We start from the raw sequence: 210,793 nt of genomic DNA, 5'->3' as shown, positions 1-210,793 counted from the left end.
TAAATTTTAACGTAACAAAAAAAAAAAAAAAAAATACATATGTAGGTAAATTTAGTTAAAATCTTAACAGTAGATGTCATGATTGCTAAAGGGGGGGGGGGGGGGTTAAAATAATTGAAGAAGTGATCAAATCATCATACATGGAATTAAACTTTTTATTAGAAACAATTTTCTAACATTGCATACTACATATATTACCACAGTTTTCAATCTAGTCATATCTGCACATTATCTGTTTTTGTATTTTACACTCTTGAGACTTATAATGAGATCATGTCATACACACACATACATTTTGTATCAAATATACATACCACTGCAAAACCGTGTGCGCTTCATCCACTACTACGGCCCCCAATCTCTGGCGATATACTTCCAACAGCAACAAGCCTCTCCCCATCTCTTCACCAAGTAACCTTTCTGGGCACGCATATACTACTGAGAAATCTCCGCTAAATATGGACGCTTTTTCCTCGTCATCTTTACCAATATAGGTGGATCTGATCCCTAATGCAGACAGAAACTCCGACTGTTCCTTCATGATACTAATCAAAGGTGAAAATACAAGCACCAACTTTTCAGTCAACACTGGTATAGCCTGATAGCACAGTGACTTGCCGCTTCCAGTTGTAGTCGACAGGAAAACGTCCTTACCAAGTAGGATAGTCGATAAAACTTCCTTCTGGTGTGTATTGCAAGAGGTCCCCCCCAAACCTCCGAACCAATATTTTTCTGAACCCTTATGACCCACTGATCACAAATCAAAATGTTAACATTGCATAAGTTGGGATGAACTTCCGGTTATGACGTCATAAAGATGGCCGCCATCTCGAATTTCACTAAAAATTGAAAAATAGTCATAACATTGACATTTTTCAACCGAAGTAGACAAATGAGGTATCAAAATGACCACAATCGAACAACACATACACATCAGGACCAAAAAATCCAATATATGTAGTGACTTCTACGCAGGAAATGAAAAAATCTGATTTTAAGCTCAAAAGTGGTGATTTTTCAGCAATTTTTTTCATATTTGGCTTGATGCAGCACAAATGTTTCCCAACATCAAACTATTATTTCTAATAAGTGTTTTGACCACTTATCAATCAGATTATGCAACAAAAACAACAAAAACCAATGTTAACATCGTATAAGTTCCGGTTATGACGTCATCAAGATGGCCACCATCTCGAATTCCACTTAAAATGAAGAATAGTCATAACACTGATATCTTTCAACTAAAGTAGACAAATGAGGTATCAAAATGACCACAATAGAACGACAAATACATATCAGGACCAAATAATCCGATATATGTAGTGATTTGTACGCAAGAAATGAAAAAATAAGATTTTAAGCTCAAAAATGGTGATTTTTCAGCAAATTTTCCATACGTGGCTTGACGCAGCTAAAATGTTTCCAAACAACAAATTATTACTCGTAATCAGTTATTTAAACTCCTATCAATCAGTAAAAACAACAACAACAACAGCAAAAATATATAGAAAAGCAAAAAAGAATTATTGTTATACCCTCAATTTTGCAGATTAGCAGCCTCTCAAAAATAATTATTATAGCACAACACCTACTGATAGCGTAACAAATGTAACCAGAGCTACACCTGTGTTTCCGTAAATATCATTAACAATTTCCAAAACATTTGTGTCTTTGAAAATGTATTTGTCTACTTCGGTTGAAAAATATTGGTTCGGAGGTTGGGGGGGGGGGGGGGGGGGGGGGGCATGTGGGACCCTCCTAGCCCATGGCCTATATAGGCTGTCGATAGAAATATTCACTGCCTATGCCGAACAGCGTTTGCAAGCGGGGCTTTGATTGGTCGAAGCCTTTTTTCACAGCTGGAAAATTTTTCGCGACACTTTAATAACGTAAAGCACTGATTGGCTTAGAAGGGTCACGTGACCGGCCTCACTCCAGAAAATCTCGCAGGATATATCAGAGGTACTGACAGAGTGAAATGAAGGGAAGTAACTCTGATGGATGAGAATGGTGAGCAATACGTGTATGTTTTATGTTTATATCTTTCTTTCATTAGGTAGTTAATTACATTACTATGTAAATATGTTGCAACTTTGGAAAAGAACCTGTACATACCTGAGCCAAGATGTTAGTTAGTTAGCTCAGGGGGTATTGTCTTCATTGAACACACTACATGTACAGTAATACTTGGGGGAAAATGCAATAAAATTCTTGCATAAATTTTCAAATGAAATAAAGCAGATTTTCACAAGATAATTAGATAATCTAAGTTTAATATTGAAATTATTATTTCATTTTTTATTGTTTGGAACACAACCACATGGGGAAGTCTAGAACGTAGACTTTATTTTACTAGTTAAAATTATACAGGTACATACAGATGTAGGTAGGCTTTCGTTATAAACGGACCCCTTGGAGATGGATTTATTAGGTAACGATGAGGTTTTCCTACATGCTGTGACGCTTGACTGATCATCATATCAGGTCAGGTGTTACATTTGGTATTTGGGTAGGGAATGGCCCCATGGAATGGGTCGAATGGCGGTAACGTGGAAAATTAAAGGCCCCGGTGGTCATAACAACAGACCTACAGGTATGTTCCTGAAGAAAGTTACAGGTACACTATCTAAATATTTGGTGCAATTATTACAAAACAATATACATGTATCCCCATTTGTGTCTGTATGTTAGTATGTCTATGCATTGGGTATATACATAATTAAGTAATGATACGATTCAGAAGTGTAAAATAAAAATTTACTGGATTAAAATAAAAACCAGTAATTCAGTATTATGTGTGTAAAAGCACTTAAATAGATTGACAATTAAAATGTTTCTGGACACATTATCCGTTTCCACATTATGAAATTCATGGACGTGCTCACCCAGGCCGCCGTCGCCGGCTTTCGGTCTCCTCACCCATACCTCCGTCCCCAGTGTATTCACTATTTCATCAAATCACCACTGAATTACACATAAAATTTCGTTACAAATTAATTAATCTACAAACATCTAACATCAATTATGTATCTTTACACACACTTTTAAGTACGTAAAACCACCGCATGCTCCGTATTTTTTTTATTAAACCTAGATTATCACCCACGCACCTACTCGCATGACTTATGTGGCTTAGCTTGAACGAATCGTGCATCCTTGGCTTCAATCAACACATTTCATCGGTAAAATGGAAATCACTCTACATGCAAAAATTGTCGGTTTTTAATTTTCCTCTCAATATCTGTGTCTATGATCGCATCGAAAAAATCTAAACAACTACCGTCGGCCATTTTCTCGCTTCGAGCTTCCCCCTAGGCCGTCTAAGCGCCCCCTAAGTCAGAGGTACGCACCTCCTGCGCACCCCGATACCGTTAACCTTCTCCACGGTGCTTCTGTGGTGTCTTCTTCTTATAGTAGACACAATTCCATCGATGTCGATGATTGCATTGTGTGGATTGGCAGGGGCGTGATTGTGAAAAAAAGTTATTAACAGTGATTGTGAAGGTGCATGTTATTTTTTAGTGTATATTTATAAGATAAAAATACGATTTTAGGGAGTGGGGTTTAGGTCTTCAAGTTCTGTTTTTAATACAACGCGACTGGCGTTTGTATTAATGCTATCCGATTTACTATTAATGTGTAGGACTGAGTAGGACTTACCATACAATGACATCTAGTGGTGACCTCCTGAACCATTTCATACATATTAAACTTCCATTCATAAATTCCCTATTCATTTAATAATATTCCTTTGGACCAATCAGTAGTCATGGGAAGACTGCCTTCTGATTGGTAGAATACACAGAGTGTTATATAATACATAGCCCATCTAGGTCAACTGTTGCCTGCTGGTGACTCCTCTGTCCAATTTACATAATCTCTGTTAATGATAATTCAAATTGGACTTACTATCTAAGGCTAATAGACATATGAGTTTTAAAGTAAACTAATCATATGCCCTTTTTGTGTTCTTTAAAATGAATGTTAAACACAGACCTGAGATAAAGGCAAAATAACTTTAAGGCTGCCCTCATATGTGCATGGTTTTACCAAAATAAGTATGTGCAACATTAGAAACAAGAGTATATTAAGGATAAAAACTCATTTTAATGAAGACTTGTTTTCTTTGTAATTTTCATGAAGGAACTTTAATTAAGGAAAATGTCAAACAAAACATATGTATTTTCTGTGATCAGTTTTCTGTGAATAATTGATATTAAAGTCTTTATATTATGGTTTATATATTTTGATTTTGGAAATTCATTTGATTTCATTCTATTGCAGTACTTTAAGTACTTTGATTAGGATATGTGACTTGAAGACCTCTAGTGTATACTTTGTACTGTAGCCACCGGTAGGATGTTCCATTGTTTAATTGTGTGTGGAAAAAATGAATGTTTGAATATGTCCTTGGTGGCAGCTATATGTCTATATGTGAATGGGTGTGATTGTCTCGTCCTGTAGTCTGTCAGATGAAGAATTTGACTATAGTCTATTGCCAAATGATTGTGTATGATTTTATAAAATGATATTAAACGTGTTCTTGTTCTGCGTGTTTGTAGTGAGGTCCAGTTTGAGGTTTTCCATCATGTCTTGTACTGAACTTGTGTTGTGGTATCTGCTTGTTGTGTAGCGTGCTGCTCTGCGTTATGTTTTTTCGATTTGCATGCTTTGATTTGTCTGTCGGGGGTCCCATACGGAGGAAGCAGTACTCCAGGTTGGGTCTGACTATGGATTTGTGCGTTTGTTTGAGATGTCGAGGACGTTACACTTGTCAGGATGGAAGGACATTAACCAATCTTCCTCCCAACTACTTGCTGCGTCTAGATCTTCTTGTAATTTATGTGAATCTTGCGTGTTATGTATGGTTTTGGATATTATGCTGTCATCTGCAAAGAGTCTGAAGGTGCTGTGTCTGATGTATTCTGGGAAGTCGTTTATGTATATATGAGAAAGAGTATTGGGCCCAAACAGGTTCCTTGAGGTACTCCTGACGTAACTGGTATTTTTTCTGATTATTTCCCTTCAAATACAACTATTTGGGTGCGGTGTGATAAGAAGTCTGTAATCCATGTAAGTGTTTGTCCTGTAATACCGTAATATTTGAGTTTGAATTGTAGGCGTTGGTGCGGTACATTGTCAAATGCTTTGGTGAGAGATTTTGTGAATATTTTTGTGAGAATGGGTGCTGTTACGTCTTTTAGTTCTTTGAGTATTTTCCCATGTATTTGGTCTGGCCCTGAAGCTTTATGTGGGTTTATGTTTTCTAAGAGTTTTGTAACTCCCAAGCATGTTATGCGTATTTGAGGCATAATGGGGTGTGGTGATTGGCCTTTGTTTGTTATGTTATGGTTTTGTTCTGTTTGTGAATGCTTTTTGAATCTGTTGATTGAGAACGTTTGCTTTTGTAGTGGTGTCTGTTACGAGTTGATCATCTTTACGTAGGGCTGTAATATCAGTGTTTTCTTTTCGAGTTGTTTTGATGTAGCTAAATAATTTCTTAGGGTTATATCGTTTGTGAGTTGTTGGGGTTGTTTGTTCGTCTATAGGGAAATCTTTAATCTTTTTTTCTAAGTAAGAACGGTATGAATATCTGTTTTGTACCTCTGCTTTTAGTGTTTTGTATAATTGTGTTAGTTGGTGATTTGAGCGACATTTGGCGTGAAATCTTTTGGATTTGTTGATGAGTCTACGTAGAGAGTTTGTTATGCATGGAAGTTTACGTCTGTATGTCAAGTGTTTTTTGGGGTATGTTCTTTTCCACTGATTTGTGTAGTGTATATTTGAATTTGTTCCATGGTGAGTCCGCAGTTTCATTTGTTTGTTGCTCTAGTGATTCATGCTGTTCATTTAAATCTTGTCTAATTTGTTCCCAGTTGGCTTTGTTGTAAATGTATTATGTTTTTGGGTTATTTTCTTGATCTCTTAGGTCTAGGACCTAATCTCAGCCAAAGATCGAATTGGACAAGATCATAAAAATCCATTACCAGGAAAAGCTTGATGAAATGCTACATTTATCACACAATGAGCACTGTCTGGTTCTTCACTCGATATCCAAGTACAGTGTATAATGAAAAGAGGAAAACATCATGTCTGGAGTCCTGAGAAAACCAGTGCCACAAGATCAAATAAAGAAGCCACAAGAGTTTGGAAACATAACTGTCCAGAATGAAGCGACTTTGCTTCAGCCCGTCATAAATCCAAGACACAACTGTCCAAGGTTAGACGAGTTGAGAGATTACTCGCAGATGAGAAATACAGCTACAACAAATAACGGAAGCTAGACATGTAGACACAAAGAAATCCCACCAACTAGTGAATAAATCCCGAAGTACATAATCAAACACGCTTAAAATGTCCGAAGTGGGGGATCATCAATACTCAGACTAACAGAAATTATTCAAGGTTGGAAGATCATATATTACTAGCCGGCCGGTTCCTGTGTGTCTAAACTGCCCAGATACGAAAAAAAACAGTTTTCAGAAATATTAATAACTGAAGGACCATCATAAGTTTTCCGCTGTACAAATACGAAACAACCTAACTAAATGTGAAAGAGAAAGGGAAAGAGAGCTGAGTAAAGAAGCAAAATCATTGGAAACAGAAGACTATATCTATCATGTTCGGGGACCACCGTGGAATATGAAAATCATACACTTTCTTAGAATAATAACTAATTAAAGGACAAGGAACTTTTCATATGTTGTTTTCGGACACAATATCAGAATAGGATAATAAAAAACCTTCTAAAATTATTATATCAAATTCTGTTAAAGTAATTTAGATATGGATATAGAGGCATATGCTTGCCTGCGTCCATTAATTTACTTATTACTTTATTTATATAATCAGTCCATCTCTATCTACAAACCCGCTAACATGCGAGGAGCTTGCACGAGTTTAGTATGATATAGATATCATTACATCTATATGCCAAACACAGAGACGTGCAGCAGACGAGATCTGATCTCCTGACGCCTTCAAATGACGCCTGAACACTTTAAATATGTAGGTGCGAAATTATTGGAAGTTCTGGCAACACACTTCAACTTCTTCAAACCTATCGCTATCGCTCTTTCAAACGGTAAGAGACCTACCCGTGATTGCTTGTGACGACGACCCAGAAATATGAATTTTTAGTCGCTAAAGCAAAGTGGGGAAGATAATTTAACTCGGACAACTTTCCAACCTTTTGGTGTATAGGACTATGTAGAATATTATTTTCTGTCATACCTACGTACTGGCTGATCTAGGGCAATACACTCATGTCGGCTGAAGCTGTATTGCATGGCTACCATGCAATAAAGCCTCTTGACGTCACATCGTCAACAAAATGACTACTTTCTCGCTACAATTTTGACATTTTTTCAGTAATTATGCTGTATTTACAATACCTCGGCAAGCCTCGGGTTTTACAACATTTTGTGACCCTCAGGTAGAACATCCATATACTTCATATCCACATATGAAAGTCTTATATTACCTTTATTTGATCTAGACCCCTTAAACTTATAAAACTGGTCGATGGGCACTCTAGTTGGTCCATAATGATGTAAACCATGATAAATTCTCAGATCCCTGTGGTTAGGTAACACCGATAAATGATACTATTATATTCTCGCATGTATCCTATGAACAGAAACATTATACATACTATGCATTTATGGGCACCTGTGACAGAGATATATCAATATTCATTTAACTTCGGCTGACTCCAGGAAAAACTACATATGAGGTTGAAATAATTTTCAAATATGGTCCGACGTGGAAGAATACATCCACTCCTCTCGAGATTTTTTTTCTCTTCAATTCTAGATGTTATCCCGACACATATAGACACAATTGTTTAATTAGACCTGATTGAAAATAAATCCAAAGTTTTGTTATTTTCGACGTCAATAAGCTATCTTAATCACTAGTAAAATGTAAACTCGTATATTTGCCAACAACGTTGCTATATCCGTCGGTCTGCAGTTTTTCAAGATGGTAATAGTTGTAAAATACTTAAGGAAAATACTTATTCGCCTGTTTCTATTTTGATTGATGAAATATCATTCGTCAGAGGTTTAGTATCATTAACAGCGTTGAACGCTTTGATCTTTTGAAAGCTAAAAATTATGCACTCACCATTCTTCAAAGACATTGAAAAATATTTTTAAAAAGGAGAAGATTTCGCATTTGACTATCTGTAACTATTTCGTATAGTTGTATTATAATGTTTCAAATGTGTTACCATGACATACGGATTATTCAAGGATTCGCGTATGGTAAACAATACTTTGACTTAGAAAATGTACAATAATATATTTACCAACACCAATGAAAAATGCCAGTTTTAAACATCTATTTTACGAGCTAGACTAATTCCATTTCGAAATTATTTGTGAATAATTCATTTTTGCTTGTTACGAGCATTTTCATGGCTTAAAAATTTACTTTATCAGCCCATAAAGGAAAAAATGGCGTCGCCGTTTGTAACGTCGCTTCTGATTGGCTGAGATGACGGCGTAATAATTTCATAGACAAAAGAGTCCAAAACAAATTTTTAAATGTTGAAGAGATTATCTTTAGAAATTTGAATTATAAGGATTAATTTGAATAGATTTTTTATGTTATGGAGATATAACACAAAAATCTGAGTGTACTCTCATCATAAACCGCTTCGCGGTTTATTTAGAGTACACTCAGATTTTTGTGTTATATCTCCATAACATAAAAAATCTATTCAAGTTAATCCTTAAATATCGCCCCCATAGGTTTTAGTACAAAAATACTGAGTATTTCATAATTCATGACGAGATGAAGTCATCATCTCCACCATCATCGATTTCCGGGTTTTATGATCTCTTGTAACCCGTGGAAATCATTTGTATTTTCCTTTTTCCAAAACCAAGAACAAGGCGCTGTCTTGGTAGTGAGGTATGAGTGCCTGATACGTTAGCAGACAAAATGATGGATAGCAGAAATTATATTCGGAAATTAATAGCGAACAGGGAAGTTTGTACTTGTTAAGTTCCTTGAACAATTCAACACAAAATGTTCATGCTCAATATGTTTCATGCGCTGAACAAATGAAATATCCGTGGTTTATGGTATTTGTGACAATGTTAAGATAATCGTTTTGAGAGAATACAGCAAGCTGATCTGTCGGGAATCGGTTCGTACATACAATCAGTTCAAAACAAGGAATCCAAAGTTCCATTGAAAGAAATTTTGTTTGCAAACTGTGAATCCGCGTAGCGGATTCTCACAAAAGTTTGCAAACAAAATTTTAAAACAAAATTAACTTTCCAATCTACTTTATAAAATGAAAAACGTTTCCACTTACGATTCCATTGATTTTTTTTCCAATGGATTATTTTTTTTCCAAATCAATACGCAACGCCAATATTTCTATTGTGACGTAACGATAACGTCGGGACTCCGCGCCATACTCGATTATTTTTTTCGTCGTGGAATGAAACAAAATAATAGGCCAATCAGAAAGCCAGAAACAGGGAAAAATTAATTATGAGCACTTTAATAATTTTAAAACTATTCTATTCAGAAAAAAGGTTATATTTAGATTTGAAATACAGATGGGATCGTACATAAATATCCCAGTTTATCATGGTCTAGTATAACACCAGAAATCAACTTAATATTGTCACAAAAATCCTCTTTTATTAATATACCGTCATTTTTCATATGTGATAACCAACGTATGAAGCGAAGATAGAATTTTATATGAATGTAATATTTCGTGTTATTATTTATATGGAGTATGACCAAATGAGAACCGCTGATTACGACACAGATAATATCCCGTGCTTTATTTAGCAAGCATATGTCTGTCTTTGACAAATGACGTCAATTACGTCATCTGCGATGTCATATAAAAAAATAGCCAAAACTGTACGTTTCTGTACTAGTTATACACCTTTAATCGCACGAAGCGCGCAGCGGCCAAATCGCCGTTTTGAAAAAACGCGACTACTTTTAGTTTAAACTTTCTTTATTTCGATATAATTCAATTTTGCTTGTTACAAGCATTTTCATTGGCTTAAGAATTTACTTTATTAGCCCATAAAGGAAAAAATGACGTCGCCGTTTATGACGTTGCTTCTGACTGGCTGAGATGACGGCGTACAGATTTCATTGACAAAAGAGTCCCAAAATGAATTTTGAGTATTGAAGAGATTATCTTTAGTAAATTGAATTATAATGATTAATTAGAATATATTTTTTATGTTATGGAGATATAACACAAAAATCTGAGTGTACTCTCATCATAAACCGCTTCGCGATTTATTTAGAGTACACTCAGATTTTTGTGTTATATCTCCATAACATAAAAAATCTATTCAAGTTAATCCTTAAATATGCATATATTATAGACTACTTTTTTTCATAGTACTGTAGCTCACATACTGTATGCTTCTAACCTCGAATAAAAAGGCAGGTTGATTAAAAAATTCTCACTTTTCTATCCTATACCCCGCTGTCCCGTTGTTCTCCTTTTAATATATGTGTACATATTATGCTTATGAGTACTTTTCGGTACTAGGGGTTCTTAGCACAATGTTAATACATCAGTTTGTCATTACCCATCGGAAGGAGCAGAATGGTTTTTGCCAGGTGTATAGATAAAAACATTTACTCTGGAAAATTCTACTGCAAAATATTCTTAAGGATATATACACTATGAAACAATGTGGTTTATTATCAAGCTCTATTCAACAATTGTAAGAAAAATAGATAAGTGAAAAAGAAATAGTCGGAATCTTTAAATGAGTAAGTAAATTGTTTTTAATTAAAACCAATTCCATCTGTATATTCAATTAATAGAATGCATACATATATATATTAATTTCATTTCAAGTCAAGTGTCATTTGTTGACTTAAAGGTTTCTGAAGAGGTAAAACTTTGCCTTACAATACTTTTAAGTTGCTTTTCAGCTACATTTATGTATCATATACAATAATTAAATGAAAGACAAATTAATGAAGCCTTTTGATATTAATTTAAATTAATGTTATTTTCTTATTGCATTGTTGATTGACCTATCATTAGAACAATGTGGGTTATGATTATCTTCCCTCTCTTACAGCATTTGTTATCATGGTCGACTGAACACATGTCCAGCCCCTTTCATGGTCATGTAATCCTGATTGGCCATGAATGGGGATTACGTGTCGACTAAACTGTGGTAGTAGCAAGAGATTTGTTGGACACACCTTTTCCTTTGTGAGAGGTTGGAAGTATGTAATAAGTTGTGAGCATTGTGGATACCCCCCCCCCCCCCCCGGGAAAGATAATAACATGACGATTCTTTGCCTCCTTGCCAACTTTAGAGAAGATGCCATCATAATTATGTGATTCCCTTTTGAACCACTTGGCTCTGATTTACTAGGTAACCCACCATGACGAAGTCAGACTAAATCTTTCTACAATACCTCGTTAACAAAAAAAAAAAAAAAAAAAAAAATCAAACAAAAAAAAGAGCAGACACTTCATACTATAAAGTGAAGTACGTTATTTATTTGTAGTTATTCCTAAGCGCGAATAAAGACAATTCCACATTTGGAATGAACCGTATGCATCAGGAATATGTTTTGGTACTATCGGCATTGAAAAGGACTCGTTTCACCCAAGACAATGAGATGTCATTTTGGTTTATGATAGTGTTGATAACATATAAAAATCAATTCTGGAGCTTGCAACATGAAAAACGGTTTGAAGCAGGCATGTCACAATGAAACAATTCAAAGTCTTATTTGTCTATGTAGTCGATATTTGAATGTTTAAATAAAGCCGTACTTTACATGTTGGTACACGCGACCGCAGAACGACCCTGATTTAATTATACGATACACGACAAGTTGAATATAGCAGAATGTATCAATTCTCTTCTCTAGTCTGCGCTCATAAATACTACTAGTATTTTGAGAGTACAAAAACTACGGCAGGCAATCCAGTCGACCAGTTAATTAGGAAATATACTTTCATCTGTAAAAAATAACGGCATGGTTGTTTGGTGGCAGAAATATGTTTCATGTCATCGAATTTTATTTAAAAAACGAAAGAGGATCAACCGATAGAGTTAGTTCTGTTAAAATAGTAATGGGAATGATACTACAATGTATAATATGATTTAACAAAATATTGGTTTCAAATATAGAATACAAGCCATGAGGAAGTTATACTATATAAGAAATATTGATTAAACATTTTGAAATAAGGACAAAAGTTAGGATAATAATTATGTTCCGAATCGTGTGGACATTTTCCCCCGATATGAAGGTTTTTGGCATATTTTGCCTAAATTAACAAGCTACACAATGATTAACGAGTCAACGGTAATTAAAACTCAATACAAGTGAGTGGCCTTGACCGAGTTATGGTTTAAAAAAAATTCAATTTGATAACTGAGGCGATGTTTTGGAGTATCATTCCGTTGTTCTCTAACCCGATAGATCTAACTAAAACAATCTGTAATTTTTACCTGAGTTGTGTAGATACTAATTACAGTCATAATAACTCCAATTCAACATATGTTAAGAACAATATTATACAATATTCGTATAAAGCTTAGGTCTAGATCTACCAATGTGTTTCTAGCAAAAAATCTAGTGCACCAAGTCCAATTAACAAGGATATCAATTCAATATAATATAATAATTTTTGCTCGTTTTCGTGAAAGAGTTACTATAAAAAAAATCAGTGTCTCAGTGAGTTTGATACACACACGTAGGGCAGATACAATTTATCTACGGTAGGACTGGATACTCAGGATTCCCTTCATCTTTTAAACACTAATACATGTATGCCTGGCGTAATACCATGACTATTAATAGACCAAAAAAAATAAAACATTTACTTTTATGGTTCATTAAAGACCGTGTTACGAGAAAGAATAACAGAAACGAGAAACCAGCAGCTAAATTCAAAACACAATTTAATTATATATACAATATTATACAGAGATGGTTTTCAATATCTAAAGTAATTGGTGGTGGTACAAGAGTAATACGATGATTTAAAGTGTTACTTATCTGTATGCGAATGTCCTGGTATAATCCTTGATCCTTCCAGGTTTCAAATTAACAATAATCACAAATCCACGAGGAAAATGAATGTCCACAGATGATTTGTAAAGTTCCGGGCAATATGAATAAATCCACACAAAGTGTTTTAATAAGCCACAGATAAAGTCACAATAGCTCTTCCAATAGAATCTTATATGGCGCTGTACACATTTTGATATGTCTAATTACAGGTCTCATTACAGTTCTGATTAGCCTTGAACAGCTGGAGTATATATAGCTAAACCCTAATTCAAGAATATTGGAGAACCTTCTACTTCTAGAAATATCTAACTAAAAACAGTAAACAAATAAACACACAGAACTTTTTGGAAATAGATCAATCTAGATCCCTACTTATAATCAACAGCTTTACAAACATATTTGTTTATACATGATAATATTCTAGAAAGTTCTATAACCTAAATTAATGATATGACCTTAGGATGTATTGAATATAGCTATAGGAGCTATCTCCCTTATTTAATAACTACATGTATTTAGTGTCATATATAACAACCGTTTTAGAAGCAATCGATAACTACAGTAATATGAGTTAATACTGATGAATTGACTTTTCCATTAACCTTTTGTCGATTTTATTTTTTTATTTGAAACCATCGCTGGCAGTCACTCTCTCATAGTTCGAATCGATTACTATTCATTTTATTGTTAAACACTGAATGAACGACAATTCAAACAGTTAATAACAGGTAAAATTCCGTGCACCGACGTGCAGAAGTACAATAAGCGTACTTGTGACGGCCAGTCTAGTAGGTGGTTCGCTTTATTGGTAGCTAGCTATATAGTCAGCTTGCATGGTTGCTAGACAGTTTGCCAACGACATTCAATAAGCTGTGTAAGCACGGCTGTCATTGGCTGTCGCTTCAATGTAGGGCGGAGCTAAAACAGTTGGAAATGTCTGTCGTCGATTACTACATAAAATGATCGGCATCGTAAGCTTCATAATGTAAAAAGGTTACACAAATACATTTTAATTACCTCATGTATAGACTCAAAATCAGCGCTAATCAGTAAAGTACGTATGGAAAGAGCTACTGTTGTAGCGGAAAAGTCAGTCAGAAATTATACGTAAAAGAAATCACCTGCTTCTGACTAATTATAACTGCAGCTGTAGGCGTAGATTTTTTAACTTGTCACCAGTATTTAATCAGAGAGATGCATTTGAATCTAGTGTTGACAATTTCTCGGCTAAAATCAACCTACATTTTGTAAACTACCGCCGCGCATGCGCCAACGTCCGAGAACATTACCTCGAATATATGAATCAAATTAATTCATTAATATTTAGGCAATGCATTCAAACTCAAAGTCTACAACTAGAAGAACTTCTCCTACTTCCTACTACATGTAACATCCAGGTATGTATCAAAACCGTGTTTGATCAGAATATATTCTGATGAGACATAATCTATTGTCAGCCGTACCTGATTTGTTTTTCCACACCAAACGGACCTTGCAGCGGAAAAGTCAGTCAGAAGGTACAACAGTAGCTAACGTTAGATTCGGCTGTGACGTTACATGTAACATTAGAATAGATACAATAGATCTAAACCCATCACATTAATAAACACGATGAAAAGTTTGATCCACTGGAATGTTGGTAGATACATATAGCGTTACGCTACAGTATGACTACTCCCCGAAGTCGAGAGAAATGGCCAATAATTTATGAACAAAACATCCTCAAAACATTCGCTTAATAAGTGAAACAAAACAATTACGAATTTTTAACACAATGATTGAATGTATACACTGTAAAAAATAAATAGTACACAATGTGATCAAACACATTGTACAACAGATCAAAGATCCGCTGGCTCCGCCTACTTCTCAATGTTGTCGGCGATCCTGTTAGTCAGGGGGGCAATCAGTCGGGCTGCTGATGTTTCAGTCAATCAATGCCTTTGTTACATGACACTTAAAATCTAATCTACTGCATCAGTTACCAGCCTGTGCCCTAGGCTCGGTTATAACCGGAACAAGGACGTTAAGCCCCATCAATCAATCAACAAGTTACCAGCCTACTAGATCAGCTCCCAGCCAACAGGAACACTTGTTGTAACGGCGCTGTAATTATAAGTATCTTAGCTGGTGCATGACTGCAGTGAACCATGAAACGCTATATTTAAACGCTATACTTATGTACATGACATACCCGTCGTGACAGTGACGGTGAGTGTCTGGTGACATGGACAACATGCTACAATACGCGGGACAAGTGTACGATGTTATCCAGGCCTTATTCGTCGTGTTCTTATATTTGATAGCCCTTATTGCACTGGTCAGTTCGATTCGAGAACGATGCAGAAATCGCTGGCTGATAATTCTATTAGCTGTGTTAGGGATGGTTATACAGACGTTCTACCTGATTGGACCTTACTGGCCTAGATCAGTGTCTAACAATTATACGGGGCCGATGCCTGCAGACAACCACAATGTCTCTAAAGACAACTCGGGTAAAAGTGCAGTTCAGAGCAATCTATGGTTTACAAACGACAGACATGATAAACAGAATATTGCATTGCATGACGATATCATCTTTTATAAATCTCCAGAGGATGCATTTACACAGAAATATCATTCGGGTGGAGAGCTCAATACAGATGCTGACGTCGACGTGAAAAGTGTTTGGACCACGAAGGCTGTGCCAGTTGATTACTTGGACTTCAGTTGTGCCGACCTCCGGCTAGTGGCACTATGTCATGGTAGTCTACTGTTCACAGTGTTTGTTGTAGCTGCAGTTAAACAGATGGTAGAAAAGAAACATCAGACTATAGTCATCTGTGGCGTTGTAGTCTATGATGTCATATTGACGATCGTGATTACCATTCTGTACCTGTCTAAAACATCCGATAATTATGCCGCTTTTACGTTAGGATCGTCCTCATCACAATTACAGCTCTTCGTCTGCTCACAGAGTGCCCGCAGCCAACTTCTGCCATTTTTGCTGGAAACAATCTGTCTCTTTGGACCTTGTGTTGGAGTTCTTTTGTTGGTTTTATCATCAAAATCAGGTAAAGTGCAAAAAAGGGTAACCCTTTTGTCATTCACGATACTTCAGGGGTTACTATCACTGTTGTTATTTTTATTTCTGGACTATGTCTTAATTGAATCTGAGGGCATTTCAGGATAACAAAACTCTGATCTAATCAAAGGCTTGCAGTGACTTCCTTTGAAGACTACAAAGAGCGACGCTCAAATTCAAATTCATTTAGTGTACCGTTACTTGATTCTTCTGATGTATATCCAATGTCCAAACTATCTCATCCGTTGTTGTCTAGGGTTGGAAATAACGACAATGATAGTAACTCCTGGGATATCGAAATATCATTTTGTGGGAAATGTTATAAAATGTATGCCGGGTTTAAGCCAATGGACGCAAAAATTGCTAAAGAATAAATGATTTATTATAAGTCATTATCTTATATTCTACTGAGATAGAAAAGAGAATAGAGCTAAAGAATTAAGTTGTGGAAATCATTCAAAGGCATAGACACTAATGTATCGTGCCTTATTATAAACATTAGTTATAAAAAAAGTTTTTGCACTGTAAAAGTTCGTGTTTTCTTTTATTTATGTTTAGATGAAAACATCGACAGAAGTCACTTAACAATATTACAGATAACACTGTAAAATGCTGAATTAAATTGTAGATAACAACTTGGATTTATGATCTGACCATATGTAACCATCACACTGGAAATAAACGCAAATATTTGTTTTTGACAGTACTACCAAAACTCATTTTGAGTTCTTATTTGTTCATGTAAATTAAAACCTATGCGTTGTAGGTATTGTAATAAAATGGTGGTAACTTCCTGATAGGTTTGTATGAAAATTACGACACGTATAACTTTTAAAGTGTTCAGGGGCTTTTGATTGATTCCTTATAAAATAACGGATTTTATTCATAAATCTTTGCCAAACATGTACTTAATCCTTTGTATACAGTACTTAAGTTAAGTTCGAAGATAAATTGTTTTGTTTCTTAGTCTTAGACAATCGCTCATCATTAGTGCTATACCATAGTGTCATAAACAATACGCACGTCGCTTGTACATGGATACACAATGTAAACAATGTAATGACTACGTGACTGAAATGAACCATGTAGTATGATTGGTTTTATACAAAAAAAATGTTTGCAGGAGATAAAGTAAATTTAAGATAAAGTTAATTAAAAGATGAAATGTTGATTTGATACGATGTTAAAATGTCGATCTCTTTGAGATAATTGAAAATACGATGCACATATCGGTACACTTTTAATATATTATCGAGCAGTTATTTCAGACGATTTAGAAAGTTGTTATAGTATCATTGCCTGATATCACGTTTGAATCGTGATTTATTACATGTTGCCATAGGCAGTACATATACTGGAGGTATACTGTACATGTACTCGGCTCTCGACTCGACACACGTCCATGGCCACCATAGACACAGATTGATAAGACTGATATTAGAAGACGGAGAAGTATTATTTTATTGCCGCCAGGGTGTATAGGACTAAACGGCCCTTAGTATATAATCTAAAGATGGATTTAACTTAAATAAAACCATGGAAGGAAACTCTTATTCACTATGTTACCATTTATAACAAAGAGACACCAACAAAGTACGACAAAACCTTTGATTATATTTTAATGACATGGAATGCCAGACGATTCCCCCCCCCCCCCCCCAAAAAAAAAATTCCTTGTTTTTTAACCCTGTGTATCAATCCATTGTTTTATACATTTACCTACATTGGAATCATCTACCGTGTACCATATAGTATATGCACTAGGGATCTTCCATGCTTAACAAAAAGTCTAACAGAAACAATTTCGGATTATGAACAGATTTACCAATTTATTTTCCATACTTTGGAATATGCTAATCAAGGACGTATATGTATACGTAAAATTTGTCTTCTTCTAAGTTTTCGGTTACATAACCTTTGACACCCATTGAAAGCTTGCAACCTTCATGTCAGAATCTATGCTGGCACTTTAACAAGATTATTGTAATTGAATTCATAGAAAAGTTGGTGATTAGAAAGTAAGCTCCTCATTAGCCGAACATTTGGTAGAAGGCATCTTTTGATGTACGTATTAAAATTGTGTTTCATTTGGAGAAGTGTTGGTAAATTATACAAGATGATAATATTTCCCACTATTTCATTACTACAAACATTACACGCCCTATTTACTTTATATATTCCGATGTTTACATACGTATGGTCTTTTCTTCATCCTCTTGTCTATTAAATAAGCTTTTAATTTAATATAATTTTCTTCTGGTCATAAATCACACATTTAGTTTTCATATTGAAAAACATCGAAGGTTATTTCCCGTCGAGCAATCGTTATACCAATAACTGTTTATGAATCTAGTATATTTTAACATTAAGCCTTAATTACCTCGTGATACGGCAAAACTGCGAAATGAAATTTCATTGCTGATTTAAACTTGAAATCATAAATGTTGTTTTATCACAGGATATTCATATAAATGTAGTATTATCATAGGCTCGTATAAATATTGGCTATTCGTATAAATATTGTTTTATCATAGGCTATTCAAATAAATATTGTTTTATCATAGGCTATTCAAATAAATATTGTTTTATCATAGTATTCAATAAATATTGTTTTATCATAGGCTATTCAAATAACTATTGTTTTATCATATGTTATTCATATAAATGTTGTTTTATCATAGGCTATTCGTATAAATATTGTTTTATCATAGGCTATTCGTATAAATGTTATTTTATCACAGGATATTCATATAAATATTGTTTTATCATAGGCTATTCAAATAAATATTGTTTTATCATAGGCTATTCAAATAAATATTGTTTTATCATAGGCTATTCAAATAAATATTGTTTTATCATATGTTATTCATATAAATATTGTTTTATCATAGGCTATTCAAATAACTATTGTTTTTCATATTTTATTCATATAAATATGTTTTATCATAGGCTATTCAAAAAATATTGTTTTATCATAGGCTATTCATAAATGTTATTCATTAATTGATCATAGGCTATTCAAATAATATTGTTTTATCATAGGCTATTCAAATAAATATTGTTTTATCATAGGCTATTCAAATAAATATTGTTTTATCATAGGCTATTCATATAAATATTGTTTTATCATAGGCTATTCAAATAAATATTGTTTTATCATAGGCTATTCAAATAAATATTGTTTTATCATAGGCTATTCGTATAAATATTGTTTTATCATAGGCTATTTAAATAAATATTGTTTTATCATATGTTATTCATATAAATATTGTTTTATCATAGACTAGTCAAATAATGATTGTTTTTTCATATTTTATTCATAAAATGGTTATTTTATCATGGGCTATTCATATAAATGTTGTTTTTTATCATAGCCTATTCATATAAATGTTGTTTCATCATATCCTATTCATATAAATGTTGTTTTATCATAGCCTATTCATATAAATGTTGTTTTATCATAGCCTATTTATATAAATATTGTTTTATCATAGCTTATTCATATAAATATTGTTTTTCATAGCCTATTCATATAAATATTGTTTTATCATAGGCTATTCAAATAAATATTGTTTTATCATAGGCTATTCAAATAAATATTGTTTTATCATAGGCTATTCAAATAAATATTGTTTTATCATAGGCTATTCAAATAAATATTGTTTTATCATATGTTATTCATATAAATATTGTTTTATCATAGGCTATTCAAATAAATATTGTTTTATCATAGGCTATTCATATAAATATTGTTTTATCATAGGCTATTTATATAAATATTGTTTTATCATAGCCTATTCAAATAAATGTTGTTTTATCATAGCCTAATCATATAAATGTTGTTTAGTCATAGATCATAGCCTAATTCATATAAATGTTGTTTTTATCATAGCCTAATTCATATAAATGTTGTTTTATCATAGCCTATTCATATAAATGTTGTTTTATCATAGCCTATTCATATAAATGTTGTTTTATCATATTGTTTTATCATAGCCTATTCATATAAATGTTGTTTTATCATAGCCTATTCATATAAATGTTGTTTTATCATAGCCTATTCATATAAATGTTGTTTTATCATAGCCTATTCATATAAATGTTGTTTTATCATAGCCTATTCATATAAATGTTGTTTTATCATAGCCTATTCATATAAATGTTGTTTTATCATAGCCTATTCATATAAATGTTGTTTTATCATAGCCTATTCATATAAATGTTGTTTTATCATAGCCTATTCATATAAATGTAGTTTTATCATAGCCTATTCATATAAATGTTGTTTTATCATAGATTATTCATATAAATGTAGTTTAATCATAGATTATTCATATACGTGTAAATGAATATAGATTTATAGTTACATGTGCCATACTGTTCATACTAACGAATTAAGAGCTTTATATTTTATTCAACACCAACAATTACAACATTTTCAATAACTTGTATGTATGCATTGGTTTTAATTTTACAAGTACAAATTAGAACTGAAAATGATTTGTGGCAGTACTGCCAAAAATCATTTTGCTTACATCTACAATGCAGTGAAAATAAGTACATGCAGTCAGACCCTGAAGCCAAATTTTTATCTACAATTTCATTTCACATTTTTACAGAATCATTAGTAATTCTTAAGTGATTTCTGCAATTACATTTCCATCTTAACATATATAAGGCATAAAAACATTAAGAATATTCTGTATTCTAATTTATGTTTATAAGGCATCATACATGTTTGTCTGTCCATTTAAATGCTTTTTGCAGCTTAATTAATCAAACCTTGTGGTTTTCAACAGATTACTGAAGAAGAAATAACGTGTCAAAATTTTCGCCCAGTTACGACACAGAGACAAAATTCCAACCACTTCATCACATATACGAATACTAATAATACTTTCAAGACGAAGAATTATAATGTAGATATATGAACCTGGAAGCTATTGTCGTTTAATCAACTCAGTTACTGAACTAAAGCAATATTATAATCACATTAAAATCGTATAATACTGTAGGTTGTAAAAATCATGTGCTATCTATTTAAAAAAGTCTTATTATTCTGTATACATGTTATATGTTCAGAATTTATTCATCACCGAAATAACATGTCACTTCGATTTGCGTTCAGCTTATAATTATACTGGGACGTGCTTACACATGCTTAAGTGGTGATACCAGTTTTCGCCAATATATGTTTGTTTGTGTTTTTGTTGTGTAAATAACATTTTATTATTAGTGTAGTGCTTGATACACAATGGCGGGTACTTGTATCCCTCCGCCGATCGTTGTCATCGAACTGTAATGTATTATTCACCGTCATCGAACTTTACAACTAATGGACACTGTAGTAAATGTATTAGCATTTATTATAAGGGATATCCATACGGATGGAAATCCCTATTGTTTTTGTTCTGATTTTTAATTATTATTGTACGTACATGAGTGCTTGAAACGTACGTTCGATTTTGTACGATAACGTTCAAGATCATGGTCACAGACGTAAAAAAAAATACTTTTTTGGAACGACGTTTAAACGTTCATAACTTCATTATGTGTCTTTTTTTGTACATTCATGTATGTATATACTATGGAACGATGTTTATAATAGTTTAGTTTCAAGGTCACATCATACAAAATGGCAGAGATATTGGCTCATGAAATACGATCGCGATCAGTCGCCGAGATCATCTCGAGTTGCGTCTTTTTGACCATGAGTTAACTTACTTATTAGTTACTGAAACAAAAGGTATAAAATACATTTACGAGACTGCATAAGAACAAAAATTTGAATAAAGATATGTTTTCACGTTTTCATAACATCGTTGTTTAAAGTTACTAAATCATCAGATTTACATAGATTCCTTAGGGTTTTTGACTTCCTACAAACGTTCTTATACCTGAAATTAGAAAGTTTTCAAAATTACAGCATTTTATTTGAAATATTGGCAATGTTTATCAACGTTAAAATATCGCCAAACACAACAAGAAACAACGGAAAGAACCGAGTGCACATTCGAGTTCGAAATTGAGGTCGCTGAAAATCTCATCCGGCTAATGGATATAGATGTATAACACCACTAAGAGGCCACTTATATTTTATCGGTTATATTGGCCTGATTAAGTATAATAGCCGATACTTTACAGCGTATCTCAGTGGAAAATGAAACAAGGGGGGGGGGGGAGCAAAGGTCCTCAATATTTGGACCCCCCCATCTCGCCCCGCACCCACAGGAGGAGATCAATTGTTTAATTCAACACACAACCATATATACTTTATATATTTTTTTCATGTAATCCTTGTACACATTTATAGACAGCACGTGGCGTCGCTAAAAGGAAATTAATGAATACGCAAATTGCCATGCGAGCTTCGAAGGTGCGATATGTTGGTGTTTGGGGGGTCCGAGAGTCTCCTACGAGAAAAAAATATTACGATTTAGAATGGCTAAGATGAGTTTTACGATGTATTTTGATGAATTAGCGAGCGCCGAAGACGCGAGAATTTGGTGTTCGAGGGGTACGGGGGTCAACCCCGGGAAAAATATTACAATTTAGAATTTTGCAATGCATTTTGATGAAAGGGAGCACCCAAAGGCGCGAGATTTTGGTGTTTGAGGGGGTCCGAGGGTCTCCCCTAGGCCTGGGTAAAAATATTACGATTTAGAATGGCTGTGATGAGTTTTACAATGTATTTTAATGATTTTAAAGCGTTCTTAACATGATATTTTTTTTGTTATTGAAAATTACCTGCATTTAGAAATGATAATTGTCAATGTCGTCATATCATTATGCAACTCTGTTCGATCTGAACATACCGGCTTCACACCATCGGCACATTGTTGTGTGTAACACAAAATAATAATGAATTAATTCTCTTGCTAAGTCATATAAACAAATGAATCTTTTAAGACATTTATTTAATAGTACGTAGAATTCATTCATTGACATTTTCAGTCTAGTTCATGTGTACTGACTTTTTACTGTTAAACGTTTCAACATTATATGCATACATGAACTGCCGCGCAGCGGAAAATTGTCTAAAATAAAGTACGAAAATGTGCAGGAGGACCATTTTTTTCTTTCAAATGTGCAATTTTAGAACATTTCAGTCGACGAAAATGAGAGGAGGGGGGGTGCAAAAAGATATTTTGCCCCCGTCCTGGGGAACGAGGAGGCAATCCCCCCTCCCCTCCCCCCGACCCCTGTATCTACATTGTCAAGTAAAACAGCATACGTTCTATGAAGCTTTAGAGTATTTGATGGAAATATGACAAGAAGTGAGAGGTATTTTCACCCGTTAATTATGTATATATAATAGATGAATACAGGTGTACATGTACATTGTTAAGCAAATATATGCATAGGTCTACAATGTATATGTAAGGTATATATTTTTGCTTTGAATACATTTGAATACATAAAGATACACATAAAATTAAGATATATGTAGTTAGACTGATTTTTTAAGTGAATCAGATGGAAAAGGGTTATATTATACAATTATCGACCTATTTTCAGGTGGATACGGTGAGTTATCAACCCGAGTAAGTGATATATCCCGAGGCCGGAGGCCGAGGGTTATATCATTTACGAGGGTTGATAACTCACCGTATCTATCTGAAATAGTCAATAACTGGCCAATCGGCTCTTCAAAAAGAATTAACTACAAAAACAGGATGGTATTTGCAAACTTTCTGTTTACAAAAGTAGTTACATGTAGTATTAATGGTAAATATCCAAATCCTCCTTGCTAACGGTGTAGACTCACTGACTGGTAGAACCGGAATATTGTATCAACTGCAGCCCGCCTGGCATTCTTGAACGTTTTCCATAAATTGCAGTTTGCAGTTCATTTCTGTTGATAACCGTTGATCGCAGTAAACTTGCTGCCTTCCGCCATAATAATGACGTCACAATAGACTGTGCCGACGTCATTGCATGAGGGAAACTCCCGTTACGCTATATTTGGGTACGACTCGACGTCAAAAGTGATTATGACGTCACATCTCAAGGGAATTTTCCTCGATCTATTTTTGACACAGGTTACTGGACTCGCGAGAGGTATCTGGACTGAGTCCAGTAACCTCGCGTGCTTTTCGCCGCCGATTTCGGGGTTGATATCGCAGTTGATGAATACTTCTGAGAAGCGTATCGGCCAATCAAAAGACAGCAAAAGCAGCAGTCATATAATAAAACTATATAGTGACATGTAGGGGAATGTCCATTAGATGGATAGAGACTATAAAAGGTATATATAGGGAATGTCCATTAGACGGATAGACATAAAACTAAGGATATACAGGGAATTAGACGGATATATATTATAACTAGGGCTATATAAGGAATGCCAATTAGACGGATAAAGACCATAACTAGAGATATATAGGGAATATCCATTAGACGGATAGACATTATAACTAAGGATATACAATGTATAGGGAATGTCAAATATTGATATAATGATAAAAGAAATACACGTACTTACTTAGTCCGCCAAACATGCCTATATTATTAGTTTTTCCCCATTTTTTCCTTATTATAAACTCTATATATGAGGGGAAAAAATCCTAATCATATTGGCAGGTTTAGCGGACTAGTACCTAATATCATGACAAATGAAAATAAAATAATGGTAGTTCTAAGCAAGTATAAAACCATATAATATAATGAAAACTCTTCTTTATGGCTGCAAAAACCTGTACAGTATAGGATTATTTACACTTAGAAACTCTTCACAAAACTTCTGCATACGTTTCAACGTTTATTAGATTTAACACTGTAATCAGGAACCTGTAGTAGATAAATTTGTGTTTTCGGTCGATAGCAGATATGTCCATTAGACAGATGAGATTTCCTTCGATCGGATGTTTTGAATGTTCACGCATCGCGCATGCACATAGGGGTTGTTTACACTCGCCGAAAGATAATAATATGAAATAGTGACTAGGTCGTTTCTATTTATTTTCAGTTTTTCTTCAGTTTGAACAAAATGGTTAAACAAACTTTTAAATTTTGTTATTAACACAAAGTACACAACTTTTACAACTATTTTCAGTTCTATAATTCTTTTTATCTTTTATTTCATGATTTTTTAAAGATGCTCCACCGCCGACAGAGCATAAATGATATTCATCATCTGAACAATAATTGGTGTTTAATCGTGTATATATATATGTCTAATTATCACAAAAAATAATCTAAAATGATTTATTTCGCCTTTGGTACATGGGCAATCAGTACTTCATTCAATATAGGATATAGTGCCACGGATTTTTTTCGGGATGCAATTAATTATTTTGCATATTTTTAACTTGAAGTAAAGTTAGAAGCTCAAACTTTTCAATGGTGGTAATGGTGTAAAGTAAGTAACTTTTGTAACTGAAGAAAAATACTAAATCGTCTGCTCCTGTTTTTGATAGTGAAAAAATACCATTTGTCAGCGGTGGAGTACTTTAACGATTTAGTCCCTTTAAATGCTTTTAGATCTGGCCGCCACTGAGACGTGCAGTGTTACGCGTTAATAACCACAAATAAACTTGTTTATACAAAAGTGGTGGCTTCATTTTACATAAATCAAACAAATTGTTGAGATTTCATTTATAGATATAGCATATTTTATTATCCAAATTTAGGCAGTGATCCGTTCAATGCACAAATTATAACAATAATTCGCCCTTCATCTATGTTGCATTTGTTGAATGTTGTAAATATGTTTCTCTACTCAATGTATTTTGTAAACAGACTAGTAATAAAGTTTAAGTTTGAAAGTCCAGAGACACGACAGGTAGTGATCAGTTCAGCTGAGTTTATTGCATCAGTTCCATTAAAATGTAATTTGAACAGTCTTTTTAAACTAAAATCCTTAAAGTGACAACATCAATTAAAGCACAATTATGGTCACTGTCTAGACCCAGTAGGTAGCTAAATCGACAGAAAGTGCGTCGAAGTCCAGATGAGTAGAACTCTTTACATTGTCCCTTCAGCTTTGACTACTTATGATTTTAATGTACTTTTACATCAGGCAAAACAAAAATACTCAATTTTATTTATGTTTTTTTTTGTCATTCTTTAACCTTCAACTTTTTCAGCACTGTTTTTTCGTCAATGTGTGGAAATTGTGATCATCATATCATGCGTGTCTGCCTTTCCAGCCAACTGTCCGTCTGTCATTTGTTCGTGTTTGTTTGTTTGTTTGTCTGTCTGAGTTAATAAAATAAAATCATATCTGGAAGTATGTTCATGTCATATGCAGTGTGTCTTCTGTAAAGACACGTGTACAGACAGATTCATAGACGGATATAAGGAAGGACACGTTGAAACCCATGTACAACTAGATACATTATACATATAATAATTTTATTCGTTCGTTCGTTCTTTTTTTGTTCGTTTGCGTTTTTCGTTCGGTATTTATTGTTTTCTTTCTTTCGGGCGTGCTTTTGTTCGTTCTTTCGACCATTCGTTTAGTCATACCAGTTGGTTCGATTTGATGCGAAAAGAAAACGTATTAAAGTGATCGTCTGATCGATAACATGATTATTTTGATTGATGGAAACCCCGTGTTTTGATCGCGATCAAATATAATTGTTGTTGTGTTTGTTCAGAGAAAGAAAACATGCCCGTGTCTGTAATGCATTAATACATGTCCTGTTCCATTTGGGCGCCATATAAGGTAGATACATCGTGGAGTATATAGACGTGGTTTCTCATCTCAATCTTATTATATGGTTTCAAGTTAGTTCACACCTAAGAATTACGCAAAATGTTGTAATAAAAAATGTTTTATAATTGTTAACATAATTCTTCTCTGTAACTTGGCGTTGAATAACACTCATAATGCTTTTGTAGCATTCTTATGAGGTGGGAATTCAACATGAAACAAATGGCGTGGCTGTATTATAGATCTTTGCCATTTATTATCTATATTTTTATTTTAAATTTCCAAATTTGTATATCTGATAAACTTCCGTGTGACTTTTGATTGGTCAGTGATAATGAGTCATACATATTATGGTCTACCTCGGAGGACAGAAGCTACATAATTGAGCCAAACACTACACAGAATACGATCAATTCGTATACTGATCACAATGAAATTGACTAATCTATGTACATATTGTATAAGTAACATGTGAATCAGTTATATAATTTCGATACGGCATAATTCGGCTTTATTAGATTTGTCTCTTTGTTTCTTTTGCAGGACATGGCGAGGAAAAACACCAGAGATTTCGTGTGTTTCAAGAATGTCGATCAGAGTCTGACGAGGATTGCCGAGCGTGCACTGAAGCTAATGCCATTCTTAGAAATGTTCTAATTTGTGTCGCTTTCATCCTGTTTGTCTTGCGCCCTTCACACTACACGTACGTCTTCGTGTCACGAGGACAATTTTATGATATCTGGCTCATTGCTTGTACTATTATTGTTTCTGCTGCCTTTTCGCTAAACACTCTTTTCAATTTAATTTCGTCTAAAGACAGCAAATCCGTACCAACTACACAGAGGGAGGCGCTCGACGCGCTAGCAAAACAAATTCCCGTATAACGTTTTAAGACATATGGTTGATTTGAATCAATGATGTTGCAAGAAGGATAAGATGATCGACATGGCAAGTAAGAGGTGAAACAGATCAAAAGAGGGAGAAAATATTACTTATGTCTGTTTTGGCAGCATTTAAATGACCTTTTTGATTTAAAAAAAAAAATATTTTCATTATACAAGTAATGGTTCACGTTTGACTCCTGCTGGAATGGTGGGTTACCGAGTTGCTTGGTATCTAAACACATTTATTGTTGCGTAAACACTAGTTCGCGTCTCCGTTACTTTCAACATATCTTCGAATGCTTTCGTTAACAAGGGACTTAAAGTCTATAGAACTAGCACGTAGCCATACTGTCATGTTAAAATGAGAAAATCTACAAACTTGTAAAGCAAGCACGAATATTAAGAATGTAAAAAACATGATAATTAATGCATGAAATAAAAAGAGCTGAAATTCAGCATTTTTATATTATTATTAAATTAATGGTAAAATATAGACATATGAGCTGGGCACTCATGTAATAAGTTACTTCTAGTAACGCTTTTGCTGATATCCATCTTCACAATACAGAGTTATCTCCCATATGGTTTAGTATCGATTTTGACATTATAGCGCACAGATTACGTTGTTTTCTCTGAAAAATATGAAGTTACATTCATATATCTATTACATAATCCGATATCCAATTACAAAATATGCCGACGTAGCTACGTGCTAATTCTCTAGCCTTTAACGTACCTGAGTAAATAAGTACACAGTGTCTGTTAAGTAGAACACCGTTAAACCATGTATGAGTCTCTCGCTTAAGATCATATCATGTTTTGCTGGGGTCAGACATAATGTTGTAAACCGATCCTCTTTTGAACAACAATGTGAAGCCTTGGAAACACTGCCGTCTTTGACGTTGTCTGTGTGGCACAAATTAAGAACAGATTTAGTCTTTTTTTTTCTATTCTTATATAATTTTAGTCATTAGGACGTATATTGCCGAATGAAACTAAAACATATATAACTTTGTACAATATTATATAATAATTGATTAATGTTTTGACCGATGAAACATCATTTGACATGCCTCGCCGACAACTGCACAAAATCACTAGCTATTATTTTTCAATAGTTTATATTTACTTAAAGCTGACAATGCAAGTTAAAATTATTAACATGATTTTTTTTAAAATAAGTACACTCGTTTTTCCAAGAATCGTTTATGAGACATTCCCTGGTTGAGGACAGCCATTTTTGTTTTACATTCCGACGACTCACCGACCCCTATATAAAGCGCGTGAATCGACACACGTGCGCTCATTCATGTACCTATACACCTAGCAGTCCACAGGTTATATCACCTACAAATAGGTAAACAAAACCCTCACCTGTAAAACTATATGGGACTTTTTTTTAGCAAAAAAACATGTCAACTCCTCTAAGTTGTCATTTAGATGTTTCTCAAAATAAAATTCCAACGCAAGTGAATAGAAATCCAAAAATAATCCGTCCACATATCTCCACGTATATCATCGTACCCGACGCACTCAACTGACCATATACACGTGACTACGTACCTGAACCGAACGAGCGACAACTATCAAGGACACACACGTGTCGTTGAACATGTACGTGTAAAAAGTGTATATTGAAGTGTTTTATTAGTTCGTATTGGACATATGTTGGGATATAGCTGACAACACATTCATCTATTACTTCAATGAAATATTGTCAGGTGAGTGCAGTGTTTATTTTCAATTTGACATTGTTATTTGCAATATCGGGGCATGTGTATCTGAGACAAGATATGTTTAGAATGATACACGTGTGTCAAGTGTCCCGTGCTTTATATAGGGGGTTGGCCAGTGAAGGTTACTAAGCAGAGCAAAAGAAAAATGGCTGCCACTTCCTTAGATACCACACTGTCATAACTAGGGGATATCTCAGAAACAATTTTTGAAAAAAAAAATATTTCGTTAATATTTTTTTTTTTAATTTCAACTGCATGTTTTTAACTTGCATTGTCAGCTTTAATATATTTAAACCTAAGTAACACCAATGTGTAACACGGAAGAAGTTATGTTGCTTTAAGTGCATACGCACTTTCAAATACTAGATTAGTCCGCTAAACCTGCCTATATTATTAGGCTTTTTTTTTATTATTTTTTCCTAATATATAGTCTATATATTAGGAAAAAAATTTAAAAAAAAGCCTAATAATATAGGCAGGTTTAGCGGACTAATACTAGATATGACGTAGAACGTTGTTACTATCTATTGTCGGCGTAGTACCGTCACGGAACTTACATGAGTGTTTATTTCATATGTGTTTTTATGAAACGAGTCTAAGAAGTTTTTTATTTTTGCGAGCCTTGGCGAGCAAAAATTAAAACTTCGAGACGAGTTTCATAAAATAGTATTTCACTAGTGACATATGCAAAAATATTACACGGCCGAAATAACTGGATATCAGGCGGATTGTGTGATAAAAATATGTATTTGAACTGATATCAATGTTGAAAGTATTTTTAGTGAAAATTTGATTTTGTTTATATATCCATGTACACACATATTATAGTCGAATCATATTTTAGTAATTGAAATGCAGATAAATGAAAAAAAGAACCTTCAAGTTAAAAAGTTTTGAATAGATAACAAGTTATTAATTTAATTTAATTTCAGGACGGCCTCTCTGTATGTGATGTATTGTGTGTGTAACGTCCTATTAACAGCCAGGGTCATTTAAGGACGGCCTCCCGTGTATATGGTGTGTTGTGTGTAACGTCCTATTAACAGCCAGGGTCATTTAAGGACGGCCTCCCCTGTATGTGATGTGTTGTGTATGTAACGTCCTATGAACAGCGAGGGTCATTTAAGGACGGCCTCCCCTGTATGTGATGTGTTGTGTGTGTAACGTCCTATGAACAGCGAGGGTCATTTAAGGACGGCCTCCCCTGTATGTGATGTGTGTGTAACGTCCTATGAACAGCGAGGGTCATTTAAGGACGGCCTCCCCTGTATGTGATGTGTTGTGTGTGTAACGTCCTATGAACAGCGAGGGTCATTTAAGGACGGCCTCCCCTGTATGTGATGTGTTGTATGTGTAACGTCCTATTAACAGCGAGGGTCATTTAAGGACATCTCATGTGTAAAATGTGTTTTGGTTTGTGAATGTCTGTATGATTTGGGAGGCTGCGTTATTCTGTCCTTTTAGTACTCTGCTATCTCATTGAAGCATGCCGGTGAAGACACAACAGCAAAACTTACTGTATATCGGAAGCTAATTTGTTAGTATACCTTTATAAAAGAGTTATTTGAGTTAAATGACGTCATGGACGATTTGTTTACATAACATTACACGTCGTCCAGGGCGATGTCTTTTGTAAGGATATGGAGTTCGATGATGACTGATGTAAAACAAATTCTGAATAGACTGGCTGTAATGTGATATTTAGTACCGTAGTGCAAATTACGCGCCAACCCATTATTATAACAACAAGTGTTTAAAATCTATCACAGAAGAATGCGTCTAGCATTTTTATATCAGTCAATGAAATGTGGATCTTTTCTCTCCTTTTCACAATGAAATACATATTATATACAACTTTCTTTGTCAAAATTTGAAGATAGCTAAATACTGTATCCATTATATTAAATTCTAATTTATCTCAAAACTTAAAATACCAGGATACACACCTATCAAATAAAATGTGTAAACTATCTGTTACTAACTTGAGATATGTATTATATTCGGAGTAATATATCATACCAAATTTTAACCATCAGCCTATCAGTCACTGTGTGATTCAAATAAATCACGAGATATGACATTTAGAAAAGCCGAATGTTAATTTTTAAGTATCGACTATACTGGGTGTTTAATTATGCATATATAATATACCTATTGATGTTAAAAGGGTCAAAGAAGTAATATCAACAGGATGTTCCAGATGACACGGGATCCAATTATTAAACTGTCTGCTTTGTCCCGCATTACTGTTCGTATCCTATTATGTAATCGTATTTGTTTTGTATGTCTTGATAAAGGGACAGATCGCCAAAATTGTCAAATTTTCGAGGCGATCTGCCCCTTTATCAAGACATACAAAACGAACACGATTACATAATAGGATACGAACAATAATGCGGGACAAAGCAGACCGTTATTAAACTGTCTGCTTTGTCCCGCATTACTTAATAGCTGTCTGCTTTGTCCCGCATTACTGTTCCCCGTATCCTATTATGTAATCGTGTTCGTTTTGTATGTCTTGATAAAGGGGCAGATCGCCTCGAAAATTTGACAATTTTGTTTTGTCAACGGTTGGAATTACTTCCTGGTCCCATATTGATGTTATATACACTCTTCTTCTCTTTTATATATTCCTCTTTAAGAAGCATAATTATGGTATAATATTAAAAAAATATAAAGCCATCGTATGATGTATATATTACGTGTTATTATGTGTTGCCAATATTTTAATGGAGAGGGCGTTTGTAAGTTTGAATAAATTTGTTGCCGAATCCTGTTGCTACCATGGCAATACGATATGTTAAACTAAAATAGTTCAAATGATCCTGAAGTGCAATACCACAACAAGTGCCCAAGAAGAGCTTACATCAAGGATTCATATACGTCCTTGACTTACATATAAAACTGGATAATGATACCTTCAATACTGTTTGAGAGATAGCGATAACATATATTAACTATGAAAATTTAAAATGGCTACCTTCCGGACATCTTTTTTAACAGAATGGTTCCAAAATATAAGATGCTTAACATGGCCCGATGTTAACCTACATCCAAGGTAATATGTATTCATCAACGTTGTTTTTTCACTTTATATTGTATGCATTTAGAGGTGTTTGTTTTTCAATTTAAAGAGACAATTCACTCAGGCAAATTCTTTTACATAACCAATAAGCAAAATATAGCATAAATGTATTGTTCTACATTTCTTATGAAACATATAACGTAAAACATTGACAAATTCCACGACATTGTTAAGTATTTTAATTAATATCGTTGAAATATCAAATCGTTGATCAATACGATTAAGCAGGTACAATATTAACTCTGTACCCATACCCGAGCCAAAGTCACGCACGTTAAACAAATGAACTACATAACCACTGAGAAGGTGATAAAATGATTTTTAGGCAAGACAATTCACCTAATAAGGTAAACACACTACTGTCAGAGCGATTTGAGCAGTTCTAGCCAAAAGTTGCATTACTTTACGAACAAGGGACAGGGTTCGGCATACAAGAAGTTCGACTACAGTGTGTAATGGCGGACAGCGAGCAAGTTTGAATATTTCACACACATGTCACCACCATAGGCGTTTCAGGCATATCACAGTAAAACTGACTGATCTAATTGCCATTAGAACTTGTTTTATCTGATATATATATACAAATTTTAATGTTCTCTTAGACTGAATTGTCCCTTTAAGTAATCTTTCACTTATTTTTCTGTCTCATTTGAGGTTTTGTACACAGTAAGATAATTTACTACCACTTTCTATGACAGCATTTTATAATCCTCTTCTTTGTACAATATTGTTTATGAAACTGATAATTTATTCGTATCAAATTTTTCATAAACTAGTTCCAGAACTTATTTCTATTTATATGCCAGTATATCTGATAAAATTCGGAGACTATGCTATCTCGAGGATTTAATTTTGTTCTCTACATTATCTAAAAGAATATCCGCAGCCTCTCTGTCCCATCCTTCCGACGTAAAGAGTTGCTGATAAATTTTTATTTGTTCATTTTAGATAACATTTATGTCATCTTGATCTATATATGCAGTGGACCCGCGATAATCCGGACGCCGATAGTCCAGAAAACTCACAATCCGGACGGAAATGTCAGGGAACGGATATCCGTAACGTTATTTATACTCACTAGTCCGGAAATTCGTATTCCGAATCCGGAACTCCATTTTGAGAACGGAATTTAATTTTCATTAATAAATTCCCGCAATAATCCGGACAATTTGTTGTCGCCACGTGCCGAGAAAATCCAAGGCCAGCTACAGTCATGTGTACAATTAATACACACTATCACTCGACACTGAGTGTGTTGTCATAACGACGGCTGCCAGGTCATAGCCACGGGCGTTTACCTGAACACCTTTCACACGGGTACATGCAGTCATGTAACGGTTCATTGGTTTTGTATAGGAGATCAAACTTCAGTGTTGTAATTGAGATACGCAATATGTTTTTAGCCACACGCGTTTAAATATGCAGTTAGAGCACAGGTGTTCGTTTCTAATATAAGTATAATACTGGGTCAAGGTCTATAACTTCAGTGTTGTAATTGAGATACGCAATATGTTTTTAGCCACACGCGTTTAAATATGCAGTTAGAGCACAGGTGTTCGTTTCTAATATAAGTATAATACTGGGTCAAGGTCTATAACTCGGCCGGCCATATAACACTACCCAATTTCAGAAAAAGTATGATTATTATCCAACCGTATAGGATATAATAATAGAAATACTCTCAATCGACAGCCAGATAATTTATCTTTAATTTGGTATATGATACAATATATATCATGCCGTATAAATGTCACTAGGTATCCAGAAACATCGGAAAACAGCCAGATTTCAACTGGTCGGACACTGTGGTGTCCTCCGATAAACACGCTAGGGCTCTAATGGGTAGTTCAAAAACCACTGCATGTCAACACTTCAGCTTCATAGGAATTAAAGTTTGGTAAAAAACAAACTTACCGGTATGTTAGTGTTTATCTATGTACCATCCATTTGCGCAATACAGCCTTTTGAAATTTCCGATTGAAAAAATGTGTGTCTCTAGCCGTCATGTTGATATGTGTGTAGTACATTTGTTTTCTCGGCGTTGATTGGTCAATTAATTTTCGAGAGCCAATCAACGCCGACAAAACAAATCTACTGCACACATACTTACATGGCGGCTAGAGACATAATTTTTTTTTCAATCGGAAATTTCAAAGGGCTACGTTAGGCAAATGGATGGTATTTATCCAGGGATTTACTAACCGGTAAGTTTGTTTTCTACCAAACTTTCATTCTTATGACGCTGAAGTGTTGACATGCAGTGGTTTTTGAGCTACCCATTAGAGCCCTGGCGTGTTCATCGGAGGACACCAGTGTCCGACCAGTTGAAATCTGGCTGTTTTCCGATGTTTTTGGATACCTAGTGACATTTATACGGCATGATATATATTGTATCATATACCAAAATAAAGATAAATTATCTGGCTGTCGATTGAGAGTATTCCTATTATTATATCCTATACGGTTGGTTAATAATCATACTTTTTCTGAAATTGGGTAGTGTTATATGGCCGGCCGAGTTATAGACCTTGACCCAGTATTATACTTATACTTATATTAGAAACGAACACCTGTGGTTAGAGCTTGGGTACGGGTACGTATATGCTGTAGATACCTTACTGGTTTCGCATGCAGAATATATCGCTATGAGTATCGGATACAATTAAAATTGATAAGAACTTAGATGTATGAAATAAATCAAACATGGCGGCGTATTTGAACAGAATTATACATGGGTTGTGTTTGCCTTGGATTTTACCACTAGTAGTTGATGAAAGATTACAATCGAAAGGTTTGTGAATTGAATATTGATCACAGTTGTCAGAACAATACAGTTACATAAGGATAATACCCGAAAAAATATTTTTATCAGTCTCAAAGTGCCCGATGTGGATCACATCGGGGCTTGCAACACTAGCGGCAACGGGGTGGAATTCATACCCTGCCGGGAACGGAGTGGAGGCAGGGGGGTATGATTATTCGTTCTAGTTACACACGTCTGTAAGTCAGAAAGCAAAGACTTGTAGAAATTGTCATTAAAAACAACCATTATACAAAATAACAATTATATGAGTTCCTAAAATTTTCACAACTATTTGTTATCATATTTTTTTTTATGCAAAGAACGTAGATGATATTGATCCTTGGTTAGGCAATTTGCCGTCCGACAGATCAAAAATGGGATACGTAGCTATATATACATGCATACATTGTATACAAATAACTATGGCTTTAGGTTTCGTATTTTGAAAAAGAAAAACGTTCATATAATAGTCTTAACGTAATGATATAAAAATACCTATAAAACATAACAAACGAAGAATTAATTGTACTACACGTATATTACATAATAGCCTGACATCGATAACAAGGTCAAGGGGAGTAACTCGTACGTGACAATTTAATTGACTAAGAACACGGAATTCGGCAGTCCAGTAAACTCGTAATCCGGGCGGTTTAGGCTGGGAACGGAGGTGTTCGGATTATCGAAGGTCCAATGTGCATGTATATATATCTTATATTTAATACGAGGGAGCCTTGATCTATCTAGATATGTTGATATTGATATTATGTTAAACTGTTTATTATTCTATACGCTGACGACATTGTTCTGATGTCGGAAACAGCTGTTTGAAGAATGTTGTCAAAAATGGAAACTTGAGGTTAACACAAAGAAAACAAAAGTCGTAATTTTTGCAAAAAAAAAAAAAAAACAAAAAAAAAAAACGACAGGAAGAACCCGATTTTTGGTGTTCAATTAGCAACTAGATATTCAAGATACTTTCTCATACTTTATAGGTGTACTATTTAACTATAATGGAAGCTTTACAGCTGCCAAAAAACAATTGTGTATTCAAGCCAATAAAGCACTTTTTGCTCTTTACCGTAAGATAAGAAATATTAATTTACTTGTTGATATTCAACTTAAGTTATTCGATTCATTAGTTACCCCAATATTATTATATTCATGTGAAATATGGGGGTACGAAAAAACAAGTATGTTGGAAAAAATACATCTGTAATTCTGTAAAAGAATTCTTGGTCTACGAAAAAATACAGCTAGTTTAATGATTTACGGAGAAACCGGCAGGTATATCCTATTACTGTGAATATTAAACTAAGAATGATAAAATTTTGGTATACTCTTTTATCCAATGAAAGCAAACTGTCTCGTTTTATGTACAAATTAATGTATACTCCCCATATAACTGGTCAGATTGAGTTTAAATGGATGAAATATGTTAAAAATATTTTAGACAGTGTTGGATTAAGTTTTGTTTGGATACATCAGAGAAACTATTTACCTAATATTAAATATCTACATTCAACTATTACTCAAAAATTGCAATTTATACAAACATGGTTTAACCAATTAGAAAACACGCCAAGAGGACGGACATACTCTATATTTAAATACCATTTTGGCTTCGAAGATTATCTGATGCGACTAAATGTAAAAGACAGGAAAACAATATGCAAATTTAGAACATCTAATACAAAATTTCCGGTTGAAACTGGAAGATGGGCTGGGATACAACGTAAAGATAGAGTATGTCCACTTTGAAGCGCAGGTACTGGAGACGAGTTCCATTTTTTATTTGTGTGTAACAACCATAATGTAGCCCAGTTGCGTAGTAAATATATCCCAAATTACTACCATAGAAATCCTAATTACTACAAAATGAAAGGAATGTTCTCAATATTTTATAAAAAAAAACTATATATAAAGGTCAGTTTATTCATCCAAAAAATTGCCAAGTTATTATAACACAGTTGTATCACACAGCATTGTGATTATGTAGTAGGCAAGTTTATTATATTTATAGGTACAATTATGAAATGTTAATATGTATGTATTTTTCCATATTTTCTTTGCATATGATGTTACATTTTCCCTGTCATGCATTGATTCTGTTTAAAATTTTATGACCTCTTGTTACACACTATGTTGTGTGTCTGAGTGAATAACTAAAATCTTGAAAATCTTGAAATCTTGAGAAATATTGTATGTCGCGCTGGTGTAAAGCTTACAGGTGAATATCTAGAGAGATTACAAAAATGCATTTCTGAAAAATGTAATGTCGTAGACCTTTATTGAGTTGTCTCAAAAACTCTTGGATGTCACACATCCTATTAGCAAGTCTTCAAAAAGAATTCGCGATGACCTATAGATCACTTGGTAAGCATCTATCCAGATATTCAATGATGCATATCTATCTTGTAAACACATGATAAAAGACGTTCGTCGTAAATGTAAATGATATGATAAGCTTACCTGACCAAATCCTCGATATTCCAGTGGTTACTATCACTGTCATTATTTGCACCCCTGGGTAATGTCATAGAAAAACTGAAAGCATTTCAGGTGACGAAAACTGACCTATCACAGGCTTGTGCTGAGACTTCTTTTGAAGATCACAAAAAGCGACGCCGAACATTCGACATTTGATCTTTTGTCGCACACAGAGCATTCAGTTTTGCTGTTACATAGTTCAGTGGTAGATATAGTAGCAGTGATAGTGACCCCTGGGTTTCTTTTATGACCTGATAAGTATTCCGAGATATATTTAATGTGGAATGTTCACTTGAAGTGATGAGCAATTACTCATTTTTATATTTGAGCAAATTGGGTAACGTTCTATGAATAAATTCTTTCAATCTATAAAACGTGTATCTAAAGGTTCACTTCATAAAAACAAAGATAACAATAATTATGATATACAACAAAATATACAAATTATTATACAAAATACGAAATTCACGTCGTATTCCCAACAAAATTGCATTATTTTCTCTCCAACACATGATATGATAATCAATGCTTAGATATATAACGTTTTGAAATGTATGCAATTTCTTTCGAATAATAAATCTCGCCAACACATGTGTATTTGTGTGATTATAATAGGAAGTACGTTTTGCATGTAGCGGCTCCAATTACACAATGTGATATTGAACATTAGTACCTGTCAAGAATTGGTCGTCAATGGTGCTCTTTTGATTTCAACAACAAATGAAAAGGATAGTCCCTTGTAAGCCTAAAAAAGCACCTGCAAATGCATGTTATCAATAACACACTAAAAACCAACCATATATATTATGAGAGTATCTATAAATGAATATCAGGCAGACAAATGCAGCAGAGTTATTTCAGTATAGTCAGCCGTACGTACGAAGGCATAATATCATAGTGATACAAAAGGTGATAATAGTGAAACCTATTCAGTTTAAAGCTAAAAAATACGGATAACGACATTATTTAACAGAAATCACTAATCAAAATTCAGTTTAACATATACACATATATGTATAATACATTTGAAGAAAATCCTTACGGACGAAATCTATAAGAAATAAAAACAAAAAAATGAACAAGCTGGACTAAATGTATCACAGATTGGACATCGGTGGATTATCTTTCCCATTTAAATGTCATTTACCAGTTCTCGACTCGATCCCGAGGCACGTACTGAAGTCATTAATGAGATAGGTTCCTCATATAGATTAGAGGATCTGTCCGGTAAAAGTTTGGAATCGGAAAGTGGACTTCTAGGAATGTTACAAAAACGACACATAGAGTTACACAAGTCATGTTGAATACCGTCATTCCTTTCATTCACAAACACATTGTGGTAGCCACCGTTTAGTAATGACGGCATATCGGTGTTACTCAAATTCCGATTGTAAATTGAGGATCGTTCATATTTCTCTGCTTCTAGGTAGGAGATTGTAGAATTTCGGTCTATTGACGAGCAAGGTTGACTGTTCTCTTCTTTACTACTGCAAACACAAAAACCGTATTATTTAACACAATTACCTTAATATTTGATACAATAACCGTAATATTTTAACACAAAAACCGTAATATTTAACACTAACTGTAATATTTAACACAAATACCGTAATATTTGATACAATAACCGTAATATTTCACACAATAACCGTAATATTTAACACAAAAACCGTAATATTTAACACAAAAACCGTAATATTTAACACAATAACCGTGATATTTAACACACTAACCTTAATATTTAACACACTAACCGTAATATCACACAATAATTGTAATATTTAACACAAAAACCGTAATATTTAACACACTAACCGTAATATTTGATACAATAACCGTAATATTTCACACACTAACCGTAATATTTAACACACTAACCGTAATATTTAACACACTTACCGTAATATTTGATACAATAACCGTAATATTTCACGCAATAACTGTAATATTTAACACAAAGACCATAATATTTAACACAAAAACCGTGATATTTAACACAATTACCGTGATATTTAACACTAACTGTAATATTTAACACTAACCGTAATATCTAACACACTAACCGTAATATTTAACACAATTACCGTGATATTTAACACTAACTGTAATATTTAACACGATAACCGTAATATTTAACACAATAACCGTAATATTTAACACAATAACCGTGATATTTAACACAATTACCGTGATATTTAACACTAACCGTAATATCTAACACACTAACCGTAATATTTAACACAATAACCGTGATATTTAACAATAACTGTAATATTTAACACAATAACCGTAATATTGAACACAATAACCGTGATATTTAACACAATAACCGTAATATTGAACACAATAACCGTGATATTTAACACAATAACCGTGATATTTAACACAATAACCGTAATATTTAACACACTAACCGTAATATTTAACACAATAACCGTAATATTTAACACAATTACCGTGATATTTAACACAATTACCGTGATATTTAACACAATATCCGTGATATTTAACACAATTACCGTGATATTTAACACAAAAACCGTGATATTTAACACAATAACCGTGATATTTAACACAATAACCTTGATATTTAACACACTAACCGTAATATTTAACACAATAACCGTAATATTTCACACACTAACCGTGATATTTAACACAATAACCGTAATATTTAACACACTAACCGTAATATTTAAAACAAAAACCGTAATATTTAACACAATTACCGTAATATTTTATACAATAACCGTAATATTTCACACAATAATCGTAATATCACACAATAACCGTCATATTCAACACAATAAAGGGACATGCTTATGTATGTCCGCCAGTTAGGGTTCTATGAAAGTGTCTATCAAACTTGGTCAAGGCCCCGAAACATTTAACCACGTAACCAAGTTTCGAGAAAATCCGGTAATATTTGGGAGAGTTATTGAACGGAAACAGACGGAAATGGAAAGTTTCGTTAATCAAAGGTCCAAAGTTACAAATATCGCTAAGATTTGTGGCAGTTATTGCACGGAAACCAAGCGTTACAGACGAACAGACCGAAATTAATAATCCCCTCCCCCACCTGTGTTATATTTACCACAATAACCGTTCAATATAATATATTTTGAAGCAAGAAAATCATTTTCAAGGTTTGGTTGATGGCATACAAACATTGGCTATGAATAAAACACCTTTAAATATTGACATTAATGAACACAATGACTATAAAACAAATACAAACTGGAACGCTGATATAAAACAACATTATGGATTTATGATGACACATTTAACTGTTTTATGTTTTACATCCTAAATGTATCATCATGATACAGAAGTTACAAATAAGGTCAAAAACTGTTACCTTCTTAATTGCCATAACATAACAATGAATGTATCAAAATATCAATATAAAAGTAAAGATGCCGTAACGAGTTAAAAGTACCGATAGACATATGCCGTAACGAGTTAAAAGTATCGACAGACATATGCCGTAATGAGTTAAAAGTAATGATAGTCATATGCCGTAACGAGTTAAAAGTACCGATAGACATATGCCGTAACGAGTTAAAAGTAACAATAGACATATGCCGTAACGAGTTAAAAGTAACAATAGACATATGCCGTAACGAGTTAAAAGTAACAATAGACATATGCCGTAACGAGTTAAAAGTAACAATAGACATATGCCGTAACGAGTTAAAAGTAACGACAGACATATGCCGTAATGAGTTAAAAGTAACAATAGACATATGCCGTAACGAGTTAAAAGTAATGATAGACATATGCCGTAACGAGTTAAAAGTAACGACAGACATATGCCGTAATGAGTTAAAAGTAACAATAGACATATGCCGTAACGAGTTAAAAGTAATGATAGACATATGCCGTAACGAGTTAAAAGCAACGATAGACATATGCCGTAACGAGTTAAAAGGAACGGTAGACATATGCCGTAACGAGTTAAAAGTAAAGTGTTCTTGATGCAGAATTTGATGTTTGTTCTTTCTGAATATCCCTTGCAGTATCAAATTAATTTACCAGCCTACAGTTACATTACTTGCTAAATACGTAATACAAATAATCGATGCATACCTGAACGAATCTGACGAATGATAATAATCATCGGAGACAGAGACAGACAGATTAATGTAGGCCTTTGTCACTTCCAGCATAGCTTCTAGTTGTTGTCGCAGGTCCACAAACGAAGGTCGACTGTAAGGCCGTGGATGCCAACAAGACAGCATGATTTGATATCTGTAATTGATCAATTGACTTGACATATATAGCAACAACTATTTTAACATCTGGCTTATATACCCCCATGAACATTGCCTAAGGGAAAACCAAATCAAGCAACGAATATAATGCCTGAACTAATTAACTAGAATGAATAACAGGACTGAACGGAAGATATATACAGCAAAAACTATTGTCTGTCTCAATGAAGAAGTATCAGACAGGCTAATTAAACACCAAAACAGCTGTCATGGCTACATTGGTGAGACCTTGAGCAGCAGGACACTATTTCTCTAGCTAGTATATAATGAAAAGTTAGACAGAAAAAGACGATAAGATTAATTTTATAGTTGTAATATCATATCCAAATTTTGTTTTATGATAACGGCTTTATAAAAGTCTTGAGATTATACCACCCATACTTATGATAAATGGTTTGATTTATTAATGGGATGGTATTCCTTTATAGAATAACATCACGCCACCAACACTGGCACAATGTGCTTGAATTATTGTTCATCTTGTAAATGTCATTTTAGTTTAGTGTTATTTGATATTTGAGTGAACGAAGCGGTAACCCGTAAATAATCACATTACAAACATTTTAACATCCAAATATCATAGAACTTTGTTTATTTTTTTTATCAAAACTCACATGTCTGTACTGCAATTTCCCGGATTTTCCATTCGATATCCGTCCTTTAACAGCCTGAATAAGTCCTCGTTCGGAATACCAGGGTACGGACTCCCTCCCAAAGTCACAATTTCCCATAGGACTATCCCGAATGACCATCTAGAGAGAATAAAAATAAGATAGATTAATAAGTCAGACTTTAGCATTTGTGTTAATTTTCATATAAACAAAGAGGTTTACTGTAAAAGTGAAATTATTCGAGTTGTGGGAGCTAATTTCATTTTCATGTAATCTCCGCGCAAACACACCAACACGTGTAAATCGGGACATGTCACTGATAATAACAGTCGATACGCTGACTTAACAAAAATATCCTTTCACGAAAATATCTACAGTAGGAGCACAAAAGTACTTGGACACGTCATGTTATATTTTTTTACTATATATTTATGTTTAATACTTTTTTCTCCTTTTCTTTTCTTTTGATTTTATGTTTTGTTGATGTCAGAGTTCGAGCAAGGACGTATATGAGAATAAATCCTTGGTTCGAGCAAGGATCACAGAAAGACATTTTGGAAATGAAAGATCACATCTTTAGAAATCTTGGAAGTGATTTATAAAAAAGTTGTGTTGCTCTACAGATGTCTGTGTCAATCGTGTTTTACTGAACACTTAATTCATGCCCATATATGAACAGTCCAAGACCGAGTATTTTCATAGCTTACACGTCGGATTTGGTGGTGAAGATCTGGTCGTAGATTGCTTCTAGTGCCATCCACTTATACGGCAGTTTTCTGGCTGAGGTCGGCTGGTACATATTAGTCTCGTACACATCTCTCGTGAGACCAAAATCAGACAACTTTAGACGATCGCAATCAAACATTAAAATGTTCCTGGCAGCAAGATCTCGATGAACATATTTCTTTTCGGCCAGGTACTCCTACAGAACAAATTGATTTTAATGATAAGAGTCTAAATCAAAATAAAAAGGTAGTCATTTGCTATTACATTGTAATACGTATACACAGGGAATATTGCATTTTATGTAATTTTTTCTTCGTGACTTATCAGGTTATTATTTAATCAGATAGTTTTATTCTACACACAATGACAGATAAATGAGCGTCCTCACCTGCCATAAATAACTTGTAAGGTTGTATACCCCTCTCAAGGACACAAGGACAATAGATCTGGGCCCGGCACCATAAAATTTTCTCAGACAGATATTGTACTCAAGTATATGATTTTCCATAGGCTTGAGTAAAAAGTTTGTCTGGAAAAGTTTTATGGTGCCGGGCCCAGGTCTTTGTTTAACAAGAAGGAAATCGTTTTATTAAAGGAGGGAATGAACTACGTCAATACCTGATAACTATATAGAACTACACACGGTGCCCCAAGCTGCCTGCGTTGTAGATACGTTATATACCAGTGTGTGTATAACCCAGACCGTATAATTATATATATCTTAAACAAACAATAGTTTGTTCTAACTACCCGTTGCAATGCAATATCAATAATGTAGAACAATAATATATATATTCATAACTACATTTGAACGTCGAGCCCATTCACTCTGTAGTATGTATTGATAAACTACTTAATTTGAAATATAATTTCATCTATAACCACATATTTCATTGATAATTCCCGTTTGTTATAACTGTGCCAATTGAAGAAAATAAAACTCATCGCGAACTTGTGAACAGGGCTTGTGTGATAGGCATGCTTATAGATATTTAAAACCTATTTTAGCCAGCAAGTCAGTTATATTAGAATATTCTAATAAATATTTCTTGAAATGAAAAAAACATGAACTGTCAACAGTCAAATATCAATATCAAATATCAATTATATTTTAACAATAATTTGGAACATGATTAAACAGCTTTGTTTTCAATACTCGTCAAATCTGAAAGACGATATTTGTCTTTCAGTGTGCAAGTCACCTTGATTATTTTAAGCCACACACGTATGATGGTATATATAGAGTATAAACATCTTACCATTCCCATGGCTATCTGTCTAGCATAGGACAATAGACGGGCTTGTGTAATGGGTTGTGGGTCGGAATCTGTGAGAAAATAAAACACATATGAACGGACCATCTTTATCATGTTTCTCGACAAAAACTATTTCTAAAACTTCCAGGATCATTTAAAGGGACAATTCAGTATAAGATTACATTAAATGTGCACAAATATCGCAAACAAATCAGTTCTAATGGAAGTTAGATTATTTGGTTTTAAGTGGATATGTGTCTGACAATTACACGTTGTGGTCGAACTTTAACCCTTACCAGTGCACTAAAGCAACTTTTGTTTAGAACTACTTAAATCGCTCGTACAGTGGTATGTTTACCTTATCATGTGCAAGCTGTTGCCTAAACAAACGATTTTATCAACTTCTCAGTGGTTATGTATTGTATTTATTTAATCTTCGTGAAAATAGAAAACATGAAAATATCTTTTACCTGCTTAATGGTATTGCTATACGATTTGGAATTTAAATGGTATCAATTAAAATATTTAACAATGTTCTGGAATTTGTCAATATCTTTGCTATACGTTTGATAAGGAATATAGAACAATACATATATGTCATATTTTTGCTTCGTGGTTATGTAACAGAATTAGCCTCACTGAATTGTAACTTAAAGGACATGTCAGGTTTATGATGTGGAGAAACCCGAGAAAACCGTGTGAACCCGCAACCCGTAGGTGGCGTCTCATTGCTTGTATGTTGGAGACCTTTACCACGCGACGTGCATGACGACGATTAATAAATAAACTGTTACTGTAATACGACATCTACAAAACTATGTAATTTAAGTCTTATCGGCAAAGCTGGCACTTTTAAAATAAATGTCATCAAGATCTGTTGTTACATTTCATAACTTTATGGCGAATAATTGTATTTATTTTCTATCATGGATACATTAAATGTTCTAGAACGTACAGTAATATCGCACAGAGGAGGAAGTGTGAACATATTAAATACCATATATTAACAATGTGTTTCCGGCTGTTGTGCCAAAATCTAAAATATAGCAATTTAATTATAATCCTTATCCATTAAAGCCAGATTTGATTTTTGGAATTTAATATTAAGCTGCAAACCATCCAAAATTTATGCATGATCATGTATGATTCATACTGATAATACTATTGGTAGTTTATATCATTTGCTTACTACCTTATACCATACAATTGCTATCTTATATCAAACCATTGATAGTTTATATCATACAATTGATAGTTTATATCATACCACTGTCATCTTATATCATGCCATTGCTATTCTATATCAAACCATTGATAGCATATATCATGCCATTGATATCTTATATCATACCATTGCTATCTTATACCATACTATTGCTATCTTATACCATACCATTGCTATCTTATACCATACCATTGCTATCTTATATTATACCATTGCTATCTTATATTATACCATTGCTATCTTATATTATACTATTGCTATCTTATACCATACTATTGCTATCTTATACCATACCATTGCTACCATTGCTATCTTATATTATACCATTGCTATCTTATATCATACCATTGCTATCTTATATTATACCATTGCTATCTTATACCATACTATTGCTATCTTATACCTTACCATTGATATCTTATATTATACCATTGCTATCTTATATTATACCATTGCTATCTTATATTATACCATTGCTATCTTATACCATACTATTGCTATCTTATACCATACTATTGCTATCTTATATCATACCATTGCTATCTTATATTATACCATTGCTATCTTATATCATACCATTGCTATCTTATATCATACCATTGCTATTTTATATTATACCATTGCTATCTTATACCATACTATTGCTATCTTATATTATACCATTGCTATCTTATACCAAACTATTGCTAGCTTATACCATACTATTGCTATCTTATACCATACCATTGCTATCTTATATTTTACCATTGATATCTTATACCTTACCATTGCTATCTTATATTATACCATTGCTATCTTATACCATACTATTGCTATCTTATACCATACCATTGCTATCTTATACCTTACTATTGCTATCTTATATCATACCATTGCTATCTTATATCATACCATTGCTATCTTATATTATACCATTGCTATCTTATATTATACCATTGCTATCTTATATCATACCATTGCTATCTTATATTTTACCATTGCTATCTTATACCATACTATTGCTATCTTATACCATACTATTGCTATCTTATACCTTACCATTGCTATCTTATACCATACTATTGCTATCTTAAACCATACCATTGCTATCTTATACCATACTATTGCTATCTTATACCATACCATTGCTATCTTATACCTTACCATTGCTATCTTATATTATACCATTGCTATATTATATTATGCCATTGCTATCTTATATTATACCATTGCTATCTTATATCATACCATTGCTATCTTATATCAAACCATTGCTATCTTATATCATACCATTGCTATCTTATATCAAACCATTTCTATCTTATACCATACTATTGTTATCTTATATCAAACCATTGCTATCTTATATCATACCATTGCTAGCTTATATCAAACCATTGATAGCTTATACCATACCATTGCTATCTTATATCTTACCATTGCTTTCTTATATCATACCATTGCTATCTTATATAAAACCATTGCTAGCTTATATCATACCATTGATAGCTTATATCAAACCATTGCTAGCTTATATCATACCATCGACAGCTTATATCATACCATTGCTATCTTATATCATACCATTGATATCTTATATCATACCATTACTTTCTTACATCATACCATTGATATCCTCAGTCATATTGGAGAACATACCGCTGTCCTCATGTCTAAGTCTGGTAGTAGCCTGATACTGGGTCTACAAAGTAAATGGCATAACATCAACACACGACATCTTAGCTAGCGACTTTTAACAACCAAAACAAACTGCTAGACGACTATAGAAAATTATAGAATCGCATATAGAACTGTCAAGTAGATATTAAGTAAGATATTCGTCTGGTCAGTAAACGTGTGGCCGATTGCTTTAATGTTTTTGTTTGATTTATTAGGTTTAAATCGTTTTAGTAACTTAGGTAATCTAGGATGGTCTCCCCTGTATGTGATGCGTTAAGTGTGTGAACGACTATAGATTTTTAGGAGGCTGCGGTATACTCGTGTTGATCTCCGTATAATAGTAAAAAAAATAGAGGAAAATAAACACACAATTCATTCCGTCAACAGTTGACAAACGATTAAATGAAATAAGCCTTAGGATTACCATCATTATAATCAGCATAATACTGTTAAGTGGTAACTATCCGTATGTTACTGAAATCCACCAACTCAAAACACTCGAAAAATACTTAAGAGTTGTACTACAGAAGTACAAAAGTTGTTATGGAGGAGTACAGTATGTACTGCTACTTATGTACCTGTCCACAATGGCTCTGATCCCGACCGATTATAAATTAATTACAAACAAAACATTACTAATGTTGTCACCATTAAAACGTCATTCATCTACGATTAAAACGAACCCATCGCGAATAATTCTGGTAACTTAACCGCGAAATATGGACCCCGCGAATTTCAGTTTCAACAAAATTTGGTTTCAATTAGATTAAATTGAATAGGGATTAAACAACAGGTAATGTCAATGTAAATTCTCTCTCGCGAAGTTACGCACTATGCAGTATTGAAGACTCTCACCCGCGGTCGTAATTGGTGTAAGTACTCTCTGAGATCGCCGAGAGGGCAGTAATCCATTATCAGACAGATCTGCCAATCATTTTTGGTACAGCACCCGATGATACTGACGATGTTTGGATGGTGACCCAGCTGTTTCATCGCCTCTATCTCCTTCAGAAGGTTCCGCCTCTCAACCACATCAGGGTGATCTTTAACACAAAACGTCTTTGTTAATCATGTGATGGAACTAAACATTGTATACTGAGTATGTTTCTCTTTTTTCACAGGACAAATATAATTTACCTAGAAATATATAAAAAAATAGAAACACGTTTAAACGATAAAGTTTACCATGTATATTAATTATTATGAAGCGTAGTAATTATCCTTGATGTCAAGCTTCATATAAGTTTGTAATATATCTATAAGCAAATGCTATCAACCAACTTGTGAATCCTTGTAATTTTTATTGTACTGTGTAAAAATAATATTCCCTTAGAAACAAGCAATGCATTCATGATGCTTTTGTGAATAAGATTAATACAACAATAAATATTTATGATTTCTGCGATTCTGGGTAATTTCATTTGCTAAAGCTGGCCAATTAGATTATTTTCTAATTAAAGACTTATGAATGACATATAAAATAATGGATGGCGGATAAAATGTGCGCAATTATCAAGATATTCAATGCAAACCTTTTAACATCTTCACTGCTACGATAGCTTTCTGTTGGTCTTTACCATCTTTTCCCGGAATCACTAATTCCGCTTTAACGACCTTGCCGAACGCACCTTCTCCCAAAGTGTTCAACAGAAGCAGCATTGAAAAGTCGACCTCATATTCATCGAGAATGATAGGAACGTCAACCCCATTGGAGGCGTACGAGTTGTCATAAAGTGGATTGGTTTCCTGTAATGCAAAATTAATTTCAACAGAAATGTTAGCAGATTATTTTACTTAATGCTTTAAATTGCCTTTCCATTATTTACACGAATGTCCTACAGCAAACAATTGTGTTTTTGGATTGCTATTAAAAAGATTCTGGTATCAAAATTATAAAATTGTAATTTAGACATATTCAGGTTTTAGTTCAGTTAGTAGGTAGGATGGTAGTCCATGGGTTATGGTGACTTGTGAAGGGTTTTCGTGATTTTGAAGCGAGGCAGCTGACTACAGTATAATACTATTATAGTTAGAATGAATAAAAAAGAACCCAACATAATCCATTCCACCACGGTATAATGAAAAAGACTGTAAGATTTCATTTTATTCTTCGTTTGGTGAAGATTTGCACTTTAACGGTACGTGCAGAACATTATTTGTTTAAGAAAATATGGACTTATGATTACAAGTGTAAATATTCTCTTAATAAATAGTACACGGAAGTCTGAGACCGTAATAACTTCTATTTATCATTTTATGTCCACAGTAGCTAATATTTTATTAAGACTCCATGTGACACAATTATAACATGTGACGTTACCAAAGTTGTTATGTTTGTTTTGCCTTCCTTACCTCCGTTCGACTTATCCCTTTCACACGTAATGGGCGTTTCCTGCGATTCATACGACAGAATATAAGTATTACAGCAGACACGACCACTATCAACACAGCTACAGACGACCCAATGAAGACTTTATTTTCTGGAATATACAAAACTTATATAAAAACGGCACCTCGTAATGCATAGCAAGCCAGAAAGCTGACGCTTTTTGGTTAATTGGTTGTTTTTGTTTTTATCTTATTAACATCGTCTTATTAACAGCCAGGTTCAGATAAAGACAGCCTTTTTTGTATGTAGTACGTTGTGGGTGAGGGGAGTGTTCGTCTCCTGACAATAGTGGAACAATTGCCCATTTTATCATATCTGGCTAAACCATACTCTCCTCGTCACCATAACAACACTGCACCTAGTCACATTACACCTAGTCACATTACACCTAGTCACACTGACAACAGACACGACAGTCGCTCCTTTGGCTAGTTATTAAGCACGCACAGAAACAAATCACGTTATAGATTGTGATATATCTGGGAATAGCGAGCAGATATATTAGGCAGTATCAGAGGAGACGTTATCAAAAAGAAAGCCAGTGAGGAAGAAAAGAAAAAAAAGATAATTAATCATAAAAGGCGTCTTAATCTGGGATATTTATCTTTAGTGTACAGTGTATTTCTTTGAAAATAACAGGTGTGCGGTGACAGAAAATTCTTCTTAGTCTTCAGCTTTTTCGGTGACGTAATCAGGGATCGATATCGTCTATTTATAGGACTTTCTGGCCCAATGTAGTATCACAATCTCATCCTCAAACTTTCAGTCGTTATATGTTCAATTCCACTAAACTTTCAGTCGTCATATGTTCAATTCCACTAAACTTTCAGTCGTTATATGTTCAATTCCACTAAACTTTCAGTCGTTATATGTTCAATTCCACTAAACTTTCAGTCGTCATATGTTCAATTCCACTAAACTTTCAGTCGTTATATGTTCAATCCCACTAAACTTTCAGTCGTTATATGTTCAATCCCACTAAACTTTCAGTCGTTATATGTTCAATCCCACTAAACTTTCAGTCGTTATATGTTCAATCCCACTAAACTTTCAGTCGTTATATGTTCAATCCCACTAAACTTTCAGTCGTTATATGTTCAATCCCACTAAACTTTCAGTCGTTATATGTTCAATCCCACTAAACTTTCAGTCGTTATATGTTCAATCCCACTAACTGCATTTTGTATTCATTTGAGTTCACCAAATTATTTTAAGATGAAATATGCAATTTATTATTATTGGATGAGAAGAAAATGGCACGTTCTTATATCGGGCCACTAAATATAAGTAAAGGGAGTAAATTAAAATTTATGAAAATCTGTTTGTAAACGAAAAATAAACTAATCAGCTGAAAAGGCGTTCTAAACTGTTAACTAAAACAAATGTATGACAAATCTGTGATTTTAAAAGTCACGACAATTGTTCTGGTGGACTGCTTATTATTATAATTAGTTTGCAAGAATATGAAAAAAACCCAATATTTCTTTTTTCATTGGATTATGGATTATTTTCGGTTCTTTGTAAATCAATATCAGACTAGTGAGAAAACAGTGTTTGAAACAAAATTAATAAAATAATGGCAGCTTTAAAAGTCGCTTTAAAAGTCTGATATCAGTCGAGTGTAATTTTAATAAGGGAAGTTATTTCATGAGAGTAAAATGAAATAAGGCTTTTCAAGAAGGCAATAGTATAAAGATACTTGCTAATTCTACAATTTTCCTGCAAACGCCATTTAAAAAACCCACCTTCACTTTGTTCCTCGAGAACAAATCCGATTTATTTTAAGAACCATTTGTAAACTAGTCTCAATCCATTAACCAAAACCAAAACTAGATTATTTGTAACATATTTACCCCTAGTTATCTGGCACTCTTACGACAGCTCTACAATAGACGTCATTATGAATGAATTAAGTATTATTCGCGAAGCGGATAGAGAAGACAACGCGAAAGTGGATCCTTTTTAACCATATTTGATTGAGACATGAAGATGTCATTCACGTAATTGAACACCAAAGTATGGCACTCAAAATATGCATGTGAAAGATAAACACGTTATCCAGTTCTTCGCCACTTATAATACTTTTAGTGGACCCCGTGTCCGACTCATAGCCAGCGTAGAACAATATATAACTGATATACTGACTAATTCAAATCGATTATGTGACAATTTCTGTATATATGTCTAGACGCAACTTGCTTTATGACCTTTGAATCAAATAAATAAGGATACCCTTAAATGGTAATCAAATTGCAGGTACTGTTTATGGTAGGTCTTAGATAAAAGTATTTCATTTGTAATATTTTCCCCTAAAACGGTTTTAAAAACATAAAGCTGGTGTAATTTCATTATTAATATTCCTTCAGCATATGTGATTTCAACCTGACATTTAATGGGATACTGGCATCTAAAACAACGTTTGGTCGGAAGTCACTGTATTATGTATGGGAGTTTCCAGGTGGTGAGTAGGTTTGGTTGTACTGTGCTATCGGCGGAGTAAATAATGTGGGTGGGGGTTACCTTGATCTAGATGTTTAATGAGGTATTAATACATCAATTATAAAAAAATATGATTTTAACACTTGTTTTAATAATTACCAGACATATCTAGGACTGTTGCCATGGTTGAGTTGTTGATACTGTCTTTGTAGTCAACAGAACCTACAATGAAACATAATTTTGTTATTTTAAACAAGAGTTCATTTCCTTTAATTTCAAATCAATCATGGAATTAGTAGCTATATGTTGGATGGTTCATTATATGGATGACGTAATCACTAGTTTTGAATGTCATATAAGGATTTGTAATGTACATACAACATCACACTACTACTATTTAGGAAAGGAAGGTTGTGTTTAATTTGATTGGACCAAATTATAAAGTTTCTTATAGGACATGAGCATTCTATCCTAACGTAGGTGTGCCCTCGTGACAAAAATACTAATATGTTAGAAATGGATGCCCTTTGCAAAAATTAAGCTAACAAAAACTCTCTACAAAAACGCAGTTCGTTTTGCGCTGTCGAGTTATTTTGTCTTTATTATTTAATTTACTTATTCAGCACTGACAAGGATGACCGTATCCTAGCAAAACCACGAGTTAATGTTAATTTTTCAGTTTATTGGTATACTAATGCAAGTATATTTATATTAAATTAACAATTAAGTGATAAATCAAACAATATTTCTCCAAACAATGTTTTAGGAAAGGTTTGTTTAATAAAGGAATAAGAAAATGAATAAAATTAAATAGTCTTTGAATACTAGGATAACTTAAAGGTATCAATGTCATATTAATGCTGTCGCATTCTTACCAAGGTTAATAAATATCGTAAACGGATCACTTGTTCCCCCGCCGGAAGTAGCGCGGACCTGTATCCGGTATTTACTGCTCCAATGCATTTCCGGTATAACGTAACTGGACTGGGTCTATGAAATAAACATTTCCGGTAAATCGAATAGCTCGTAGTTATTTTTATAACAAGTGTAGAAGAAGGTAAAACATGAAAGAACTCAAAATATTTTGTTCGTTTGAAAAAAAACACCAAAAAACCGGGATCTCTTCTGCAGGTTTGATCTTATGATGGTGTGTGTTCAAATGAAGCCATGGTTTGGAATTTATCTTCGTAAAAACGAAATTCAAGTGTTTAATCACCATAGCTTTCGTAATGCTGGCAATACAGCTAGGTATATCATTTCCCATAAATTGTGAGGACATGTAGTTTCAATGAATATCGTATTGGCTATTATTTAAAAAAAAATATTTATAGCAATTTGAAATGCCCAGCACATAACAGATATATTAACAAAAACAAAGGACTTGTTATAGCAAAATTCTTAATTTTTGTTATGAACACATCTCGTGAAGAGTTAAACAAAATGTTAATAATCTCAATTTGTATGGCCTTTCTTCGAAGTATGTATCAATAACCTTGCTTTGAAATTTTACTTTGTTTGCCTTTAAGGAAATAGAAAAACAGTTGTATGTAATTACGCTGATTAGAATGTTTTCGTCATTACATAGCCATTTAAGAAAGTTGTTACTGACGTGATATCTGCTGTATTTGTCATACTCACGAATTGTGAAGTGTTTTTATTATGTTGTTCAACACTAAAAGTTACATTTCGAGAATACCAATCTTTACAATTCATAGGTTTTAATTTTACAAGTACAAATAAGACCTGGAAATGATTTTGCAGTTCTGCGGAAAATAATTACAATTACACCTATAGTGAATTGAAATGAGTCGTCATACATACGGTCAGACAACAAAGCCAAATTGTGGTCTACAATTTCATATTTGTACAGTGTTATTGGTAGTTATAATATCATTTCTACTGGCATGTTTTCATCTAAACATAAAAGCACAAAAAAAGAGGAATTTTACAGTGCATAAATTCTGTTTTGGCTGTTTTGTAATTAACGTTTATGGGGCAGTATACATGGTTGTCATTTGAATGGTATGCGCAGCTTAATTTAGTCCGCTAAACCAGCCTATATTATTAGTTTTTTTTTCCATATTTTGCCTAATATCGAAGAAAAAAATATAATATAGGCTGGTTCAGCGGACTAAGTTTAATCAATCAAACCTTGTGATTTTCATTAAGTTATAGAAGAAAACAAATTCTCTAGTTTATGGCATACATAACTTTAAAGGTGTTCACAACCTAACTATTAGGATGTGTAATATACATTTACATCGATTTGTTTATAACAATCTATAGCATAAAATGTTTTGTATCCAGGTTCAGAATATGAGAGACTATTTGAGTGATGTGGAGCACACTGATATGCTGACATACAAAAATATGTCCTGGAGCATATTCTCTAGACAGGAATGAAAAAATAAGAAGCATTTTTTTGAAGTTATTTTCCATCAATACCTTGAGGTGATGTTTTTGAACTATAAAGGTTTCAGAAAAGACAAACTTTAATTAGTAACGAACAAAGAACATCCCTACACTGACTATTACATTATTTAGCCTATAGGCTGTTCTTCTGATTCTAGTGCTATAATGTGGTTGTGAAGTAAAATGTAGAACAGTCACGAAAATCGATATTAACCATGTTTATCAATACAGGTTGTCGTAAAGTTATTAGATCTCTTAAACAATTTTAATGTTTCGGATGATCAAAACTTTCATTCTACTTTCTAAAACACATAATCGAGTATTGCAAAGACTTCCAAAAGCTTATGCAAAAATTCAGCAACACATGGAAAAGAAGTGTAAAACCGTCAACTGCTTGTGATTTCTTCACATTGATGGAATAAAGCGCGATCACATCTTCATATTTATGGGAAATAAACGTTATGGAATAAAGAATTTCTATTAAGTATAACTTTGAAATGATCAATTATAGTTGTTTATATATGAAATACATGAAATGCATATGTATACCGATAAGCACTTTCTACATTGGCAAACTCAATTCGACAGTCATACTTAAAACGTGCAAAGTATATTGCTGATGTTATAGTGAATGTGTAATGTCATTATTTATCCACCGTCAACCCTATAATGTAAGTCCTCATTTAGTAAGATTTCATTAACCATTAAGTGAAAAAAGCTTTATTTGCATATCACATAGTTATCTGCCCTTGCTTGCAGGTATAGGATGATTGTGACGTCATGTGTTTTATACTTTTTGAGGAAAAACGACGTGAGCTTCGCTTTACTAGACAGCCTGTCATAAGTACCAATTCTTTCCGCTACAAACTAGAGGGCTGAAGTCAAGCAAAGAAAGGTATACAAACCGATATGAATATCTATAAGTATAAATCTACCGGAGGTACTGTAGCGCTGCCTTTATCCGGGTCCACAAGTGGCCCCATATGTAACGGAATCTCCTTCGACCACTCCACGATGTAACCTGTCAGTTTGTTGTTTGGCCCAGCGTGAGGTGGCGGTTCCCACGTGAACGTTGTATTTCCTCTCAGCAAACCATCCACAACATATGAAACTTTCTCAATCGCTGAAATGTTCTGTGGCTCTTCTGGTTCTGCAAAAAAAAAAAAAACCCGATAATGTATATATGATTTTTTCACATTCACAAATATCGTTGATTGAATGTGTAATTATTTTCTTAATATCATTTTCTGCAAAAAAATCAGTAAGCGTCAGATTTGGTTTTTGGAATAGATACACTTTCGTCGTACATCTGTTTTTTTAACTTAATAACACATAGCAGCTTTAGTCAATGGTTAATGTGAATCACTATAGAGAGGGCAACAAAAAATCACTATTACCAGAAACCACAACCCGAATATACCGCAGCCTTCAATAACATAGACATCCGCACACCTCAACACACGGTAGTCCATCCTTAAAAATGCTCCATCGCTGACAAATGGTATTTTTTCACTATCACAAACAGGATAAGACGATTTGGTAGTTTTCTTCAGTTACAAAAGTTACTTGCTTTACACCATTACCACCTTTGGAAAGTTTGAGCTTCTAATTTTACTTCAAGATAAAAATATTAGAAATAATTAATTGCATCCCGAAATAATTCCGTGGCACTATGTTCTATCTAGCATGAAGTTCTGAGTGTGTATGCACCAAAAGCAAAATAAATTATTTTATAATATTTTTTGTCTTAATTAGACATATATATATATACACGATTAAACACCAATTGTTGTTCAAATGATGAATATCATTTATTTTCTGTTGGCAGTGGAGCATCTTTAAATACTCTTGGCTGTTGATATGATGTGTATCTATTAAACCAACTAAACCAACAAAATACTGTTCAGCATTTTCAATTACTGTAAATAGGAAGGGGCGGTTGAAAACAGGGACTTGGAAAGGCAATTTACATCATTAGGTATTCCCTAGATGCGCCTACGCCAGAGTCCATAATTTACGGAGTGGTCGTAATACAACACCTGGGGATTTCAGAACAACCTTGTCGTATTTGAGGTTTCGATCTGTAAGATGGCATTTTAGATAATGTAATTAATGGTCTAACAGAAAACTGGAGGAGAAGCCGTGCTTGTTGTTGTCGTTGCATCGTCGTTACAAGCTAGGGGCAAGAAAAAGCATCTTTTATTGTAATGCACCCCCGCGCATAAAAAGTGTTAATACCGCTTAATAACCTACATTTTTAAAAAGGTCATTTGCCAGGGACATCCAAGGGAGAAAAATCACAGGGGTTAATAAAAACATTTGAAAAATCTTGTTTTCTTAATGTTGTCTACAATACTTAATGTATCTACAAAATGGATACATCGGTTTCATACTGTTTTATGTTATACTTTCGCAGCTAGTAGGTTTTTGTAAAATAAGTCAAGTTTCTATAGAACAACCTTCAAACCTTATTTTCAGTCTTCCTTATTTTTGTGATTACGATTCTAGAAGGTCAAAGGTGAAGATAGCAGTTTCTCAAAACAGAAAACATATTTTCGCCCGCTTATTCAAAATTCATTTGAAATTCATAGAGGTCCCTCAGACAATATGGGATTGTGTGTGATTGCTTTTCATGTTCAAGGACCATTACTATTACTATTACTATTAACTATTACAAAAAAAAACAAAAAAAACCATAAAAAAACCAACGGAAATCAATGTAGATATTTCCATTAGAGAAGCGGAAGTTCCAGACGATACATCTGCTTTACTGATCCCTGTCACTTACCACATCCTGATAGTTTACTAAAATAGAGGGCACGGTAACTTCTTGGAAGAAAGCTTACTTTTAATCTCTTTGATATCTTAGATGAGTCAAAGGTTTGGTGTCGCACGGTTATGACATGGAGAGATTTGATTTCATTTTCTCGAATTTGAAAATTAAAATGTGTCGTTCATATATATTTATTGGAAATATAACATTTCGGACTGAAATGTCACAAGGAAAATATTAGGAAGAAATTTTTGTTTTATACTACAAGCGAGAACTGGCCATAAGTTCATGATAAGAGGGACACGTGCATGTAGACTCCTATAATTTGCCATGATATAATCTTATAACTAAAATATAAAGATATAATTTGCCATGACATAATCTTATAACTAAGATGCAAAGATATAATTTGCCATGACATAGTCTTATAACTAAGATACAAAGATATAATTTGCCATGACATAATCTTATAACTAAGATACAAAGATATAATTTGCCATGACATAGTCTTATAACTAAGATACAAAGATATAATTTGCCATGACATAATCTTATAACTAAGATACAAAGATATAATTTGCCATGACATAATCTTATAACTAAGATACAAAGATATAATTTGCCATGACATAATCTTATAACTAAGATACAAAGATATAATTTGCCATGACATAATCTTATAACTAAGATGCAAAGGTATAATTTGCCATGACATAATCTTATAACTAAGATACAAAGATATAATTTGCCATGACATAATCTTATAACTAAGATGCAAAGATATAATTTGCCATGACATAATCTTATAACTAAAAATTTGCCATGACATAATCTTATAACTAAGACGCAAAGATATAATTTGCCATGACATAATCTTATAACTAAGATACAAAGATATAATTTGCCATGACATAATCTTATAACTAAGATGCAAAGGTATAATTTGTCATGACATAATCTTATAACTAAGATACAAGGTATAATTTGCCATGACATAATCTTATAACTAAGATACAAAGATATAATTTGCCATGACATAATCTTATAACTAAGATGCAAAGATATAATTTGCCATGACATAATCTTATAACTAAATATTTGCCATGACATAATCTTATAACTAAGATGCAAAGATATAATTTGCCATGACATAATCTTATAACTAAGATACAAAGATATAATTTGCCATGACATACTCTTATAACTAAAAATTTGCCATGACATAATCTTATAAATAAGATGCAAAGATATAATTTACCATGACACAATCTTATACTAAGAAACAAAGATATAATTTGCCATGACATAATCTTATAGCGAGGATACAAAGATATAATTTGCCATGACATAATCTTATAGCGAGGATACAAAGATATAATTTGCCATGACATAATCTTATAGCGAGGATACAAAGATATAATTTGCCATGACATAATCTTATAACTAAGATACAAAGATATAATTTGCCATGACATAATCTTATAACTAAGATACAAAGATATAATTTGCCATGACATAATCTTATAACTAAGATGCAAAGATATAATTTGCCATGACATAATCTTATAACTAAGATGCAAAGATATAATTTGCCATGACATAATCTTATAACTAAGATACAAAGATATAATTGTTCCATGACATAATCTTATAACTAAGATGCAAAGGTATAATTTGTCATGACATAATCTTATAACTAAGATACAAGGTATAATTTGCCATGACATAATCTTATAACTAAGATACAAAGATATAATTTGCCATGACATAATCTTATAACTAAGATGCAAAGATATAATTTGCCATGACATAATCTTATAACTAAAAAATTGCCATGACATAATCTTATAACTAAGATGCAAAGATATAATTTGCTATGACATAATCTTATAACTAAGATACAAAGATATAATTTGCCATGACATACTCTTATTAAAAATTTGCCATGACATAATCTTATAAATAAGATGCAAAGATATAATTTACCATGACATAATCTTATACTAAGAAACAAAGATATAATTTGCCATGACATAATCTTATAGCGAGGATACAAAGATATAATTTGCCATGACATAATCTTATAGCGAGGATACAAAGATAAATTTGCCATGACGTAATCTTATAACTAAGATACAAAGATACGCGTCATTCCAGTTGATTGTTTTGTTTATGCTATAAAGACATAAACTAAAAAGATAACTCATAGCTTCTCGATTAGAGGTATCGCATATATATTACTGTACAGTTTTTTTTTAGATTTTGCGGGTGGTTTATTTTCACCATAAAAGCGTTTTCATCCAAATCCGCGAATTTTCATTGAAGTTCCTACGGACAACAGTATCGTATAAATTCAAGAATTATAGAAAATAGAAACCAATGAACTGCGAAATTCAACTTCGGCGAAAATGCTTCGTTTAGGAAATATTGACCCCGCGATTTCTATGAGTTATTGACATCATGTATGTTATCATAATTTCAGATAACATCATTCTGATATGGATTTTATTTATAGAAATATATTTCCTCTTTATTTCTATCAGGATGTTTAAAGTACCAAATATATGATATACCGAAACAATATGAACTGCCATATTACCTCGTTATTCACACACGCCATCTCATAATGCTAGTTTGAGGTGAACAAGTGCAGAGACTCTTATTATCTTCGGATATCAAAGTGAAATAAAAGGTCGATCAGCATCGCCAAAATAATTATAGTTACAGATTGTGTATGTAAATAGCACACCTGCACATGCTTAATTGGTAATATCTCCTCACAGAATTCCTCTGTGTATCGTAGTGAAATATGACTAGGAGTCAACGACGTAATATCATCGAATGTCTCCAGGTAAGGACACAAAATACTTTAATCACTAAATATGTGACAGGGTAGTAATTCTAACCTTTTAGACAAAATACATTGCTAATTACATTTACAATAGAAAGTTAAAAAAAGACAAATAAAATAAGAAAGTTGACGTGATCAAGCATATGGCGAACAGCGATTTGGTCGTGCTGTTCCAGCTTTCATTAGTGATAGATATATATAGTGCGGTTCGGATTACGAAGGTGACACTACGGTGACTTAGGGGTCTGTTTGGTTTTGATCACATTTTGTTATTATCCTAAAATTGCTGAATATTAAGTATCAAGTACATCCTTGATACGATGTTTATGATAGTTGAGTATCATTGAAAATGTAGGTGATATGTTGACCATCCTAAACATACATAACTTATTAAGGTTTTCATCTAAAAATCACAGCGCCCGGAGTTGAACATTTGAAGTCACTATATATTTTTGAACAGATTTCTCATAACGATGTATTTGAAGTGGCAACATTCTCAATAAATAAAGTTTGTTCAAGATTGCGATCTACTGTTTCCTCAAATTTATATTCAAATTTGCTTAATTAAGCACTTTTCAGATATTTAGCACAGCAACTAAAACTACAAAATAAGAAAGCGTCCATTTATATGTAAAATGCACTGTGGATATTATGATATTTGGCAAAGGCTACATCATATGACATCGTAGGAAACTTTGAAAAAGTGTCTGGTCCAAGAGTTGAGTACACAGGGACATAATGTCTGGTCCAAGCGTTGAGTACACAGGGACATAATGTCTGGTCCAAGCGTTAAGTACACAGGGCCATGACGTCTGATCCAAGCGTTGAGTACAAAGGGACATAATGTCTGGTCCAAGCGTTGAGTACACAGAGACATAATGTCTGGTCCAAGCGTTGAGTACAAAGGGACATAATGTCTGGTCCAAGCGTTGAGTACACAGGGCCATGATGTCTGGTCCAAGCGTTGAGTACAAAGGGACATAATGTCTGGTCCAAGCGTTGAGTACACAGGGACATAATGGCTGGTCCAAGCGTTGAGTACACAGGGCCATGACGTCTGATCCAAGCGTTGAGTGCACAGTGCCATGATGTCTGGTCCAAGCGTTGAGTACACAGGAGATAATGTCTGGTCCAAGCGTTGAGTACACAGGGACATGATGTCTGGTCCAAGCGTTGAGTACACAGGGCCATGATGTCTGGTCCAAGCGTTGAGTACACAGGGACATGATGTCTGGTCCAAGCGTTGAGTACACAGGGCCATGATGTCTGGTCCAAGCGTTGAGTACAAAGGGCCATGATGTCTGGTCCAAGCGTTGAGTACACAGGGCCATGATGTCTGGTCCAAGCATTGAGTACACAGGGCCATGATGTCTGGTCCAAGCGTTGAGTACACGGGGCCATGATGTCTGGTCCCAGCGTTGAGTATACAGGGACATGATGTCTGGTCCAAGCGTTGAGTACACAGGGCCATGATGTCTGGTCCAAGCGTTGGGTACACAGGGCCATGACGTCTGATCGAAGCGTTGAGTACACAGGGCTATGATGTCTGTTTGATTAGGAAGTTGGTCGGTTAACCTTACTGTCCTATTTACAGCCAATGTCCGATTAGAAGGATTGATTGGTAAAAAGTTTTGTTAATCAAAGTAAAAGCACTGGTAGAGGTGGAAGGGGGTGTTGATTTCGGACAAACGTATACATTCAGTCATTTAGTATCAAATAACACATGGGTGACATATCAAAGGCGATTCGGGTAGGACAATCAGTTAATACGTTTTAGTAGTTAACAATAAAACTGCCGTCATTTGTCTTTAAGAAATCTGGCTGAAATTCGTATGATCGTCTTTTCCTTACAGTTCACAAATTTTTATTCCACATTATGACTTAATTCAGCAGAAGACATCTATTTATAGATTATTAAAGCACATTGTCATACTTATATCATTACAAATGGTTATATCACCTAACTGCATTTCACGAGTTTAACACGTTGTGTCAGATTTGGAGAGCTTTAATTACCTTCATTTGTTACTGTCGTTAATAAATGAATGGTGCATACGAAGGTCGTCCGTCTGAACATTACTAATTTATCTGTACCTCATCTAGCGGACATTCAGGGTTCTATATACTCATATGTATCTGTTGACAGCTGGTACGAACATTGACTATTATATAAATTATATACGTTTGATTATTAGCGATTGTTTCAGTAGCAACTGGTGCATTTCTATAACTTTTTAATGACTAAAGAACTCGCACGTGCTCACGTTGTCAAAATGAAATAGGATATCTACGAATTTACTGGTAGAGACAGCCAAAACAAGTGTAGCGAGTATTAAATAGAAACAATGTAAGAATATTTCATGTACCACGTGATACTCGATCACTTTTGTGCAACACTTGTATCCCTAGTGGTGATGGAACGTAATTCTTTGTCTAAGGGATTAAATCTATAACCTTTACAAATTTATTGAAATAAAAAAAAATATCGATATAAGGCATTTCGCAAGGTATTACAGAATTTTATCAAATTCTTCTTTCGTTCTTTGTTATTTTTGTGCTTGCTTTACATGTTTTTGTCTGACTGTAACAGAGCTTTTGCAGATATCCTATTTCAATATGCGATTTCTCTATTCCTTTAGTCGCTGATCATGACGCACGCACTGGGTCTTGTCAATAGTAAGTGATATGATCAGATTTGTATTCATATGCGAGTCTAACACAATTCTGTCGTTCTAAATGGTGTTAACACCTGCCCGTGCCAAACCAAGTCTATACCCATTCATTGTAACGTACCGGATTTGGTCTTTATATCTATGTTTTAAATCCGTAGATACCGATAAAATGTTCCTAAAACTCAAATTATAGAAAAAGAAGAATATTTTATGGTCCCACATAGAAATAGAGTTAAATTTGTCATATTTTCCCGCACCATTTGCGTTGCATTTGAACAACGGATATAAGCAGTGGGAAATTAGTTACAATATAATTGATGTTCCATGTCTACGAAAGAAACACTAAAGACAAATTAAATTTCGTTAACAGCGCTTATGCTCCGAGTTCTCGCTTCACACATGTGTAGCAGACGGATATTTTGTTTAAGTAATAAACACAGCTTAGACGGTTTGCAATAATGTATAGTTGCTATTCACGGGGGTTCTAAATTCGCTAACTTTGCGGTTTCTACCAAATTTGCGAAATTCAATACATCGCGATTTTTTTTCAGTAGTCACAAATTTACATGGTACATACTGTCAGGTAAATGACACTTTCAAAAGCTACAGGATGATTTGTGAAAATAACCCCCCGCGAAAAAGTTCCAAGCAATAAATTTCGAGGTTTTGCACGCAGTAATTTGTGCCATTGAAGCTGGAAGCGTTAAAACACAATTCTAAATAATACAGATATCAAATGACAGATTGAGAGACCGTGAGGGACCATTAGAGATCTGTAAATCATTAGCTTAGTTTAGAGTCGGATTAGTAATACAAGGCCTCGGATTGTAATCTCGGATTTGATGCGGAAACTATGGCATTTGATTATTATTCCCTTATCTGAGATAACTAATTCGTGCCCTCGTGTTAAAAATAAATCCGTAAGGTCATCTATGAGGTTCCGCTGAATACTTACTGCACACTGTGTAATTGTAGTTGGTGGCATTGAGACATTCAAGTGTTTGGAAGGACATCCTGGTGACATTGCTGCCCCCCGTAAACATCGGCGTGGGGAAACTGTATATACTAACGGTGTAGTTACAGTCAAACTGGAGTCTGTTCATCCAATAAACAAAGGCAGGAGGAGTCTGAAATACACAAAATAGTATTCATAAAATTGTTGAGAGAACAATACAAAGCCAATAGTTATGCAAACGTCGTCTGAATTGAACAGAAAGATTGTCACTACCTTACTATATCGAAATTATTGTAATGTATTTCTTCTTTAAGTTGACACATCATTCGTATTGAAATGACAATTTTTTTTTCTCTAATGTGGTTTGCAGATGTCAGTTTTTTATCACACACCTTTGCTATGTTACAATATTGATACAACTAATTTTGCTGAATATTTTCTGTTGGTTTGTATCACACATGTGTGATACAAGATCTTGTATTAAACACCCTACTAGCCGGAACTACTTCCAAGGGGAATATACACGCATTTTAGGGAATTCCCCTCTGCAGCTAAAGCATGAAAAAAAAAAATCAAGAACACAGCACCTGTGTTTAAAATACATTCATAAATACCATGCTAATATTTTAGAATTAGGTTGTATATGTGTTTATCAACATAGCTTAATAGAGCATTTCCCGTGAATTCTGGATCAATCAATGTAAACATTGCGTTCGATCGTCCACGGGTTCGCCGACTAAGTTTAGCTCGAAGTAAAGAACAAATGAAACTAACCAACATGATTTAAGAAACAAACTGTAGATCACTCTACTCACCTGATAGGAAATAAATTTATCCAATATCTTTAAACTATCCATGCGTCCAACTGAACACTAATTAATTTAGACTAGAAACATTTAATCACGGAAACTACAACACAAGTATTTGTAGTATAACTATAAACCGGCCACGACGACGAGGTCCTCTAAGATTAGCGACTAAAATGTTACTGCAAACGACTCATAGTTCTCTTTATATACTTGTACATCTTCCTTCTCATACTACATACGAAACACAGTAATATCCAATATGACACATGATTTTGTAAGAGTGACCTCCGTCATTGTGTTTTCATTTTTATGAATGAATTGTGACGTGGTTTGACTAGCTATGACGTAGTGACTATGTTCGGAGAATTTATGTTTTATAAGAGAAAACATTAGTTTCAGGAATTTTTCATGTATTCATTTCTTAAATTATTGTTTGACCATTATCACATAAATGTGAAATTGATTTTCAGATAGAAACTCAGGTTATATTTGCGCAACGTAGACTTAATGAAATTTCGCGTGAGTAAGGAGAATCTTCGTTCTCGGGAAACTTTGTTACGATTACTGACAAGTAAACCTAGAGCGAAACTGTTATGACTAAAACTTACAAAGTTTTAGAAATCATTAAAACGTCATAATCATAACGGTACTCGGTATGTGATAAATGCAAAACCACCCATACGTGTTGATCGGACGAGTCACTCGTGTGCTACGCACACTCGTGATATTCTCCTCCACACAACCAACTCATGCGATCCGACTAGTCAGATCAACACATATGGGTAGTATTGCTTATATATCGGCCGTCTTTTCCCAGGCAATATTGGCGGCCATTTCTTGTTTTAGGTCGCGTATTTAAAGGAGCATCTGAAAACAATATGTGAGAATTTTTTTTTTTTTTTTTTTTTTTTTTTTTTATCTCAGGACGAATGTTTTTAACTTATACTGTCAGATGTAACTTTGGAATACGTTTGTATTTCACAATGACCTTGTCATGTTATTCAATAATATCTTTATAATATCATGAAAATGAATTTTAACATTTTGGCAAACAAATATGGTAATGCATTTATTCCTAGAAACAGATTATTTAAATGATGAATTGACTTTCTCGTAGGAATTTCCAAATCATTTATTCCAACACATCATTAACAAAACGGTGCACATTAACAGCTGTTAAAACTGTCAATGACCTGCACAAATCCAGTTATAATTTTAAAACCTATAAATCACGTCTGTAGTACAGCTGAACAGAAGTCATTTGATTTATTGGTAAGGCCATAGTTTTTCTGTTTTCGTCCGTGTACAGGTAGGTTTTGTGCTGTTGTGAGGCAAAAACAAATATTATTAAAGTTATCATTTTTAGATTTCGTTAAGAAGTCGACCGAAAATAAAAATCCCGGAAAAATAACCGTTTCCAGTTTTGATTTTAGTCAACTGTGGTAAGCCTAACCTCAACGCTTGACTCACAGGGAATACATGCATAGGGAATACACTGATCTCGCTATCGCTCATGCACCGCAAAGACCACGAGAATCTAGCAATTGAGAGGTGATGCAGGATGTTTTCGATCTTTTTTCTCTGACATATTTTGGGGTGAAGGAAAAGTTTTCAAATTCGGTCGTATGTGTTTCGGTGAAATGATAATATATCCATATGCATTCCAAGTATGCAAACCCAACTTATTTGCAGGTTCTCGAAGGCCCTTTTTGGCCAGTGCTTGAGATAAATTAATTTACCAGATTTGAAACAACAATAGTCTGATCAATTTTTTTCTTTCCTCGGTAAATGAATCGCCTGTTGAGGTAAACTTAGGAATAGAATGTTAGAGCAGTTTGTTTGGTGCGTTCTTTGAGTTCAAACTTCAAGATTATAAAAATGAAAAGTTTCAAAAGTTAATGCCTTTTGGCATCATGATGTCGACGAGTAAAACTGATACTAGAATATCCCAATCCAAGTGAGTGTACCGGAGGTAAAGATTATTTAAGGTTGTATTATTAAAAATCTGCTGAAATACTTTTGATATTAAATATATTGAATCATTTTTAAAAATATAATATTAAAATCCGTATCAATTTATTCAACTGAACACAAGTATTTTTGCACTCTGTTTCTTAGTCAAACAGTGTAATCGAAATTTTTCTAAAGTGTTTAAAGCTGGAACAGTACTTTTAATTTCCTCAAAAATTAATTTCAAACAATTGCTTTTCTGCTGATTGTTGTTATTGTTAAAATTCAGAGCTGATAAGTGCTTCCTTATATTATTAATAAGGGCATTTGGGTTTAAAAGATTTATTCAAACATCTTGTCTTATGGATGTAGTGTGTTATTATAATGATTATTCCGTTATCAATTAGATCGGTATTTTGGTGACAAAATTCCGATTAGGTGTGTCAACAAAATACCGATCAGGTGAGATTCTTTGTTTATAGAATAAGGAATAAATTAAATGTCCATTAGAGTTTTAAGTTCCTGTAATAAGCTTTGAACGTCTATACATTCCTATCGACAATGGACTTTTGTCTCTGTCTCATTGTTACAAAAATGTACATAAAGGGCTTGTAGCTAGCTTGGCTTTGAATAGTAAAATAATTTGTGACTGATATGTGGTGAGAGTCGGAACCATTGTAGCTTTAAACTACGGGAGACTAAAAAGGGAATTTTGTATATATTTTCTCATTTATCTGCGTCATAGGCTGTGTCTAATAAGAAGGGTGTAGATACTTAAAATGCTTCTTTATACGTCATATTGTTGTTATATATATATATATATATATATATATATATATATATATAACTTACATGTACAATGTCAGGTACAAGGAATATAGAACACAGGAAATAAATGTTTTATAAGCTGAAGGCACTTCAAGTTTAAATACTGACTGTACTTTAAAAATCCCCTTGTCACAGAAGGCATCAATACATGCTGGTGGCAGGTGGATGACTAGTACCGTCTGGTAAAACAAACTATAGTGCTATTATTAGGTAAAATGATTAGTTGTGTTATACAGGAAATCATTATTTCATTACTATTATACAAATACTATTTAAAGCCAACAAATTCAAAGATTATTAAAATAAAATAACCTACATGGAAACTGTCCATACAGACACATCAAAACGTATACCCCGTACATCTTCAGTTGGTCGAGTGTGACGGAAACATAAGCAGTAAATTAAATAATAAAGCTGAAATTACCTAAATAATGTAAAATATAAATACCCCGAAAAATGTACACTTGAGTCTACTCCTCATCTAAATGGAAACAACTACACATCATTATGCGAATATGACAAAAGAGTTAACTTTTTTATGCATGAATTGACCCATTTACCCATGAAATGTCAAAATGGGGAAAGTTTTGATAATTCAGTAGTTGTGTCTGATGTATACTCTATTGACGCGTAATGAATGTAATACAAACAATGTAAATCAAAAACGATACGAATCAATGAAAATAATAAAAACAAGATTCAATAACATCAGCGAGCAGAAATTTGTTATACGTATCAGTACTATAAAAATTTCTGTTCTTAATTAAAAATACAAAAACTAGGTAATCAAACGCCAAAAATAGCCTATAGGTAACAAATTCCTATCGTTCATTTGTTATACCCAAGACCGATTGTAATTAAAAAAGAAATAGTTACATCAATATACCTGATAAAATACATACCACCAAAATTGCCTAATTAATGTTAAATTCGATTTGATTCGGATTCAATATTTTTTCATTTAAAATGTTGTGTTCCGGAAACAAATATCGAGCCAATTAGGAAGTCAGATTTAGAATGAAAACGGGAAAATTATAATAAAAAAACTTTAAAAAACCCATTGAAAACATTTTCGAATTAGAACTTTTACCACATATAACATTTAATACTGTTTCATTTAGACACGTATATTAAAAATAAATATAACATCATTGTAGATTTATAAATCACACGGATTTCTACATAATCTACATAAAAAAAATAACAGGTTTTCACTAACCCGATATTTTCTATTTTTGATCTCGTTTTGAAAAGGTCGTGTCATAATTCCGAGTGATTTCAATTTCAAGTGGCAGCTACACAAGTGATGAATGTTAGGGTCTCCAAGGTCAAACACCTTCTCCATGATGTATAGCATTTACACTTTATTTGGTGACAGTTTGAACACATGCAACTCATTATGCACACCGACAATGACAAAACCTTGTCATTTATTGCTTAAATATTAATATGTAGGTGTCGTAAAATAGCAGAAATAAATTAAAAACTAATCATGATGTTTGAAATATGTAGTGACAAACACTTACAGAAATATGAGTATTGTTTCATTGCTGTTTTTCCATGATCACTATTGCCAATAAGCGATTTTTTCGTGTGATGTTCATTGCTTGTAAAAAAGAAAAAAAAAAAAAACAGTAAATGAGATTAAGTGTTCAGGTCTTGTGCTAATCGTAGCCTAATTATCACCAATTAAATAAGTTACACTTCATTCACAGTAACACGATTTAATTGAGATAATAAAACATCGTATTAGGCTTGTTTTTTTACGTGAATTTGACCATCTCGTTACTGCAAATCAAAAATCGATGCTGATATAATTTTAGAGTAGATAATATTAAGCAAGGAAATTAAAATACCAAAGGAAATCAATAATAGTATTCATTATCGCTTGAAAACCAAGGTTTAAACAATAAAAGAGCCATATCTCTCTCTTGGAATCCTCCTCTAACAACGGCGCAACACCCATAAAAATTAATACTTTGACGTTTTGGATATCGATTGTTTTACAACATTGATTATAGATGGTACAGGAGAAGACAATGCAAAGATAATAATACAAGAATTACACACACCCATCAGAACAAAGACTAACCAAGCATGAAAGAAAGGTGAAAAAGAAGAGTAAGAAAAAGAGTTAGGAAATGTACACAAGGCCGGCAATGTAAATGAGATAGCATGCATGTAGTTTTTATTAAGATATCTTCTAGCAATGGCAATAGATATTTTAGTTAGTTAAGAACATTATAAATAAATGAAAATGATAATAGATAAATTAATATATAAAATGAATTTAAAAAAAATGAAAAAAAATGTCTGACAATAACATTTAGTATAGTTGAATTATAGTAAAAATGTCTAACAATTAAAATTAACAGTAAGGAATAAATAATAATGCCTTGGTTTTCTTTGTAAGTTACATTTGCCTACCAAAATGGATTGCTCAATTCACAAAAGTGAATTTTATCGTAATGTAATCATGATTAGTTGCCAAAGTGAAATTAACACACCTTGACACTACAAATATGTAAGAAAATGTTGTCTCAACGATCATCTGAGCATTGGCGATAGTAGCAACAAAAGTCATGATCACATATTGAAAGAGGGGAAGAGAATCCAAATGTCATATATGTCTTGCGGAAAAAGGATTGCTTCTCTGAACACGTTTGGTAACAATTAATGTGCTTGATTTAATTTCAACAATCGTTTAATTGGTTAAAGATTGGTTAACGCGGTGGTAATTGGTCCCTAATCGTCATCACTCATTTATATTCCATGTTTGCATTATAGAGTTATTCGCCCTTGCGGGTAGGTATTGATTGTGACGTCATGTATAAGGAAAACGACATAGGTTTCCCGTCTAGATCATGATGTCACAATCGATACCTACCAACACGGAAGATAACTCTGTAATATAATGCATAACAAACCGTGGTTGTACAGATTCTCATTGCTCCATCAAAGTTCGAAATGAATAATGTTCGTGAAAAACCACAATTTCTTTGAGTTGGCCATCGTTCTGACGATATATGCAGCGGAGGCGTATACTCCTCCTGATAAAAAGAAAATCCACTCGATTTGACTTTTCTGATAATACAAGGACTGAAATATGGGGTATCATTAACATTTGACATGAAGTTATAGGCATCAGTCTGGCCACCTGTGATATAAAAAAGTGAAGCTCCCAGAGTGATGAAGCAGCGGATTGGCTGTTACTTTGTTGTGCCGATAAACTAGTGCAACGATTATATATAGTTAATAGATTTAGCAATATGGTGGGAAACGGTATTTTAGAATAATAATGCACAAAATATGGTAGAGGTAAGAAAGTAACCGAAACTAATATTACTTCGGTGCGATATTTGTATATAATGCGCTTCCCGTTGTTGAAATGCTGTGGATAAAAAAAAGCGTAAAGTGTTGTATATTAACCATTCAATGTTCTACCAAAAGCAGAATTGTGAGCAGATATGCCCATAAAGGATGATTTTTAAGCGCGTGAACCCTGCGGATAAACATTGAATTGATATGTCTAAGAAGAGAAGAATTTCGAGCAGATCCAGAAGCAATACAACGTATATGACTGTGTATACATCAAAGATGTTGAAATGAGACAAAATACAATTACGTCACTGACAATGGAAGGTCTTATAGAAAGGGAACAATTAAAAGGTGCTGGTGTGTATATGGTGACAAACATGACTTACATTCTGATAGATCTACATAATAATTACTCAGCCAATCTAATCGGTAAATAAGATGAGGTGTCAGGAAGAACCAGAGACAAAAGCAATTTGTTAACCACCCATCTAATACATTAACACAGCCTATAACGATTGTATATACTCATTATAAGCATTGAGAACAAACGTTTTGTGAAAGTACTCTATCATAGGTGAGACAGATCCCTTGTATAGACTATTGAACTGATCTCATCACAAACCGTGCAGAACAGGGAGTTCCAATTTAAGATCCGAAGGATACTAGATATAAAGGTTATAAGCAACAACTTATAATTTAACCACAAATGACTTGGCAAAGGAGTCTTTCATAAAGGGCAATAAGAACCAACTAAAATGCCAACATGAAAATTTTTAGTATTTAACAGAAATTCGCTAACCAACGACAACATAATATTTACATGCACTCTTCTAACAACAAATAACTTACTGTAGCAGTGGCAAGATAGACTAATAAAAACACTAGTTACGTAATAACTTTCATGAAAATTTGAATAATGCAAAATCCTGTATAACCGAGCCAACTCTCATGCTATATATGTCGGGTTTCCTGAAACTCAAAAGTTTTAATCGGTAAAGTATGATCAAATAGTTTTAGGAAGAGTTCTATGTGAACCAAAGTTATTTTGTCTACTGGAACAGACATAGTCAGACCCACACCACTGATGGATTGTACGAGACGGGACAAAGCGCTTGCAATTACCAGTAGACGCTCCACATAAAACGTCCTTTTATTTGGTAAAAATATTCTATAAAAACAGTATATTGTCCTACGGAGTGATGAAACAAATATGCTGCATGGTTTGTAAATAGTAATTCAACACAATCGATATGGCTATTGTTTTTGTGATATAATTAATAATTTATCTATAAAACCTGCTATAAATGGACAATAAATACATTCCATGCACCTCGTTGGCGGGGTGGACGAGAATGTACAATAGGTAAGACTTTAACGTTAGTTAGACGCAAGGAGTGGTGACAACTAGACTTGAATTGAAGTCATAATAAAGCTTTATGCATTATTTTCAAAATCATTAAATGACATGCAAATGGCAATAAAGTGGTGTTCTTGTCATATTTTCGTTACAGTACCATGACTAAATATGTATACCGGTATATATGAAAACGATATGGGAACATATGATGGCCCTTTAGGCCCCAATATATAATTTAATGAATTAATGAAAATGTACAAAAAACAATTCTTAACATGCAGGTTTCATATTTATGATTAAAAGTGGCAATAAAATTGAAGATGTTAGAATATGACTTTAAATGATCTTTGATTTATGATGTTGAAGTAAAGCACAAATCAAAACCAATGAAGAAAATAGTTTTAGTAGTTTCTTCGATATGTAAGTGTCGTCGTGATAACAAAGGAATAATCTCATAAGGAAACAGAATGAGACAGCGAGAGCTATTATGGATCCATTTTATTTACTTTCATCGCTCTACCAGACGATCACCTTGGAGGCAAAATATGATACAATGTCAAAAAATAATATGTTCAAGGAAGTCGTCCATAATAAGTGTCAGGGAAAATTCTGACAATAGAAAACCTTATATGGATTATCCATCAGGGAAGTTTCTACATAACAGGCTACCTAAAATCCTTGTTTAGACATATGCAAGTAATTCTTTATTATAGCTGTTGGGCTTTCTGAATTTCTGAATAGCTTTTCATAACCACGAATCATGTAAAGTGTTTTATCTTGAAGGAGTGAAAGGCATTAGCAATAAAGTTCTTGATATTTATTCTCATGATTTATTTAGGTTCAGGTTCCAATTATGATCACCTATAATACCATTTTATAAGTCACCATAATTTTAAAGAATCATTACACTGAATAATTCAATATCGCTTCAAGTTCCATTAGAACTATGAATCGTTTTAACTATAGATGATTTGTCAATCCAGATTTGCGTTAGTTTAATTGTACCGAGTGAGTGATGTAGCTCCTTAATCCTTATTTCAAACATACATATTTTGGAATGCAGGGATGAATTCAAATCATTTATGTTATGAAACCCTCATACAAGTCATTATCTATTTTGCTTCTATCAAATCTTATTTTTTGTTATGGTCTGACGCCTATTACTTATTGTATTTTTCGCTATCTCTATGGTAACGACTTCTTTTAACAATCGACATCAGACACCGGAGAACTAATAATAGTTCGAATGCAAAATTGCAGAAAACTTAGCAGAATTATCATTCAGCATCACATCACATATGTATCCCTGTATTATTGAGATCTGCTAATCAGCAAAAATCACTCAATGAAAAGCCTTGCAAAACACTTGTCGCACTCAAACCCCGTCTTATTTAATAAAATTCTTGTCTTAAGTTGCTTGCCTTGTTGATTTGGTTTCATTTCAATGCGGAGCTAGGGCTCCCTTGTTTATGATGTGTAGGCTGTATCTGACGGTATATAATTTGGGAGGCTGCCGTATGGCTGCGTTACCTCCATCGGAAACACACACACCCCTTTATTTAAAAATTTCCCTGCGAACAAAAGCATCGATGCAAATAGATAAAGTGATGTTCATAAGAAATTAGTGGCTTTAATGACAATGTCTTAAGAGATGTATACCTTTATTTCCTCTTCAACGAAGTCACCTCTCTTACTTTGTTTACAGGTAGGCAACCAATAGATCTTGTAGAAACACGATTTATCTGTTTAGAAAATGAAAAAAATACAATTTAACAATTACCGTACTCGATCCAATAAGCGCCTCTCCCCCTTTTGATTCTTCAATTTCAAGTGTCCGGGCTTAAATAAAGACTTACACTATCTGTACTGTATAGGTTTGCACTTTGTTTTTGCAATAATTTCGTCGTAGTAAGCATCTTTTCATTTTCTCAATTTTCTAAACGCCCCGGGCGCTTATGGGATCGAATACGGTACGTCTGGATTTTGGCTACGAGGAGGAACAAGGAATATGATTACAATGTGATTTATGACTGAATTGAAGTTTTGCTTGTTTGAGAAGAACAGCACTATAATTTCTCTTATGATGTCTAGATGATTTTGATTATACTTTGACTACAGTTTTGATACAAAATGGTTGAATTAGCGTAGTGTTTATCAGTCATCAGTGCTGCTGAAGGATTGAAGCACACGTAACACCCATATACCATCAACATTATATTGTCCTCTATGGTAAAACTAAAAGCATTTAGTTGCAGTTTTAAAATCTTTACATACATTGCACGCGCGGGTTAGCTTGTATGATTTTCTTTCTACATTTTGGAATAATATAAGTTAGAATAAAGCACAACAAGAACAGAGCCCCAAGGACATCGTAAAAAGAACGTGCGGGAACCTAATTGACTTAATGCGGGTTATTTCCAGAATAGTAGGTTTGAAATATTACCTGTATTCATTACAAACCTAATTACTCTCGTCCGCTATGTATTAACTATCATTGTATATAAAGAGTATATACGTATATACTAATATAGGATAATTTCATTATCATTCTAATCAATGCACCCACCAGTAAAATGTTATTCTTAATCAATCAAAATACATATTGATATATTTATAAGCATACAGTTATCACTTTAGACCAAAGAAGAAGGCAATAAATATACGCATGTATTTAATCATATCTCTATTTCATTTATATCTAAATGTTAATACTGAAAATAATAGCTAAATTTTAATAATGAAAATAATCGATAAGTGGTTTGTAGAAAAAAAAACTTCATTAGATTATATTGCTATTATTGGTGAAATATTCCATTCAATTAATTGCTGTGCTCTTTTGCAAGTGTTTCCTCTTCAATCATAAAACACACAATATGATATTATACAGCCAACGTGAAATGACTAATGAATAAGGTAAAACAAAGTTTGTTGTTAAATCGCACCACGATATAATATCAGTAGTTTTATTTTCATTCATCCTTGAAGACGCATATAGATACTTCTTGAACAAAGTTTAGAATAGTCCATTGTGAAATATCAGGGGCGAATGAGTTAATATTTTGTATTTATTAATACCTTTAGCGGCACTCCAGCTGATTCCTAGCGCTGACAGCCTGTTTGAAATAGACCTGCCTTTCTATCTCCACGTTACCCGGAGGACTCGGAATATGGTTGTCTGAAAACAAAAAACAATCATTGGTAGAAGTTGTTTTTATTTAACAATTAAAGGATTGTTATATTTACATTTTACTTTCTAGTTCAAAGTAAATCATAATTTAGATGCGAGTGAACATTTGAATTTCCTGCTCCAGCCATTTAACCTCAACAGCCAAGTTCAATGCGACAAAAATAGTCCCTATAGAATTAAAAGATAACAAAATTTCAATTTTTTAATAGCTATTCAGTTTACTTTCAATTATTCAGACATTTAAAAACATTTTTTCCATAAGTTTCATAACCAAAATGGTGTCGGTGAACAAAGACTCACATTCATTTATGTAGATATTACTACACCAAGTCTAAGGCTGCATTTATTGGCTCATAATGCAGATCACGATTATCATAAGAGTAATGGGAGTCCCAGTGGCAAAATGTAAATATAAAAAAAAAAAAAACCATATTGTTGTTCTGTTGTGATACGCATTATCTTTGACTTAGGATAAAACACTATTTTTTCTTCTGGAAAACAAATTAAAGGTCAGAAGTATTTTTTGACAAAACAAAACAAATCGTTACAATAATTTAAAGCTTGTTATAGTTGCATTCATATTTCACGGCTTCGTAAACGCACTTACATCGCACAATCCATTGAAACCTATGGAGGCTGATTTTGATGCCAAGCACCATGCGACAGTGCGCCAAGCAATGAGTAACAGTGCAATAATGAGCTATGCGACAAAATGCAAAGTTAAGAGCGACATGCTACACTGTTGGATTGTCGTATTTTCACATGGTGCTTTGTTGGACTCTCGCTCTTCGCTTGGTGCATTGTCGCCCTGTCGCATGGCGCACTGTCGCATTATCGCATAGTAGTGTCACCACTGTGTCAGCGCGACATCAGCGACATGAAAAACCGCTAATAACTCAGTGTTTACCCGGTCCGCTATACAGCATAGACAGACGCAATAGAAATGCACATGGACAAATACATTTTTATTTACTTATACTTACCCGACAGTGTTGTTATGAACTCCGACATCTTCGTGTCATCCACTATTCCATTCTCCGATACAGCCGTCACTTTGAAGCGATATGTTGTATTCAATGTCAAATTTCTTATTGGCAGAAACGAAGAACTCGTCTAAAACAAAATATGTGTATAACCTTATTTGTTCATTGGGTCATGAAAGCAGGAATAATTACAATAAAGTTAAACACGATGGAAGTTGACAGTACAACTGTTATTTGAGAAGAAATTTGTTTCCTTTTAAGTTTTGCATGTATTCCCTGCCTGTACATTTCTAATAAAGGTGATGGCATCTACATATCATTTGAAAGAAAAAAGTTTTTTGGTTATTTCAACATGAATGTTTCACTTTCATTGCCAGCCTAATATACGATACAGAAGTACTAAATATGATAATTTTATTAATGCTAATCATGCTTTCAAACAAGAATGCGTCAGTCAACATTGATTTATTCATTATCGACATTTTCTTCATTTTTGAACCAAATGGAGTCACCACAGCTACACTGACATTATTGCAAATTTCGTACTAATATTTCTGTATTATCCTCCAAATTAAGGACTCATGACCAATTTATAGATAATAAAATCAGTTAAAAACAATGAAATGAAACCTTTCCAATTGAAGCCCATTTAGATTCCCCTGTGGTGTTCGAGTAGCGTTGTAAGGATATAACAAATTGCAATTGTGGAAGTTCATTCTGGTCGGCCTTGTAAATGTCCCATCTCAGGTACACAGTAGCCACATGGGGACTGCCAGCTTTTACACTGTCCTCCGTATACATGCAGACGATCTTCGGGTCAAAGGTCGTAATCTGTGATGTTTCGTCTGGGAATGTTTGTTACAAGATCATAATTATGTATATTGTAAATATCTGGCAAATGACAGGCATATTAATGGCAAATATATTACGATTATATCAGCTGTCTCCAAACAGCTAAAAAGAGAATTCCATGTATTGGTAGATCTATTTCCGTGAAAATGTCTTTTTACAACATAAATGACATCCACGTAGACTATAATTTTGTTCTTATCAGAAATAACAAAGCATAAATGATTGACATAGATAAAATATGGTATATCAAAACAAAAACGAAGCTAAATAATTAATATGGACGATCTTGGAATTTAGGATGCGTCAGTTTAATGTGACATGTAAACGTTTTGTAATAAATGCAGTACGCTACACTATCAATTATAACGTGTAAACGGTTAAAAGCGCACAGAATTATGTTAAAACAGAAAGTTTGAAAATATAATGAATCTAGTTCGTGTTCGTTATTTCGACGTTCAAACGACAAGATATCGTACTGCGGATCCCAAACCGAACACCAACAATCGAAAACGCGTTATTTATGGACGTAATTGTAATATACATTATATTGTCCAATGAAGGCTAAGATACATGGATAAATTCCCTTAGTACCTCTATTTCACTTTTGAGATGGTTCTGAATGCTCCTAGATGTTTTCCTTTGTTATTAACCAGGTCACAGTAACGAATTTGAACCTACCTTTTTGTCCGCATCGTTTTCACTCGATATATCCCTAATCTTTTCTTATTTTTCCCATTGATCCGATGATTTTTACGTTTTTACTGTTTTTATCCTTTCCTTTGCATTCTGATTGCGCTGTTCTGAGATTGCGAAAATTATCAATTTGTTTTCTAGCTGTTTCCTATCGTGTAATTCAGGTTTTGTTTTTCAGTTTGGTGATGGTTCGAAATATCTTTCTTTTGAACGTGGTAGATATTTAACGAAAGATTCTTGAACCTGGAGCTCTTCATAATTTAATTTCAGTAAACGATCTTATCAATAACTTAATGATAATCAACTGTATTTACAGTGGATGAGATTGCTTAGCCAACGGCTAATATACTGCCTGGTCCTCGTGTTAGTAAAACATATATTAAATTGTTAGCTCAAAGAACACGATAAAAATATAAAAATGTGACCAAGTTATTTCACAGTAGCTAAATCAAAATCCGGAATTCATATTATTCTATTCCCCCCCCCCCCCCCCCCCTTAGCTCTCCTTATCTTTCGGCCCAATAGGATTCTATTTTAACGAAACACAGAACCACATACAATCAGACAAATTCTTAAAATCCATATATCTATAGTCTGTCACATCAAGACATCTGGTACAGAAATCCTCATTACAACCATTACTGGTTTGGCTTCTTTGTCGTTAAATACCTTCGTACATATATTACTATCCCGTTGATCGATATTCCATGGATCATGGGACTTGAAGCAGAACGTATACACTCCCCTAATAACGGCTGTTTTCCCAGTAACATCTTCATTATTTCTTGAGTAGTCAAACTACACATGTTCATGTACATTCAGGTCAATTTCATGTGATTTTTTCAGGTCAAATGTACAAATGGCAATCTAGTTAAAAACATGATCTGCAATTGACCAAAAATTGATTGAACTTCCAATGAATATTTGTTCAGATCACTTTGTAGAATTAAGATATATTTCTATTTTATATGAACATTTACAGATGATATAAAGCCTTTTTCAAGTCAATTTCACCTGAAATCTGGAATTCGTCAGGCAAATTTGACTCGTCAGAAAAATTTGAAATTGAACTGAAATACACATGAAAATCGTTACCTTAACGTGTTTCCTCTGAAGTTATGAATAATTTAATCTACTTGCTTTAAACATAACGAATCAAACAACTCCATAATCTTAAAAAATGGTATTTCATGTTATATATACAGGTATATTGATTATTTATTGGCGTTTAAGTATAGTGATATTTATGTTTTATAATAGAAAAGGAAATAAAAATAAAGTGTGATAACTTCAAGTCCTGATCAATGAAAAATATTTTTTTTGTGCTTAAAAAGCTCGATAAAACTAAGTTTGATTTACTTGAATACTGACTTAATGAAATCCTTTTTTTTTGTAAATTGTAATTATCACCATTTTGATCTGTTTTGGATAATTGTTAGGATTTTTATCTCGATATGACCAAAATATATCCCCAACAATAAAATATAAAGAGAAGGGCAACATTTGTTTTTGAAAAGAGTAAAAATATACATTTATTTCGATCCTGTTACAGTCCATACATCATAAAATATTATGTTTAAGATATGTGTTTATGGAATGAATAAACCTAAAATTTGAATTTCAATCTAAAAAAATGATAGATTCATTTCCGCATCGTTAGGAAAGAATGGTAATTAAAAACAGAAAATCTTTCGTTTCTTTAAATATATCAAAATTACGAGGGAAAACAATATCATAATTACTAAAAATACCAATATATTACACACGAGGTTGTTGCGGTTATTCATAAGACAGGTTAAACATTAAAGAGACAATTCACTCAGGCAAATTTTTTTACATAACCAATAAGCAAAATATAGCATAAATGTATTGTTCTACATTTCTTATGAAACATATAACGTAAAACATTGACAAATTCCACGACATTGTTAAGTATCTTAATTAATATCGTTGAAATATCAAATCGTTGACCAATACGATTAAGCAGGTACAATATTATCTGTACCCATACCCGAGCCAAAGTCACGCACGTTAAACAAATGAACTACATAACCACTGAGAAGGTGATAAAATGATTTTTAGCCAAGACAATTCACCTATTAAGGTAAACACACTACTGTCAGAGCGATTTGAGCAGTTCTAGCCAAAAGTTGCATTACTTTACGAGCAAGGGACAGGGTTCGGCATACAAGAAGTTCGACCACAGTGTGTAATGGCGGACAGCGAGCAAGTTTGAATATTTCACACACATGTCACCACCATAGGCGTTTCAGGCATATCACAGTAAACTGCCATTAGAACTTGTTTTATCTGATATATATACAAATTTTAATATTCTCTTAGACTGAATTGTCCCTTTAAAGCAGTCGAAACAATTAATCACTAAGTTTATCCGTTATATCTCCTCCATGAATGTCGATTATGTCATGGCTATGAAGTTAAGGAATATATAATACGCATACATAGAAAATATCTGGTGAATACTCTCGGAGATAGTATCAGTTACGAACCCAGCCGCAAGAGAAAAAAGTATATTGTCTTTCTCACATATGAAGAAATCTCGGTCTAGTTGCTTTCTTACGCAAACGACATGTTATGCCCTTTTCATTATTGCAAAAGCAAGGCAAAGGGAAAATTAAATGGCTATTAAATTGCACTATAACCAATATGATCTTATTAACATTTTCTACTTTTTTTTATTGTATTTGTATCTCGTTATGTTTCTTTCATTTCAATAACATTAACATCTGCATCTGTTTCTACTAGGAATTTTCTAAAACAAGAAAAAATATTGATTAAATAATATTGGATTGACTTTTATGGTATAATTGTTCAACAAATCATATCTTTACAATTTTTCATTCCTTTTAAGTCAAACGTTTTGTTCTAAGAACATAATGCAAATAATGTGGCCTAACCGTATTTCAGAGGTGTATTCATGATTTGGAATTAAGACTGCAAAAGTCAATTTTGTTCGTTGTAAAAGTTGTATCCGATGGTTTCGCAACTCCTCTTCTTTAATTAACAAATAAATGAACGATATGAATATCCTAGAGTTAATACTCCGCACGGCTTGATTTTAAAATCCATACGTCTATCATTAGTTGTCAGGAGTTAAAACACAAATTTTAATTTTAATTTGATTTTAATGTATTCATTTTAAAAACAACTGAACGAATATAAAACAAACAAAATGACATGGTGACAAAAGATAAAAATATCTAATTTGATAGTTATTATTCATTCCTTTGGGGCACAATGTCTAAAAACGAAGCGAAATATTCCGGAATGTATATCAGTTGAATTATACATGTGATTAAGTTATTATACTTCAAGCTTCTAGGTCACCAAAGCTAGCTCATGAATAGCAAGAACATTCCATTTTAAAAATTATAGTTTTACCTTCCCGTTCGATATTTTATTTTAGAGGTTTTAGTTATTTTTGCATCGCCTCCAGTCCTAAACACTTATAACAAATATATATCCCAAATGGTTAAATCTTTTGTACAGTATGGAGACAGATAAATTTCTCCGTTTCGTTATATTTTTATTATGAGGAGTCGCGTAGATGTATGCGTTAGGCACGCCCAGTGCATGCGTTTGCAGTGTTCCTGTCATCGCGATTGCAATGCGGACAATTTATGGTTCTCTCCGAACTTGAGGGAACGTAGACCCAAAATTAACATGGAGGAGGGTTACCATAACAAGGATACATACATTTGCTATTCAACGGCAGAGTTATATCCCTCTCAAAATTTTGCACAGTTTGACATCGCGAGGCCCGGTTTATTACCTTTAGCTTATACTATCGTCAAGGAAGTCAGGATTAACTTCTGGTAAGATTTGTTTAGCTGTGTTTTAAGAATAAATTATATAGGAGCGTATTTAAACAAATATTTAACTAAGAAATGTATATGTTTTTGTTTAACTGTATGAACGTGGAGACACAGCTCGTGATTTTTTTCCGAATAAATCTTCCTATCAATGTACGAGATATATTGTTAGTTTATAGTTTGTGTTATTCATCCATAGAAAGCCAATACGAAAAGCTCGAGAGAACAGAATTGTGAATTCCCTTTTGTCGTATAAGGTACCAGATTGATTCAAACTTAGTTAATACCTAATAATATGTATAATAGACGGATGGTTTAATTATTTTGCTCACACGTGGATTGCATGGAGGTGTCATTTATTACAAAATTATCGCTCTGCATGATCATGTATACTTTCGTTCAGTAGCTAAACGTCTGCAAGGTACTATAGCTGGACATATACTAACTAATCCTGCAGCAATCCCGGTAGCCTTATACAGTTTAAAAGCATGTGATTGATGTGCACGTTAGGTACGGAGTAGAACATAAACAACTTTAATGGAGTTAAAATAGCGTGCTCTCTGTAGACTTCTAAGATCCATCGATCAAAAGTTCATGAAGGAATATTTTGTAAGATCCCAAGAAATATCATTTAAGTGTATTATAAACAGTTGAAAATCAAACATACATATATAACTCGAATACCTATTTTGATACATGTTTCGTTGGCCCTTAAACTCGAAACGCAGTTACCTCGAAAATATTACATCGTATCTTAGTCCCGTCGACTTAATGTCGAGTCAACCAATATTAAATTTGACTATATTTATGTACTTTTCTGAAGTATATCTATAACTCCGTTCGAAACAACAAAGCCTAAAACTCTGTAAACATTATAACATTCCATTTTTAATGTTAAAACTAGAATTATCATATAGCCGATTAATTTCGAGGGGATGATATTTTCGTAATTCTGCTTTTCATTGCTATGACGGCGAAAATTTGATCAGCAAAATATTGAGAAATGGAGTCTATATATCCTTAATGCTAGATCGTGAAAATGTAAAACCACTCTCTTGTTTTTCTTCAAATCGCAAAAATTTTGATTCACAAAAATAACCGGCTTCACGGTGTATAATTCTGACAAAGTACATGTAGGAGACCCTTCGACGACTACAGTTAGCTATTGTTTTTTTTTTTTTTTTTTTTTGATTTTTGGGTTCTATAACCAACGTTGCTTGAAAGCCAGACGGTTACTAGAAATGGAGTCTATATATCCTTACTGAGAAATGGAGTCTATATATCCTTAATGCTAGATCGTGAAAATGTAAAACCACTCTCTTGTTTTTCTTCAAATCGCAAAAATTTTGATTCACAAAAATAACCGGCTTCACGGTGTATAATTCTGACAAAGTACATGTAGGAGACCCTTCGACGACTACAGTTAGCTATTGTTTTTTTTGTTTGTTTGATTTTTGGGTTCTATAACCAATGTTGCTTGAAAGCCAGACGGTTACTAGTCACGCCACGTGATTGACATCTAACACAATGTGAAATGCAAAGTCACTTGAGGCTTAATTGACAGTAGGCAAAATGTCAATTATCGTTAAAACAAAAAGGATACGTTTTGAAGACAAATCCGTAAAAAGTAAATAAAATGTAAATATAATTATAATTACCTATAACATTACCAGTGTCAGATTTAGACCGTTGTTCTATAATAAAGTCACAGGCAAGAAGGCAGACATCTGTGATCACGGCGGACTCCTATAAATAGAAATTGTTTTAGCATACATTGATTCATTGGGTTTTACTAGATAATAATGCAATTGGTTGTAATGCATAGGGGGCAACATTATACATTTAGAAAATACCACCGTGTACAATGAATTATAAAATTGATTTGAATTTTATTTAATTTGATGTGGGTAATAATTTTCTTTCTACCACAATAGGCGGTAGTATTAAACTCTCATGGTATCAAATAAAAGATGCAGCTGTTGATTTAACAATTTTTTACACAACACGTGGAATAAACAATGTACGCATTCTGATTGGCTGACACTATGAACTTTGACCGAACTACTTATTTCTCAGTGCCACGTCATCATTGTCGACGTCATCAATAATCGAGTAACGTCATGTTAGGTTGTGATCGGCGTCAAAACTTCTGTTGGAAAGCGGACAGTTTGTGACGTGGTAGTTGTGTCAAAAACGTGACATTTCTATGTGTGGTATTATAATTTGTTTAACTCGTTTTGACACTTTTGATATGATATTTATTTGGCGGGAAGTGAACAGCACAGCTCTGCCGTCCTCATACTTTTATATATAGATCTAGTCCGACAATTAGTGTTTTATTGTTGACGTAACTTAGAAAAATTAAATTTAGTGATACGTTAAATGAGAAATATTTCGTTATAAAGTTGTTCCCAATTAAAAGATTTTTATTTAAAAAAATCGACTTTGGAATATTAATGAGTGTTTTTTTGCTAATGAAAATATCACTTTATCATGTTTGCATATCTCACCAAACACGCGTTACGTAATCCTCGTCGTATTACTATCGGCTAAAAGCGGATATAATTTTGGTATAAACAACTCACACGACTCGTGTTTGTTGGATATGGAATTTATTCCACACTCGTAAGTTATTTTTTTAAATATTACAAAAGACACTCAGTAAAGCTGTAACTTTAAAAATTTAATCACTCGTGTGGAATAACTTTCATATCCAACAACCACTCGTTATGTAACCTCTATTTTGCTTTTAGATATAAACGTTTTGTTTAGGAAATTTGGCCATAAGCATACTTGACTTTATCTAGCCAAAATCAATACTGATGCATACTATACGGCGATAATTGCAATGCTCATTACGACTTATTCCTAATAGATGAATTTATATGGGGTTGCTTCAATCAGTTTACGTGAATAAAATCGCCAGCATCAGCGTTGTGTTACAGTATAAAGAAATAGTCTATAATTGTGGTAGTGTCTGCTCCTGCTTAGCGCTCAATATGCAGAGAGTGGAACGACTGGTTGACCCGTTGTCAGTATAATGAGACCGGATGGGGTGTGCTGTTTGGTGTGAAGAAACAGCACGAACATGCCGCAGTCTCCCAAAACATGCACCCCGCACTACATACACGCTACACACCGCATACATAGAAGGCCGTCCTTACATGACTCTGGCTGTTAATAGGACGTTAATTAATCAAGCAAGCAAACAAGTATGAGAAGAAAAGTTCAATAAGCATCTCCAAATTATAAAGTTTTAAGCCAGGATTTGTAAACAATGTCAGTGAGTTAATCGATTCAACGATTATAAACTTTGATTTATATGCATACATAAATGAAAATAACTATGGGCACATGTTTTCCTAGGGTCATGTTTAATTTCATGGGAGGAAAAAAATACGATTTCCTCGTTTACTAATTCGCTCATTTGGTTTTTTCCTGTCACCAGTAATATAAGCTATACATGTTATGTTATTTGACATTCTTTCCATTTCATTCAGTGGAATTTAAGTTTGCAGTAATGCACGTCACCGCAAATTTAGCGAAATCTTATCGCCACGAACATACGTAACTATACAGTATACGACCGGTATATCTACAGCTATGAAGGCTAGATACAAAGTCACTTGTGGCAGCCTATATATATATATAATAATTAACGTGGCTTGTCATACTGTAGGTTATTTTACCTGGATCAAGGCTATACACCTGGTAGAACAGATAATGAATCTCATCAAAATGTTTCACATATACGTTAATATCTAATTACGTTGTAAACGGCTTTTACGAATAGTTAATCAATATCGCCATGGCATCGCGATAAAAACCACTTCCATCAACAAAACGTAATTATTGCTTACTAGACTTACACAATTGGAAATATACAACAGGAGTTTAAACTTATTTTACATTTTTTTACGATCTTTTAGCACTATGGTCATTTTTGAACATTTTAAGGAAGAATAAACCTGGATTCCCGGAGTAAACAAGAGGACAACGGCCAGCAACTTGCTACAAAGTTTGTGCTCATTTTGTTAGGTATATATCTATGTAGAGATATATACTTTTTTTCTTAATTCGTTTGGGAAACTTTATATATAAGACGATGTCTTTAAATAGTATTGCTCCTTTTTATATTTCTTGAGTGTAATATCAATCATTGGATAAAAACCAGAAACTGCAACGAAAACTAATAAACATGACCCGCCAATCTACAGAAAAAATAAGACCAACGGCGTTTGCGATGATATATACTTGCTTCATCAAAGACAACCTCAATAAATCCATTTCAAACGGTGATTGTCTTCCGACCTCGGAGTCATAGGGCACATCTAGTTTTATACTGTATAGACAAGTACATTATGTACGGACAGGTAACGATAGAACCAGCAGTTTGTACACTATATTAAGTTATTATTCTTATATCTTAACCGTTATTCTAATTTTCAAGAAAAGATTTTGTTTAGGCCTTAGGTCTTTTCTGTATTTTATTATATTTGTGAGTGTTTGTATGCTTTGTGTCTTGTGCAAAGTAGTATTATGTATTTGCATGTTACAGAGTTTTCTGCTCTTGCGGGTAGGTATTGATTGTGACGTCATGTGCTTGTGAACGTAACGTCATATTTTCCGGAAAAAACGACGTGACTTGCGCTCACAAAATAATGACATAACAATCGATACCTACCTGCAAGGGAGCTTACTCTATAATATGTAATGACGGAATATGTAAGCAAACTTTTATGAATAATCTTAATTAAAGACGTGTTTCTACTCGTCAATGACATCAGGTGACAGAATCAAACATTCCAATAAATGCATTGTACACATATGAGTATTTATTTTATTTGAGAATTAAAGCCCAAGATTATTCTTATTATTAATAAACTTCCAAGATAATTTGAAATAAATCTTATTTGAAAAGGAATATAAAGTATATTTCCGTTTATCAGATTAGTTTTAACAATTCCCTAATGCAATCGTCTAACCAACACGTCATATGAATGTTTCCTGACGTCACGTAAATTGATATGTTATGACGTAACAAAGATATTTCTCTGGTACAACCACTGCAAATCGCTCGCGCCAGGATGTATTACACGTGTTATATATACGTTTAACGCGGCAAAGGGCCCATTATGTGATATTCTCAAAACTGTTTGATTCCTATTTTCGTGTGGAGTTTTGATGTAATCATTTTGCACTTTTTTGGAAAATATTTTCCGAACATGACGCGGATATGTACCTTTTTAGTTGCCTAGCACGACATAAGAAATCTCTGCATTAAAAAAATCAAGAGGACATACCGCCCATACAATATATGAAATCTCTAACATTCAATCCACAATTAACGAGAAAACAGACTCGACAGAATATACAAAATAATGACATGAGATATTGCAAAAGAGTGAAAATATCAAAATTTAGGAAAAGTTGAAAATTTAAGAAAAATCCGATGAAAATTCAGTTATGAATCTGATATGTAAAATATTTCATGTGATATTCATATGTATCATACGCATGTTTTTCACATGTAATTATAAATCTTGCGATTCTCATGTGTGAAACGAAAAACATGTAAATCGCATGAAAATCATATGAGAATGACATGAAATTTTCATGCGAAAATCATGCGTGTAAAAAAATCATGATTTACGCATGATATTCATGTGAAAATCACATGAAAATTGCATGGCACTTTTGCCTGTAAAACACAGTGTACATTTGTGACTGTAGTGCAGAATACCGATTTGCTTTTTTTTCTTCATAAAACGATGATTTTAATAATTTTCTCCTTTTTGAATATTTTAATATAAGACTTACACATAAATCTTCACATGTGGTGTTTCTTTGGGTTTTAGAAATACTCTCACAGGTTTTTGTGCACTGTAACATAAACAACATATAGGTCTATATATTGTAATAATAATCCAATATTTCTAATATAAAATCCTATTAATGATTGGTTTTACTCTTTGATTTAAAATGTAAACAATTGAAAGATGAATGCATATATAATATTGTCTTTATTAATATTTATAAAAACGTAAAAACATATTATTTTCTTGAGACATTGTATTGAAGTACATAACAATGAAATTAAAATCAAAGCTTCTAAGTTGACATCAGATAAGAATCGATGATAATAAAACTTAAAAGCAATAAAATGAAAATATTAATAAAAAGGATGCAGACCTAAAAAACAACATTTCTTTGTCATTGTTATGTAAAAGTTATATAAGAATAAATAGAAATTAATTACCTACCTGTTTGCAGTTGGAATTCCTACAATCCTTGGCTGCATATACGTTGTAAAGCCTACTGGAAGGCAATGCCTTGGCGTCCCCATACTATAAAAAATAATGATAAATACTAAAGACGGAGAACTCTGAATCATGGCGTTTATTTCCTGCTCTGTTTTGCACATCTGACGCCAGTGTAGACGTTTTTTCTATCCTTGTGTCTTTATTGCTACGAAAATGGAAAAATTTGATAATGAAAATTAATCTTTCCATTTTACAAGAGTGAAACTGAAGAGCAGTGTGAAAAGGAGAGAAGACGCAGTTTTATTTCAATGTGTTGATGTGTTTTATTACATAGATTTGTTCGAAGACGTAAGCTAACAAACCGCAATGGATAATCGCCATTATATAACTAATCCCCGACTGATAAATCCTTAACAAGGAACCATATAAATTTACTTCACGTGTCAACATTTAGCTTGACATGACATAAAGAGACATTTGTCAAATAAATTGTTCCTCGTCATAGAGCCTTGGAAAAATTGTGTACTGGTTCATCCAGAGGAATAATAATTTATCCAACAAAACGAGGATTCCCAATGTCCATCGAGACAAATTTGCCATAAAGGGGCTTGTAATTAATGGTTTCTGATATGTATGTTAGTTATCTAATAACTTCAAGCATTTTTCTTCGTTTTAGCTGTATTGTGTGTGTGTGTGTGTATGTGTGTGTGTGTGTGTGTGTGTGTGTGTGAAAACTTGATAATTTATAGCCGGGGTAGCATAAAATTGATTCATGAAAGAGTGAGAAATGTTTATACCATACCAAACCTTAAGGTCTGAGCGCGAAAACTAAAAACACCGATAAAATATCTTTCCGGCGATTTTAGTTAACATAGAAATGGTGTTAAATTTTCTTTGATGTTAATCGAACTTATAGCAAAAATCTTAAATAATAAGAGTTACAATTCTATTTTTATTTAAACAGCTTTGACACGTTTTGCTCTCTGTTAAAGGTATATGTTCCGTTACTGGACGGAATTTGACTTGCTATTGTTTTTATATAAAACCATCAGGGTGGATGAAATAAGCTGTGGAAATCATTCAAATGGACACAAAAACATGTATGCTATCTTATTAACATTAGTTACAACACAAAGTGTATTCACTGTAAAATATGCCTGAATGTAGGTTTAGATGGAAACATACCTTCATAAATCACTTTACAAACACAATAAACACCACACAAATGTTAACAAAAGTTGTAGAACACAACTTGGCTTCATGGTCTGACCGTAGTTACTCATTACACTTCACTGTAAAATTCCTTTTCAGCTCTAATTTGTAATTGATAAAGTAAACCCTATCCATTGTAAGTATTGTTATTATAAAAAAGTTGGTAATTCCTGGTGTGAATAATAAACATTGGATTAAAAACTCCTCCTGATTCGTATGTATGACAATTACGGCACATAACTTTAAAAACAAAACTGACAGCTAATGTCTAGGTTTCCAAAAATAATTCTAACCATACGTAAATAATTTTTTGTACAAAAACCTTCAGTTTTATACTAATGAGCGTATGTCTAGCCAAATCTGTCTCTAATACGTATGTCTTGTTAGGTTATGTGTCTTCATTCTATCCTAAATAAACTCGTCATTACGATGCAAAACAGCATAGGATAATGCTTGATTAATTCATTGATTTGGTCCTATTAACAGCCGAGGTCATTTTCTTCGACGGCCTCCTCTGTATGTAACATGACGTGTGTGGGAAGCTCTTTTATAAGCATAACAGACGTGCTTGCAAAGACTCCGAACAGAACACCCCAACTGGTCGAACTAAACTGACGACTAGGAAATCAGTGATCTTACTCCCCTTATACTGAAAACAGCAACATAAACTATCATTTTTATTTTCTATGTCGTTTCGCATAAGAATCTACGTTAGAGTGGCGAACGCTCAAACCGAGACGATTATTCGATTCTTTTGGTGTACATCAAAGGACCAACTTCTATTTGTTTGATTATATTAACGTCATATTAACAGCCAGGGTCATGTAAGAACGGCCTCCCATGTATGTAGTGTGTAGCGTGTGTGGATTACGAGTTGCGTGTTTTGGGAGACTGCGGTATGTTCATGTTATGCCTTCTTGTATAGTGGAACTGTTGCCCTTTTAATTCTATTCCACTGAAGCATGCTGCCGAAGACACCAAGCAACACACCCCACCCAGTCACATTATACTGACAACGGGCGAACCAGTCTTCCCACTCCCTGTTTGCTGAGCGCCAAGCAGGAGAAGAAACTTTCACTTTTCTAGACTTTGGTGTGTCTTAGACAGGGGACAAAACCTAGCGCCTTCCACACAGGGGCGAACGCTCAACTCAATGCCAAAAATGAGGGCGGTGCTAAGGAAGGCATTAGGAAAGATAAAGTCAGTCAGGAAGAAGAGAAAAGATAATATCCTATATTTAGTCGCCTTTTAAGATTATGCAATAAGGGCAGCAGGTACAATTCAAACGTCTTACCACATGACATAAACATTCAGCCGGTGTACTTCACTTGATGATACTTAGGTTTGTTATTTTTGCAATTTGCACCCATAATGCATTTTAATATCACAGGTTCGCTTATGAACAGTCATGGCCTCTCGTTGGTCACTGGAACTCTCTTCTAAGATAGGCACGATCTGATATCATATCAAGTCACGTTTCGTAGGTTCACATGAGATGTCTAAGATTTATGTACCACGTTTGACCGTTTGCGTCCTCCTATATATGCATTTAATGCATGTCTTAAATTTATCTAAAGAATATACACTGTATTTCATAACACACTATTTTTTATAATTTACTCATGTCACATACATACAAAAATAGTTGTGGTAGACTGGTGTTTTACTATGCCGCGTTAGAAATTTATCTCTTTATGAATCTTCTCTAGTCATTTTCACATTGCAGTTGCCTCGCCGCCGACGAATGGTAATTACATCTATAACATATAGAAGCGCCGAATACGTATTTCTTAAAGGGACAATTCACTCAGGCTAATTCCTTTACATAACCAAGAAGCAAAATATGGCATAAATGTATTGTTCTACATTTCTTATGAAACATAAAACGTAAAACATTGACAAATTCCACGACATTGTTAAGTATTTTAATTAATATCGTTGAAATAACAAATCGTTGATCAATGCGATTAAGCAGGTACAATATGGACGCTGTACCCATACCCGAGCCAAAGTCACGCACGTTAAACAAATAAACTACATAACCACTGAGAAGGGTATAAAATGATTTTAGGCAAGACAATTCACCTGATAAGGTAAAGACACTACTGTCAAACCGATTTGAGCAGTTCAAGATAAAATTGCATTACTCGACGAGCAAGGGTCAGGGTTCGGCATACAAGAAGTTTGACCACAATGTGTAATGGCGGACAGCGAGCGAGTTTGAACATCTACACACATGTCACAACCATGCGCTTTTCAGGCATATCACAGTAAAACCAACTGATCTAATTTCCATTAGAACTGGGTTTTTTTTCCATATATAATGTTCTCTTAGACTGAATTGTCCCTTTAATAACAAAAATTACTTACGTTACATTATAACGATGAATTATTTTTTAATTATTTTACTTCAAAATGAAAGTATTTAAGATAACAGGTGCATCCCGTAAAAACATCAATGACACTACGCCTCATAGAGATTGAGGTACTTATTATACAGTAACAAAAATTGTTGATCAAACGATATCTACTGTTTATACTCTGTCGCCGATGGAACATTGTTATAAATTAAATAGTAATAGAGTTTTTTTTTAAACAATAACAGACATTGTTAGGACTGCAGTCCAATAATAACAAAGATCTATTCAAGTTAATCCTTATAATTCATAATAAATAAACGGACAGAAAAGAAAGACAGACGATTATTATGGGGCATTGGCCCTAAAAGCTCCACCTTGCTTGTAACGAGAGTTTATTGGTTTTTTTTTCAAAACAAAATTTAATTCAATATAACATTTTAAATTAGAGTGTTCCTTCAACAGAATGCCTTTCATCCAGATTTCCATATATGTACATAGTTTCCTCTCTAACATGAATATAATCCTAAATAATACTTTTTTAATTTGAGTTTTTAAATTCGTGTTTATTTGACCATATATACATTATTTTATGGTGCAGTCTACATAAACTGCATATATACTGAATTAGGAAAAAAGGAAATGTTTATTTAAAGACATAATTTTGATATCACTGTAAATAAAATGAGGTTCGCTGATTAAAAATAAAGATTCGATTTTGGTTGGTTATTATATTTATGTCCTATTAAAGACCAGAGTCATGTAAGGACGGCCTCCCATGTATGCGGTGTGTAGCGTGTGTGAAGTGTGTGTGTTTTGGGAGACTGCGGTATGTTCGTGTTGTGTCTTTTTGTATAGTGTTGTATAGTGTTAGTGGTAACTATAGTGCTATATCACTGAAGCATGCTGCCGAAGACACTAAGCTACACACTTCAACCGGTCACATTATACTGACAAAGGGCGAACTAGTCGTCCCTCTCCGCTAAGATGGAGTAAAAACCACCACTTTGGCTTTGGTGACTCCCGGTCAGGGGACAGAACCCAGAGCCTACCTCACAGGGATGAGTGCTCAACAAATGGTCAAAAGTGAGGCGGTGTCAAGTGAGACGTTAGGAAGAAGAAAGTAAGTTAGGAAGTAAGAAAAGATAAGAACCTACATTTGGTCGCCTTTTACGATCATTCTAACGCCCTGTAACGCCCTACCTGTAGGGCGAGAGATAATAAAATATGTAGCTGAAAGTATGGTATCTCCACACAAACTATTTTGTTTATCATCGAGTGGCCGCAAAGAAGTCCCTTCTTCTATATGGTGCATGTGCTAGCCGGACTCAGCGGCATATTTGACTTTAATTACGAGGAAAAAAATAATAAAGATTTTGTAGTTACTTGATAAATATTTTGTTGCAAAGGTGTTTGCAACCAATTAAGGAGTTGACTGCCAAGCGACAAAGTCATACATGTACGTACAAAAGGTTAAAGTTACATTTTGCTTTTTTTTCTGAGCAACATCTAAAAACCTGAAGAAAAATTGATACGGGACGAAGCGAAAACTCAACTGACCACAAGTTTATGGAAGTTGGCAACATGGTATGGCCATGTATCATAGGTAACGTTTAATGTGTCACCATATCTGATTTTAGCACAACAAACTATTTTGTTACTCTTCATGATATTTTTTGTGATATCATTATGAATTAATGAAACTGTTCAGAATCAGTCGTGTTTGCCTCATAGAGTAAAGTAGGTTTAAATTCAGTAAGGGGTTCACTGATCTTGGACTGGTCATTGTCACATTGTCTGTAAAGGTTTTTTTTTGATCATTTGTTACTTTATAAACATTTTTGTCCATTTCTTAAATGTTACTTGGAATAAAAAATGCTTGTTTAAAACATTTCAGTTGGCATAATGACAGGACATTATCGGTCAGGTCAGACATTTAGCTGGTCCTTTCTGACTTATCGGCATTGTAGTTTGAGATAATTGCTTTTTCCATTCCTTGTACCGTGCTTTAACAGAACATATGTTGTTGTTTTCGAAACTGATAAATTAACACATACCGTTATTCTGAGGTGTGTATTACACACAATTGTACGAAGTGTTTAAAAAGTGACCTTTCACTGCCAGTTTTGATAACGTCACATCTCTCAAGCTTTTCAGATACTTGACGGTTATATCACGCTATCGCGGAAAAATCAAAATGCAGAAATGAATATATGTAACTCTTGATATTAAAAATGAAGGTTGAGGGTAATTTATCACTAAATTGTAATCAATAATTCGGAATTGTTTTATGGTTACTGGCATTTCGTAGCTAAGACTTCTGAAAGTGATTTTATAGGACATGGCTTCCTTTACATTTGGTGATTCTTTTATGTCAAAAACAGTTTTATCTTTTGTGATAAAACAACGAATCATTATTTGAACAAGAGATTAATTACACTTTGAAGATACTCTTGTCTTGCAATACCAGAAATAGTCGGAAAAACTAAACATTTCCAATGAGCATACATTTTTAACACATTCTATGTAAGCAAGCATTACTGATGGCAGACATGTATCCTAGGAACAATATCTTTCTAAACCTTATGTACTCGGCAAGCTACAGTTGGGAGCAAGCTAAACTTGGTAGTGAAGTGCACTGGAGTGCACAAGTAAAGTTAACTCCGGTTCACTAGCTAATGCACTAGAGTTAACATCGTAGTGCACTAGAGTTAACATCGTAGTGCACTAGAGTTCACATTGTAGTGCACTAGAGTTAACAACGTAGTGCACTAGAGTTAACACTGTAGTGCACTAGAGTTCACATCGTAGTGCACAAGATAAATGAGCCTGATACTCCTTCTTATTGCATAAATTGTACATGTACAATCTGTTCATGTATATATTTCATTGAATGGTTTTAATATCTTTCAATTATTTTAGATGAATTTACCAAATGTACTCTGTATTCAAAAATAGTTTATAGTTTCTAGTTCATAACTAAGTTAGTATGTAAATAATTAATTTATTAAATAAAATGGTTACTTTTATTGGTGTACATTATTATATATGGGTTTCATCTGAGTAATTTAGCCTAATATAAGTTTTAATATTAAAGTAAAGACCATGCCGTAAGCTGTAAAACACAATCAACGGCTACAGGTGAGGCACGGGAGACGTTAAAAAGAAAAACGTTATAGAAATGACGTGATTCAAAACGAATTTATCTTTTTCCTTATATCAACAGAGAACAAAACTGATTTGGGTGACTATGTGTTTACCTCAAGATCCAATACCCACAGTACACATTGCCATAGAAACCAAACAGTAATTGTAGGTTTAGTTTATTTACCAAGCTTCTTGTACTCTACAAGTACATATAAATCACTATACAATTATCTATAAACTATAAATTTTATTTAATATATTTTATATCAGTTAAATAACTTGTATAAATCACTTTCGATATCACGGATGTAAGAGCCCGAGGTGTCTTAGAGTGGCAAGAAACAAGACTGTCCGAATAAAATCCAATTGATTTGGCAGGTGAACCCTGATCTTTTGATACAGTTGGTTGAACACAATTTTCAGTCTTTTACATTATATCTCGTAAAGCTGATATGTTTCAGTGATATCCGATATATTGGTTTTCCTATCTTAACAAACCTGCATATATCCGGACTCTATGTCCCTGAAATAAGCTGATGCTATTAGGATGCCGCGCGATGTCTGTCCATGCGGCTGACTAGACGCCGTGTAAAAATAACCATAATTAAATCCCCGTTGTCTTATCTAAATGTACTTTATTTAGTAATATTCATTAAGGGGTGAATATACAGTACAGTTGACACATGATACTCCAGACGCCGATTTTCTGAAAGCTGACAATCCGGACTGAAATACGGAGGATTTAATTATTGACTACATCAACGGAATGCGGCGGTCCGAAAAATTCGTAATCAGGATGAATTGGGTCGGAGAGCAGGTATTATAAATCAATATCAATGCAAGGGTATATTATAGTTTGGGTTCCACCTTCATGACGCAACCTTAGACATCAGTGTATGTTTAAGTCAATAAAATGACGTAATGTACTAGGCCCTAATGTAAGACTTAAAATATTTATATGGCTTATTTTCTTTATCGAATATTCTGACCTTGGTTCTTCTAATGAGTGTATCATCCCAAACCTGAAGTTTATAGCGACTGGTGCCTTATACAGGGATGCCTGATAGAAGAAGGTAATACATGTACATACATTTATGTAAGAGTGAATGATAGAAAAACGAATGTACATATGTAAAAAATGAATGACAGATAAATGCACACATGTACCATTTAATGATATACAAATAGTAAACAAAGATACACGTGTAACACTGAATGATATAAAAAATAGTAAACAAATGTACACATGTAAACAAGAATGACAGAAAAATGTGATAAACAAATGTACATATGTAACACTGAATGATATAAAAATAGTAAACAAATATACACACGTAGGAATAAATGATAGAGAAATATGATAAACAAATGTACATACGTGCATGTAAGAATGAGTGATTATACACATAAACATATCCAAGAATAAATGATTATCACATCGTCATTGATAGGGCACGAGAAGTTTTAGTAAATTGTCATCCTTTGTGAAATTGTGTTTCTTTGATTTATATATGCGATATATATATGTAATAATTAATAATAGACAAAGATTATATACATAAACATATGTAAGAATGAATGTTAGAGAAATATAATAAACAAATGTACATATGTAAGAATAAATGATGAACCAGAACCCTCCTGTTCGAGGACAGAATTTGTGAACGAAATTAATGGTTTAATGCATAAAGAAGGAAATAAAGTGGAAAACATGACATTGGAGTGTCAACCCGAGGACAAAACACATATTTCCTTAAGTATTTTGAGGAATGGCGTTATCAGGCAAGTACCCTTTCTGGTCCTAATTTCACAATAAAAAGTGCAATATTGCAACTGATTTCTCCGGTGAATGTAGTATCTTTTACAGCTCTGGGACAAGAGTACCACTATTGCAAGGAGACACAATACGAACATAGCGCTAGCGCAGCCACCCAATATATCTACACACCGTAACACAGGGAAGGCCGTGAATGATCGTAGCTGTAAATAGCATGATATGACATTAAAGGTTATCAGCTGACAGATTACCAAGGATTCCATCTAGTTCAGCTTTGATTTAGAAGGTCGAGAAATTCGTGTAACCCTATGCTAATGAAAATTTATTTTATGTAAACATGTCATGTAGCGGCAAATAAACTTTCAAGATTTGTGGTTTGTCGGGCCTATTTCCTGTGACGTCTACCAAGCGTTTGAATTGCACTATTTTAAATATTATTTAAAAAATATATTGCTAAATTTCTGATTATATTCGCTTTCACTGATTTCGGAGGCAAAAATATAGATAATGAGACACTGCTCATACAAACACCACGTTTAGGTGTCAGATACGAAATTGAAGAGGTATATTATGATGCCTACTTTCAAATAAAGGAATGATCATTTCCTGTTAACCATGGAATAAGCTATCTAAAATAGTTCGTTCTAATAGCGATTATATATACATTTAAAAACTTTTTTAAAGTTACGAAAGAAAATCAAAACATCCGAATGAATTTCTATAAACTGACATCAGGGTTCACTGTGTTCTCAGTAGGCTAAAATGCAACGATACATTAGGTTTTATTCTTTGTTTACAAAACCATTTCACAATGGACGATGTAAACGATGGACGGCTTAAAGATAACCTTAATCACGGAACGTCACCATGAAAAACTGGTGTCGTTATTGTACATGGCAGATTACGGAAGAGTGCCTTCGATCAACGACGATTTTGAACATGCCCAGAATTTACGTAGCGAGGACGTAAAAAGTCGTAGTCAGGTCGTATTAAGATAATGACAGGAACGTGGTGTTATCGGCTACGTTTGCAGTAAAAACATAGTTGTCATCGATAATTTGACATCTGGTCACATAATTAAAATACGTTCGCGTCACGTTTGCACTACGACGACAACGTCCGAACTAAGCTGACACTTAGTCAATATTACTCGTCTATTACGATGAAGAAAGCCCCGTTACGTTTTGACAACGCTGTCCAAACAATCATATTGTAAAACTTGTTTTCTGGTTTTGATCCATTTGACGTAATAAAAGTTTGGTATAACATGTCATGTTTGATATGTTTGTACAACATGATAATATTATTGTTTTATTCACTTTCAACACCATCAATAGATTTCTTTCTAGCTTTATTGGGGAAAATCAATGTCTTGATACCAGTCTGAAGCTAAAACTATCTAAAAGACTAAAAGACTACCTCCTGTATTTATACAGATATGATCGTAATCGTAGTAATCCCCCTTCACACTGGACGAAGACTGCACTACGACCTAGAAAATCATTTAGAACGTGGCAGGTCGTTACAACGTCGTGGCGAGGTCTTTAGGGGCGTATTAGCAACGCCGAGGTAGGTCGTCATTGCGCGCGATAGAGCGTGGGAGAGCGTAGATGTGCTACGACTATTTTGAACATGCTCGAAATTTACGTAGCGAGGCCATAGACGGAGCGTATATATTGGCAACGGGTGCGTATCAGTGTCGTTATAACAGTTACACCGCAGATAGTTTTCAAAACAATTCAAGATCCCGCTACGATCGTAATGGTCGTGGAGGTCGTGCAGGTCGTGGAGAGCGTAATGAAGTCATCATCCAGTGTGAAGGGGCCTTAACATCAGTACATTGTCGTAAGATATTCTAATAACCACGAGGTAGCAGCATGGTGTTGACGTACAGAGCGTAGCGCAGAACTCGTAACAATGTCGTAATATTGAAGAGAGTTTTTCCAAATTTTACATGATCTAAATACGATCCGTTGGGTCGTGAAGCTCGAGGAGAGCATTTTAAAACATTCATCAAATGTGAATGAGATATATTAACTAGTACATCCATTAGGTGTCATATATGATTTTGAACATATTGAATTTATTTGTTTAACGAATATATTATTTCGCGAGATTATCGAAGTTTAATTCATGCCGAATAAACCAAAAAAAATATTACGATTTGGCACAAGCGGTATTTAACAAAGAGCTCTAACTAAAACATTCAATGTTTGCAATGCTCTAGTTATAGTTTCAAGTAGTCTTTGTGCTCACGTTAAACCGTTCACAGTACGTACAACTGTATTCCGTTAGTGACCGTTACCATTGTTGGTATACAGCAAGGGTCTAAACAAACATCAGAGTATCAATTACACAAGTTTCTAATATTATTCATATGCCGTCCGTAATCCAAGTATTTGTTTAAAGTTTTCCCTAGGTTAATGTGACCGTAGTAAGATGTCCACATACATCGTACTGTTCTATTAAAGTTGTGCTGGTTGGTTGACCACGATTACGTCCTATTCAAGGCCCGCTACCTTTCCGAAACGACTTTTGGTTTTTAAAATTGGAATGTAAAAGGACATTGATGATTTTGTTGAGTCGCAAAAGTTATTAACTTAACGTTAATACTATACTTATTATCAATTCCTAAACAATTTAATTTAAATAAATCAAATGTTAATTTTCATAACGCGGGTCGTATTATGTTTCCCGCCGTCGTCCTAAATACCGTCCGTTGGTTGATTATCAGTGCGCCAGATGACAAAACTTCACTGTAAACATAGATTACGCAGGGATATTTACATGTGTTTGGTGTTGTAACCTTACTTCAGGTCAACGATATAAATTTTCTATTGTTATAATTGCTTTTAAGATACATTTATTTTTTGTTTCGGAAAAGTAGTGGGCCTTTAACAGTCAGGACTAGTTAAAGATCATCTCCGGTGTATGTTGTGTATTTCGTATATGAAATTTACTTGAACGTTATCAGGAAGAATATTTGTGTCTCACTTATGTCAGATATGTGTCTGAAGCAGGATGTCAAAAACATCATAATTCACACCTTTATGACAATTGACAAACCAGTCGTTCCACTGCCTTTGTATTGAACTTCAACATGAACAGATATAATTTATCATAGAGAATAGGGCTTATTTCGCCTAGATCACCAAACATTCTTCTCAGAGGGTCAATGCTCAGCATAAGACCACAAATGAGGCATTGTCAAAGGAAACGATTGGAAGAAGGAAGTCAGTCAACGAGATTTGAGACGAGACCTTTTTTCACCGTTCCTTTGTCTTGTGTTTTGTTATTTCATAAATATGAGGGTATAAAGATTATCTTATTATTGTAATTGTCAATGAATAATTAAAGAAACAAATGCCGACACAATAAGACTGGTATGTCCATCAACATGTCGTAATATCGGATCTTTTTCTCTTAGACACTTCCAATAGATAAGCCAATAATTTACACCATTACGAGGTCATATTGCTGCATGAAGGATGAAATATGTACCAGAAACAATTTCACATGATTGAGTACAAGTGGCTATTTGAAATGTTACATTCCGTAATTTATAAGATGAAGTGCGTTGGGGTATTTTAATGAATGCCACTGAAATTAACGCAAATGAATTTGCTGCAGACACGGATAATATCGCTGAAAAATATCTTCACCAGTATATACTATTTTTACAAATGAAAAATAAAACTTTGAAATTCTTTTAAAGAAAACGTGGTACCTCGAACTTTTTACTGAAGTTATTGCCTTTGTAAGGTCATACTGGTGTATATAGTATGTCAGATTCTACAACTGACTGGTCACAACAGAACCCACAAACAGTGATATTAAAATTTAAAATAAAATAAATATAAAATGTACATGTTATCGAAAACGACTTCCAATTTCTTGTTTATTCCTCACCTTTATCATTTAACCCAATGAGATAGGTCAGGGTCACTCCGATGACCTATCCTATAAATATCTGCTTTATTCCACACATTTATCATTTAACCCAATGAGATAGGTCAGGATCACTCCGATTACCTATCCTATAAATATCTGGTTTATTCCTCACCTTTATCATTTAACCCAATGAGATAGGACACGGTCACTCCGATGAAACTATCCTATAAATGTCTGGTTTATTCCTCACCTTTATCCTTTAACCCAATGAGATAGGTCAAGGTCACTCCGATGACCTATCGTATAAATATCTGGTTTATTCCTTACCTTTATCTTTTAACCCAATGAGATAGGTCAGGGTCACTCCGATTACCTATCCTATAAATATCTGGTTTATTCCTCACCTTTATCATTTTACCCAATGAGATAGGTCAAGGTCACTCCGATGACCTATCCTATAAATATCTGGTTTATTCCTCACCTTTATCATTTTACCCAATGAGATAGGTCAAGGTCACTCCGATTACCTATCCTATAAATATCTGGTTTATTCCTCACCTTTATCTTTTAACCCAATGAGATAGGTCAGGGTCACTCCGATTACCTATCCTATAAATATCTGGTTTATTCCTCACCTTTATCGTTTTACCCGATGAGATAGGTCAAGGTCACTCCGATTACCTATCCTATAAATATCTGCTTTATTCCACACATTTATCATTTAACCGAATGAGATAGGTCACGGTCACTCCGCGGACATATCCTATAAATATCTGCTTTATTCCACACCTTTATCATTTAACCGAATGAGATAGGTCAGGGTCACTCCGATAACCTATCCTATAAATATCTGCTTTATTCCACACCTTTATCATTTAACCGAATGAGATAGGTCAGGGTCACTCCGATGACCTATCCTATAAATATCTGGTTTTTCCACACATTTATCATTTAACCGAATGAGATAGGTCAGGGTCACTCCGCAGACCTATCCTATAAATATCTGGTTTTATACCACGCCTTTATCATTTAACCCGATGAGATAGGTCAGGGTCACTCCGCGGACCTATCCTATAAATATCTGCTTTATTCCACACCTTTATCATTTAACCGAATGAGATAGGTCAGGGTCACTCCGCGGACCTATCCTATAAATATCTGGTTTATTCCTCACCTTTATCCTTTAACCCAAATGAGATAGGTCAGGGTCACTCCGCGGACCTATCCTATAAATATCTGGATTATTCCCCACCTTTATCATTTAACCCAATGAGATAGGACAGGGTCACTCCGCGGACCTATTCTATAAATGACTGCTTTATTCTTTATCATTTATCATTTAACCTAATGAGATAGGTCAGGGTCACTCCGCGGACCTATCCTATAAATATCTGGTTTTATACCACGCCTTTATCATTTAACCCAATGATATAGGTCAGGGTCACTCCGCGGACCTATCCTATAAATATCTGCTTTATTCCACACCTTTATTATTTAACCGAATGAGATAGGTCAGGGTCACACGGATGACCTATCCTATAAATATCTGGTTTATTCCTTACCTTTATCATTTAACCCAATGAGATAGGTCAAGGTCACTCCGCGGACCTATCCTATAAATATCTGCTTTATTCCACACATTTATCATTTAACCCAATGAGATAGGTCAGGATCACTCCGATTACCTATCCTATAAATATCTGGTTTATTCCTCACCTTTATCATTTAACCCAATGAGATAGGACACGGTCACTCCGCGGACCTATCCTATAAATGACTGCTTTATTCTTTATCATTTAACCCAATGAGATAGGTCAGGGTCACTCCGCGGACCTATCCTATAATGTCTGTTTTATTCACCTTTATCATTTAACCGAATGAGATAGGTCAGGGTCACACCGATGACCTATCCTATAAATATCTAGTTTATTCCCCACCTTTATCATTTAAACCGAATGAGATAGTTCAGGGTCACTTCGCGGACCTATCCTATAAATATCTGGTTTATTCCCCACCTTTATCATTTAACCGAATGAGATAGGTCAGGGTCACACCGATGACCTATCCTATAAATATCTGGTTTATTCCCCACCTTTATCATTTAACCCAATGAGATAGGTCAGGGTCACACCGATGACCTACCCTTTAAATTTCTGGTTTATTCCTTACCTTTATCATTTAACCCAATGAGATACGTCAGGGTCACTCCGCGGACATATCCTATAAATATCTGGTTTTATACCACGCCTTTATCATTTAACCCGATGAGATAGGTCAGGGTCACTCCGATGACCTATCCTATAAATATCTGGTTTTATACCACGCCTTTATCATTTAACCCGATGAGATAGGTCAGGGTCACTCCGATTACCTATCCTATAAATATCTGGTTTATTCCTCACCTTTATCATTTAACCCAATGAGATAGGTCAGGGTCACTCCGATTACCTATCCTATAAATATCTGGTTTATTCCTCACCTTTATCATTTAACCCAATGAGATAGGTCACGGTCACTCCGCGGACCTATCCTATAAATGACTGCTTTATTCTTTATCATTTAACCCAATGAGATAGGTCAGGGTCACTCCGCGGACCTATCCTATAAATATCTGGTTTATTCCTCACCTTTATCATTTAACCCAAATAAGATAGGTCAGGGTCACTCCGCGGACCTATCCTATAATGTCTGCTTTATTCTTTATCATTTAACCCAATGAGATAGGTCAGGGTCACTCTGCAGACCTATCCTATAAATGTCTGCTTTATTCTTTATCTTTTAACCCAATGAGATAAGTCAGGGTCACTCTGCAGACCTATCCTATAAATGTCTGGTTTTATACCATGCCTTTATCATTTAACCCAATGAGATAGGTCAGGGTCACTCCGCGGACCTATCCTATAATGTCTACTTTATTCTTTATCATTTAACCCAATGAGATAGGTCAGGGTCACTCTGCAGACCTATCCTATAAATATCTGCTTTATTCTTTATCTTTTAACCCAATGAGATAGGTCAGGGTCACTCTGCAGACCTATCCTATAAATGTCTGCTTTATTCTTTATCTTTTAACCCAATGAGATAAGTCAGGGTCACTCCGCGGACCTATCCTATAAATATCTGCTTTATTCTTTATCTTTATCCTTTAACACAATGAGATAGGTCAGGGTCACTCCGCGGACCTATCCTATAAATGTCTGCTTTATTCTTTATCTTTTAACCCAATGAGATAGGTCAGGGTCACTCCGCGGACCTATCCTATAAATATATGCTTTATTCTTTATCTTTATCCTTTAACACAATGAGATAGGTCAGGGTCACTCCGCGGACCTATCCTATAAATATCTGCTTTATTCCTCACCTTTATCCTTTAACCCAATGAGATAGGTCAGGGTCACTCCGCGGACCTATCCTATAAATGTCTGCTTTATTCCTCACCTTTATCATTTAACCCAATGATATAGGTCAGGGTCACTCCGCGGACCTGTCCTATAAATATCTGGTTTTATACCACGCCTTTATCATTTAACCGAATGAGATAGGTCAGGGTCACTCCTATGACCTATGCTATAAATATCTGGTTATTCCTTACCTTTATCATTTAACCGAATGAGACAGGTCAGGGTCACTCCGATGACCTATCCTATAAATATCTGGTTTATTCCTTACCTTTATCATTTAACCCAATTAGATAGGTCAGGGTCACTCCGATGACCTATCCTATAAATATCTGCTTTATTCCACACCTTTATCATTTAACCCAATGAGATAGGTCAGGGTCACTCCGCGGACCTATCCTATAAATATCTGGTTTATTCCTCACCTTTATCATTTAACTCAATGAGATAGGTCAGGGTCACTCCGATGACCTATCCTATAAATATCTGCTTTATTCCACACATTTATCATTTAACCGAATGAGATAGGTCAGGGTCACTCCGATGACCTATCCTATAAATATCTGCTTTATTCCTTACCTTTATCATTTAACCCAATGAGATAGGTCAAGGTCACTCCGCGGACCTATCCTATAAATATCTGGTTTATTCCTCACCTTTATCCTTTAACACAATGAGATAGGTCAGGGTCACTCCGCGGACCTATCCTATAAATATCTGGTTTATTCCTCACCTTTATCCTTTAACACAATGAGATAGGTCAGGGTCACTCCGCGGACCTATCCTATAAATATCTGGTTTATTCCTCACCTTTATCCTTTAACCCAATGAGATAGGTCAAGGTCACCCCGCGGACCTATCCTATAAATGTCTGCTTTATTCCTCACCTTTATCATTTAACCGAATGAGATAGGTCAGGGTCACTTCGCGGACCTATCCTATAAATATCTGCTTTATTCCTTACCTTTACCATTTAACCCAATGAAATAGGTCAAGGTCACTCCGATAACCTATCCTATAAATATCTGGTTTATTCCTTACCTTTATCCTTTAACTCAATGAGATAGGTCAGGGTCACTCCGATGACCTATCCTATAAATATCTGCTTTATTCCACACATTTATCATTTAACCGAATGAGATAGGTCAGGGTCACTCCGATGACCTATCCTATAAATATCTGCTTTATTCCTTACCTTTATCATTTAACCCAATGAAATAAGTCAAGGTCACTCCGATAACCTATCCTATAAATATCTGGTTTATTCCTTACCTTTATCATTTAACCCAATGAAATAGGTCAAGGTCACCCCGCAGACCTATCCTATAAATGTCTGGTTTATTCCTCACCTTTATCATTTAACCCAAATGAGATAGGTCAGGGTCACTCCGCGGACCTATCCTATAAATATCTGCTTTATTCTTCACCTTTATCATTTAACCCAATGAGATAGGTCAGGGTCACTCCGCGGACCTATCCTATAATGTCTGCTTTATTCTTTATCTTTTAACCCAATGAGATAAGTGAGGGTCACTCCGCGGACCTATCCTATAAATATATGCTTTATTCTTTATCTTTATCCTTTAACACAATGAGATAGGTCAGGGTCACTCCGCGGACCTATCCTATAAATATCTGGTTTATTCCTCACCTTTATCCTTTAACCCAATGAGATAGGTCAGGGTCACTCCGCGGACCTATCCTATAAATATCTGCTTTATTCTTCACCTTTATCCTTTAACCCAATGAGATAGGTCAGGGTCACTCCGCGGACCTATCCTATAAATATCTGCTTTATTCCTCACCTTTATCCTTTAACCCAATGAGATAGGTCAGGGTCACTCCGCGGACCTATCCTATAAATATCTGGTTTATTCCTCACCTTTATCCTTTAACACAATGAGATAGGTCAGGGTCACTCCGCGGACCTATCCTATAAATATCTGCTTTATTCCTCACCTTTATCATTTAACCCAATGAGATAGGTCAAGGTCACTCCGCGGACCTATCCTATAAATATCTGCTTTATTCCTCACCTTTATCCTTTAACCCAATGAGATAGGTCAGGGTCACTCCGCGGACCTATCCTATAAATATCTGGTTTATTCCTCACCTTTATCCTTTAACCCAATGAGATAGGTCAGGGTCACTCCGCGGACCTATCCTATAAATATCTGGTTTATTCCTCACCTTTATCCTTTAACCCAATGAGATAGGTCAGGGTCACTCCGCAGACCTATCCTATAAATATCTGCTTTATTCCTCACCTTTATCCTTTAACCCAATGAGATAGGTCAAGGTCACTCCGCGGACCTATCCTATAAATATCTGCTTTATTCCTCACCTTTATCCTTTAACCCAATGAGATAGGTCAAGGTCACTCCGCGGACCTATCCTATAAATATCTGGTTTATTCCTCACCTTTATCCTTTAACACAATGATATAGGTCAGGGTCACTCCGATGACCTATCCTATAAATATCTGGTTTATTCCTTACCTTTATCATTTAACCCAATGAAATAGGTCAATGTCACCCCGCGGACCTATCCTATAAATGTCTGGTTTATTCCTCACCTTTATCATTTAACCGAATGAGATAGGTCAGGGTCACTTCGCGGACCTATCCTAAAAATATCTGCTTTATTCCTCACCTTTATCCTTTAACCCAATGAGATAGGTCAAGGTCACTCCGCGGACCTATCCTATAAATATCTGCTTTATTCCTCACCTTTATCCTTTAACACAATGAGATAGGTCAGGGTCACTCCGCGGACCTATCCTATAAATATCTGGTTTATTCCACGCCTTTATCATTTAACCAAATGACACGAGTCATGGTCATTCCGCGGACCTACCCTTTAAATATCTTGTTTATTCCACACCTTTATCATTTAACCCAATGACACTGGTCAGGATCATTCCGCGGACCTATCATATAAATATCTGGTTTATATCACGCCTTTATCACTTTTGGTCTGACCGCGGAAGTACATGTCACTGTCATGTAACTTTATGGTTATGCCATGGTGATTGTACGTTATCCCATTTTGTCATAATTTACTGCCATGATAGGCTCTAACGTTGGCACATATTGTAAAGCATCATTGGAAACACATTCGTATTCGGTGTCAGACCTAATTTAATAAAAAAAATATGTCTTTTATTAAGTTATTTACCAAAGGCCAAGCAGTGACATTTCATTCACTAAGCAACGTATTTCGTTTTATTTTACTGAAAATTAATAATTTTAACAAAACACATCAAATTCCTTTAAACTGAAAATGATGATTTATTACCTTAGAAAGCAGAATAATTCGAGTGCGGAAATGATAATGGTCGTGACCAAGTCATGATTAGTATGTTTTTTTATGTATAAAATGGAAACGGAAAATGAAGATGCACGTAGACATGGAAGCTGATACCAATACGCTTTTCAATAGGAGAAACCTCTGAAAATAACCCGGACTACGTGATGTAGGTGCATAGATCATTCACTGCTAATGAACTCTCTCGCGTCAGAAATACGCTTGTTTTCTATATAAACATCACGTTTCGTTGGAATCGTTAGTTGATTAATCTGTTAACATCATTTAAACAACTAGATTCATTAAGGACGATCTCCACAGTAAGTGTGAGACATATTGATGTCTGTTAGACTACTGTATGTTTGATTGTATTATATGTAATATTGGAACTCTATTTTATGCTGCAATCTCAATCAAGCATGCAAAGACACCGGACAGAGCATTCAACTTGATCACATTATAAAATACTAAAAACGGACAAACCAGACTTCTTAGCGCTCAGCAAACAGGGATTGGGACGACTGGTTCGCCTGTTGTCAGTATAATGTGACCGGTTTGGGTGTGTCGCTTGGTGTCTTCGGCGGCATGTTTCGGTGATATAGCACTGTAAAAAGGGCAACAGTTCCACTGTTTAAGAAGACACAACACCAACATACCGCAGTCTCCCAAAACACGCCCTTGCACTTCACACACGCTACACACTGCATACACTGGAGACTGTCCTTACAAGACCCTGACTGTTAATAGGACGTTAAAATAATCAAACAATTGAACAAAACCCTACTCTCACGTTTAACTGAAGCAAGGTGTGCCCCGATCAGAGTGCAGAAGTCTTACAGGAGGTTGTGCTTGTGCAAGCATGTTAAGGGAGATCTTAAAAAGAAGCAAGTCAGTTGGGAAGAGAGAATGAAAATAAGATGTCAAATTTAGTCCACAACGGGGAAATCAATTATAAGTATAACTTGTAAATGAAATTTAAACATTAAAGCGACATAATTTATATTTCAAATGTAAATGAAGTAACAGATATATGAATCCGGATGGTAATGTAATTAGAACTTTGTCTGTACTTTCCAACGTTTCCATTTAGATCCGCACACAAGTCTATCAATATCTGTGTATTCGTTGTTGACTTATACTTAGAATTACAACATTGCGCTCCCCTGTATTGTAGGTCTTCAGTAAATAAACTGTATCTTAAACTAACATTGCACGTATATTATTCTTTTTTAAAAATTATCTGACACGTTTCTCTGCTCTCTTTATTGGCTTCATACACTTTTCTTTCGCGTGCGATTTGATTTCGCTAATTTCAGAGATCCAAGTAAATGCGGAAGTTTAAACCCGCTAATTGAACATATCATCAATATTATTTATATTGATAGTAATTTTCATTAAATTTTTAAATCCGCGAATGTTAATCTTCGCGAACTCGTTTTGAAATGAAAATCACAAAATAACCGAGAAAGAGAGTCGGTTCACAGTTTGTATACGTAAATAAAATGTCAATGTTTCGTCAAATCAAAACGTCGTTGTCATTTATTCGTCTTCCGCTTGTTTATTGATTTTCCCAGAAATTTCGCCGTGTTTCAATACACTAAAGAACATGATAGGATCATATGCGGCCTTAGTCATTATCTAAAAATTAAACATTGAAGTAGACGTAAAAGTATTATTATCAATCTTGAAATCTTGTAGTTTAATGATGCATTCGTGTCGTTTAATCATCATGTCACACGTTTTGTTGTCATGCATTTAATTAGGAAGGAATCAAGAGGTAATGCGTTTGTTTAATTACTTGAGAAACATTGTCATTCAATAAGCGCCATGCGATATATAGTTACGATATAACGGACACATTAATGTAATATATTTTTATATAACCTTAGTCTCAGATTTTATGTAGTATAATATACTGCATAGCGGGTTATTTTCGCCGAACAGATTATGTCCGCGAAGTATTGAGAAATACGTCATACACACCCTAATAGCCATATCGAGATAATTTGAACTAATTGAATTTAAGTTTATAGTTTTTAGTCATAACGCGAAAAAATAATCCGCGTAAATAACCGGCTATATAGCAAAAAAATTGTTAAAATTAAATTTAAAACACCATTTAAAACGAAAATCATAAATAATTATAACTCACCAGTTCAAGACATCTGGATGTGCATTGTGCATCTAAAAAATCTGATCTATGTCCGGAATGATGGTCCATACAGAGAACAAAACAAATAAGATATTCCAGGAATAGAAGGAGGTACATCCCATACATTGCGGCTGAGTTCACACTGTGCTACTACTGTCCTCCCAGCAGCCACTGATAGATCGACCTGTCTCACGGCAACAAATTACCTATACTGGCTAATGGCAGAGCGCTGCTGCTGGAACAAGACAGTAATCATCTGGATTAGAATATACGTAAATGGACAGGTGATATATATCAGTTATAAATGAACATGCTACAAACATAAAACATTCAATTTCACAAGAACGTGGCCATGGTATTTATTACATGGTGTATCCCATAGCAGGCGACGCTAACAGCTTTAATGCTAATTTAAACAATACCACCAATACATTGATAGAGGCGTTAATTTTACAGATAAACACACAGCAGACGATATATCAACAGTCATGAAGATGAAGGTTCAGTGGTACTTTTTCTGATATGTGATCGTACATAGTTGTATCACAGAAATAATATATAGCAATTCAAATTGACAGATATTACGTTTATTTTCATGAGTTCACTACCAAAAGGAAGTTACATAGCTAGCATACATGCGTATCAGTAACATTTTTGATTTGTGACAGAAAAATATATTTTCTCTTGTAAAATGGTTGAATAATAGACAATGACATTATAAAATGTAAAACGGTTTTTACAGACTCTTTGCATATTATAAAGTTACCCTTACGTGCGGGCAGATATCGATTGTGACGTCATTACTTTATGAGAGAAAATCACGTCGTTGCATAATTGCAACCACATGACGTCACAACATTACCTACTGTAGCAGTAGGGTAGATAAATCAGTAACATGCAAATACAGAATAAAACAATCTTTAACATTTGTATACGAATGTCCATTTGTTTACGTTCTGTATTATAGGGTGTGCTAGTTTTCACCCAATGAGTTTTGCTAGACGTCCTTATCCTTTTGGTCAATATTTCAATTATCATAGATTGGCCAGTCTCTGGATTAAACTTCTGTATAACGGTGGTCAGATACGTGCTTGCCTATTTACAAAGAGGGATTTATCTTGACGTGAACATGCAATGACTTCTTACAACAATAAGGTATGTAACATTTTGGTTTAACGTAATGAAATATCATATCATTTCATAGTACATGTCTCTAATAGTTTATGTAAAATTTCAAACAAAGAATATTGTGAAGGAAACATGAAAATAGAAAATGCACAAAAAAAAAAAATATATATATATTTGATATTTGATATATATATTTGATGTATATTTTATGGCAGATTTGTTTTAGTTTTTTTTCTATATATATTTCATATAAATATATATATATATTTGTAATAACGAATTGACTAAGATACTTAATTTGAATAGGCATTGTCTGTTAATACAATAAAATCAATTTAATTTAAACTGGAAGATTTCATACAAATGACATAAGCTGATGTGAGCTATCATCGCGAAAAACAAAAGTATATATGTATTGTCAATACCAACAACAATAAAATTTTAAAAATGGACAATCAAAGGCTATTGGCTTGTATATATCACATAAATTAAAGGGTAAAAACCGTTAATGAAACAGGAGCAACATAGCTTGTATCGACACTGTGTTACTAAAGGCAGGGTTTAAAGCACTATTGAATAGGTGGACTTTTCAATTTTATTGAAAAAACGTTTTGTTGAAATTGAAGTTGGAGTTTCTAAAATTAAGCTAGCTACATGTATATCCACAGATTTCGGATTTCGTATACTTCACACCTGGCAATATTCTCGTCAAACAATTTATGTATGATATGCATAGGTTATATTAATTTTGGAGTCAATAATTAGATGACATTGCTTTTTATGTTCAATAGAGGCGCATGGCGATTGAGAACACATAAGTGTACGTGCTTCACCGGGCTAGTCATTATGACGTCTGCCCTTCAAGTAGGCCAATGTACCTACTGCCCCATAGCATGATCTCAAATATAACGTAATTTTATTCTTCTTCCTAAATGAATCCGGGGACTCATCTGATAATTTCAGCTCCTATTAAAAGGGACAATTTAACGTTCATCCAAAACATGTAGTAATAACTGGTTTGTCCTCTTATCCACTTCATCCACTGTATGAAGTGACACGCGAGGTACGATGTTCGGTATCTTTGATATCACTAGATGTTATAACACGAACAACTACACTTCATTAATGGAACTCACAACAACAAAGTACATTTTATAAGTAAAGAATGTTTCTAAAACGTTGAGCAAAATAAAACCCATCCTTACCAATTAGTAAAGCACCATTAATCAGGACGCGAAGCCGTAGTACGTAAATATGGATTAATAATTCGCTGATTAAATGTCGTGTAACAATAATATCGATTAAGATATGGGTAGAAGACAATATAAGTTCAGATACTGCATAAAAATATCACAATCAGGTGGCAATTGTACACAAATAATGTTTTCATTGTTTATGTCACAAAATAGAAGATGTATAAATCACAGATAATCTTTCAAAGCGCATAACATGTATAAGCTATTATTTTAATCAACAGTCACCCAAGATACGGTATAAAAATCCCATCAATTCAGATTAAATGAAAATACATTTTCAAATTCCATTCCGACATTTGATATGTTTTGTGGCTCCTCAATCAGGCACACTGGAAATGTGATCACAAATGTTGTCTATAAATTGTAAATGACCACCATGAGAGTGTTTATTAGGTCAATGTTCCTCTCCTAGGATCAGACTAATACCCATTTACTATCTATATTACTGTCAACATACTAACTTTATCGTAATTTTATAATCTTGTTTAAATCTAAACATTAAAAATTTTGTATGCACACGCATGTTAATAAAAAAATCCGTTACAATTATTAGATTTAATATTTGGCTAATTAATAAATGAGTATCTAAACAACATCAATTAGATTATGTTGTCTTTGATAGCAGGGAGTTAAAAACAGCAAACGACCTGCTGGCTCTGATCAGGGTCAGGCTGTAATAAATTTTAATTAAACTATCAGACGTAATTTTTGGTGAAACGGATCAGAACTGTATACTGAAATAAACTTTACACAATCAGCATGTTGACATCAAACCAAGTTGTCGAAATTCCGTATCAATAGTGTGCTATTATACAAAGTATTTATTGAGCCAACTTTAACTCACAATACAAATATATAACGGTAAGCCACCCATACACTCGAGATCGAAAAGTGCCTAAATAAGCTGTGTACTGCCCGGATTGATGCTTTCTGTAACGAAAATCCCACACACACGTAGGGGCCACTGCTACTGACAAACAAAACCACCTGTCGATACAAAGCAATGAGCAGGCTTAATACCATTGATGATGACAGTGGTACACGTACATTAGTCTATACAGCTTAATACCAAGTCCTGATGCAGCTGGATAATGCGAATATTAATCAAGTATTGATGGAATATTCTTATTTGCAGTATTTGTAAAATAAACAATAATAGAGATAAGTTGTATGTGAACGTCTTGGTCTAGTTCATCATAAAAAGAGAGATTTCTTTATTTTGTATTTTAAGTATGGGATAACACCGCTTGTACCTTTTTTCTTTAGGAAACGACTAATTTTCGTTCATGATTTAATTGTTTGGACTACATTCATTACTTATTCTTTTGTTAATAGTTGCTTGATCCCCGTGCGCCTACAATACTGGAGAAACTCAATATATCAATTAATTGCCTATCACAGCTATTCTGTCACACTAATGACGCTACGTCATGAAAATCCTCCAACTTAGTTTCATTCATGTATTTATAGAGGATCTTGCGAGAGTGACTATTTTATATGAAATTTATCAAACGAGTTCAATAATTTGATATGCCACGATAATTTAGTCGAGGGACACATCATATTATTTACCGAGTTTGATAAATTTCATATCACATAGTCACAAGTGTAAGATTCTATTTATCACTTAACTTGTAATAATACAATGTAAGTAAAACTAAAGCTTTCATCACTATATAAAACAGTAGAAATCCTGCTCGGATGTGACGTTTCCGTCTTCGGAGACAATCATGGGACTTCGTGTATATAATTCAATTTTGCTTGTAACGAGCATTTTCATTGGCTTAAAAATTTACTTTATCAGCCCATAATGGAAAAAATGGCGTCGGTGTTTGTAACGTTGCTTCTGATTGGCTGAGATGACGGCGTAATGATTTCATAGACAAAAGAGTCCCAAAATGAATTTCAAATATTGAAGAGATTATCTTTAGTAAATTGAATTATAAGGATTAATTTGAATAGATATTTTTTTATGTTATGGAGATATGAATAGATTTTTTTTATGTTATGGAGATATAACACAAAATTCTGCGTGTACTCTCATCATAAACCGCTTCGCGGTTTATTTAGAGTACACTCAGATTTTTGTGTTATATCTCCATAATATAAAAAATCTATTCAAGTTAATCCTTAAATATTATGACGTCAAAACTACCTCCGACGTGATAATAATGTTATTAAACATGTGTATTACGATATATATGACATGGCTGGACAAGCTAGTTATGTGATAACATACGATTTAATACGAAACATAATGGACACAGGCTGTAAGCCTTTGTGTCTATACCATATACTTCTGGTGTACAATTTTCCGTTACGATATCTGTAGTTAAATCAGCGTTCATATAAAAATAAGTACTTTTTCAGTGATTTTCTAATAGCATTTCAAAATGATTCACATTCATGGCATCCACAACATGTTACGTAAAGTATTTCATTTTTAAATCAGTCGAAAACTGAAAAAGTGTTTTCTTATCTCCAACCGACATCGCTTTCTTGAATAGTTTTTCGTGTTACCCCTTGTTCTGCTATTTAAATCCATGTGGAGAATATCTCCTGTTACATGATTATTATAAACAAGCAAATTCGTGGAATTTTCATCCCCCGCTTTCAGGACATATTGAAAGTAAACATTATTGAGTTTAGGTTTAACTTGGTTGAAACATTAAAAAATAAACTGAAGTCTTATTCGGAAGTAAGACATCTAACTTTGTTACCAAGTTTGAAGAAAATTGGTTAATATTGATTACAGTTATTGTACGGAAGTGGCAGAAAATGACTTTTTTAGTTAATGAAAGGTGTATAACTCTGTTAATTAAGATCTGCGATCGAACTTGGCTAACCCCTTAAGACATTTAACTTTGTTACCAAGTTTTAACAATATTAGTTTTAACATTTGTTAGTTATTACACAGAAACTGCAGAAAAATGACATTTGTACTAAATTAAAGGGTAATAATTCTGATAAATAACATCCGCTGAAAGAGTTGATAGAACCTGGCTAGGCACTTAACCATGTTATCAAGTTTAAAGAAAATCGGTTAATATTTATAACAGTTATTTTACGGAGGTGACAGAAACTTCCTTTTTTTATTTAAGCAACGGACCATAACTCCGCTAAAAAGGTCCATCGACAGTCGCGATCAAACTTGGCCGAGCCCTTAAGGCATTTAACCTTGTCATAAAGTTTGAAGAAAATCGGTTTACATTTGATACAGTTATTTCACGGAAACGAAGTGTTACAGACAGACGGACAGACAGACAGACACGCAGGCAGTCAGACAGACAGACAGACCAAATTGATATCCCCCGTTTCGGAGAAAGCGGGGATAATATCGTTCACAATCTTGTACGTTTTATTAAATCTCCTCGGATACGTCGATGTTGGAGTGTGGGTAGATTTAAACGTTGGAATATTTAGGGTTAGCTTAGGTGCGTTGAACATTCTCGACTAATTCAATGTACTCCACGTTATATGGCCTCCACAGCTTCGGGCATTTTTTAAAGGAGGCCTTACGAGTGACTTGAATAATAATTTAAACATTTTTTTTCGTCCAAATATGTAAAAGTTCTCCTGATAAAACTATTGGCTTTGTTAACTCAAAGTGCATATGTACCTTAAAATTTAGGTCGGCATCTACCACTGCACCGATATCCTTCTCTGATGTTATATTTTCTTTCCGGATTCCCCTTTTGATTTATTGTAAGATCTTTGCATTTATTTCGATGAAATTTTAATAACCATTTATCCGACCATTTTTGTAGTTTGTTGAGATCTACATCACTGTGACATTCTTTATCTCTGTAACGTTTCGTATCGTCTGCAAAACAAGGGGACTTTAAGTCTGGCAATTCGGGTAAATCATTTATATACACAACATAGAGAACAGGACCGATTACGCTACCCTGTGGAATGCCGATGATCACTAGGTATGTTTTTGAGGATTCGCCGTTCACAATTACTCTCTGACAATGATGGCTGAGGAAATCCTGGATCCAATTCGTAATCTGTTTACTGATTCCATATCCTTCTAGTTTTTTTAACAATCACCTATGTGGAACTTGATCAAGGCTTTCATAAAGTCCATATAGATGAAATCCAGCTCACCTCCTCTAGTAACCATTAGCAGTTAGAGTTGCGTTGATTTTCCCGAAATAAATCCATATTGTTTGTACGTACGCAGATTATTGTGTCCAAATCTTTAACTGTGCTGTTTCTTACGAGTTTTTCTAAAGTTTTCCCAATTATACTGGTTAGACTGACTGGCCTAAATTTTCCAGATTCCGACTTAGACCCTCTTTTAAAATTCGCTGTAATATTGGCCTCCTTCCATTCACTTGGAAGTTTCCCGTCCATTAGTGATTTATTGGAGACGTCGGATATATTCTTACTTATTTGTTTCCTTAATTCTTTCATAACTTAAAGGTGCATCGGATCCGGACCTTGAGATTTATTCTCATCCAGTTTCGATAAGAGATTTTCAACAGTATTTTCAGTACATTCATTTTCCTGGAAAGGGTGGTTTGTTACCCTTTTATAAAAGTCTGGTACATTACGAGGGGTCTTTTTGTGTGAAGATGCTACTGAAGGAATTCGCTAAACCTTCAGCTTTGTCCTTATCATTTACTGTCATTTCGGTGTCCTCTCCGTCCAGACGTTTAAGTAGGATATCCCGGTTTTAACTTGCCTGTTAGAATTAACATATTTCTAAAATATTTTCGTTTGGCCTTTAGTATTCGTTGCAATTTTCTTTTCCAGGTCTCGTTTTGATTTTTCTAATTTCCCATTTTACCCGATTTTGTATTTTTGCGTATTTTTTTTTAATTTCTTCTCGTTTTTAGTTTTCATGTTATGGTGCTAAGCTTTGTGTAACTTGTTGATTTTTCGCAGAATTGATCCATTCAGTGGCGAATTTCTTTTCTGTGTATTATTCTGATTTGTGTGTTTGTATCTCGGGATGATCTTTTCTCAATGACTACATTTCCTGGATAATATCTGTCCAATAGCAATAAATGCTCTCTCTCATGCCGTTGTAGTTTCCTTTGTGGTATTTGAATCGCACCTTGGTATTGTTTTATGTTTGGTATGGCAAAAACAACGTAAAACAATATGGCCATTGTCCAAGATGCTGGGTATACTCCCTCTTTTGGCCCTGGTATAATCTCGCACAAGCTTATATAAATAATTATCTCTTAGACACTCGATAAAATTCTCTCCTTCCTTGTCGTTGGATGACCAAGTATCTAGTTGATTTTAGGTAAATTGAAGTCATCTATAATCAATAAATGACTATAGGTGTTTTTGATCCAATGGTTGTTATAAGATTGTTCAATTGTTCAATGTTTTCGGATGATGAGTTTGAGCTAATATAAATACATCCTATCAGAACGCAATCATTTCCCCCTAAATTGATTTTAACCCATACGCCTTCTTGAGATTGACTTCCGATATTCACCTCTACTCCTCCGAAACTTTCCCTGATGTATATTCCGACACGTCTGCAACGACGGCATTTCATCATTTCACCGTCTGATCGTGGGTAATCGCTCTACAAAGTCTGAATGTCCACGGTAGCCACTTCCCGAGGAATTGCTACGGTTCTTTGCGCCTCTTAATGATCTGTGGATGGCTTTCTTCTTCCTCGCTCCTTCGCTACTGTCACCATTGTCCGCTGACCGGCCACCACCAGGCAATTCGGAAAACTTCGATTTTTAAAGTGTCTCGGCGCTCGGTTGTTGCTGTTAGTTTGCAGTCAGATAGAGAGGGCTCTAAAAACGATCCCGTCATAGTGCGTCCCTCACTGATATAATTTACACTTACATTTTTAATGCCTTAATAAATCTCGGTCTGAGCTGAGACAATAGCAGCTGTTGTCCTTGACAACGGGGGATTTGGTAGACTCTGCATTGACACAAACGATATTGAGGATTTTTAAGTATGGAGCGTTCTTCACAAGTTGTATAACTAATAGTGTATTTCCATCGAATAACAACAAATGTCCGGAACATAAATCCATTACTATAATTTTGGTCAGGCAATTTGATATGAACGCAACACCGAAGCCAGTACCAGTATTATGGGAACATGATGTAACGCATACATGTCATAACAAATAGGCTTGCGGCTACTTATCTTCGTGATTGTCAGTTCAAAACCAGTTTGTGGACATTACTTTTAACGAATATCAAATTAAAATTCCGGTGAATTTACTTTGACCGCAAATTTCGCAAAAGATAATCGTATGCGAAAGAAAGCAGGTTTACAGTATTGGTGGAGAAACTTGATATATTTATTTACGAGATTATCAAAATGAAAAAAAAAAAACATCTGAATTATTAAAATTATAAAATAAATGACAATGGGTAGGTAAGGCAAGGTCATTCTAGGACGGCTTCTCCTATATGGCATATGTGATGTGTGCATTGAGTGACTAACTTTCTTCATACAAATCTTGTTCACTTTATGTTGCATTGAAGCTTACTGCCAAAGACATGGAACAACACACAGCGACCTTCCATAATATAGTGAATATGACGTGTCTCTTCCAGGAGATATAATCAATGGTCAAAAGCGAGGCCGTGTCAAGATATATGAGAAAAGACAAGTTGAAAAAGGTCGCGATTTTTTTTACAATCGTAGAGTTGGAGCAGCAGGTACAAATATAACACCCAAGCTAATAATTGTACATATCTCTATCAATTCAGTAATTGGGGCGTTCGATAAATGGCATCATTGTCATGTTGATAACGAACATATAGTGTTAAAGCTTCAAGCCATATACATAGACATTGATCTTATTACGATTCCATTCTCATCAGCGCGAAGAACATCCGCTATATGACATATTCATTTAACTACAAAATACCTTTGAAGCCAATTAAAGTAGCAGTATAATGCATGCGTTGGTCTTTCTCCTGAGATGGTCTTGTATACTTATAATAGTTAGATTCATATGGACAAATGACAGAATAATGTCTACGTTGTCAATACGTTTATCACGGCTTGTCCTCACAATAGCCTCAGGCGTTAAAAACAAATCGTATATATGATCTATCAAATGTACCTTCCAGGAGGTACAGTGACCGTTATATAGAACTTCCTTTTCTCAGTATAATAATTTGCCTTAGTCACATTGCATATTCAGTATCTGAAAAAGAATCTTGATAGTCCAAGGTCCCTGGTGACCTATACGTCAACAAATAAAGACCTTAAATAGTCGGGCTATCTTAATTTTCTTATTATATCCGAACAGAATGTCCACTGAAGGTTACGTGTCTCGGGTTACGAGTTCGAGTATTATCGCAAAAAACTGAACTCCTATTGGCAGTTAATCTCAAGTTCCTTATTCCATTTAAGTTAAACGGAACCAGAAACTAGATCCCAACGACCGCCTGCCACTCCCGTTTGTCACTCTGTTTCCCCCGAAATGCCCGCGTACTGTATAATAAAGATTTCAGCAGTTCAGCCAATAATGATATTTCTTGTAGATTTGTTGAGTATCTTCTAAGAACTGGCCAATACCTCAAACTATTCATAACAAAATGCAAGTAAATGTTATATACCTATAAATATATTTATATAATCCGTTCCTTAAGGAGGGTCCAATGCCGTTACACTAGTAGTAGGTGTAATAGACCATTTATAGAATCCGTTCCCTTAAGGAGGATCCTATGCCGTTACACTAGTAGTAGGTGTAATAGACCATTTAACAGTTCCCTTAATGAGGGTCCAATGCCGTTACACTAGTAGTAGGTGTAATAGACCATTTATAGAATCCGTTCCTTAAGGAGGGTCCAATGCCGTTACACTAGTAGTAGGTGTAATAGACCATTTATAGAATCCGTTCCTTAAGGAGGGTCCAATGCCGTTACACTAGTAGTAGGTGTAATAGACCATTAAAAGATTCCGTTCCCTTAAGGAGGGTCCAATGCCGTTACACTAGTAGTAGGTGTAATAGACCATTTATAGAATCCGTTCCCTTAAGGAAGGTCCAATGCCGTTACACTAGTAGTAGGTGTAATACACCATTTATAGATTCCGTTCCCTTAAGGAGGGTCCAATGCCGTTACACTAGTAGTTGGTGTAATAGACCATTTATAGAATCCGTTCCTTAATGAGGATCCAATGCCGTTACACTAGTAGTAAGTGTAATAGACCATTTATAGAATCCGTTCCCTTAAGGAGGGTCCAATGCCGTTAACACTAGTAGTAGGTGTAATAGACCATTTAAAGATTCCGTTCCCTTAAGGAGGGTCCAATGCCGTTACACTAGTAGTAGGTGTAATAGACCATTTATAGAATCCGTTCCTTAAGGAGGGTCCAATGCCGTTACACTAGTAGTAGGTGTAATAGACCATTTATAGAATCCGTTCCCTTAAGGAGGGTCCAATGCCGTTACACTAGTAGTAGGTGTAATAGACCATTTAAAGATTCCGTTCCCTTAAGGAGGGTCCAATGCCGTTACACTAGTAGTAGGTGTAATAGACCATTAAAAGATTCCGTTCCCTTAAGGAGGGTCCAATGCCGTACACTAGTAGTAGGTATAATAGACCATTTATAGAATCCGTTCCCTTAAGGAGGGTCCAATGCCGTTACACTAGTAGTAGGTGTAATAGACCATTAAAAGATTCCGTTCCCTTAAGGAGGGTCCAATGCCGTTACACTAGTAGTAGGTGTAATAGACCATTTATAGAATCCGTTCCCTTAACGAGACTCTAATGCCGCTACACTAGTAGTAGGTGTAATAGACCATTTACAAAATCCGTTCCTTAATGAGGGTCCAATGCCGTTACACTAGTAGTAGGTGTAATAGACCATTTATAGAATCCGTTCCTTAAGGAGGGTCCAATGCCGTTACACTAGTAGTAGGTGTAATAGACCATTTATAGAATCCGTTCCTTAAGGAGGGTCCAATGCCGTTACACTAGTAGTAGGTGTAATAGACCATTTAAAGATTCCGTTCCCTTAAGGAGGGTCCAATGCCGTTACACTAGTAGTAGGTGTAATAGACCATTTATAGAATCCGTTCCCTTAAGGAGGATCCAATGCTGTTACACTAGTAGTAGGTGTAATAGACCATTTAAAGATTCCGTTCCCTTAAGGAGGGTCCAATGCCGTAACACCAGTAGTAGGTGTAATAGACCATTTATAGATTCCGTTCCCTTAAGGAGGGTCCAATGCCGTTACACTAGTAGTAGGTGTAATAGACCATTTATAGATTCCGTTCCCTTAAGGAGGGTCCAATGCCGTTACACTAGCAGTAGGTGTAATAGACCATTTATAGAATCCGTTCCCTTAAGGAGACTCTAATGCCGCTACACTAGTAGTAGGTGTAATAGACCATTTACAGAATCCGTTCCTTAATGAGGGTCCAATGCCGTTACACTAGTAGTAGGTGTAATAGACCATTTATAGAATCCGTTCCTTAAGGAGGGTCCAATGCCGTTACACTAGTAGTAGGTGTAATAGACCATTTATAGAATCCGTTCCCTTAAGGAGGGTCCAATGCCGTTACACTAGTAGTAGGTGTAATAGACCATTTAAAGATTCCGTTCCCTTAAGGAGGGTCCAATGCCGTTACACTAGTAGTAGGTGTAATAGACCATTTATAGAATCCGTTCCCTTAAGGAGGATCCAATGCTGTTACACTAGTAGTAGGTGTAATAGACCATTTAAAGATTCCGTTCCCTTAAGGAGGGTCCAATGCCGTAACACCAGTAGTAGGTGTAATAGACCATTTATAGATTCCGTTCCCTTAAGGAGGGTCCAATGCCGTTACACTAGTAGTAGGTGTAATAGACCATTTATAGATTCCGTTCCCTTAAAGAGGGTCCAATGCCGTTACACTAGTAGTAGGTGTAATAGACCATTTATAGAATCCGTTCCCTTAAGGAGGGTCCAATGCCGTTACACTAGTAGTAGGTGTAATAGACCATTAAAAGATTCCGTTCCCTTAAGGAGGGTCCAATGCCGTTACACTAGTAGTAGGTGTAATAGACCATTTATAGAATCCGTTCCCTTAAGGAGACTCTAATGCTGCTACACTAGTAGTAGGTGTAATAGACCATTTACAGAATCCGTTCCTTAATGAGGGTCCAATGCCGTTACACTAGTAGTAGGTGTAATAGACCATTTATAGATTCCGTTCCCTTAAGGAGGGTCCAATGCCGTTACACTAGTAGTAGGTGTAATAGACCATTTATAGAATCCGTTCCCTTAAGGAGGATCCAATGCTGTTACACTAGTAGTAGGTGTAATAGACCATTTAAAGATTCCGTTCCCTTAAGGAGGGTCCAATGCCGTAACACCAGTAGTAGGTGTAATAGACCATTTATAGATTCCGTTCCCTTAAGGAGGGTCCAATGCCGTTACACTAGTAGTAGGTGTAATAGACCATTTATAGATTCCGTTCCCTTAAAGAGGGTCCAATGCCGTTACACTAGTAGTAGGTGTAATAGACCATTTATAGAATCCGTTCCCTTAAGGAGGGTCCAATGCCGTTACACTAGTAGTAGGTGTAATAGACCATTAATAGATTCCGTTCCCTTAAAGAGGGTCCAATGCCGTTACACTAGTAGTAGGTGTAATAGACCATTTATAGATTCCGTTCCCTTAAGGAGGGTCCAATGCCGTTACACTAGTAGTAGGTGTAATAGACCATTTATAGATTCCGTTCCCTTAAAGAGGGTCCAATGCCGTTACACTAGTAGTAGGTGTAGTAGGTGTAATAGACCATTTATAGAATCCGTTCCCTTAAGGAGGGTCCAATGCCGTTACACTAGTAGTAGGTGTAATAGACCATTTATAGAATCCGTTCCCTTAAGGAGGGTCCAATGCCGTTACACTAGTAGTAGGTGTAATAGACCATTTATAGATTCCGTTCCCTTAAGGAGGGTCCAATGCCTTTACACTAGTAGTAGGTGTAATAGACCATTTAAAGATTCCTTTTCCTTAAGGAGGGTCCAATGCCGTTACACTAGTAGTAGGTGTAATAGACCATTTATAGAATCCGTTCCTTAAGGAGGGTCCAATGCCGTTACACTAGTAGTAGGTGTAATAGACCATTTATAGATCCCGTTCCCTTAAAGAGGGTCCAATGCCGTTACACTAGTAGTAGGTGTAATAGACCATTTAAAGATTCCGTTCCCTTAAGGAGACTCTAATGCCGTATTAGAAGGTTTGATAGACCATACATTTATAGATTCCGTTAAGCAAAATGGACTAGTCGATGATTATCAATATAACTTTTGATCATGTTGCGCTGCCACACTGGGTCTCCATGGTTTGTATAGCGAATGTCGTGTGTCGTCGATATCACTAGATGGGTATGGCTTGTACCATCGATTTGACTTGGACTGGTATGGCGTATGGTGGCTATTTTGATCTTAATGAGTAATACATATATCATTTATTTGACATGTATATGTATGACAAGGTTAGGAGATAAACCATAAATCAGCACTATCTATCTCATGTAAAACCGAATTTTTGCTGCGATGTATTATCATCAGTTTGTAACAGACTCAGAACAAACAGAAATATCCATTACTTCTGTATCAACTCATTACACTGTATGCAACGAAGGGCGACAATGTGTTGTTTAAAACTATAACAATCAGTTGTAATATTACTATACGTTTAAAACTTAATACCCACTAAAGATATTACTATAAGTTTAAAACTATAACATTTAATATTAATAAAACTATAAGCTTAAAACTGTAACATTTAGTATTGATATAACTATAAGCTGAAAACTATAACACCCAGTAGTTAAATTACAATAAGTGTAAAACTATAATAATTGATATTAATACAACTATAAGGTTAAAACTATAACAATCAATAATAACATTACTTTTAGTTAAAAACTAAAACACCCAATAATAATATTACTATACGTTTAAAACTATAACACTCACTACTAATATTACTATACGTTTAAAACTATAACACTCACTACTAATATTACTGTACGTTTAAAACTTTAATACCCAGTGATAATATTGCTATACGTTTAAAACTATACCACTTAGTAGTAATATAACTATAAGTTTAAAACTATAACATCAAGTAATGATATTAATTAATATAAGTTTAAAACACCACATTCATGCTGTTTTGGCGATTTTTAGTTATTTAGGACCCTACTATGACGATAACTTACACAAACAGTAGGCGGCTTTATCAAACCATTGGTTTTGGTATTTTCGGGAGGGGAGGGCTCAAGGTAACACCAAAGGTGCCCTATTCGAATTACATAGTAATAATTATTAGATATGTATATATTAAACGAGGGCAGTCGTGTCTTAAAGGTATTAAAGTCAAAAGGTTGCTTCCCCTGGCATAATGAACATAAATATTTTATGATCAAGTTTACGTTCATTTGCATACCGTGTCAGTATGCCACGATGCTAGGTGTGAAAGTTTGTCATCTCGAGATTACACTTACGATAGTTGATGGTGCTTGTATAACTCTTGCTAACCATAGCCATTTGTACTTCTTATTTCAACACTCGAAGGCGATGATCTATTTGATTGGACTGATGTCAGAATTTATTTCTCAGGTAATGCTCATGTGATCGGGTGAAAGATTCATTCCGACGCTAACAAATCATGATATTAAACTGTGTGCAGTTTATATCCATTAGAGGTGTTTTACTATGTTAATGCTGTCTCCTATTCCACGTCTGTTTACACTTTTTATGCTTAAGAATTTATTCTTTATATTTTTTATTCCAGTAATTTTACTATTGGTTTAAAGATTTTTCACTGCTGGAAAATACTGTTTTAGGAATATTTCTAAACGTAGTTTTTTTATTGTGGACATTTGAGAGTCGAGTGACATCCCGTAAACACACCTGTTTTCAGGGAGAGGGCTTATATAGGCAAAGCCTGCTGCCCAGTCCCTATTAAATCGAATGATTTAATAAAATATTTTGAAATGAAACACCTTATTCTCAAAATAAGTCATTCAACTTATTAATTTACACATCACTTTATGTTGTTTTCACGAAATTGTCCAGAATTACTCCATTAAATCACTGACACAAGAAAATGTGTGATATGATGACATGGATGTTTGTTATACAAAGACAGATACATGACGAGATGGATATTTAATACATATCTACGTATTAAACAAGAATGAAACGTTATCATGTCATTTGATTATATTTTTTGAAAAAGGGCTAAATTATTCTTCATTTCAATATTGTCAATATTCGGTAGATATTCCCGTTTGAAAAACCAGGTCGTTGATATGATACTGAGCAAAATATATTCCCTAAAGATGAGATTTCTGTATTAATACCTCGGTTTTATGTGTACGATTGCCTGATATTCCTTAATGATAATAAGTCTCCGAAGTGTTTCTGTTTCTCATGGAAGAGGTTAATATTAAGTAATTATATACGCTAAGGTATTATGATGTAAGATAACTATAATTGTCCGACTTGGTCCAGTCGCTATGAACATACAGTCAGGAAATAACAAAGGTTTTATCACGTCATACGTCGATAGGTTTGTCGAGGTTTCCACAGTTTTCTGTGCATTTAGCTCTATAACTAAGGACAATTAAGTGATTATTTAAAAGATGTATACTTTAACGAGCTACGATAAAAATTTTTTATCACATTTTAAAAGATTTCCTTTCCTTTCATGTCTGTGCTTAACATGCTTACAATGTATTTTTCCGACATCATTTAAGATAAAAATCCACTACATTTTATTTTTACATGGTCAATTGAATTGAAACCAGTTTATTTATCGACAATTTGTATGACTCACAATTACAAGTACACTCACCCTATCACACTCACGAACACACACCCACACCATCACACACCACACACACACACACACACACACACACACACACACACACGATAGTATAATATTGTCGATATAACGTCCTTTTAGCAAATAACATTCTCTACGTGTAGAAATTGACAGGCATGTTTCGTATTTCTATGTAGCCATATACGCTTGTCAAGTGACATTGAATTGGACGAGATAGTCCACACCAACTTCCGTTTTCTTCTACCATCCACGATATATGTATCGATGCTTATCTTTTAATTTTTAATATTTCTTTTTATTATTTGTTCACCAGAAATTATCATGGATGGTAGAAGAAAACGGAAGTTGGTGTGGACTATCTCGTCCAATTCAATGTCACTTGACAAGCGTACATGGCTACATAGAAATACGAAACATGCCTGTCAATTTCTACACGTAGAGAATGTTATTTGCTAAAAGGACGTTATATCGACAATATTATATGTTGACCTCAAGCGACCTAGTTATCAGTGGACAGTGTGTTTGACTTCTTAATAGACATCCAAAGGTTAATAACAGATAGGAGTCAGTCATTTTAAAGGCATCTCCTATACCTATTGCAGCCATAAGGTGATTGTTAGTCGAATTGTCGAATGATTCAGTTCTTCATTTCTTAACGTGCGACAGACTTAACCGAATTATATTTTATATCATTCGCCAAGAAAAAATATCTGAGAGTATATTAGGCTAATTTGCTGACAGGCAAAATACTTTCTTAACATTGTGGTATAAGTAGAAATGGATAAGTTAGTCTAAATTGATATTTGCCATGTATTAATATTTTAAATGATAATGTATACTCCGTATTACAAAATCGTGACAGAAAAAGTAACAGAAAAAAGTTCACTGAACCAAGACTTATATGTACTTACCAGTGTGTAGCATTAAAAAGACGTTGACAAAGTAATAATGTTGTTACTGTTCGAGTGACACATGTAAATACATCCGAGCCTGACCAAAGACAGGTATCCCGCACTATCACATCAACACTGTCTGCCCAGCTGGTGTTAATGCTACATTAATCCTCCGTCGCAAGCATTATAATATCCTCGAGTCTTACGTAGTAGTCCTTAAGATTGCATATAAAAGTATGCATATTTGATACCAGGAATTAAGGTTGTCAGCGCCGCTAAGCATGGAAATTAATAGATGTCTCTCACTCAGTTGATATATATCCCCATCAAGCTGATGAAAAATGGAGACGTCGCAATAGTGTGAATTATGCTAGAATATCTGAGATTGCCTCTCCACATTATGCACTGAAAACTCGTCAACCACGACGATGTGCATTCCTTACCTACTGACGCAGCTCGCGTGCTAATTACCTATCATAAATATTCACAGTGTTGTTGTTATACGTTTAGGTAACTGTAATTGTCAACATTCGCTCATGGATGGGAATGGTTGGTTGATTGTTTTGACCTGGCGTCCTATTTATACAAAGGTCATTTTATATTGTGAAGTCCCACGTACATTGTATATCTTAAAATACCCCGACCTTGAACGATAACAATTACAAACAAGAAGAAGAAGGGTATCCTCTATGTGCAATACAGTTGCTTGTTTTGGGAGGCTGCAGTGTATTTGTGCTGTCTCATTATGATAGTCGAATTCTTGCCCTTTTTATAGTACTTTCTTACTGAAACATGCCGCCAAATACACCAACTAATCACAAGCACATCCCATCCGAATACTTTGTATTGAAAACGGGCGAACACGTCGTCCAAATCACGTTACGCAATGCGCTAAGCAGTAACAGAAACCGACATTTTTAATGACGCGGTCAGGGAAATAAACCCAGTACCTTCCTCATAAGGGAAGAGGCCTCGGTTGATGTGGAAGGAATGGAGTTAGAGAGATGAAATGAAGAAATTTTTTGATTGTCCAGGATCCGTTTGATAATGGCGATCTAGATCAGACGTAGATACCGTCTATATTACCAATGAAGTAAAACATTTCTTTATATCAATCAAACCATTCACTCAGTATTAAAATCACAATAAGGAGGGGGGAGTTCAGAATCAATGTCACTTACATGTTAAATTGGTCTACTATACAAAGACATACAGGACGAAATTTGTGTTTCCTGGAATAAATAAAAATTGACTAAGTCACAATTGTTCAGGGCAAAAAGTAAAGATTTGAAATACGTCTTTTGTTTAAAGAAATCGGAGTCTGCTTTGTTATATTACGTTTGTCCTTTGGTTTGTTCTATTAGGCTATTGTGGTTTATATGTAATGGGATGACATTATCATATAATAAGTTCAGTGATGTCTTTCCACGATTATCATTGGTCATTATTGTGTAACCTATCATCAAACGTAATACCAAAGTACTACGTCGTATATGCATATTCAAGAGTTATCTGCCCTTGCGGATAGGTATCGATTGTGACATCACGAAATTGTGAGCGTAACATAATATTGTTCAGAGACACCATTATTGCTCACACAATGATGACGTCATAATCAATACCTTTCTGCTAGGGAGACAACTCTGTAATATGTAAAGACGAAATAAGAGGTTTAGCATTAAGCTATAACTTTGTTCCGAGATATGAAATATGATTGGTTTTCGGTACAAATAAATATAGTCATGTATATTATTAATAATTCCTACTCAAAATAGTTATTATTCAAACAAAGAAAATGTCCTACAGATAAGATATAAAAGAGGGAAAAAATAGGAATCCGTATGCGTCTTTTTATACCGCTGCAGTGGACATAAGTTTCAAAGTTATTTATGTAAGGAAGTCAGATATTTCTCTAGGCTAATACTAAAATTAGTTTCAGATTCTTGTTGCTGAATATATAGGATATGAAGCATAATTGAATAACAATTACACCAGGCACCGACTAGTGTCAGTTGTTGTAGCATTGTACTTGGTTAATTGATTCGCCTTAATGTATTATATCTGTAATATGTTGTGTGTGCGAGTATCGGTATTTTATGAGAATGTGAAATATTCCTGCTATGTGTCTTTTATAGAACTATTTCACTTTAACATGCCATGTAAGGAAAACATGATACATGTATAAGAGTTTTTTCCCAAACAACTATTGCATTTTTTTAGGTATAACTGATCTACATGCATATTCACACGTAAGAACAAACCTAATTTGATAACATTCGCAATCACTGGACATTATATTTGTTACGAATTGTGTCGTTTCATTTTATTTCTGAAATTTAGTGAACTGGCTTGCCTCCAGATGATGAATATTACGACGTTTTATCCGTGTTAATGTAGTCTGTCTAGATTAGCAAGGTGACCTTAGCCCGAACGACTAACTACATGTATATACACAATGTCAAGGCTCTCTACTATCACATTTCAGACATTTCGCTAGGTCAGTTTTTAGTCAGCGAACATGAAAAATAAAAATATAGTATTACAGATTGATATCTTCTTCTCTTCTCATGTTTACAAGTTTATGACTTAGCATTAGTCGTTTTCTGGATGTCAACAATTAAAAAAATAATCTTTTTGTATGTTTAATGTTAACCTATTGGTAACATGGATAATAATGATTAAGTCAAATTTAAAGATATAAATATAATTGGAAAAAAATTTTCAAAGTTTGCTTTACAACAGACAACTACCATTTGCCATATATGGAGTTGAAAAAAACACCTGCAAATTTTATAGTCCTACCTCACTGCAGCATAATATCAAAGGCAGCAACACGCACCACTTTATAATAACACCGCCTAGATGATGAAGGTTTGATTAGTTTACAGCTGAGGCCATTTAAGGACGGTATCTACTGGGTGCTATGCGTTCCATGTCTGAATGTGTTTATAATTAGGGAGGTTGCGGTATATACGTATTCATGTAGTTGGTAATTATATACCATATACAGAATAATGTACAGTACATATATATAGTATATCGTACAAGACAAAAAAAGCAGATCATTTGCAATAGTGGCTTTCAATATATCATCATATAATGTTTCGGCAAATTAACCGCTGTCAATTTGCAGTTTACAAGATGTAACCTTTTAAAGAAATCAAATTCGTTAAGCAGCACACTTGGCAGGAGACGGTTTAGCTGATGTTGTACCCAAAGGAAATCTTCACAAAAGAACAAATGTGGGATTCGACTTGTTGTATTCCTTAGGGCTATTTATCTGCCATTACATCGATTGCAATAAAGATGATACGCCACAGAGGATTAGATTGGAGAGTCCAGGTGTTATAGCTTCGCTGTCTGAGAAAAAACCAATTGTGCTACTAATTAATACATATATACGTAAGAAGGAATTGTCTGGAGAATCAAAGTAACTTATTGTGTAAAAAGGAAAAGCCCACACGCGTTATAAATCCTATGGGATTCTGTCGTCAATCATTGAAACATCAGATCAGTTCCCGTTTTTTTTTTTTTTTTTTTTTTTTTTTACATTTTTTATCCCCCTTCTGATTACTGTTATAAAGCATATAAAAATGAATGTAAAATTTAAATTGGGTTGAACTGTTTTATAGGTTAATTAGATTACTAACAATCAGGGCCATTTATGGACGGCCTTCCTTGTAAGCGGTATGTGGTGGGCCTGGTATTGGTTTGAAAGACAATTTGACAATGTACTACTTGTACATGTACGCCCAACGTTTGTGCCATAAGAGTGTGTTTCCCTCATTGCTATTGATCCACATAAAGTAAGTTTATTTAAAGTTTACATATCACTCTTTCATCTCATATTTATATGTTGTGTATTTTTCTTTTACAAAACCTTATCTATTTAGCAATTAATTATTTTTTAAAGCCAATTTTAACAAAGTGAAGGAACCGATGTTATAAAAAGTTAATAATGCACAAAATTATTAATATTTTGAAAATGAAAATGGAAATTATTCAAATATTCGCTGTGACGACAGCCAATTCGCTATCTTTATGCTGAAGCTGGATACAATCTGCCAGTTAAGAAAATCATGTATACTGAGAATATTTAGAGGAATTAACAGTGTTGGACAACATTTTTCCCGAAACGTATATAAGATAGAGCCTGACCATTAATACAAGATAATGGTGGACGGACACGGCACAGCCCTGCAGTATTCCCCATGGCCAGTTCCCCATTGAGTATCAGTGATAAGATGGTGGAATCAATCTGTAGTGACATACATTCTCTTAACTTAGTAATTGTTTCCTTACTCCAAATTTAAACTTTGTTTTACACATTTAAGTGGGGTAAGAAATGAGGAAATGAGGTCCGAGGCTATCAACATAAATCTAAGTACTCAATGTAAAAGGTGGATACTTCATAACATTATTTTGATGAATTAAAGGGATGTTGATCAAAACGAAAATCGAAGAAGTTTTAGACGAAACTGGAGAATAAATTAATACCCTTGTTATGAGCAATATATTCTATGGTATTCTATAGGAACATGATTAGCATAGATCACTCTTTTTCAAGCATATACACATTATATCTAGTTAAGTTTGATAAGATATGTCTTTGGTCGGCATCGTTGTGGAGAAGTTCTGATTAATCTTATTAAATATTCTGTTACCAATCTACCTATGTCTCTTGTTGACTGGTAGCACTTATATTTAATTCGATGTCCATCAAAGCTATTCTGAATTGAAGCTATAAATGTCAGTAACTTAAACTTTGCATTCCAAGTGTAAAAACTCAGATCTTACAATTCAGTTGTATTAGTAAATAATGGAAGTAGGCTTTCATCGAATTGACTCAATATAGGGTAAACGAAAATTAGAGATTTGATACCCACTTTTATTCATCTTCAATTATATCAGGTATTATATGTAAATTTTGGGTTTTCCTATGGGGGGCATATAATACAATGTTTCAGTAGCTTTAGGTGAGTTGAACTCCTTTGATTAATTTTTGTGGAGTTTTTACTGATCCTGACTGAAAGTTACTGGTCCTAGACTCCTTACAAAGTTACAATTCATCCATGTAGTTTACAGCAAAGTAATAGTTTTAATTGTACAATTTGATCTTCAACCTTTCTACAATTATATTGCCATTTTTTTGTATCCTCTAACTGGACCAAAAAGTTGCGAGACAAAGGACCAGTTACATGGCAAAAATTGTCTGCCCTACTATAAAGTTGCTGGTCACGGGCAGATGGACAAGCGTTAATTTCGAACGCTGCTCGCATCAAATGCGAGTAACCTGTGGTGCTATCATTGCCTGTGTCAAGTTACTCGCATCACATAAATGCGAGTAACATGACGTCTGATAGTAACTTTAGCTACTATCATTTGGATGTCCATCCCTCGGCCTCCTCATTAGAGCTACAGTTCCTCCCCTTCCCTAATACTGTCTCAGGTACACACCACAGCGATAAGGTGTTTGGTGTCAGAGAAGCTGAGAAGCCTCTAATCAACTCTATTGTATTTATTATCAACATAACTGGTTAGGTTGCTACAATATCTGTATATGAATATTGTAAATAAAGGCAGTATATATTTTTTGAGTATGTATACTTAATCCTGATAAAACTAGGTATGGATCCCATTCATGTTTATACCAGTATACAATATACCTGAAATTATATTGACAGTTTAGTCTGTCGTTTATTTCCTGTATAACGCTGGCATCGTTATTCAACCCTAGCAGAAAGTTGGACCCCCGAACCTAGAGACAATTGTAACAGAATGTATTCATACTAGCTACACATGTTTCTGACCAATAAATTACAATATTGTGATAAATATTCTATCACAATTTATCTGTACACAGGCAAGTCATAAACCATTTCATACTTGCTTTGTATTTTGACATATAATGCCCGGTAATTGTTTTTAGCTTAGAAACACCCAGGCCTACATTCTGTCGAGTATGTACACATGAGTGCACAGGAATTTCGGGACAAAAAGTAGAAGCTATCCCAAGAGGTGGAGACTATGTCAAAAAACCCATTCCACCTATATTTCATTTGTACCCGATTCTTATGACAATATTATTCCTTAAACAAAATATCAAATGACAGACAACTCTTTGTATATGAACGATATACCTCAGATATGATCCGTATTACAATAACAATGAGGTTGATTGCGTTCACGTGATATATTAAAGGTATGATTTCTCATTCTTTTTAGTGTCATGATGCTGCCTATTCTGAAGTCTATTCATGGCAAAGGCCTACCATAAATGCCTGGATAATTCGTTTTCTTGTCTATTGAGCAAATGAAGACTTTGCGTTGGCGGACGACGTTGCAAGATGATATGATGTCTTGATGGTGTTTCATACATGCATAAACTCGCTGTCTGGTATTACACTAATCTGGAACCCCTAACAGCATGTAAGTAATACTTTTTCAGATCATTACATGTGAGAAGCATTGATACCAAGACTAATTTTTGCGTCTACTACTGGGTTACATCGATCATTAGGGTACGGTCCATAGCCTTTTATCAATAGTCTTCCACCTCGATAGACACGTGCATACAACGACTAAAGATAATATTATAGCAGTTTGCTTTTGGGTACGGTTAACAACATTTTGCAATCTCCAGTTTTCTGGCTCATTTCTTTAGCAGACTTAATACAAAGACTGCCATTCTACCAATATTTTCTTATTTTTAGAATCCGATGAATGTGTTAACCGTTAATGCATTATAACATGTTTACATTGTATTCTTGCTTGATTTTTTATGTCTAGGCGGAAGGAATGGAAATAAAGGAGTATAAGTGACCGACACACTCTCTCTAGCCTTATACTACTAAAAAGAACCATGCTATCGAATAATGACATTAGGTTGGAATGTCGGTTTGCATCCTCCAATATGTTGTGCTTCCTTTAATATAAACCACATGATAAAGAAGCGTGCACAAAATAAAAGTATTGTTCAAAATCACCAATACGAACTATTCAGAAGAACCACCTCGTGTACATAATAGTTTTATATACTGAAGTCACAATTTATGCGTGCGTGTTTGCGATTTGAGTATAATTTATGATAAAACATTTGCAAAAAAGTAAAACGCGTAATTTCCCGGTTTATATAACAAATATGAGAAATAATAAGTTAGATATACGTTCATTGAACGGTCTGTCGATAATGGCGCGTTTGGCAAAGCGAAGTACAGGATGCTGGCAGCAGCCTCTCTCGTGAAACAGTACGATGTCACGTTGAATACGATATTTGACGATGGTAACGGATGTGATTAAGCTTTAATTAATTGATAAAATATTGCTATAAATAGAAATCTTATTTACAAAAAAATGTCTTGATGGTTATCCGGTTTTTTTCCAGTAAGCTCCGAGCCATTAATCGATAAAATTTATGACAACCATCAGTTATAATATACACACTACATGTATATCGAGGTACGAGTAATTTGAATATTAAAATATTACTAGTATTATTGTTGAATATCAAAAACATAGTCGATCATACAATGCTTTTAAGAAAGGAAGATTATTCCTGTTGTCACGTGTATGACGAGTTTTACAGTCAGATATATCATTTCGCACAGCTAGGGAAGTTAAACTTTAATACAAACTGTCGCTATATTAGTCAAACTGGAGGCGTATCATTGATTGAAGGGTAGAATCGGTAATTATACAATAAGAGTTACGACAATATGTGTTCACAATAACAATAAATAAAAACATATATAATGTTTAAAGAAGAAATACATGTATACTCGGTTTGTATTTCGTTTATCAAAATAACTTCACTACGTACATCTTATTAGCTATTTTCAGCTTTATATAGCTATTTAATTATTATGATAAATAAATAAAACCATATATAATATTTAAATAAATAATACATGTTACTAGGATTGTATTTCGTTTTTCAAAATAAATTCACTACGTACATCTTATAAGCTATTTTAAATATAATTCTAAAAGTCAACTAGCCAAACTAGAAAAACGATTGTCTGTTAGAAAAGGTGGCATCCTGCTAAGCTGACCAATAATGACTATAACGGCGGTTGGTTGGGTGGTTAGAATAACGTCATGGTAACAACCAGGTTCACTCAATGACGGTGTGTATACAGTATGCTAGTGTTGTGACACTTTACTATCACCAATGTAGTGGAACTATTGATGATTTATACTGCCTTACCGCTACACAACAGTGGTCAGTTTGGCTCTCGCACCACTTCAAATTACATTAGCATTGAAGCTACAAACGTTGTAATCGGTGTTCCCTGTATACGTATCGCCATTGAAATTGGATGATCAATTTAAGCGTGATGGTAGCCATAATGGATTTTTTCAGGATATATCGCACAACTACTATCTATCAGCTATTACCATGTGCATTGTCAAAAAAAAAAAAAAAAAAAAAAAAAATCAAGTGAATGGATTTGAAGCCATATCGATACTGATGCAACTCGACTCTTCGTAATATAATAGAACAAATACATGTAGAAGCAATTGATAACCGCATACTATAGTAAATGATTCTATACGAGAAAGAAAGAAAACATCGCCCAAGTGACGATGTCTTTTATTTGTTATTTTTCCGGTTGAAGGTCTACGTTTGTACGAATAATGATTGGATGACTATGCACGCAAGTTATTATTTCATATTAAGGTTCATATTAGTAATGAGTCGGGACTTTTAATTTTTGATACCTTCATAGGCAAACTTTGGTGAGTTAAATGGTGCTTTTGTATCGCACGCCATACTAGCCAAAAATGACCACATTGAAAACATTCCAATTAACCGTATCCAATGCAGCGCCATTATAACGAAACCTGGCAGCATATCTTGCGCAATAATTTATTTTCAGCATAATGAACAATTACATAAGCTGGATTTCAGAGAATGTGTAATTAGCTTTAAGAAGGATATTTATGGCATCAAAAGCAAACACCTGAAACAAACTTCATTAATGAACGCCAACAGTTGGTTAAATAAAATAAATGTTGGCTGCAAGCATGTGCGCCGATGATGTAGGTATACTCGGCTTAAACCAACTTCATATAAGTTAATGAAATAACGTATGCGAAAGAAACTATAACAGTAAAAAATGACCTCCATACCTCTGAAAGTTGACCGATGTGTTTAAAGCTTTACCCACCTGCAGGTATGGGGACTACGTGCATACTGTCTATAACCAACACTTTTGCGATGTAGAACGGTAAACGACCGTTACATTCCTAAACTTAGCCCCCTCCCCCCCCCCAAAAAAAAAAAAAAAAAAAAAAAAAAAAAAAACAAACAAACAAACAACAAAAAACAAAAACAGAAAGAAAGGAAAGAAAAAAAGGAAGTTCTCTAATGATGAACGAACTCGAAATCTGAGGACTTTCATATAAGCGAAAGAAAATGTGTTTCAACTTTTGACTTTACCTAAAATAAAGGACATTTTTATATAAAGATGCTCTACCTCCGATAAACATAAATGATATTCATCATTTGAACTATAATTCATATATGTCTAATTAACACAAAAATAATATAAAATAATTTATTTTACTTTTGGTGTATGCGCAATCAGTACTCATTCCATGTATTTTTTTCGGTATGCAATTAATTTGTTTTTATATTTTTAACCTGAAGTAAAATTAGAAGCTCAAACTGTTCAATGGTGGTAATATTGAAAAGGTACCTTTTGTAATTGAAGAAAAATACTTGATCGTCTACTCCTGTGTTTGATAGTGAAAAAATATCATTTGTCAGCGATGGAGAATCTTTAATCTCATGATCATAAAAGGTTCATCCAAAGCTAAATTTTCCTACTGATTGCAGGGGCGTAGCTAGAGGCTTTTACATGTACAAGCCCAGACGAGGGGTCTGGTGACCCCCAGACGGAATAGGGTTTTAAGGCCCCGACACTGATGTTTGATAATGCTTGTTATTGCTCAACTAGAGTTATTAAAACCAAATGAATAGGTCTGTTTTCTACCTGTACCAGATAATTATGCGTTAATGTTTTACTCGCTTCTGTTTCATTTGCAAGTACAAGGGTATGAACATCTCATGATAAGTTCTACATGTATCTTGAGTGACACTAAAGGGATTTGAGGATAGATGGGCGGAATGTTTTCATGTGTAAAAATTGAATTATACATATATATGAAAAAAAGTGAATGAATAACAAAATTAAAAAAAATACAGCTTACGAATTTTTTTCTTCATAAAGTCTATCTTGACGGGAAGTTTTATTTCTCTATATCTTTTCAACAAGTCAGTAGATTGTGCATTTTCTCTGGGTTGGGATTTTGAAACAATAATCCAATATCTAGATAAGTTGGCCTATCCCTATTCAGATGACTGAATTGAATCTAGCCCGTTAAACCTGCCTATATTAATAGGTTTTTTACCAATATATAGACATTATATTAGGCAAAAATATTTTCAAAAAGCCTAATAATATAAGCAGGTTAAGCGGACTATCTAAGTAGAATCTACTCTGTGTCACTATAATTTGCGAGATGTCACTTTTCCATATTACATCTGTCATCCTTTGATTTTGCGTGTCTTTCAAAGCGGTCTTGTCGTTAATTGTATCTTCATCATATAAACACACAGAACGATTACAGCAAACGGATACGACTTCAAGTTTCCATTTCCGGACTTCCGCATCTGCACGGGTATATTTCAGTATCATTAACTTTAGATAAATCATCTACGTTTAGGTAATTTTATACTTTGCTATCACCGATTACATTCAAAACTTTGACGGTTCGACATAGATGTTTTAACTTTAAAAGACCATACATAACTAATACAAGGATTTTTATATGCAAGCCCGGGCTTCTTAGGTCATCTGACCCGAAGAGTTAGGATGACCTATAGTCATCATACTCCGTCCGTCGTCGTGCGCCGTCCGCTGTGCATAAACGTTTCATTAACTTCTTCTCAATAACCAGAATGCCCAGGGTACTCATATTTGGCCTGTAGGTTGCTGGGATGAAGCGCTACCAAGTTTGTTCAAATGAATGACCTTGACCTTCATTCAAGGTCACAGGGGTCAAAAAGGCTAAACTCTTTAACGACTCTTACCATAAACCAGAAGGTCCAGGGTACCGATATTGGGCCTGTAGCATGCTGGAATGAAGGGCTATCAAGTTTGTTCAAATGAATGACCTTGACCTTCATTCAAGGTCACAGGGGTCACAAAGGCAAAAATCTTTAAACGACTTCTTCTCAAGAACCAGTAGGCCCAGGGTACTCATATTTGGCCTGTAGGTTGCTGGGATGAAGGGCTACCAAGTTTGTTCAAATGAATGACCTTGATCTTCATTCAAGGTCACAGTGGTCAAATAGGCTATTATCTTTAAACAACTTCTTCTCAAGAAACGGAAGGCACAGGTTACTCATATTTGGCCTGTAGGTTGCTGGGATGAAGGGCTACCAAGTTTGTTCAAATGAATAACTTTGACCTTCATTTAAGGTCACAGGGGTCAAATAGTCTAAAATCTTTTAAACAACTTCTGAATATTTAAGAGGCCTACAGACCTGATATTGGGCCCGTGATATGCTGGGATAAAGGGCTACCAAGTTTGTTCAAATGAATGACCTTGACCTTCATTTAAGGTCACAGGGGTAAAATGGACTTAAATCGTTTAAACGACTTCTTCTGAATAACTAAGAGGCCTACAGACCTGATATTGGGCCCGTAACTTGCTGGGATGAAGGGCTATCAAGTTTGTTCAAACGAATGACCTTGACCTTCATTCAAGGTCACAGGGGTCAAAAAGGCTATAGTCTTGAAACAACTTCTCCTGAAGAACCGAATGGCCCAGGATACTTATATTTGGCCTGCAGCATGCTGAGATGAAGGGCTACCAAGTTTGTTCAATTTAATGACCTGGACTGTTTTTCAAGGTAACGGGGTTAAATAAGTTCTTTAAACGACTTCTTGAGAATAACTAGGATATTGGTCCTGTGACATGCTGGGATGAAGGGCTACCATATTTGTTTTTTAAAAAACTAGCGTTGATCTTCATTCACAAGGGTCAAATAGGATAAAGTCTATAAACGACTATGTTGTATTGTGCCAATAGTCAGATGACCGTTAAGGCCCATGGGCCTCTTGTTCTACGCCCCTGGGTTGCTTTATATTTGAGTTTGTTCTAAAAAATTCATTTTGCCTAATAGAAGTCTTTATTGTGGATAGAACAGATGTGTGTAGGATGGGTCGTGTGGTATTTATCATACTAAATCCAAGGTTGTCATATCTCCTTTAAAACTGGCTGATACAGAAATGCATATAAAACATATTATCATTGCTTGCAATAAAATATATCTTAGCGATGAAAATGGAACATATATGTCCACATTTTCAAAACAAAATACGTTACGAAAACTAATATTTATTTTAAATTAAACTTTAAATATCTTTATTTTTGCATAAACAATCTTGGCAATGTCTTGTGTTTCACGGTTTTTGTGTATGATAATTGATATCAGACTCGGTATATAAAGTGAATTAATCAGTGTCAGACAGTATAGGCGATATATTATAGGTAGTAGCCTCACGACTGCCTCACGACCGTATTAAGGCAATCATTTTTGATCTATTTTGTTTCACTTTCGTCCCTGTATGTGTTGCATTAATGCTTGCCGTCTACTCAACCATGATATATGTCGGGCGACCTATTGTATTTACGTCCTTACAAGGACCAGGGACATTAAACGACGTGCAAGGTTAAGAATGCAATGCACCCGGAGAAAATATCACCGATATACGGTTAGTATCTCGTACTTCATACAGATGTCGATAAACAGAGAGGTGGACAGCTAGCGGTGTCTTTATCTTAACCGACCGGCCACCATCGGTTGTTAGGAATGAATACCATTAATAAACAGAATACAATTGCATATGTGTTGCTACACACATATATAATGATGCCAAGCTCAAACTGAAGGGACATAGGGACATATGAAGGTCCTTAACGAAGATTTATATAGACTTAGCTTATTATCTACTACATTTTCATGTAATAAAAGTTGTTGGAATTAAATACGGAACATATGTTTTCGTCTTTGTCATTATGTCAAAATATATCTGAGTTATTTTTTTAAAATTTTTTATTTAGTCGTTCTTACTTTATGTCACACCTATGGAAATGTATTATTATATCAGATATTTACTCTATCTCAATTTCATCAAATTATGTCCTTTCTTGTCATGAAATTAGGCATTCATCACTGTCATTGTTTCTCGATTAACTGCGGTATATTCGTGCTGTGTAATCTTGTAAATCACAAATACAAAAAAAAGACAATGATGAAAACTCTGTCATAAAAATGGGATTTTTTTCTGGAGGCAGCATTTCATCAAATTTGACAGAAAAATAAACAAAAGATGATTCCAAATTCATAAAATATACAGATAAAGTGACAAATACCTATGTTCCTTGCCTATATGCCGACATGGATCGTCGATATGGCTTGAGAGATAATAAAATCTATTGCAGTTCTATATAAATAATTGAAGTATACATGTATTTAATATTTGCAGGCAGGCTACACATACTGGCATATACCGTTACTAGGCATTATGACAGAGAAGGATGTCGTAGTTGACAGGTTTAGAGAATAGAGATGATATACTGTAAAGTAGCCAAGTTTGCGTGATGTCTCGTATTTCGCGAGGGATTGAATCTGGCGATGATACACACACGTGAGTTAGATAATATGCACAATTAAAGAATAAATGTGCCGTTCCAGGTAATCAATTTGAAAACAAAAACAACAACTTGATAGCCCTTTATTCCAGCCTGTCATAGGTCCAATATCAAGTGTCTATGCATCTTAGTTTTCACAAGATAGTTTTTAAATGATTATTTCAAACATTATGATTGAATTTGTGTCGGAAAAAACCCAATACCATTGTAACGTTTCAATTGCATTAAGTTGAATGCTAAAATGTTTTGGTTAGTGCACAGCTACATTTTCAAACATAAATTGACAAAAAATTGACATGAAATTAAATTGAATTTAAGGTCAATTTCAGGGCAAGAAATTGATATTAAATTTCAAGTTACTAGTAACCGGCAGAAATTGTGATTGGCTACCGTTTACTCAACCAAATGTGTAACCGGCCGCCGATATAAATGTGTTAATTAATAGGCTCTCGGAAGTATTGAATTGCGCAGAGTTGTTAAAGTTCATACATAGGATGTAACATTGGGCAATGGAGTACATATTATCCCAATGAATTGGTATCTGTACGTTTCCTCAAAATAGCACGCAAGATGTATTAGGAATATTGTTCAACGATTTTATACCGTAAATAAACGCGAGCTGACTATATATCAGGATAGAAGCAAATAAGCCTAATAATAAAGACGGGTTTAGCGGACTAACACCAATCCTACACATTTATACAATAGCCCGAGAGTAGAATAACACGACATATTGTGGTAGAAATGTGGTTTGGATATCCTCAAAATTGTGTTTATTACTACAACATACACAAACTATCTTAGGGCAATAAAAAAATAATCATTTATTTATCTAAAAATCTGAAAATGGTTTTAAAATGCGTGAACACTGTGTTCGAGTTTTTGCAAAGTACTTAATTTAGTATTCCGTATGGATAGTGTGTAATTATAATGCATCATTATGTAACGTCAGAATTGATATGTACAGTGGAGAGATATGTTATCTCTTCCGACTAAAAATAATAAAAAATGTCATAGTTATGAAATAATGCAGTTAACGCAAACAAGCTGTCCCGTAAAGCATCATATATAAGCCTATTAGCTTTTCATTGCAAATTACAGTTATATGTGTAGTCTTGAGCAGACGTTTATCCTATATATCACATACGGTTTATTTCCTGATAGACGACTAATTGTCATTACCATGTACACAGAAGGGCGTGAGGAATATCAAAATCATAATGAATACGAAATTCCTCGAGCAATAATTACCATTATTAAAATGTTTGAAGGAACTTAGAAAATGTGAATAATGTAAATGCATCAAACCAATGACAGATGGACGCTTATTTTACTTTAGGTAGTTATTTTTTCCATTTTTTTCTCCGGGGAATTCAGGCCAAAACTGAATAACTCATTTTATGAAATGCAAAACGAATAACACAAATCGTATGGTTTAATTGTAGGAATCTAGCAGAAACACCAACATGTTCTCCAGAATTGCATGCTATCGACCACCATTTAATGAAGTTCATTTTCAAACAATACTACGTAGCACATTACAACACATTGCTCGCAGCCTTATATAGCCCTGGCTGTCAATGGGACGGCCACCCTTATTAACCATATCAAATAATTCCTTAGGGAAAAACCCCAACAACATTCAAAATTACATGTAAATAACAATATATATTCCTTTCGTAGAAGGACTCTCACACAATTTCCATATTTCTTAATTTTATTTTAAACAACCTTACATCACTATCTCTCTTTATTAGAAGTCATTCATCGACATCCGTTTAATATAAATTAATGTAATAAATAATCATATAGTTAGCAGTTTTTACGAGAAAAAACAAATATCAGGGGAGACAATTCTTTGAGAAATAAAAATAGAAGGGAGTCTGGTCTATTTCAAAACAACTTTATTGTCAATACCCAATGTATTGTTGACATATTAATCATCCGGTCCTACACATGCACATGCTTTTCAATTTTTAAACCGCATCTGATCCGATAATGTTCATCAAACAGTCGTCTGAAAATTAATAATTGTCGTCCTTTATGATAGTTAGATACTTTAAGACACGACCATGCACCAAGATGTAATTAAGAGCTAGTAGTTATATATAAATTGAATTTACTCCACTGCTCCGGGTTCAGCCTATAAGACATAGCTACATCTAACGTTTATTGGTGAGAGCAAATCTATCTTATCTAAATAGTACCATTGCACTAACTGATCGTAATGTATATTGTGTGTAGGTTATAAATACCAATTTGATCAATTGTTGTTTTGGATATCAGACCCAAATTTTGAAGCTTCTTTGGGAATGTTTCTTTAATTTGAGAATCGAAGAAATCACTAATAAGAAATCACCATGTTACTGTCATGATGATAATAAACAATTTATATTCCCAAAATTTTGTAACTGAAAAATCATCATTTCAAATGTATATGTCAATCTTTTGTTGAAAATAATCTTTAATGCCTAATGTTACATGTACATAGAAAATTGTTCGATATTAAAAATATAGATGATTTTACATGAGTGGCTATATGATATGAAATTTATCCAATAAATTGATATGCCGTGAGCATTTAGGCGAGTGGCATATCAGACTATTAAACGAGTTTGATAAATTTGATATCACAGAGTGTAAGATTCTATTTATCACATAACTTTTAATAATATAAATGTAAGTAAACTTTTGTCTCTATATAAAACAGTAGAAATCCGGCTCGGATGTGACATTTCCGTCGACTGAGACAACCATGCGACGTCATATATAGATGGTGACGTAAAACCTACCTGTGATGTCACTATTGTGTTATTACACATGTACCTTACGATATTTATGATATGGCTGGACGGACCAGTGATAAAATATAGCGTGTTATATGGTAATGAGTTTTTGCTAACTAACTTCCTTTTTCCTAACCTCTCCTTGACATCACTTAAATTGGGAGCCTTGAGTTGAGTGCACGCTTCTATGAGAAAATTCTGGGATTCGGGCGTAAATGTGGTAGTTTATACAAATGGTTCAGCATAACTCAAGAAGGACGACTGGTTTGGCCACTGTTAGTATTTGACTGTGCGGAGGGTGCTGTTTTGTGCCTTTGGCGGCATGGTTTGATTTGATATTTTGAAAACTGTTTCTTACAATTCCAAAAATGGATGTTATCCGTCAATTAAATTTATTATCACCCTGGCTTTGGTTTGATGATATTATTTATAACGCTCCGTCTATATCTATCCTCTCTTGTGGGCGGAATCCATTGTAATGTTATGACGAGTTTGTATTGGAAGTTTAGTATGTTCTGGTATGTTCTTGTCTCTGGAATATTCAAATGAAGCCTTTACAGGTCTGTGATTGGTCAGTGGTTTTTTCTCCTGAGCAGCCTCCAGTTTTATAACGTCAGTGATAATCCCGAAAATGGTGTGCCAAATTTGGACAGCAGTACCACAGAATGTATTAAAGCTAAGCACACCATCTAAACCACTTATAAGAGTATGGTACAGATCAGTAGGATAAAGAAGCAAAAGCATTTCCAAAAAATACAGAAGTTAATAATAATATTTGCGATGAAGTAGAAATATAATAATGTTAGTACAAAAGACTGATGATAGAGATTGGTGGTCATCGCTAAAGTCCTCCATACATCCCTGTTGGACTTGAAACTTGTCCTAAAATTCTATCTGGGGCTCAATTGTCTATACACAGGGGTCATTGCGACGGTCTATTTTTTTATTTAGTTGGTTATGTTCCAAAATGATGGTTACACTTGCCAATTTTTACTGTTCTATCTCTAAGCAGAATACTGCCAAATACTGATCGTATATGTATACCGATTTCAGGTCGCTATCTTAACTAAATTTTATGTTGCTCATATTTGGAAAAAAAAACTGAACTCAGAATATTTACTAAACGCAAAATGAACATTATTGCAACATAGGATTCGCTATTAATTTAGAAATTAGTATAATTTTTCTGCATTCGCTGGAAATTGACATAAACTCATGGCTTACCATCATTCTGTCTTTTACAGTCGTGGTATCTCGTTCACCAGAACCTGGCTTACATCCATCTCATTCAAAAGATGCACCAACGATACTCATCAATTGAACAATAATTCGTGTTAAATCGTGTGTATATATCTCTAATTAACACAAAAAATAATTTATATTGCTTTTGATACATGCTCAGTGAGTACTTTATTCGATATAGGACATAGTACCATGGCATTTTTCCTAGATGCAATTAAATATTTTTAATATTTTTATCTTGAACTAAAATTAGCAGCTCATATTTTTCAATCTTTTTAATGGTGTTAATAGTGTAAATTAAGTACCTTAAGAAAATTGCTAATTTGTCTGCTCCTGTTTTTAATAGAGAAAACATACCATTTGTCATCGCATGAGCATCTTTAAGTAAGATGTGATGTAATATCATAACATATTTCGGGCAGAGTGTCATTGAGTCTAATACAGTCAGAAGATCTAATATTTATCACATTAGGCAACCGTTAACGTTTGCCTATAATGTTCTTCTTAATTCATATAAGGTATGGATATCGTTGTAGGTCTATCTTGCCAATCAGCCAATGCGATCGCAGCTAAAATCTCTCTGATGCATAATGCATGAGAAAGTAGCACCATGTTTTGTTGGAACGGGCAGCTATCGTCTTAGTGACAGCCATTATATAGTAAGGGCCGTTGCGTTATGAAATACAAGTACATCTTCAGAATTTTAATAAATATTCACATTAAAGTTATGCACCAAAAGTACAATGCAGAGATGGGAGACCACCATTCAATGATAGTTTTCCTCATTGAATATTGTCTTTTAATTCTTCTTTTTTTTCTATCCGCCTTTCTTCTGCCATACGTCCCTCTTGACGCCGCTGAACTAGAATAGTCTGAGTTGTCTGCCCTGACAGAGAATTACTGGCACTATACTCTAAAGTTTAGTACATTGTTGTTTATTCTCCTGTTTCGCGCTCATAAAAAATATATATGTCTGTTTAGTGTTACCCGACCAACCTTAATTTTTTACCCCGACCCTAATTTTTTTCTACTTTTCTACGAAAAAAAATAAAAGTCGGGATTTCGATTTCAGACTCCGGTTCCGGCTATTATTTTAGAGAGAAAGACACTAAGAAAATAAAATATGCCGACCTAACGACCCTATTTTTTGCCAATGTAACCCTAAACAGACATATTTTTTTTTGCCTAATGTGACCTATGGGATATGTTGTTCAGTATCTCTTGCGTATGCTTCAGTAAGATAGGCAGTCCATTAGTGCTCCTAGTTGTTCATAGAACCCCGATCAACCAACCATCCGGGGATTTAGAAGGGCTACGTCTCGATCCGACGGGTGTGTCGTTGAATTTTACAATGCCCTTTTACATTTATATACCTCCTTTAGCTTTCTTAGGAGTCTATGTTCCATCTCATATGTAGATTTGGATATTTTTCCAAAGTTTATTGAAGATGACGTAGGATTAAGAACTGCAATTTCGTCATACTGGTTTTATAAAAGGGCAAGAGTTTCACTAATTCAAAACATACAGACATTCGCACGATCGTAATTTCTATGGCGACTAGTTTCAAATGAAGGCATGTTTACAAACATTGCCATTTAACAAAGTTACTCAGATATCAATATACATGATAGATATCAATGTTATATATGTAAATTAATTAGCGGAAGTTAATAATCATATTTGCGATTAAATAGAAATATAATAATGTTAGTAATAACGACTGATGATAGAGGTTGGCGGCCATCACTTAAGTCCACATACCTCTCTGTTGGGCTTGAACACAGGAGTCATTTCGACGGTCCATTTTTCATTTATTTGGTTTTGTCTTAAAATAGTGGTCACATTTGCCGTTTCATACTGTTCTACGTGTATATCTAAGAAAAATACTGCCATATACCGCTTGCGCACTTAAACCGATTTATGTACGCTATTTTAACTACTGAACTCTGAATATTTAATAATATAAACGCAAAATGAACATTATTGCAACGTTATCTTCGCTATTAAATTAGAAATTAATTGCCGTTTTTTTCTATTCGCTGGAAATAGACATGAAGTCATGGCTTACCATCATATTGTCTTGTGCAGTCGTGTCATTTCGTTCACCACAACCTGACAGACTTACACCCATCTCATTTTAGTAAGTTGTGATGTAATACCTAAACATATTTCGGGCAGAGTATCATTGAGTCTAATACAACCTGAAGATTTAATACTTATCACATTAGACAACCGTGGACATTTGCCTATATTGTTCTTCTTCATTCATATAATGTATGTACATTGTTGAATAATTGTAGGTTTATCTTGCTAATACATCTTTTTATGCCAAATGAAATCCAGTCGGGCAAAGTTAATTTTAACAAGGTGAGCAATGACGGCGACGAAGGAACCGAATTGACTGAGCTATCATTTAGCGTCGTATCCAACACAATACAAAACCATGTCCTTTAAATGAGGTTGATTGACCACGGGTATATCTGAATTAGCAATTGACAAACATCTGCCAATTCGATCACAGCGAAAGTCTCTCTGATGCATAAAGCATGGGAAAGTAGCACCATGTATTTCCAGTCCATTAGGGTCATTTCTGTGTCAGTTTTGTTAAAATGGGCTGCTATCGTCTTAGTGACAGCACCTTGTATAATAAGGTCCATTGCGGTATGAAATATAAGTACATTTTCGAAATTTTTATGATTATCCACATTTAAATTATGCGCCAAAAGTACAATGCAGAGAAGGGCGACCACCCTTCAATAATATTATTCCCCATTGAATATTGCCTTTTTCTTCTTTTTCCTACCCGCCTTTCTTCTGCCTTACGTCTCTCTTGAAACCACCGAACTTTTGAAAGTTGAGCGTTCGCTGTGATGAATAATCAGAGGACTCTGCCCTGGCAGAGAATTACCGGCACTATCTTTCGAAATTTGTTTATTCTCCTGCTTCGCGCTCATCAGAACGGGAGTGGATAACATTTTTGCCAAATGTTAGCATAATGTGACCTATGGGGTTTGTTGTTCGGTATCTCTTGCGTATGCTTCAGTAAGATAGGCTGTCCATTAGTGCTCCTAGTTGTTTTTAGAAACCCGATCAACCAACCATCCGGGGATTCGGAAGGGCTACGTCAAGATCCAATCCGATACTAAGCATGTGTACATTAAAATGTTTTCTTAAGGCTAGTGACTTCGCTGTCAGCAACCGATTGTAGCTTAACTTGACTTTTATCTTGATGAATGCTGAGGGTGTTGCCGTTGAATTTTATAATACTCTTTTACATTTATATACCTACTTTCGCTTTCTTAGGAGTCTATGTTCCATCTCATATGTAGATCTCTGTGTAGTGGATATTTTACCAAAGTTTATTGCAGATGACGTAGGATCAAGAATTTTAATTTCGTCATAATGGTGGTACAAAAGGGCAAGCGTGTCACTATTCCAAAACGTACAGACATTCGCACGATCCTAATTTCTATGGCGACCGGATTCAACTGAAGGCACGTTTACAAACATCGCCTTTTAACAAAGCTTGTCAGAAATTATATAGATATTATGTTACGTACTCCAATTTTAACTTCACCTGCACATGGTAACAATATCGAGGTCGAGTCTTAATTATATTTGTAACTTAAGTTCGGAAAGACACCACGACGATACTGTAGTCAAATGGTATATTCGGCAATGACGTTTTTCGTTTCGCTTAAAAGGTGGGACCCATTTCAGATATGTTCAATATTAATTTGAGTTTCCTACAAGTTTCCCTTTTTTTCAAATCTGCTGAGTCATTAAAAAATGAGCATATGAAAAAAAACCTGCTTGCAAACTTGAATGAGAATAGCTGTTTGCAAAAAAGATTTTGCTCAAACACATGTACCCTAAAGAAATTTAAAAAAAAATAGTGACATTAATGCGTATATAATATAAAAGTCCACGATATAAACTTAAAGTTTACCTATAATACCTTTCAAAGACCTGTTATAATCATAAGTTGATAGATTTAAGAGTTCACATGATAGTTTTCACCATCACAACTATCCTCAAACCGAAACAAGATAAATAGGTAAATAAATATGCTCGTAATTATGATGCAATGGATACTTTCCTTTCATGATCAAGGTTATGGATTGTCGTTTGTGGTGACAGAAATTTAACAGAATTGACGCTTTCTTTAATTTCAGAGTCATACATGCAGTGCTTAGATTATATTCATATATTTTATTTCTCATTATATACATTTGTACTAGTATACATATATTTAAATCAGCATGTGGTCGCCTCTATGATATTTCGTATTTTAAACACATTTTTTAAATGGAGATAAAAATCATAATCATTTCAATGACAAGATGTACAATAAAAAGGCAACTTTAAAATAAAGAAGTCATATGGCATTTATCATATTCTCATTAAATTGTCTTTTGTTACGCTAATCTATCTTATACACATGTTCAAATATAATACAAAACTAATTACATCATTTACATAATGAAACAATAATTAATATGTAGATGGACCCTGCTCGTGAAGTATATAGGCAACTTAACACGTATTTATGCGTACCTTCTGACCAATATTGTCACTTATGCGAAACATAACTTATCATTCCAGAAAAAAATGTTCCATTGTCAAATTATGAATCATGAATTGCAATTTGACTCCCTTGGCATTTTTGTTAGTTTAATTAACATAGGATTGGATTATCAACTCTCCCACGGATAATTTATTGAGATTTACAAAATAATGGTAAAGTATTAAACACATTGAGTGGTCTGTTTTGTAAACGTTCTTCTTTGTAACAGTTATTTATGATATAAAAACAATACATGTATCATGTAGTATTCAAACATTTTTTTTCCAAATAGAATAATCTTGTTCATTGACCATTGCAAGTTCCATACATTTGGCACGTTCTTGTCGTTTCGCGCTGTGTCTTCAGTAGCTGTCACACACTTTGGTCTTGACTTTTCGCATCGTGTCTTGTGTAGCTGTTACACAAGCTAAATAAAATTTTTAGAACTATTTTTGCAAAAAAGAAACACAACATATAAATAATTGGCCACAAGTCATGAGATGAATTCTGGAAGTCCTCTGAAAGCAGTTGACCGTTATATCAAATACAACATAGGAAATAAGTGACAAATTCCACCGAATAAAACATCTTTCCCCATAAAATAGTATAACGTATTAAGATGCTGGGTTTATAAAACCCACAATGACGGTGCTGTTCAGCTGAACAGCCAATACATATATGTAGTTGGAGAGCCTGTGGTACGGTCGGTATGCTTGGCAGATTCTACTGCCATTTTCGATGTCATTCCTCATTGAACTATTGCCGCCTATATATACTGGCATCACACCCTTTAAACACATCAATATATGTCATCAATACGCATGTAATCGCTGCAATTAGTCAACCTACGTACCGTTAGAGCTAACGTTAAGGGCATTTATAACAAATGGCAGATTTCTAAAGAACTGATGAAAGGCTACAGAAACACATTGATCCTGCAATTATCCAACGTGGGTTTCCAACCCGGAACCCCGTGGTGGAAGGCACGAGCACTCGGTCACTCCGACTCTAGTTTATACAATAAAATTCAAGGATTACAATAAACACTACAAATGAGAATTACGGGCTATCAATATATTTTTAATTACATTGGTTTTTTTTAATTCCCAGTATAATACTAACATTTGTTTTACAATTTAAAAGATTGGAATTATATTCTTTTGATAGTTTATAACACAATAGCTGTCTCGAGATATGTACAGTGTCAAAACTATTTCATTATACATAAAAACCATACGTTTTGATTTCATTTTAAAGCTAGATTCCAATTACATCATCTTTCTAAGAATGATTAGTGTAACGAAGTGCCAGAAGTCTGGTATGGATGATATATTGCTTTCGGCGTGACTCAGTAGGTTGCATTTTAGGATACGTACATGTATTCTTAGAATTTGTAGGTGTCATCAGGTGTTATACATGTAGGTATTTGCAAACTATTTTCATACTTATGTTTCTGTACGTTGTTTCACTGGTGAATGTAATATCACCGTTAAATGACGAAAAGAAGAGAATGTTTGTTGGGCAAACGTGTAGAAAAATTGTATTTCAACAATCCTATTTTGTTTATATTATAGTATCGTGCCAAATCATTTTGTCACATCACTTTCCTAAAATTTCCTTTGAATGTATAAAACTTATTTGCAGATGCTTTAGATAAAATATATAGCTAAATACAAGAAATAATTTATGTTTTAAATCATAACAGCGGTTTATGAGGTAACGTACAACATGACATCAAAGATTCATTACTCTGCATGTAATCTTCTTCGTCAGAAAAAAAACCAACATTTTTTTTAAAAATTTGGTCAAAAGAACAAGTAGTTATCCACAATTACATTATTTCCCTCACCTCTGGGTCCTAGATTCAAAACCCAAGCCAGACAGGTGCCGGGTCACTGTTTTCTTTTCAAAGTATTTCGGCTTTGCTTTACTTTCTCAATCTCTCATGTCTATAAATAAACCTATTATTGGGTCTTTAAAGCAAACACATCAAGCCATCCTTTCCATCTATGTACGAAAGGTCCACATATACTATAATTTTGAAGTGAAACCATGTGTAGCCATTCTATATACATGTATGCGGTATCACCTGTGTAATATATAAACACATTAATTCCGAAAAAAATGCAAATTTCAAGGAGTGAAATATTACCACGCTGAATAATTGGTCTTAAATTATGTTATCATGTCAACCAAATAAGTAAATATGTATAGCGGGATGATGTACAGGTGTCATTCTCAGGAGTTATTTCCCTTTAACCAATATAACGTAAGGCTGTCAAATATGAACTCCTTAGTCGGTCCCAAACCCCTGTTGGGAAAGGAGAACATAGTCTCGAGAGTTTGTAACCTAAAACTTGACAATAAACATCAAACATGTCAACTCGGTTTGTTGTTTGATGCAACACCACTCTAATCGTCACTTACCGGGCAATTTTAAATACACGTAATTAAAATGATGATTCTCATAAAGCCGGTCGTCATATGTTTCGTGTCGTCAACCTTGTTTGTTTAATTAATTAACGTCTAATTACCAGCCAGGATCATGCAAGGAAGGCCTCACATGCATGCAGTGAACAGCGTAAATGTAACGTGCAGTCCATATTTGGGGAGACTGCGTTATTCTTGTGTATTCTTGTAAAGTGGAACTCTTTCACTTTATATAGTGCTATATCTTCTAACATTTTACACAGTATATATAAATGGACACCAACACACAAACACTTGCATACGCACTCACTCACAATACTCAAAACATCAAGGTGTACGTTATGTTACATCATATATACATTACATAGCATGCCATGGTGTTACCCTGCATGATATGCATGTATGTGTACTGACATGACACAATATACAAACAAACATGTAGAAATACATACATACGTGCATGCATGTATAAGTACATGCATAAAAACATACTCTAACAACAGATGTGTACACAAGCATACACATATACATATGCAAATATATACATATGCATGCATACATATATTCCTGCATGTATTCAAACATACATGTACATACAATGGAAAAGCATCATGGCAGTGGCATTGCATAACACACAAATACTTAGCATAACAGAACATAGATAGCACCATAACATACATACATTTACACATAAAGATATATCCATACAAACATGTATTAGCAAACCATAACGCACACATATGAATGCTCTCACTCTCTCTCACACACACCCACCCACCCACCCACATATACAGACAGACATACAAGAAGGTACTAAAGAAGAGAGATAAGAAGGAAGAAGAAAGAAGAGGGAGGAGGAGGTACCGTTACACATACACGTATATTACAGTTTAAAGATTTAAAAAAAAACTGCTCTGGAAAATCGTTGTGCTGATCAGCTATTATTTTTTTATAAACCACAACAAAGGATAAAAAAAATAAAGTACAGTAAGTATGCTGTAATAAAAGACTTAAGTGAAAGACGAGGGTAAATGTATAAACTGAAAGGTCCAATAAAGGTTACCATTTCCTCCAGCCTATTTCAAATTGCCTTTTAACATTGTCACTTTGACTATTAAACATATCTTTTGAACTAAAAAATATCCTTAATTACATTAATAAGTGCATCGATATTTAAAGAGTTGCTAAGACATCTGGTTTTTTAAATGTATTGTTTCATATTTATAAAAATTTCATTGTCAACAGAGCTACACTTTTGTAAAACTATTCCAAAAAGAAATCAATCTTTATTATATGCAAAAGAGATAAACAATAAATTTGATAAAGTTTCAAAATTCTGAAGAAGAGTTTTCACCTCTTTATATTCCAACAAGCAATGTATAATTGTCTCCCTTTCTGTATTACATAAAGTACACATAGGACTAGGATTTATTCCTATCTTATGAAGGAAGGTATTAGTAACAAAGATATGATGAATAATTATGACTTGAAAATATATCAATTTGGAATATTTTGTTACCTTAACTGGAAGATTATAAATTTTGAACCACATTTCTGTATCAAAGTTAAAGCTCAAATACCATTTTCTAGTACATTTAGTCGTTAATGGAGTTATGATAAACCTATAGAAGTCTTTCACACCCTTCCGCCGACGACACCAAGCAACAAACTCCAACCGGTCACAATATACTGACAACGGGAGAACCAGTCGTCCTACTCCCGGTTTGACATAATTCTAGTTATATTGCTGTATCACTGAAGCATGCCACCAATACATCAGGCAATTGCAACTCCCCATCCGGTCACATTATACTAACAACGGGCGAACCAGTCGTCCCACTCTCTGTATGCTGAACGCTAAGCTGGAGAAAAAACTACCACTTTTATAGACTTTGTTGTGTCTCGGCCAGGGAACAGAACTCAAAGCCTACCTCACAGGGGCGAAAACTCAACAGAAGGCCAAGAGTGAGACGATTTTAAGTGAGACGTTAGGAAGGAATAAGTCAGTTGGGAAGAGAAAATATAAAATCTTAAATTTAGTCGCCTTTTACTATATATCCTAACGCCCTAATTGCAGCTCGGTGAAGTTCTATAAAGCCTATATACCTATTATTAAGCCTGTATATTCTTAACATGGATGACATTGACCTCCATTCAAGGTCATTTGAGAGCCACATAACCTTAAATCTTTAAAAAATACTTTAAGTTCTGGAAGGTCTAGATATTTTAATGTCTGTAGTATGCTACCAAGTTTGATTGTTAGTTTGTTTATTTAATTGACGTCCTATAAACGGCTACCAAGTTTGTTGATATAAACGACATTGACCTTCATTTTAAATCATTCTTAATTCTTTACGCTACTTCTTGAAGTTCTGAAAGGCTTTGAGACCTAATATAGGACATGTGGCATGCTGCAATAAACGGCTGCAGAGTATGTGAATATGAATGGCCTTGACTAAAATTCATGGATGGTAAAAAGCCTTCCAAATTGACCAATGACAATTTCTAGTTATATTCTATTTTGTTAAGTATTTTCTCAAATTTTTAGCATTAATGAATTAACGGTGTTTAAGGTAAGAAAATATCAATGCGAGTTTGAATTTGTTTGTTTGTTTGTTTGATTACTTAACGTCATATACAGCCAGGGGCATGTAAGGATGGCCTGCCATATGTGCGGTGTATAGTACGTGTGAAGTGCGAGGTGAATTTTTGGGAGACTACTGTATGTTCGTGTTATGTCTTTTTGTAAAGTGGACATATGCGATTTAAAGGATTTACGTCTATTTCCCCATTGGGCCTCGCCTCTTGCCCCGGAGGGATCGGAGCCAAACTTTATACCAACCCTGTTCCCCTTTCTCCAAGGACGTTCTGGCCAAATATCTATGACTAAAAAAACAGTGAAAATAGAAAATGTGTTTTTCCTATATAAACTATAGTAATTTGACCTCCTCTCCAAGGGCAAATCAGAGACCCCAGGGTCATGGAATTCACGATTTGTGTAGTTGGCCTTGAGACCTTTCAATCATTGATTCTACCACATCTGTGAGAGGAGAAGGTTTTTTTGGTTTTTTTTAGTAATTTTTTCCGTTGCGCCCCCCCCCCCATTAGGCAGCTGGGGGTAAACCATGACCTATACGGATATGATATGTTACAAAGTGATTCCAGGCGAATAGTTCTGACAAGTGAGACTCATTTCCCATGAAAACTGAACAAATAATGCTCATAAATGTGTTTTTCCGATATACGCTATAGTAAATGTGAGACCTCAGGGCCATGAAATTCACAATTTTGGTAGGTGATCTTGAGACAGTTCAATCTATGATTGTACCACATCTATGAGTGGAGAAGATTTTTGAAATTGTAGTTAATTTTCCCCCTTTTAGTATAAGTCACAGTTTTGATTCGCCTTATACTTTATAAGGTTTGTGCAAAATTTCGTTGAACTTGCTTCGGCAGTTTTGGAGAAGAAGTCGAAAATGTAAATTGTTTACGGACACACGGCGGACAAAGACGATTAGAATAGGTGCGACTTCGTCTCGGGCGACCTAAAAATGTGCAATGTTGTTATACTACATTAATTAAGTAATGAGTTTAGGATCTCGACCAATTTCAAAATTAAAATTACCTGTGCTGAAGATATCCTATTTATAAAACTTTATAACCTATTCCGTGACGGGAGGCTGAAGTTGCTTCCGAGTTCCGAGTTCCGAGTTCGTTCCGTTAAAGGATTTTGTTTTTTAAAATAAAATTTTAAAAATTCAGTTTATGTAATTTGAACATATTACAAATGTTCTCTGTTGTGTTTTGTCATGGATAATTTGTGATAGAGCTAGTTTAAATACGTTTTCAAATAACATCTATTTCCGTTCATGTAAAACGTAACTTGGAACCAGTTCCGAGTTCCGTTTAAGGAAATTCTCTATCATTTCAGATGAAAAGAGTCAATGTGCTTTGGACATGTTAGAAATATTGCCTGTTGGCTTTTTTAATGGATTAATATTGGTAAATCTACTTCAATTTAGTTTTCGATCAACTCCCATTTCCGAGTTCCGTTTTACTTAATATTGGTAAATCCACTTCAATTTAGTTTTCGGTCAACTCGGAAATAAAAGTTGATTGAACACTAAATTAAAGTTGATTCATCACTACTAACCCATGAAAAAAGACAACAGGCAACATTTCTCATATGGCTTAGGCATATAGAATGATTTTATCTAAAATGATAGAAAATTTCCTTAAACGGAACTCCGAGTTCCGTTTTACTTAAACAGAACTCAGAAATGGGAGTTGATCGAAAACTAAACTAAAGTGGATTTACCAATATTAATCCATTAAAAAAGCCAACAGGCAACATTTCTAATATGTCATAGGCATATAGAATGATTTCATATAAAATGATAGAATTTTTCCTTAAACGAGTTCCGTTTTACTTAAACGGAACTCGGAAATGGGAGTTGATCGAAAACTAAATAAAAGTGGATTTACCAATATAAATCCATTAAAAAGCCAACAGGCTACATTTCTTATATGTCCAAAGCACATTGACTGTTTTCATCTAAAATGATAGAGAATTTCCTTAAACGGAACTCCGAGTTCCGTTTTACATTAACGGAAATAGATGTTATTTGAAAACGTATTTAAACTAGCTCTATCACAAATTATCCATGACAAAACACAACAGAGAACATTTGTAATAAGTTCAAATTACATAAACTGAATTTTTAAAATTTCATTTTAAAAAACAAAATTCGTTTGAAACGGAACTCGGAACTCGGAACCAACTCCAGCCTCCCTTTGGTGACGTGATGATATGCCAAGCAGAAAGATATTGACACATTGATCAGATGTCATAGATAGTTGTTATGAGTGACAGCGTATTGAATAAGAGAAGGCTTCGTCTTGTTATCACGTCAGCGTTAAATGTCAAACTCGAACATACCTAACATATAACGCAATTTGTTTTTGATTTATTGTTATACAGAACGAAGTCAACTGGGAATTCCTGAAACAAGCTTCCCTCAAGAAGGAGCTGTGGTCCATTCGGCATTTGTATTCATGTGCACATGAAATATCCCTACCTCCTATACAAAATGCTGAATGGTATGGTTAAAAAGTATTGTGTCATTATTATCACGCTGGTGGTGGTGTCTATCATTTTAGGATTAACTTTTACCAGTGAAAACACACCAAGATTTGTGGAACTTCACAACTTCAATGGGCTGCGTCTGTATTCCAAAGATAACGTGGACGGAATTGGCGAACATTTAGTAGATTCGGAAGTTCTGCAGTGGAATGGCACAAAGAGCCAAGAGAAAGAGCAAAATTGGAATATAAGATACGGAAGTCAGTTTGCGCAAGTTTTCCAAAAGGTATATAAATGTTTTGATTCAAACTAGATTTGATCGCGTTCACGGGATTTCCATCCAGCAAATGATACTAGTAATGTTATCGAACAGACGATCGCTTTAATACGGATACTCTTCGGTTCAATTAGAACTACATGTACATGTAATGCTCGAACGAACAGTGGAAGGAACGAAAGAAAGCAATAACTAACCAACAAACGAATAAAAAATAAAGAACAGCGAACGAACTATCAAAATGATTATATATCCAGATGCCCAGGGGTATCAACGTATTATTCCTTCCATCCGTCTGTTCATTTGTCTGTACAAACGTCCTTACAGATAGACGGGACAGACTCTGCATATGACACGAACATACTACTAGATATTTTATCAATTCAGATAGACAAAAAAGCAAACAAATGATAAAATACTGATTGTCTACTCAATACGGATGCTACCAATGCACGGGCGTTATTCAAAATATCCATACAAAAATGCAGTTTACACACCAGTAAACAACAAAAAGTAAAATTTGTTCCTTACGTTTACATTTCGACCGACTATTTTTTTTAATTTAGTGTTCCTATAAAATAGAACTTTAGTTTGTTTTTCAACGCATGTACGATTGATGTAACAGCCGGGTAATTTATGGAATCCGAAACAGCTGGCTTTCAGTTTATGCTTTGGTTATGAACCCTTCCGATTATGCTTAGGATGTACTCCCGGCATGATTTTTAACAATTTTGGCCTGATCCCCAGCCGAAAACCAGAAATGGCCGGTGTATCGTTGAATATGAACGTTCGTTGAAAATTGACCTCGGGCCATTTTTCGACGTTGAAAACTGACCCCGAATGCCGTTGAAAACTGACAAAGCTGTACGAAAGAAATAAATCGCGGAATAAAGCGAATTTAGCATGTAAGTTCGAAAAACTTTCTCGTAATGCTAAAAATTATGCTGTTTTGCCAAATTTACGCATACAATTTTAATGCAGTTTTGTTTAGATTTACTCTGAATAATTGCTGAAAATCATATACATGTATCAGCTTTAAAAACCACTTATGACACTTATAAAAAATGCATTGCTGCTTGTAAGGGGATCACTTAATCTTAAAAACTTTAATAATGATTGGGACATTAGAAAAGACTACTTGTACCATCCTGGTACTCGGAAGTGAACATAACATACAAACTGTAAGTGCATGTTAATAACTACTATTCCTTTTTATTTACACTGTGTTACGATAATAATGCGCCACATTAGTGACCTCAGAGTGTGATGTCGTATCCTAGGTTGTTGTAAAGAAGATTGAGAACACTCACAATTATTTCCACGAACGGACGGGCGGCGGACGGACGAACGGACATTACTTTCGAAAAATGAAAACTTTGAAATGACGTATTTTCCGTAATAAAAGCCCAGTCACCTCAAATGTTTAAATGAGTTATTTGTTACGACAGCAATACAAAATTTCAATTGAAATCTCGGTGATTATGTAATTTAAATATTGACACAGAAGAGGCGTATATGGGGAAAGGCGATAATAGAACTCGTGAATTATGTTTGTGCAACAACTCATAGTAACTCGATGATTTTCCAACAGACCATCCGTTTAGAGTATGCCACGGTCATCTTTCAACGGTTATTTTTCAAGAACCTTGTCGTTGAGAATTGACCCTCAAAGCTGTCAATTTTCAACGGCATGATCAATTTTCAACGCCATTCGGGATCAGTTTCCAACGTTGAAAAATGGCCGGAGGTCCTTTTTTTGTTACACTGGCCGGTGGCCGAGGCTCTCAGGCAGCATCGGTGAGGTGCCCGAAGAGTTTAAACTTTAAGTTAAAATCACTCGGGTGTCCGGTAGATTTTCATAATTGTCCACATATCCTTCATACATTATGTACATCGTTTCAAGCTGCATAATCCGTATCTTAAAGGTTCGTAAATCAATAAAAGTAAATCAGGGTACATATAGTGTTTGAATATGCATACTGCGCCATTTTCAATCAGTAGACGATAACGTGACTTTCAACATCAAAAGACATGGCGTCCTTAGTCGTTGATCTTAGGAAGGACTTCTAGTGACTACGGAAGAACTAGTTACTTATCACGAACAAGTGAATGCTTTGTTGCGTGATGAAGTTATCATAGGGATTTTAGAATTAGTTACAGATTATATAATCATGGATCCAATTGAGTGCCGTTAGACCATTTTAGACGTTTCAGAGGTCTAGATTAAAAAACGATAAAAATCATACTCTACATGGTACTATATACGAGAAGGTAGGCGGGTTAGAAATTTGGAGTCTAAGGCTTTCCACCCTAGTTTGTTACCGACCTTCGGTCTGGTAACACCTTGAAACTTCGCTCTGCAAGAAATGTGAAATAATACTCCTTTGTGGCCTGCTGGTTGGTAACAAATTGCTGGATATGGTAATATACTACCCTTGAAATCTCGGTGTTCCACACCAGTATACTTTTGTTTGTTTACATTTTCGATGCGCACTTCGAATCTTCGTTTGACTTGGGAATTTCTGTTGTTAGTACATGAACTCGTACACCAACAACCTTCCATACCCTGTTCAACCTGCCCTATACTTACCGATGGCGACGTCGACACCCTCCCATGGTAACATTCCTCCTCCTCCTGGTGAATACTACCACCATACAGCTGCTGGCTATCCTCCTGTACCGATACCTACATGGAGTCATCAAACGTAATTTTACGTAAATCTCTCTCCAGAGAATGTTAATGAGATAGCTGTTGCCATATGCGACATAATCCTTAAAGATATAACTGAAATACTACACAAGGAAACGGCACACTTACGGGCCAAGCTAGACGCCATAAAGCTGGAAAACCAAAACCTACGACTAAAACTGGACGATTTAGAGCAATATAGCCGTAGGCCATTGGTAAGAATTTCGGGGGTCCCCGAGTACCCATCAGCGAACACCACTACCCATGATGCCGTTGAAAAAGCTGGGATTTCTGTTTCTGCCGAGGATATCGAGCGGTCAGATCGCGTGGGAAACCCGGCCAAATCGAGGGGTAAATCATTATGAGACTCCGAAACTACAAGGCTAAACGAACATTATTCAAATATGGTAAAAAGTTCAGAGATTGTTCAGTTGCCAAGGCTATATCAGTTAACGAGGATCTGACCAAATATCGCGACCGACTGGCATTCATTTGTCGAAAATTAGTGAAGAACCCGCAAAGCTCTATGGTCCAGACCTGGACATGGGATGATAAAGTGATGGTGAAAGATCGCTTGGAACGGATCCACCAGATTTTTCAGGAGAAGGACTTGTGTAGGTGTGGCCACTTAATGTCAAGCAATTACAATGAGCCGCGTCCATTACCTAGTAGTGACCAACTCAATAATGAAAGTTCATAGGAAATGTTCAGTATCAATACGTAAAATATGTACGTCTAACTAGCTTACCTAGTTATTGTTTATTTTTTGTTGTCAATCTTGTAAAAGTGCAACTTCATCTATTTTTCCATCTTACAGCATCTTTTAAGACATCACATAATTTTCATATTACTAAATGACTTTTGTTTACATTCCCTATCCCTTTTCAAGGTGAAAAAAAATGTGTTAAATGCATAATACTACTTGCTAAACCTACTTCTAGGTATCTATTATTTTATATACAAATCCATTTCAGAGACACGAGATATTAAATATTCGTGTAATAAATGGTTGAATTAAACCTTCCAAATGATAATCAGTATGTTACTTATCAGTATACTATGTAAAACTATATTTACTAAGCAGGCTAAACCCAGCAGCCCCCTCAGTATCCAATGGTTATTCGAGGCATTGTATTTATCTTAAATTACTTTTTACTCTCCTGTTATGAGTGTATCTGTTCTTATTTTGTGGTGAATTACAAAATAGACTTTTAGAAATGAATTCAATGTGTTTTGTATCGAAATGGTGCCCTTGTTTTACATGTGAACCTCGATTGTTACGAATTGGTTATTTTTGGACACGGACATATCCTCATTATGACTATGATATTACATAATGCCAGTTGACTATTTATCTCTCCGTGTACATAACGGTTTGTATCATGTGAGGTCAAGTCGGCTTCCTTTTAGCAAACAACTAGATTTACTTTGTATTCTTGGTATTAATTTATTTTGTTTATACCAAATTCGTGCTTTACCTGTCTTAGTTTTTCTTTATATGTTTCCAAAAATCAAACCTTGTAAGAATACCACTATTCATAAATTGAACGATTGTGATACTTTAATTGTAAAAAATATTGATGCATACAATGTAAGTTATTTTGATGGCATGTCTTTTTTTATTCAAGTTATGTTAAATCGTGTTGTAAAATGCACCCAATATTTTATTACGTGTGTGTAAATACATGTAGTGTAGGAAATCTTTCATCTCTACTTTAATGACATTATTTACCTTTCTTGTAGAATTACTTTGTAGATGTGGGGATGTCGAAAGTAATCCAGGTCCTGAATCTTCCTCCTCCCTATCCGATTACTCTGATTTATATTTTCTTAACCAATATATTATGTCGTTTGTACGCTATAATGTACAGAGTTTATTGCCAAAAATTGACTTCATTTTCAGTGAATTACACCAGTACTATATTCTGTCCTTCATAGAGACCGGGTTATCCCCAATCACAGAAAAATCAAATGAGCTTTTTAACCCTGAATTCCACAACCCATTTATCAAATCACGGTCGGATAGGATTGGTGGAGGTATTTCAGTGTACGTAAACAAGACTATAACTGCCATCCGTCGTCAGGAATTTAAATTAAATAACCTTGAATGTATTTGGATTGAATTACAAATCAATACTAAAATTATAATGTTTGGTACTTTCTACAGGCCTCCAGACTCCGGACATGAAACTTAGCATTTAATTGACCATTCTATAGATATGGTCGCGAACTATAGAAGTGATAACATTATAATCACAGGTGATTTTAATGAAAATCAGCTAAAATTAAATCCTAATCGTATTTTAGACATGATGAATAGATATAATCTAAATAAAATCGTTGAAGAACCTACTCATTTTACAGAAAACTCATCCTCTCTAGGGTAATAAAAGTACTGTTTTAAACGATAGACCTGTATCTTTGATAAGTTTTGTTGGGAAATCAATGGAAAATTGCATTGTTAAACAAATTTTCAATTTTTTAGGGACACAGATTTTTTCACTAAAAGTCAGTCAGGTTTTTCTCCACTTTTTTTATTCATTATATCGTAACAAATCGATGAAAGTGTACAAAAATGAATCTTGGCCATTGGAAATGATGATGTTGAATATTGATATTTATTTTTTGATTTTTTCCAAAGTTAGATCGAGTCATTGGGGAAATATCGAGATGATAAACGAGTTCTTATGGGGTCATTTTTCAACGGTGAGAAATGACCTGAGGTCAGTTTTTAAACGGAGTCCATTTTCAACGTTATTCCGGCCCCCAAATATTCTCTTTGAAAAAAAGAAGCCGTACGATTACCGCACGGCCTCCTTTTTACATATATGTAATTATAGATGATGTGTGACAAATTTTTGATCGGAACAATGGCGAACACCAGCGGTGCACTCCCGATTACCCCCTATCTCCGGATATCGGCCGATCGTTGTCACCTTAGCATAAACAAAACACACGAAGTTCTACAATAACTGTATTTTTTTCATTCTATTTATAGAATATTAATTAACTATTTTATTTTTTGGTGTATAATTAATGATTTCTCTTGCATACATTAAATTACATTGCAGATTTGTCAATACAGATACAATAGACCTAATTGGATGCACAACTTACAATAGACGGTGTTACGGTGTGTGCACATATGTGCTTGCGCGGCAGCCTCTGAGTTTAAGCAAGCGTAAACGAGAAAAAAGAATTTTTAATATATGGAATTTTATTGGTTTATGATTTAATTAAAAACATATTACTTTCATTGAGATGAACACATTTCTTATTCCGTGGTAAAGCAATAACTATCATGCGTTACTTTTTTTATAATTTTATTTTTTTCCAATCAATTTTATGAATACACGGACAAATATTTAAACGCAAATTCACTTACTGTCATTCCCCAATCAATATTATGAGTACTTTGAGCTATATTTATATGTAAACTCACTCACTCACTATCATACGTTACTTGTTTTGTGTAGAAACCTCCGGTATTTCTTTCTGGATTTAAAAACCCCTGTTGGTATGATGACGACGACGATCGAAGAGAGGCTTGGATGAAACGTTATGTAAATCATCTACTTCAAAGAGAAACACTGTTTGTTCGTATTACTCTCAAAAGAAAAGGAAGAAAAAGATCAGTTTGCTTCGTTGCCTTCCTTACTTTATGTTGATTGGTCAACCTAAAAGCGCAAGTACCGATTTATTTCACCGCATTGTGGAACATCCAGAGGTGTTGCCGGGCATTGATAAGGAGCCACATTGGTTCTCACGACACCGCCATTGTCCACGTAAGAACAAATTTGATTATTAGAAAGAGAACACCATTGTTTAGCCATCAGAAAAGTGTAAAACACGGTCAGAGGTATAGAAATATTATATCATACTTGTTATAATTCTTTTAAGTTATTTACTTAATATATAACATATTGCGAAAAAGGTCGGTTCTTATTTTAGCGGTTATAAGTGATAATTTGGTATATCCAAGGATTACGTAATATTTCATTCATTTTCAAGAATTTTAATGAAAATCAGTTATGCATAAACTTCATGAATAATTCTTGACAAACTATTTCATTCATTTTTATGAATTTTAATGAATATCCACTGAAGTCACATGACTTGTCACATGACCAAATGAGTCACATGACTTCTATATATATTTCCCGCCAAAGCAGTCATAATCCAAAATGGCTGCTCTATCTGCTGGAATTCGGAAGGGGAAACATAATTCATCTTACAATGGAAGTTTGGCACATTATTATTATTCCTTTTCTGGATTTCTTTAAGCACAGATGAACATATTCATTAAGTTTTGATTTATCTGCAATTCTTTTTCAACATGAAATTGTTTCACACAGATATATAGATTATGCATTGATATTGGTATGTGACATTTTGTCAAATGTTATTGAATTAAATTGCCTATATAAACTTTCATGCTTTACAATTATAGGTTTATTTTGGACATATACTAATTAACATGAAATGTATTATGAAATTGATTGCTGCGTTTCACTGAAAACAGAGTTTGTTAGCACTTAAAACTTGGTGGTTCATGAAATATTTTTTCAACGTCTCGTAGGGATAAGGCCATGTAATTCACATGTTTGTTTGTAAATGGTTGAAAATCCATTCTATATATGAAGAGTCTTTGAGTCTTTAAGATCTGTAAGTTACGGAGATTTGCGAGAAAACAAAACAAAACAAAAGAATATAATTAACAAATACAGTTAGCCTTCACTTCACGATAATTATAATTGCTGTGATCAATCGATCAAAATCAGTGACAATAATCATGTGATGACAACTAAACATGTATTTTCCTTTTATATTTCAGATTTCCGACGATTGAAATGCAAAAGTAAGTACGCGTGTGTCATTGATGGCTTAATAGTCCCGTTAAAACGTTACGTACACCATGTACGATGTTCTCTCCCTCTCAAAGGTTTCCATCTATTCATGTTCTGTATCTCAGTACATGGCTTGGACTTCAATCTTCTTCTTTTTAAGTTTCTGCTCAGCCAATCAAAAATGACGTGCGTTTTTGTGACGGCATCTGTGATTTGATATATGTAAGACTGTTTTTGACTTCGTGTTTCATGATCTTGAGGCTTTGTTTGTAATATTTGTTTGTATCAAAGACTATCAGGTAGTATTTACAAAAAAACTCTGTGTTTTAGCTTCAGTGCCACATACGTTTACAGAATACGTGGACTATTTTTATCCAGCGGCACAAAAAATACACAACTCTAGTGATGAGCAGAGGATGAAGTTAATTACTGGTAAGATTATACAACTCATTTTAATAATATGAACTAATATTGGGACGATTGTCTCTAAAAGTCTATCAAGAGGCACGTCGGAGACAATCGATTGCAACCTTAATACTACCAATACTTCAAAATGATAGGTTTTAGAATTGTATGTTACAAGTACTTAGCATACTCTATTTAAAGGCCTTTGAAAGGAGATACATATAGCCATACATGTATCTATAGTAACCTACAGGACCAAAGTTACATGCCTCATTAACCAAATGATCATGAGTATCAGATAGATGAACAACTTGGTGTTCTTTGGTGAAATATTTCAAAGTTATATGTGTCGTAATTTAAATCAAGAAGAGCTATTAATATTTTATTCGCCACCAAAAGTGACAAACATTTTGATTATTACATTACTTGCAATGCATAAGTTTTATTTGTAAAGGAAGAATAAAAACTAAAAATGACTTGGCGGTACTGCCAACAATCATTATAATTACATCTACACCACAGTGAAATGTGTACATACGGTCATATAATTAAGTCACGTTGTGGTCTACAATTTCAATTCACATTTTTACAGTGTAATTAGTAAATGTGATTAGTGATTCCTGCAGGTATGTTTCCATATAAACATAAATAGGCAATGAAAAACAAGAAATTTACAGTACATAAAATCTGTGTTCAAAGGCGTCAGATATATTTGTCTGTACATTTAAATGATTTTTATGCATGGTCCACTTAAAACTCAACACAAATTTGTGAATTGGAAAATGATAAAATCTTATATAAGGTGACGGTTTACTAAAGTTAAACCATGTTGAATATTTAAATGTTATATAAAGTTACCGAATGAATGCATACAAAATAACGGAATGGTCATGACATCATAATAATTTGGACTCCATATTCAATCTACTTATACATTGTAATTCGAGACTATAAAAATGACCATTCCAATAAACATACCTGCTTTCTTTTCAAATAAAGAACAATAAAGATAAAAGCAAACTTTGACAGATCACACACTAGAATGCTTCAAACGATAGTCGTAATTGTTTGAAACAAAATAACACTCCGTAATAAAATATATTCCTGATTTCGGCCTTGATAAACATAAACATAAATAAGCCATGAAAAACAAGAAATTTGCAGTACATAAAATCTATGTTCAAAGGCGTCAGACATATTTGTCTGTACATTTAAATGGTTTTTATGCATGGTCCACTTAAAACTCAACACAAATTTGTGAACTGAAAGATGATAAAATCTTATATAAGGTGACGATTTACTAAAGCTAAACCATGTTGAAAATCTAAATGTTATATAAAGTTACCGAATGAATGCATACAAAATAACGGAATGGTCATGACCTAATAATAATTTGGACTCCATATTCAATCTACAAATGTAATTTGAGACTATAAAAATGACCATTCCAATAAACATACCTGCTTTCTTTTCAAATAAAGAACAATAAAGATAAAAGCAAACTTTGACAGATCACACACTAGAATGCTTCAAACGATAGTCGTAATTGTTTGAAACAAAATAACATTCCGTAATAAAATATTCCTGATTTCGGCCTTGATAAACGAAAATGTTATTATTTAAGTAATACTTTTTTTAAGAACAGAGACCGTATTGAGAAAATGAGCATGCTGTAACATAGTATCACATCAATAAAAATAATTCTGAATTCCCGTTTGTGTTGTATGTGTAGGTGAAGGCAGCCAGTCGACACTATGGGATCTAAATTGGTGGTGGCTTTTTCCTGAAAATAAAAACGACGAGGAACCAAAATTGCTCAATGCCCATTTTGTACGTCATATTCTGCCGGACGTGAAATTAGTGGTCATACTTAGAGATCCAGTGGATAGGTAAGGATATGATCCAAAGTCAGTAAGTTAAAGGACTACTTACTGGGCTGCTAGCAGCACTGCTTGCATTGGTTATACTAGTGGTGGCGAAACTATGGTTGAAAGGTGAGATGTAACCAGGTGGAGTTTGTTGTGTTTCTTTGGCGCTATGCCTCTGTGAAAAAGGGCATACGAACAACCATTTCAAACAGAGAGCACGAAAATTTACCGTACCCTCCAACAAAAGATATTCACAATCGCAATGCATTGCACTTAGTCTGGTCTGGTTTACTTATTGTCAGTATAAGGTCCAACAAAAATATGTCGGATTTTTTTTAACTGTAACTTCACTTATTAAAAGACAAGATAGCGACCTGTTGGTCATCTTGTTCAATTATTCGTCCAAAAATGCAATATCCTAGGGGAACCTGCATACGAAATTTGAGATAGATCCCTTTAGCACTTTCTGAAACATAGCGGAAACAAACTTTAACTATAAAAATCCAAGATAGCTGCCTGCTGACCATATTGTTGGCCGATCTGTCTCAAAATGCAATATGCACAACTATGAGCCTAGTGAAACCTACATATGAAATTTGAGACACATCCCTTCTATACTTGCAGGGAAATAGCAGTACCAAACTCCAACTATCAAAATACAAGATGGCTGCCTGGCGGCCATATCCTTTTCCCGATCAGTCTCAAAATCAGCATGGCACCCCTAGGGACCAAGGGAACCATTCATGTAAAATTTGAGAAACATCCGTGGAGTATTTCTCGAGAAAATATCAAGTATTGTTTACGGACGGACGACGGACGAAAGGGGATTTGGATAACCCACCATGGCCATCTGATGATATAGACATCTAAAGACATAGACTATGCTTTCTACCCTATCGGAGATATCTGCACTTCCCGTGAGGGTAAACCGGAAGTTATTAAACGTAATATGCAAATAAAAATTAACCAGTGCAGTCCAATTGGACGATAAATATCTCATTCGAGCTTGAGCTCGTGCTTCAGGCGCGTGCTGCACTTTGACCTTATGGTCTTCGCAATCGGAATTTCACCTACCTTCACATATTTCAATGATATCTACCCGGTAAAAAGACTTACTTCACATGTTTTCATACATATTAGTTAATATTTCTATGGCTGTGAATATTTCAAAATGATTTACATTATTGTTTGTCACAGTGCAACAAGCTTACCAAAGATTTTGGCAAAGTAAAATGGAAAATTTATTTATTGATTTTTTAATCGCGTATTTGTTGATTTCAACACTGGGGTTGGGAGAATTACATGGTCAGAATAAGGAACATTTCCTACCCAGAGAGAAGGACAGAGAACTCTCTAGCCTCGGAGGAGATTTCTGAAAGTCTTACCCTCGGCAAGCCTCGGGTAAGACAGTCGTGAATCTCCTCCCTGGGTAGAGATTTCTCACTCCTACCTTCAAACACGGGAAAAATCCTATTAATCTTTTACAGGAGGGTGTATGACATCTCACACGCGATAGGCAATTGCGTGACATCATCAATACATGCTGCGTTAAGAATATCATAATACTGGAGATAATATCAGGAACATCGTGATACTAGAAATACACATGTAATATCAGGAACATCGCAATACTGGAGATATGCAGTAAAAGTTGGCAATCATGCATTTCAGGTTATATTCCGACTACTTATATTTCAAAGCGGTACAAAATAAGTCAGTAGAGGATTTTCACATCAGAGCACAAAGAGCCGTGGCTACATTTAATGATTGTATGATGAGGCACAGTCTACGTTATTGCGCATATAGGGTAAGTTGTGGATCATATATCAACATCGGCAATAACTTATTTTCTTGTCCCTGTAGGTAGGGCGTACTAATTGTATCCACTGGCCCTATTACTATGGTATGATCGTAAAAGGCGCCTAAACTAAGCACCATATTTTTTCTCTTCTTCCTAACCAACTTTATTCTTCCTATCGTCTCCCTTGACACCACCTCACTTTTGGCCTTCGGTTGAACGCTCGCCCTTATAAGGAAAGCTCCTGATTCTGTCCCCCGGCCGAGACACAGTCTTAAAAGTGGTAGAATTTGCTCCTGATTAGCGCTTAGCATAAAGGGTGTGGGACGACTGGTTCGCCCGTTGTCAGTATAATGGGACCCTGAGGGTTGTGTTTTGTAGTGTCTTCGCCGGCATGCTTCAGTGATCCCAATATAAAACAAGATACCACACGGACATACCGTAGTCTCCTAAAACGCACACCCCTACTTCGAATTCATACACCGCATACATGGGTAGCCGTCCTTACGTGACCTTGGCTGTTAATAGGACGTTAATTTATTCAAACATTGTTTTTCGCAATACGAATGTTGCACACAAGGAAGGATGCCATTACATGACCCTACTCCTGTCACCGTGGATGCCTGATATCAGGTTTCTATTTGATCCCTGTGACTTTAAATGAAGGTCAAAGTAATTTATTTGAAGAAAACTGGTTATCAAGACCTAATAGGGTCCTTCAGTTATTGAGAAGCAGTCGTTTGAATGAAAAAAATAAGAACGGCGGACGGAGCACGACGACTGACGATAACTTTACGCCATTTATTACCTAAAATATATACGTGTGAAGTCAATGGATTATCAGACGGGTTGTGTGACATAATGATTCGGGATTTCATATATATCCTGTTTCCATTCTACTGTAAAACATTCACAAACAACCTTCTTTTTTTCTAAATTATATCTTATTAACTTATTATCTCGTCTTAATGCCTACTAGTATCGCCATTCTTGTTTGTTTGCTTGTTTACGTTTACCGGCCCATTCACGGCCAGGGTTAAGATAACGTTACATGATACTAAGATTCATATCTTCTGAAACAAACATATCTAATTTAGGCACATAAAATTAGCATAGAGTTTCACAACTAGCATTTCGGAAACATCGAAGTCTTGCCCTTTCTAAATTTTTACGACGATTCGAATTCGCAATTTAGCTTAGGATGTGTCTACTGTACCTGTAATCGGTGTCGAGGATTCTTCCAGCCCATGAACCTTAATTAGTTGCTTTAAATGAGGTCAAGGTCATATCATATTTCATTTTCTTTGTAGGGTAATTTTGCGCATTTACGGCTTACAGTAGGTCTATATGCCGTGTTTCTTGAAGATTGGATAACGGTTTTTCCCAGGAAACAATTCTTCATCACCTCATTAGATGACTACTCAAAGAACCAAACGATGGTCGCGTCTAAAATCTTCAAGTTTCTAGATTTAAGTAAGTACTGTACTTTTATAACTAAAATAACATTACTGTGTTACAAGTTTTGATATTCATTATTCCTTTGCATATTGTACGTTTCCATTCGTTTGTTTATTCTGAGTCAAAATGCCCGATTGAAGAACGTATGCATAAGTATTTATTATCTCTTGTAAATTAACAGTTGTTAAAGATGCTCCACCGCTGACGAATGGTGTTTTTTCACTATAAATCAGGATCAGACGATTAGGTATTTTTTCTCAGTTACAAAAGTTACTTACTTTACACCATTACCACCATTGAAAAGTTTGAGCTTCTAATCTTACTTCAAGATAAAAATATTAGAAATAATTAATTGCATCCCGAAAAAAATCCGTGGCACTATGTTCTATATAGATCTATAGTTCTGACTGCGCATGCACCAAAAGCAAAATAAATTATTTTACATATATGTTTGTGTTAATTAGACATATGTATACACGATTAAACACCAATTGTTGTTCAAATGATGAGTATCATTTAGGGTCTTTTGGCGGTGGAGCATCTTTAAAACTATTCTATACATCACTAGTATACCAAATGGTATAATAATTTTTCTTGATTTTTCCGCCAATCTCGATGTACGTCGGCACCCCACGTGACCCCCTATAAGATAATGATCGAATGGTAAATGTTGATTGAAAAAAGTTGATTGACCGATCTGTCTATAATTAGATCGGGAATTACCGAACCAGTGCATCAAAGCGTCGAAGTCATTTAAGCGTTTGAATGCGACATGCATTACAACGTTGATAATTAAAGCGTTTCTAAGATGCCGATTTTCTTGGAAACACATTTTCGTCAAACACTGAGAATGATATGCAGACACAGCTGCAGATGTATCTCTCTGCCGGTAGAGGAGTAATAAAACATTTTAAACAATGTCGGAACTACAAATACAAAGATGAAACGATACCAGCGGTGCTTGTTTTTATACATTTACAGTAATCCAACAGTTGAGAACTATGAAAAACACAGTATGGGTTTGATAAAGCATTCACCGTCTTCTACATTGTTTGGAAACCAGAACTAATAAAAAGAAAGTTGTGATTTCTCGGAATCATTTTGGATATATATATGTAACCCTTGACATGACCAATATTCGGATCAGGGTAATCAAATCTTCCGTATGTCAAACAATCCAGCAAGAAAATAAAATGTAACCTCAATTTTATCAATACAAATATATAAATACTTTTGTCTTAAATTCTCGGAACATTTTGGATATACCTATTGGTTATTGAAAGTGGTGAACGCCTCTGTTTACATAGAATAACGTTTATGTTTTCAACAATGTACCGCCACCAAAAATTTCGTGTAAGTTAAATCGCAAAAATAATTTGTAATAACCCAAATAATTTGGGCTATGAATCAAATGATCAGACACGTGACTTCCGGTACTTTGTTGACATACTGCTGATCAGTGCTACATGGACAGTCAAACGCTGACGTCTAGGGTTTTAAAGGTTTCATTTAAACATGGACTTAAACAAATACCTTGCGTTTCAGGTCGTATAATTTCTACATCGTTTTTATAAAATCACTTGGCTTATAGCACACACACCCTTTTAAGCAAGACAAATCTTCCTTGATCAAATCTGCTTTGGCAGACGACACATCTCTTTATGAAATCACGCGATAGTTCATGAGATATAAGCCAAATTGTAAACATGACGAAAACAGGTCCCTGACGAATTTAGGGCACTTGACTATATATATAATAAATAGATGTTGAATAATCCATGTGATGGAATTTAAATATAAAAAACAAACACTAAAACAAATCTGCGATCGATCTCCAACGTTTTCCCAGCTGCCGCTGTTCTTCAGGAGATGTTTATTGATGTTGATAAGGCAAACAACACAAATAACAAGGATTGATAAGGTCATAGTAAACAATACACTATGACGTCATAAGATACACATATTAGAAGTCACACTTCCAAATTAAACTGAACTATTTAAACCTGGTTTTAATAAAGCTATTAAATTTGATTCTTTTCCTTCTCTGTCAACAATATTTTCAATTTGATAAATAGGGAATAACAAAAACATCACTTGCACATTTATGAATGTGTCTTACTCGACATGAGGAAATCTTCAACTGTTTGCCTTAATTTGTTGTCTGTGTACAGTAATCCGTTGTCGCAACTCATTACCAGTTTGCCCAATATAGAACTCAGAACATATAACCAAATACAGTGCATATATAACCATTTTTGATCGACAATTCATGTTTGATTTAATCCTGAAATTGAAAATTATTCTTATAAAATATTACTTTCGCCTTCTAAAATAATATTGCAAGTGCCTCATCTTGGCTTATTTTATTTAGACACACATGGGTTCTTGTTCTTCCCTTTGGAATTTTTGAAGAGCATAATAGTCTTTCGAGTATTTAAGTTGTCGTTTGCTATTAATGATTGTGGTTTTTGTCAATATCTGTTTCATCTTATCATCCGTTCTCATATAGGTTTCATACGTTATGAATAATTGGAAACATATCAAAATTATTTTGATTAAATGTTATGATACAAACGGAATCACAGTGTCCTTTTTTCCGCTCCAAACACTATTAGTATGTACTTGACCAGTTAAGGGCCCTCTATTTTATGAGCCTTTCTCATACCATTCCATTATGATTTCTTCAGGATAATTACATGATTTTAAAAATTCAAAAAGTTCATTCAATTTTCAGTTTAGCAAATTGCTGTCGCTAACGATTGGTAACCAACCTAGAAGCTAAATTATAAGGTATAATTTTCCTTTATATTGTTTGTGGATGACTTGTGTAAAATCAGATAATTATGAGAATCGGTAGGTTTTGAATATAAATATTAGTTTGAAAATGGCCATCTTCAATCTTGACCAAAACATCCATTTGTGTCCCCGTGTAAAGAATTAAGTTTCTTTATGGAAATTCTCTATGCTTTTTTCCGGAGGCCATATTATAAAACAATCATCCAAAAAATCCGATAGATTTATATAGTATTATATATTATAGCTGAAAATCGACGTAGATACTCACACTCGACTGTCACATGTATGCGTTTTTATGTATTGCATCAAGGACGTAGGTGACGCTTTTAAATCCTTGATTGCATGTAAAGAAAACCAAAGAAAATAATAAAGCAATTGTAGCATTTTGAATTCGGTTAATAAAAACATGCATCGACCTCATCAAAAGGCTATGATTGTATATTATTATATTTCTTGGTTTTTCCGTCAATCTCATTGGACCTCGGTACCCCACGTGACCCCTTACAAAACAATGATCGACTGTTAAAAGTTGATTGAAAAAAGTTGATTGACCGATTTGTCTATAAATTAATAAGGATTTCCCGATTCCGTGCATCAAAGCGTCGAAGGCATTCAAGCGTTTGAATGCGACATGCATTACAACGTTGATCATTTTTTAAGATACCGATTTTGTTGGTAACACATTTTCGTCGAACAAAGTGAATGATAGACAGACGAGTTTGCATCTTTGCCGGTAGTCTTGATGAGAAATGAAACATTTTAAACAACGACGAAGCTAAAAATACAAAGATGTAGTTATGATACACGTAAGGGCGGTGCTTTTATTTATACAGTAATATTTATTACACGTCGTTTATCGGACATTGAGAACTATGCAGTATGGTGATGCATTCGTCATCTTCTACGGTACATGTATCTGGAAATCAGGATCAAAAGGAAAACTGTATCTTAATCCTCGTATCATTGGTATGATCATTTTGCTATTTACTCGTTCAATTTTATGGTAATATATCCTGAAATACAAATACAGATGTATACACTAAATTGTTGTATTATTAAACCAATTCAAATAATAAAACAATGCAGCATTTTGAATTCAGTCGATTCATGTCCTCTGTCAATTATTTTTTCTTTGGTCAATAAAACACATGCGTCGACCTCATCAAAATGCTATAATTGTATAGTATTTGAGAGTATGGCTGCAGTGTAGGAATACAAACATTGTAAAACACACATAGGCGCCAGTAGACAGTAAACAAAGCCAAAACGTATCATCACATAGAATTTGTATTTGGGATAATTAAACTTTAAATTCAAGGAGAAATATAACATATCGGGTTCATTCAATGAACATGTAAGCTTTTTAAATAAATTTACACCTTGTAATTTCTAGGTAAAATCAACTGATGGAATGTTAAACATAATTTACGAACAATCAGTTCTTTTGGTCTTTACACGCCATAAAAATGTACACAGCAATACGGAGCGACTGTAATATTGTATATCTTCCGAGAACAGAAATTACATCGAAATGTTGTGATTTAATTAAAAGGGAAATAACTTTAAAACAGACATAAGATTACTTATATCAGTCTGGAATGCTGAACAGAACAGAGGCCCAATATAGATACAGATGTATGGAGATATTAATGCGAACGACTTGGTAGACCTATACATACACCAAAGCTAACCAAAAGACGATGACAGTGTTAATGAGAAGCTAAACCAACTTCATCGCAAGAACATTGATTAACATTTTGTTTGGGGGGATATCAATAAATACTAGCGGGCATTAATAGAAACTTATATGTTATACGGGATTAACAGTAAAAAAATGGAGTGGTGACCGGCTTTCTGAAACAGTGCTCGAAATCAGGCACACTAAGTCCTACAAAACTATTATAGGAAAGTCAGTTCTAAATACAATTGGATCTTACCTTTCTAGTTCCACAAAAATCCTATTATCCTACATCAAAATGTGCATTTTAAATATAAGTGTCTATTTTGTCTCTCCATCATCAGATACAAAATTAACAGAGACCGATGTCCTTCCCCAGGCGCTAATTCGGAACCGCATCACTACTTTTATTGTATGTGATCTACATTGCGCGATATTAATTATCTAATCAAGAGATATTATTTTTAAGTATTTTAAAAGTGCTTTTTTTCTTTCAAGATTTATACGCATTATAAAGTTTGATGTGGTATAAAATGCATTTTGATAACTTTATTTATGACAACATGAGGAACTATATTAATCTGTCAGAAATATCATAACCACATTATACAATTCCTTTGGTGTACGTTAAATGATCAATTTACCTGTATCTTCTGTAGCCTGCAGATTTAAATACGATCGCCAGCTGTAATATAGCCACGCCTCTACCCACAAATGCACGTGTTTCTATTCAATGTCAGAACAAACAATGCGGTTTGATTGACAGCTGGTGATCAATTAATTATGAGATAGTGCAGGGGTAGATATAATGTCAGTGATAGTAACCCATGATGTATTGAGGATGATTAGGCTATTACTCTGCCATTTTCTTAAATAAAGGGAGCCTTACAGGCTCGTGGTATATCAAATTTTACAAATTCAAGTTTAATCAATTTCAAATGATGTACAATCTAGCCACGGATGTAAGATTCTATTTATTTCGTACATGTGTAACTATATTATTTATGGAAACATAGTCAAAACTTTCAGTGTTTCTGAGAAAAAAGAGCATTCATGGTGCTTAGTTTAAAACCGCACCTTGACCTCAATGAGTGACCACCAGACTCGATGGGTATCAAGATGATTTCAACAACGTCCTTTACAAGGAAAAATCTTAAAAAAATATTCTTGTTGTTTATTTAATTCTAGATCTTTTTGAATCCTTGAGAGAATAGCCAAGCCTCAGCTCTGAGTCAAAATTTGGATTACTTTCAATGTTGTTTTATGTAAGAGTGGCGAAATCAGGCTTATATTCGACGTGTCAATCAAGATAATATCTGTGACGACACAATAGTGTTCGTCATACAAAATTTATGTCATGACTATTTGACATGGCTGAACGGGTCAGTGTGATATTTTACATGTATGTTAATTTTCCTAACGCAGGTCAATCTGATGATTCCTGTCGGCATCCTAATTAACACGCAGTAGTTACCTATCACTGTACACAACACATCAAAATTTTGAAATTAATCTTCATTGATTACATTATTGACCTCCCCTCAAAGTCTGTACAGTAACTTAAGCAATCATGTTATTTTAAACTGCAATGCATACAAATGTACATTTTCAAATAATATTGATCATATCCATTGTCAAACTACATTTTTACCATTTTTCTGGTTTGTTTTCTTTAGTTGTCTAATATTCAGATTACTAAAGTCGTTTTGGTACCTCTTGAAAGTCATTTCGGCATGTTCACTTTCACAGGATACCGAAACGACTTTCGCATGACTGAAATGACTTTGTAACGACACTACGTTACATGTACGCAGTACCGAAACGACCTGCATTACTTTATAGTTTAACTACTAGCAATTTAATCATATAATCAAACAGTTTGTTAGGAGATACATATATTCAAACGGCATCTGCCTCAAAGGCAGTAAGGCGGCTTTAACGTGTATTTTATTTACTCAACCGGATGCAAACAATACCCATTCCTCATAGAGGGTGCGATAGTGTGCGCCATGATTTTGTGCATTCGAGACAGCACAAACAGATCCATTTCAGTCTTGCACTTTTTTGGGCGGATTTTGTAACATTTTTGTGCTATTTAGTTCATAAATTATTTACGCATTTATGATGTTTAGTCACTTCTACAGAACATTTCGTTAATATCACTCATTTTTAAATGGTACATTTGCCTGCCCAATTCTTCAGAATAGTTCCAAAGGAGGGCGCCCGGGACCCCAAACTACATGTACAGTATATGTATCCCGTCTGCTGTGTAAAATTACCGAGAACCTGCGAAATACCACCATTAGTCATGGCTGTATTGTGGCCGTTGTATATAACATTTCTAAAAGTCAGAAATACCGTTTTGTTCAGAATTACGAAGACATTATTTTATGTAGAATTCTAGCTTGTCAGCTTTATTATTCAATTACTAGGATAGATTAAACAGAAATCAAAATATTTCCTAATTATGAATTTTCGTAGCTTAAATGAATACTCCAATCGATCGATCGGGCCGCGAAACATGTACATTCAAAATTTCAGCAAAATGTATAGTTGGGTTTTACTTATTATTCAAATCGCGGTTATAAGCGGGTTGATAGCTAAAAGTTGTCGTGTTATCATTTCATTCCGAAGGAATGGTAACAATTGTTATCGTACCTTACATCTCTTCATTCAATTTTTTCATATACAAATTATGTTCAATTGTTTTTAATGTAATCAAGCATCTGTTCTGTTGCAATACAGATGAGAGCGTAAAAGGTATGTATGATTAGTAATTATGTAGTTGCATTAAATTGCTGTAAAATAAAATTATATAAAAATCATATTTCATCTCATTTGTAGGTGATGTCGATGGCAATGAACCTAGGAGGACGCGTTTGAATAAAAGGAAGCCTTCTGGACGACAAGTAGGCGGCATGCTAACGGAGACCAGACTGCTATTAGAACAATTTTATAAGCCATTTAATCACGCGCTCGCAACACTTTTGGACGATCCAATATTTCTCTGGGGGACATACCATAGCCAAGGAAACAGAACAAAACGCGTATGTGTTATACCGTGTGGGAATATTTCTAAATGGTGGTGTAACATTACACAAAAATAGCTTGGTGTTATTTACACTTAACATGAAAGTGTAATTTACACTATTTATTTCAAGGAAAGTTTACACATACATGTGGCACCTTTTTGGGTAAAGTTTCCGTATTTTTGCAAGCATCATTGACATCACATGTTATTTTTTAGATTTCTAATTACTTTACATAACATTTTAAAATGGTTATAAATTCCACATTTTGTACCATATAAACACAATAGAGGAAATTATTATGGTAACCATATATAAAGTCAAATTACATTGCATAAAGCCAAGGTAATTTTATTGAACTTCAATTTTCAGTACTTCGGATTTTAAGCCTTTCTGTTTTTGAGAAGAAGTTTTTTTTTTTTTTTTTTTTTTTTGCTCAGATATTGGCTCATTACACCTGTATCTAATCTCATTCATATAGTCTCAGGCGTATATAAAACAAGTATTATATTTTCCGTTTTGACTCTTGGATTTTACACATTCATTTTCAATACAATTCTTATACATACATCCCAGCATGCTCTCTACTTATCTCTCTCCTCTCATTCCAACTAACATCTCGTATATGTATCAACCATCATCTCATCATTTCATTTTAGTCATCCCGTCTCAGCCGCCATATATCACCCCACCATCTCGTCTCAACCGCTATCTCACTTCTACTGCCATATAATTTCTACCGCCATCTCGTCTCTACCGCTATCTCACTTACTACCGCCATCTCACTTCTGCCACCATCTCTTCTCAACAGCCTCTCATTTCTACCCTCATCTCGTCTCAACCGATATCTCACGTTTACCACTATCTCGTCTCATCTACCGTTTCACCTCAACCACCTTCTCTCCTTTACAACTATCTCTTATCAACAACTACGATCTTATCTCGACCACCATCTTTTACATTTAAAATCTATACATTAAACTGTTATAATTACATTTTAAGCGCGAAGCGCTCAGAGCCCCAAGGTTTATCATCATTGCACAATGTTTTATTCATTTATTCTTTTAATCATCTTTTTAATTATTTTGTTCTTCATTTAAGTACATTGACATAGTCTTTAATAATTTCATATCTCTGTATCGTTGTAACAGTAACTTTCTATCGAGATATAGTTTGAATAAGGAAACAATAGAACAATTGTCAACTCTTCTGTTAGAAATATGATTGTTTGTATATTGTATAGCCAATTAAGGACAAAAGAACATTAAATTCGCTGTAATTGTGATCAGCAAACTTATCAGAAGTTTTTTTTAATTGGATCTTAAATAGGAGAATTGGGACCGGACAGACAATGGACAATAAATCAAAAGTATATATTGGGAAATCAGAAACAAAATTTGGCTAACAAAACATTTTTATAGTCATGTACAAAATGTAATTGAGGCTAGTACTTTGAATTGACCCAAATATCAAAAACGTTGTTTGCCAGATCAGAGGCATAGCAAAAACCTTATACATCGGAAACTTTTCAATCGGTATTATACAACTATTACATCAAATAGAAGTTGAATGATAATCTTTAATGTTACTTTTCGAAATTTGAAATAAAATTTGCTTATCTTCGGTTAAAAAGAAGTTTGCATGAATCTTTTGGTAACTTGATTTTGCACAATGTTCATCACGTGGTTGATCATAAACATCAAAATGGCACTATAATATCATATCATTAAGTAAAAATGACATTATACAAAACTATTACTTTGTGTAGGATAAATTTCAAGAGCACAGTAACTGCTTGATAAGTAAGTATATAGAATAAATGCTTATGTCTATTTCAGATGTTCTTACACAAGTTACAAAAGACACTAACATACTGCTAATTAAAATATGTTGATAACAAGGATATTGATTCTTTTCAAGTGTTGTTAAATAAATAATAATGACTAGATACATTAAATTTAAGGCACAAAGCACTATCATAAAATCAGAATTGACAGTGGAAATAAACTGGGATGAACTGTTAACTTTTTTGTGCTTATTTTTGTTTCATAATTAAGCAGATGCATTTTTCTTTTAATTCGTCCTGATGTACACCAACATGTTATGAAAAACATGAAAATGTTATCTTACACAGATTTCATATTTAACAATAGCAAAAAATCTTTAGTTTATCTTTAAGTTTTTACTTGCATGTAAATTGCATTGCAGAATTAGATTAAACAATGGACTACGTCTGGAAAGTGCAGATCAACATTATAGCAATTTAGTTTTTAATTGATACTACTATGAGTATAGAATGCAAATCAAAATATGATATTGTTCAGAAAGCATTGATTTCTATAGCATAAGTATAATTAATACTATAAGTGCACTTAATTTGTAATCAAACAAATAAATTTGTCTTAAGAATTCTTTGAACATCATGTACAAGAGGCTCAGAGGGCGTTATCGGTAACCTTGTTAAATCAGTAAATATCACAAAAACTTGGTCTGATCATTTGTACAATTTTAGTCCCAATCCCATAAAGATGCCACATTTTAGTTCAATTAAATTCTGAAGAAGTTATTTTGGTTAATGATGGACGGACGGACACGAGACGCCAAGGTATATTATACATAACCTCACGTTGGTCGTTTGAACCAGGTGAGCTAAACAAACAATGCAAGAATATTTGTCAAATTAATGTACATGTACATAAAAAACAGTAACTACAAATACAGGTATCAACCCAGTACGGAATGTTACATACATAACAAGCAATCTAACAAGTACAAATGTAGACCAAGCTAGCTACATGTAGTAAAAGCCTCCTGGAACTGAATGGTAGACAACATCCATAAAATCTGATGTCAATTGTTTAAAATAAACTTTTCTCCACAGTTAACATCAAACATAAATGTCATGGTATGTGCTGGCATTTTTTTCAGAGTTTGATAAGCTTCAATCATAATAACCTTGCAACCTGCAACATCTTGGTGATTGTTCGATGGTTTCCAAATGCAAACACCAAAGTTTGACCAGTAATTTGTGTAAAACTATCACACATAAAAAAATAAAAATACAGCTGTCAAAAAAGCTACATGTTTACAGATATATTGGCACCTACCAATAATTATATGATCTTTTCTCTGCAATAACATTTATTCTTCTCCTTTCAAAAGATTTGGTCATATGTGGAAGCAACTTAAAAAACCTATACATTTCTGTAGCAGAAGGAAGCATCAATTTTAAAACCTGACCATATGTCATTGATTTGGTATTTCATTCATAAACATTGCATATGAAATTTGAAGATTCCTTCATACTGTACCTTTCGAGACATATTGGTAACAATACTAGTTAGGTGGGGACAGACGGAGGGTCCAGAACAGATGAAACAGTACCGTATTTTGAAGTACCTCACTAAATAATGGCAGTGGACTAAAAATGATAGTGGTCACAGTTGTTTTATGTCAATTTTATGAATACATAATTAAATTAACATGTTTATAGATTACTTCTCTCAAAAGGAAATTTTACTTTGTCCTTTAGTTATTTGTCTGCGAATAGCTACAGCCTGTGGGATTACTTGTCTGTAAATGGCTACAGTGTGTGGGATTATTTGTCTGTAAATGGCTAATGCTACAGCTGTGTGGGATTATTTGTCTGTAAATGGCTACAGTGTGTGTGTGGATTATTTGTCTGTAAATGGCTACAGTGTGTGGGATTATTTGTCTGTAAATGGCTACAGCCTGTGGGGTTATTTGTCTGTAAATGGCTACAGTGTGTGGGATTATTTGTCTGTAAATGGCTACAGTGTGTGGGATTATTTGTCTGTAAATGGCTACAGTGTGTGGGGTTATTTGTCTGTAAATGGCTACAGCCTGTGGGGATTATTTGTCTGTAAATGGCTACAGTGTGTGGGGTTATTTGTCTGTAAATGGCTACAGTGTGTGGGGTTATTTGTCTGTAAATGGCTACAGTGGTGGTTTTGCTGTACAGGCTGTGTGGGATTATTTGTCTGTAAATGGCTACAGTGTGTGGGATTATTTGTCTGTAAATGGCTACAGTGTGGTGGGGTTATTTGTCTGTAAATGGCTACAGTGTGTGGGTTATTTGTCTGTAAATGGCTAGTTGGGTTATTTGTCTGTGTGTGTGGGTTATTTGTCTGTAAATGGCTACAGTGTGTGGGATTATTTGTCTGTAAATGGCTACAGTGTGTGGGATTATTTGTCTGTAAATGGCTACAGTGTGTGGGGTTATTTGTCTGTAAATGGCTACAGTGTGTGGGATTATTTGTCTGTAAATGGCTACAGTCTGTGGGGTTATTTGTCTGTAAATGCTACAGTGTGGGGTTATTTGTCTGTAAATGGCTACAGTGTGTGGATTATTTGTCTGTAAATGGCTACAGTGTGTGGGGATTATTTGTCTGTAAATGGCTACAGTGTGTGGGATTATTTGTCTGTAAATGGCTACAGTGTGTGGGATTATTTGTCTGTAAATGGCTACAGTGTGTGGGGTTATTTGTCTGTAAATGGCTACAGTGTGTGGGATTATTTGTCTGTAAATGGCTACAGTGTGTGGGTTATTTGTCTGTAAATGGCTACAGTGTGTGGGATTATTTGTCTGTAAGTGGATACAGTGTGTGGGATTATTTGTCTGTAAATGGCTACAGTGTGTGGGGTTATTTGTCTGTAAATGGCTACAGTGTGTGGGATTATTTGTCTGTAAATGGCTACAGTGTGTGGGGTTATTTGTCTGTAAATGGCTACAGTGTGTGGGATTATTTGTCTGTAAATGGCTACAGTGTGTGGGATTATTTGTCTGTAAATGGCTACAGTGTGTGGGGTTATTTGTCTGTAAATGGCTACAGTGTGTGGGTTATTTGTCTGTAAATGGCTACAGTGTGTGGGATTATTTGTCTGTAAATGGCTACAGTGTGTGGGATTATTTGTCTGTAAATGGCTACAGTGTGTGGGATTATTTGTCTGTAAATGGCTACAGTGTGTGGGATTATTTGTCTGTAAATGGCTACAGTGTGTGGGATTATTTGTCTGTAAATGGCTACAGCTGTGTGGGATTATTTGTCTGTAAATGGCTACAGTGTGTGGGATTATTTGTCTGTAAGTGGATACAGTGTGTGGGATTATTTGTCTGTAAATGGCTACAGTGTGTGGGATTATTTGTCTGTAAATGGCTACAGTGTGTGGGATTATTTGTCTGTAAATGGCTACAGTGTGTGGGATTATTTGTCTGTAAATGGCTACAGTGTGTGGGATTATTTGTCTGTAAATGGCTACAGCCTGTGGGGTTATTTGTCTGTAAATGGCTACAGCCTGTGTGGGGATTATTTGTCTGTAAATGGCTACAGTGTGTGGGATTATTTGTCTGTAAATGGCTACAGTGTGGGGATTATTTGTCTGTAATGGCTACAGTGTGTGGGATTATTTGTCTGTAAATGGCTACAGTGTGTGGGATTATTTGTCTGTAAATGGCTACAGTGTGTGGGATTATTTGTCTGTAAATGGCTACAGTGTGTGGGATTATTTGTCTGTAAATGGCTACAGCCTGTGGGGTTATTTGTCTGTAAATGGCTACAGTGTGTGGGATTATTTGTCTGTAAATGGCTACAGTGTGTGGGATTATTTGTCTGTAAATGGCTACAGTGTGTGGGATTATTTGTCTGTAAATGGCTACAGTGTGTGGGATTATTTGTCTGTAAATGGCTACAGTGTGTGGGATTATTTGTCTGTAAATGGCTACAGTGTGTGGGATTATTTGTCTGTAAATGGCTACAGTGTGTGGGGTTATTTGTCTGTAAATGGCTACAGTGTGTGGGATTATTTGTCTGTAAATGGCTACAGTGTGTGGGATTATTTGTCTGTAAATGGCTACAGTGTGTGGGATTATTTGTCTGTAAATGGCTACAGTGTGTGGGATTATTTGTCTGTAAATGGCTACAGTGTGTGGGATTATTTGTCTGTAAATGGCTACAGTGTGTGGGATTATTTGTCTGTAAATGGCTACAGTGTGTGGGATTATTTGTCTGTAAATGGCTACAGTGTGTGGGTTGTATTATTCGGTGTCTGTCTGTAAATGGCTACAGTGTGTGGGATTATTTGTCTGTAAATGGCTACAGTGTGTGGGATTACTTGTCTGTAAATGGCTACAGTGTGTGGGATTATTTGTCTGTAAATGGCTACAGTGTGTGGGATTATTTGTCTGTAAATGGCTACAGTGTGTGGGATTATTTGTCTGTAAATGGCTACAGTGTGTGGGATTATTTGTCTGTAAATGGCTACAGTGTGTGGGATTATTTGTCTGTAAATGGCTACAGTGTGTGGGATTATTTGTCTGTAAATGGCTACAGTGTGTGGGGTTTATTTGTCTGTAAATGGCTACAGTGTGTGGTAATGGTGTGATTATTTGTCTGTAAATGGCTACAGTGTGTGGGATTATTTGTCTGTAAATGGCTACAGTGTGTGGGATTATTTGTCTGTAAATGGCTACAGTGTGTGGGATTATTTGTCTGTAAATGGCTACAGTGTGTGGGATTATTTGTCTGTAAATGGCTACAGTGTGTGGGATTATTTGTCTGTAAATGGCTACAGTGTGTGGGATTATTTGTCTGTAAATGGCTACAGTGTGTGGGATTATTTGTCTGTAAATGGCTACAGTGTGTGGGATTATTTGTCTGTAAATGGCTACAGTGTGTGGGATTATTTGTCTGTAAATGGCTACAGTGTGTGGGATTATTTGTCTGTAAATGGCTACAGTGTGTGGGATTATTTGTCTGTAAATGGCTACAGTGTGTGTGGTTATTTGTCTGTAAATGGCTACAGTGTGTGGGATTATTTGTCTGTAAATGGCTACAGTGTGTGGGATTATTTGTCTGTAAATGGCTACAGTGTGTGGGATTATTTGTCTGTAAATGGCTACAGTGTGTGGGGTTATTTGTCTGTAAATGGCTACAGTGTGTGGGATTATTTGTCTGTAAATGGCTACAGTGTGTGGGATTATTTGTCTGTAAATGGCTACAGTGTGTGGGATTATTTGTCTGTAAATGGCTACAGTGTGTGGGATTATTTGTCTGTAAATGGCTACAGTGTGTGGGATTATTTGTCTGTAAATGGCTACAGTGTGTGGGGTTATTTGTCTGTAAATGGCTACAGTGTGTGGGATTATTTGTCTGTAAATGGCTACAGTGTGTGGGATTATTTGTCTGTAAATGGCTACAGTGTGTGGGATTATTTGTCTGTAAATGGCTACAGTGTGTGGGATTATTTGTCTGTAAGTGGATACAGTGTGTGGGATTATTTGTCTGTAAATGGCTACAGTGTGTGGGATTATTTGTCTGTAAATGGCTACAGTGTGTGGGATTATTTGTCTGTAAATGGCTACAGTGTGTGGGATTATTTGTCTGTAAATGGCTACAGTGTGTGGGATTATTTGTCTGTAAATGGCTACAGTGTGTGGGATTATTTGTCTGTAAATGGCTACAGTGTGTGGGGATTATTTGTCTGTAAATGGCTACAGTGTGTGGGATTATTTGTCTGTAAATGGCTACAGTGTGTGGGGTTATTTGTCTGTAAATGGCTACAGTGTGTGGGATTATTTGTCTGTAAATGGCTACAGCCTGTGGGGTTATTTGTCTGTAAATGGCTACAGTGTGTGGGGTTATTTGTCTGTAAATGGCTACAGTGTGTGGGATTATTTGTCTGTAAATGGCTACAGTGTGTGGGGTTATTTGTCTGTAAATGGCTACAGTGTGTGGGTTATTTGTCTGTAAATGGCTACAGTGTGTGGGATTATTTGTCTGTAAATGGCTACAGTGTGTGGGATTATTTGTCTGTAAATGGCTACAGTGTGTGGGTTATTTGTCTGTAAATGGCTACAGTGTGTGGGGTTATTTGTCTGTAAATGGCTACAGTGTGTGGGATTATTTGTCTGTAAATGGCTACAGTGTGTGGGGTTATTTGTCTGTAAATGGCTACAGTGTGTGGGGTTATTTGTCTGTAAATGGCTACAGTGTGTGGGGTTATTTGTCTGTAAATGGCTACAGTGTGTGGGGTTATTTGTCTGTAAATGGCTACAGTGTGTGGGTTATTTGTCTGTAAATGGCTACAGTGTGTGGGATTATTTGTCTGTAAATGGCTACAGTGTGTGGGATTATTTGTCTGTAAATGGCTACAGTGTGTGGGATTATTTGTCTGTAAATGGCTACAGTGTGTGGGATTATTTGTCTGTAAATGGCTACAGTGTGTGGGGTTATTTGTCTGTAAATGGCTACAGTGTGTGGGGTTATTTGTCTGTAAATGGCTACAGTGTGTGGGATTATTTGTCTGTAAATGGCTACAGTGTGTGGGATTATTTGTCTGTAAATGGCTACAGTGTGTGGGGTTATTTGTCTGTAAATGGCTACAGTGTGTGGGATTATTTGTCTGTAAGTGGATACAGTGTGTGGGATTATTTGTCTGTAAATGGCTACAGTGTGTGGGGTTATTTGTCTGTAAATGGCTACAGTGTGTGGGATTATTTGTCTGTAAATGGCTACAGTGTGTGGGGTTATTTGTCTGTAAATGGCTACAGTGTGTGGGTTATTTGTCTGTAAATGGCTACAGTGTGTGGATTATTTGTCTGTAAATGGCTACAGTGTGTGGGATTATTTGTCTGTAAATGGCTACAGTGTGTGGGATTATTTGTCTGTAAATGGCTACAGTGTGTGGGATTATTTGTCTGTAAATGGCTACAGCCTGTGGGATTATTTGTCTGTAAATGGCTACAGCCTGTGGGGTTATTTGTCTGTAAATGGCTACAGTCTGTTGGGCTATTTTCTCCAGATCTGATACATTGTATCACACGTTTCAACCAGAATGTTCTTTTCAGGTTAAGACGTGTCTCCTGTAGGCGGAATGAAACTTAACAATAATGGATGTAAAGACATTTGTTTGTAGGTCCCGTTCCAGTGATGAACTTTTCAATTCTGCATTCTTTACTTTGTTGTAACACATTGACACGTTTATCTGTATATACCGTTATTGTCTGATGCTGTTACCGGCACGACGATTTACCCAACTCTACCCGAAACATGCTAAACACGTGTACGGACCTTTGCTGAGTCTAGAATATTTAGATTTAATGGCACATATATGTAATTGATATTCAGAGAGAAGTAAAATTAGGAACATACTTTGTAAGTTTGTAATAGCGGTTACCTCCCTTAAGCAGGAAAAATGAGTAGTTATCATTATGTTTAGCTAATAGCAGTAATCTGGGTATATTCGTATCTCTTGGAAGGGTGAAAAGTGTTCTTTTATTGGTTCTGTATCTACCTTATACATGTATCAGGACATGGATGATCAGTAGTGTTGTCCAATTCTACACGACTATTAGTGGAACGGCTACATGTGTAAGCCTAAAAAGCGTTCAAAGTTTAAAGAAAGCGTGAAACTTTGTACATGTATATGATTCCTTTAGAACATAAGTTTTAAGAAAAAATATAGACCCCAAAAATCACGGCCCCTGGCGGCCGCCATATTGGTTTTCAAAATGGCCGCTATAATCACATTCGTTTAGCCATATCTCATGACCTATATAAGCTAGATCCAAATGTTAAACTATACTCTAATACTAGCCGATTTTGTTAAACCTAATTTAGAAAGACTGTCATTATGTATTCCAAGATGGCCGCCAAATTTTCGAAATGCACATATATCTGTATAATATAATATTATAATATATTATAAGGGTCAAAGAAGTGATATCAACAGGATTTTCCAAATGACACGGGATCCAATCAAACGTAAGTCTGTTGAATACGAATTACTTCGAATGATAAATATGGGAGAAGGAAGTAATTCCAACCGTGTGGACAAAACAAAATTATCATACTTTTGTATATTATAATAATACATATATAATAATTGGCTAAGCTGACTTTAAGCAAATAAAATACCTGCGAATACAATTAGTATTGGTATTTTGTAGTGTTTGATACAAAATAATTCGATTATATTATTTGTCAAAATAACCCCAAATCTGAAATTCAAGATGTCCGGCAGCATTAAATCAAAAGTACATAGATTAACCAAAATCAACTCAAAAACTTTTAGTCCCAAATGCTATTAACCTTATGTAAAAATACACTTAATATTATTATCTGAATCATTCTAAAACATGCGCTTAATGGAAAGGGTTATCTTGCAATCCTGAACGACTCCAACAACATAAAGGAGACTCCACGTAAGGAAGGACTTCAAGTAAGTTCACAGTAAGGTTTTGTCGTCAATAGTTGCAGATCTGTACCACGTCAGACATATTTCGGTGTCCATGTTTTCCCGATACCATATCTCCATTTCCAGAGTTGCCGGAGCCTGCACTATTACCCATCCAAACCCACAGGATTGTTGTTAGAGAGCTGATCATAGAACTGACTATTTTCGGCCGTGCCGGACGTCAATGTTCATGGGTAGAATACAATAGACTTTAGCTCTGCTTCAGTAAAGATCATGGATGTGCTATGTTTGTATAATGAGAAGAACAACAACAACTCCATATTCTTGAAATGAATGAGGTCATTTATTATTATAATAAATGACGGAAATACAATCAATAATCTTTACTTATTATAAAGACTTGTTTGTTATATATAAAATGGAGCAAGGAAAATCCCTTATACAAAGATGGGGATCAATAGTGCTATCACACTAAAATATGGTGTCGCTCGTTCCACTTTCATTATACCGTGCAGTACTACATTTTGTATATAGGCTTTAGTGTGTCTTAGCCAGGAAACTAAAAACAGAACCTTTCTCATAGGGGCGAGCATTCACCTCAAGGCCAAAATTGAGACAATGTGAGACATGAGAAAAAGGAAAACTAAAGTAATTTAGAAAGAAAAGAAAAGATAACGATCATATGGATAGAAGGTGTGATAAAAACTACCTGTAGGGCCCGATCAATACGATACACATGTGAAAAGATCGCATGGTTTTCTGAGGTCTGCGATTATCCGCTTCCACTAATGCGAGTATTTGATAGTAGTTGTTCGACTATTTTATTACCATTATTATTTTATTGGACGGACATCAGAAAGGACCATTGAATGCGTATTTATCTTACAGTGTAATACCGTACTTCATTTCCGTAATGGTAACATTAAATGCAGTAGATAGGATTTTTAATGTCAGACGTGAAACCTAATGTACTGTATTCAACATGTATTGTTATTGAAAAATTTGATATTTATAAAACCGATGTGAATGGTTTTGAGCTTAGTTGATTAAACTATCAAACTTCCTATAATAAGTAACGGCTGGGGTCATCAACGCATTGAAAGAGGTTATGAACGCAAAATGAATCAAATAGAAAAATAGTTCGTCAAGTGCATTCCTACAGCGCTTTGCTGAAAATGAAATAGAATTTTTTCTCCAAAACTTGCTTGACAATTTATAAAGATATCATCCGCGTCATGGCTGACTAGATATACACTTAACACTAACTGGACTATCCGGGAAATTTGCATAGATATATAGCTATAATGTAGCGGGTAGTATCGGATAAAAGATTGGTAACAGTGTGTGCCCTCCACAAGTCGTGTGCTTACTACTTACTTTCCACAACACTGAAATATGCAGGATATGAATGTGTTAGGGGGTAGCCTTTATAAGACCTACAGGCAGAGTTACAATTAAAACCAAAGGTCTTGTTTGATAAAAGCACGCTGGTGTATGAGAAAAGGCTATAATATTTCCTTTAATAAGGTTGGTCGCTGAAATACAAGCGAGTTAAAACGGGGATTTTCCAAACGTTTGATTATTTAGTGGTCTTTTATCAGTAAGTGACTGGAACTCCTGCACGATTCGGAAGTTCATATAGAAAACTCGGGGTATGAAAAAAAAAGTTTACAAACTGTGTGAATCCGCGTAGCGGATTCTCACAAAAGTTTGCAAACAATTTTTTTTTCAAAATTCGATAAAATTAAAAAATGGTGACATCAATACTTATAATAAATTTTATACTCTATTTGATAAAATGAAGTATGTTTAAATGTAACATTAAGGTGGTTTTTTCAAGGGATTCTTTTTCCGAATCAATACGCAACGTCAATGTCTCTATTGTGACATCACGATAACGTCGGGATTTCGCTCCATTCTCGGATTTTTTTTATAGTGGTATGCAAAAAAATATTGGCCAATCAGAAAGCCAGATTTGGTATGAAAACAAAGAAAAATTAATTATTTAAATGTAATCATTTTATCTGATACATTGTTAATGATTACCATATACAGGTAAAATAAAGCATACAAGTCTGTTTACGGTATTGTGTGTTCCCAATGATATTTTGTCGATGGTAAGATTGTAATACGTAGTCTTTTCATTTTTATATGAAATCTTAAGGTTTTGTTCCAGTGGAACGATGAACTACTTTCTATATGTAATGATTAAGTAAACGTTGTGTAAGTGTACCGGTACAAGTAGTTTGTTTATGAATCCTACGATGTTGATAAAAATAACGTTGCTTTTTGAAAGAAAATATATAGATCGTGTTCCAATGCATTTATGTGCTGTACTATTTGAAATAACTTTTGTAAAGCTTGGTTATGCTAGGTTTACACTATGTTCCCGGCGACCACAGTAGCCCCGTTTGCCCGAAACGTATTGCGCCGTCAAATATTGGCTATTTTTGTCTTTGTATTCAATTTGAGCTAGGTCTTGTGAAGTTTTGCCCCGGTCTTTTACGGATTACGTGGTGGACCGTGAATGTAGGAGAAAATGCTGTTCCCGGAGGTTAAAAGTACATTACGGGTTTAGCACGATCTATCAAGGATACCACTACGTTTTCTCTGGGCCTGTTACGATCTGATGAAGTCTGCTACGTTTTACACGTTTTGATCAAGCTCCTATACGTTTTTCACGCTCCGCCAAGGCTTACTATGGACGAAAGTCTGATGCCGGGCTTTTTTTAAGCAAATGAAACAATATTTATTGCCGAAAATATTTGGTACAAATATATAATTATTATAGCCAAGTATTTCTACGCTATTTTATTTTGTTCTGTAATGGTTATCACCTTTTGCAATAATAGCTTTGGTATAATTTGATGGCTTAAATGTGTATGATAGTCCTATTTCTATTTATTAATACAAATAATTCCATGAAGTAGCAAATATGTACCAGGCCAGGCACTGATACTCCATTATATATTGCTTGCAACGTAAGACCGTTGTAAGACGTATCACTTCGGGCTTTCAACCCCTACAAGCCTTGATGTGCCTTAACAGAACGCATTGAAACGGCAATCATCCACCTTGGCTTGTCGTGAAAAGCTTAACAAACCTGGACAAAACGGCACAAAACGTGCTGCAAATCTGCATCAACTGTGATAAAACGTGGAAAACGCAACAGAACGTCACAAAACTTGAAATCACCGTGAGATTCCGGGGAACGTGCTTGCTTCCCGTTCCACCACGGACACTCTGGAAGTTTTGTTACGGCCTCGCACGCACTGTTACGTTTTGTTAGGTCAATCCCGTTTTATTACGTCCTGTGGCGTTCACCATTTGTACCGTGACTGCCGTGGCAAATTTTTTGACAGTTTAAAAATCTGGCACGGCATCCACGGTAATCACGATCGCTCAAAAATATTGAAAACAGCGATACTGAATCCTGTTTTTTATGACTTGTAAAGGTATTCATTAGATATCGTGTAACTTAATTAAATGATTTCCTCATCGCACCATTCTACTGATATTAGAGCTCGAAATGTTACAACATTTAAATTATCCATATTGACAATAACTACAATTTTTCATTTTATAAGAAGTAAAACACGCCACCAATAATACCACATAACAGCATACCCCAACGCCGACACCATTAAAGTAATCATCGCACTACATATACAGTTTCTACAAAATGATAAATCTAAGTATCGTGAATATTGGGCAACCAATAAAATACTTATGATGGTATACACCAGAGCAACAAGAACACTTTTAGTATCACATAATCTACCTGATATACAATGATTTCGCCCGTTTGATATTTTGCATACGATATGTATGTCGCTAGGCCTAGAGTGATATAACATGAAACGTTTTTCATTGGCTGTGCTGGGGCGGGCAGGCAAAGGATTCTGACGTCATTACAGCAATAATCCAATAACGTCAGGAAAAATGACGTGACGGCAGGATTCCGAAAACGGCGATTTATTCATAATTATAGACAATGATATTTCCAAAAAGTCACATGTATTAAACAAATACCTCTGCTTATATAGTTGTGTTGTAAGTTAGATGAGTAGCTACATATAATGTACTATGAAATGACAAAGCTGTTGACAGTTAAGATATCAAGAGTTTCGAGTGAAGAGTAAAATGTTCCTCATTGAATTGCCGCGTTTGACAACTATTTTTACTATCTATCGACCAATCAGAATACACATTAGAGCCACAATATAAGTAACTATCAACACAAATTCAGGTTAGATTCGACCCCAATATCGTTAGTATTTGTAGATGTAATTTAAATTAAGTTATATCAAAAAATATTTGTAATTATTTCTTAATAACATTGGTATAGCAGTTGTTGAAATTCTATTCTTGTAAACATGCCTTCATTCTTAACTGGTCGTCACAGACATTACGATTATTCCCGAACGTAAGTCGGAAAGTTCATGACCTGTTCTCGAAAGAGTTTGGACAGACGTTACGTAGTTACGGTAGCCTCATTACGTTATCGGCAACAACGTTACAATGTCGGCTAACTTCGGTTTGTTTGACTAGATAGGACCCACCTCAATATTAATTTGATTTTTATCCAAAGTTTCCATTTTCATTATCGCTCATCTTGATTTCGATTTAGTCCTGTCTCGGCATTTATTTTTCGGCATTCTTCTAAATAATGAAAAAATAAGACAGATACGGATATTTGGACTTTAAGTTAAGCTAATGAAATAATCCTCTCTCAGGACAGCACACTTCAACAGCTCGCATCATACTGACAATTGGCAAAACCAGTCGTCCAACTCACTGTATGCTTGCAATATAATTTTGAAGAGATTAAAAATCTATAATTTGAATCAGTTATAGTCTTAGGTCTGTCGGGATACTGGTGATCGGTACAGATTACATAAGGCTTGTAATGGACACCATAAATTAGATAATATTAAATAGCATCGATCAATTTATTTGTTAGTATTTAGACCTTGCATTTATAATATAAGACTCTTTTCTTAAGTGGATACGAAAAATAGGGATATTCTATATGCTTCATATCCGCATAAAAAAGAGTATATTTATCTCATACACCGGTGTGCTATTTACAACTACAATATCCCGCCATTTTGAAAAGAATCGAAAAAAACTCGACTGTAAGTATCATTACATGAAAATTGTGATTTTTTTTCAACGCAAATTCCGTTGTTTGCATCTTTTATAGTAAAACCAGCCAAGTTTTTGAAACGAAATTATTTAAATTTTACCGAGAAATTGATAATTTTGTTGACGCCGTGACGCCACAAGGTTGTATTTCATGGGTTGCCATGTATTACAGTCTCAGGTGATATAGATGTACTGCATTAGAAAAGCCAGTATTACACTCATAGGTATGAGAGAATCAAGTTTTTGAAACGAAATTATTTAAATTTTACCGAGAAATTGATAATTTTGTTGACGCCGTGACGCCACAAGGTTGTATTTCATGGGTTGCCATGTATTACAGTCTCAGGTGATATGGATGTACTGCATTAGACCAGCCAGTATTACACTCATAGGTATGAGAGAATCAATATGTATAATGTCTATTTGGTATCAATATGAAAATTTTAACCCCTACAAAACACGCACTTTCTTGCAATACAGCGTTTACATTTATGTACGTTCTGCATACACAACATAACAGATACAAACAAAAACAAGACAGCATCTTCATTAAGCAGATACAGAAACAACCACTTTTATAGACCATGGTGTGTCTCGGCCAGGGGACAGAACCAAGATCCTTCCACACAGGGGCAAGCATAAGGTAAAAAATAAGATGAAAAAGTAAGCTAAGTAGAAAGGAAATGATAATATCCAAAGTTTATTTGCCTCCTACGGTCCGTCCTCGAGACCCCAGGGGTTTATATTTATGACATATATCCAATCCTGGACTATCTCATAGTGGCTTTGAAGTTAAGCATCGTTTTTTCTTTAATTTTCAAAGGAAATCTCAGCAGGCCTGTGATTGGTAGGTTTTTTTTCTCCCCAACTGTCTCCGTTTTTACTATGAGATAGTCCAGGGGTGCTACTACCTTAGTAATAGTAACCTCTGGAGTATCGAGGATGCATTCTATCAAGCAATAGGGGGACAGTCGGCTATAACTCAATGGTTGTTATATTATTAATACAATGTAACTACGATGTGATAGAGTGAGTTCCGAATAGAAAACAAACATAGCGTTTAGCAGACGGTTAGCTTACATCGCCCATGAATGATGAGGATTGCAATGTTTCATAATAAAAAGTAGGTTAACTTGAGTGTAAAGCGAACAGAAACAACGATACTGACATTCAACACGAAAAAAAGAATATTAACTAAGTTACAGTAAATATGCCAGATCTCATTTCTTCAAATAAATATACAAGTAATGATTATTATTTATTATTTGTGGTGAGATAAAAACAGGTTGACAACACTGATCTATTTATACAAACACATGTGAATATGTGCCCTGAAATAAAAATGCCCGCACAACTAAAAAACGACGGCCTATGAACAGATGTCAAATTCAAACCATATAAAATTATTTGTTTTATCTTGATAATAGGACGGCACTGTAATATACGAAACTCAACATTAAGTTTATAATTTTCTTTGTTAGCTTTATTCTGTTTCCTTGGCTATGCTATGTCCCCCAGAGAAATATTGGATCTTCCAAAAGTGTTGAGAGTGCGTGATTAAATGGCTTATACAATTGTTTTAATAGCAGTCTGGTCTCCGTTAGCATGTCGCCTACTTGTCGTCCAGAAGGCTTCCTTTTATTCAAACGCGTCCTCTTAGGTTCATTGCCATCGACATCACCTACAAATGGGATGAAACATGATTATAGTTTAAGACTATTTACTATCTTCTCATATATTGTACCACGACAAAAGAGACAAAAGCTCCAAAAGTGCAAGCCGATGGCTAACTAATACTCTGTTATCCCTATGACAAACCATGCCAACGAAATGCTCCTTAATTATGTCTCCAAGGTAACCGACGGTGAAGCAAGTGCTGTGTCAAATTATAGACATCCATATTATACAAAGTTTGAAACAAATCATTAAAAAGCTATTAAGTTGTTGGTCAATTTACAAAACCCGTGTTTAGTGACCTGGTTCTACTACTACAATCGGACACAACACGAATATACACCACAGTCTCCCAAAACATACAAATATTCACACTTTGCAATACTATGCATATATGGGAGGCCATCCATTATACCACAGGGGTTACTATCACTGACGTTATATCCACACCTGCACTATCTCATAGTATATAACTGGAGACAAGAGAACAAAACATGTGCTTTCGTCCTTTGATGTACATCAAAATAATCGTATAACGGTACACTGTGGTTAACTGTGTGCCTTTGACGTTGGGCGTCGCTCTCTCTTAGTCTTCAAAGGAAATCTTTCGTTTTGGAATTTTTCTCTCGAACTGAATCAATTTTTTACTATGAGATGGTCCAGGGGTGGATATAGCGTCAGCAAATATAAACCATGGGGTATCGAGGATGATCGGGGCCGTTCTTAAATGATCCTGGCTTTTAATAAGATCTATAAACCAAACACTAAATCGACCCGTATTGCAGATCGTTCCTCATAGAGACGACCGCTCAATTTAAGGTCAAAAAAGAGCTGGTGTCAAGAGAGGCGTTAGGAAAGACACAGTCAGTTAGAAATAATAGAAATGAAAAGACCACAGATTTAGTCGCCTTTTTGCGTATGGAACGGCGGCAGCAGTTTTATCTAATGTCCTACTTGTTATGATAACAAAAATAGTCCCCTGTAAGGATGTGAGTTATACCCTGTCGCATTGGATTTGCATTACCTTAATGCTTATACAGTTTCTTGGATACAATATGGAATTGCGTACATTTTAGAATTCAACTCTTAGCATTATGTATTCTATTTCCTTTCTATGGACTGGTAGAATTTCGGAAAAGGGTTATAAATACTAAACGCGTCACGGATTGTCACTTTCTGCTCATGCAGTAAAGTAAGTAATAATCAGTACTTTGAAATGAAGTCACAAACAGGTAGTAGACGAATATAAACTAAAACGAACATTGACATATCCAACTATTCATCAACCATTCATCAACACGAGTTGTGTATGATGAATTGATCATTACATTAATCTCATTGTATACACCAACATTTAATGTAACTCTGATACATGTAGTGTCTTACTGAAACGAAATTATTGAAAAGTACGAAAGTCTTATTTGCGATCAAATTTGATATTTAACTTGTACGATTTGTGATGGGATGACGTATCGTTATGAAATCAATATTATACGTGGTATTTTCAGTCAAAGCAAAAGCGCGTTGTAATTGTTTTCACAATGATTTGTAACTGTAACAGGCACAGCAGGATTTAATGTTATCAGTGTCATTGTAGGTGCGTTGTACATAGCCATAATAATATTCAGATTGCTTTTAAAGTAATTGACATAAACTATTTATGCAACTAACTTATTGAAATCCATTGTCGGCGGATATTCGCCGTGTATGGAAAACGGTTTTTATTATCATCTACGTGTTCTTACAAAAGGACAGTACTTACTTAAATCTAGAAACTTGAAGAGGTTAGATGCGACCATCGTTTGGTTCTTTGAGTAGTCATCTAATGCGGTGATGAAGAATTGTTTCCTGGGGAAAACCGTCATCCAATCTTCAAGGAACACAACATATAGACCTACTGTAAGCCGCAAATCCGCAAAATAAACCTAATAATGAATCAAAATTATATAATATTCATTCGTAAATTAATATGGTATGCACAAGTCTGATAATAAAACAACTATTTACTTGTATACGTACGCGCGCGAGATAAAATATCCCGTATTTCGATGACTATTTCATCTGTAAAATCCGCGAAAATGTTCAGAGTACAAGTACAGTACAGTAAAACCATCCGAAAATTATATCACCGATAAAATCATGTAAACGTGAAAGTCTGCGCGGAAATCACGCGGTTGGTTTATAGTGTCCATTTTGTTTCAATAAAGCAGAAATAAATATGGAAAATATATTACTTGCAGATATTCACGCTCATTTAATGAGAAACGTAATTATTAAAAAGGCGTTACTTTTACTTTTGTTCATTTTTGGAACTAAGGACCATTTCTGCTGAGATAAACAACTTTATTTTTATTACATAATTTGTTTGAAATAGTAGTTCATACCAAAGCTTAAATTGAAATAAAAAATATGGTGATATGCTTTATTTTTCTCCATTTTTAAAAGTTTAAATATTGCTGTTGTAAAAATGGCAGTCGGTGACCTTGATGTTTTGTCTAGTTACAAAATTTGTGATTTTTCAGCATTTCTTAATAAAAAATACTTTAACAAACCTGAAATATATATATAAAAAAATCAATATGTTATACGCTCACACTTAAATGTTTAGTACTTTAACCACAGTGAATATTGAAAATATTTACATCTAAAATGAATTTGATATAGCTAAAAATGTCGTCGCACACCAAACTGGTCGTTTATTAAAATTTGTATATACAAAATTCTTGAAAATAGAGGTAACCATTTTTTGATAATCACAAAAACTCGGATTGATATTGCAATGAGACTGCAATATCACCATAGACTATCCTTAAATGGATAAATTCAGAACAGTTTGTGGTTCAAACCTGAAAAGAATTTATTTTTGATGTTTCCGATGTTGATTAATGATCCACAACTTACCCTATATGCGCAATAACGTAGACTGTGCCTCATCATACAATCATTAAATGTAGCCACGGCTCTTTGTGCTCTGCTGTGAAAATCCTCTACTGACTTATTTTGTACCGCTTTAAAATATAAGTAGTCGGAATATAATCTGAAATTCAAGTCATACAATAGTAATTATTAAGGATTTGGAAAAAAAATGTATATACATTGTATATAAAATTGTCATCGATCGTTTTTTTACCATTTTGTGACAGGCTATTATTTTTCATGAATCGATAAGGGATTAGCGGATGGAATTTAGTAAAACAGCGCAATTCATGAAAAGTTTATTTTTAAAATAAATGTTTATTTATAATTAAGCATAACAACAAAATACAATTAATGATATCCCCAGTACAGTGATGAAACTATATCGGCGATTACGTAAAACTTTAATTTCAATGATCTAATGATAGGTAATATCGTTCAAAATTTATACTTTTGTATGTATACAAATATAAGTAGTCGGGGTATAATCTGAAATATATGTTACTACCGTATCTCTTTGAGCAATGCTTCCGTGTAGTGCGTTTAATAAATATACAATGTTGTACAATGTACAGTTTTCAAATTCCGATGACGTCGCAATGTTTACATCTTGTGTCAGCAACATTGTAATGTTTGCTACAACATGTACATCCTATTTCTATTTGTAACATATTTGGTTGCACGCAAATTGATGAAATATCGTTTCGTGGTCCATTCCAAATATCGATACCCTACTCAACTTTATCTTTCGATAAAACAACTAGAAATATTCTTTAATCCTTAAATACCCGTCATAGTTATATTATTCTATTATGACCCTTTTCAGAGGGAACTGTTCTCGTATAGTGTTGTCTGGCGAGAACTGTAGAACTGTTCCCGAGGGAAAGGGTCATAATAGATTTCGTACGTCACATGACATTCATTACGACGTCATATATTTGGTCGCGTGTTCATTCCCGGGGGACTATACTTTGATATAGTTCCCGTAGTCAGGTATAGTCCTCCGTAGACAAGAAGGACAGGGAACTGTCGCAAAATAGACCATGGCTGCAATCCAATCGCATCCCAGGTAATTATCATGTGATGTACTAAATAGCAGATCGTTAACATTTTTACAAAGATAAACTAATGTCTTCGATGTTTTTTTAACTGTTTAGCGGACTGAATGTCATTATCATTCTTATCAAGTTCGAAAAATGATCGTTTGTGGTGACAAAGTCAAGTAGATTCATGAAAATTGATATTCTGTCTACGATTTGCAAAGGCAAAATTAATTACCTTATCTCCAGTAGTTTATTTACAAATGGCATTCTATCCCCATGGCCATCATATGCATTGGTATCATACACAACTGCCTAAATACACATTAGTATGGTCCTTTTAAGGTATTGTTTGGATTTTTTTTTTGATAAATAATTCTCCTTACCTATCGACTGGATCTCTAAGTATGACCACCAATTTCACGTCCGGCAGAATGTGACGTACAAAATGAGCGTTAAGCAATTTCGGTTCCTCGTCGTTTTTATTTCCAGGAAAGAGCCACCACCAACGGTGATCCCAAAGTGTCGACTGACTGCCTTCACCTACACATACAACATAAACAGGAACTGACGGGTTTATAATGTATTTTATATATGCTTTTACTAAGTACTAACAACCTCTTTTTTCACCCCAACATTGATCGTACAAACTCAATAGAAGAATTATTTAATATATCTAGTAAAACAATGAACATCTAACGTGGAGCTACTGCTTTTTAGGGGAATAACTTATATAGGATTTATCTGTTGTTCAGTTCTTTTTCATATACTTTACATATACTTTTAAAAAAATGTTGAAATTGAATTCCTTACTAGTTCAAGCTTGTAAGTTTTGAAATTGAATTACTATTTTCGTATATCAACGGGATAAGTTTACACCGCAAATAAATTTATACGCCACACAACATTGTCCTATGTTACTATGTCGTATCTAAGCACAATGGAAGACTGTGGTGTATTCGTTACTCCTTGTTATAGTGGAACTCTTTCCCTTTGTATGGTGTAACTGATACATGCCATCAAGGACACCATATTAACTTATACTTTTTGAATATTTCTCTTTTTAAGTTAATGTTTGCCAACAGTAGCTAAGAAAGCGATATATCCAACTGTGTAGTTCAGAATCGATAATCCAATAAAGGGTTAAATTCTGGTGACATTTTTTCGAGTTGTTCGATTAAAGTCATTTTTCTACAGTTGCCTAACGAATGCAACACAATACATTTGTTGATTGGAATAGCTAGAAAAAGCTATGCAATATTATCATTTCGCGACGACTTAAATTCGCGCTTTCAGTATTTACCACGGATTCACTGTGACTATATATTAATAATCAATTGTTTCCATAAATAGTATTCATTTGGACTTTAAACAAACAAATTACTGGTGGTATGTGTCTGTGACAGTAATTCATTCATTTCTGTTTTCAATTATCTTCCTTAATGAAATATACATTCCCTGCAATATCCGGGTTGATTTGATTTGACAATTATTGAGATTTGACAATTATTGAGATTAATTTGACAATTTACACAATGATCATGTCAGCATATCGAACCGACTATCACGTCGTCATAGAAACCTCTTTTTTGGTGACCTGGGTGCAGTAGATCGTGAGTTCGAGGCCCTGATAGGGCAGGAGTCAATACATTGTCATTCTTTGTTATGTTTTGTTTCTTTGATATGGTATTATTATAAGTATATATTATGTAAATGTAATTAATGTTATTCTGCAATTAAAATAGTGTTTTCATGTTGATCGAAAATCCAATATGGCCGCCATGATGTTATACCTTGAAAGACTAAAACAGCTATAATTTAAAAGCCGTTTGAGATACAGCAATTATATTTTATGTTTTATGTAGATCGCAATAACACTAACTTTTTCTAATATTACTGTATCGATTCGCTATAAGGTCAAACTTTATCAAGTTTATTTATTTCTTTTGGATTGTGTAAAATATGTTATAGACCAATGCAGATTGTCATTCTGATGAATTTGATGTCTTTGATATCTCGGTGGCACTTCCGGTTAAAGTTTTATGGCATTTCTGGGAGAAAAAAAACATTCGATCTTTGCAAAATTCTTAAAATGTTTAACATATTATAGTGTTTATGTTAACGCTCTAATATGGAAAGCCATAGGATAAACACTATTTCAAAATCATTAAAGCCATGTATCTGAAGATGTGCAGTGAATCAAGTCAAGGAGGTCAAAAACACCATGACGTAAAAGCCAAAAACACAAAAACAACTATAACCCAAAACGCAGAAAACTTATTTAAGATTTAGAGATTTATCGTTGTAGGAAAGGATGAGTGTTGATTTGGGCCCTCTGGTGGCCATGACCGATAAGCATTATTTTTTGTTTACAGATACCCGGGGGTTAGGACATCATGATATGACATATTATTAAGGTCAGGTCGGAGTCCCTTAGTTATGGGGGTGGGGGGGGGGGTTAAACAGGAGGGGCAATTTTCTGTTTTTTTTCCCGTTTTGTTCGAACCAAATTGTATATTTGAATTATTTTTTTATGAATGATAATGCATTTATATGTTAAGATTTAAAAAAAATTGGAAGATGTAACTTATATAACACGCTTATACAAAATATGTCTCATTAAAAAGCTCAAAGTTTACCAATTGTTACTATTTTTAGATTTTTTTTTTAATTTTCTTTTACAGATTTTTTACATTAAATAGATGCAGTATGTCTTCCTGATGATTTTGATATCTTCAGATTTAAGATAGGTTCAATAATATTTTTTGGACGTAATTAATATTTTACAAAAGAATTTTTTACAATTTCGTCAGTATATTTTAAAGACTTTTTCCTATTCAAATTGTTCGATCAAAACCAAACTCACACAAAATGTTCCTTATATAACCACTATAACGTCAAGTTATTGTGGCGGCGATTAAAATTCAAATATGACCGTTATGAAGTCACTTCCAGTTTAATCTATACAGCAATTGTTCGTTTACCTCATATCTAATTTCTTTAGGTTTTTTCTATAACATATAGAGTAGTATATGGGGAAATTTTGTAATTGTACATTTTCAGTGAAAAGCCCATCAAATTGTCTATGATTATTTCTAGTTTCTCGGTACAATTTTCACATATTTCTCAGAGACTAGGCTGGATTTGCTTGAAATAAACAAACAACCAGAATTCAGTTGAAAATATCACACAATCTTCTGGTATAAAAAATTGACTTGCAGTCTCGTGTTTTTCTAAATTTATTTCAAATATTGCAGAAAATCAACGTAGGTGTCAGAGAAAAATACTCTTTCATACGTGGATATGAAGGATAGCGATATTCTACCCTCGGGATCACAAAATGTTGTAAAAATCTGGGGTTTTACAAGATTTTGTGACTCCCGGGTAATATACCTATCCTTCATATCCACTTATTACTCCATCAATGTTAGAGGTATAGCACGACGAGACACATTTGATCATTATGTCGTGTCTAAACTCTAAAAACCGAGGCAGGATTCACACTGCGAAGAAATCGGCTTCACATACATTCAAAATTTCATGTTGTCTGTAAACTACGCTTTCATATCCTGAAAGAATTATCAAAAACACGCTTTACCCCCACCACTATTTGTAAGTCTACCTTGTCGGCATTTCTACTCGGTAGTTACAAATTATAAAAATGTTATCTTTCCACTTCATACAACGTGCTATATTTCGATAAAACGGGAGTGAGGAGAACTTGAATAGGATTTAATAAGATTGTACAGCGCTGGACATGTTTGCTATAAGTCACCTACAAAATGTGTGATAATTCCGTGGATTTATATTTTGTCATATCACTTATTATAGCTGGAAGTGTTCTCAATATACAGACGTCTCATAATATTGGATTAATCCACTTATGAAAGAGTATTATTTTCCGGTCATGTGATGCATTTCAAATTGTATAATAAAATTTAACATTCAATAAATTGAACAATACGCCATCACAATCACAATATATGTTATAATGTAGTTGCATTTACATGTATATTTGTTAATACATGCTTTTGACGTTTCTCAATCTCTTGCAACAGGTGGACTGAACTATACTTTTACTGTTTTATCCATTGTACAAACAAAACATTATCGTTGAGTTATAAATTATTAAAAAAATAACCTCCAGGTTATTTTACATTCTTACCTGTTATCAACTCCATCCTCTGTTCATCACTAGAGTCGTGTATTTTTTGTGCCGCTGGATGAAAATAGTCCACATATTCTGTAAACGTATGTGGCGATTTGGCTGAAACGATATCATGGGCATTAATTCTTGATGACCTTTGTTAATTGACGAACATACTAATTATGTAAGCTTAATTTATTTAGTCTATATTATACATAACAAATCTTAACACTCAATAATGTCTTATATTTCGATTAAGTCACATAGTGAAATTTACTTACGTGACGTTTTGGTTGAATGGATCGGAGTCTGACGGTTTAGTTTTTCCTTTTAAATTTAATGTTCCATGAGCTATGCAGACTGAAGTTCAATTTGTACCTTTTCTGATATCCTGATACAACACAAGTGGATGGAGTTCTTTCTCAGAAATTAGAGCTCTCTATATATATCAGAGGAAACGGCACAGTAAAAATGATCATGAAATTACATAATACTTACGGTCGCATGATACAAGATGAGAATCTGAAATACAACAAAAAATAAATATGAAAATGCCGTCTATATCTGAAAATAAAACACCTATATCGTTTTTGATGATTAATCCTGCTTTTTGATTTCCTGATCACATCGTACCACTTGAAATGACAGAGTTTAAATCGAACGTTCATATAGGATAAATAGTAGGTGTATACCTTTCCCACTGAAGTTACAAGTACAGTTTAGTTAAAATAGTAACGTTTTGAAAATAAGGCATATGTATACGTAATAGCTGGGACGAAAATAATCGGTACTACGGGCGCTAATAAACATAATGTCGTGGCTGTTTGACAAAGGAAATATTACTCGGAGCTGCTGTATTTTTGTCAAAAGGAGCTTCTATACTACTCGTCAATAGTAAGACTACTGTAAAATCGAAACACATTCACTTTTTCCCATTGAGTGCTGTTCTACTGCATCACACTATTATTAATATTGAAAACCATAGATGTATCTCTGATAACCATTAACAATAAAACTAAGAACTGACCTTATTCTCAATATTTGTTTATATTTAGTATATGACTTATATAGGTATTGAACAGTGATTTGATTGCGTTAAACGTCGTATGAACGTAATAGGATACATACATATTTATTGTAGGTATATCCCGTGGTTGCTAGAAAAAAAGATAACTCGGTCTTTTACGCACTAGACAATGATGTGACGTCATCATTACATGCGGGGACTATTGTCGGCGACGTCATTAATTTTGACGCATTGCGACGTTCCTAGGCTATGATGCCGACGCTTTTGAAATGTGTCTATACGTGCATTTTCAAGGATATCCCTGTTCATCTGATATCACGCTCACAATTATATGATGGTTAAAACAAAGGAGTTCTCTTTCTAGTAATCACATGTGTTCTTACATTGACAATGGCGGTGTCGTGAGAACCAATGTGGCTCCTTATTAATGCCCGGCAACACATCTGGATGTTCCACAATGCGGTAAAATAAATCGGTACTTCCGCTTTTAGGTTGACCAATCAACATAAAGTAAGGAAGACAGCGAAGCAAACGGGTCTTTTTCTTTACTTTCCTTCGCGGGTAATATGGACAAGCTGTGTTTCTCATTGAAGTAGATGATTCACATACACGTTCCATCCAAGCCTCTCTACGATCATCGTCGACGTCATACCAACAGGGGTTTTTAAACCCGGGAAGAAATGCCGGAGGTTTCTGCACAAAACAATATTTCGGCGTAAAAATACAAAATACAAACTTAAGATATTGGAAAAATAAAAGCATAAATTTATATCCTAGTCAATGTTATAATGTTGAAATTTCTATAGAGAATCTGAAAATATATACAAGTGTATCTAATATAGTGTCTCATTGTAGTTTCCAGAAGGCATACTGAGATTAAGAATATCAAATGTATTCTGAAATTGATATGTATATAACTGTTTGAAATTATCAAATGTTTTATGCCCTTCCATTAGGGCACTGGGATACTCGATAAGCCCATTAGAAATGAATAGTTGAAGACGACCTAATTGCAGATCCTGTGTTATCAGTATACTGCACGATATTTAGCCTGTTTAAGTTGATAGATTGATAAAGTTTGGTTTAATGTCCTATTTATGTTATTTATAGCTATGGTCACGTAAGGACGGTCTTTTTACATGCAATGTGTTGCTTGTGTGAATGTTTATATATAACTGATATATTCACGCTGTGTTGCCTTGTAATGGTGAGAGCCGTAGTTTTCTATAGCGTATTAAGGCAAGCGTGTCTATATCACTAGTAGATTACTTGTAGAACAGCCAAAACGTGATGCCCGAAGAATATCGTCTTTGAGTGTCCTGAGATGTTCTTTGGGAGTTATTGTAAATAGTATCGTCTTTGAATGTCCTTACATGTTCTTTGAGAGTTAATCGTAAATGATACCGTCTTCGAATTACCTTACATGTTCTTTAAGAGTTAATCGTAAATATCTACATTTCCGTTTTCCCTTTGCTATATAACCCCTATCAACTGCGAAATCGTTTACACGTGCGTAAACGCAGTGGTTGCCGAGCAAGAATACACAAACCGGAACACTGACTTACGCAAGTAGTGTGAATGCACATCCAATTAGACATATTGTATCTGTATAACAAATCTTCAATATACTGCATGTATGAATGTGATGTAAATATCAGCAAAGGAAATATTTAACAAATATTGTATAAATGGGATGAAAAAAGATAAAGTTAATTTGGAACTATATTTTGTGTACTCTCTGAATTTCACAGCATTTCCTGTCAAATTAAAATTAATTAGGCAGACTGTTCCAACAATCGTATAACATTGAAAAACAGAGTTTTATTTTATTTGAATATAATTTTTTTAATAAAATGGTCTGCAAAATATAAATAAAAGAAACGCGCGTCATTGAAAATATCTGTACAAAAAACTCAGTTTACGCACTTGCAAACAACAAACAATAAAAACCATTCCTTAAAAAATACCGTCTTTGAATGTCCTTAGATGTTCTTTAGGAGTTAATCGTAAATAATACCGTCTTTGAATGTCCTATGATTAGCATGCATCCAGGATGGAAAAAAACCTTCTATATATACAGGGTGTCCTAAAGTGTTTGACACTATATAAAAAAAAGTGTTACATCAGATGGAGGAATTTGATGTTTATATCATAACAAAGGTAATGATTTGTTTTGTACGATATAACAACCTGACAAAATATATTTCAATGTCCTTAATATTTGTTTTGAAATTCATGCGAAATTCACACTTGGCTAATAACTTTCAGTCCAACATGAGTTTTAGGTCTCCACCCTTCTTTCCTATGGCATTCTGAATTATATCCCTGATATTCAAATTTTGATATTATTTTTTTTCTTCAAATTTGCTTCCCGGAGAAAGATATATGCATACTGGTTGACATTTTTAGTGCGAGTGTACTCGTACTATTGATTTCCTTGTCGGATAGAGTCTGTGTACATCCGCTATGCGCAGATTCCAACTGCGCACGCGATACCGGAAGTCAGTGTCTAATAGCGTTAATAGATTTCGCCATTATTTAGTGACACCAAACTTTCAAAAACATATACACTGTATTAAGATATACTTGTCATTGATAATCTACTATAAATTATCAACAATGACATTACTCAGTGCTAAACGCATTTGTTTTATGTAAACTTTCAGCGGCGCATCATACAAGCTCTTGCATCGGTCACGACATTCTAAGCATCTGATCGACTTTTGAAACTTCCGGAACAATACAATGCAATTCAGGTTAATACAGTCAATAAAAGAAAGTGACGAAACGGAGAGATTTTAGTACCGGCCACATATTTAATTCATTTTACATCATCATAGGTCCTAAGTGTACGTTGCACTTACTAAACCCTGTGACCATAGACCGCATTTGCTGCAATTCTAATAAATATTTATGAAATTACACAGCTTTGCGTAAGAGAAACAGAAAAAAAACACATTATAAAATATCAGTCTGAGTCTCTAAGCTCTAGATCTAATGTACCCCAGAAAGGCGTTCAGGCATGACACAGGTAATATAAGTCACCACGTGCACAGAGACTGGACGATGTTCTAGCGGACGACTATTTTGAACAGCGAACCAAGTGTATCGTATCAATATCAATATGATAATAAACACACTTTTATGTAACAAGACTTCAAAGTAATTTCACATTTAAAGTTCTGATGAAGTAAAGGACAGTATTTATTACAATGCACAGAGGGCGTATACAATCTCCTTGCAATAGTCCCAAGAATAATGAGCAAAAGTGCTACGTACACCTGTTGCAGAGGATGATTTCATAGCGGAAATAAAGGTTAGGAAGTATTTAGCGAGCACTTAATGTCTAACAGACATATTTCTAGTTTGTAAGTTAACATTCACTAAAGTAGGGGATTTTCTTTCTGGTCGCATAGTTATTTTCAATAATTTCAGCCTGAATTTTCATGTTGACGGAAAGTTACTGAATCGCGAAAACATAGAAGACGCCATAATTTATATCATGACGTCATCACACGTAATGATGATGCAATCAATACATATGCACCAACGTAAGATAAATAAGTATTATCCTCCTCTTAAAACCAGTTTGAATTTTCAAAACAGGTTTAGTATTGCAAACGTTATTACCTGTCAAAGAAGGGACATTGGACACCCTGTACAAATTGAAAGCAAACCAGCAGTAATAAATTGCACATGACTAACTTCTTAATTTAAATTAAAAAGACCCGAGTTTGGTTTGTCATAATTACACATTAATCGTAAATACCTTTTGGTGTAGGTCTTCGTCTTTTAAGACAAAGCAATGGGCCATTCACTGCCAAACTAAATGTCGCTGTGGACCATACCGAAATGGTATATTACATGTTATAATGAATGTTCGTTGGTGTACCGAAGATCTAAGAATAGATACAAAGGTTTAAATTATGTGGGGACTCCATAGTTTCTACACATTGTATACCTTACGAATTCTCCATAAAAGCTCTGGCCTATTTAACACCTGAAATATTATAGTACATTGACGCTATTCAAGAAATATAAAATATTACGAATGTCGTGAATGTATGTCGAATATGAAAAGACGCCATATAACTTAATATATTAATAATGGTAATACATGACTAGCTCCGCCACCTTTCTCTTTCATTTACTATATTTATAGTGAAACAATTACGAACCCTTTTTAAAATTTGCGCAAACGGACTTCTGTTATTTATTCTCCAATAAGGCTCTTTCTCTTTTGTGCCATTCCACTGCAGAATTCTGGAAGCTACTAAATGTTCGCCAATTCCGTCTACGTTTTCCTTGGAATACAGACGTAGCCCAATGACGTTGGAAAGTTCCACTAATCTGGGTGTGTTTTCAACAGTTTTCAAATATTTTGTGGTAAAAATTAATCCCAAGATCACAGAAATCACCACCAATGTGCCAAAACCGACACAATACCGTTTAAGCAAACTATTCAGCATCTTGTTTAGTAGACCAGAATATTTTTGTACACATGAACTCGAATGCTGAATATACCAAGGCTCTTTTTGAGTGTAACCTGTGACACGAATGTTACACGAATTTCCAGCTGTCTTCGTCCTATTCGACAAAAGATCAAAACAGAATGTTTTCAAGGAATATTTTCACGCATTAGACATTTAAAGGACATACCATAGAGGCAATAACACGACGTTGTGTGCTATCGACTCACTCATGCGTAACACTATTACCTAATGTGCCAATAGCGTTCTTGTACCAGAGTTAGCTTTAAAATCTTCAACATTGGTGAATGTGTTTAAGGCATTTAAATTGTCAAAGAAGTCGGAAATAAAAACGTGTTACTAATTTTCTGTAACTTTGTAATTCACAGTAGAGTTTTTGTTCACAAAAAGCTTTCATATTTTCAAAAGAAACAAAATAATAATTGTTTACTTAAGTTCACATTTTCAATTGATAGTGTCAAAACGTATTGCAACTATTACACTCATACGTATCGCAATGCAATAACAATACAATTATTGCTAAATTGTAATTATGGGAGCAAAAAAAAAAAAAAAAAAAAAAAGAAAAAAAAAAGGGCAAAATGGATTGTAGATAAATAGAAAAGCGCCCATTGTTTTTGTCCACATATGTTAAATGCGAGTGAACATTTGAATTTCCGGCTTCAACCATTAAACCTGAACAACCAGTCAAGAGGAGTTCTGGACATGGAATAATACCATAATAATACTTGGTAATATAAGTTTTAATTAAAAGGAAACCTACTTTACATAATATAATGAAATATTGTTTGTTCAACATGCCCACCTGAACTTCCAAGCCCGTAAACATAGTTTTGTGATAATGAGCACGAGATGTTTCTTTCAATCCATGTTGATGTGCGAAAAGATCATCGGGAACACACATTACCGTAAACAGACTTGTATGCTTTATTTTACCTGTATATGATAATCATTAACAATATATCGGATAAACTGATTATATTTAATTGAAATCCTACATAATAAATTATACAAGTACGAAATAAATTTTGCATCATTCGTATATCGCACATATTTTACAAAATTAAAAAAAGACTGGGGTTTTCCGTATGAATTTTTGAATTATGCAGGAGTTCCAGTCACTTTCTGAAAAAAATACCACATTAGGAAAATCCCTATTTTAACTCGCATGTACTTCAAAGACTTACCTTCTTACGGGAATCATATAGGAATGTTACAGCCTTTTCTCACACACCAGCATATACATGCTTTTATCAAACAAAACTTCCCCTAACACATTAATATCCTTCGTATCTCAGTGTTGTGGACAGTAAGTAGTTAACACACGATTTGTGGACGGCACACACTGTTACCAATCTTTTATCCAATACTACCCGCTACATTATAGCTATATATCTATGCAAATTCCCCGGATAGTCCAGTTAGTGTTAAGTGTATATCTAGTCAGCCATGACGCGGATAATTTCTTTATAAATTGTCAAGTTTGAGGAGAAAAAATTATTTTCAGAAAACCGCTGTAGAAAATAATTTGACTTACCTAGTTTTCTATTTCATACCTTTCGTATTCATAAACTCTATCAATGCGTTGATGACACCAGTCGTTACTAATAATATAACGTTACCAATAATAGAACGCTTAATTGTTTAATCCTCTCTCTCTTCAAAACCATTCACATCGGTTTTATGCATGTAAATATCGAACGTGTCAATGATAATGAATGTCAAAATATAATTAGCGGGATTGGGCCAACAACAACTAGATCAGAAATCATCAACTATATATAAGAAAGCACAAGAAGTCAAAGTAACTGATCTCCGTCTGTTCACACATAGAAATGAGTCATACACAGCCAAACTAAATGTCGCTGCGGTATATACCGAAATAGTAGATTGTAATGATTTCTGGCCGGACAGTGTTTCATGTAGAACGTGGCTTAATAACAGAGAATGACAAGAAAGGTTTGATGTTACGAAAATATATGAACCCGATTCATCTCGGAGATCACGTGATGGCTTCGGGAGAAATCCGAATGAAAATATTTTTGAATGTGATGATGATAAAAGAGACTTTTACAGCGATTACCAACGCGACGATGAAGGTTGTCGGCGATACGACAACCGCCGTTAAGTATCTAGCAGCCTTGGTGAATAAACATTTTGTTTTGAATTGTGTTATACTTTTATATTTTTTACCTTTCAATATCACTACGGAATGGTCGATAGGCCTACTCGTCGGCAAAATGCTTGTTGGGAATATTAAAAAAATCAAATTGTTATCTAGGTGTCATGAACACTAGTTATCGCAAAATACTAAAGTATGCATGCCTCTTGCATTAATCCAAATTGAGTGTTACGCCTAAACACCAAATACCATTTCCGTCTGGTATATTTTCTTAAAATTCAAACGTTTTGTTTCATCACAAAATTTTAAAACTTGGCATTGTTGCATTAACTTTCGAATTATGTAGGAGTTTCAGTCACTTAATGATAAAATACCACCATATGGCCAAACGTTTGGCAAATCCCTGTTTTATCTCGCTAGTACTTTAGTGATCTACCTTGTTAAAGAAATCCTATGGAAATATTACACCCTTTTCTTACACACCAGTATGTTTTTATCAAACATAACCTTTGGTTTTAATTAACAATGTTTTTAGGTCTTATAAAGGCTTCCTCTAACACACTGATATCCTTGATATCTCAGTGTTGTGGAAAGTAAGTAGTAAAACATGATTTGTGGACGGCACACACTGTTACCAATCTTATGTTTTATAGTTATATATCTATGTAAGTTCCCGGATAGTCCAAAAAGTGTTAAGTGTATATCTAGTCAGCCATGACGCGAATTATATCTTTATAAATTGTCAAGCAAGTCTTGGGAGAAAAAAATCTATTTCATTTTAAGCAAAAGTAAAAAAAATGACTAACTTATTTTTCTATTTCATACATTTTGTATTTACAATCTTTTTCAATGCGTTGATGACTCAGTCGTTACTAACAATAGGACGCTTAATACTGTAGTTTAATAAACTTTCCTCAAAAGCATTTACG

At 34.5% G+C, this 210,793-nt stretch overlaps 4 protein-coding genes and 2 long non-coding RNA genes across 6 annotated transcripts in view; 3 read left to right on the top strand and 3 right to left on the bottom strand.

The window, feature by feature from the left end:
• The window catches only part of LOC138334833 (ATP-dependent DNA helicase RecQ-like), a 19,545-nt gene extending 18,905 nt beyond the window's left edge, over positions 1–640 (bottom strand). Inside the window, exon 1 of the mRNA XM_069283597.1 lies at positions 315–640. Coding sequence (XP_069139698.1) covers positions 315–541 — 227 coding nt within the window. The 5' untranslated portion in view covers positions 542–640. The remainder of the gene's footprint in view (positions 1–314) is intronic.
• Positions 641–15,219: 14,579 nt separating this feature from the next.
• LOC138334859 (uncharacterized) lies at positions 15,220–28,110 on the top strand. The gene is made up of 2 exons (XM_069283643.1): positions 15,220–16,103; positions 27,315–28,110. Exons 1-2 carry the CDS (start codon positions 15,278–15,280, stop codon positions 27,653–27,655), a joined length of 1,167 nt encoding a protein of 388 aa, XP_069139744.1. The 5' UTR covers positions 15,220–15,277; the 3' UTR covers positions 27,656–28,110.
• Positions 28,111–37,211: 9,101 nt separating this feature from the next.
• On the bottom strand, positions 37,212–126,840 carry LOC138334858 (uncharacterized). Its single transcript, XM_069283642.1, is given in 23 exon segments — positions 37,212–39,256; positions 41,859–42,020; positions 42,658–42,795; positions 43,362–43,576; positions 44,640–44,707; positions 47,467–47,542; positions 48,376–48,563; positions 49,053–49,266; positions 49,873–50,000; positions 52,508–52,570; positions 53,224–53,338; positions 55,696–55,910; positions 64,012–64,183; positions 73,933–74,015; positions 75,349–75,370; positions 75,372–75,448; positions 76,444–76,573; positions 77,074–77,288; positions 83,480–83,567; positions 87,642–87,704; positions 88,085–88,168; positions 109,325–109,559; positions 126,423–126,840. Coding segments are annotated over 22 exon segments (2,997 nt in total). The 5' UTR covers positions 109,451–109,559; positions 126,423–126,840; the 3' UTR covers positions 37,212–38,901.
• On the top strand, positions 110,420–162,783 carry LOC138334861 (uncharacterized). Its single transcript, XR_011210199.1, has 4 exons — positions 110,420–110,479; positions 132,630–132,833; positions 156,139–156,526; positions 162,683–162,783. It is a non-coding gene; the product is annotated as an uncharacterized lncRNA (long non-coding RNA).
• A 5,147-nt stretch (positions 162,784–167,930) lies between these two features.
• Positions 167,931–177,507, top strand: LOC138334860 (uncharacterized). The gene is made up of 3 exons (XR_011210198.1): positions 167,931–168,133; positions 169,435–169,597; positions 176,901–177,507. It is a non-coding gene; the product is annotated as an uncharacterized lncRNA (long non-coding RNA).
• Positions 177,508–193,863: 16,356 nt separating this feature from the next.
• LOC138334434 (carbohydrate sulfotransferase 15-like) lies at positions 193,864–204,850 on the bottom strand. The gene is made up of 8 exons (XM_069283097.1): positions 204,818–204,850; positions 203,636–203,945; positions 202,724–202,747; positions 202,244–202,345; positions 198,465–198,621; positions 197,024–197,159; positions 195,885–196,047; positions 193,864–194,129 (listed from the first exon to the last, which is right to left on the bottom strand). The coding sequence occupies exons 1-8, from the start codon at positions 204,848–204,850 to the stop codon at positions 193,954–193,956; spliced, it is 1,101 nt and encodes a 366-aa protein (XP_069139198.1). The 3' UTR covers positions 193,864–193,953.
• Positions 204,851–210,793: the final 5,943 nt, after the last annotated feature.

Source organism: Argopecten irradians, chromosome 11, assembly GCF_041381155.1.
Source record: "Argopecten irradians isolate NY chromosome 11, Ai_NY, whole genome shotgun sequence".
In the NCBI taxonomy this organism is placed as follows: domain Eukaryota; kingdom Metazoa; phylum Mollusca; class Bivalvia; order Pectinida; family Pectinidae; genus Argopecten; species Argopecten irradians.
This window is presented reverse-complemented; position numbering and strand designations above follow the sequence as displayed.

Bases quoted from the DNA above. Each gene is read 5' to 3' on its own strand.
- LOC138334859 (XM_069283643.1), top strand. From the start codon at position 15,278: ATGGACAACATGCTACAATACGCGGGACAAGTGTACGATGTTATCCAG. The intron at 16,104-27,314 runs GTAAAGTGCAAA...TTTCTTTTGCAG, and splicing joins GGTTTTATCATCAAAATCAG to GACATGGCGAGGAAAAACAC.
- LOC138334434 (XM_069283097.1), bottom strand. From the start codon at position 204,850: ATGTCTAATTGGATGTGCATTCACACTACTTGC. The intron at 203,946-204,817 runs GTAAGTCAGTGT...TGTTTTGTGCAG, and splicing joins TGTGCATTCACACTACTTGC to AAACCTCCGGCATTTCTTCC. The intron at 198,622-202,243 runs GTAAGAATGTAA...TTGTATGTGTAG, and splicing joins GAGGATGGAGTTGATAACAG to GTGAAGGCAGTCAGTCGACA.